At 41.5% G+C, this 231,360-nt stretch overlaps 3 protein-coding genes and 1 long non-coding RNA gene across 28 annotated transcripts; 1 reads left to right on the forward strand and 3 right to left on the reverse strand.

The window, feature by feature from the left end:
- Window positions 1–9,701: 9,701 nt before the first annotated feature.
- LOC137861085 (guanylate cyclase soluble subunit beta-2-like) lies at window positions 9,702–30,739 on the forward strand. Of its 10 annotated transcripts, XR_011099368.1 has the most exons (18): window positions 9,702–9,810; window positions 10,175–10,248; window positions 11,086–11,180; window positions 11,375–11,535; window positions 11,938–12,037; window positions 13,212–13,432; window positions 13,520–13,625; window positions 15,281–15,384; window positions 17,401–17,617; window positions 20,289–20,609; window positions 21,341–21,489; window positions 23,717–23,863; window positions 24,146–24,300; window positions 25,823–26,037; window positions 26,126–26,248; window positions 27,529–27,658; window positions 28,494–28,562; window positions 28,655–30,739. XR_011099368.1 is itself a non-coding variant. In XM_068692136.1 (17 exons), exons 1-16 carry the CDS (start codon window positions 9,808–9,810, stop codon window positions 28,535–28,537), a joined length of 2,235 nt encoding a protein of 744 aa, XP_068548237.1. In that variant the 5' UTR covers window positions 9,702–9,807; the 3' UTR covers window positions 28,538–28,562; window positions 28,651–30,739. The 10 variants fall into 10 exon arrangements, 7 of the variants coding, with proteins under 7 accessions (XP_068548237.1, XP_068548239.1, XP_068548240.1 ...); XR_011099367.1 differs by having other exon boundaries at window positions 28,494–30,739; XR_011099366.1 differs by lacking the exon at window positions 28,655–30,739 and having other exon boundaries at window positions 27,156–27,658; window positions 28,494–28,510.
- Window positions 30,740–30,749: 10 nt separating this feature from the next.
- Window positions 30,750–37,050, reverse strand: CCDC195 (coiled-coil domain containing 195). The gene is made up of 3 exons (XM_068692386.1): window positions 36,182–37,050; window positions 35,167–35,543; window positions 30,750–32,077 (listed from the first exon to the last, which is right to left on the reverse strand). The coding sequence occupies exons 1-3, from the start codon at window positions 36,419–36,421 to the stop codon at window positions 31,945–31,947; spliced, it is 750 nt and encodes a 249-aa protein (XP_068548487.1). The 5' UTR covers window positions 36,422–37,050; the 3' UTR covers window positions 30,750–31,944.
- Window positions 37,051–47,102: 10,052 nt separating this feature from the next.
- Window positions 47,103–195,128, reverse strand: DOCK10 (dedicator of cytokinesis 10). 16 transcript variants are annotated; one of them, XM_068691437.1, is made up of 57 exons: window positions 194,872–195,128; window positions 142,081–142,197; window positions 134,955–135,044; window positions 127,939–128,021; window positions 122,934–123,006; window positions 122,430–122,561; window positions 122,030–122,164; window positions 117,105–117,288; window positions 115,404–115,489; window positions 113,971–114,054; window positions 113,023–113,178; window positions 111,227–111,448; window positions 110,397–110,519; window positions 109,610–109,692; window positions 104,115–104,237; window positions 102,785–102,864; window positions 99,099–99,286; window positions 98,424–98,489; window positions 97,640–97,732; window positions 95,883–96,006; window positions 95,611–95,732; window positions 94,872–94,958; window positions 94,232–94,324; window positions 92,117–92,235; window positions 89,209–89,278; window positions 86,065–86,178; window positions 85,061–85,132; window positions 84,313–84,459; window positions 82,334–82,417; window positions 79,526–79,622; window positions 77,787–77,831; window positions 77,211–77,386; window positions 76,979–77,095; window positions 75,870–75,981; window positions 75,020–75,141; window positions 74,820–74,934; window positions 74,585–74,651; window positions 74,215–74,262; window positions 73,437–73,538; window positions 71,102–71,226; window positions 69,396–69,508; window positions 68,577–68,714; window positions 66,680–66,862; window positions 65,837–65,947; window positions 65,141–65,356; window positions 64,364–64,421; window positions 63,934–64,032; window positions 62,414–62,520; window positions 61,841–61,963; window positions 60,693–60,806; window positions 54,668–54,814; window positions 53,988–54,198; window positions 51,568–51,758; window positions 50,778–50,878; window positions 50,328–50,466; window positions 48,438–48,513; window positions 47,103–47,829 (listed from the first exon to the last, which is right to left on the reverse strand). In XM_068691437.1, the coding sequence occupies exons 1-57, from the start codon at window positions 194,980–194,982 to the stop codon at window positions 47,762–47,764; spliced, it is 6,582 nt and encodes a 2,193-aa protein (XP_068547538.1). In that variant the 5' UTR covers window positions 194,983–195,128; the 3' UTR covers window positions 47,103–47,761. The 16 variants fall into 16 exon arrangements, with proteins under 16 accessions (XP_068547538.1, XP_068547537.1, XP_068547542.1 ...); XM_068691436.1 differs by having other exon boundaries at window positions 142,081–142,200; XM_068691441.1 differs by lacking the exon at window positions 194,872–195,128 and adding an exon at window positions 190,209–190,623.
- Window positions 56,589–60,686, reverse strand: LOC137860804 (uncharacterized). The gene is made up of 2 exons (XR_011099194.1): window positions 59,567–60,686; window positions 56,589–59,502 (listed from the first exon to the last, which is right to left on the reverse strand). It is a non-coding gene; the product is annotated as an uncharacterized lncRNA (long non-coding RNA).
- Window positions 195,129–231,360: the final 36,232 nt, after the last annotated feature.

A 231,360-nucleotide genomic window follows, 5' to 3' on the forward strand; every position in this document is an offset into this window, starting at 1 on the left:
GAATACCATACTAACCAATCCTTTATGTACCTCTGCCAAGCTCTTTACACGTGTGTTGGCATTAGCTTATGAAATTATTTTTAGGATTTTCCCTTCAGATCAAAACTATTTGCACCAACTTCTGTGCACCAACTTCCTCCTGCGCGCAGCTGCTTCAGACATCGAGGTCTTTGAAACCGTCACGGTGCTGAACAGAAACCCAAGCAAGGCAGAGTGCTGTCGCTGTTGTACACTGGCTACTTGCACCAGATGCCTTTCTTAAAAAATAAACATATAAAAAATATATATATAAATAAACATACATATATATATTCATATATATATACCCACACAGACATACATACATATATATTTATTCATTCTCAATAGCTTTAGTTTGCTTAACAACAATACATATTTTAAGACCCACCTCATCATTTATAATAACATACATTACCAACGTGTTTGCGGAGGCCTTTTAAACTGGAAACTTAAACATTTAATTAAACTTAATGTGCTTTTCAGGCCTACTGGCACACGGCATCTGCAGGAGCCCAGCTGCTGCACGTGGCGAGCGGGGGCCAGGCTGGCTGGCAGAGCCCACAGTCAGCAGCCTCAGCCCAGGTCTCATTTACACAGCCATAAGGAAAAAAGAAAAAAAAAAAAAAGGATTACTGGTTTAACTTGACATGAATTTAACCATTAAAGCAGGATTTCCCTCGCAGTGTTTTCTCCTTGGTATTACTTGGTAGGTGAAATGTGGAGGATTTTGCTCTGCGTTTTACTAAGGACTTGTGGCAATGGCAGAAATTGTCATTCTGGGATTTCTCAGGGCCACAGGAATGACTTGGCCTAAAGGATTGTGCGTTCAAACACAGAGATTACCCAATAAAATCTATTATTTTTCTGGTGCTCCACAGTGCTAGCTCTGTGAATCAAGAGCTCTGTTGGGTAATCCAGCATCTTAATTATAATTTGGTGACAAGTATGGGTTTGAAAGATTCTTCAGGGTTACTTTGACCACAAAGTTCTCGTGTGGTGGATAGATGTTCAAACAGTCCTACCTCATTTTCCCCTTGTTACAGCATTGTGCAAGGAAGCGTTTGCAATGCACAAGACGTTGTGGTCATAAGAACAATCCTGAATGAGGGACGGCTTGTTCAGATAGTTACGTGACAAACAGCTCTTGTCAGAGCAGCACAAAGTCAGGGCACCCTGCACCATGGCAGCAGCCTGCTGCTCGCGGCCCGGCGCTGCTTTGGCATCAGAATATTACATTGCTGTTCCCTCCCCCTACCCTCAAAGCACAGGAATCAAGCCACAGAGCTGTGGATGTGAGGCTATGTTAGAAAAGCAGCCTCAAACCTAACTAACAATTCTCTTGCCTTCGATTTGGAAGCAGGCAATGGTCCCTTCTCTTCATAACTGTACCTAAAAGTGAGGTGAGAGAAGATGTAGTGCCTATAGCACTAGAAGTCCCTACAAGTTGTGTGCCTAAACTACATTACGGCTTTTGGTACCTGGATGCTGCCACAGGACAAAACAGGGAATGAAACTGGCTTAAGGGCAGCAAAAGGAAATCTGCTAAGCAAAGAAAGCCAGTGCAACTTGGGGACTGTCGTCTTAATGGCTAATCCTTTGAAAGAGTTGTTGTTAGGCTGAGGTTGACTTTAGTTGTGGCATTCCTTCCTGCGTGATGCTTTCAGCTGTAGTTAAGATTATAATAACTAGACTATACATGTCACTGGACAGCAAGATTACTATTGTTTTTCACGCGTTACACCATCAGACAAGCTGTTGGGACAGAGCAGCTGGACAAGTTGGAGCTAGCCTCCTCTCAATTAGCTGCTTAATGATTCTGTTTCTCAGTAATAAACTCACATCTCTCCAGCTTTACATCTGTACTAGTTTATTTCAGCTAACAAAACAGGGTCCAGAGTACAGATCTGTTGACCAGGAGCTCTGGAGCTATATGCTGAATCATCTCCCCTGCAACCACTGTGCACGTTGTACTGCTTTTCTATTTTCCCTTCGGAAAATATGGACAACAGCATCCACCTGCATTACAAGTATCCCTTCTACAAGGCTTTGAAAGAGATGGCACAGCTCCGTCTACTAACCGATGATTATTTTGTACAGAGCATAGGCCCATCAGGCAGAAATAAATTAACATTTTAAAGCTAATTAGCAATCTAGTTTTAATCTATTTCTCACAGATGCTGGTGCTGGTAAATCACTGGTAAAAGACTGAGAATAGCCCTGTTCCTTAGAGCTCCTCACCAGCCTGGCCACGTTTTGTAGCCACTTGCACATAACGCACGCTGTGTGGCACAGATTTTCCTAGTCAAGGTTCATTTGGAGCTGGTTTGTTTGCATTGCTGTGCTCCATAAATACCAGGCGTCCCCTTTCCCAGCAGGCTATTCTGTCAGAGTAGGGAAAAGAATGGAAAAAAAGAAAGAGGTAAACTCACCAAACAGCAACAAAGGAGCAGGCAAAGCCACAGCACTCGCCTTGAGGGGCTTCAGGCACTGCAGTGCGTGCTGCAGAGAGGAGGAATTACTCAGACAGACATATCCTGCATGTGCTGAAACAGTTACATGCACACAAATTGCAGTGTGTTTGCTGTCCACACAAGCAAATTACAGTGCATTTGCTGTCATCTCTGTATTATTGCATGTAGCCAAAGTCAGCACTGCTCCTCTGAGCTGTAATTTGTAGTACAGCACAGCTCCTCTTTTACACATGCATGGCTGCCTCATCCCACTGCACTACTTCCACAGCCGTCTCACCCCAGCTCTTGTTCCCCCTCCATGAAAGACCATGACTGGGATTTCCCTTGCTCTCAGCAGTAAATGTAGCAGTCCTGGTCGGGAGTGAGAAGCAAAACTGGATGGCACACCACAGTATGGGGGCAGCTGCACTTGCAAATTATTTTTTTAAAGGCCAAAGACCTTCCCAGATTTGGGCAGATTTCCACTACATCCATCATGAGGACAATGCCAGTTTCCAAGCATACAACAAATCTGCAGTGAAACATGGGAGATGCACACTAACTGGTTGGTTCGGATCCTGGAGCTAAGCACAAACTATTTATCTCACTTCTTGGACAGCTCTCAGTGTCTTTGTCAAGTTTTTTGTTGCTAAAACTAAGCCGCTTCATCCGGCTGGGGCAGGACTAGTTCAAGTGTACTACAAAGTGGTGCAGATACAAGTCCGTACTCTAAACAAAATAGCCTTTCAACAAAATCATTCATCTTAAAATAAGAGAGACATTATTCCCCAGCCTCATTCAAAGAGCGACTACATAGAACTGTTTTTGCTGAAATCAATATGGTCCAAGTCAGGTTGCAAAACATTAGGTTTGGCAAATCTAATTATCAAAGGAAAAAGCAGTTGTAAAGAGTATTGCTGGAAATCTCAAACATATATAGCTCCACGTTTAGTATTAAAAATCTCAAAGTCCCAGTTGTACATCTACATCCAAAACAGTGCAAGACCAAGCACAAATCCAAAATCAGAGCAAAGACTGCTATTGTTCCTGAATTAACTCCTAAGTGCCATTGGGTAGACACAGCACATCCTACACAGAACAAAACGGTACAGTGTATTTTCAGTAGGTAGTCTGGACTATTAAGATTACTCTTTTTTTTTTTTTTTAAACCATTGCTAGTTTGCAAAAGGTACCTTCTCTTACTGAGGATCGGTGTAATCAGCCACAACAGAAATCAGGCCAACAATTTAAACTTTGTGGTGAATCTTTTCAAACCTCTAGTTATGGTTATTTTGGCTATATTTATTCTGATTTGTTCCTGTAAGGCAGGACCTTCCTGCATTATGATACCAATTCGCTGTATCGAGATAGACAAGGAAAACTGACAACACGGCTTCGGAATGCACACAAGAAGGATGGTTTCTCTTGTTTCTTGGTGGAGTAGAGTTTAGTGCTTCTCTGCTCTGCACATCATTTCAACCGACTCTGCCTTTCAAGTTTGCCTGTGGCTGACTGGCTGCAGGGGGCATTTCCAGGGCGAAAGGAAAATCATGGAGATGTTGGGATAATCCTCCACTGGGATCCGCCGGTGTGACGGCCACTCCCCATCGCGGAGCACAGCTGCGCTCATCCCTACCCAGCCCTCCGAGGACAGCTGGCTGGCGAGTCAGGTGCTGGTTAGATCATCACCAACACCTCCAGTTTCGAAAGGGAGAGATCAAAAAGGAGATTGCAGTTGTAGGCGGAGACAGAAAGCACGAGGCTAAGTTACGGTGCCTCTTTCCACTTGCTGTCAGCCAGTCTGTGTCTGGGTTTCTTATCCTACCAACTCACCCTACCGCAGACAGGCGGATCACTTTAAGTCTCCAAGCAAGTCCTTACCCCTTGTACAGTCCATTACAACACATAAAGGTGCTCCAAGGACCAGCCAGCACCTATCACCTTCCCGTCCCTTTGCAGGAGGAACACGAATCTTCATCCCACCGTGCTTTTAAAGACACCCCAGCACGCACCGGACAAGGCAAGAAGCACCTTATTCTTTCAGTCTTCCTTTTCCTGTAGCATTTCCTTCCACTTCACTAGAAGCTAAAATTCTTCCTTAGAATTTACTTTCTTTTACGTTGTTCGCCATCCCTGCTTGAACATTTAAAAACTCCTGGTTAATCACCCTTCTACTTAATAAACCTACAGAGCTGCCTTAGAGCCCTTTTACCCACACCTCTCTCTGCCCTTGGGACGTCTCTCCTATTGTCACAGATTTCCACCTGCATTTTTCAGGAGCTTTTACCACTCCCCATTTACCTCTCCCTAATTACTTGCAAACTTGCCTTGCTTATGCAAGGGAAACATTTGTATACCTCCCCATTTTCCCAAAGTGCATCACTGTCAAAGCTCAGATACTGTTTTTCTTGGGGATCCTGGGAGCTGTAGTCCTCTGAAAACCAAGCCTGTCCTGGGCTTGTGCCCCCCCCAAGGCTGTAAAGGTTTGTGGCTCTGTAAAAAGAGACAGCAATCTGCACCTTTTCACAGAATTGAGGTATTTTCCAAGTATTTTTCAGCCACAGACACAGCACAAGAATCATTTACAGTTTAGGTCCAAACCCAGAAAATCTAAGCAAATACATTTGTTATTAATAGTATGAGAAACCTAGGTACGTCATACAATAATTCCTATTACAAATATTACCAGGAGGAGAACAGACAGGAATGAAGCTGGAAGTTACATCTAAAGTACCAAGGAAGCATCTGTGGAAGGTGGCTCAGAGGGAAAGGATAGCCAAGGAGAAAGCTCACTAGATGAAAGAGGCCAGATGTGATGGAGGCTGAGAGAGAGCTCAGACAAGAGGAAAGCAAAACCATCAGTTTATTGAGTAAGATTTGCAGATTAACAGCTATAGGTGCAACTAAGACCAATGCCATAGGAAACCTGAGCCCACCTCTTCAGAACAAAACCCACAGGCATCTAACATGCCACGATGGAGCACAAATGGCTTACCATTTCCAAAAGAAAAGCAGCAGTTTCTGACAATATTAAATTCAAATAGAACTAGTGCCAGCGTTTACCTGATATTGTTTATTTAACACTGCTGGGGACATGTTGCAGAATTGCTCTGAGTTCTTGAACTGTGCCCCTGGAGGTTCTTTTTAATTACATAGCAGATTACAGGTGACATGAACAGTACCCAAATGCCTTCTTTTTTAAGCCCCAGGATGGGGCTGATGGGAGGGAAGAGAAGTACACCACAGGCTCCACAGACACAACCTTACTCAGCAGCACAGCCTGTGCCAGCCAGTATTGAACTATTTCTTCACTTGACCCGAGCACCTTTAAGTTTGTGGCTACTTTGCCAGAAGAGCAAGACCCCAGAAAGCAATTGACCAGCTTCATATGCTAATATGTTCAAACTGCGTGGCTTTGAGTACAATACAGATGTAATACCACGGCACCAAAGATTGATGAGCCTTGGCTTTTACCCACTTTTTTGCATTATTCTCTACTGCATTCTTCTAGTCTCCTGGATAACTGCGCTGCCCATGAGCTACAGCAGAAATGAGCCGGGCCCATGCAGTGAAGACAAATGATTCTTTGTAGCTTGTTGCAGTGATGTTAAAGCTGGAACAAATTTCATTAACTAGCAATCAGAGGCCAAAATACCAGTAATGAGCTATTTTCTATCTAGAAAACAAAGATATTGGATACCCACTGCTGAATGTAAGTAGTGATAAAAGAGACAAGCTAAAGAAAATGCCCAGAGGAACACGGACAAAGACTTTCTATTTAAAGTTTCATGCAGCAAATGTAAACACAGGGTCCATTTCTCCTTTGCATTACACATATTTTCACTGATGCAGCCCTGATTTCCCCAGGCTCAGAAAAGAATAATGCCCAGGAAGGGAAATGCCAGGGGAGTGCAGAGCAATTCACACACAGGAAGAGATTAACTACACGGGCAGCATACATGGAAAGAAGAGGGAAGGGGAACGATGCCAAAGGCTATCCAGCTCTGTGAACAAATCATTCATTTCTTAAGTCCCCTCCCCTCCACTGTGGTAAAGGGCACTTGTGAATAGATTTTGGACCCAAGCCAATAACTTTTCCTAACAGTTTTGCAAAGATGATTTGAATACTATTGACACAGTCTTCCATCTCCAGCTCAGCTTAACTGTTAACCAGAGGAGCTGGGTTTTTGAAAGCCTTCTTGAGAGCAAAGCCTGCAGTAGTGTGAGCTAGTTCACATTGATAACATTTAAATTTTGGCCAGATTCTTTAATAAGAATTCAGATATAATGTTGGTTTTTTTTAAATACATATTTCAAAAACTGGAGCCATCCAAAGTATGCATGGCAGCACATCTTCCGTGTTTATTTTTATTCATAATCTAAACTCTACTTCAGCTGTCTTCATGCTTTAGTGGCATGAAGTACTAGAAGCCTACCAACACATAAAATTTCCCTTTTGATTTCCTTTGGTCAAGGGACAGATCCTTTTTCTCTTCAAGTCACCGATAAGTCACTGCAGGCTAATTCAAGACAAGCATGAGCACGTGATATCTGAACAACGGATGTGAGGCTATGTTTAAAGCAAGCGTACTAATAAGGACCGTGTACTGGGGGGTCTTCAGTAGGAGAGACTGCTGGCAACCAGTTGGAGAAAGTATTCTGTTACAGCAGTGGTATTTTGGGCTTCAGACTGAAATGTTTAGAATGTGATCTGCTCAGACAGCTACGGGAGCAGTCCCTACACCACGGCAACTAGCATATGGCTCTTCACTGTTGCTAATAATTGCACAACAGAAAGAAAAAGTAGCAAAAAGGAGGATGCCCTTGCATGCACAGACTAAGAAAGTCTGTGACTACATTCTCCAAGGCCATAACCAGAAGTTATAAATAGCTTTATTGCTGACTTTCACTTCTCATCTAATTGAAGAAAAAAAAAAAAGTGTATCCAGGTCTTGCAGATAGCTCATTTATTTTGCTGAACTACCTGAGCTCAAGGATGTTGTTTATTACTAGCTGGGTACAAGCACAACAAAAGGCCAGGGAAAATTGGCTCTAGGTATAATTGTTTTTGTCAGGTACAGATGAGTATCTTTTTTGGTAAGGCCACAGCACCACCCTTCTGAATTAATGGACCTTTCAACATAAAGTCAGAGGAAACTTAAGTCACAAATGCTCAAAAACTGCAAGGAAGGCTTTAGCACTTCACAGGGCTTGCAGAACAGTACTTAGGCCGCTGTTTAGCTTCTAGACTCATGATATTTACCCATTCATAAGGGGCAGATACACTCGATCAGTCCGTGACCTAGTCTCCAGCCCAACATCAGCACTGGGCACTGAGCTGCTTGTGGGAAGATGGAAAAGCTCTGCACAGATGAAGACCACTGAGGACTTTCCAAACATACTTCAAATGATGGCACCGTGTGCCCTCACAAAAAGGGTTATAGTCTCATAGGATAGAAACCAGGAAAATAACAGTGCCCAGTTTTGCTTGAACTTATTTCCATCCACCCTAAATGTTCTGGGAAGCAAGAAATCCTCGGAAACTAAATAAGTCTTGCTCCAACCTCTCTTTTACGTACCCTTTACTGGCCATAGCAGGTGGCATTTTGCTCCAGTGCTAGACCACTGCAATGGGTCAGCATGTGTCGGTACACACCGAGCGACCTGAATACACTGCACCAGGAGAGATTATGTTCCTGGACCATGCAAACAGATTGAGAGAGGGAGTACTGTTTTCATTTGACACAGAGTGGGCTGAGACACAGAAACACGTAGGGTGCTCCGTCTCTGATTAGACTGGTAGTTACACACAGTAAGAGCTGCTGCTCTCCAAAATTTGGGAATTGTAGTACTGCTTACATTGTGCCAAAAGAATAACAACAACAACAAAAAAATCACACCAGAAGGATATTAAAAGACTTCTATCTCATTACTTTCTGCTTTCTTACTTGGAAGTCTTCTGTTGTCCTACTAGAGATGGCAAAAGTGACTGAGACACATTGTGGTCCACGGACTGCAAAGGGCCACCAGTGACCTGCTTGCAAACAATCCTGACTTGAATAGTCTTTATCCTATTTTCTCTCACCATGCCAAAAAGACCTGAAAAACTAGCAGAATCAATTCACTAGCCAACAGAATTGCTAAAGCAATGACCACAAATTCAATTCCAATATGAATTATCTTGTACAATATAGAGTTAGTATACAGGCATGAATCTGAGTTTTGGGTAGCTTACCCAAACTGCATCTCCAAATGTTTTTGATAGTTACTTTGTTACTAAAAACTTCAGATTGCTTATTTATATTATACATACCATAAGAAAATTTAAAGATACTAAAGTACTTACTTAATTTGCAAACCTCTCTAGTGATTCAAGTTCTGTAAAACTAAAATTAGTATTATTTAATGTATTTTGAAAGCCATACACAAAAATACACAGTTCTTACAGAATGTAGCATCTAATCTTCTCTTCAATTTTCTTCAGCTTTATCTCCCTAATTTGTCATTATAGTGTCACATTATTTGCATTCATATCAACAGCAAGTTTACGTGGGTAAGACTCGTGTGGAGAAAAATAATGGGTAATCACAGAGTAAGTTACAGTTGTAGCGATGGCAATGACAGAGGTGTGCTCGTACCGGGGTTATTTTTGGTTACCCTGTAGGCTGTGACTGAGCAGCCAGCCTGATGTGCTCGTCTGTGAGGTAAGTGAGGTGAGGAAGGATGCCTTCGCTGCTGTGGGGGTGAGCACAGACTTGTTTTCTTGTGCTGCCCCTTTCAGCAGATGGATGTAATGCGCAAAAACAAACAAACAAAAACCACAACAACCCTCTTTCTCCTTCTCTCAGGCCCATGGGCTCAGGATGAGCTCTACAAAAGCCAGGCGAGCACAACCGGCTGCACCCAACATGGGGCAATGACGGGATGCGCTGTGAGGACGCCACAGCCACCTCAGCTGCCACGCTCTCACAGGTACACGTTTGTATAAACATTTGGCATCACCCAGGAACAGCCAGAGACCAGCACAAATACTTGCACCCCACGGACACCTCAGCAGGCCCCCAGCCAGCCTGGGGCGTGCATGGGGCGCAGGGCTGTGGTGGTTTGTCCCAGCCAACCCCCGGTGTGGGGGGCAGCGGGGCTGGGGGAGGGCAGGGCCCGGGCTGAGCCCCTCACACAGCGCCCGGGCCCGGCCGCCTCCCCCCGGGCGGGCCGGGGGCGTGCGGGGAGGCGGCCCCCGGGCGGCGGCGGAGGGAAGGAGGCAGGGAAGGGAGGGAGGGAGGCAGGGAAGGAGGCCGGCAGGCGACGGGCTCCGGCTCTGGAGGTCGGCGGCAGGATGGTGAGTGGGCTGCGAGGGGGCCGGGGCGGGCGGGGGGCGGCGGGTTTTGGACCCCCCAGCGCCTGGTTCGTCAGCCCTAACCCCAAAACGACAGCCCGGGCACAGCCGCCGGGAGCTGCCGGGGCTGCGGCACGGCCCCACGGAGCGCTGCGGGGCCCTGGGCTGCTGCACGGCACGGGACTGTGCCGGGAAAAAGGGGGGGAAAGGGCATGAGCCCTGCTGGGAGGCACTAAGGCTGGCAGACGCTGTGGGTCCTGCGGGATAAAAGCAGCAGTGGGGGCTTACACGCAATAGGAGGGCGCGTTTGGGCTGCAGTTTGACAGTCGGTGTGATCTGTGCCATCTTCATGCGTTTGCCTGTGCAGTATGGATTTATCAACACGTGCCTGAAGTCCTTGGTGGTTGAGAAGTATGGTGAAGAAGTATGGGAAAAATTAAGGTAACGCGTTTGCAATAAATTTAATATATGTAAAGAAAATGTTCCTGAACTCAGCGGCAGAAGATTATAACTTCTTGGCAGCTGATGTTTATCTCAGTTAATTTTTAGAAGTACCTAGCAGGGCAAAAGCAAGAGTTTCTTACTTTGTAACAGGTCGTCAGCTGGTATTAATTTGTTATACCACATAATGAAGGATGATGCTTTGTCTTATGGACAGTTGTGCAATAGAGTCACTGTCTCACTGAGACAGTATCAAAAAGTAATTGCCCTGAGAAGGTATCATTCTTGTTACTAAGTCAGTTTCATTCCAGTACCTTCAGAAAAGTAGGTAAATATATGATCTTTTCCATTTTTATCATTACTTTATGAGCTTTTAAATATTTTCCAAGACCTGAAGAAATACAAATAATACTTAGATACATACATAAAATAGGCACTGAAGACAGTGTAAAAATTCAGCAAATTTTTGGTCAAATCTGTGGAGACCTAAGAGCTTGACAACGTGGCTGTATTGAACAGCAAGCCAGGAGACCAGAAGACAAGCTGCCAGTGTAATTGCTCTAGCACCTCCACATTATGATGCCCTAATCCTGGGAAAAATTTATCTTAATACCATAACATGAAATAGCAGAAATTTGGAAGTGGACACAATGATTCATCCCTTTTAAAGCAACGCTTTTAAACTATTACTGAAAATAGTGTGTTCCAATATCAAGCATGAAGGAGTTTAAGAAGTGGGTTAATAGCAAATAGTGTTAAATGAATGCTGGTTTAGTCACCCAAACGTGTCATATTTACAACACCACTAAGACAAGAACATTGTCTTTCCTGTTACAGACTCCAGGCCGGAGTTCAGGATACTTTCTTGACTTTTGAAGTTTACAAAGATGAGATCACAATGCAACTTGTTGACAAAGCCTGCAAAGTATTAGGTATGTGTCACCATACCTCAAAAATGAGCCCTCCTGATTCAAGCCTGAGACTGCACCCCACATTTTGGTCTCCTGTGCTCTTTGGAATGCATTCCCCATGTTGCAAATGTTCTGCATTTCCTCTTAATCTGTCTGACAGCATCGCAAGAATTTCCAAGACTTTCGTAGTCATTAAGATACTTTTCTTTTGCCAGGTGTTCCTGCTGACATGGTTCTGAGAGAGTTTGGAGAATATTTCTTTGAATTCTGTAAACGATCAGGCTATGATCACATGCTGAGAACACTGGGTGGAAATCTATATGAGTTCATAGAGAACTTGGATGCATTACACAGCTACTTGTCCCTTTCTTACCAGGCAAGTTCAAGTAGTAATTACCGAGTGGGTATAGGTGGACGCTGCCAGAGTTTGCAATACAAAGAAGAGCATCTCACTGGTATGAACAAGTAAGGTAGAAAGATGCTCTAACAGCCTCTCCTGTGTTCTGAAGCTGATTACTACAAAATGTTTGGACAATATATTTTTTTCTTTCTGAGTAGTTCTCAACAATAGATCAATAGATATTATTTAGTACACAGACTGTAATAAATAGGAGATGGCTCTTCAGAGTTGAGCATATTTCATTTTCTACATTTCAGCTTGTTCTTATTACTGTTTATTTTGTTAAGGCACATGATGCTTTTGTGCAAATGGAATTCACCATATTCCTTATCTGAGAAGGATACTGAAGGTTTTTTGTTTTGCTTTGTTTTTCCTCAGGAGATGAATGCACCATCTTTTAGAGTAGAAAAGAATGAAGATGGGTCAATGCATTTACATTACTATTCAGATAGAAGAGGTCTATACCATATTGTGCCAGGTAATCAGATAGAATACAGATCATCTGGTAAGCAATATAAATACAGGCTAATATATTTGCAGATATAATTTGCTCAGGTTTCAGAATCTTTTTTTCAGATGAGGACTGGTCATGAAATTGAAGCCTGGTAAGGTTTAGTCATCAGACATCCAAGCCTTTGTATTTCCCTGACTGCCTGATCACTCATAGCTCCCAGTGGCTTCACCAGGATTCATAACTTGCCAACCCAGCCTTAAGTGTCTGTTTGTGCTCTAGAATTTCTAGAGAATCCCTGTAGAATTCCTTTTGTGGAAGTAAAATTAAAGTTCATGGTATGTTTTGTTTATAGCTGTTGATTAATTCTCAATAATTCATACTCCTTAAATTATAGTGACTAGAAATTATAGTTGTTTTAAGGACATACGTACATATTCCTGCAGAACATGCAATTTTGCAAAATTACTGTTTGACAATGCTCAAAACTGATCCTTATTTTAGCATTTATAGGAGTAAAGATCGTTGACTTGGGGAATCTCCACAATTATGCAAAGGTTACACATCTACAAGTCTGTAAGAGATGATCATATTCATTTATTTCCTAGATGCTTCTGAATAACAAGCTTATCAAAATTTCCCCCTTTATCAAAACTCATATTCCTATTGGAACACAGGGCTACTTGGAATTTCAGACACAGCTTTTCATGTCATTGTCCAATATTTCACCAAATAATTAATTATAAATGAAAAGACTGATAATGCATCTTCATGAAATACGTTCTTTCAAAATAAAATATTCTGCAGTTACTGAAATAGATTGTTATAGCAGAATCTGTTTAGATTCTGTGTGGTTTTGAGGTTAATGGGAATTTATATTATTGCTATTTATGACTATTTGACCACCTTATTCAGACACCCTGCTGAGCTTTTTTTCTAGTGAAAATAAAGCATTTGTCATCAGACAAAGTAAACAAACAAACAAAAAACAACAGTAGCTTTTGAGAATATCTTGTTATACACACATTCTTACCATGACAATGGTAGTAGGAATGAAATAGGTAACTGCAGGCCGCCTTCTTCTTCCAGACTCATTTGGAAAAGTAATTCCTGAAACACTGAAATTCCACTGTGAGCTCTCTAAAAGTGAAATTGAAAGGTTTTGTTCCTGGTAATATTTTGTTTTTTGTTTCACCTTCAGGAATCATTGGTGCAGCAGCCCTGGATTTTTTTAACATTGAGATTTCAATGGAAATAGTCAATCAAACAGAAGAAGAAGAAAGAACTGGGAAAAAAGAGCATATTGTTTTCCTTGTCACTCAAAACCCTGTACTTCCATACAAAGATAGAAAGAAATATTCTTCCTCACCTCCATATCTTGCTGACTCTGAAAAACAAAGTGAAACCCAACTGAATAATGAGGTATTTTAATATTCTTTATCATTATATCATTAAAATATTATTAAAATTAAACACCCTTGAAAAATCCCTTTGGGTTTATTTCAACAGGACCCTGAAAAAGCCAAGAATACAATTAGAGACAGAGGAAACTTGGTTTGTCCTGTCAAGAAAAGTCACTGGAAAACAATAAGAGGAATAATCACGTTAGGAAGAGGTGAGAGATCATTCAGAGGGAGCTTGTCATCATTTACAAGTCTCTTTAATAAGAAAAACAGTAACCCTTGCTGTCTTCACCCATTCATCCATTTTAAAGTTACCATTTGTATTTCCTCTGCATCTTTTCAAAATGTTTCTGGTTACACTTCTTTCAGTTAGACTTTGGTAATCCAAAAAAAAAAAAAAAAATGCACATAATAAGCATGCTTAATAATGACAGATACTGAAATGGAATATGACCTGTCGCTTTTGTCTCATAAACAAGGTATTCTTCAGCAAAATATTTTCCAATAAAATAGCATTGTGTGGTACATCTGATACTTCCCTTTCATGTCACATTCTCTAAACTGATGATTTTAAAGAATGCTTTTTTAACTTGGTAACTGTTATTTCTTTACAATTGTAGTAAATTCTGAAAGCCAAGTTATACCTTCTACTACCCAAAAATCTACCAGTAGTAGGCTAATAATCTCTGTTTGTACCTGCTGGGAAACCAGAAGGTGTTACCAGTATTGTTGTGGTTAGGATCTTTTGATTCCTCAAGAGGAATTATAATCCAGTTTAGTATGACACTGCCGTGTAGATTCTAGGAAGGTGTGAAAAAGTGAAACTGTTATCATCTGCTATAATGCCAAATGTATTGCAAGAGCATGCATATTGATAAGTTAATAGATATTCAAAAGCAAATTTTAGAGTAGCACTGTTATTTAGAAAACAAACAAACGACAAACCGTTAACAATAAAGACTAGAAATTATCAAGAGCCTGACTTTGAAAGATGACAGAAGCATGCTGAATTCCACTGAAGCAGTAAGAGGTCTTAAAGTTGTGTCATAAATTCATAATCTTTGCACCAGTATCCTGAGTGACTTCAGCATGTGTTATCAAACAATTTACTGCAGTAACTGTAATAGCAACCTTCTGTTAAAAAGAGATCACTTGAAACAATCAACCAGTTGGTTATTGTGAGCTACTGAAGAATGCTTGCGTATACTATGAAGTCAAGGAATTAAGGTGCTCCAGTCAAATGAAAACTTTTGACTATTTTACCCATTTTATTCTGAATATGCATCATAAAAATAACTGCTCTAGCAAGCACAACCTTCCATGTAAATACTGTGACTGTTCTGAAAAGTATTCAGGGTAAGTAAAATAAAAAACAAACAGTAATTTGCTCTTCGTGCTGTGGACTAACGTTCTTTGTACAGGAGATTAAAATCCAGAGCCTGCTGAGCTTTTTCTTCATAAGTATTCATAAGTGGCTGGCAAAGTCTATTAAGTCCACTTCTGTGTACGCTTTTGTGGGATGTATTTGTGTTATATTGCTGTGACATCTGTAGATTCACAGAGCAGCAATATCTGCAGTCACTCATCTACTCCTACTGTTTCCACGTAATTTCATGCATGTAGTGCTCTGCGCTTTTTATGTGGTTAAGTTTTAAATGTGGCCAACTCAGATTAGTTGCTAATCAGCTGTGTATTAAACTGCACAGCATTTAGCACAGATGTATGTATATTTCCAGATCCACACACAGTTAACTTTGTCTTAACTCATTATGATACAGAGTCCTATCTTACTGAATGCTAGAAAGTAATGCTGAATGGTTTTATGAGGTGTGAACTGATTAAAAACAATACAATTATCTTGCTACAGGTAAACTCCTGAGAGGATTTGACCCTGTTTATCCCAAGAGTCTCTGGATTGACACAAAAACATTTTGCAATGGGCTTCCTTTTCATATGGTTTTTGACAAAGAGGTAGGACAACCATATAGTAAGGGCATTTAATCTGTCAAAAACATATAGTTGTTTTCTTCTGTTGTGACTGTCCTACGGTTCATCTCTGTGTTTGCTCTTTATGCAGTGCACATTAATTTTTAGCATTTACAGAATTACTTTTTATAGAGATAAGAAATAAAAGTCGCTCGTAGCAGAATCTTGATCATTTCAAATAGGATTCTCCTTTGAATTTATTGAGATTCCCACATATGAAACAGTTGCAAATATGCTGCCAAGGTATAGTGCAGCAGTCTACCAAACACAGAACTGAATTTTCTGAAGTTTCTGGTATCTTTCCTGTCCTTGGATATGTGCGAGACATGACCCATCCTTTAAACAGGCTTTGTACTTACAGCTAGTCACACTTCTCCCAGTTAACAATCTATCCAAAAGCTTGTAAGGCTTTGATTGCATCTGAGGTTCTATGTGCTTTCTAAAACTCCACATTCGGAAAACCCAGACACCTACTAAATCAAGCAGCACGCAGTCTCATCTAGTAGGAACTGAGCCCACAAATGTCTTTATTTTCCAATTCAGCCCTCCTCTCCGATACACACACGTTTTCTACAGCAGTGGAATTGTGTTTCTCTTTGCAGGGACTGCTCTGTGGCTAGTTTCCAAATAGCCTGGGTCCCCAACAAGCTACACTCCCTCTTGCTCCCAATATTATGCAGAATATATTAGCTTAACAGAGGAGCAAAGAAAGCAGAAATTTAGAGTGGGACTGCAGAAGATAGCTGAATACGGCCACTCAGGAACATGTTCTGGCATCATGCTGATCGAAGGCACGTCACTGTCTATGTTAGCCAAAGTTAACCTTTTAAGACAGCCAGTCAGCATAATTTGATAAAAATCCTGGTGTAGAAAAAAGGCAAGTCCTGTAGCCATTATTGGTAGCTGGGTCAGAGCTTCAATAACCCTGATGACATGCAATGATGGCAGGGTGGGCATTTCTTTAGGGGTTAAGCTATCATCTATGGTCATCAGGCTAAATGAGAATGACTGAAGCCTTACATAGTAATGGTTAAAAGAAGAAATAAGAAGGTAACAATCCTTTAGAAAACTAAAAGTTGCCGAGACATTTTGTACCACAGTTATTTTCTTTTTAGGATGCAGGACGCGTGCTGGTATCTACTTCTCTCTTGCAGCTACATACAAGGCTGAGATGTTTTATCTTCATATATACATGTATGTTACATCATGTCTATATCTGTATATAAAATATATATAAAAGTATACCTCTTTAAGTTTATATTAGAGACAGTATTAGATTGTCTCTTGAACATTCTCACACAAAGCTAGATGTTCATAACAGCCATGGGAAATTAGGGCTTCCTGCAGCTGCCACGTGGCTGGAGAAGCAGGGCCAGAGAGCTGTGGTGGTTCTCTTACATTTTTTTTATGATCTGACACTTGCCAAATGAGGAAGAGAGCCCTGAATCACAATACAAATTCCCCATACTTTTCTGCAAATTTACTATAACGTTGATGCTCCTTAGGGAGCAGTGAGAGGATGGAAAAGGGTGAAAGATCCTCCTCAGTCTGAAACACTTTTTTCTCCGGAACGCTAGCAAGTATACTGAAAATTACTCCATGCATTATCGCCCTACAGCATATTGCCATGAAACAATGCACTTGCTTCTCCTTCCCTCAGTGGTATGCTTAAATGTGCTGGAATCAACACGATTACATTAGGCCTATACAAATACAAGCGATAATAAGAGCAGATAGCGGGGGGAGGGGGGTCGTTTTTAACAACTGATACTGAAGAGCAGTTGGATAATAACGCCTTTCTGTGGGCTGCCTTGCTGTGAAGAAAACTCATTCAGAGCTTTGCAGTAATATGCTAATAAGATAGATTATTTCTGAGCAAATTTGCTATGTAGTGTGGCAAGGCTGAGTACGTATACTTGTATAAACCGTGATCATTTGTAGCTTAGCCTGAAGCCAAACAGGATATGGATTATAACCCGTTGTCCATATTTTCTTTTTAAGCTCAGAGTGAAGCAAGCTGGGGTGAGCATCCAAAAGATTGTACCTGGCCTTCAGACCATGGGCATCTGCTTGGATCAGTATTTCAGTATCGTTCACCCAGAAGTACCCTTCACCATCTCTAGCATTCAGAAATTTATCAACAGCCAATTTGTTTTCCAGACTAGGAGAGAGATGATGCCAGAGTCATGGAAACAACGGCCAATGCTAGAGCTTAGAGGTACTCCACTGTTTTCAGTAGCATAAATGTTCATATTAAATGACGAATATTGCTGGAGTTGAACTAATGCCTTTCTATGGACTCCCAGCTTCACATATAAATAGTCTTGTCGTGCAGTGAGGAGAGGATTAGATGACTCTGTTTACAGAAATAGTACTTCAAGATGCTTGTAGACAAATTCTGCTATTACTTCACCAGAATTTGAAGGCTTTCAGTTAGAAATAATGGTAGTGTTCCCATTTGAAAGGCTTGGAAAGACTGTGTTTTGTTGCAAAACATGTATCTTTGCAGGTTTCCTGGGCAACAGGGACAAGGCCAAGGTAGGATTAGATCATTTTCTGAACTACCTCTAGTCGTGGCCATTCTCAGAATCAAAGAACTGACTCACCTCCAGCTGAGTTTGGGAGAATGTTGTCCTTCTAGCAGTTATCAAAGTAGTTTTAAGCCCTCCATGAGGACCAGGGCCTGTGGCCATGAAGCATCTTCCACTTGTTTTAGGAAGGTCTCGCCTACTTTTTCTTCCCGAGCAGGGTGTCTGTCATCACAATGTCACCCACATTGGTCTGTCCTCTGATTCTGACCCATGCACTGGCTCATCACCCAACCATAGGCAGAGCTCCACGTGCTCCCCTTACTTTTTCACATGAAAGGCACCTCTCCCCCCTAGCCTGCCCGTCCATCCTAAAGAGTCTGTGTTCATCCTTTGCAGTTCTCCAGATCTATCTGACCAAGTCTCTGATCCCAAAGACATGGTAACCCTGTAACTGCACTCAGACTTCGAGTTCCTCCCATTTTACAGGCACTTCAGAGACACCCAGTCATGGTGCTTTCCCATAATAGCTATGAGAGTTTCCCCTGTGATGCTGCCCTAAGTATTCTTCTTTGCAGAGGTCAGAAGCAGTAATTTAAGCGTTTATTCTGGGGCAACCTCAGCAGAATAGTTGTATTGTCATTCTCGGTTTTGGTTGGGATTCACAGCCAGTTTTTCTGTGAATCTCCCCAGTGCTCAACTAAGGCCTTCAGTTTCTCTGGGGACCTGTGGAAGATGAAGGGGACACAATGCCAGCCCTCAGAGCCAGCTTCTGGTATCGCTGCCACCAGGCCCAGCACGGCAATGCAGTGAGCTGTGTAAAGCTAACTGTCTAGGTCTCACCTCCCTGTAGCTCTGCAAATCACCATATCCACCTGAAGTGGAATCACTTTGCATTGCTAAGAATTTTCTTTGATAAAGAAATTATTTCTTTGTACTTGGAACAACATTTTTAACCCAGCCAGCTAGCACAGGCAATACCAGTTCACAGATCTTGGATTACATGTTTGGCACATAAAGAGAATAATTAAAACACTGGGCGAGCATTCCAGCAATACACCACAAAACACAGCGCTCCTGCCAGCACACAGTTCCAGATCTGTCAGGCAAAGGGGAGGGAAGGGGCAGGGGAAGAAGGAAGTGCTTGAAGATAAATTTCTGATAAAATTTCTACAGCTGGAGGAAGAGATGTCTTCCCTTGTGACTCCATGCATTTGGAGTCCTAAAATGTGAATACATTATTCAGTTCTTAATTTATACCTCTGAGAGGAGTTATTTCATACTGGCTGGGTTTCAAATATGGATAAAAATAAATTAACTGTACTTTTATTTTATTACTTTTTTTTTTGTAGTGACATTTACAGATTGATTTGTCTTTTTTTTCCCCTCTCCTATGTTATGTAAGAGTTTACCAGTTGAAATTGTTGTAGCAACAAAGAGATTTTATTTGCTCTATTTTTATTGAGAGGAATGAGTATGGAATGATTCAGCTTCATGTAATTAACTGTAACGACACTTGCTTTAAGTATTCGATGACCTCGATTTTGCTCCTTTGTACTATATAATGACCTAATTTTCCCTTCTCTCCTTTCACCTTTACATGATGAGTGTCAAATCTGGTATTCCTGAGATTCAGAAAACATTAAGAGTTCAGGGGGACCTTGAAAAAAGTGCTGTTAACCAAACAAGGGACTTTAGCCACAGGTAAAAATTCTACTTCATTTTATCCAGTCAGGTTTAAAATAAGCAAACACAAGACAACAACAAAAACCCAAACCTGTAACCAAGTCTCAACAAAGGAAACAAAAACCCAATCCTCCCCTAAAACTTCCTTCTACCTGTCAGGCATTTTTGTACCTACTTATTTATGTGAGCATAGTGACTGAAAGCTTCAGCTTCCAATAGGAAAACTTAATTGACTTTACTGGGGCCACATTTTACCCATTCTGAAGTTTAACTTTAAATGTTTCACTTAATCATTTTGAGTCTCAGTTTCCCTGTGTACAATGCTGACTCATTGGCTTCAGGAGCAATTCAAGGAGGAGAAGCAGAGAAAGGGAAAAATGTTGTGAAACCTGTGGTTCCTATCAAAGAGGAAGAACCTGAAACTTGGTCAGGTTCTGCCTACTGGTTGTAGTGAGTGGCTGCTTTCTGGGTCCTGAACTCTTTCTGTTTACCTAGTGCACCTCATCAAAACAAACCCACCTCTAATTCCAGGAAACATTAATAGCTGTAATGACCCAGACCCTACAAAAAGCCATTGTCCTTAGAAATCATCCCCCAATAACAGCATCAGTAATACTGAACATCACATGAAAGTCTAGGTTGATGAACACTCTTACCAACACTTGTTTTAAACAGGCCAGATGATCTGGATGGAGTCCCTGCAGTGCATGCTCTATCTCTGCTCACCTTTGCTTCGCACTTTGCACGAGCTAGAGGAACGACAGATGCATATTGCAGACATTGCACCTCACGACGTGACCAGGGATTTGATTCTTCTCAATCAGCAGCGACTGGCAGAGATGGAGCTCTCTAACCAGCTGGAGAGGAAGAAGGAAGAACTGCGAATACTGTCAAAGCACCTGGAAGAAGAGAAGAAAAAGACTGAGGCTCTGCTCTATGCCATGCTCCCTCAGCACGTGGCCAACCAGCTGAAAGAAGGGAAGCGAGTTGAGGCAGGTGAATGAACAGTATTCATTCATGATGCGTGACTCATGCGCCAGGCATGGTGGTGATAGAAATTGGGCACTGTCACAGCCCTGTTGTCATTGTTGTGGAGTAGATTCTCTACTTAGTGAAACTCGTGGGTAGTAGGTAGGAGGACCACAGCCCCTTAATCTTGATGATAACAGAGATTTGGAAGCTGTTTGCCAGAATTGTTCCCTAGGAGATGAAAGGTGTTAGCAGCTGCCCATTCAGGTAGCAGAATTTGGAGTTTCAACAGGAAACTGAGCTTTTGTTGTTGACAGGGGTGTACAGGGAAATGAGAGCTCAAAAATGAAAGCAATAAAGAAATCGATGTTTCCTGGAAAATTTTCCTAGTTCCTCTAGTGTATCTATAAACCTAGAGTCATCATTATTCAAATTTTTCTTAAGGATAGCAAGTGAGAACATGCTCAAATTCCCTTTAGTAAGCAGACATATGAAGTTGGGGTAAAGTGCTAAGTATGTCCTGAATGTAGGTGGACAGGAACATATTCAGATGTACGAATTGTTCTAGATGCACTATGGTTCTTATATTTGAAATATTCCTATATCAACATCTTTCATATCAGGACACATATACTACAACTGAATAGTCTTACTCCTTAAAATAATGACTAGAAAGAAGTCATTGCAAACAAGTCTTAAACAGATGTTGTGATTGTCCAGCCATTACCAATACTTACAACTGTTTTTTCTGCTCACAGGAGAGTTCAAGGAGTGCACCATACTGTTCAGTGATGTTGTGACCTTTACCAACATTTGTGCCCAATGTGAGCCTATTCAGATAGTTCTCATGTTAAACACAATGTACCTGCAATTTGACAGACTGACCACAGTGCATGATGTGTACAAGGTATGTGTTGATTGGTAAAGACTGTAGAAATAGCCTGGGAACAGGTTGTTGTGCTTGCCGATTTTTTTTTTTTAATGCACTTAGGTCGTCTTCAACCCACCATGATTTTTGACAAACCATGAAATTCTGCAGCATGTTTATAGTGGCCATGCAGAGAAACTAAAAAAAAAAACAAACAAAAAACAATACAAAAACAAACAAACACAAAAAAACATACAGAGGTGTGATTAAATATATTTAAAAGGTTTGTTAGAAGTTATACAAGAGTATAACTTCTATCATGGGCTAAAGTCGCTTTTCACAACACTTACACCAGGACTGCTGTTTTTGATATATCTCTTTCTTTTCTCTGTCAAATGTCCACCCAACATGACAGGATATTCCAGTTTATGGACCAATTTGAATAATATTCATAGTCCTTTTACTCCAACCTGTTGTAAAACAGGTCAGTATACATATATTATTGTTTTCAGTGGGAGATAACCTCACAAACAACACCCAGGTAACAGCTAGGCTTTGATTTTTGCTCATGGAGATCTTAGGCAATGGTGTATACCTCCTTCTGACCCCAAAGAGCATCAACTAGATCTAGACTGCAACGCATGTATTGTCTCCAAACCGTGCTGGAAGGATCAGAGCCCTGGCAGCCATATAACAGAGCATTATTAACAACTCCAGAGCTACCTAGATTTGAGCAGCCGAAGAGCTGATCCTAATTTTCTGTCTGTCCCTAGCACATTAAATATTTAGGAAGGCAGAAATAGTAAAGGGTGAAATCCAAATCTCATTTGTTCCTTACTCAGGCAAGACATGCAGTTCATCCTGCAATAATTTGTACTGGGAAATCAGAAGAATTTCTGCCTTGGCAAGGAAACTCTTTTCAATAATTGAAGCAACCAGGATATGGCCCACAGATTTTAGGATAGATTAACATCATATTCCAAATCATACATCTTGAGTAAATTATCTGTCACTATAATAATCTCCTTTTGATGCCTGTATATAACTCCCATTAATATTGAAGGAGGTAACTAGGTACAGAGAGGGAGGACAAGATAACTATTTCAGGCATTTGAGAAAGAAGTGAAATACTGAAATCAATCAGAGAAACTTGGCCCAAGCTTATAAATGTCTGAGTTTATGAATAAATCTTGTTAAATTAAATCTCCTGCCACAGCCTAAAAATAATTAAGGTATCTGTTTGCATTAGTAGCTTTTTACAGTTTTTAATTTGTTAGAGAAGATTACTGGTATTACTGTGGGTCCTCAGTAGACGATTTGTACAGGAACACCTTTTTCAGGACTAATATACTGAACTGTTTTAAGTCATCATGTCAATGAACAAGCCCAATGATGAAATTATGTTCCTGCTCTCCTATTGGTGCTCATTATTAAGAAATCCAATTGATCTAATTTAAGCTAATTTCTTACTTGCTGATGGTGAATGCAACAGTGAAGTCTCACAAGAGCAGTTTAGGAAATTTCCTGGCTGTGTAACAGTCTTTTACAATGGATTTTAACCATTGGAGAATTCTTCCAAAGGGCCTGCTCTATTCCCAGAAAAATCTCTGGTATGGGGACATGCACTGAGGTGTTTCTCAGGTGCCATAACAGGCATTTCAAGGAAACTGGGTGCCTGTAGTAGGACTAACACTTCAGAATTTGTCTCACAGACTGCAGCATGTTGTGGGAAAACATTGATTGTAAGGAGGGATATTCACAAACTGCTTGGTTCACACTGCATTCTCTGACAACCTGCCATTGGAAATTGTAGGTGTCTTAATTTCATTTGAACCACTTCATAATAATCACCAGTGAATAGACTCACTTGATTTATTGTGACTTTAAAAAAAAAGAAATACATCGTTAAAATCAATTGTGAATTAGAGCTAATTAATGGCATTCAGCTGTCAGTTAATCTCCTGGCTCAGGAGACTGTGCTTGGGAATAGTTCTTTGTGTGTAGGCCTGCCCTGGTTCAGTGGAAGGCAAGGCAGTTTGACACTTGCACAGCATCTCTTACTCCGTAGGGTCTCTCACACTGATATCTTAAATGGGTCAAGTAAGCAGGGACAAAACACACTGAAATTTTTAGTCTGGAGTCAAGGAATGGATCTTTGAGAAGGAAGAGGGATTTGGTGCAGGTAAGGAGAGTCCCAAATAACAAAGCAAGTTACCTGAACAAGATATATGTGGTATACTCAGATACTTGTCCTTCTCAATTAAAGGTGGAGACAATTGGAGATGCCTACATGGTCGTAGGTGGGGTTCCTGTGCCTGTATCCACTCACGCTGAGCGGGTTGCTAACTTTGCCTTGGGGATGGTAATAGCAGCTAAAGGAGTAGAGAACCCAGTTTCTGGAAATCCAATCCAAGTAAGTTGTTAACAAAAAGATGCAAATGTGTTTGATTCTTGAGTTGGGCTTCCGGTTAAAGTATTACAGTGGGACATCAAAGAGCTTCTTTTAACTTTACTGTAACTTTGGGCAAGGCCCACATGGGCGTATTTTTCACCAAGAGCCTCTCCCTGTGGATATTTGGTATTTTACTGGTGTCCGGTGTTGTGTTAAGATGAACTTTTAGGTGTCTGGAGAGCATTAAGAAAGATGCTAAATGTTAAATGACATTTTTTGGGGGTGTTTTATGTCTTTGTAAAGATTAGAGTTGGGATCCATACAGGTCCTGTCTTGGCTGGAGTTGTTGGAGAAAAGATGCCTCGTTACTGCTTATTTGGAGATACTGTGAATATAGCTTCCCGGATGGAGAGTCACGGTGTCCCAAGTAAAATTCATCTAAGCTCCAGTACCTATCAGTGAGTAGCTATGATGAAAACTTTTCCTCTTAAAAGCTGTGCTAAAAACACTGCCTTGAACAGCTGCAGCTTTCAGATGTAGATGATGCTGTCCTTTATCACTGATTTATGCGGCTTATAAAGAAAAATCACTGCTTGCAAAGAACTTTGTTCTGATTATTTCAAGTGTCCATATATATGGAGACAGAAGTTTGAAAGTCTTGATTCTAGAGAGTAAAAGAAGATGGAAAAAAAAGTGGTAGCTTATTTGTAAGTGCCAATAATATGATGTCAATAATAGAAAGACAAATCATTTAATTTTACATCCTGCCAAACAAAACTTTAAAATTTCTCTTATTGAATATAACAATTTGTGGCAATGCAGTTTTATTTGCACCTACTAAGGATAAACTGTATAAACCACTATCCTATTCATGCAGGGAGGAATTTAGATTCCCAAAGCTTTTGTCGGTAAAAATTGAATATGACATTTTCAATAATTTTGTGTACGCATAACATGTGCGTGCAAGAGGTAGAAGTGAAGATAAGCTAAAAAGGAGTAGAAAAATTGGGAATAGAATTAGGGAAAGCCAGAGCTCAACTAGCATTGAAATGAGCAAAGCTGGTTCAAAGGCAGTAAGAGGAGCTCCTGGTGCTACATTACCAGAAGAATATAACTGAAGATGTGAACCTGCTGTGGCAGGTGATTTGGTGACAGTGCCCCAAATCAAATCTGAGTTACCCTAGGCCTCTTTTGCCTAAGTCTTCACTAATGAGGTCTTTAAGGCCCCTGCACCCAGGGTTGGGGTTCAAGGAGTAGGTGAAGTACTGCTATTGGAAGAGGATCAGATCAAGAATTTTTTGAGAAGTCTTAGTCCACAGAGGTCTATGGGGACAGATTATGATGCATCCAAGGGTAAAGAGAAAGCTGGGTGATGCATTACCATCCTGCTGTCATCTTTGAAAGGCTGTGAAGATCAGCACCCTAGTAACCAAAGAAATCCAGATATTACACCCATCTCCAAAACCAGCAAAGAGGTCACTCAGGGGAACTGTAGGTTAGACAGCCTCATGTCAGCCACAGTGCAAAGTAGGTCCTCTTGGAAGACATTTTTGGATGAAGAAGGTGATTGGGAGTAGCCAGTATGGATTTATTGAGGGTAAATCACACTTGACAGACCTGATTGCCTTCTCTCATTGAATGATGAGACATAGTTCTGCCTAACTGATACTGGCTGCCTCAGTTCTTAATTTCCATCTACTGGTCAGAAAGAGCCTTCCACCATCCCAAAATATTTGTCTATGTGAGCCACTAGTTTTTATAAGACTGTATGTATAAAGCTATAAAAGCAAGTCAGGCTTGAATAAACAGTTGGAACAAATTATCTCATGGTTCATGGTCAATATCACGTTTTCTTTTTTTTTTTTTTTTCCCAAATGGTTATGCTTTGATTGCTTAGATTATAATAGCTCTTCTGAAACATCAGTGCCATTTTTTGCTAGTCCTGAATTTTCATGTGTCATTTTGCTTCTGATATTTTAGATGCCTAAAATACAAGAATTTTGAGATGACTGAAAGAGGAGAAATAGAAGTGAAAGGCAAAGGGAAAATGCACACATATTTCCTCGTTAGAAATAAAGCTGCAACTGAGAATGAGATTATGGGGAGGCCAGGAAAAGACACAGATTCTGGCCATGAATCAGTTCAGTCCTTTCAAGAAGGCAGGACTGAAACAACACCAAGTTCTCATCAGACAGGTAGAGCCAACTTGATGTCTCTCTCTCTCCTTAAAGAAACAAATGTAAATACAACTCACTTAAATATCCCTTTCTGTTCTTTTTTCAGTTAATCAGACTCAGCAAGAGAGGGACCAGACCACAGCCATTGCAATGAAGTATATTGACAGTCCCACAGATGCACAAAACAGTCTCAAAAGAAGAAATCAAGCAAAAAGTGCAGATTTAACAGGTAGCTATTTAGTTACAATTCAGAAAAGGCAACAAAGTAACTGAGGCTTAATCTTGCAGCTTCATCATATTCTTCTGAATAATTATGGTTTTACTCAAGCCAGAAGTTCATGGCAGTAGAATCATAGAATGGCTCAGGTTGGAAGGGACCTTAAAGGCCATCCAACTCCAACCCCCAATATATCCATGTTGGTTAAACTAACCATTCTGCACGTAACTTAGGGCCAAATAAATTCACTCTCAGAACAAACGGAGGTGTAACTCGTGCACTAGGGAGAAAGAAGCTGACATAGCTGTCAGACTTCAGTGTCTTTCTGATAATGCAAACAGAACTGATAACTGTTAGAAAACTTTTCACATGGGTAGACCCATCTGTTCATATATGCATCTTTTCCTAGAAAAGCTGCCTTTTTTTTTTTAATGAAGTTATAAGGAAACCCTTATCAATTCAAGCTCGAGAGAGGGAGAGACCTCACTAGCTATGCAGCGTATCACTTCTCAAGCCAGTCTCCTGCGGGGTTTGGAATGATTTATTGCCATGCCCATGTTCTACAATCAAAGTTCATTCTCATCTGAAGTAGCTGATACTGAGAAAGAGATGATGGATTTAATGCCATAGCAGGCTAATCTAAAACAGCAAGTTTTGTAGTTCTGTTTGCATAATTTGTAGTTTTTGTACAGACTAAAAACGTTGTCACTGATTACTGGAAAATATTTTACTCCCCTCCCACCTGTTTAGAGATGGTAGTTAATCTAATATGTGATGTGCAGACAAACAGAAACCTCTGTGGTCATTAAAATCTCACACTGAAGGGGTGTTTCTTTACAGGCAAAACTTATGATTCAAAAAGCTATGGGAGTCTCCATGGCAACCAGCATTCAGATGATGCTCCTTGTCATCCAAACAGGGAAAGAGCCAAACCAGCTACCGAAGAGCCACAGATTAGAAATGTTCGCTCCAATTTTTGCAATCTACTCTAAGTTTCTTACTTTATACATGAAACAGCATTTTTCTTATGATTTACTGCATTTTCCTGTTGTGGGACTGATTTTGTATATCAAGTACCTCATGATTTTGTTTTTTTAAAGAAAAAAGATTTCATCACAGTTGTCAGCAAAAAGAATGAAGGATATATATTTTTTTAATCAAGCTACACATGCCATATAATATTCTCAGTGGAGAATGAAACCACCACAAGAGACTTTGAAGATGTATTTTTCAGCTTCTGCCGTGTCTTTGAGTATCCCTATGTAAAAACCACTGTTTGGTATCTCATGCAGCAATCGAGAAAGCGGTGACTCATACAACTAGAAATATTCCTACTCAAGTGAGCACTTGCAAAAAAAGCAACATTCCCTGAAGTGACCATCTGTCTAGACTTCAGCACAACCAATATCTGCCCTGTGTAAGGTCAGCAGAATTTGATCTACTATGACGACAATTTAATCTCTTAACAGGTCTTTTGTTGGGTTGAGGCATTGTGCAGTAAACGTGCAGAATAGATTTCTGTCATCTAATACAACCTGTATTTTTCCATCCCGAAGAGACAATATTGTCTACTTTATAGCACATAACAGTAAAAAAAAAAGCACAAAATAATCTGCAGTCTTTAAACCAGCTGTCCACACTGTACTTAGAAGATCTGAGAAGGAAATGCACGTAGTGGAATTACGTAGCATCAAATTCATCACAATGCTGAAGGCCTGCTCATGGCCTGCTACCTGAGACCTTCAGATGAATTTCAAGTTTATTTCCTGTGGTCTCACTCCAGATAAACAAAAACAAAGTTTGAGAACTACAGAGGGAGTGTGTCAAGGCTGAAATTAATGCTGCTAACATCACTGAAAATAACTGTTAAAAGATCAACATCCTTTACCTGGTGTCAGAGGCTCCCTCGCTGAATCACTTCCACGCTGATATATTCTTAGAGCGCACCTAATCAGAACTGGTAGAGAAAAATTGAAGTTCAGCTATCAAGGGTGTAACATGCAGGAGCAAAAATACAGTAGATAAGAAGATTGTGGAAATCCGGCACATCATAAATTGTCCTCTCCTTCCTTTAAGTGGAACATGGAGTAGATGAATGTGCTGAGTTCTGGGTGACTTTGATATGCAATGCACCCTGCACATTGATTTATTATCTTTGGGTGTAGATTCATTGTCTTAAGTACGTAAACATGAGACCCATATGAACTTTGAGCAAGAACCCACTGGAGAAGATGATAATGTTACTCCTCTGTTACAGCCTGGAGCATCACATTTCCACCCCCACGTCAGTGGCAAGAGTGAAGCCCTTTAAACACCAGGCGGAGAGGTAAGACTGATGAAAGGAGTTGCCTCCTCTCTACAGTATTAACAAGATGAAATTTCACCTAGCTAGATTTTCTTTTTAAACCCACGAGACAGGAGCTGTTTTGGCTGGATGCTCTGTGGTTCTGTCTATGCTAGCGAGCAACGCAGACCAATTGAGGCAGATGTGTAGAGTGAAGCTGTCAGTGCTGACATCCACACATCAGGTATTTCAGAGGGCTTGCTCATGTGGTCCTACACACTGGATACCTTTCAGCTTTTGGAGCACCTTAGAAGTGCATCTTCTGGCTTCGTTCATGCAGAAGAGATCAGTTCATGCACTTTGAGACCACTCTACAATTTGAAACAAAGTACAGTAAGTATGACTAGGGATGTCTCCTGACACTGACTGAAATGGTGCAAATCCAGATGCACCCTTTAACATTAGCACTTTCAACAACAAAACAGGACAGCGCCATTCTGGAAGAGTGCAATTTTATGACTGGCAGGATTTATTTATTTATGTATTTATTTAGAAGGATTTTGTTATCTAGATATTGCTCATTATTTTGGGGAGGGTCGTATCAGCTGTAGGGTGAAGATGTGTCTGAGCATTATTATTGTTAAAATGGTTTTACCAATGGTGTGCTTGTGTGCTACCCTCAGACACACATCTAAATTTCACCTTAGTAACACTCCCTGACATGGAGCACCTTCCAGTGCTCACAGTTTTGCACTTCTGTGTTGTGACCGTAGTTTTAAAAAGTCTTTTCTAAAGAAAGGTAATACCCAACTTCTCTCTCACTCACGGTGAATCTGCCATACCAGTTAAATCAGTGCTCTCCCACTGATTTAACTTGAGAATTTACTCTGACAAGATGTTTTTGCCTCCAACCTAGAGACGTGTTTTACTACTCTTGAGCAGTCATGCTGATGAAATGGAGAACATGTCATTTAACAAATGGCAGTGGTGGACTCCGTGTTTATCTGGACTTGCTATGGGTATATAAAGCCACTTAGCCCCAAGCACGAGTGTCACACAGGAGGGAACATCTCTGACAGGCCAGTGCTAATGCAGGAGGGAACCTCTTGCAAAAAGGCCAGGGCCCCTCTGAACTTCAATGAATTCTTTATGGGAGGAAGAAAGGAAAGGACCATGGCTTAATTGCTGCCTGCATCTCTCTGCCCAAATCTAGCTTTGCTTATACCTCCCCTTTTCACACTGACCAATCTGTGAATATTTAATAGTGGAATGTGTTAATTGACAGTAACTGTGCCATGGTAAGATACTTTATGCTGTACTTCAATAAAATTGATGTGCTCAGTGGTGTCTCTGTGGCCTCTGCTACATCTGGTCTTCTGCTGCTCTGCTGGAGATGTGGAGCTGGGTCAAATCTGAACACCTGCTTTTAAAAATTAATGTGCCTGTACATCATCCTGTGTTTCTAGATCAGTAGGTACTGCTAAAGACTGAAATAATGCAAAAATACTATTCAAAAATATTTTTTCCATTAATATACCGACTGCCATTTTTCAATGACTACTTTGATTCATTTCCCTCTTTTTCCTTCCACCTTTTCTTTGTTTTTTCTTACCAATATACAAAAAATTGTTAAGATCATTACACCTCTAATAAATGTAAAGTGAGTTTAATTTCTTGGCCATGCACAGTTATGCATTTTTGTGGCATCAGAATCAGCACACTACAGTTAACATTGTCATAAGCTAGAACGTGTTAATACAGTTTTCATTGCAGTGACTTACCTACATTGAATTGACACAAAAAAGGTGAGAGAACACAATTTCCCGCTGCCACTTCATGGATGCTGAGGCTTAGAGAATTTAAAAGCTGAGATTCTTGAAAGCTGTCTAGAATATATGGATTGCCAAATCCCATTAGATCTGGTTTTAAAGAACGAAGTTTCAAAAGCACTTGGGTGCCTTGAAAGGTTAGGGGCCAGATTTTCAAAGATATTTGTTGTTACTTTGGTGAGTGAAATCAACTGGATTTAGGTACTTAACACGTGTCTGGTTTCTGACAATAAAGCTTTCATTAAAACATTTTAAAAAGCATTTCCCTGTCAGTGCTTTCAGAAATTAGCAAATTTTCCAGACTGTACCCTCATTTTCTGGGCGTTGTTGATTAAACACTCACAACATCAAAATGCAACTCTGTACGGAGCCATGCTGGAAATAAAATTCACAAATAAAATAGCAGTGAAACCGAAATGATTATTTCATTGGTGAGAATATTTTAAAATGTACTTCAGTATACAAAACATCATGAATTTCAAAATCCAAAAGGAGCTTGTTTTTACAGAAGCATACAACATCACTGAAAGTCAAGATGGAATTTTTCTCTACCAGCTCACTGCTTTCACTTTTGAAGGCTCAAGAATTTAAGACTAGACCATGAGACGACAACATTCCTAAATGTTACCAATATCTACTGTTCATGCATCCTCTGTGTGACATTCACTCATCCATGCTGCCTGTACATACAGAAATAGCAAGGTAAGTATAGTGGTTTTGATCCATAAATACCTGTAGTCAAATTAAACGTGGGACATTATCTTTACTCATAAGATGCTCAAACCTAAGTTAGCAAGCACTCCTCATTTTTTACAAGCTGTCCATAGTCTTTTCTTACATCTATTTTGCACCAGTTCGATGAATGTCTGCTACTGATTCTTGATCTGAGATGTGTTCAGAAGCCAATCCTGAAAAATTCTGATATTCAGAATCCTTCCTACTTTGGCTTGGTATATGGATGGACACACCAGGTCAGAAACAGATTTGCAGTCATATTTTCATATTGATTAGTATGTACGCTCCTCTGCCCTCCCCTAGAGGTGAACCTGCAGTGGCATTAGCAGTCATTGTCCATCTTTGCAGAAATTCGGAGTAATGTTAACTGATTCCGTAACATCCCCTTAACTTTGCTATATTGGTGTTGTGAAGCTTTAAAGTTTTGAGTGCAGAAGAGACCTCCCAGGTTTTTAGCAGCTCTTATTTTGTCATTTGCAAAAAAGACCTTTCTGGCAAGAGGATCGGTGAACTCAAGAGGTGACTTGGTTTCCGTTTTTGTGACAAACACAGCAAAAACAGCTTTAACATCCTGTTTAAAGCAGTCCTGAGGTGAGAGCCTTGCGAGATGTTGAGCAGAAGCTGCTTTGTGGAGGATCCTTTGCTATCACGTGGCTTCACTGCAGGGTACAGGCTTTCAGCTGATTTTGTCATGGCCTCCATTTCCTTGCTAAACAACAGGCCAGTGACCCGAAACACAGTCTAGGTGATTCTCTGAAGGCAACCTGCCAAAGCGTTTTGCAAAAAAGGAACCTGACACATAGCTATCGTTTAAGGCCAATTTATCTCAAGAATCAATGGGCCTTTAAAAATTCACCAGCTCACATATCCTTTTCAGTGATGGTAGTTAACTCGTGTGTGTCCTGATTTTGTGGGCTTTTCAGAGAACCTTGATTTTCAGCACATGCTGACACATCCATCGGTAAAAGGAAACTAACGGCCTTTACTTTACCCCTGGAGGAAAATGAGAGAGGATTATGAGGATTAGAAATATATAAAACATGCAAAGAAACTCAAAAAAAGAATCAAACAAAAACAACAACAAAAAACAGCTAAGAAAAAACAAACAAACAAAAAAAAAACACACCAGCAAGCAGAAGGTAAATGCTGTCAGCACTTGCATGATGCGTGGAGGCAGAATTTCCTGCCCTGCTCAGGCAGCTCACACAGGCTTCCCAGGGGGCCAGGCACAGCGCTGTCTGTCTGTCTGTCTGCTGGAAGCATCTGCCTTTTTCCACTGAGCCCAAGGGCTGTCTGTCAGCACTTGGCTCCCATGTACAAAGCCCAGTGCGTGCAGATCCCTCAGATGCCCTTGTGTCTGCTGGGTGTGCCCTGTCCAGGGGCCCTGCCAGTGGTTTTTTACATGCACAGGTAGCCAGCTCCTCAAAGTGTGTGTGAGAACGGGTGTTTTGAAGTGGTGAGTGTGTGCATGTGTGTGTGTGTGGTAAATTACACGGATGGTGAAAGCTGAGGTAGAAACATGCTCCTTTGTGTGTGCCGAAACTGGCTGTTTGGCAGGTAAACAGAGCGGGTTTTGCAGAGATTCTGTTTGTTTGTTTTTGCTCAGTCTCCTCTGCAATCAGCAGCAGCTCCTTCTGCCTCTCAAGGAACACGTGAAAGGAAAACATGAAACTGTGAAAGCACTCTGTGATAGTTACCGGGGGCGTCCCTGGCCTCAGCGATTTCCTCAGCCCTTCTCACCTGCCAATTAGACCTGGAAAGTGAAACCCACAAGCAAAGACAGTCCTACCCAGCTCATCGGAATGAGGTGCCAGTCATGCCCAAGCAGTGTGTTAGTTGGCCAGAAGCTTTACCTCTGGTCGAGCCAGGGATCTGCACTGTGGCATTGCTGAAAAACATCGTCCTCTCCTCTGCTCTGGATCACACACACAACTCCAGCAGGCTACGTAACAAAACCATTTCCTTGTACGCGAGCTTGATCTTCCAGCCTGCGCATCAGCCATTCCCTGTTTGTCTCACCAAACAAAATCCACGCACTGTGGTCTAGACAAATGCCAGCAGCGCAGGTGTGCCAGCCAAACGTGCCAGCACAGCCAGCAGCGTGCCGCTGGTGCCCTCTGCAGAGGCTCCCTTGGGGCCAGAGCTGCTCAGGGACTGGGGAGGCAGCTTGGTGAGGGCTGTACCAAGGCTTTGTGCATTTTGTGATTCTACTAAGATAGCCCTGAAAGCCATCTCTTATCCAGCCTGGTGTATTACAATATTCAGTCTTTTTTCATTTTCAACAAATTGTGGGAATCACGGTATAAACAATGCTTTAGCATGTATGAATGAAAATGTAGACCCACAGATTAGTGGTGATTTGGTGGCAGTGCTGGTATTTTATTGCTGGGCTGCAGCTGCACTCTAGATAAATAGAAGGTTGTAATCCTGAACAGTCACTTTTAAAGGTAACAGTATTCAGCTTCTCATGTACAATTATAGTTTTAGAGCAAAATGCAAGTACAATAAACAAAGCATAAAACACCTGTCACAGAACAGCATGCCGGCAAGCAAAAATGCCATCACTGTAAAAAATTATGCTTAATTAGCTTGCTGAATTCATTGCTACAAATTAACCTGCTAGTTAAAGGCTTACTAGGATTTCTGCCTGTGTTAGCCATTTCTATGTAAATGGCAACAACCGCTACTATGGGCAGAAAATATATTAAACTTTTTCTTCATATGAAAATAACCGAGCTTAAAGCTTCAGGATATCAGCCATTTTTTTAATAGGGTTAGGTAAAAAGCTCTGTCCATAATTATGTCTTCTGTTAAAGCAGCCAGCAGCGGGTGGACAGGAGCCCCTGTGCCAGACTCACTGCTGGCAAGGCAGCTGTAATGAGAACGATAAAACAATCTGCAACACTCCCCTGCCCATTAGGTAGGCAGTGCTTTTCATCTAGGGGCCCCAAAGCATCAGTTAGAAGACACCTACGCTGCTAGCTCAGAAACAAAACCTCTCTTTCCTTTAGGAGACAGCAGTGGTGTTTGCCTGTGCCGGTCATCCCCCTGCACGCCGACCGCGTGTTTCCCAACACAAGCGCCTTCCAAGTGAGGTGCCTTCAGGGCACAACTCTGAAGTGTTTATGTGCTCTGGGAGCCTGCAGTTTGGCAGAACTCAGCGAAGTGTATGCTGAAACCCAGAGCTACGGGGTCAGGGCGCTTTTGAAAATGATACGAGTTCCCTGCCAGGGTCTAAATTTAGGTGTTTAAATGCTGTGAAGTATCTGACCCTCAAACGTCCTTACAAGAAAACACAGGTGTAGGTGGGCAAACCGATGGGTTTCTCCTGTTTAAATGCATGCTCTGAGGCCATTTGGACTCTTTCTGTTATGAGCACAGCATGATCAGCACTAACAGGAGCTATCTGAAGGGATTCACACTGTGTGCAACAGCACCGGGAGGGCGCTGCTGCTGTCACGTATCACAATCGCATCATTAGCGCTTCTACCTTTGATTGTTGCCGTGCACTGGAGAGCTTTTCATCAGCGAGCAGCGATGCTCAGGACTTGTCCGGGAGCCATTTCACTTAATTTAGAGCCCTGAGAATATTCTTCTCAAGGCTGAAAGCATTAATTTGTAATACTTCAGTTACAGGGGCAAAATGATACGGTAAATCTACATTCACGAATCTCATTAATCACACTTTCAGAAGCATAGCTCAGAGTGCCCCAGTATCTTCACGCTTTTTGTTCAAAGTTTTAAAATCCCTTTGAAGCGTTGCTTGCCAGAGCTACGCATCAATCCGCAAAACTGCCTTGCTGCCACGGGGAGATCTCAACCCCTTTCACTCTCCCCTCGTCTGCTCCTTTTATTTATTTATTTATTAATTTTTTAAATAGAAAATTTAAAACTGACACTGACAATTCCACAGATGCCGCAGGGAGGAGCAGGACGTCCCGCTCTAAACAGACCTCCCATCAGCTCAGTGCCCAGAGCCATGTGAGCGATCAGAGATGCTGCTGCTGCTGAACTGAGTCCCAGAGCGACACCCATGTGTGTTACGAGGTGGAACCAGCCCGCTGTGAAGGCAACCCCCATACCTGCACCTGCGGACGTGCTCCTGGAACAGCTTCATCTTGCTGGGACTGCTGCTGGAGAAGCAGTCAGCTGGGCTCTTCCCTGCCCTGGGAGGCCTCGTGCCAGGAGGAGCGGGCGCAGCCGCAGCGGTGGAGTAGCGCCGCACGGTCATGGTGGTGGCTGAGGAGCAGAGAGAAGAGCGGAGCCGGGAGCAAACCCAGCCAGCCGCCGGGACAGCTGGGCCTCGAGGACATCGCCGGCCAGCACGCAGGCTGCAAGGGCAGCTGCAGCTCGCACACTGTGCCAGGGGACTTTGCAGCGTGCCGGTGAACTCAACTCGACAGGCACAAGGGGAGGGGGTGGCCACTGGCCTCCAGCATGTACACCGACCGGCCTGACCCTGCTAACAACCGTACCCAATTCCGGGCAGGTATTGCTCCCCAAACAACATTTTTGATCTTCCTGCTCCATGAAATCCTTCAGTAGTGCCAACTAAACTACAGATGAGGAAATATTCTATTTTTCCCCCCCGAATTAGGAAGAGGCAGCATTCCTATTTACGGCTCCCTCTCCCTCAGCCAAAATCAACCACAAAAAGAAACTGCACCTCTGGTGTAATGTGTGCAACCCACCAGTACTTGCTACTGTTTGAAGACTTCTCTCAGCCTTTTCTTAGGCAAGATCACCACATAATGACAGCTGTTGGTCCTTTAGGTCTGAAGAGACAGACAAGGGACTCAAACCCACATCAGGGCAGTCTGTGCCCACAGACACCCATGGCAGTAAGTCAAGTTCTGCTTCAGCAAAGACACGCGGAGCTCCCTGAGGTGAATGCCTCACTCGGGGAGCCGCCAAGCACTGCGCTAAGCCCAGTGCGGGCACCCTGTGAGATCACGGAGTGAGAAAATGGGCTAAGGGGCTGCGGGTGTGGGCACTGAGGGAGGCAGCCATACAGCAGCTGGCTCGCCCCCTCTCCCGCAGATCAGTAAGAACCAGAGGCCCCGCTCGGGTGGCACGCAGCAGTGTCACCGTACCTGCCTGCTCTGCCGCTGCTGCCGCAGGGCCGGGTGCGGGGTCCGGCCGTGCTGTGGGGCCAGCGAGGCTCCCAGCTCTCGATGCCGTGGTGCCCGGCCCGCAGGCCCGCAGCTCGCCCCTCAGGGCCCGGTTCTCCCGCTCCAGCTCGTCGATCTGGGAGCGCATCTCGCGGATGAGCTGGAGGAGGTGCATGTTGCCCTCCATGGCCCCGCTCGCGGCAGCCAGCCTCCTGGCCCCCCTCATGGGTGGCTCCTCTGCCAGCAGCGAGCTCGCCCCGCTCTTAAAGCAGAGCCCGGGCCCTCTTTCACCACCACCAGAGCTGGTGGAAGTCGTCAGGTTGCTAAGAGAGGGCCCATGATTTATTCATGCCCTGTGTCATTTTTCAGAGCGGCTCACACAAATCTCTGATGGCACTGCTGAATTATCAGAACACCCTTCCCTGTCCCTTCCCTCGCTGTGGGGCTCGGGTTTTCTCCAGAAGGACCACGACAGAAGGGTCTGCCTGGAGCCCGCGTCCCCTGGTTGATCCGTTCAGCCCACCCCGTGTCTCAGCAGCACTGAAGGAGGGCTCGGTGCTTCCTGCACCACCGGATGAACTGTTCATTTCTGTTCTTTGCACCTGGAAAAGAATTAGCAGTTTCTCAAAGGGAAATCAGATTTCCAAATGAGCTAAAATCACTCAAGGCCCCTGCTATCAGCTGGGCTCAGCATGGCAGCAGCTGTGAGGGAAGAGGGAGAACCAGAGCCCCCCTGGGGGGACAGCAGGCGCCACTCTGTGCCCTGCCAGCTGCTTTGGCAGCTCACTCCGGCGAAGCACCCGCCCCAGCTCCTGGGAGTGTAAGCAGAGACAGATCAGATGTGAATCTGCATGAGGGAGGGGAACACAGTCCTCATGGCCTAGTCCCTAAAGGTATCTTTCTGCTGGCAAAAAATATACAAAAATCTCACAAAACATGTTGTTTTTCCCTCTAACATCAGAATTTAAAAACCAAGAATGCCAGAAAGCCAGCATGAAAATGATTTAAAGCAGCTTTTGCTTTGAGACCATTCAGGTGCTTTCTACTAGCTTAAAAGTGGCTCAGGAATATCTGAAGAAAGAGACCCTTGGCCACCCGCACTTCACCAGCAGAGGCCCACAATGCTCACAGCAAGAGATACACCTTGTACGAGAAAAGCAATTCCAGTAGTTCGCTCTGTGCTCACTGACAGCTCTCCAGCACTGGCTTCAGCTTCATATTTCTGGTTTTCAGCAAGTGGATCAGGTACTGGAGGAGCGACCACACGTGCCCGTGGCTGTAACCTCACTGCTGGCGGTGCAGCTGGCAGGCTCAGGGGGCAGGGAGCCTTGCCAGCTCAGCAGGTAGCTCACCCTGCTGCGGTGAAGATCTCTCTGATCTCACATCCACTGCAGCCAGACTGGCAGTGAACACAGGCCTTTGTTGGTCCAGAGCTTCTGAGGAAATGGAGTTTCTCCTGTAACCTTGCCCTGCTGCTCCCACTGCCTCTCCTGCCCAGGGAGTGATGAGTTGGGATTTTGGGGTGATGGAGAAGCTGGTGAAGCACATTCCCCATGGCCAGATGGCTTCGCATCTGCAAGCACAGGGCTGTAAGTTCCATATGGACCAAAGCATGCATGAAACACCTTAAAGTCATGCAATGTAAAGGATGGAGCTTCTTACAGCTGAGGTACTTCTGGCAAGCTTCACAGGATGTTGAACTGGGTGAAGCTTTATTCACCTTCAGCTACATCCAGACCTCTCAATTAAAAACAATCGAGACTCTGGAGGCTAAATGAACTGTCCACATGCCTTACTTGGCCAGCCCTGCTGCTTGGGGCTCAGCTGAAGGCTCGAGGTTGCTGCTCTGCCCCAATGCCTTTTCCTCCAAGCACCTGACCAGCAGTGTGAGCGCACTGGGACATGTGGCACGGGCCTCATGCCCTCGCTCACCTGAGCCCAGCAGCTCTGTAGCTGGCATCAGTGCCCCGTGGGTGCTGCTCTGCCAGTCCAGGTCGCACCTTGCTTTGAGCAAATTTCAGCTGTAAATGCTCAGACTTGCAGCAAGACAGGCCCTGCTGGTAATGGAAGGACCTTAAAGGGAAGGTTTTGCAGCACAAATTGAAAATACCTCATGCCATGCACTCCCTGGGAGATCACAGCTGCTGCTTTGTACTGCAGCAGGCATGGCCACGGAGCACCAAGCAACCATCCCAGCTTGCCCACAGCTCACCAGACCATGCAAAGCATCCGAAACACGTTGCCTCTGAGTGTACTGAGTGTACTGGGGCAGCGAGTCCCTGGCAGAAAGAAAACCACCCAGCAGGTTGGCAAGAGGAGGCCAAGGAGGTCACAAATGCATAAAATATCCTCACTTTTCGTAATCTAAACTAGCTAACTATGGCACAGAGTTACTTGGTTTGTCTGCTTAACAGGTATGTAACCTCCTAATGTCTATTTAACTTTCTTCTTCTTTTGCCAGGACCATTCTGAGTCTGCTAAGCTGTGTGCCTGAGCCCCGCCACCCCATGTTTGCACAGAAAATCCCACACGAGCTGGTTGTAACCAGATTTCAGGCCTTTGGCCAGATTTGGCTGAGAATTATGACAAAAGATTAGCGATATGTGCAGCTTCGATTCTGAGTACTTGAGGTTTCTGAAAGGGGTCTGATTTCCAGCAGGGGATGCTCAATGCTTTCTGAAAACCAGGCTTAACCCGAACATGGGAAACGCTGATTTGCATGAGTCACATCCCAAAACCTCAGCTATGTTTTTGACCAGGGCTGGCAGCTAAGCACGGCTATAGAAACACTTCAAACTTTTCAGAGAGTGCTTCAGTTTCTGCATGTGGCATTTCCATGCCTCGGGGTCTCTCTGCCTTTAAACAGCCCCAGGTTGGTCTGCAGCAGTCAGAATTTGCTCTACAGCTCTCTGCAAGCATAACATATGCTGTTGAGCACAAAACTGCTCCTTTTGCAAGAAAATCTATATGCATAGCCACAGATGTTCCTAAATAGGAGCATGAAATAAGTAGTCTTAGATGCAGGGAGGTGGTTACTTCATTGTTAAGCATGAAAGGCTTATGGCTTCTGAGCAGCTCAAAGCAGAAATCCATCCTAGCATTGGAATACTCATTATTTCTTAGTTTTCTTTTTTTTTTTTTTTTTTTTCAAACAATACATAGCATATAAAATGCATGCAAGGACATTTGTATCTATCTTGCTTTAAGATACGATATCATATGCAACCTGCATATGTACATCTAAAAATGCTTACTTGACTCTAGAAATGTAGGAGGCATTTGTAGGAGAGAATCTGTAGGAGGCACCACAAGGCATGCAGCTCATGAAACCATACTGCAGGACCACAAATCCTATGTGTAGTGCCATGAATTACTGTCAGGTTTTGGTAAAGAGGAATAACTCCTAAATCTACAGAAGAGGTGCAAGACCACCACAAGCCTATCTGCAAAAAGAAGCAGCCCCTGACTGCACGGGCCACCTCGCTCTCAAAGCTTTCTCCCTGCTTTGGAAACAACCCACATCCACAGGATCTGCTCGCTCACAGCTGTTCTCTGATAAAAACAGATGATTATTGCTAACTAGAACAGCTGGGGAGCATAGCTCAAAAAGCAAACAGAAAATGCATCTTCTATAAACCTGATGGGAAACTAATAGGACGAAAGGGAAATGTTCATTTCATTACTGCCAGCATTATAGTGTTTGGGGGCAGATGTTCCCCACATGATGTGAAAATTTTGCATTCTGAGAATTTTCAAAAAATACAACATCAACACGATGTCCAAGCAAGTATGAACGTGCCCCATGGGGACTACGACTCCTGTCCTGGAGGACACTCATAACTCAGCCTCCAGTCTCCCTGTGGCTAACCCAGCAGTCCTTAACTTTGGGCATGTTTAAGTCAAATTTCAGCCTCTCACAAGAGCAGTTTTCTGTCCTGCATTAGCACACCTGACAGTATGCAGCACACACACAGGGGAAAAAAATTCCCAAATATGATAATAAAAAAGTAAAAGGAGAACAATAGTCCCATTCAGGGGCACCCCAGGCATGGCCATGGCAGGCCCTTTGGCAGCCCCTCTCTGCCAGGAGAGGAGCTGCAAAGACTCACACCAAAGCCACCAGGAATCTTTGGCGAAAACAGGAGGAGCAGGAAAGTTGTGTGGGGCTGTCTTCGTTGTGCCAGCAGCTCACGGTAAGACCAAGGGGACACAGAGAGGGTGAAGCCAACAGTCCTGCCCTGGTCACAGTGACAGTTCTATATAGGCTTGCCTATTTGTTGCCTTTGGGATTAATTTTACTCATCTCAATGCAATTCTCTTAAATAAGAAACGCATTCTGGATTCCCCCCCCCTTGCTTGGATGCTTTTCTCAAAATCCCTTCTCTCTGCTCTCACTCAATATTACACACGTCCTTCGATTTTAACTGCCTTGGTTCAAAGCTCACTTTATGACTTTAATTTGCTTGTGAGCGCATAAAACCGATTCTTTTTTTTTTTTTTTTGACAACCTAAATATTACCACAAAAAAAAAATAGTCCTTTGCATATGTACTAAACCGACTAGAAATTGGGAAATAAATTAAAACTCTTAGCAAAGCACTCAGTGCTGTGCAGCCACGAACACAGCTGTGTCAAACTGAAAGCTGAGCCACAAAATGCTCACACACGACCATCCCGAACAGCGCGCGTCATTGTCCTGCTTTGCATTTGGATGTTATCCAAAAAAAATTTAAAAAAAAATCCCTGTTCAGACCATTATATTGCCTCCCCAGTGAATGTTAAGATATAATTACCCTGCAAGGAATGATTCCTATTAAACATTTAATACATTTCCCTCTAATTGAAATTTAAGCCTTTGGTTGTGGTTGGGTGTCACTGAAGATGTGATTAAACATAAAATATGTATAATGTTAAACTCCTTTAGGGGTGTCAGGAGAACTTCCACTAAGTCACAAACAAATAATTTCTTCTGTGCTACAAGAACTTTTCCACACTGTTGGAGTTTGGGCTGGCACGTGGAGCTCTCTCCCCTCAGGTGGAAGGACACCACTGCCACCACAGGGATCAAGGCCTCCTCAAGCTTCACTCTGCCCCCACCTTTCCGCCCTTGTGCATGGCTCCCCAAAAGGCTTCAGGCTGCCCGTGGCTGCCCATCCGCCACCAGCCTGTCCCCTGGCTCCAGCAGCCCGAGCCTGGCACCCGATTTTTGGGAATGGCAAAATCCCTGTGGTGCACAACACCCAGAGGGGAGCAGAAGGGAGCACAGCCCAGCCTCCTTGCGGCCTGCTCCTGGCGCTGCTGTTTCCAAAGGATGCATGAGCAGAGTCCAGGCTTTCCACAAGCAATTGATTAAAAACTAGAGACTGGAAGGACTGTGATGACAACCTGTCCTAATGCTTTGCCATACAGGATGTTATGCTCTACTGTGCTGCTCCCAGCTCCCTGAGGAAATAAGAGCCCAGAGGAAGGACCTCAGTGCAGCCCACAGCATGATGGTGCTGTGCAAAGGGGCTTCCCCAACCCCTCACGGGCAGGTACAACCCCCAGCCTGCCCACCAGGAACCCTGTGTGAAGCTCTCATTCATTTTGGCAGCAAGGCAAGAGGTGTCAGGAACGGTTTTAATCTGCAAAGGTATAACTAACACGCCTTGGTGCTTCCTACTCAGCTCTCAGAGAGGAGTACTTCAGACCAGTAACAGCATCGAGCTCCTGCAGCCCCTACACATTCAGATGGTTCAGAACTCCTAATTTAGAAATATAAAAGGCAAAATTTCCTTACCACGTCATGTCCTTGGTGCACCCCGCGTGGATGGCGGGCGGCTCTCAGAGGGCACAAAAAGCGCGCAGCCCAGCCACCTCCTGCAGACAAGGGTGGCTTTGCCCCGGCAGCTGGGGAGGTCTCCTCCAGGCCAGGACCACACCTGGGGCAGTCAGACCATGACCATGACCATGAGCAGGCTTAGAGGTGTCCCAGTGCCCCAGGAGCCTGACCCCGGCATGGGGCTGTGTCCCTGTGTCGAGCTGTCAGCAGCACCTGCTTGAGGCAGCCAGGAGATGGAGCTCCCCAGGCTGTCTCAGATCCATGTGAACTGGGCTTGGGGAGGTGTTTATTCTACATTTGCACTGCTTAGACTGAGTTTACTGCTTGTCCAAGGTGCCAAGCCCCGGGCAGAAGGCCTCATGTTGCCCACAAACCAGCTGACTTCAGTGGGCCCTGCTGTCCCAGGGGGCTGTGAAGACCACACACGGCCCTTCGTGTTTCTATCACAAAACAGGAGAGAAAAGCAACTTACAAAGGAGCAAGGCTGCCCCAGTGCTGGCCACACTGATGAGGTGATGCAGGGTAGGTGGCTGTGACCACATGCCAGGAGGACACGGAGCTTCACGGCCTCCTCCCCCCAGAGCCACCAGGAAGCCCTTGGTCTGCTCAGGAGTTAAATTATGGGCATTTTCCCTCTAATTACCATACTATCATATTTATTCATGACTCAAGCAGCAATTTATGGTGCAAAGGCCTCACAGGAGAGCTGGAAAGGAGATTTGTGAAGGAGATTTGTGTTCTAAGACGGAAAGAGAACAGCTGGCCTGGAGGTGGGCTCGGGAGTATCACAGCAGTCCTGCTCAAATGCGTTAAACTGCATGAAATATTCTAGTGCTTATTAACGCATCCAAGAAAAAAAAATATATATATATACATAAAGCTTGCTACAAAATGTGAAAAACAGATTGTTCACTGTTTATATTGCAGTGAAGTAAAAAAAAAAAACAAAAAACACACACACACACAAAAAACACAACAACAAAACAAAACAGAACTTCAGCATGTGATGCACCATATAAAACAGCACGAATCCCTGCCCCAGAGAGCACAGCCCTCAGTGTCCTCCTGATGCATCAGTCCTGCATCATCCTCAGGTGCTAGACATCCTGCTGTCTACGGCTGTACTTCACCTCCCCATCCTCCAGCCAGCTCAGGGCATCCAGTGGCTGAGTGGGAACTGCTTCACTGCCACCAGACCTGCTTCTCTCAAGGCTACACCAAGGATAGGCCAAGGACACCAGCCTGACGAGCACTTTTGCAGAAAGCATTGCTCGAAGGTGTTGGTGTTGAACAGCTTTTGACATGGTTGATAACTGCTATAAGCTGTACCCCCTAACTCTGCTTCATCTATTATTAAAGTGTCTGCTATTTATTGACTGGTTCCAAAGTTAGATCCCCACTATAACATGGCATTTTAAAAGGGTTATCTACTGAAGCAAACTCCAGCTGGACTGCAACTGGTTCTCTCATGTTCTACCCTCTGCTGATAGCTACCCGAGGCACTCTGGTTTGAGGCAGGTGCTGGCAGTTCCTGCAAACCTTACCGGCACCCTGGCAGAAGCTATCACCTGGCTACGCTTCCAGACTACTTTTGTACACAGTGTAAAGAAAGCACCTGGCCTTAAAAACCCACGTCCTCCTCAAATCTCAGTGCACATCAGGAAACCATGAACATGCTCTCATTTGTAAATGTGGAGAGAGAAACAATTTCGTACACAAAATTTGAAAACATGCTTGTAAATTAAGCATAAGAACATTTCATCACTTCTGCAATATCAAAGTCATACTGCAGGGCAGAAAATGAGCAAGAATGTAATGAAAAAACTATCTAGTCATAATTAATTTATGGATGATTGGCTTCTGGCTTGATTACTCAATGTAAGCTATCAATCCTTCACAAGTCTGCCGCGAGCAGGTGTGACGTGCCGAGTTTTTCCCCCTCTCTCCTAAATGAAGCTATTTGTTGCTTTCCAGCATGATAGACTTGTCAAAGAGGCAAAGATCATCTGCCTGCCCCAGGCTTTGTAGAGGAGCCCACCACCACCAGCTGGCCTGCTCATCCTTACCTCCTTGGCTCCCAATGCAAACCATCACACTCAGACTGGCAGGCGTACAAAAATGCAATATTCCTCTCCTGTTCTGCAGCTCTTCTGTGTTGTAACTTCTCCGCCTGCACTTGGAAATCTTCTAACACAGAACTGGTTGACATAGATGTGTAATGGAGAAAGTGGTAGATTTGCACTCTTACACAGGTAATCCGAATGCGAAAGAGCCGACCATGCTGAGCATCAGCACAGATATTAACTGTAGTCCTAAATCAAACACTTGTACATATGCATAATTTTTGCTTTTTATTAATAACCTCGTTTATAGCCTAAAAAACAGTCTGTCAAAGTTTCACCTGTGAAGTTAAACACCTGTGGAACTCCACACATTCTCAAGAACTTAGATGAAAACTTGAAGAATTTTGGGCAGCTGTCTTCATTGTTCATCCCTAATTTATTTCTTTGCATCTGCATAATTAACCCAGTTCTGACAGGGCAAAGGCAGTGGTAAGAAATGCTGCAGTCTTTTGCAACATTTGTGCTCACAACACCAAGACCCTGTCCAGCCTGCAGGAAAAATAAACCTACAAACATCAGCAGGTGGAAAGCACACCTGCTCTTGCGCAAGTCTCCCTCCCTAAGCTGTTTTTCTCTGTATTGTACCTGCCTGGAGCTGATTATTCATGCATGGTGTGGGGATGGGGGGGAAACAAAGTGGCAAAAAGGTCTTTTTTTTTAATTTTTTTAAATTGTCCTAGTGTCTAAAACCAAATCCAGAGAATCATTTACAGAAGCGAATGAAAAATGAGCCTAGCTTTATCAATAGTGCAAAATAATTTCTTACTGTTCAGTGAAGAAACCCCTAGCTCTAAGAATGGCTGAACATGTGTCGTTGCAGCCTTTGACCAGAAGTCTGAGGGGAGGTGTTTTTTTTTTTTTTTTACTGAAAAAAAATGAAAACCAAAACCAACCAACCAACTAACATAAAAAAAAAAAAAAAAAAAAAAAGTAAGTTTGAAAAGCTGCAACCACATGAAAACAGACCTTTCTTACCATCTGGCATGCAATTCATGTTAGGCATTAGTGTTTAAATCACCGCTTAGTTCTGTTAGGGTTTCATAGCCCAGGGAGTGGGGTGGATGTTGGACTCAGCTCTGAAGCTCTGAAGCAAACTGTCCTCCGTAGTTCTGGTAGCTGAGTTCTGTGGCAGTGAAGGGCCAAGCCACATCTTGCAACAACCCTACAGCCTCACAGGCCTTCTGCATTTCTGTCATTCTCTCTGCTAAGCGCTGGGACAATTCGTGGTTTAATGCTTTGTTTTCTCCCCCTCTTGTGGTCCTGGTTCAAAGCTAATGTTTGCTAATTGCTTTCACGAAACTATGCTGAGAGTGCTGGAACACAGCAGGAGAGCAAGAGCCATCTGGAACAACGGACCAGCGAAATTCAAGCCTGAACATCTCTAACACCAGCAATAAGGTAACTGCTAGAACAGGGGCTTGATTTTCAAATCTCCAGAGAAGGCTGAAAAGCTGGCTGCTTAAAAAATGAAACAAACCCCACAGACACCTTAGACTTAAAAATTAAACCCAGTTTTGGTTCAAGTTATTGAGAAAACAACCAGCAGATCTCCTCACCTCTGTTCCAGAGCACAGCTGGGCTTCAGATCGGCCTCGTGCCAAGTTTGCCTTACTCCTCAAAGCAAACCCTGCTTTTGCAATCCAGGTTATTTCCAAAGGTGCCCAGCAGATTCAGTAGGTCAGTTCTTGTTAACGTTGATTAGAAATGGTCTGTGCCTTGGAGGCCTCTGAAGAACCCACTCACGGCACACAAACCAGATGCTCTGACACTGAGAGCAGAGCTCTGAGGCCTGGCGTGCAGAGACCCCCTGCTTTGTGCCGGGGATGCCTGCTGCCTCCGCGGAGGGCTGCTCCCTCCTGTCCACATAACCGAGCACGTAACCTCATCAAATATTACTTACACAGTATAAAGCGAGTTGAAATGTGGGCCAGAGATCACTCACTTCAGCAGACTGATTTCAAGCAGCGCAATGACTGAAGAGCAGAGCTGGGCTCTTTGGGGCGAGGATGAGGAGGCTGCCAGGCTCCCCATGCAGCTCAGTCCCCCTGAACACGCTGCAGGGCACAGGTGGGAGGCTGGGCGATCACCTGCAGTCACACAGGCTGGCTCTGCCACTGCACCCAGGGGATGCCAGGGTGGGGCCCTGGCAGAGCTCAGTGACCCAGGGTTCAGTCCCATGGGACACCCTCTGAGGGCTGCTGGAGGTGGCGCACACACACACACACACACGAATTGAGAGGCCACCTCTTGCTCTTTCCTATCATGCCAGGCCACAACCTGATTCAGGATGCACCAGCTGTGAACTGAGGGTGTCATGGGAAGAGAGAGAGAGGGAAAGGAGACAGGAGAGCAGAGCAAGGCAACAACAAAATCCTCACGGCATGCCTGCACAGCAAGATATAGCTCTGGTCTCTGACCTGAATGAACACTCATAAACCTGTGCAGGCTTCTGAGGGAATCACCAGGGTTTTACCAAGGAAGAAAGAGAGGGATAGAAGAGAGGTGTCCTAATGCACAAAAACGAAGAACAGGGACCTCTAAAAGCAAGAACTTTTCTATGAGCAAAGGAACGAACACAAAGGAGTGTGGAAGAACTGAGGTTAAAACAAACTCGGTGAGAGACCAGACCAGCTCCACCGCGTCCCAGCATGATGCAGAAACCAAACAAAGGGTCTCGCTAGAGGCACACAGTTTCCCAACAGGCCCTGGGCAAAATGTGGGACTACAAACTTCGAAGGAAGAGCAGAGCTTCCTTGGTCTCAGGCAGGAGGACCACATCAACTCTTGTTTCTCAGGGTGGCCTCAGCCTAAGGCCATGGTTACAGTCTGAAGCCATGTTCTGTACGTGGTCATAAACGTCCCCCATCTGCAACCGTAACACAACCGACCGATGGGATGCAAGGGACATCCTGATCTCCACGCCTCTGGAAATCGCTGACATGGGAATGAACCAACACACAGGCCTTCAAAGAGAAGATTTTATGGACGCTTTTATACACATACACAAATATTTTAATATAATGGTAACTGAAATGTTATCCATATTCTTAGTACTGTCATAATTAACTAAAAAGATTTTTTTAAATTTTGTAAAAATGACATATTTTACACATCTTCTATTTACAGTTGCAATATACTTAAATGTTATAAAACATCCACTCTGACTTTTAAAATATATGTATACTAGGACTTGGTATTAGATATATTATAATTTATAGCAAACTTAGGGCGTGCTGTGTAGCTATCTGTTCAATGGAAATCTTGTAATCAGCCTGACTTAATAAAGACTGCTCAAAACCAAAAATTGACAACAACAACAAAAAGACAGGGAATGTGCAAATCTTGGGGCAAGCAAAAATAAAAAATAATAAAAAAAAATAATCAAGCTTGCAGTTTTAAAAAATATCACCGTGAAGACTTCCAATAAATTAAAATCATAACCCACAAATCCTTTTCCTGGTATTGTCCGTGGTCAAATTATTTTTCAGTACTATTAAACTAAAAGGAAAACAAAACAAAACGACAACAAAAAAACAGGTCTTTGCAAGGCTGCATGTTCCCCATGCCTCAGTCAAGCATCAGGATTTGATGGAGTGGTTGCTGCTGGCGCAGACGAGCTGGTTCTATTGATGACTCGTGAATATGTGCGCTCCATTCCTTGCTGTTTTGCTGAATCCTCCTTGTATGCAATCTTTTCATAGAAAAAAAAAAAAAAAGAAAATATGCAACAGTCAGAGAGCTCTGTATAGCTATCTCAGTTTCTGCAGTGCTTATCGTCTAACCAGTGATTTCCCACCTTTGGCTTATTACACAGTGATGCTAAGGATCTGGCAGAGGGAGAGGATCTCTGCAGGGGGGCCAGCAGTGACCAGAGGCTGCAGGGAGAGGGAGGATGTCCTCTGAGCTGGGGGTGAACTGTATGCCATTTGTCCCTGGCCACTCGTGCTATTACTGTGTCACACAGCTCCTGGCACATCTTTTTTTTTTTTTTTTTTTAATTATTTATTTATTATTATTACTATTATTTTTTCATCAGGAGGGAGGCTCCTGTTGAGTTGCTCCACTGACCTCCCCACGTTCATGACTAGGATGCTAACAACTCGTGTCCCAACACTGGCACGCTAGGCATGGATGATGCAGTGCACACACACAGCTTTTTTTTTAATTATTATTTTTAAACTCCCCGAAAAAGGGAGTCATTAGACATGAAACTAAATGAACATAGCATGTAGAGAAACCTGCAAGTGAGCAAGTACATGACATTAAATGAAAAAATAGATTTAAGAAAAATGAACATACCACTTTTGGCTATAGTATTGAGGGAAATGTTAGACAGGGAAGAAGAGAAGCTGTATAAGCAAGGACCATGACAGAGCTGTCAGAAAAGAAAAACAAAACAAAACGAGAAAAACACATGGTGATGAAAGAGTCACTAGCAGTGGGTGAGCAAACAAAACCTTCTTGATTATGACAATGGCAAAGATGGCAAATCTTGTCGTGGAGAACACAGTACAGTTACAATAGCACCTCAAGCCTTCCAACTGCAAAATAAATATTTCAGCTACAATTTACAGCGTGTGATTTATCTGAGGCAATGCTCTGCTCAGAACAGGAAGCTCATGCATTCCTTGCAGGAGGACTACATTGTTCCCCAAAAGCCACACTGCTTAGAAAACTGTGCTGTCATTTGTAAGTACCCACAGGGCAAAAAGTAGGAAACTAGTTTTCAGCATGGACTTCCAGTCTGCTGGTTTTGGTTAAGCAGATGTCAGTTTTGCCTTTTGCTGGATGAACTCAGCGTTACATATTAACATAGTTATGTACAGGTAATTTTGTATTATTTAGTCTCTTCACTTACGTAAAGAAAACTCAGAGCTCATTGATACAGATATAAATACAGGTGTGAATATTTAATAGGACTCGCTGAATATTTAATGCATGCTCAAACTCATGGGCTGCTCATGACTAATTTAAGTTGACCATTCGTTTTCCATTTTGTGGGGAACACAAGAAATGTGTCTTCTGTACATTGAGTAGATAGCCAAAATAACTTCCACAGGGGAGGCATGAACAGTGTGTAACAAATGATACCTTCAGTATAACAAAGAGATAAATATTATTTACTATAAAATTACTGGAATGCTTGAGTTTCACAGATCTTTATGCACTGAAACAGGAAGAGAGCACAACTCACAAAAGAGCAACCACTGAGCTTGACTCCCAGCTGGCAGGCACCAAGGCCTCAAAGCAATTATAAGGCTTATACCCTTTATACCCTGTGAAAAACTAGCTTCATTCCACAGTAAGATTAACAATGGGACAAAAACTCTCATAAATCATTATTCTCCTCACACGTGAAGATGAATAATATAGCATGGTCCAGTGGGGTAGAATCAGGCAGTTCCGTGAGATGCCATCACTGATACCACCGGTTAACGCTAATCTGTGCTATAGGCAACTGGAAACACAGTGCAGTTACCAGGGAATAAATATTTCTTGGGCACAATCTAAAGTGGCCTACTCATAACCTTGAAGAGAAGCAATTAATCATGCTTTAATTTGCACTTACTGTGCAGAATAATTCAATTATTATTTCCATTAAAACAGAAAACATAGTAAAAAGGATCCGCATGGACACAGCGATGGAATAGTTGCCAGTGTGAGCTTCAGTATTTTGGGATGCACTGCATTTAATTAATGCATGCTTATCTTTCTAAAGCTGCTAACAGTTGAAATGGAATTTTAACATGGCGTGTATTGCAAGTGCACTTAAAAATAAGTCATTCTTGCTCTGAAAGTTGAATACAAACAGAAACTATGGAGATATCTCCTCCAGTTATAAGCTAGGTCTTTAATTAAATATCTCACAACTATAGGATAAACCATGCAAGCATAAAACACTAGTTTAACTGAGTATCTTTCTATGCCTCTAAACCTCAGTCTGCAGTCTCATGATGCTCTACTTTTCACTATCTAGAAAGATAGGCAGAAGACAAAATTTTTGTCAGAAAAGCAGATTCATTTTATATAATGCAGATGAATTAAAAAAGGATTGGAACTATGTGTTCTGAGTGACTGTTGCACTGCCAGATTTTACTTCTAGTATTTTGCTTTAGAGCTTCATTTGTCAAGAGAAGAAAGTCAGCTACCCACACTCAGTCCCAGCCACCAGTAAATAGATGATCTAACCTGTTCGTTCATAACTGCAGAGAGTTCGCTGAGCATATCCTTATAATGAGACTTCATTTCTCCCTGATATTCAAATTGGTCCTCCTTAATAAGGCGTTCGTTGACATCAAGAGCGTGCCCACATGCATCTGCAAATTGCCTACAAGCACAAAACCACAAAGAAAAACCATACAAATATTGCAGTAATGAAAAAAAAGCATACACAAAACTATACCTCTTTCTCTCCTTGCAAATTATACCTTGTTAGAAATGAATTTCAGAAATCATTCTCAGAAGAAGAGGAACACTGGCTAATGGGATAGCCCAAAACTTCAGTAAATGCCTTCTTGAGAATGGCTTGTAAGATAGAGCAAATGCAGATGTAAATCAGCGTACTTCAAGTCAGCCTAATTTTGTGTCACACTACTCCTTACTCATACTATGCAGAGGGTGGCAAGCCTAAGTGTTTACCTGAAGATTTCCTTCAGAAGCTTAACTTGGTTATCAGGATATCTCTTCGCATTTGTTTCTTCCAGAAAAGCTCGAGCATAGGCCATTGGTCCAGCATTTACCTGGGGGAGAAATACACAACTTAGGTGTAGAGAGCAGGTAGATTACTGTCCTCTCCTCTTGCATCCTGAGGCTTGGGGACTGGCCTCAGGCAAAGCTGTCCTGAAGAATATCAGAATCACTTCTCTTGCCATTAGGATGAAACCTGAAGAGTTTTGCTGAGAAAAAGGGAGCGAGTCAGCTTTGCACAAAGCACAGATCTCTGCTGGCCTCTGAAGGTGCTCAACTTGTTAGCCATCTAGAAAACCCAACATTTGAAGAAATTTCAACTAGAGTCCCAGGAATACATGCACCTCTCACCAACATCAACTTTTATAACAGGAAATGACAAAACTAATCCTAAAAAACTTCCCTTTTAAAGTATTTGCATGGTTGACTCTGTGACACGTTTTATTCTAAAGTGACACAATAGTCTTTTTAGAACAGTCTCAACATTTTTTTTGAGAAGATTTGACAGAAGTAGTCATGTTTGCACATAAATCTAATGCTCATCAACATCAGTGGAAAGCTTTCCACTGCCGTATGTTTTCTGAGCAGGTTCCAACAGCACTGGAAAACAAGAAACAACCAGAAATATGAAATTGACAAAACAGGTCAGAAAGGGTAAAAAAAAAAAAAAAAAAAAAAAGAAAAAAAAAGAACAAAGATTTAGGTAGATGCATTGAAGAGGAAAATGGCAAATTTCCATTACCTTGACACTGACACTTCCTTGGAGTTTGAGCTGCAGTCGGATCATGTCCACTTCTTCCATTGTGCAAAGCTGATTGAGCTCTGAGACCTTTTTGGACATCTCATCAATCGCTACTTCGATGGGGTTCAACTCTGTGCTCGTTTGGCTTATGACTTGAATACGCTTCTTCACGTAGGGAAACAAGTGACTGGCTACTCGAAAGCAAGAAATGTATTAGCATCAAATGTATTACTCACCCAACAAGACAGTATTTAAGAAAACAAAACAAGTCCGTCAAAGGTTTAGATTGTGTTAACTTTGACAATATCAATCTCTTTATCAATGCCTACAAACTGAGTTTTAATCATCAAATGAGCAATAGAATTCAGCAGGTCCAACCTGATTTTTTTTTTTTTTTTTTTTTTTAGACCTGGTACATTTGGAAAAAGAGTTTCCTTTGAAATGACCATTGTTTGCTGCTGAGCTTTATCAGATCCATGTGGCTTTCACCACTCAGATTCCAAAAGCTATCAACCATTCTTCTGAATCAAAGCGCCAAACAGTAAGCCCATAATGAACTTCAAACACCTCAAGACATCCCATCAAAGTACCACTCACCCACAGATGAACACATTATTGAAGCACCATCTTTAAAAAAGCAAGGAGTTAATTTTAGTATTCAATCTAAAGACTACTTATGGGAGCTGGTGGAGGAACCATTCATCAATAAAACCATTCCTTCCAGTGAAGCCATTTTCACAGATCTGAAAGAGTTTGGCAGTGATACAGTATGGCACATTGTCTAAAAGGAACTGTTTAATAACCTTTTCCTGACTGTCCAAGACACTTTGGAAGACCTCTCAAACTCCGTATATGCCCTCCTCCAGCAAGCACGTGCTGCCGGGCAGCTCAGACCTCAAGGAGCTCCATCATACAGGGTGACTGTTCCCATGGACAGCAGGAAACCAAAGACTTCCAGAACTAGAAGCACAAGTAACAACCAGGAGCAGTAGAGAGCCAGTGACCCACAGACTGCAGCCAGACCACACTCATCCTCTGTGTGACGCAGGCAGCAGGGCTTTGGAGCAGGGTGCCTAGCAGGTACTGTTCCAGCCACCCAGTACCTCTGGCCATGCACAAAACCTGCCATTAGTCTTCCAGCTGTACCAGTAAGCCTTGTTTTCTTCTCCAACTAAAAGCATTTCTGCTTGCATAGGAAGCAAGTGAAAGTATTTGACTTTATCCAAAGGAAAAGAAGGTTTCCTTTACAGGAAACTTTATAGGCACTGAGCCGAGGGAGGTGCCAAAGGGAAAGCAGGGGACAAGAGAAGGCCAAATTCCCACCTAACGCCAAAGATGGAGCCAGGCTAAGAGCTCTGGGAGCTGCTGACATTGTGTAATAACCTAAGGGAATTATTTCGAGGGACAAACAGCCTTCTCTGTTTTTGCCAGATGTACCATAACAGCTGCACTTTCAAGTCAAAGAAGCTACCTGCTTCAGTACATACCTCAAAACACCAAGTGCTGCTCGAGCACTTAAAAAACCCCCCACACAAGCTACTCTTCCTTTCTTCTTCTTACAAGCAAAGCTGTGTCATGTAACATGATGCCCCCAGACATCAGTGCCTCTTCTCTGACTTGCCAGAACAAAACTTTTAGGCAACTACGCCTATACCGTAAGCAGCTTTCTTCACTTTGCCCTTTGGGGGAGGCACAAGCACTGAAGTCAGCGGGGAACTGGATTTTATCACTCAGGAGCCTTTGCTGTGAACATCAGCCTCCCTGCTCACTGCTGTTCATGAGAACAATGCTTCTGTCTCAGACAGTTTCTCATACTCCCAGCCAAAATTCAGACAGGTCAAGTTTCAGTAGTAGTTTCACAGAGATTTCAATCGTGATAAGGAACTGGATGTTTTCTGTTTAACATGACTCAGTAAGAACAGACACATCCAGTATTCCCTACATTCCTGTCTTAAAACAGTGACTGCATCCACTGAGCTGAAAAGCTTACCTCTCACTTTTAAAAACACTGTATAATGCATCTTACTCCACTTTTGAACAAAAATCTTATCTGCAAAGATTTACTCTTCTCAGCAGAAAAGGCACCCTACATTTCTTTTCCTTTGACTTGTTTATTATCAAAACAACAACGGGGCCGAGTGCTAAGCTGCTTCCAGCAGAACCACTCCCAAATTCCATCACTGTAAGATGCTAATAATTAGGAAAAATAAGACAGCTGATGACTCCACAAATGAAAATAACCTTACATAGGATGGCCCTCAGGACTGTAAGAAAGAACATGCTTTGCAAATGGACACACTGAAAAAGATTATTTGTCATTCTGTATAATGTGCTGTGCCCACTGCCTGCAGAAAACCTGGCATCGTGCTTGGCTGTCAAAGGCAGGGCTGGGAGGGGGGAAGCAGCAGCAGCAGACATACTTGTCAGGATTGTGCGCCTCTTGCACTGCTCTTCCACGCCTCCGTGCTTTTTTCCTGAGAGTGTGAAAGGCGTCTCAAACACAAAGCGGTTGATGTTGTGATGCATTTCGAAGTCGGTCTTCCGATCTTCAGCTTCTTTCTCGTCAAAAAAAGGCGTGACATATGTGACCTGAATATAGGCGTATTTTGGATCCAGGTCTTTGGGGTTGACCTGTGTAACAGTGGCAAACATAATAAAATTCATTTAAGTGTGTCAAACTGCCAAAGCATCCATTATATTCCTGATGCTTTTATCTATCACGGCAATACGGATGAAAAAGTGAGACTTCCAAATGCAATCTTTAGACCACAAATTAATACAAACATTTTAAACTAAGAGGCCTGTTAGAACAGTGGGCCTTTTGAACATAGCCAAAGGCAAAAGTGAATGAAAGATAAGTGAGAGAGAAAACAACCTGCTCCTGCATTACAGTAAATATCTGAGTGCCCTCTGCGTGCACACTGGCATATGCTTGCTCTCTTCCTACTGACTGTGTTGCACTGCACACAGTGCACAGGTTAGGGTCTTTTTTTGGTTACAAAACTAAGTCACACTGTTCACATTTATTCAAAATACTACTCACAAAACGCGAACTGTGCACTCGCTTTTCCCCCATGTGCAGGAATCACATCTTTCTCACCTTGTTGGAATCCTGGATGATCTTCACGTTATCTATTCCAAACTTGTCCGCATACAGTTTGAGCAGCCTCTGAGAGATCTCAGACAAGCCAGTTAATTTGGGTTCTTTATAGATATATTCTTTTCCTTCCTCTTCTTCAAAAAAACCCTGTTTGGAAAGAAATGGAAGGATATAGTGAACACAACAGGCAAGGCAAAGCCTAAATGAGGTGCTTACACCAGGCATCAGGGCTGTCCGTATGGAGCCTCCAGTATGCCATTTCCAGCACCTAAGGTAAAGGCTTGCCTCTCTCCATCCTTGCAGACACATGCCTAGATGTCTGCACGTATACTGGTTTGGTGTCTCCTAAGTTACCCAGGAAATAACCCATACACATCTATTCCTGTAGGAGACCTAGCTGTTTAATTTTGCCAAAAAGCTCGATCTTGTTAGGGTCATTTACTTATTGCACTGGGTACATGTGTCAGAGCTTTAATGAAAGGCTCTGCTGAAGAACTGAACAAGAACCTGGCAGACTTCAGAAGAAATGCCGAAAAATAGCAGCATCACATCACACGCAGGTGAGACACTCAGCTGCTACAAGATGAATAAGTACATCACACACTAGGGGAGCAGCTCTCCCAGCTGAGCAGAAAGCAGCAGCTGACCCATTAGGAAGCACTGGATTTATCCCAACACCACGGGCAGCACCAGCCCTCCTTCTAAGTTTTCATATGCCACTGATGAAATTTGGCAGTGTTAAATACTGCAGCTGTCCCCAGACACTCCTCCTTTCACCTCAATGCAAAGTGACCCAGAGGAAGATTCCTGAAGCTGCAGGGATAGAGAGGAAAAGAAAGACAGCATTAATGATGCCAGACCCAAGGCCCTTTACACTTAACGTGATGTAGCTTGGACAGGTAATTCTACGACATGCCTTAGCAAATTGTGATCTGCTGAAAACTAGCAGAGCACAAGTGAATGAAGTCAGGGGATCTGCCAAAATCTGTGGCAGGTATCCATCCAAAAAAAAATAAAAAAATCCAGCCCTTCCATGTTGAAGTGTATTCCAAACTTTGGTTGCTAAAATTATAGACCAGGCAAACGTTTAAAAAGATATACAGGATTATGACAAATCAGTTAGAAATTGTTGATGTTTGTTTAGGAACAAAACCCTGAGCTTTGTTTTAGCAGGGCTTGACAAGTACGTACATCTGTGGTTTCTCCTTCAGTCAGGACAAGGGGCAAGAAAATCATCTGTGTTAATTTGGCAAGTGCCAAGAGCACTGTGGGCATTACCAGAAACAAGTGACTAATAATAGCAGCACTGGCAGCTTGTCTGATAGCATCTTAATTAGTCTCACCGTGACCTTCTAACATTGTGCCATTCTTAACAATATTATCAATTAATCTTTATAGGCTTGTGAAGACCCACACAGGTAATTAGAAACAAATCTAGAGCTCAACAGCTGACACCCTATAAACATTTACTGAGCTAGGCAGGCAACTGACTTTTTATTGATTCCACTGAGAAAATCTGCAGGATCGTAACCTGGTTTCTTATCTTGTTTCCATTGAAGAAAGACTGCTATGTGAAAATAGCTGAAAAAGTCATTACTTTAATGCAACCATACTCAAACACGCAGCTCAGGATTGCTTCTGTCAAAAAACATCTGTTTTCTGTTACCATTCAATGCTTTTAACAAACAACAAAGCAAACACCAAAAACAACAGCAAAAACTGTTTTCCAAATTAATCACAGAGCAAGCTAAAATATAGCTTATCTTCTTATCCTAGATGCTGTTTCTGTGTATGTTTGCACGTTGCAAGAATGTTTATATGTAAACGCCAAATCTCTGTGCTGATGCTGCATACATAGCACACTAGGATGACATTTGTGTTAATGGCTTTGCTTGGGAAATAAAAAAAAAAGCAACACTCCCCCAAATAAACAGCTAACAGATTTAGTCTTGTCTCTAATGCAGGGGATATCATTTAAGTACATATTCCCTGCAGTATTTCAGCTGACAAGTGACAAGCAGAAGTTAATTGTGAGCTATAAATACTCGTGTCTGCCATATGCTATATGTCTGGCAAAGACTACTGAAAGCAAGATTAAATACTTTTTAGGAGCCAAATATCTTCCAATTCAAGGATTTTGAAATATTAAGCAACCATGGTCACATTATCAATGCATATCCCTAGACTATTTTCACACTGGCTGTTTTTGCACTGTAAGAACAATGCAGCCTTACAGATGAAAATCATTACGTGGAGCAGCTGAATGTAACAGGAGGGAGAACAGCTTCACAGACGGTAGGTTATTGGTTTCCACCAAGCTCTGATGTGCCGAGAGTCAAGCTGTGCCCCAGGACTGTCGGCGTGGGAGCGCTGGAAGGGCCCTTCTTCCTCCTTGTACGGCCGCAGGCGCAGCCCTTGAAGCTCACAGTAAATCTGAGGTCTTCTCTGCCCTTTGCTGGAAAAGCACGCGCCGTTCCCCCAGCAGGATTCTGAGGGAAAGCCTTCTGCCTCTTCTAAGGTGACCTTTATGCAGGCCAGGTGCACGCCGGTGGGAAAAGATATTGCTGGCTTACGTGGGCTAAAATTGGCTAATGGTCCAAACCCTACCGCAGCAAGCATGCCCCCACCAGAGTGAGAGAGGAAAGCATCCCCACAACGCATTTGACTGAGCACCAGAGACTTAGCCTTCAATCTTTTTTTGCATATTATCCTGTTCTACTGTCAGATCTGGACATTGTGATTCTGCCCCATCCTAGTAGCAGCACCAAACTACTGCAGTTCCAGACAGGAACTCTCCAGACAGGAATCCTTTTGCTGGTGGGTGTCTAGGAAGACAGTGGGCTTGTTGCACTCTTCGGTAAGGAAGCTATTCCAGCTGTTTCATCACATTTGGAAAAGGGAACACACCCTGCGACCTTCAGACATAAACCTGCAGTCACCCTACCGCTGTGACAATCTGCCCTCCAGCTTCCAGAGCGTGCACAGGTGGGAGAGCAGAGCCTCAGCTCTGCCCTTACTAACACTGCGCTGAGCCGTGTCTCGGATGTTCTTTGCTTATCAGCACAATACAAGTTTTCAGCTATTCAACATACTTAGCAGCTGATTATTATTATTATTATTTTACTTCAACAAAGATCTTGGCTTCTCAAAACACACCTGTGAATAAAATCACGGTCCCTGGCCCATAGCAGGCGCGGCCACTTGGTGGTGGCAGTGAGATGCTGTCACCAGAGGCCCGCAGCAGTCTGCAGCCCCAAACAGCAGTGCCCTGAAACCCGGCTCTCTGAAGCTGCAAATAAAGCTCGCTGGTGACATCCTGCCTAAGGAATAGGCTCATTCGGCTCGTCCTTCCAGAGGGTCCCTAAAGCAGTGTAGTAACCCAACACCACCTCTGCCTTTGTGTGAAGAACCATTTCTAAAACATTCTAGTAGAGCTGCAGATTTCCTTTTTCCACTAAGAACCAACCCCCCAAATCCTACCTTGCTGACACCGCAAAATACAAACAGTATGTGCAATATTATTTTATTCTTTAATTAATTCTCTGTAGTTTCTGTTACAGTTAAGAAATACCAATGTTTAATGTTCACAAAGCAGAACATATGTTTATTGATACAACTATCAATGGATGCACATGTAATAACACATTTTTTTAAACGTGTGCTTACACTTATATCTACCCACTTTTTTTTTTTTTTTTTTTTTTTTTTTTTTTAATTTTTAATAGAGCAATGTGCCTATAAGACTGAGAAGGAATCCCATACCTGCATACCAAGTGTCCTTCTGTGGCATTTCCCTTGCAGTGGCCTAAGCAGAGCAATTCATATTGGTACCTAGTAAAACCTGCAACCGGTAGCTTTTGGAAACAAGTGTGCAGTCTGCCTTCAACGCAGACAAGAGAATAACTTGTAATGATGCAAATGAACTGGCCACTGAAACTGCTCTGAGCACGGAGGCCTGCAGGTACTCTCGGCAGCAGAAGGACCACAAGTCCCCGTGCCTTTCCACCTGCACAGCCAAACTGGAAGCAAGTGGCACAAGGGAAAAGGGACTTGCCAAAACCCAGAAAGGAAACTCTGAATGGAAAACTGCACAGTAAGTGGGAACACATGATTCTCTCTCCTTCCCCTCCCTGGTCAAGGCTCATCTGTAACTCTTGATGTGGTGCTTCGTGTATTGCCTTCCTTGATCATCTCTGCACATTCAGTGCTATTATCCTCAGCAAATGAGGCACCAGTAACGTTGATGGGAATTATCTACCTTCAATTATTTGCACTGTGCCATACGCTTTAGTCACTATGCCTCTGCAAGGAGCAATACAGAGCAGTCCCACTTTCTACCACATAAAATCTCATCTGCAAAAGGAAATGAAGGAGCTGTGCTTGCTTGCATTTAGAGCTCAGTATTCATGTGCACCAGGGAATAAACCGAGCAATACACAGCTATGAAAAAGTCATATGCTTTAGAGCACTAAAGCTGTTTAAATGAAGTTGCCCTTGTGGCACCGGCAGCTGAAGAGTCTTTGTGCTGTAACAGATTTTAACCCAGTTGAGCAGAACTGCTGCAGCTCAGTTACCCACTCGCAGGCAGCTTTAAGCCACAGACTTGGCCTCTGGGGAGAAACAGCATGTACCTGCACTGTCTCAGGGACAGCCCTGGCAAGAAGCTGGAAGCAGAGAGTCCCATTTCCCCCCTCCACTGCCCCCCATCTTGAGGAAGGGCATACAGAAAACTCTACCCTTCCTCAGGTAGAGCAGCTTGCTTTCTTGCATTTGGCAAGCTTTGCTGATTTGCAGGAAGAGCCAGGACTCACCATTCCCCCCTGACTCCCAATTTGCTTGCTCCTAGAGGGGAGTACTGGGCCTGTGGTTGCACCCTGCTGAGGGTGCTCCGATTACCACTGCCACTGACTGCAGACTGGCAGCAGCCTTCCTCTCTGGAGCTGCTGCACAGGCCAGAAACACAGCCTTGCATTCAAACAGCATTAGTGCGACACTGAGTTTTTCAACAGAGAAACACGGGGTCCAATCCTGCACCCAGTGAAGCTGAGAGAGAAACCGTCACTGAGATGAGGTGACAGCATTGAGCCCCACAGTGCACACAACACGGTGACAGATACAGCGTTGTAATTTGGGTAGCTGAACAAACAAAAATTAGTTTGCAGGATGCAACGATGAATGGAACAACGTTATTTCATCTGCCACAAACCAAAGAATCAGGAGCGCAGGAAAGTTAATGTTAAGTAACAGTACAGGGAAGGATGGAGGACGTGTGAGAAGAATTAAACAAAACATGCAACTAGACTTACCACAGCCTTGAATAAGACCAAAAGGAGAAAAGAGCAAATTTCTGCATTAAAATCCAATTAGCAAACAGAATGATTCACATCAATCTGTTGTTTACACACCTTTTTATTTCAGAGTAAAGGAAATTGTATGCTTGCTACAAAAACAGGTCTTAAAAGGACATGCTGGATTGCTAAACTGGTTTGTAGTGCAAGAAAGCACAAAAAAATGCTTAGAGGATGCTGAAGCACAGCAGAGGGAATAAAACTACTCTACAGTATATTGCACAGAATCAGAGGTGGCCTGAAAGCAGAAGTCAGTCAGCAAGAAACATAACAAACCGTCTACTGCATACTGCTCATTTTAAACTTTATTAGAAGAGAGGGCCATATGTGGAAGATGCTTTACCTGGTTTCACTTAAGTTTTATTCTTAAAAAAAAAACAAAACCAAAAACATGCCCTACCTCTGTCTCCGCTTTGCTTGCTGATATCAAGAACTAAAGCTGATGTACATGTCTGTTCTCCATTCCACCACTAACCCACATCAGTTTACACAGATGCAACCAAGTGTTCTCTTTTCTCTAAAATCCTCCCTAGAATTTGACCCATGATGCACTTTTTACCCCATGACTCACTGTCAACTGCTTCCCTGCTTTAGCTTTCCCGAAATACATCAGGATCAGAAGAACCTGGCTGAACTCTAAGCACCTGTCAGAGCAAAAAAAACACAAGGCAACTTACCTGCCCATAAAATGCAACGCGGTAATATCTCCCAAAGAGGCGTTTCTCAGAGTTCACTACTTCTGCAACCTTCAGGTATGAGCGGTGGATGTCATAGTACAAATCTGACAGCCTCTACGTTAAGAGACAGAAGGAGAGAGGGAAGGTGAGAGGGAACAAGTACTTTGGGAAATGACACTGAGGCTCTGCACGAGCATGGCTTGCCTTAATCAGAAACCCAAACCTTTGCAAAGATGGCTGTACACACTGAGGGAATGGCTTATCTCAAGATTTCTGAGATCTTCAGATAATTTTATGGCAGAAGGGACTTTGTGTATGGGGTCACACAGCATTCCGCAAATGAGCAGTGATAGGGACCTCTTAAGCAGTCAAAGTGTGCCCTACGTGCTGGGGAGGGCACGGTGCCAACAACTCCTGTCAGCTCCTACCCCTATGCAGAGATGTGCTACCCACACCCACCACTAAAAAGGACTTTCTTGTGATAGAATACAGAGGGATCAACTAAGTTTAAATTTGAGGACCTGCTTCTTCAGTGTACAGCCTAAACCTATTCCTTTACTTCTAATTTAAAAACCAGCAAATCATTTAATAAAAAATCAAAATCAAAAAATAATTTAAAAATCAGCAAATGAGATTAACATCAGGCTATCCATTATGTGTTAAATGTAGAAAGAAAATAAGAAATGAAGGAACCCTGGAGTTGTGAAGAGATCACAATAATTTATCAGCTGTTTCTGAACTTAAATACAATGCAAATGTGCTCTTGGTTTTAAAAATGTATGCAAAAAATCACATTAATTGGTTAACAGAGAGAGATTTCTCCACAGAGACATGTAGTTCTGGACATAACTAAAAGTCTCTCAGTGAAATATGGCTAGAAATATGGCTGTTGCTGTGGTTTTCATGACCTTTAGAGGTTGATTCTTTTTTGAAAAAAAACTTGTTCATTTATGGTTGTATTGATGCTGAAAAGAGGAAGATAGGATACCAAAGTTTTTTGTTTACTCATAGAACAAAGCATTAAAAGCAGAAATTACAGACAGGAAGAACAAAACATTCCTTTTAAAGAAAGCACTTTAATTTAAAAAAATATTGATCGTTACAGTTGGCTTAAGACAATTTAAATAAAAAAAAAAAAAAGAACTTACTTTAAAGTCCCTCTGCTTCTCAAAAACAGCAATGATAGGCTTGTTAACCTCTGCAATGAGCTCATATCTCTCAGACTTCCACAGGTATTCAACACACAACTCCAGCTGCTCCACCAGAATATTCTGCAATTCAGCAAATACGGTGGGTTAATTGCTAGCTGACAGAGCTTCGTTAACAATTATACAAGAAGAGTACCTACCCACTGTTTTATTTTTATTCTGCATCTTCTATATTAAAGTTTAGTTCGATCACACAATATTTACATGACAATTGGTCATGTAGCACTTCAAATACAAAATGGAAATAACAGTAACATGAAAATACTTGACATCTCATTCAGAAGAACAGGATGGCTTTGTGGGCTCCAACTCTAGTATTTAATGTTCTGGTTACCTAAACACACATCCCCCCTGTTTAGTAAAACAGCTATGGCATTTCACTCAAAAGCTGCATGCCTTTTAATGTTGGGTGAAGCGCACTCTCATTATAATTTGTTTTAACATACACAGGAATCCATTAGCAATACTACTCTGTAAATTTAGAACAAGTATATAAATGTTAATGCTGCTGACCTCATTATAGGGAGTATCTTGCATCCCAGAATCTTCCTTCATAGCACCTTCTTCTTTAATGTTGGGGGTAATGCTTAGAAAAGCAGGCCATCCCATGGAAAATAAACCTTGAAGTACAATTCATAACAACGTCAATTAATGACTGAATCACCACGCACTTAAAAAAGTTATTGGATGTCATCAATACAAAGCTGATTTCATTTGACTGGGTTAGCCCAAGTGATGAGAAGCACAAATGGAACTGACTGAATTTATGAGAACGTTCTGCATTTTCTCTATGATATAAATCCATTTGTCCAGGCAAAGGGCAACTGCAACGCTTTCCTGATGCAATCTTATTTCTCATTTTGGCATTTCAATTCCTTAGATGTACAGTGCTGGCAGTAAAACTACATGTGCCACACTCCCCTATACAGGAATTACCATCGTAGACGGAGGCGAGACAACTTTTACTCATGAAACCAACGCTGCAGCTGGTGACCTGACCTCCAGGCACTAAACACTGCATGCTGGGGCTCAGCACTTGTTCCACACACCACATTTCCTAAGCGGGGGGCAGAGTTTCCACACGCTGATGGAGATGGCTGCTCTGGAGCATGCTGCACCTCTGCTGGGCTCGAGGCTACCATGGCAGCAGCACTCCTTACCCTGCCCAGGTTCAGCAGAGACATCACTGTCCTGCTTGAGGAATTCTCTTGGAGACAGCTGAGGTGGTGCAAGTTGCTGAGGCAGCTCCTGAGCAACTTTTTACTAATGTGTAGGTTTAAAATGACTCAAGTTCTTCACTCCACCTACTGTGATCTGTTATTTATACAAAGCATACAAGTGAACTGTCCCTGAAATACTGCTGTTTACAGAAAGCCCCCTTCTGAAAGGATTTTTTTTTTTTTGGTCTCATCCCCACACCACACACTTGAAAGTTATCAGAGAACCACGGTCTTTCCAAAACTAACAGTTTCATCTTCCCCATGTACTTGCTCTTATCCCTAGAAATTACTATTTATGAACACTGCTAAAATATCTCAAGCTGAGAATTACTTGGAAACACACATTTCATAAACTAAATAACCATTGGCATGGAAGCATTTCAAAAACATAAGCCTGCACTTTATTTCTCTAATAAGCATCACAGATTAAAAACCCCTTTATCTATACTAAGTTACATATGGATAACCTGATATTAATTCTGCCCTTGTCCCCCAGCTTTGGACAGTCAAGGGAATTGAATGTGGATTTGTGTGCTAAACACCAATTGACCTGAGAGGGATTTCTGTTCACAATGAAGAGCAGAGTGCTCTGTCCCTGAAAGAACCTTTAACCAGAGACATCAAACCAGCCAAAGAGCATCAGGAAAGTAACACACAATGTTTCTGATATTACTTGCTTGCTATTACAGCCATCAACATGCACTATAAGTATTCTCACTTTGGTAGGTATTTTTCCAGATCAATTGAAGAACGGTAATTGGATTCCCTAGCCATGTTATCTGACCCATAAACAGGCACGGTTAGAGCACTCACTTCCTCCAGTGTGAGTTGTTAGTAACACATTACTATCACAGACTTGACCATCCTCCAGGAGCATACGTGAGGTACAAATCTTTTCCATTTTCCAGTAACCTATGATAGCGTAAGATGGTATTAGTACACTGCTACTGGTATGTGTTAATACATGCATATTTAATAATGACACATCAACAAGTGAAGCATTCCCTTTTAGCACTAGCTTAATAAACATTTAATTAACCCTCTTTACACAAAACACACACAGTCACTGTTCTACTGCTAAGACTAGTATTTACGATGCATTTTAAAAATAAGATCTTTGGGTAGAATTCAAGCAGCTTTAAGAATACTTCATTTTATAAGTAAGGAAAGCAGGACAACCAAAAATTATTTTCAACAATATCATTTATAGATACACGGTTAGTTTTGAATATGTTGATCTTACCCTTTCTTTTTAGGTACTCTGCAATGAGAGCAGCGATATGGATATAGCACATAGCAGCCTGCAACGAGAGACCAAAATACATGAATGCATTAAAGCAGACTATATGATTTAGCATGTATGTGATAAAGAGCACATATTTGAATCACTGTCAAGTCATACTGCAGAAAAGGAAAGAAAACTAACGTAACAATTTGTGAAAATAAGGTATTAAATGATGAAACATCTCCTAATTAATTTCACTGGATGTCTCAGATAAAAGCACAGACTAAGAGTTAAATGAGGACATCAGGAATTTTGCTCAAGAGAACAACCTAACACATCACTTTGTAAATAAGATTGCTGGGCTATGCGCTGGAGCTTCCCATCACCCATTAAGCTTTTGACGAAAGGGACATGGCATAGGGCAAACTCCTCTTCTATGCTGTATGGGGGGAAAAAAAGACAAAATACCCCGTATGTAAATTAAGCACTGTTTATAACCTCGCCTACACTATAGCTACTATGCCTGTTAGGGTTAAGCAGTTGAGATGCTAATGCAATACTGACCACAGCTTCCCTCTCAGACATTTCTAAGTCTCGGTCAAGCACATATCAGGCACTGTTACAGTTAGGCAAACTGGAATAATAATCACATCACATCTCTAGGCACAGTTCAAACCTGACTTTAAGTTCAAGTATAGGATAGACACTGTATATCTCTTAAATCATTGCTGTTATCTGTCTTCCACAGCCCTTTTTATCAAAATATCTCAGCCTAGTGATAAATGCATTTGTTACCTCTGATAAATCTCCATTTCTTGCGTGAATCTTGGCCATGCTTTCAAGCCAGGTCCTACGCAATTCAGGTGTGCTGGCATATGAGTTTGCTAGGCTGTACTGCAGATCCACAAGCATCTCAGGGTCTTTCTCATGTTCCTTCATCTGAGCTGTAGCCATCAAAACCGTTCTGATGCGTTTGGTCAGATCCTTCACCTCTGCTGGGAAATTAACGTTCTTTGGGAAAGATAAGCAATACATCACTACGACCATCCAGAGAACCACATGCAGCACCCCTGAATGAGCTCATGTTCTGCTTGTGGAGGATCTTCTCCCCCTCCCTCAAGTTCAGTTGGTTTTGAAAAGGATTTACAGTTCAACAGTATATACACATTTTACACTGCTGTGTGTGTTTTTGCTACACATTTTACTGAACAGGTAAAAATGACAGTTTGTAGACTAAACATTGTTAATTGCAATAGTGTTTCATCACCACAATGCATGGTATCTTAAAAATCTTTAGAATTTAATTCTAAATTATTACGTTTCTGAGTCATAAACATGTTCATGACTGTCTGGTTGCCTCAAAAAGGCATGCTATGGATGCATAAGTCAGTGTCTAATAAAAGTCAGCAATTTTATTCATAGAAACACTTGCTCCTGTGACATTGTTGACCTTTTGAAAGAGGTAGTGATTAATAAAAAAATGTTTCTTACTTTCATCTGCTTGTCTCCATTAGCAAAATTATTTATAATTGCAAGTGAATGTTGAAACCTGGATCCACCAATCCCTGCATCTGCTATCAGCTGACTCACTGCTTTGATGAGCTGTACAAGTAGAGAGTAAAAAAGAAAAAAAAAAAAAAAAAAGGAACAGGGTGCAATTAGCAAAGAAAATCAAAGTTTCAAAATAGTTTTTAATCCCAGTTCTAATGTAACTTGATGTATCAGGCTAGCAGAGATGCAATTTTATACCTCCAGCCTGGCCTTGAACACTTCCAGGGATGGGGCATCCACACCTTCTCTGGGCAACCTGTTCCAGTGCCTCACTACCCCCACAGAGATGAGTTTCTTCCTTATATCTAATCTAAGTCTACCCTCTTTTAGTTTAATACCACTGCCCCTTGTCCTATCACTACACTCCCTGGATGCAAGGATTGCAAGTAATCTCCAATGTCTGTAATTTCTCAAATTTTGCAATATAAGTGCATTGTTACTGGGCTTCATGTTTCTGTTCCTATCAGATTCTGGTTTGCTACTTCAGCTACAGTGCTACTGCTGTAAGCAATGCATATGAATCAAGAATAGCTACATATTCGATTTACTTGGCTGTGTGGCTAGGTTCACAGCTGCTGTCTCTCCTTGGAACAGAGCTGAACTGTCCAAGAACAGCAGAGGATCCAGCCCAATGTCTTCAGACCTGGCAGAAAAATCAAACTGCCACAGAGAACTGGCTGATCTGTTCAAATGAACTGTTTTGCTACAATGCAGAATAATAATAGTAAAAACAACAAAACAGTGTACATCAGGTAAATAGTGATGATTTTACACTTCACTCACCTGTAGATGCGATCTGACTATTGATTTCTGCTTATTAAATTCAAAGTTCTTTCTCATGAAAAAATAAAGAAGAGCAGATGCCTCTGTCTGAGTTGAACGTGACCTATGGTTACAACACTTCAAGATTTCATAGCAGAGGGAACCACAGAGATCTGCTTGTCCTTGGAAGAATGCTGATGGGAACTATTGGGAAAAAAAAAAGTGTGGATATGTACTCTCAGTAATATTATATATTATGCATTTATATAATAGCATTATATATTAATATATATATATATAATTGATATATTAATATACATATAATTATTTATATATATAATTATATATAATTACAGTTATTCTGAGTCAACAGTGTTTTTCTGTCACACTTTCAGTAAAAAACAACTGTCTTTCATATGCTCATTTACACTGGGGTTTAGTGAAGAAATTAACCACCGGCTAAACATAATCCCGTGCACAAAGTAAGATCAAGTAAAATCTGCACACAGGTTTTCATACGAACACCATATGCAATGCATCAATCAAACTGACCTCCAGGAAGTCCAGACAGCAGCTGGTACACAGCAAGAATAAAAGCAGAGCAGACTATCTGTGAAGAATGCAGAAGAGCTAAACAGGAAAAGGCTGGGAGATGTGGGGGGGTGGTTTGGTCTGCACTACTATAAAAGCTACTCAGGAGAAAGAAAATACTCTGAGTAGCAGTCAGTGAACTTCCAGCAGTCAAGAGTCTGAACAGCAGGAGACAGCAGAGAATGAAGGATGGCTCTATAAACCGTACATGCTATTTATCAACAGGGTGAATACAATAGAGGGAGAACCAATGAGTGGTGGAAGATCTCCCAGTCCTGCCGCAGGGAAAAAACAAAACAAAACAAAACAATCCCTTCTTCCAGAGAACTATGACAGGAGAATTTAATCCTGAGAGCTAGAGGATGAATGAAAAGGGCAATCCTAGATATGTATTCATCCTCCCTGTTGCATATACATGTACTTTCTCCAATCTTGACTGTCTGGTATGTAATTTTAAAGCTGTCTGTGGCTAGTTTACTTTATATTTCCCCCATGTACCCAGGCTATGTTACTGGGAGAAGCATGATTTCCTCCTCTTTTCCCCTGAGATAACAGCTGTCAGAGAAGGAGACCACATGGTTTAAACTTATCAACACTGTTGTGCTTCATAGAAGCATCTGAAAAAACAGGCCAACATTGCTAATTCTCACTTCCCCATTGCAATTGTTACCTGTGTGATATGTTCTGGTTATTTTTAAGAAGATATCATCTAAGTCTACAACTTGGAATTTTGGCAGCCTTTGTGCTAGGCACAAAGCATCTAATTGCCCATGATTATTTATATATGTGTGATGCAAGCAAATAAACAGTTTGATGAGCATGTTTTGTCCAAAATATCTCTTTGATGATGAAAATTACATATTTGTAAAAATGAACTATTTGAGGTGACCTTTTGGTAAAGTGTACAGAGTACTCTCCTGCTAGCTCCTCTGGGGATGGCTGCAACCATTCACCACTGGGTTCTGCAACTCAGGTATCTGCCATAAGGACCAAGGACCACTAGTGTTTCAAGCTTTCTTCCACAGGTGAAAAAAACAAAAGGCAGGAGGGCCATGACACAGCTAGACACCACACAGTTAGCTTTCATTTATTAATTTATTTTACAAGTTTTGCTTTCATGAAGAGCTCTAATATTTTATTTTTCCAAAAACAGATCTAATTTTTTTTTTTTTTTTTTTTTTTTAAATCAGCAACGAATAAGAAGATATTTAGGAATGAGCATTAAGAGTGTCAAGGTGAGAATTCTGTCAAAGTACCCAACTGTCCTCGAGTTGCACTTGCTGTAACATGTTAAAAGATTAGACTAACAGAATAAAACCATAGTTACCTTGCCTACAAACAGCCGTAGGGCAGCAAAGACATGCTTGAGAGCTGCTGCTGACTGGTTGATTTGCAAAAAGAGCATGTGTGTGTCAAAGACTTTCTTCATCAATGCGTTCTGGCAATCAGATTGCTGGAGCTGCCTCTGAAAAGTTCACAAACAAGACAGGACACGCTGGTTATTAAAGCGAATAAACAGAAGATGAGTTACTGGACTTTGCATCAAAGTGTTCCTAGGGAGATGCTTTTATCAGCAACTGCCCTGTAATCTCTGGGGATGAGGCAGTCAGTCCCAGCTTGCTGCAGCCTCTTTTTACTTGCAGTTTTCTAAGGGTAACACTTGCTCGTGCCTGTACTGCTAACTCGTTGATGGTATTCACCTGATTTAAGAGTTAGGGGTGCCAAAGCTACCCACTAAATCTAAAAGGAGCTGTCTGCTCTTTTGTAGTTGTGAGACCTTCAGCGTTTCATCAGGGCTGACATTAACAGAACAGTTTTTAGAGAGAGAGAGGATCTAGCTGCCAACTTGAAGAGGTAAGAACATGATTAAGAAGAGGTGACAGCAGTAGTCGTGCAACCCTATAATGCACAGCAGGGCTATATATTCACCTGGATATGTAGGATGCTTTTCTTCCACATTTTCCTATTCAATTTGGATATGATGAAATTACTTCATGAAATACCTTCAAATAGGACTGATACCTTATTTCCCTATCTTACTGTCCCAAGCACTTCGAGTTTTCTGTGTTCCTGATCCCCTAGGCCCTCCCTCCACCACATCTCACATGGCACCATTTCAAACAGAAAATGAAGCAGCAAAACATACCTGGTGGTTCAGAGTGTAAAGACACAACAGGTCAAGAATTGTGAGGGAAACTTCTGTGGCAATGTTTGCCTCTGTGTCTACAAACTGTACAATATCCGTTTCATTGGAGCTGCCTACAACATACGAAGCAATGTGACAAGTAGTCTTTTGAGTATCATTAAAGATAAGGTAATTTTGCAATCAGGTCATCCAATCTCTGTGCAGTAGAGATAGTGTCCTAACTGTATATTAAATGAAAGGGTATTTGAAGAAAAGTGCTCCTGGGAGGGGTAGTTAGTGTATTTGACTCTACTTTTCTCAGAGCATATTCTTTCATTGGTTCTGTTGGGCCTCAGAGGATGAAAGGAACCTAATTGGAAAGTGGGATAAGATGGCTTTGATATCATAATTTCAGCCTCTAGCGGAAACTCTTAGGTACCACAAAAACATACTGGCCACATTTTGTCAGCCAGAATACCAATGCCTGTGTGTCTTAGGATGACACGTCTAAAAATATACTGAATCTTCCAGAATGGGCAAGGGTCAGACTGGTGAATTGGGTTGTGGTTGCAGATGTTATTCTGGTTAGTCATTTATGGGTATAATGCTTCCTCAGAAGGCAAAGACAAAGACACATAGATTATCTGGATAAACTCAGGAGAGTTTCATAGTGTTTCTCTATTAGGAACTTTCAGCTTATCAACTTTTCAAAGGTAACTTGGGATCATTTTCTCTTTTGATTAAAGAGTCATTAACAATAATGTTGCTGGAGGCACTAGTGTCCTTGAAAGCTTGTCCACTCTTCATGGACAGACAGGATGATCTAATGAAGGACATCATCACTCTACTTAAATTTGGCTTTCTTGACTCTCTGGTAGTGTCCCTCAGAATATGGGGCAAGAGCAGAGCATCTGTCTTTTGTTTTTAGATACAGTGGAAAATGGTCATTTAAGCATTAGAGATTTTTATATGGTAGAGAGACAACAATATTACAGGTATCATTATCTACAGACAATAATAATATAAGACTTGTAGATAAAAGCATCACAGAAGACCTTGTCTGCAAACCTTGACATCATGTAAATTCCAGTACATTAATTTTTGCTACAAAATAAACCCAATTCGCAATAGCTCTACCAAGTTGTTTCATAGGGATGACGGGTATAGTGCTTCATTTGCACTGCAACATGGTGAGTATAAATCACATCAGCTACTGAGATTTACTTCCTTACAATACCCTAAAAGGACCAAAAACTTTCAACTATGTGATTGTACCCTTTATTTCAGAGTACAGACTATCTTATTAAAGGTTGCTAAAAACTACCGAGTTCTGAAACAGTCCAAAGGGAAAATGACTTTGTGTCATGAAAAGGTCACTTTTATTGCTTAATATAAATGTAATATTTCAGCCAGCGTACATCTGATTGTACAAGGTACATAACCACAGAAAAAAGAGATGCTAGGGGTGAGAAGGGGAAGATTACTTGCCATTAAGGCTTTTTAAATACATCAGGTTATTGTAATTCATTCTGGTTTTTATATGAATTTTGACCAAATTTTTAAGCTCAAATTTCTTACTGTCCTGAAAAAAGAGTAAAGTCAGCAGCTCTATGCTTCTCTTCTGGCTATCTTTCATTGGCAGTCATGAAAACAGATTTAATTGTATAGAGCCTGATCTAAACCCCACAGAATTCAAGCGGGAATTAAATACATTTTTCAGTACTTACTTGCAGTGCTGCTGTCTATCATCTGCAAGAGTTTTGGGTTAGAAAGTGCATTTTTGCCACGGATTATTGGTAACGTCTGAGATCTGTGATGTTTGTGGCCATCATGACTAGAAGTAGAATGCATCCTGAAATTCAAAGGTACAATTTAAAACAGACACAAAGAATAAACTACCATGCCTATAAAGAATTTTCCCGTGTCAGTTAGAGCTTTCTGCAGTACTTCTCAAAGGTTAAGTAAAACAAAGTGATGCAATTATTTTCAGAGAAACAAAGTCAGTAATGTGGACAAAACAGATGTGCTGTGATTTCTTGAAATCACAGGAGATGAAACTTACTGAGCACTGGAAAAAACACAACATCAGCTTAAATAACTGGCTGATGCTTTGCAAACTGCTTTTGGGTGAAAAGAAATTGAGGTTAGTTCAGTTAAAAAAGAACACAGGAGAAATACACCCTACTTGTGAAAGAATTAATACAGCTGGCAGCATTTATGAGGGGGAAAAAATAATGAGACTGGCAGTGACAGTAAAAACTGTGTGTGCAGATGTTTGTATGTGTGTGTTCTTTTAACCTTTTGATGCTGACAAACAGTATGAAGTATTTCATTTATCATGAGAAGCTTATCATAATTTGCAAAAAGGATTTTGAATTTGTAACCACTGCAGAATTCGGCAAGACTCAACATCACTCACAATTCAAGTCACTTATTTAAATATTAAAATACTTTTATTTATTTATTTTTAAATATAACTTCCTAAAAGCACATAATTTTAAAATGTTTTTGAAAAGAATTGCTTCCTGCACCTAACTAAAACCTCTTGTATTTGTTGTTTATTCTTACAAAAAAATAATAATTAGATTTTACATTTAAAAAGAAAGCTCCCATCCCAGGTATGAAATTGATGTCCAGACATTTGCCAATCAATGTGACATAGTCTTCCTTTATGAGTCAGTGGAAAGATTTGGGTTGCTACGCTAGCGAACTAGTGGATGGGGAACATGTGGAATTTTGATACTGAGGTTACTGTTTTGTTCCCTCCCCCACACCCTTTTTGGTAGGGAAGGTGTGATTCTTTCTGAAGATGTTGACACACTGGCATTTAGCAAGTGCAAATACCTAAGTGTAGAGCTGATCACCAGCCATAGTTCATCTTACAACGCATCATCAAAGAACGTTCTGTATTACAGCAGGCCAAACAAATAACCATGCAGACAACAAATCTGTGAGGGGGTAAATTGTGAAGGCCTTGGAAACATCAAAAATATGACTTCAGTTTCTGGATTGCCACCATGCTGATTCATCTGCAAATGTGCAACAAAACAACAGTCTCCTACAGGCTGCTTGCCAGGTCTGGATGGGATAACGATATCAGTGCTTTTTCTTGAAAACTGCACGATGCAGGAACAAAGAAAGAAGTATGGCAGGGAAGGCATCCTCTTTCCCTCCTGTGTACTAACTGTTCCACTCCAAGGTACATGCTTATTATAGCGTGCAAACTTGAGCTACACATAAATGAGGAAAGTCAACGATCCAAACATATGAGGAAGGGGAACTGTCTCAGCATGCTCTTTGAAACAACCACAAGCTGCACGGAGTCAAAAGTTCACCTACTCTCTTGAGTTTTACATTATTAACTATGAAAAAGTTCACACTATTCCATAAAAGGGTCAAAAAGATTATTAAAGCTTTGCTGCACTTGCAGTTTATTACCATGCCATCCATGAGAATGATTAAATCTTGCAATCTCTAGACTAGAAAGAGGAAAATAAAAAATGAAAGAAATAAAAGAACGATTCTGTAACTGGCAACATGGAGGCAGCAGTACAGGACTATGTTGCACATAGCCAAATGGAAGTAAAAAGACAGGGCTCAAGCACATCTACTCCTTTGACTTTGTGTTGCTAGATAGTTCCCACTCTGTCACCCCGGGTTATCAGGAGAAAAGTAAACACTGATACTGTGACCTCAGCCATAGAAATTCATCCCTAAAGCAGTAAGAATGCAAACATATGACTTCATTTAGTTTTGGGAGAAATGTGACTTATGTTTCAGATAGACATCTGAGCTGAAAACAACAGCTAACGTTTCCGGCAATACTTGACAATATATTGACAGTAACTAAGTATTCTTCTAAACATCATATTTTAAAGCTTGTAAGTCCAACTGAAGTTGAAGGGGCTCAAGTCTTTTATGGTTTACAGCTTCGGGGGCTCTGAAAGGAGTTACAGGCTGTGTTAACTCCTCTTCAATTAACACTGTAACAGGGTAGGATGGCTGCAGGATGACAACAAAGGCTGTGATTTCATAGCAGTTAATAATGGGATGTGTCATTACCATTGCGGGAGCAGACCTGATGTCTGGCCAGAGGAGTTTGAACCTTTCAGGGTGCCATTATTCTGGGTGGCCTGAACAAACTTAAAAGCAGCAGCAATTTTCCTGTTAAAAGAAAATAACCGTTAATCTGTTAGGAACACGACATTGATTTTGTCATGCGTCTAAAGAAATAATAAGGCCTGACAAAACCTGCGACAGCATTAACTGGTTTATCTGGTGACCTTTCATTTTTCCACTGTATGACAGACTACAAGTTTTCAGTACTAGCATTAAATTAAAAATGAAACACTGACTCAGACAAAGTGTGCATTTACCACTACACAGCTGGAAAATGATCTCATGCCTTTTCAGCATGTGCACAGAGACAGATTTTTTTTTTTTTGATTGCTGTGGAACATTTATCAATTCCCATTAAAACCATTTGCTCCATTATATAGAACAAAAATACAGTGTTCAAGTTCCTTTATTTGATATATGCTGAAATAAAATCGAGGAATGGTCCAGTACTATGGGTTACAAATGTAACTGGTTATCCTCACAAACAATTCATCTTTTACACCAGGAATGCACTTTCATGTCTAGAACATCATGATAAGACTGCATCAAAGAAAAAAAGTAGCATATATCAGTTTCAGTATGTCAGGCTGATGTTTTCAGAAGAAAACACAGATAAATATTTAGGTCTAACACAGACAGTAATATTTAAATACTGTAACATAGTCTAATATAGTGCAATGATATTTAAATATTACAACATAGACTATAACTAAAGAATTACCTTACAATATTGCGTTTTCCTAGATACCTGAAATTTTGAAGACAAACCCTGAAAGATAAAACAGCACATTTTACATCTATTAATGATTCCCTAAATACATAAAATACTACGACATGCTACTATGAATATCTCTTCTGGGAGGAAAACCCAAAGCATTAAGGCCCTTGTTCATGGAAATGGCCAACATATTGAAGGATATTGGTTTCATTAATAGTATCATGTTACAAATTTGGAAGATAATGGAAAAATAATCCAACGTATAACAGCTATCACCCTATACCACAAGGTGGACAAAGAGAAATTATTTGCAGTACCCAGTTTAGAACATCATCGTTTAACATGAAATCAATGAATCACAAAGTGAACTTACTCTAAAATGCTGAAAAAGTCTGTTATTTCTGAGAATGGTGCTCGCAACCAGTATGAAATCAGTGCATCTAAAGGGAGATATTAAAATGTATTGTGTTTCTGTTAGAGGGAATTAAACTTGACCCAAAACCTGTAAAATACACTGATAATTATTCTATTTTAACTTTGGTTTGGATTCAGTATTCCATTCACAATATTTCACAACAACGTAAACTAGGTAATGTACATTTTCTTACCTTCTGAAATGGTTTTCATTATGTGAAGGAAACACATAAGAAGGCTTCTAGTTTCAGCTTGATCCAACTTGTCAAAACGAAGGGTTGATCCAATCAAAGACAAAGGTCTCATGATCTGTTGAATTGACAGTGAAGGACCTTGTTGAGTATAGTAATAACTATCTAAATCTAGGAATCATTTTCAACATTTGCACATGTACCTTTTCACACGTGTCAGTTCTCTCACTGTTTTTTTCATTGGTACTTGGGTTAGATTCAAGACTTGCTAAGGAAGCTCTGGAGTCAGCATGGTTTGCTGCAGAGATAGCTATTGATGAAAAGGCTGTAAATGAAAGTCATAGCAAACATGCTAAACTAAAACATTTATGGATACAAAAACTAACAAGAAAAATGGAGAACTTAAAATGTGTCATGCTGGACTGATACCAGTGCTTTGAACTTCCAATGCCAAAGCAATTGATGGGTATGTTTAGTATAAAAACATTCACCAAGCTGAAGTAAAATGACCGAGTTTGCCATCATTCGTGGCATTAATATACCCTGTTGCATTCCATAAGGCCTGACCCAAAGCCATGAAAATCAGTGGAAAGATGCCTGTGGACTTCCCTGAATTTTGAAATGGAATGTGGAAGAAGTAAACAAAAGTTGTGTTTCTACCCTTCCTTTAAGCCTGGGAAAATTAAAAGCACTTAGTTTTAAGCCTGGGGAAAACTAAGAACGACTTCAAGAATGATTTCGGGAGAAACCTTGGGACTATTAACCCAGGCAGACTGCAAGAATGAATTCAGGTACAGGGATCTGGGAGAGCCTAACTACTGGCATCATTCCAAAGCAGGAGAGTAAGTGAAGCAGTGGAAGAAGAGCAGCTTCACAAGACAAATAAAATCAATCCAAAAACACCCAAAGAGAAGAGAAACATCGCATACCATGTTTCCCTGAATATCATATAAAATGGGTTAATGATATCATCCATGAATACTAAGCAGAAAGCACAATGCATTGAGATACACAGAAATCTACCTGTGTACGTGATCAATCTGTCATTTATACCTGCTATGGAGTTCAAAACATCTTTGGAAAAGGAAGTGTCCACGGAATTTGCATGTTTCATAGCCGTCTGGCTCTGAAATCCTCCAGCTGTACTCAAATCATCCCTAGATCCCTGTATTTTGAAATAAACAGAATAAACTCTGCTAAATTTTATCACTGTTTACTTTTACAATGACAGCACATATGCAATGATGATTTTTCTTAGACACTGAGCTAGAAAACCTACTTTCAGCTGTTGATACATGGCAGCTTTAAAAAAATAAATCAGGGCTTACTGTAATATGCCCAAGTTAGCCTCAATGTGAAACACTCATCACTGGAATTAAAAAGAACATACCAAGTCTGTGTTTGCTTCTTAAAAATTAGCATAATATTAGGGTAGGAGCATTCAATGCTGTTAGCGATTATCAGATGAAATAGACTGATTTACTGAAAGAACACAACACCCCTGCAGAAATTATTTCTAGTTTTTAGATCAGGTCTGATTAGAACACATCTAGTCTTTTAAGAAATAAGCAAATCTGCTCCTCCTCCACATGCACAGTTTATACAAATGTTTTTTTTTTGTGTGTCAGAATCTAGAGGGATTCTGTACCCCTTCCCTCCTTCAACTACTTGTATGCATTCCCTTTACTTCTTACTGTTGCTCATGGTCCCTCTTCCTGTACTAAAGAAACTGCTTGTGGATCCATGACATAACCCTGAAAAAAAATCTGTGAGTGATGAGAGATTTTCTCTACAACAATGTCTCTCAGAGATCTGCCCAGGGACCTGCCAGAGGGTAAGCCTGCAGCCCATGGCACTAGCGCAGACACACAAACTGCCTGGGGTTATGAGCCTCTAATTTGGAGCTTCCAGCCCTGGAACTGTCCCAGACTCAGGGTCCTGCAAGTACAGACTCCCAGGGCTCTGCAGGTGTTGGGTAAATCAAAACCTTTCAAATTAAACATTTTGGGTGCAAATGAATCAGCATTTTCAGAACTATATTTTGCCATCTAATTTCTGACCAGGGCACATTTGGACTTCTTCCCACCAGATTGCTTTTCTCAGACCTTAGGGTCAGACCTCAGTTTGATCCTTTCAGTGTTCTGAAAACTCACAAGAATTACCTGATTGGAAGTGTTGATATTGAAAAGGAACATATCCTTCATGTAAATCCTTGGCATATTGTCCAAAAGCATTCCATAGAGTGGCATGTACAGGTTTGCTATTTGTGCTTGTTTTGCCTAAAAAATAAGTGATATAAATGAATCTAAATAAATTAATGTACACTGGTTGGCTAAGGATGTTTCACATATTTTAGCCACAGTATGAAAAAGAATAAACAAACAGCTTCTTTACCGGCTCTGCGTATCGATCATCAAATGAATGCTTTGCCATTAAGTTTTTAAGCACAGCCAAAGCCAGGTGCCTAATATCCTGGTCTTCTTGCAAGGCAAAACCAACCTCCCGCAGCAGTACTCCAATTAAGAAATGTTTACGGCAAAATTCATTGGTCAATGTGTACTCTGGAATATCTTGGAACAGAAAGGACAAGAATGTCTAAATTAATGTATGTTATTTAAAAAAATTCTCCTCCCATTTTCAAAAATGTCAGTAACTTTGATTTATTTAATCCACTGTTAAATCTTGATTTCCTGAACTGTCCATCCCACTCCTCCAATTTATATGCGTATACCAGTATTAGAATCTCAAATGCTTTGCACACTAAGACTAGTCACTTCTTGAAGGCACAGGGTAGAAACCGTTGTTTCCATATTCTATCTAGAAGAGTTCTAAAACACACAGATCCAGACTAACAAATGGTGATTAATGTTTGCCTGTATTTGTCCCAGTTTAGTAGCAATAGCTGAAATACATATTGTAGTTCTTAATGTGCAATTCTACTTAATTCTTATGCAACCATTTTGCTCATACCTGATGTTCGATAGTCCTGGGTTGATTCTGAAGGTGTCACAGGGTCTTCATTTATCATAAATATAAAACAATAACAGGCAAAAATCATTAAAAAACACAGCAAAACATAAGTGCATAAATTATTTACTTTATATCCTTTTGAATTATTAGACTGCTATTAGAATGAAACAGTTTCTCCTGGGCTGTGCCAGTAGCTTTTTATTTAAAACTTTGGACAACTGTTTCATATAGAATGGAAGATGAATAGACAGTTCTAAGTCATTATTCGTAAGAAATTACTGTGATGAGTTTCAGTTTTTAAATCCCACTAAAAACAGTATGAAATGGCAAATCATTTTATTCATCAAATTATTCTAAGGACATTTTTTTTCCACAATGGCAAAAAGTAATAAACTTCACAGTGCTTTAACAAGTGGTAGTTGTACACTTGTCTGACCAGGTTAAAAATTAATTGTTAACCAATAACTTGCCACTCTCCAAAATGTGCTGTTTGGAAAACAAAAATTTCTAAAGCTTCATAGCAGCAGTGAGCAGCAGAACTGAACTCTTTAAGGTGGCAAAAACTAAAGCAAAAAAGAGAGAAGAGCCCATCCTTTGAGAAATGCTGCACAGAAAGATCATACTGCTTTTCCTGGAAGGTACCTTCTGCTCTCAGCAACTTCAGTGACCACATCCTGAGTGAACATCCCAGAGTCCACAAAACTGTCAGAACTGTCAGTGGTGCCCTGGGCTAAAATCCCCGTGTCTTTGAATGAAGAGGAAAAGCACCTTGTAGTGAGCATTGGCCACAAAGCTAGGTTCTAAACAACAGAGGCATGCAAAGGAAGAGGGAAACACCCTGCTCTCACTGCAAGCCTCATGCTCTCCAGGTGGAAGGAAACCTGTTGTGCATGCAAACTGTTCAGCTAGAAGGTGGGTAGCCACGGGAAGTAGGGCTCATCAGCACAGGCCCAGCACTGAGCAAACGTGGCTGCTACTTGGCTTGGGGCATAGGCGGAGAATTCACTCCTCTGGTAGAGCATAGGCAAAACCTGCTCATATTTCCCTGCAAAACATAGGGTATACACACTATTCCCGGCCTTGAGAAGTAGCTCAGGAGGCACCAGCAATGCATTCTGAAATGGGTCTCTCTTGCCATACTGCTCCAGGTAAAACATTGCACTACTCAGTGCCAACTTGGCAGAAAATGGCTATTGCATGGGACCCTCCTGTCAATCCTAGAGATACTTTGGAGGCAGAAGTACCAACAGCCTGTCATCCACGAAGATGGAGGTTTCCAAACTCCTTCTGTGTGACCAGCTCAGATCTTCCTCCCAAAGGAGGGGCCGTTGTGGACAAGTCACTCGCAGCTGCAGCAAGAAAGCTCTACCCAGTTACTAGTTTCACAATTCTCTTACCACCGCTTCAGCCTTAGTGTCTTTCCCTTCCCACTCTACCTGTTTAAGCCTTTCCCTGGCTCATCATCTCCCAGGGCTTTAGTAATTCCGTGTTCACAACCAATTCAGTTCATTCACCACAAGCTTCCAGAGGAAGAGTCACCTCTCAGCTGGACAGGCAGGGGTTGCGTATATTTAGTGTGATAAAAATAATGTCACTTCACCATGGCTGTAAAGTACCACACCTGACAAGATATTACGGGTTTCCGTGGCTGAAGAAACAGACACAGTACTTCGGAGTTGTTACCTGAACCACCCAATAATTCCTTGCTGTGCAGAAACCCTTTCAGCACGGCAGCTTACCAGGAATGTTTGAAGACCGTATGGGCAGGCACAGAGGGATAAAGTGTTCATGGTGACAGACTTCTTGGAGAAAGTCAAATTTGAACTGATGTAAAGTCTGAAAATCACAACAGGCATCAGCTCAGTTTACATTAAAAGAGGGAAAACAGTAAGACAGAACAGCATTATTTATCACTACCTTAAAATTCATACTCCCAACCAAGAGTGAAACTTTAAGTCTGGCTATGCCAAGCTACGTGAATAACATCTGGTTTTCTTATGTTATCAGAGGAACTTGTCACAGACCAACAAGCTTTTAATGTATCCCTCAAATATGACTTTACATTGAAGATGTATTGATAAATTTAAGCCTGATTTAAGCAACATATTAAGGCAAATTTAAAGCTACCCTGGGTCTTTTAATGGTATATACTGTAACATAAGATCATAGTCAGGTATCTTCCTCAATTCATGCAATTTAGGACCATCATAATAATTATGTCTTTCTTCTCTATTTTTTTTTCTTTTCTATTTCGTCCACCAAAAACAAAGCTTTAGCCACACAGGCCTGATCCCACACTTACTGATATTGGTGGAAGCTTCCTCTATTGATGCCACTGAGTTCCAGCTTCTAGGGATTTTGGTATTATGTAGTAATATGTGTTAATATATTAAGTCAGTCAATCCCTGATAAATTGTAGTTTTTCTGCTGCTACCATCAGACTAGGATACCTGGAACATGTTTTTTACAATCTACTGAGAGCAGGGAATGGTAGGGAACTTTTCTTGACATGTTTTATTGCACTGTAGTACCTGAGCATGAATACAGTTGTCCATTGATTGCATGGCCTAACGGCTATTAAAGAAATGAAGCAGCTGAAAGGTATTTTTCAGGAAATGTGATATTTTGAAGGAACACCATGCTGAACTGAGTTCCAATGAGACATTTTAACTTTTGAATAAATATTTCTCAAAATGATGCTTACCTATCAAAATATGGAATACTGTGAATGTTTCTGTGGAATAGAAACTATGATGCTTCATTCACAATTAAATTCAGACTGCAACGTTATATAGTGATATACCTATAAACTACAGCAATACATGAATACATGCCATTAAATTTCCTGAAAAGAGAGGTCAGATTGTGGTATAATCTTTTTGATAAATAAACAATCCCATTAAAGAAGCAAAGATACATAGAAATGAACTCTGCAGCAAATTTTAACAACTGACTCTTGCTTAGGGGTCTGATTGAAAACGGAAACAATCCAAGACAACGGCCCTTCCTTGAGGTCCGAAATCTCTCATTTTATTTTATGGCTATTGTTTTTAAGTGCTGCAAAGCTTGTTCCATTGGCACATCTGTCTCAGCTCTGCAGTGATTCTGCTTCATGCATCCTGGCAGATGGCTCTGAAGTGAAGCTGGGTGGCTGGCAATGCGCACGCACTTACTGCCAAGGAGCTGCTAATTTCTAATGTGCACACTGACTAATCTCAGGCTTTTCTACTGGCCATTATATTGTCCTTTTTTTTTTTTTTTAATTAAACATCTGTTTCTGAAGCTGAATGTATTTAGTGAAGTTTGAAATGTGGAAACTATTTTCAGATTACATAAAATGTTGTTTGCAGAATTATAGACTCCAGGTTACAGCACTAATACCAAGAAACTCCATTCTACATCTGCTCCAGAGATTACTTGAAATATCTGAGTGCAACATGAAGTTTGGTTTTACTAAAAAGTGAAATAGACTGGAGTAATCTCATTCATTACCTACAAATACCAGATCAGCACTAAAGAGTTATAAAAGATTAATGGACAAAATTTTTGTAAGCTTTTTGGGAAAGATGCATTCTGTTATTTATTGTCTTGTACACCCTGGTATGATAGTTCAGAAACCCAGCTGCATAGGATAAAAACCAGAAAGACTCATTGAATGGATGAAGGGTAAAGGAATCAAGCTGAATAATTTGGGGACCTCTTGCAGTTTGAAATTTACTGTCCAAACTAAATCACTGACTATTATAGGTATTATTGAAGAAATTTAGGCTGCAGGGAATTTTCCTACTGGCAAGTGCAAGCTAATTTGGAGCTGCCTTGCTTTCTCGCATTAGCAATGAGGTAAGAGTATACCATTCAAAGTAACCGAGATATTACATACGTTCTCAACTGAATTTACACAATGGTAACTTGTTCAGATGTTTTTTTTACTGCTCTAAAAGAAAATTACTGCCAACAGTTGCTGATATTTGTAGTCCAAACCACAAGTGTACTCTCCAAAGAATCAAATCTCAAATTCAAAGAACTGGTCAGCCTTTTCCATGTTTTACTCTTAGCAGTCCTTGTAGAGCCTGCTTTTGCAGGACTCAGTGAGAAAGTGTTTGGACACAGCTACTTACTTTCAGAAAGGAGAACAGATGGCTCAAAAACAACAATAACAAAAATGAAATGTTATTCTTGTTAACAGTAGTCGCAGAGTGGTAATTACTAACGATACTTACCACTTAGCCAAGGTTTAAGTCAAACATTTGTTAATGTCTTATTCATCTGCAAAGGGGAAGTGTTCTTAACTGCACATCTGTTGATTTTTGTGCATCTAAAGTACTTCCCAGAAACAGTCATAGAAGTAAGTTTCATGTTTAACCAAGAGTCTGTCTACAGGGGACCTTTTGTAAAAATTAAGGTTTTAACAGTGTTAAGTGTTTCCACTGACTTGAGTTCTGAGAATGGCAAAGCAATGGAATAGATTATAAATACTCTTAATGTAAAATCATTTTGTTAGTGAGTTGCTTAGGAAAAAACAACAACAACAAAAATCAAAACTATACCTTGCTATCTCCTGTTCCAAACATACTTATATAATTGTTGACCATCTTGAACACAAATCCACGGTCCATAAATGTAAAGCAGCGCTAAGAAAGGGAGAAAAATATTATTTTATAGCAAAAAAAAAAAAAAGCAGTACCTGGCCTCATTTACTTAGCTGTTTACCTCCTATCACCTATAAGCCTGCATCATTTGGGCAGGTGAAGTCAGTCTCATGCAGGGCAAGGAAAACTGTGGAACTGGTGAATTTGGCTCTTCACACCCTGCCTTGTAATAACAAATCTATTACACTTTTCATTTTCACTGTCTACAGTCTAAAATATTTATTACACTGTACCGTGCACCAAAAGAAAGATTATCTAATAAAAGTTATTCACGTACTGCAACACTCAGTAACTAGAGGTGGTATGTGATGGGAGCTGACCTGAGCATCCCCTTCGGTGACAGAGCAATGACTCTTGAAGAGTCATTCCAGACAAAATACTCACTGTTTGTGAACTATGTTGTCTCTCTGGGAGCAAATACTGAAATAAATTAAGAATGTGATGAGGATGTTATGTCTCTGACTGATGAGGCTAAATAGCCAGGTGTAAAGGTTTTTTGAGGCCCCTAGTGCTACAGTTATTGACATTTTTCCCTTGCAGAGTCAGCCCATGAGACAGGAAAGGTAATCTTGAATTTCCCATCTCAACTGGTGCTTCTGAACTCTGTGAAGATAGCAAAGCCCTAAGCCTTCTGCTACATAGTATTCAAACAAGACTCCTGCATGCCCCAGTCTGGGCAGTCATATCATGTCTAATCCATGTAATTATTTCTGTCAGAGTAGATTTGCAGAGAAATTAAAACAAAACCATATGCCTTATCACATAACACAACATTACTGTCTTCCCAGTTCAGATGAACAACAAAAATAACATTCTAAACTGCAGCAACAGCTTCTCCATTTATGCTCCTGCTTCAAACCAACGTCACCTTCCAAATGATACAGCAGTATGGAGAGATGCAGCTTAACATCAGTTTATCAACAGCAATTCGGGCTTCCACATGAAAGCAACAACAGAGATCAATGCAGTGGACATCAATTTCTATCCATTCTAAATTCTATCATTTATTTTATTTATATATCAAAGAAGAAAAATCCATCTTCAGTTTGTGGTTGTTTTCCTTCTAACCGCACCTCCATTCTGCTGCTGGAATACAGCTCTCTCCTAATGCTGTGTTTCAATCTGTCATAAAAGATAGGAGCCTAGGTTTCAGTGTACACTGTGTACAACTTTCTGTATGCTAATGGAAGTGGTTTCCTCCCCACCCCCAAAGTTTATTTCTAGTTAAGTAGCTGGGAGTGCCTCTTACTGAATGCCAATTTTCCCATGCTCTACAGCTAATTCAATGTTGGGAAAATAAACATGATTGAGAAATATTAGAACAAAAAGAAAAAAAATGCAAACCCTATTTGTGACTTTTCCAAAGCACATGTATTTCTTTATATCTAGTAAATAAACTGGCATGACACACTTAAAAGGTAAGTTACAGTATTTCACACAATACTTGCAACTTATTCTGGTTTGTAAAAGTCACCTACTGTGGTTATGATTAGGAAATATTCATCTACCCACACTCATCCAGAGATGCAGTATTTAAAGAAAAAATAACAACTGCAACTACATTTACATTTCTTACCAAGCTGCTTACCAATTTGAATATAACAGAAGAATTTGTAGAGTTTGCAAACTTGGACTCTTTTAGAAAATAGATACAAATCAATCAGAACTGTTTTAAAACAGAATTAGAAAAAGCTTCTGAACTGTCAAAGACCCAAAGGAATAGAAAAACTGAACTACAGGTCAATGCTAAACTTGGAAATTGAGCCATCAAGCAGAATTGTTTTTATTGTTTTGTTTTTATTCCCTTCAGTTTGGACTGAATAGATTCACTCTTGCACTAAATATGGGCAAATAAGTATAATGACAGAACATCTCACCTTGAGGAACTTGGCAGTGCTGTAGTTTGCATTCCTGGTTTCTTCAAGAGCATCTTTGTGCTTCCAAACAACATGGTCTGCCAAGACCATCACAAGGGTATCCAGCTCAGTTTGGAATGATTCTGGAAACCTCTGAGTTCGAGAAACCTAAGCAGTGAATGGATGGATAATCACTTGATTGCATGTTATTACATATTAAATCTGAAAACAAGTTCAAGCCAAGAGCAAAGACAATAAAAACACAGGTCATTCGACATATAATATTTCAGTACTTATAGAATTCAATAGATCTTGTCCATTAGAAAGCGGGAAACGCTATCCACAGATTCCAGCACAAATATACTAATAGAGTCTTTGATAACCAGGCAGAAAAGAGGCAGACAGGACACCGATTGCCAGATATGACAAGTTTGCTCAAAGCAGAGCAAAGTTTCTAGATCTCTCATTTGCCATCTAGTTACTCACTGCCAGGTAACCACCAGAAATTACAGAATTCTCATTCCATTCTAACCCATCCTTTACAAAGCTGATACAACTGTATTTTTGGTCCACCAGCTCTGTACAATCTGGAATAGGTATGAGTTATATTTTTGCAGGTAAAAACAATATTTTAAAATATGTAATAGCTTCTTGTTTTTTTTTGACCAGTCAAGAAGAAAACTTCAACTATACTTATTTCACATAATTCTGCATTTTATATTTTCCCTTGGAACCTGATTGCCTCATTAAGAGCAACACATATACTTACTTTTATTTTGTTTGTATCAACTAAGTGCTGTGCCATTGATTTTAAGATAACTGCAAAGAAGAACCACGAGTGCTGTTCAAAAGAAGAAAAAATGACATTAGGAGATATGATTATGTTATAAATATTTCATGAGGCTAATTCCATTCTTCAGAGATGGGACTGCATTTCTCAGTAATGCACATGGGTAAACTCCACATGACAAAGAAATGGAAGAGTTCAAGTGCTACATATTTGAGTAACTTTGCATGATAGAATCACAGAACGCCCTGTGCTGGAAGGGACCCACAAGGACCATTGAGTCCAACCCCTGACTCCTCTCAGGACCACCCCAAAACCAGGCCATGTATCTGAGAGCGCTGCCTAAACTCTCTTTGAACTCCAGCAGGCTGGGCGCTGTGATCACTGCCCTGACAAGCCTGTTCAGTGCCCGACCACCCTCTCAGTGAAGAACCTGAACCGTTGAGCATGTCTTTGCCATTGAGAACTCCTGAGCTAGCACTGACTAGCTTTTATACCAGAACCTGTAGGTTCTGGGAGCACTGATAGAGCTTGCATATGTATGAACTTCTTAGACCTGTTTTATGTAAGGAAATTCAATCCTTCTCATTTTGGTCACTGCCCATCAAAGGCAGCAATTAAAATCAGATATAAATGTCCTACTTACACATTAATATTCTCTATGCAACAACTTTTAAAACAAAAAATAAATCAAAATGTCCTAAAAGTAATTGCTAATGTCATATTATGTAGTAAGTAGGTTCCCCACCCTGACTGAGCAGTAGTAGAAAGGAGGAATTTTATTATGCAAACCATGGCACTCTGAGAAATTAGTTATGTTGAAAAGCTCTAGAAAGTCTTTTAAGTCTGTTCTGTTGAATCAGCGCAGGCTGTGATTTGTGCAAAGCTCACACAGGGAAAGAGAACGGGAGAAAGAGATGTGACAAGACTTTCCATGCAGAATACCAGTATGAAAACTACAAATGGGCTAATTCAGTATTGTTCACCTTTAAAACCTGTTTCACGGTTACTTGGTCATTTAACTTCAGAAGACCAGTCATATTCTTGGCCAGCTCCTCATGAACAGTTCTCTCCTCAAATGATTTGGTCCTGAACACATACTGAAGGAGAAAAGAAAAAAATAAATCAAAACGTATATTAAAACAAATATAAAAAGTCTTAGTAGGAGAGGACTTGCCTCGAACAGCTGACAACCTTTACTTTCCAAAAGATTTTGATTAAAAAATACATTCACACAAAGTTTAATTCCCCTCACAGTGGCACAACATCGCTCCCCAACAAAATTTGAGTTTTAAACACAACTTGCTATTAATTTCAGCTTAATGTGAACCAAGAGGAATTTCTGCTTAAAATTGTTTCTACAGTGTTTTTTTCTTTCCAATAGGGCATAGGAACCTGATGCCTCTAAGCTGTCTTCCAAGCCATTTCACCAGAGTGGAGAAAAAAAAAAAGGCAAATAGAGGAAGTAAGGAGGGTTTTTCACCCACCTAGTCAGGGCCACCTTTCACTTGCTCCTTTCTTCCAATGGCAACAGTTAGAGCTGGTAGCAACTCTTCATCCTGAAAGGTGTAAAGCACCCACTAGAACTGATGGAAGGGGAAAACTACACCCCTTTTCTAAATCAGACCCTCCAGATAGGAATTTACCTACCAACTTGCCCAGAACTCATAAACATAGCATGAGTTTTATTCAACATTTTATTAAGCTAATAATTTGGTACTGGAATCTATTAGGACTTCCCAAAAGCAAGAGCACTGCAAGTGCACCAGTTGGGAATAAATGCCTTTTAAATACAAATAGAAAGAATGTAAAAGAAAGGACTAACTCTTGAAAATATCTTATTAATATTCAGCATTATTTCTGAAGCAGATGCAGTAAGTTCTCCCTGTGCAATGTGGTACTTCTGTGTACACGTCACATGTAGTTTCACATTGTTATTGTATCTGAGTGACTCGCAATTCTGAATTTACTTATTCTCAAAACAGCATCTCTAGAGTATGTATTCTTCATTTCCTTACAGATGGATAGAAGAGATTAACAGTTATTGGCTTTTGACTGCTGCTGAAAATGGGAAAACAAGCTAAATGGACTTTTGGTAGAGCTGATTAATCACCTGCTATTTCAAATACTTTTAGCCACAATAGGTGTCTAATGTAAATTTCAGAAGTTCCTGATTAGCAGAGGTGTTAATATCCCTTCAACTAACTTTTTTTTTAATGTTACATTCATTATTACTTTGCAGCCTGAACAGTTCTGATGGACTTCAGCAGAATTCCTCTGGGTTTAAATTAGGGTACTTGAGAGTAGAATTTGACTACTAAGGTGCTCAGATGCATAGCCTATAAACATGTTGTTTCATGAAGTGTGAAAGTAAATCCACACCTTGGAGATATCAACCAACTGTTGTCAACACTGAAACGCTGAAATAAAAACATCCTTCCCATTTAGTAACCTGACTCCTATCGTACTTTCATTATATTACCCATAACTTGCTGAAGTTTCAGAGTTTGTCAGGAAACTATTTGCTTTTGTTTCATTCCTGAAGTTAATTTAAAAAACCTCATGTCGCATATTAGTCACAATCTACAAATGAAATTTATGTTATGAAAACTACTTCGTTCACAGTGAATCAGCACATCACTATAGCTAGAAGCCCATACAGACATTTGTCACTCAACACTTCACATTCATAAATACTCTGTGACAATTTCCATTAGTTCCATCACCACCAAACGACAGCATGGCAAGATACAAAGTGATAGCAATGTCTATCTCAATTCTCTTAATAACCTGCAATTCTCCTTTATTCTGTCATTTGAAAAAAACAAATAAGGTAATCAGCATGAGACTCAAAGATATAATTTACTCATTACTGATTCGTCTAATAAAGCCAGAACCAAATTTTCCAGTCTCCTCTCTCAATTAATAAATAAATAAATAAGGAAAAAAACACTTGAGAGGAAAAAAAAGTAACACTTAAATTAAGTTCATTTATTATTTTTTTTTCCAGTCAGTAATAGTAGTTAATGTAACCTTTTACTTAAAAACATGCTTCTTCATAAAATTCTCAGCTTCTAAATCTGATATCTAAACATATTCTTGATTAGATACTTACTGGTCTACAGCATTATTCATACTAATTTAATGGATATTTAAATTGATGCAGATAACAAAGAAGTCATCTTTAAAGAGGCCACTACTTTGGCTTTTGAACTAATACTACAGCTTCCCCCAAACCAAAACAAAGATATATATACATTGTACATAATGCCTTCATCAAAAATAATGATGGATGAAAAAAGCTGAGTAAACAGGGCGTAGTTATAAAAATCTGAATTCCACAGATGAGAAATGAATTTATGTACAATAGCATTTGCAAAGACACAGGATCTTGAAACTAAATTCATTTCTTAAGAAAATAATCAAAAGTTTGGTTAAAAATTTATAGCTCCCTAAAAAACACAGCAATTTGAAACCATGCACAGTACCTGGAATAAGTTATATATAAAAAATATTATTCATGGATAATTTTTAACGGTAGTAAGGGTAATCCTGTAAATAAATATCTGTCAGCTGGACAGATATTTAAAAGCTGTGGATCTCTTCATGGTCAAAAGAAATGCTGCAAATTGTCAAACTACATTTAATCAATCTCTCACAGGTATCTATCTAGCTCAAGTTTCCTGATCTTTCAGGTGTTTATCCGCACGCACACACATAAGCCCTGCAATGTGGGAAGTTCTCTTAGCTTAACCCCATTTTACAGAGACTGACACTAAGTCTACACTCTTAGATCAGCTGGAAGCACATCTGCACCACATCTTGCTTCCAGAAGACAAGGCCCTCCTACATGTCTTCTAAAAGACATCCGCTCCTCCCACAGCCCAGAGCAAGGAGAGGCAGCGTAGTTTGTCCATGGTGGCACAGGGAACTTATGACAGAGGACTGAAATTCACTCAGCCTCTTCCAAGGCTTATGTTAGTTTCCTCACTGCTGAGTCACCCAGCCTGCCAGGGGCAGAAAGCCACAATGCTAATACAGAGAAAGCTACAAACAAGTACAACTAAAAATAAACAAGAAAACAAACAAACAAAACCACACAAAATACTTAAGTTTAACAGCAGTCATACCGTCACATAAGAATTGATGCAGTTGTCTAGTTGTTCTTCGTGGCACTTAGCAACAATATTAGTAAGAACCCTGAAAGATTAAAAAAATAAATAAAAGTCATACAGCAGAGAAAAGGACATCTAATGCACCACGTTGTTCTGTTATCAACTCCCCGTTTAAAACAGCCCCTGATGGATATGATCCAAATGATGAATAGTGCATGCACAAACTGTCCCACTAGGCAAAAACAGTTACTCCTTGGGCCCTCCACTTGCATGGATCATGCTGCTATATTTGCATTCATCTAGCAAAATGCTCACAGTATTAATGATTACACCTGTACTGACATTACAACAGAATGCATCTATTAACTAACTAAAGATTGTAAGGACTTACTCAGATTGGGAGTAAGAAAAAAATAAAGCATGCTGACGAAACAGAGAAGCAAGAGCCTTCTCCTCTGGCAATGCTACTTATCTGGTTCTCTCAGATCTTGGTGATTCTATGAGGCTTTGATGTTTCTTTATGACTGCACTGTTAATCAAGGGCACACAGGAGCCTGGGCTCCAGCCCAAGCGTGCCTCTCTCCTGCACTGTTTGCACATAGCATGGGTCTCAGCCCGTGCCTGAGCACCCAACCAGTCCAGAGGAGCAGGCTGAGCACAGCACGTGCTTGTTCCTCAGCAGCAGGTGCTCTGAGCTTCTGCAAATCCTCTTGGTGATCAGCAATGTGGAAGCAAATTGCCCAGGCCATGCCAACACCCACTTTCATGCCTGTGCTTCCGTTAACAGCAGAGATGGAACCACTTGAGATCAAGCGTTTCAGCAAAGTTTTCTCTCAAGTTTGTACCTGGGCCATCTTTTGTTTGATACCATTTTGTTTTAGAAAGCACACATTTGAGCAAGAAGTTATCTTCAAACCATATCTTAACCATAACATCTCCTCCAATTTTTGAGACCATTTTTTTCGTCAGATTTTAGATATTTAATATAGAAAACACTGCAGTTTTATATTCTTATTTTTATGTTGAAAGAATGGGGAGGAAACAGTTCATGATTCTCAAATATCAAAAGCTGTGGACTGTATCTCAAATTCAAGGGCACTCATAATAATGGCATAACTAAAAAGGATTATTAATGCATAGATACACCAACAGGTATGTGCCAGACCATAACCCACATACAAGTAGTTCTAGTAGTCTGTTGATTTGAGAGTTTTCTGCAAATTCTTACTGTTGGATTCAAAAGTTTGTACTTCCTCTAAGTTTATATACTTCCTATATTTCATTTATTGTTATTATTAGAAGTAAAACTTACAGCAACACACAAATGCTATGACAAAATCAGTTGTGCCCATTCTGATCCTTCAGCCAACCCTTACTCTGATCTGAAACTGAAATAAGTCCTAGCAAAGACAAGATAGAAATGATGCCATGTCAGGCCCTTGGACAAGTAAGTAATTATGAGGGAGTATAAAAGGGATAATGTTTTCTGCCCAACACAAAAGCAATTCTAGCTTTTCATTCTGTTGTTGTTTTTAATATGTTCAACACAAGCTGCTCCAAGCTATTCAGAGCAAAATACAATTTGTGTATATATATAGGACACGTCAATGAATGGCACACACAGCAGATGAGCATATTCCCATTGACATCAACAGTACTAGCACAAAAGCCATCGCACATACAAGGGAAACAGAGACCCCACCTCCACCCCACTGAGGGTGTATATTCAAAATCTGATGCATGAAAAAAATTAGCATCCTTCAGTTTTGCCATCTAATCATTAAGTCTAAGTTTTAAACATCTACTTCTTCTGATGCATTTATTTTCCAGTCAATTAATTGATACTTCAATTCTACCCTGGGAAAGATTCTTTACTCTCCCTAACTGGCCTTAGCATTAGTTATTTTGTTGGCCATAAAGGGATCCTGAACAAAGGTCCTCTCTCTTTGAAAATTTATGTAGTCATGAAATCACACATTTACAAGGAAAGTTTCCTAGTACTTAGGTGTTGTCAAACTGGACTTCATCCTCCAAGGTGCCATGATCCTTTGACAAAGTATACTGACATTCTAGCTTTCCAAGGCTAACATGAGGAAATCAGCTTCCTCATTCCGTTACGCTTTCCTAGTTAATCTTTCTTCAGGAATTAACTACGGAAAACAATCTGTGAAAAGCAAGAAAATATACAGACAGCAGACGAGTCTAACAGGGTTGCTGAGGGCTGAGCATTGTCATTTTTTCCAACTAGTTGTAGTCCCAATGTTTAGCTACTGGCAGAAGTACAATTGAAATAATGCTATGGCCGAAAGAAAATTCACTACAACTTTCTGCCCTCCTGCAGAGAATAATTATAATCTCTCCAGCATTTTTTTTTCTGCTGCACTGATTAACAGCATCAATAAAAACAATTTCATTATGCGAGGGGTGAGAAGACCCAGAAAATCATTCCAGCTGTTTGCCCACTCACTAGAAAATGCCTCCGCTGCTTTTCAGATATTGCCGATACACTAATTAGAAAATGCCTCAGAAAAGCATGAACTGAATCTTTGACTTTGCACTGGCTAATGCAAGATGCCAAGCTCTTTCTATGCTGAATTCCACATATTCAGAGTGGAAACATAAATTAAAATGGATATTCAGCACTTTTAGGAAGCAATTAACTCCTCAAGGACAAGACCTTTACCTATCGTTGCCTCAGGGTATAAAGACACATTCAACATGGGCAAAGATCTCCTGGTTGGTATCAGAGTCAACCACATGATACCATGCTCTTCCACAACCTATTGCAGAGCCCTGTGTTAAGGTGGAAGCAGGCATTCTCACCTACTGAAGTCTAAATGCCACAGACAGCCTTTATGAGAGCAGCTATTATTGGATGAACATCTACAGAATTATTTTCTTCATATAGAAACTGTTCATATACCTGGTCACAGCTGTTGCAACTTCATCGTCACTGTTTTGCACCAAAACCCAGAACAGTTGATTCAGGACTATGGGAAGAAAGTTCATAATTACATGGATCTTCTCTATCCTCAGCAAATTCTGTAATGGACGTAAGAAAGAAAATTAGAGATTTCCAATATGAGCAGTGAAATCTAATTATTTGCTTTCCTGTTTCAGCAGGTAAAATGCTGTACAGCCACTGGTGGGGTAGTGGTAGGAAAACAGGACAACTAAGTGGAGGAATACTTCCCCACAAAATTTGTTCTAAATATAACCATCCATGCAACTGGATTTTGTCCACATCTCCAAATTTGAGTATTTTGTTTTATCCTGATGAAAACCAAAGTAAGCAAACAAAAAGATTGAAACCAAAACCGCAGCACTAAAAGAACTATTTTTAAGACCTGCATTTCCTAACTTTTTTAGGAAAACTCATTCTTTCTATACTGATATCTGATAAAAATGAACTCGTAGCTAAACAACTGTCAAAAGCACACTGATAAAAGCAGTATCAACACTCTAACCTGATTACAGAGACATTGTATTATCTTCTCTGATCAAGGAAGATACCAAGCTCTTAACTAAAAAAAAAAAATCCTTTGAATTACTCCCAGTTTTACATTTCAGACATTTCCAAATAATTCCTAAATTTCTTCAAAGTTAGTCATGATTTATAAATAAAAGCAAAATGCCCTGGGGAGAATTATTTCTTGGTTATATTGCAAAGTTGATTCTTTATCACATACAACATTATTTTCTAATAAAATCAGTAAAATCTCTTTAAAAGGTGTAACTACAAACAGTAAATAATGAACAGCGCAATGCTGGTTATTTAGATAACCAACGTACTATCTAGAAAATTCTGAAGCTTTTATGGATTCCCAAATTTTGTCCAATATGCTCAACAGCTTCCCAAAAATTCACAATTAAGGCTTTCATTCAGTAGATGTATCCCCTATAAATAGCCCTGATGCTTTGATTTCTGAAAACATTCCTTAATCATCTTGTTAAATCAACCAGCACTAACTGGCAGTGTTAAATACCCCATCAGGTCTACCTGCACCCATCAACCAAATCAGTAGTCACCTTTAAGGCTTTGCCCAGAGAACTGGGGCCATAATTTATTGGAATGTATCATTTGCTTATTAAAGCAAAATTCACAAGCATCTTTATAAAATCTGCTGAAGGTATGTGGAAACAGGAAAACATAGTGACAAAGGAAAGGGGAAAAGCACATACATGAAGGTAACATCTAAATCCCCAAACAGCTATTAGATTTCACACACCGCTACAAGGAAAAATAATAAATACAAGTCATGTACTAAGTTTCAGAGCTAATAGTGCAAAATTAAAGTCACGGTCACCCTAGTCTTCTCGCTTCTCCTCCTCTTAAAGTTCAATAAGCAGACTGCAAAGTGCTAACTGAATTTTGCCATTCATGAGTAAAGTGTCATGGCCCTTCGTTTACCTGCTGCTCTTCTATGCTGCTTGCTTTGCCCCTGCTTTCTCAGTTTTTGACCTCGATTGAATACAGATGCATTTAATGCTATTCTTGCTTATTCATTTCAACTTTGCAGAAAGGGTTTGCTCTTACTGTTTTCAGAACTTGGCAGGCAACTAGTACCCTTGATTTGTACATGCAAAGTACCAAAAACAGCCCCTTTGAATAGCAACCGGTTATTTTTGAGTGAAAATCTGGAAACAAGCAGGAGGTGATCACATTGTACATCTAGGGCAACAGAGGACTAGCAGGAACACTGCAGCTCAACAGGCCACGCTCATTTTTTGGACAGTCCTCAAGAAACAGCACAGCGTTTCACTGCTCTTTAATGGGAACTGAGGCTTGACATAGGCTGGATTATCCAGAGTGGAACTGAGGCAGATGAAGCTGTGCTCTAAATGAGAGAGGGGATGGGAAACATCTCTGTGACCAGTATTACATCTGTCACACCAAGGAAGTCTAACTGGAGTTGTCATGGACCCATTGTCTCCTGGCAAGTCTATGCCACGCTTAGAATTGTGCAGTGATGGATCAGTTGAGAGAAAGCCCTAATTACAATTTTATAGCACAACTCTGTGCTGCAGATTACTTTACCTTACAAGAATTGATAAAGTTTGAGGTAGGAGGCTGAGAGAAATCCTTTTCCCTTTCTTGGCACTGATGGAAAAAGTTATTCAGGTATGGATCCTAAATGATAAACAAATGTTCACGTTAACATATTATAGAAAGTCTTGGAATTCAAATCCATAAATTGGTTATAACAATCTCCTGTGATACCGAAGAACACACTTGGGTAACTATCACCTCAGACATAAGACATGGAAAGACAGATCAATTTACCTAGCCCAGTCCATTGGCCGTTGTATATAGCCTAATATATACCCAAATATTTCTAGGTTCTTTGACCAAACTTTTTTTCCTGTATTGTGAGCAATTAGTCTCTTCCTCACAACCTAGGGATTTCAATGGCCAGATACTTTTTCCCGCAGTGCTCGCAATTTATTTTCTTGCTGTTTAAACTGACATTCCATGATTTTTATTTTGGCACAATATTAAGTAATTTATATTTTTCCTTAAAACGTGTATTCCATCTTTGTAATTTTGCCATTCTATATTTAAATAACCTCTAAATGTTAAAGAAACATATTCCTACAAGATTTGAGAGAAAGCAACTTTCAGACTTCAACACTTTTTGCTTGTAAGCAGGTAACAGATAAGAGGAAATTCAGCTTACCTGAGTATTTACTGTAGATACAACAAAAGTAGACACTTTGAAAAGTGGCTTCCCACTATCTACCCATTTTACATCACAGCCGATCTGCTATAAAAACAAAAACAAAATATATCTTTTCCTACTTATTCAAGTCTGCACCACTTTTTTACTGCGTAGCTTTGCACAGGGTTTGTGTGTGAACTGTGCTAGCTATTGTGCTTTCAGAAACAGAGAACTATGCCATACAAACCAACTTTTCAGCATGAGACCATGAACGTTATCATTTAAGGGACCAGGTCACTGTCCTACCCTATTCTCTTGACAATGTTAAAACAAACACATAGAGGCACAAATAACCCTAACAGGATGGGATCAGTGGAAAAAAGTGGTATCATACAACAATGGTGGAGAATGAATCATGATTGTGGGTCATGTCAACTGGATAATGAATGTCTTGTGGCCTGAGTTTCTAAAGAGTTCTGATTGCTCTCTCAAGTTTTGGAGACGTTAGGTATAATACTGTAGAAGACACGGTTATAAAATGCCCTTTTCCCATATATACTCCTGAGTCAACATCATATGGCTCACAGCCCAGTGTTACAGATATTCATTTATATGCTTGATACTATTAACATGAACTTTCTAAAATAGATGCCCTGTTACCATTTACACTTTCAGATAAGTAAAAATGTAAATCCGATCCCATGTAAAATACAAGTGCTCTGTGCCATTTGAACAACATAAAAGTACGAATTAATACCTTGCCACTTGTAGGTTCTTGAAGGCTTAAGTAATTGGGAGGCAGACTGCTTGCTACTGGCACGTTGTGTTCCTGGGAAGCTAGCTGGGCATCTTTCAACAAAGGAAGCCACGCGTATCCCACTGCGCACAAGAACAAATCAATATGGCACTTTGGAAAACAAGTTCCTCAAGTTCAAAGGAAGACAATAACATCCAGCCAGAAATTCTGAAATCCTTATTCGAATGTACATTATTTATATTTATTATTAAAAGTAATTCTGCTACAGGTACCTGGTGTTTCCAGAGCCTCTTTCTTTTTGGCATTAGCTTTTGCATTTATGTCACAGGTGACATGATAAAATGAAAACAGAATGTGGTGTTTCTTATGGAGTTGAGTGGGAAGTTCAATTTTCACCTGAAATGTAAAATGTTACACCTCACTTTAGTTTAAATATCGATTAAACCAGGCATCAGAGATGGTCTAAATGAGTGACATCTCTCTACACAGAGGTCTAAGTACAGCCTGACTTTACCAGCAAATATTTGTGTGGTGCTGTTGCTACCTTGGTAATAGATGTTCTCTTAAGGAAGTTGCTGAAGATGATTATCTCTCATTTTTACTTAACCAGCTTCTTTCCTCTCTTTCTTGTGAATGAATATTTGCATTTATGATGAAAAAGCAGATGATGAAAAAGCACAGAATTAAGAAGTCAAAGACCCTGCTTACAAGTGATTAGCAGACATAAATAGCCATCACTGTTCTCTTATTTTCAGGACAATCAAACTCAAAACTAAAACAAAATCTCTTATTTTATTCAGGATCATTTCATAGCTGACATGAAAATCAACTTCTATTTAGGATTTCTGGTCAGTCTTAAATCTCATATCATGTCATCCACAAATCCCTATAGATTTGGGCTGAAGTATTATTAACCTATTGGAATAAATATACAAAGCAATCAAAACACGTTACCATAGGAACTAATGAAAAAGACACTTTGCCCTTCTGAACTGCGATAATGCTTATCCATGCTGATCCTATGCTTAAAGTAAGGCTTAGAAATTGTTAGTAAATGCTTCCAGTGTTAAATCAGCTTATGGGTAAGAATCTAATACCATAAATATAGATATGAAATGGACATGCAGACAGGGAGATTAAGACAACTTTTTGGATAACATTCTACATTATTTTCAAAACTGCACTTGCTGTTTTCCTGACTAATAATAGGAACACTTAGGACTAAGTTGCGCTTTTACCTGCTGATTTTTCTCTTGATATTTTATCAAAGAAAATTTTCATTTTTTGAAGTTTTTCCAAAATCAAGTAGTTTGGAAAATGCTGGTTAACTAATAGTTTTGTTTGCCAGCATTATCAGTAGCCAGAAGCCATAGTAGAAAATCTAGAAGAGACTCATGGCATTAGCAAGCCATCAAACACACTGGTCAGTGAAAGGGTGAAGTTGAGTTCACTTGCAGAAAGCCTAGGAAATCACAGTTGGTGTTGGTGAAATGTAAAAATGCATGGTGGAAAGATGTTCATCTAGCATTTGGCAAAGGCCAATGTACGAACTCTATTCTAGAACTGCAACCTCCAAATCATGAGCTAAGCTACTTTCTGCAGCCTCTGCACAGCACTGTATATTCTGTTCAGACCACTGAATCAACAAAAATGTCCCAACACAAATCTTGTATTTGTGAGAGGGGTTTGTCCTGACACTTGCCTCCACCCTTCATCATGGTGTTTACTGTTTCCACTAAATTCAGAGATACATCTAGGTCCTTAAGGTCATCCAGACGTGCATTTTAAATTTTAAAGAGCTACACTATTTCTAATTAATTCTACAGCATCTTAACTGTACTCAGAACATCTTAGAAGAGGAAAGACTCACTGAGTTGATATAAAAAAAAAAAAGTGAGAATGCATGTAGATCTACGTAATGTAATTCCATCCAGGTACACAGAAACGCGTAACAAGCATTCTTTACATATTTTTCTGTCTCATTGGCAAACATGTGATATTGTCAGACATTTAAAAAAAGCAGACTGACCTCATCATAGAAATCAGGATTCTGGGAATGATGTAGCACAGCGGTGTAGGCTGCCGTTGTAAATAATGGTCCGCCTGGCTTCCCATAAATGCACTGATAAAAGTAACATACTTTAATTACATTGTCAAATTTTGCTGATGATAATAGTCCTGGTATATCTAATATGCATGTGCATTGAAAACAATATCATGAAAGATTGATAATTACTTAAATATTCAAAGAAATATTTAAAGTGCTTACAAATTATTTTTTATACACATTTCCAGGAAAAGTCCATTGATCCAGGAAAATTACCCTGAATTTACTAAGCAATGCATTCCTTAGGCTTCTTTCTTGCTGTTACTGACTTCATAGTTTTCTGCAAAAAGCTTTACAAAAGCTATTTCATCTTTACCCAATTCAATATACAATGTAATGCCTTTACTGATTTTTCAGTGTTGCAAAAGCTACAACTGTTAACAATCCCCTTGCTGGCACAGTCTAGTACAGAGGCTCTTGAATATTGAGTGATGACAGCTTTATTGGTGGGGAAACTACACAACAACAATAATACGTGATAGTCCATGGTCAGTAGCAGTTAAGAGTTATGTTTAAAGTTTTCTGCCTCGTTCTTTTTTATGAAGCATCCTAAGCTCAGCGAGAAATCTGGGGTAAATGGTGAATTTTAGACCACTCTTGCCCTAAGTTGCATTGTAAAAATGGTAAGTTTAATTGTTATAGGTTAGTATAGTCTCCATTCTTGGGTTTTATAAGTAATGTCAGAAACATTGTTCTTATGGCTCACCTTCAGTGGCTTTGCTCCTTCTTCATCAGAGCTTTTAAATTCAATGCACACTGTTATATTCCGTGCCTGAAAAATAGGAATATATTAACGCTCAGATGAGAATTAGGATAGCCATAAAAATACAGGCCAAATATGAGTAGTTTACTCTTTTCAAAATCTAGAAGAAGCGTAAATTTGAAACACCTTCTTGCCACTGTGCTATCGCTAGAAATACTATTTCAATCAAGAAGTGGCTAAACACTAGCCAGGCCTCAAACCAACTGTGTAGAAGTAGATTATAGAGCGACCATCACTTACCTGCATTTTGTCTTTAATTAATCTTCACTCAGCATACAAATGCAATCAGTACTCCAACTTCATTTAAGCAAAACAAATCATTTCATCTGCATCAAGATTGTGAAAAAGCTAATCCCATGTTCTCTCTTTGATCTGGGGGTAGGACCTAGATTATCTTTAAGGTCCCTTCCCACCCAAGCCATTCTATGATGCACTGATAAAACTTAAAATTAATCCGCATGTTATCTCATTAAAATTGTACCAATGTTTTATGACTGCAAAAACTACAACAAAAAAAGTGCTTTGCATTGCCATTTTCCTCTCCTTCATTCCAATGAGACAGCTCGTGTAATACATATCTACTCAATGCTGGCCTGAATTGATCATCATATACTGTACCTTGCTGAAGTATTTTTGGCTGTCATACTTAAGGTGTTTTGGATATATGTATATTTGGTTCTTGTATACTCTGTAAGGCCGAGAATATTTTGTTGATTCCTGCACAAACTCCTCAACTTCCACGGTAGGTTGATGTTCCTTTATGTCATTAAACGGCTTGATTGGAATAAAGGATGAAGTTACACAGTCTTCAAAAGAAAAGAAAAGAAAAGAAAAGCATCACTTACTAAGTTTCTTTACACACAATCTTAAGTCACATACTTAGTCTTACTACTAAGAATACAACACATTGAGATGGAACAGATCAAACCCTGCTGTAAGCTGCATTCACATAAATCCGGAATTACAATCCACCATCCTCAAATGGTTTATCTCACTGAAATTAAACAGTACAACACTAAAAAACTTTTGACATACACAGTAATTGAAGATGCTTGACAGCATAACAGCACCACTGGCACGCTCAGTTTCAACTAAGTAAGTTATGAATATGTGATGCTGTTTTTAATTAATTTTACTGCCCAATATCTCATTTAATCTTTTCTATCATCTAATGACATAGTAAACCAAATGAAGAAACAAGTATTGCAGAACTAGATTGAATACATGGTTCAGTTGAGATGACTGAAACCAGATCAAGAAACAGAAGGTGAAAATAAACATTATCACCCAGACAGCAGTCACAGCCAAAGATCACAGATTCTCTGTATGTCTGTACCATTAAATTAGAGAGACATTTCATCAAAATTCTTTCCTTGAACCCTACAGTAACACACTGGAAAAAAAAATTAAAAATGTTGAGAGGAAGTTGAAAGAAGATGGTTATTTCTCATATATGATATTTTCCATTTTACTTCCTTCAAAACTAACACAAGAAGAAATTGCTGCTTTCAGGATTGCACAGGTCTTCGGGAGACCAAAGAGGCAAGGGGAGAAGTGTCTCTGTTCCAGCTGTAGCAGGCTGGTTTGTTTTGTTTCAAACAGACATGGAAAACTTTCTTCCCAGCCCACTGCCCACTGAAACACACACCTGCCCAGTTCACTGGTACACCCAGCCAACAGACACAGCTCCTGAATTCAACTGGGAAGATCCATGAAAACTTCTGTTTTTCCCAAACAAAATTAGCAGCAGTGAAAGGGAACTGCTGAATTAAATCACTTGCACTCGTCAGCCAGAAGGGACCACTGATGGCTGTAAAGAACCCTTGGGAATGCTTATTCTCCCTAGCTCCAGCAACAGGGCACAGCAAGTGATCTCACAAACTCCTCTGTTGGTCAGTGGGGACACTTAGGGTCACACATGAACTTCTGAGTGTTTGCTCTTCCGCTATGAAGTTTCCCGGTACCTGGGGACTGCTCACTGGCCTTGGCCTACACAAAGCTAAGATCAAAGGCTAAACAGCTTCCCACTGTCTGGACAAGGCTCAGGCAACATATCTGAAAAGAAAAGGATGTGTTATGTCTTCATTTTTAGCCAACTGCCCCTCAAATTAGATTTATAAGCATTCTGACTGTGTCTGGTTTTGAACATCATTAGCCTTGACTCTCATTAGAGAAATCCTGGGGCTGACACAAGGATTAGCATGCACATCTAAGGCCTGTTTGCAGAAATCTTGCTGCGTGCTCAACACACTGCGCTTCTCGTAGCCCATGGAAAATTCGTGGGGAAATAATGTTGAACCGAACACAAAAAGGGACGATATAGCAACCAGGAAGCTTTTCAATACCAGCAGCTCAGATGCACTCTACAGGCTCTCTCTGCTCTCTTCAGAAGAGACAGCAACAACAGCAAGAAACCGCCTGGAGAAAAGCAAGCCTTGTGGAGTCAGTTGTGAAGGTCAGGTCTCTCTGCCTCACATTTCACAGACACTTATGCAGAGGCAACAGCCCAGTTTGCTTCCAGCCACATTGGCTCTTGGCTGCAAGGCCACCTGCACTTCCCCGTGATTGCCCTGCACATGAATGGAGCCTCCCAGCTCTGGGTTTTAACCTGTGCTTTGGGTGGGGGGCAAAGCAGGGGACGTGGCTGCTGCCCTGCTGCCAGCTCCAGAGCTTGGACAACAAGCAGGGATCAGGCAGCACAGGTGAAAGCTTCAGAAAGCTGTTTTCTCTCTTTCCCTTTGCTAGACATACACATTTTTTTTTCCCCTCTCATGGAGCAGCAAAGCTAATAGTTGTCTATCAGCTTAAACACTGTCAGACAACATCTCCTGGTATACCCCCAACTACAGCTCTTCGTAGCTATAGCAAATGAAGTCTTATAAAAGCAAGGATCTACTGCAGTTGTCTAATGCAAATTGATGGTAATGTGAAGCAGAGCAGTGTCGGTCCCCAGAGACACAATCATACAGCAGCTTCTCAAGAAGATCTGCAGCCAACTTCCTTTTCCTTAACTCTTCTTGGCAAAAAAAGATTTTAGCACTAGCTAAGCAAGACTTTATTTTCAGTGGGAAGGAGGTGTTACAACAGAACTGCTTACTGCTGTTACAGGGGCTTCCTTCAGAGCTGACTGAAATCAAGAAGAGTTTTCACAGAGGTTTTAAAACATCCTACAGCATGTAACTTTTCTCTAACAGTTTTAAAATTATTTTATAGCCTGACTCAGAGTAAGACAAAATCTTGTGGTGCCAAAGAAATCTGTAAGCTGTTACTGTTAAGAGTGAGGGAATTTTCACTGACTTTCCACACTTACTGGGCAACTTAGCAGCAAATACCTTCTAAAACCAGACCTTCACTTGGCCACAGTGTACCGAGTCACGTAAAAATAAAAGGACCAAGCTGTTTTGGACCCTTTTGCCTTTTTTTTTTTTTTTTTTTTTTTGCCCCTACTCTTATCAATTTCTTTAAATTCCAAACATAAAAATATCTTTTGAAATGTTAGTGAAACAATTTTTTAAATCTAATACCATACGAAGATGGTATAAAATATGTGAAGATCACACATTTTAACATCAACTAATATAGAACATATTTTATCTACACAGAACATATTTTATCTACATCCCTGAGGAATCATCTCCATTTTGATCCTGAGCAGTTGCTCTGCTTGTTTCTGAGCTAAACAAGAGGGCCTACGAACGTATCGACATCAGAATAAAAGTGACTCTTAAACTTAATTAACTCAGATAGTTCTGAGCTTTTTGCAGTTGTAGGTCACAGAACTGTAGCTGTTGAAATAAAAAATTTAAAAAGGATTCAATTAGGAGTACCCACACTAGTGTTTGTTGTATTGATGCCAGAATTGCCTCTGAGTGAAGCCCTCCATCTGCTCTGCATTCCTGAAACCTGCTGGTAATCACATGCTGATTCCCAGAAGATATGTGCATCACAGTCCACATCAACATTGCCAGGCTCTTAACCTCTGGCTACAGAAGCCCAGTCAGGTCTTTGGCCTAATCCCTCAGAGACCAAAAAGTGGTCCCTGTACTTTCATCACATGTGGAGGCAACATGTTGTGCTCTGTACTGTATGCTGGGGTAGTTGCAGGAGGAAAAGAATGGTGCAATTAAATGAAAAAAAGAGTTCAGGAACGATCCCTTCCCCAAAAAATGTATATATTTTTCTGCACAACGATGGACAATTCTACCAGAATGTCTCTCATTTGTGTCTCATTACAACAGGATGTTAGAAAACGTATGACAATTTCTTATTTAATAATAATGATTAATTATATAGTGGAATCATACTTGGATGTTCCAAAGGAACACAATCAACTGCGATCTCCAAACTGCCAGGTATGGTCTGTATTTTGCTAATCTTCTCTGCTCTGCAATGACAGAAATAGAAACATTTTAGAAAATTAGAAGAGGGGAGATAAGACCCAAAACAGAAATTAAGCTGAAATGAAAACCAAACCCTGACTTAAGACATAAATCCTTATTAAACACTTTATCATACAACTATTAGCAGTTAGACTCAAAACAAATGCAACATCAGGGAAGAAATGTCTTTTTTTTTCTTGGCCTCATTCTTTCTCATGCCTTCTCTTTGACGCAATGTCACACTTATAAAAGAGGAAGAAACTGATGAAGTAATGATGAACCTTACAAGATTTAACTTACCCACTTTTTCTTTCTACAATCTGAATCAAACGTTCTTTAAAAGGAATTGTGTGACCACTGAGACAAAAGGAACTCACAGCATCATGGCTTCTGCAAGTGCCGTGCTGAAAAGGGACCAAGACACACTCCTTGTGCCCAAGGAACTTGAGACATGCCAGAACTAAATTGCTTTTATCTAGATGTTTCAGACAGACAAAACCAGCAGGGGCAGCTCTTATTATATCATGAATGTCCATGAAGTTTACTGACTAGTAACAGTAATAGAAGAGATTAAGGGACTGATCCAATCCCTGTAATACTTTAATCTTTTTATGATCTGATTTCATATAAATGGAAATGGAAAAAAATAATTATATTAATTTATTTCTAGGTGCATTTGGTGTAGAAGGCACAGGAAGAAATTCAAGGTTTAATTCTCATGTCACTCATCTGGTAAAAACAAAGTCTCTGCTCTAGAGTTAATCTGATTTACACCTGTATGAAAGAACATTCAGCCAAACAGCTATTCACTAATTTACACACTGTCAGGCATTTGGAGAAGTTTTTTCCTTCCAGTGTTCACTCTGCAGTTTGTCATGGAGACTCAAACAAACAAAAGCAAGAGTTAGAGAAACCATTAAAGAAAGCTTTTTTTTTTTTTTTAAAAAAAAAAAAAAAAAGAGTGTTCTCTTGTTGGCTACTTTACCTGCATTTCCCCTGATAGAAGCTAATTTAAGGAACCACTATCTTTAGGTTACAATACAATTCATTAACGTGCCAAATGACTTTCCAGTTTTCCTGGAATTTCTAACCTAAAGCAGTCTTTGGCAGATGTTGGACTAATGTGAAAAACACTAATTTAATATGGCTACTTTGGCACACTGTGCTAAATGACGAAAAGAGCTGTGAAAATTATTCTGTGCAGCTTTATAAGGCTTTTATACCTTCTCAAACCAAATTAAAATCTGTTCCTTACCTTCTGTATTCTGCTATTAGCTTAATCAAATCTTCCATGGAAATCTTATTACTTTCTTGCCTGAATAAAGGTGAGAATCGTGAGTCTCTGTCGACATTTCCCTGATTATCTCTGAACACTGGTCTATAAAGAAAGAAAAATAGCATGTTTATAAACACTCACCCATATGCATTTGAACATTTGAAATTGTCATGTAATGTTTTAATAATGACATGACCTGAACTCTTCCACAAATTCCTGGGATGCCCGCAGAGCTTCACACAAGAAAGCTCTTCTGAGCTGTGTATTTGTAGATGCACAGAGAGTTTCAGCTTATTTGCATGCACAGCCCCAGTCCTGCAAAGACTTAAGATCTTACACTATGCAAACAGTCCCCACTCACCTTAGGTGTAGCAGAACTGCTGACAGCTCAGAGTTTCAGCATTTTAATGCTAGTAAAGACCATCATTAAGTTCAGCACCCACCCATCCCATCCTGCTCCTTTTTTTTCTGTAGCTCTCAGTTGACAAAGCTCAAGTATACAGAACCTATCTAGAACCCACTCACTACCTCACCCCCTACTGATAATTTTAAATAATACAAATTTTAGCAAGACATCAAATCCCAACCATTAGATCATGTAAAGAAGTGTATGCTTTTACAGAACCAGTGTAGAGACCTCTAATGAGTTTTCCTATGCATTAACTCTGTTCTGTGTCCTCCAGAAGCATGATACCAACACACTGCAGCTTAACTTTCCTTCACAAAACTAGTTCGTGGAGCATCAACTACATTTTTGGTGAACCAGCTACAAAGTGACAAACGAGATGGAAAAAGAAAGGATATCCTTTTATATCTGGGAACAATAAGTATCAGCTGCTGTGTGCACAGAAAAACGTGCTCAGATATTTCCATCCCTGCTCATTGACACTTGCAGGATTTAATTAAGACATTCCAGCGCCCTTTGTATAGTCCCAAGGGTCACATGCACACTGGCTGGACTGGATAATGTAACAGCTATCCAAATTAATGAACCTTGGATTCAACTGTTGTATGCAAAAACATTGCTTAACAAAAGTAAAATGTTCTTGATGCTAAGTGCAGCTCTATGAATCATTTGGCCAATCTTTCTTCTTTAATTTACTTCTCTGTTCCACTGCCAACGAGAAGAGGAATTGATGCCAGCACAAATTGTTGCCAGACGCAAAATAATAGAGTAAACTTTTGGAAGAGGATCCCAAGGATGAGTATAAATGCACCATGTCCTAAATTAATTAACTGAGAAAAACACTATTATTTCATTTCTGTGTAACTAGAGAATAATCAGCCCTCTTCTATCAGACTTTTGCCTCCAAGAATTACAGGGAATAAGGTCCATACCAGTATGCACTGACAAAAATCTTAAGTTATTAGGGAGAAAACGGACCCAATTTCTGGCAGCCACCACTTACTTCACAAAGCCTATTAAACTGCTGTTGGAAAAAAGAAAAAATACTTAATAATTATTACAACATCGGTGACATTATTATATTTTTTGGGCTCAGCATTGCTTCCTTCCTCTCCAAACAGAGTGGACCAAACCATTCAGTAAGCGGTTTTGGCCATGGCACTGGGCTCTGCGTGGGGATTGCTGAGCAAACCCAGCCTCTGCAGGATCCCATGAACTAAATCCAGTCCAGGCTAAACACTGCTCAGCACGTGGGGGCATGGAGGCACTTACCAAAACAGGGCTGGGGAAGTTCACAGTGCCAAAAGAACCAAGTCTGTGCTGGAAGTAGCTTACTCCAAGAGCTCTTGCTTCTACAGGTGCAATTTAGACACCCACTAAAAAGAAGCTAACTCCTACGAACAGGTATGTTTTGTGCCTTCAGGGAAGAGTTAGAGTGCTTTCTGCTAGCAAAACTATACAGTATCTCCATGCTCCTGGCCTCACTAAAGCTGAAGAATTGTCAGAGCTGCAAGTATCCTGTGTTTTACACCTGCAGTTAAGTAACCACACTGCCATGTATCACTACATCCTTTTGGGTTGCTGGGCACTGATGGAGCAAGAGAGCTTCATCGCACAGTGCACACACTGAAGGCATTGTAGGGTGACAACTGACAAGTAAAACCAAAGGAAACATAATAAAACATTTCAATAGTCCAGAAGTCCAATACTTATCTAATGTATTAATGATTCCTTACTGCCTGCTATTTATTTATTAGGTGGACTTCCGTAAGAAAAATTTCACAGAACTAAAATCCTGAAGAAATTTGAAAGATTAGTTCAGGGAAAAGTATGTATTGGTTTGCATTAAAGAAAATGAGATGCTTATTCAGTATTTTAAATGTTTCTATGATTCTACTGTTGTGATATAGTTAGCCGATAGTCCACAATTACAATTCTTTAAATGCAGATAACCTATACAGTGCTCATCATTTAACACCGAAACATATTTTTAGTAGTAGCTAACAATCTGTGGAAAAATTGCTCAGCCTCAGGGTTAGGGAAGCAGCGTGAGGTTTGTAGCTACTGTAAAGGAGCACAGCCTCACTAACTTCAGTGATGCCAACCTGCACCAGCTGAGAACCTAACCTGCAGCTGTGCACACCACTGAAGGATCCAAACACTAGGCTCTAAAACACGTTTATGAGGGTGGGGAAGGTTTGAAGAGAAAGAGTGTAAAAACTAATCTCTGTGAATGAAGTTTCCCCACGTCTACAATATGTAGATCAGGCACATATTTGCAAACTTTGGCAGTTCTGGCAGGAATATGAGACGGGAAGATGGATTTGACACCCTGTAATTCTGACATATAATGTAATTATACCTGAGAGCGTACAGACACCAGAGCACACCAGCACCAGCAAGAAATCAGGGAGGAACCCTGAGTCATCCTCCTGAACAATGCTAACAAACTGAATGCCACAAAAGATAATTAAGATTGTCAGTCACTTGCACAATACTCAACTGCCAGATTTTGGCTCGCTAAATGTATACGTAAAAATCACATTGTGACCATCTGCTATTGCTTTAAGGAGGAAAATTTCCACAGAAAAACAGGAGTGTGGCTAATGCCAGAATGAACTAACTGGAAAACACATTTCCAAACCCACGGTTTTGCTATTTATCATAGCCAAACCATTTTTTCCCTGTAGTATGATAGCATCCTGTGGAAATTTCTTTTTTCAAGCTATGAAAATAGAAATAGATTTTATAGGGCCAAATTATACTTGGATTTTACCAGAGTCCTGAGTAATGTTAATACATAAACAGATATAAACGATGGCTGAATTTGACCCAATGGACTAAATAAGTTCCTTGTGCAACTCCACTGGTACCAGCAAATTCACACACTTAGTGTGTGGTGGACAATGATTTTTAAATTATGTTATCTCACCACCATGCTATGATTAATCATGAAAAGGTTTAAGAGCTGATAAGTACACCTGAGTATATTTTCTGTGGTTAATTCTACAGAGGGAAGGAAAGCTTTTTAATGTTAAGGGCAGTGAAGCACTGCGTTGGGGTGCCATTCAGAAATCCTGCCTGCGGGAGCTGAGGGATGTCCACAGATCCCTGGTACATCCTCTGCTCATGTGCACACCCCCTGCCTAATGCACACACAGTAAGTCTGAAAAATGTTGAATTGTTGTGCATTTGCTAGCACCACTAACATGTATTCCCATTTCTATTTGGGAAATCACAGCCAGAAATATTGGTTAGACAAACATATGATGTAAAGGTCTTTTCAGTCTTGTTTTCTGAGGAAAATAACAGACTAACAGTGGAAGGCTGAGGAATACTCAGGCTCCCAGGTATCCAATACCCACCGCATTGAGGCATGAACACACACAAATAATGACTGACTTAGGGGACGTATCATTAATGGCACAGCCACCACCACCAGTCAGCCAGGACAGAGTTAATAAAAAATCCTCGAGTCTGATGCCCAGCCTGCACCCCTTGCCATCACACCATCCATTACATGCTAAAAGTAGCCCTGTCAAACCAAGAGACACCCATCAATATCATTTTGAACAGTCCTTTGGCTACACAGAACCAGTAAATATTAATGAACATCCCTGAGTTTGCTATGACAGATCAAAACACATTATCTGCCTTTCCCCTGTGCATGCACATACTTTTCCTGTTCCTACTGGATATTGACAAAAATTTATGTCAATAAAAATAAATGACTCTTCAAGCAGCCATACCTTGGTGTGTGCTTTCTCCTTTGCCATCTAGACATCATGTTCTAAAACATAAGCTTTCACCTACACGTTTAGGGGCAGACCAAGCCCTTCTGGTGCTCCACACTTCCACACCAGGAGAAGACAGCTCTCCCCACTGGGCACAGGCAATGCCACAGCATCACATTTTCACCAACACTCTTTTCCTTCTTCCCTCCTACAGTTTCAGGTAGCCCTCAGAAGGCCTGCCACTGTCAGAACAGATGCCACAGAAGAGGGGGAACGCTTTCAACTTGGCAATGGACAGCTTTCCTTTTTACAGGGGACATAACCTATTTCTTACTCTGTGCATGACAGAAAGAAGAGAGCTGTCACAGGGACACACGGGGGGGCTCGGGCAGAGATCTGTTACCACAGGATTGCAGCAAGCTGAGGCAATGACAGAAGACTGTAAAGGAAAAGACAGAGAGGAGGAAAGAGAACAAAAAAATACGTGCAAATCTGAAGGGATAATGAAAGGAAGAAAGCCATATATGGTTAGGGGAGTTGACTTAATTGAAGGTGACCAAGAAGCATGTGAAAAAAAAATAATGAGGATGAGACCAGCAAGTGGCATTGAACAAACCGTACAGTGACCCATGGGAAAGGAAACAAATCATCCAGGAGAACTGAGGGAGAACGAAAACCAAACGCTGCCACTGCAGTGACCAGCAATAAAACCCGACTGACCTTCCAAGCAAGAAAGTAACAGGCCTCTATTACCTAGTAGCCTCTAAAAATGCAAGAGGACCTAAAGCATTCTCATTACCACCATCAAGGTGCTGTTTTGAGGGCACCACTAACCTCCAGATTCTTGGTTAGATTTTTCTAAAATACAACAAGCATCATTACTAGAACAGAGCTTCTGACTTGTGCATCTGTATTTTAGGTGGTCACTATGTCTTTGCCTCAGACCGTAATTATCTTTGTAGGAAATTATTGTGAAAACTCTGATTTTTAAATCTTTTTTTTTTTTTGGTAATTTTTAGCACCAAATCACCAGTGCAGCTCATGATAAGTTGATATTCTGTCAATCACCTCTGCTACTGTCTGGCAACTTATTATTTACCTATGGAAAAGATTCCACCACAGTGACATTTAATGAGAATGTAACTGACATTCATCTGTGTGAAAAACAGGGCAATGGAATAACAAAACTGCAGGATCTTCTGGGGTCCTGCACCACATAGAAAGTTGTGCTTAGCTTGAGGCAGAAAAAGTGGAAAAGAAAAAAAGGAAAAGCGTCCAAAAGCAGAATAAGCTAAAAGATACTTCTACAGATTATAAGAAGAATTAATACATACCTCACTGACCAAGCAAATGGCATGCGGTACTTCCCCAGCTTGCTGCAGAACTGCTTATTTGATTTTAATACTTTCTGTGCACACTAAAAAAAGAAAAAAAAAAAGGAATAAAATATTAACTATTTCACCTAGTAATATCTATAGTAATATCTACAATGCAGCACAGAGTATGTCCAAGTTCCACTCTCCTAAAGGGGCTGTATTGGCCCTAAAATAATTTAGCTTGATACTGTCCATGACAGAAAGTTCTGGGATGGACAGGAAAGGCATCACAGAACTGCTAACAAATTAAACTCCATCAGCATCCCTTCAGTCAGAACTATATTAATTACTATTTTTATTCCAGTTTGCAGGAATATACCCTATACAAATGCACTGCCTGTTCTCAGAGAAACACAGATAGGTGCCTACCCCAGTTATGCTAGTATACAAAAAGCACTAGCTTATAATTTCTAAAAGATTACTGAAACAGAATTTCACTTTGCTGGGACATAATTTGCAAAGGAATGCACCATGAATTGATTAATATGCTGCAGTCAAAATGGTATTTTTTCCATTCTGTGTAACTGGGTGAGAATATCTGTCATACTGTATTGGTTACTGCACGTAAAGATTTTATCTTACCAAAGTTAATGAAGTTTGGACATTTTTGTTTCTTAGGGGTGGGCCTCATGTGAGTATGCCCTGTTCAGCAACCACAAACTGGTGAGATTTACAAGCAGAATTTGCAATGTCTTCAGCTTCCAATACACTGACAAAGAAGGAACTCGTGTTCCTGTAACATTACCTTAAAAGAATCAGGATTCTTAATGTACGGTTCAGCACTGCTGGCAATGTTTCCTGTGAGCACCTTCTCTATTTTTGCTACTAATACAATCTCAGAGTGAGGATTACTTATGGAGAAAAGAGCCTATGAATAGAAAAGAGAGCAGTTAAAAGGTACATAGTGATACCGGAGAAATTAAATACTACCGGTGCTCTTTGCTGATGGAAATGCTATCAAAACAAATTCAGAAAAAAATTACAGAGGATGCATCTCTAAACTCCCAAGACATCCAGATGGAAACTAAAATTTTCCTGTTAATACTGCAGTAAGCTTGTGCATACAAAGCATCTTGCAAAGATTCTGACTCTAGACAAGAAACATACGACCATGTTAGCATCACCTAACCTAACTGTTCCTCTGGTACAATGCTTAAACACTGGTCTAAATCAGCCACACCTCAGGGGAGTGACTGGGAAGAAAAAATGTAATGTAAAGGGAATGGAGGGGGATGGGGATTATGGTACCAGCAAGAATGTGGGAGTGCTTTGATATTAATACAGAGGATAAATGAGACTAAGTTACAATTTTTTTTGGCTTATTTAGGAGATGTCAGAGAAAGAACCCAAAGAATGCAGGAAACATGGGTGGTTTCTCTAAATGACAGACACTAATCTTTTTTGAGTTTTGATTGTAAATATTGTGTAGTTATACAAGCACCACTGATACACACACACACACAAATATATTGAAAACATAAACCACCCCTAGTAGAGAAATTCTCTGACGAAAATGAGTACTACTACAGAACTATGATGCGAGTCACTAAGTCATGCAAGTCACACATGGAATACCTGTTTTGGATACTTCAGCCATTCTTCTGGGAACCCCTTGACTTTTGGTTCTTCGATCTCATTTGAGTCTATATTTTCAACAGTGCCATTTTCTAATGAAAATGAATAACCTGAAATCATCTGTCTAACAAGAGTGTGGTTCATATCCACATGAAAATCAGCAGAGATCTTCCTGCCGTCCCTGACGTCATACAGTGCCACACTCACAAAGAAAGGCTCTACCTGGAAAAAAAACAACACCAGAAATAAAACATGGTACTAACTGAGAGTGAGAGGGTGAACTCCATCTTTTATTAGGCCCACACAGCTAGAAAAAAAGAAATCAAAGACTGTTTACCAATTATTAGATTAATTGAAAGCCCTCTCCCCTCCTCCCTTTGGCAACAATTCTTCCAACTTCCAAGGGCTTTTAAAAGTAGTGTGTTGACACTGAGCAAGAACGAATGGCAGCTAACACAGAAACTTGCAGAAAAACAACATAAATGTATCCGTCACAGACAACAACTACAGTAAGGAAGGGAACCCAGAGAAACTTCATAGAATTATTTCAATGTAGAATCGCAATCATTAAAAATGGAGTGATAGTGAGGGTGGGCTTTCCAGAGATCATAAGAAATGTGACACAAAAATGATGACAAATGTAAGGAGATGAAAAATGTTTACTGGTAGAAACACAAACGCGTGGGTGTATTATTCAGTGGGAAACACATGTTCCATTTTGCTAGGAATCTGAGAGCATTCAAATAGCTCTGACAGTACCCACTTGTTCTATCCCATAGTAACAAGGAATTAAATCCTATGACTGCAAATAACCTCTACAGAGCCCTCACAGTTCTGATGAAACACATCAGTCAGGATAAGAATGACCACCTTGTGATGACAATTTCTGAGCTGTCTGGAAACCAGAATCTTAAAATTCTGGAGATAATGAACAATGCATCAGCAGGTACAATATTCTATGCTTTTGTAGATTCTGTAACGAATTATTGCATGCCCTTAGTGCAGCTATCATGACTTCATTTAAACAGCTATTCCAGTCTGCCAAAAAAGTATTGATTACACCATGCTGAATATGCACTCATTGTAGAGGTCATCTGCAAATGAAAATAAGTAAATAAAAAAATAAAAATAAAAATCAATGCCTCATATGTAATGCATGGAAGTTGAGTTGCCAGGACACTAATTTCTCAGAACTTTTCTGCTTTAAGGCAGAACTAACTAATGGAACTAGTTATGGATTGACAGCTACAACTTGCTTTTCCCTACCCTTTTTTTCTTTAAGTAAAAATAAGAAAAAAAATCTGTTTTCTCCTTTTTTTAATTTTATTTATTTATTTATTTATTAAACAGATGAAGCAACCAGTCCTTTCTGTTTTGCCATCTCATCAGTAACTTCATCTGACTGGTCACCAGTCTCTCTGAAGAGCATCAACAACAAAAAAATGCACAATCTACCAGCAACTAATGTTCAGTTGCCTCCTTACAGTACTGGCAGCTTAAACTTGTTATAGCAATTGTTAAGGATCGTCAAGGGTCTTAACATTTTTAATTCCACATTCAACTGTAGCTAAAAGTCTGCAATCTAAATCAGCTTCAAGATGTTGACTGTAAGGTTGCCTCGGCTTCATCACTCATTTCAAAGAGTTGGCAGAGGGGGAGGAGTGAATACAGTAATGTGAGCATGTTAGTTTTGCTTTTACATCCTTTTACCAGAAGTAATATGTGCACAGCAAGTCTTTCTGGAGTGGTGCTGAGGGTGTTGGGGGGTGGAGGAGGAGGAAAAAAGCAAAGCTTACATTGGTTGCAGGGTCATTTTCATTTTCAGTAACACAGGCCTGGAGATTCAAACTGAGGGACTTGCAAGTTATGAGGATCCTCTTTGCAGGTTTTTCTTCAAATGGCTTGATTGATGAGTTGGTCCCTGGAAACTCCTTTTTCTGAGGATTCAACAACTGAAATAAGTTGGGTGATTAGTTATATATGGAAAAAGCATGATAATCCAAAACTATGCAAACTTCTTTTGAGGCATTTACTATTGCTACAGTTGATTTGACCAAAGATTTGGAAGAATTTTCAACTAAAATTTCCCATTAAATCACCAACAAATGTACATTCAGTGCAAGTAGTAACATTCCTTGAATCATGAATTCTAATACTGAATGATAAGCAAACTGAGGATAAGAAAAGAAAGGCAATCTGCACTTATTCCTACATTTACAGCTGAACTTTTCATGTACATAGACTTTTATACCTCCAATTGTACCTCCCACTGCTTTTTGCAACCATTCACATTTCATAGTTAAATTCAGTGCAATAAATAACAATGAAAGCACTGTTCTTACAACATTCCCCATACAAGAAAAGGTTCTGTTCTTGTAATATTTTCAGTCTGTTTTAATGATTCAAATTTCAGCTAGATTGGACAAGATGACCTCCAAAAGTCCCTTCCAACTGCAACCATTTTGTGTGCAGATATGGGCAGAGTCTGTACATAAACCTCTGCAGAGCAGAGACAGCACCTTTTTTCCCCACTCGTTTTGAAGCTGCAAACAAATGTTGCTTCCACTCTTCTTCTACATCTAAGACTCCTGTGTGTACAAGTGAGATCAGCACAGTGTGGAAATCTCAGGCATATTCAGCTGCTTGCTGAATTCACAACCACTTTGGTGGCTTCACTAACCCAGTTAAATCAGCACCTGTATTTAAAAACTTTCAAGAACTTGAAAAAAAATCTTTTCACTCACTGCTATATCAGGATCCAAGGAGAAAAGATTTAGCCGCTCTGTATTTCGCGAGGCTTTCACTGTTTCTTCTGTTTCTGTGATGTACTGTTGTGACAGATAATAAATTAATTTTCTGCACAAGAACAGAAATCCATAGAGTTGTTAAATCTCTAAATGAATGATTAATGTCTCACTCATAACACTCCTCATTTCTGCAGTAGTTATCCCAAAGCACCTTCAAACATTCTTTGAAGGTTATATGCTTGTGAAGCAGGATTTTCAGTCCATGATATACTTTGAAGGAACTCAAAATAGGAGCAATTATGAAGTTCATATATGTTACCACAGAATCCACTGTGAAAGATGTCAGAATAGTGACTCAAGATGTACACAAGATGTACCTGCCATGGACTAGGGATCACAGATGACTGATGCAGACAGGCATATAGAGCAAGGGGGAAGAACAGGAATTAACCATATAAAGAGCACTATGAGCGTAGTACAACTTGCAGACCGTCTATTTTAGCCTTGAGGGCCACCAGTGGTGAGATTGAGCAGTTGTTGGTTTGATGTATCTACATTAACTAAACCATTTCCAGTAAAGAAAACATCTATCTACAGACAAGATCAGATACCGCTGCTGTCTTTACTCGTGAACTCAATTACATTTTATCTCTGATGTTGTTGCTGTTTTAATTGTGTGACAACTTCATAAATATGAATACAACCTAAAGTGAAGTATAGACCAAATTCCGTTCTCATTTGCGTACAGAGTTTTTGGTTCATATCTCTGGGGTTTACATCCTCAGAGAGGATTTTGCTGTGTATATGGACAGTAAACTGTCGCTACTGCTACAGCGGGTAGCTGCCCAACAGATTACAAACAGATCATGTGTTCCTTTAAGAAAAGCAGTGACATTTCCAACCTAGCTTTTCATCAAGAAATTTCTTAGCACCTTCTACAATTATCTCATCCACATGAAGTAGTTTACGAATTCTGGAGACAAAATATCTCCCCTGATACTACATGTATCTTTCAATGAAATTAGTGAAGGTTATGAGCAGTTGACAGCTCATTTCCTTGAAGCGCTGCAAGTCACACAGGAAATCTTGGATCTCTGATGGCCAAAGTCTGCTGAAATACAGGTTAAAAAGTAAATATTTCACATATAACTGCAGGCATAAGACCCTTACTGACTTCACAGGTATAAATCAAACCCCTCTAGTGAGTATCTACTTTTTCTTACACCCAGTGGAGATTTCTTCATTTATACAAAGCCATCAACTTTTCAAAAAGAAAATTATTCCCACCATTTATCATGACTCTAACACTCAAAATGGGCAATATGGTATTTTTAAGCCTTTCAAAATATTATTGATCATCTATTAGTAAGCATTTTGACCTAGGTAGCACTTTCCACTCTGCTTGTAAAGAAAAATGTAACATCCATTACTTTTGCAAAGTCTGGGTGCAAGGCGTTCTCTGAAGAGTCGGTCTCTTCTTGAGAGCAATCATCATTCACCGAAGCATCTGCAGGGTCTTGAAAAAGGGGGGTGGGGGAAGAAAAAAAGCACATTTTTTTTTTTAATTAAACTTGCACTGGGTTTTTAAAATTTATCGCCAACCTACTACTGCTTTTTCTTCTCTTTAGTACCATCAGGCTATCAAATGAAAGAGCTACTAAAGTAACCTCTGTTCTCAACCTCATCCCCCAGTGGTGTTTGCTACAACAGTCTGTATTTAAAGATACCTGACTCTACTTAGTGAAGTGTCTGGCACATCCATCCATGACAAATATTTGTGCCCACAACAGAAACACTTTCCTTTGCTCTCCCAGTCCCTCCTGATGCAACACAGAGAAATTTATGCCAGCCCAGAGATTTTGGGCACCTGGTGAACAGTTTTCAGTGTAGTCAGTGAGGCAGATAGGACCCACTGTTTGGGAAGGGAAGTGATGTAGTCTGGACTCCACAAGCTGAAAATCTATGTATCCAGAGAAGAACACTACACAGCAAACCTTTTCTTTGGCTCTTGCACTCTCTCACTGGGGATCACTCTGCTTTCAGTAGGTAATTCAGCCCAATGTGAAATAAGTCATTACAGCCATTTAGGACTCTTCTGCCAAGAAAGCATCATGCCTTTTGACAAGTTAACTCCATAGCACATTCCTGTTGCTTGTTATCAGGGCTTTTACCAGTAAAGACTTCTGTTTTCTGTTACCCTTATGTCTTTGACCTCTTATGCATATTTTTCTTTCTGTTTCATTAATATCCCTTATGGGTGGGATTTTCAGAAGTACTTCTCTGATTCTGACGTGCAAGTTGTTTGTGCTTCCAAATCATAAGAACATCTTTGGCTATATGAAGAGTATCCTGTCCCTCCAAAAATTAGAATTTATTATAAGCATCAGGGTAAAGACTTCAATTAGCCATGAACTTCCCCAAGATTCGGATGCATGTGGGTTCAAAGCTTAGATTCAATTCATAGTATGAGCAGTTCAAATCTGTGTTAAGGTTTCAAGCGATTTCAGTCTTAGAATTTTAGTTGGGGTTCATCCAAACCGAACATGGATTTATTACGTGAAAGGATGAGTTACTGCCTCATAAAGAGTACAGTATAACCGAGCATCTAATTCTTTCTTCCACAGTGAAAGGGTATTCATATGCAAACTCACAAAAGCAAGAAATGAAAAGTCAATAAGCTTCCAAGGAAAGAGCAATATACCACAGCTGGGATTTTTTTTTTTTTAATTATTATTAACTCCAGATGTTTAAAGAAAACAAAATGCTGGAAAAAGAACTTCTCCAGGGCAGAAAACTCTTTAAAACTTTCAGACTCCCAAGACAGTAAAACAAAGTACCAGCAAGATCATCGACAGGGAAGACTATTCTTGAAAAAAGAGCTCTATAAGCAAAGCAGAGCCATGTTGTTCCTGCTGACTTTATGGGGAGCAGCTTACCTCCCTCCCACAGTCTGTGGGTAGTTAGCTGACATCGTACAGGGATTGCCAAAAGACTGGTGCTTCTTCATCAGAAATCAATAGGTACAGAATCCATTAGAGACTAAGGCAGTTAAAATGGTTCAATAGTGATATCTAAAGGTTCTTTTCTTTTGCATTTGATTTAAAAAACAATGCAAGATTATTCGCTCTTACCAAGTTTCAGATCAGTGAGGTCTGCACTTTTCCTCTCTTGAATGGTCCCCTCTGGATTTATTTGCAGGATTTTGTTGAGAGTGAAAATCCAGTCATCCATATCCTGCTCGTTTTCAGCTGCCAGCACAAAGTATGTGAGGTCATTCATTTTCAGCTCAAAGGCGTGTTTCCGAAGCCTGTTATTCTGTTGGAACAAAAGGAAAAGAAAAATAAACACCATAAGTATAAAAAGGTACCAAAAAAGAGGTATCCATAAGATGGACTTCTATACAACTATGCTTCAATAAATAAATAAAATAAATAAATAAAGCAAAATTAACTGGATTTAAAGAAAATTCAAGTACTGTGATATTAACAAACATTTACATTAATTTAATTTTAGTCTGTGTATCTAAAACCCATTCAGTAGGGAGTACCTTCTAAATGGAATAGGAAGAGACCTCTGAAAGGACAGCATTGCTATGTGACTCAAAAACACAAAACCACTCTAAAGCCAAGTCTCCTATACATTACCAGACATTCAAAAAGATACTGAGTATAATTTTATTATTTTTGCATTTTTCTGAAAGAGCTTTTGGATATTATCAGTTAAACTTGGAATAGAAAGTAAACAGTAAACCTCTCCAGAAGATTTGAATGGGATGAAATCTTCCACAGGAAAATATTCCCATGGGTGCTTCCACTAGGTACTGACACCTTAAGCATTAAAATGATTTTACAAACAGCTATGGCATATTTTCAACAACTCCTTGCAGGAGGCCAAAGGTGAAAATACTGTTGTCTGGACATTGCAATTCTATGTTTGTCTAGTATAGAATAAGAATCAATGCCCAGTGTATTGGCAACAGATTTATTCTGTTCTGTATCACCAGGTTGTACCTGCACTAGACCGTTGTTAATCCATCACTTTCTGTCATGAGAATTTACAGGCACTTGGTTACTGAAATAGCGCAATAAAATTAAATGGTGCAATTTTCCAATATAATATCCTTCATTCCTCAAATTTATCCAATCAGTGAGGCTTCTATCTCTTAGCCTTATCGAGACAACTGCATCAATTGTCTCTTCCCCTTGTTTAAATCTGAAACAAGCACTGATATATCCTCTCCTCAGTACATAACCTAATTTTCACAACTACTGTCTATGAACATCAGTGCCACCAATTTACATTCAATATTGCAGAAAATTGCCATCATCTACAATTAGGGCATTACTGACACATCTAACCTTGAAGTGACACAGATGAAAACCAATTCATCCAGCCCATAACCGGACATTTCACTTATTTCACTTAGTTTTAGTTTTTCTTAATTCGCAGTATTTAACTAAAACGACAACGGTGCCCCGTAGTTCTACAGACTGTAACTACTTCACAATACACGCAACTGCAGTCCTGTATCAACAAGTTACTAAGAACAGCTCCTAAGCCAGCTGGTGAGATCACAGCGGTATCTTCTTTTGTGTATGAGGAACAGAGGCAAAATCTGAGGCTGATGAGCAGTGAAGGAGATGAAGAACATTGGGCACTGAGAATAAAGTTCCACGAACACTCTTTTTTTCCAGCAGCAGAGATGATTTAGAAGGTTCCTGCCCAATCTGTTGTTAATCACTTGCTCCAGTCCTTTTATTACACATCATGACCCAGCTCTGAAATCAGCAAGACTAAATTTTTGGAGTTACTTGGGTCAATGGAACCAGTCAAATCTGGGCTTTTCAAGCCAACTCAGGAGTGTATGTACATGCACACGTGTGCTATTTTTTAATTCTGCTACTGAGAAGTCTCTTGGTAAGAAATCACTTTCCCTCATGCACTTTATTTAGGTAACTATTCTTTCAGGTATATAAATTTTAGTTCACTGTACACAGGGTGAGAATAGGGTTGGGTTTTGCACAAGTTCATTCTTGGGTGTCTGACACTGTTTTTGATTACAGTGAAATCACTCTAATCTTCCGCTCACTGCAATTACCTCAAATTAATATAAACAGTAACTAAAATTTTACTGAAATCAAAATTTTTTTTCTAATAAATCACAAGGACTTGAACAAAAATTGAATGTGGGAGAAAACCATGCCAAAAATCCTAGACTAGAGCCCATTCAAAACTTCTAAGATAACTTCATCTGTATAAGGGGATCACGTATATGAATTTATGCACAATCCGTAAAGAAAAATGCTACATTTCAATTTATCTTCAGAAAGCATACAAAGAGCATTGTGATGAATGCACTTCTTGTCTGAATTATGTACTTCCCCTTGCAGACATGGCCAAGATCTTTAAATCAGGTACTGTAACACTATCAGACATTATCTAAGAGAGCAATACATCTTGCATGCTGAATCTTAAGAACATTAGGGCAGGAAAACTTCAATATCCACTTTTCCATCTGCACTTCAGACTTCTGGCAAGCAGATGAGATCTACAGCAAAGTCTTTGTTTCAAATCTAAAGCCAACTATTTTTCTTTCCTGATCAGCTAAAGGGGGTTGGGGATGGAGGGGAGGAAACATAATTTCTCATTTTTCTTCTCTGTAAGTCCTTCCATATGGAGTGTGGACCTTGTAATCTTCAACACTTAATTTCAAGTTTAAAATTTCTTCCAGAAGGAAACAATACAAGATTCAATAAGAAACTACGGATGAGCTATAAATGAAACATCTGGCTAAGTTTAATGCCTGCAGGGTCATTCTTTCAAAATAACAGAAATGTTTTGAAGGTGTTTTGCATTTCATCTGGAGACGGTTTCTCCAGGATGCTTGCCGCAGTCTAGATACTCAACCTCTATCAAACAGGAGCTCAAAGTCATTCTTGTTGAGTTAAATGATTTATAGCGGTGTAAAACTCGTAAGATCAGAGATTTCACATCATAGTTCCTCTAAACCTTCAGATTTATCCATCTCTTTTCCAGATTCTGTGGCCTTCCTGTTTATGACAACTATAAGCAAGGTTTTGTTTTTCAGCCTTATGACCCTAATTTCATCACGTGTTTGGTAACAGAGAGATTTTGATGCTGATGATACTTGCACCATTATCACCTTGGCTAAGGATCACTTATGACTAGTGAAGGCAGCTCATAAATTCATGCATCTTATTTTGAATGTCAATCACAGAACAAAAAACAAGTGGCTGGTGGTAGGCAAGAGGTCTTTCTGGACAATTTGCAGGTATTCTGTAGATTTAGAAGGCACCTGTCAAAGTTCAGGAGGATTATTTCAAATATATCTATATATATTTCGGTCATAGATCAGTTAAAAAATCTGAAACTCTTGCAGACAAGACATTTCACACCCACCCCCACCCTCCTGACAGTACTTATCTATATCTAAAGCCACACTAAACCACACTACAGGGACATCCAGGGCTTAATTAGGGTTCTGGCTGACACCTGTCTTAAAGGAAAGCACACACCACCAGCAAACAAAAGCAAGCAGTCATTTTTTCCTCCCATTTTTTCCTATTTTTTGTCCTATTTTGTAAATGACTGGGCAATACCAACACAGAAGATCAAGGACATTAGTTTCTGTCCAAAAGTGACAGCAGCTAAATAAACATCCTCTGAACCACAATTAACTGTACAACTGAGGGCCAATTAACAGCACTAACTTCTTTACAGGAGTACCAGTGTTTCTCTAACTGCACAGAGGACGTCTCATACGCAGATACTATCATCCCAAACACACAAAGCCCAGACTCTAACATAAGCATGCATTGCAGACTTCAGGCATTTCTGAACAGGATTTCTGTATAAGCATCTCCTTCTGTCACGCTTCCAGTCTACTTGTTAGGGTCTTTCAAGCCAATGGGCTGACAGAGGCAGACAACATCATTGTCTTTACGTGAATTTACCTCTGTCCTCTCCTACACCTGCTTGAAAAAAGAAATATCCTTTAAACTATGCAGGATAACCTGCCATTCCCTACAGAGCCTGGTACTTTTCCAGGACACAGGAAAAGGATCTGCAGGAGTAGTCAGCAAGTATTCGTTCCCAGAGAGAATTACCTTTACCGATTATTTCTCTTGCTTCAAAGGGCCCGTTTAGGGGGAAGGAGAAACTCTCCAACTAGGAAAAGCTTATGTTTATTAGGGGTCTTCCCTTGCATTAGCTGAAAGGTTTCTTTCAAAGCAACCCTCAATTCAGTCAGTACTGGCGTTTTTACCAAACTTTACTGGTTAACAAGTAAAGAACAAAGTATAGCTAAAAAAAGAATTTTCTTATGCGGTGACATGTGGGGCTAGATGAACAGACTAACATGTTATTTAAGATAACATCTTATTTAACATGGGAAAAAAAAAAAAAGAGAACTACATTAATAGAAATAAAGGAAAAGCAGCTAGAGGGAAAAAACGCTGAGAATTCAATTTCAGGAAGAAGAAAAAAAAAAGACATTTCTGGATATTTATTTTTCCAAGCTACAACAACCAATAAGGCTCTGTCATATCTGTTGTTTTTAGGACTCTCTATCACCCCCAAGAATGATGATCTTCAAGGAGTCTATTGAATAATCTAATCACTTTGGAACTCAGGATACAGAATTAATTTACAATTTGTAACAAATGAAGCTCTATAACTTCAGTCTCTTTAACCCAAAATAAACAAGCACAGTCTTAATAAGCATAACGTAAAACCTGGCAGCTAAGAAGAAAATTTCAGTGAAAATAAACGTTTAATATTTTAATATTTTCCTCATGTATGCCACCGGTAGAAAACATATATATATATTGCCTGTTATCATAATTCATCTGTGGTTCTTGTAGTCTGTCAGTTTGAGCACTTGAACCAATTACAAAAGCAAAACTAATGGTGTTTTCATTTAATGCAACTGCTAACAAGATCACTATCCCATCCATGTACGCATTCTTCCATGTGCCTCTAGTAATTCTTACTAATCTGACACCAAAAAAATACAATGAAATAAAACAAGGCTTACCTGTACAACTCCTGTACAAGAATCCAAGAAAATACATCCCTTTGGCTCCTTTGATATTTTTTCATCTTTGTAAAAATTCATAATATATGAATTATCCGACAACTGTGTCAGCTGGAAGTAGCGCTTTTTGAATGACTGAAGTAGAAGAAAAAAAGAATGAGAATTGCTGTACAGCAAATTGTTTTCACTGGTACTTTATTCACAGGGTTTAAATAATAAGCAATTCCTGCTCACATTTCAACTGAACTATTTTGCAGACAATTGCAACATTACTTTAGTATCATTTAAAGCAATGTAACAAAGCCTAATCTGAGATATAAACATATAAATGACAAAAAAGTGCCTCTATGGGGGATGTAAATCAAAATGGAATAAAGAAAGAATAATGCTGTTCCCTTACCCGAACAGTGATGCTATTGTTTACAGTGCTGTTAAAATTCCCTTTATAAAGCCATCCAGACTTGAAAACTCCTGCTGCTAGTCCTCCTCCTCCTCCACCACCACCTTTTGAAGATGAGTGGGATGTTGTATCCTAGATGAAAGACATGATTAATATTGCATTCACTTGCTTTTTGAATTAAGACGAAAGAAAACTCTAATGTGTGAATATCTGCTTGACAACAAATAATCATCCTTACATTCCTTTTAATATAAGACTTACCAATAAGCCTGCTGTGTACATGATGACCTAAGAGATAAAGCTGTTCCACCAACAGAGTTATATAAAATATAAAATATTTTATAGCGGATAATGAGCCTCCATTATCTTTTTGTTTTTTTCTTCTTTTTTTTTTTTTTTTTTTAAATTTTAAGATGTTAAAGTAATATAAGTAAATAAGTCTAAATAAAGTAAGTAAGTCTTCCCTGTCTGAAAGAAAAAAACAAAACAAAAGAGAAAACATACTTCATCCTTATCCACATCTTCATGATCAATTTCAAATGAATGTGATGGCAGTTTCTCTGGTCTACATTCATTTCTAGAAAAAGAGGGAAAAAATTATTTACTTATTTATACAATCATCTATCTGCTATTTCAGAGAGGCCACCATCATCCTGGGTCCCTATGACATCTTCAGAAAACCTACTGCTGTGATTCTATATTCCTTTAAAAATCACTATATGTACATAAATCACCTTTTTTCTTAAGCTCTCTTTATCTTTTTTTCCCCTGGCAATATAAAATTGCAACAGCTTCATAAACAATATTAAAAAAAAAAAAAAAAAAGAATCTTTTATTCTTTTCTCTACTCTTTGACCACAACAGGCAACAAAACCTGAACAATTCCCAGAGAGTGATCACATTTAAGGCTATCAGTTTAATTAGAATGAACTGCTTAGGAGCTTTTTCTAACCAACAAAAACATTACAATGTTTTGGTAAAAGCTTCTACATTTCCTATATGATGAGCATAGCCTCGGAGTAGTTTTTAAGAATACATATATGTCTTTTTGATGTGGTGCCATTTAGGAGCTCCATAATGCAGACTATGAAACAAAACTGAATATGAAAGAGCAAACCACTTAAGCATTTGCTTATTTTTAAGCACATAAGTCATTGTACTGTCCCAAAGGACTTAGTATGTTGTGGAATTAAACCTTAAGTAACAGCCAGAAAAATGCACGTGATAAAATATATTTGTAAGTGAAAAAAATAGATTTTTCTGTGGCCTGAAGAGTACTAACATTGCTTTCAAATTCTTGAAGATTAAAATCTCGTCTTGAAAATTTTTACTTATGACATTGAAACCCACAAAAGTTGCCATGCTAAAAGCCTTTATTAAGAAGGCCAACCTTTCCAGAACTGTCATTTACCCAGACTTAGAACATGAACGAAGCAACACAACTGTGAAACAAATTCAGTCTGAAGTTCAGAAACCACATGCTTGTAAGCTAGTTTCCTCTGTAAAGTTAGCAAATGTTAGCCCATGCTAGCATGCAGTGTTACTTTCAAAAAGAAATAAAAAAGAGGTAGCTGACCTTTTTCATTTTCTGTTCATTCATACACAAGTTATGATCAGGAAGATTAGAATAAAAAGCAATACCCATCCCCGCTTTGATTTTTGCATTTTGAAAGCAGTTTTATCACGACTTCAGCATCCCATTGTATTCAGAAAAGCCAGCATAATGAAATGCACACAGGATACGAAACAGGACTCTATTCCGTTTTAGTTTGTTCCATTTTCATTGTTCAGTGTAAACAACTGATTAATATACTGCATAAAAGGAACCTTTACAATCTATTGATACCTTTGATATCTATAAAAGTGATAACATTCAGAATATTTGACGTGGAATTCCACGGCAGGTTCTCCAATACAGCCAAGGACAGCTGTTAAAAAAAAAATCTTTGATACTCTCTCCTACCCAAATGAAGACAACCCCCAAAATCTCAAACCAAATCCCACATTTTATAAAACAAAACAAAAACACTACTACCAAAGCAAACAAAAAAGCCCGACACCTTTCAAGCCTTTGCATTTTTAGACCAAAATCCTTTTGGCTTATTCATGATTCAGAGCTATAAACGCACTGCAGTGCTTGTAGGGCAACCTACAACCAAAAAAAAAAATCAAACAAAAAAACAGATGCTACAGGGGAGGGGAAGTAAAGAGCATGGGCAGGAGGAGCTGAATTGCTATGGTGTCTGGTCCCCTGCCTCCATGACACTGCAACTCTGCCCAGCCCTGCCACCCCACAGCTGGAAAGTGAGCCTGTCCCATTGAGCCTCAGACCTTCTGCAAACATGAGCACAGGGCACGTTTCTTAGAAAGAAGGAAATCCTGCTGTCCTCTCAGAAGAGCTATACAAGAGACATAAAAGGGCAGACAGTCTGGTGGCAGAGCTGGCAGATCATAGAATTGAGGTGGTGTCAGTGGCTTGGGATAGGCAGTGTGAAGTTTGCATCATTAGAAAAAAGTCTTGCAAAAAGATTTCCTTTTTTTTTTTTTTTTGAATAAAATATTATGAATCTTTTATTTCTGCCTATGCAAATTACTCTCAAGAATGCATATAGGCTGCCTCAATGCCAAGGGCCAGTAATTTATCATTTGCTACCCCTACATCTACTAGCAAAACCCCATCATATGGACGTTTCAGTCTGCAGTACCACACCACCAGAGACACACCTGGCGGGATGACTGGCCATCCTGCTGAATCGCTTCCTCACTGACCACACATGAACCTCTCATACATTCACAACGGTGTAATGCTCCATGGAATAACGTTTTTTCCTTTGCTATCTTGGAACCATTTCAGGTACGCTGCTCATCTCTCTAGGACAGGCACATAAAACATGGTAAAGAATTAATCTGTTGACTTGGTATTCCCTCTTTTCCTCTGCCTACTGCCTCTTCAGAGCCATATAAAAATGCAGACTTCAAAAGGAGCAGACCAAAAATAGCTACCAAGCGTTAGAGGTTTTCACATTTTAAATGACAGCAAAAACTTTGCTAATGACTGTTTCTGTTCCCAGACACAGTGTCACCACAACACACAAACTAAGCAAGCCCAGTTCTTCCTTCACCCTTCCATTTGCTCAAGAAGTCAGAACACACCATCACAAAGCATAAAAAAATGGTATAAAAAGAGGTAGTGAGAGCTCACAGAGAGGAATTTAAGGGGTAGAGAGACCTGAGAAAAACCTCAGAGGAGGAACACACTCAGAGAAAAACTAAAGCAATTGCTAAAATTTTGTTCGTGTTAGTGTGCACATGTCGTTGAGCTCTTCCCCAGTGTCACAGCTCTAGTTCAGTGGAACTCCACCATGGACACATTGAGTCCCCTGTGCCTGCTCCAGGTGGTCTGCATCACATTGCAGCTACCTCTCAATCAAAAAGGATCAGTATTCGAGAAGAACTTGGATATCTGATAAAATCTGCTATCCTATGCAGCCATTACTTGACATCTTCTATGACTGTGTCAAACACCACAGCATGTCAAACGTAGAAATGATTATGAATTCCTTTCAGCACTGCTGAAGGCTGCTGGGTCCCAATCTTTGTGTTTCTAAAATTCAAAACCTCAGGAGAAGGTTGAGCACACCTTCAGTGAATGGAAATCCATTAGCCACAGCTGGATCTGGCAGCATAAGCAGCGTTCTTTTCTCATGATACAAAGCTACAATACTTAGCACTCACCCAACCTTCCCTATTAGAATGATTTCCTATAAAAAGGATCAATACAATGGTATGCTTGGATTTCTGATACAGTGGGATGGCATTGTGCAAACAAAACAAAACCAAAAACTATGGAAATTGGGCATCCAGAGATATTATCAGTGAGAGAAAATTACAATGACAAGGAAGTATCAAACCACCACATTTTTAATGAGGAGATTTAATCTAAAAGTCTGAACATGCATGTGCAAATCAAGCTCTGTTTATATTTAGGAGGCTTTGTAATAATGGAAATGGTATGAAATGTGGTGGACTTCAAACCAGCTTTGTTGAAGGTATGCTAAGCCCAAAGCCGAGGCAACTTTAGGCAAACAAAACATGGGTGCTCCTGCTATCACTTGGCTGCTGGAGCATCAAACAGTGCTGCAGTCCAACCACTCCTGAGTGCTGTGTTCCGGTACCAGACACAGAAGATTACCAGTTATCCTTTACACAAGTTGGGAAAAAGTACCATCTGAGACACTGTAACATCCCTAGAGCATGAACTCATGAAAGTAAATCATATTATCTTAAAATAACCTTCATCGAAGGGATGTCCATAAATGGCTAAAATGTACTTCTGTGCAGAGTAAGGCAACCAGGTCTGTCAAAAGTATATTTTATAAGATGAAATATAGTTAAGGTTAAATGGAAAACTGCACTGCAAACATTTCTCTTGAGCACTAAATGCTTTAATTCTATAAAACAATCAGTGCACTAGGTAGAGAAGAAAAGATACGTTTATAACTGATTAGCAAAACTGCTTTTAATGGCTTTTTGTACTACTGTGTTCACTCTTTGTAAAAATACCAATGTATAAGAGAAAATGTAGGTCTGGGGAAGGGTTAGAGCACAAAACCCTCTGAAAAACACATCTAAAGGGACCACAGGAATCAGTTTATTGATTCCTGCCACAACAGATTTAGCTAATCCTAGGTTTGCATCCAAGCCCAATCTGAAGCCCCTGTTCCTGTGGTTGGTGCTATGTGCCTGTAAGCACCTTTTTCATCTGGTATCATGATTTTAACACCTCAAACTCCAAGCCAGGAGGTGATAATATGGGCATTCAGTGAGATCATTCACTACTCTTTAAGAGTCCTTAGGGCACAGGATACAAACCTGCCAGAAATGGGAGTAAAGGCAGAAACCCATTGAAGAAGGAATGAGCTCCTAAATTTCTTTACCCACATCAAGGAACTTGTTCCTTCTCCTCCCAGGACCTTTACACCACCTTTAATGTGCTGCCTCCAAGCACAGAAGGGAAGTAGCTCACCCAGACACCTGCATGTCTGCAGCCTTATATCCCAAGTGCTGTACCCACACACACTGTACACATCGTACCCGGATCTCCTGCACTTTGCAGCTATAAACTTCTAAACAAAACCTTAGTCCTCTGATAGACAGGGTAACTGAAAGGCGAATTAATCCCAGTTAAAGGTGAGTGACATTTATGCATTATTAAGGAAAACAGTGAGCCAGCTTCCCTGTATCAACTGTGCTTTGAATACGCAAATACGCTCTTAAGATTTGAATCAGCACTAATAGCGTTTGTTGATACTGCTGAATTCTGCAGAGTCTTGAACTTTTGCTAAAGGACCTTTTCTTCCCCTTTTTAAAAATGCAAACCACTATAAATACAGTAAAACAAGCAGAGCATAGGAGACGATAGAAAGTGCAAATATGGACACAGCTCAGCAAAATGACACAAACCTAAGAGGGAAAAAAAAAAAAAAGAAGAACTTATGCTAGATCTTACTGTGGTAAGTGTCGAAAGTCTTCTGAATACTGTTCATACTTGTAGTTCACAACGTGCCAGTGGGAATTGTAATATTTACAAGCCTAAAGAAAAAAACACAACAGTAACAACAATTATAGTAATTTTTCAGACTCAGAGAAGTCTAGAAAAGAAAAAAAAAAAAAAAAAAGCTGAGGAGTCCTCAGTTTAGTTCTCTACCAAAAAGGGAGTCCTTTTTGGTAGAGAACATATTCTTCTCTTTTAGACCTGGTTTGAAGGAAAGTGAGTTCAGATGTTTCTACATTTTGAAGCACAGTTTCCCTTTTAAATCAACTGATCTGAATCATACAAGACTGGGGGAGTGAAGGAGGGGAAGCTGAAAACAGTCTTTACTAGTTCTCATACCCTACTTTGTAAACACCCTTAATTAACATCCTACTTTGTTAACACCATTAAATAAAAACACCACCAGCCCCTCAAAAGGCAGTACTCAGTTTAGGCCTCTACTTCTCGTTCTGACTGATTTTCATTCTTTTACTGTTCAGGAACATATTAATAGGATTATCATTTCATTTCTCACCAGGGTCTCATTTTCCCCTTTGCACTGAATTTGCTCAGTCATCTCATCATTTCCTTGCAGTTCTTATTTTCTAAAAATAACCTTTTAGCTGGTTTTGTATCTCTTCTGAAATTGTCCTTAACATACAAATCTCCCTTAATAAGGGAATCAGACCTGAACAAGGACCTGAAGGGTTTTATTATGCTGTCAAATAAATCAGAACAACTGTGACTTACTCGATACAGAGCTTCTATCAATGCAATTAAACACAACATGACATTGTTAGGTGCAATGAGAGGCACAAGATATGTGTTTATTGATAACATACACATATAGAATAAGACAAATGATGCTATGCCAAAATTCCCATCAACAGAACGCAAAAGGAAAATTGCTAACTGTACCGTATACTGCAGAATTTTCCCCAATATTGTGCTATTTCCTCCCCACTCTTCACTTGAACATTAGCACCAGCCCACACAAGATGGACAGGAAAGAAAAATAAAATAAAAGAAAGAGGGAAACAAGCGTAAAACCTAACAGCAAAAGCTGCTGCTGAAGATCACGGGGAAAAAGAAGGGAAGTCATAAAGGAAAATGGTAGAGATCTATGTTAGATAAAGAAGCAGCAGCATAAAGGGTAATATAATCTAAGGTGAGAACAGGAAAAAGTCTTGCAGAAAGGCATGGAAAGGATGAGACTGCAGGAGGCAGAGAGAATGGAAAAAAAGATCAAAGAGACTGGAACGCAAAATGCTAAGCAGAAAGAGGAGAAGAAATGGCAATAAAGAGACAAGATAGGTTACACCAACTGGGAATATTTGCTCTCTTTCTCGCCAGCCTCTTCTGATATTCCCATGGGAGTTGCTGCTTTCACAGCGATCTTCACCTCGGAAGGGACAGAAAGGGGATTTACCAGGCTGCTGGAGCAAAAACCAAAATGGACTGAAAGCCTAAAGGTGGTGTTCTCTAAATTATTCAGCACTGGCTTAATAAATATCCTTTTTAAGTCTTGTGTATGGTATTGTAACAGACTGATTAAGCATCTTACAAGGTCGGGTCTGAAGGCTACACCACTCTGATGTTGTTCCTACATTGCTCTGCCTTTGAATAGACAAAAAAAAAAAAAGAAAAAGGAAACAAACAAAAACAATCAGAAAAAACAAAACTCAATGCTTTTTCTTGCCACTCTTCAATAAATGACATTGTCACTTCTGTGTTTGTGTGTCCTAAGTTTCATTAAGCTATTTAATTGTCACCTGGGCTATAAGAGTACTCTTACAAGAGCAACACGTCCGCTGTCTGTACAGGAGCCAACAAACAGCTCATTCATTGAGTGTTGCGAGGAGGAGCACAGACCCTTCAGTTCACACTTCACTCTCTTTCTACTTGGCAAATGAAAACTAACTGAGCCTTGTACTGAAAGGATGGCTTTTCCCCTGTGGTACTTTCGTCACCAAGTATTCTACTTAACAGATGCAATTAGTGTCCACAGAGAATTCTCCACATCGGCTTTAGTGCAAACATTACAGACTGATGTGTTCCCAAAATAGCCTTTTCTCTTCAGAATATCCCTTACTGTATTGACGTCTAAAAGGTTTTTTATTGGAAATTACTATTGGAAATTGAATTTTAGTAATGAGGAAAAATACCCAGCAAGAGCAAGAAAACCCTTTCTGGAGGCAGAGATTTCAGCAGGAGCCCAGAACTGGCAGAGAGCGGAGGCACCGCTGCACAGCTGTTGAGCTCAAGTGGACTTGGGGGGGAGGAAAAATACAAACTGAAATGGAAGCCCTGGGACGTGGGCGGGCTGGCACACGTTTGCATGAACTTTCCTATTCCGCTGTTGACCAGGCAGGCTGTACAGACCGTTCCCAGGGGGAATATCAAATTCCAATTATTTTCCCCCTTGCCCACCAGGTCCAACTTTTCCTTAAAGAGGCAGACTACCCCACAAGCTTCTTTCACCTGCATCTTCTTAGCTTTTGTTCTGGTGGTGACAGTGTGATGGCTACCGCAGTGAGAGAGGAGCTTAATAAAGACTTGCCCTGCAATGCAAATGAACCTTTTGGATGAAGAAAGAAGAAAAAGGGAAGTGAGATAAACACAACTGAAGCAAACACTTGAAAGCAACTGGAGTTTCTTTCCTCCCCAGCTTCTATTCTCTCTAAGACAGCACTGGGTGTGCAGTCCTGGGAAATACGGCCACACGTACGACAGGCATTCATGCAACAACCCAGACACCTGTGGAGAAACCCGATGCACGGAGCGGTTCTGCCACCTCGCCTGCCCCGAGGAGTTAAGTGGAAAGCCGGAGCTGTTGAACAGGGAAGGGCAAGCGCAAGGGCTTGGAAACAGAAAGCAAAGAGCATCCAGAGCTGGAGGCAGCCACGGCACCAAAGGGGAAGCTGCAGAGCACGCTGCGTTCTGCCTCAGGGTCGGTGACATGCTAGTAATGCCTTCCCCACCAATTCCCCTTCCTGGGACCTTTCCTGCAATGACCAGAAGACACCGCAAAAAAAATTGGGAAAGAAACTGGGAAGGTGCTGTGACAGCCCCAGCTGAAACTCTGCTCGCCCATGCCCACCAAGAGCCAGCAGCTTCTCAGCCAGCTGCTGGCAAAGCTGGACCTCCACTTTAGGGCTCTCAGAGCCATTTCCATACCAACACAGGTCACATATACAGCAAAAGGGCAGTGACACAGAACAGCAACAAACCACAACATTCAAACACGCTATTATTTTAAAATATTAAACATTAAATATTTACCCCTTCTGCTATCAAAACACCCACTAGAGTTTAATAATACATGTCATTGTCCTGATGCTACTTTTCTTCAAACTATTGAAACCAGATTTTGAAGTTAGGAAATTCATTGTGATGAATAACAATAAAACTTTGTGACATTTATCAACAGGAGTTCCCATTTTGAAACGTGCAAGTACAATGGAGATTAGACAGTGCATAAAGATCCTAAGAAAACAACTGTGCTGACACACAACCACCTTCAGTAATTATTCAGTGGCTCTTCTAACATTATTATTAATAAAACTGATGTTTAGTCGTTACTTAAAGGTTCTGGACAGACAAACTGCAAAATCTCAAATAGAAAAAAATGCCAGATGAATGACAAGGGCTATAAAAAACTTAATGGAGCTGACAACTCCAACCTTCCTACCTTGAAAACTATACAGGAAATTAAGTTTCAGTATTATTACACTATCATTTCATTTTGATGCAATGCTTTTCAGCCAGCATAGTCCCTCCTGCGTGAGGACTACAATTACACCCCCAAGTGAAAAGGAGCGGTGCTGGGGTGCAGGAAAGAAAGCTCTTCTGACTGTCGGGAGCTCTCTCTGGGAAGTTTGTTTCCTCACTGTCCTCATTGCTCGGAGTCATTTCCATAAGCTAAAACACCACAATCTGACATCAAATAGTGAGTCACCAGACAGGTCTAAGTCATGCTGCATGTGGAAGGGCAGCCTGCCGTTGGTGTGCCCTGTTCCCGGTGTCTAGATTCCCTGATGTGATGCACTGGCAGACGGACAGATATTAGGCTGGGTCAGGAGGTACCCAGCCTATTTGGGAGGGATGAGACGACTTCTCAGCGGCCTGTCTGGACTTACTTTCTGCAATTACAATGAACAATCCAAAGAAGCTTCTTCAGCAAGGTGCTCTGTTCTGCTCCTGCCCCTGCAGAGCTCCCAGCACACCCCTCCTCACCCACGTGGCCAACACATCTATAGCACACTTGCCCCAAACATTTTTGCATGGAGCACCTGGCTCAAGTTGTTTTAAGAAAGGACATTCTAAATTGTATTTAGAATATACATAAAGAGTATAAATGAATAAAGGGACTCTGATTAATCAATTAGAAAATCTAAAATATTCTCTTTGCATCCTTAAAAAATATTTAGTTATCAAAGAACTATTTAAATACTCATTTAAAAATAAATACAATTAAATACTCATTAAAAAAATAAATCTTAATTTTACAGTCTCAGCAAAAAGGAGACCATTAGACATCTTATTTAAAGTAAATTCTTCCATCCCACTCGTTACCAAATATCTCAACATCACTAACAGTACCTAGACTGAAATCTGTTACAAGGGCCTTATCATAGCAGTCTCATACTCGTTCTAAATCAGGCAGCAGTACTTCATGGACAAGGCCACCTGAACTACACCAAATGTCCAGAAGGATGAAACAGAAGACGATCATGCACCCAAGCTATCACAATGGTTTCCATGCTGTGTCCTCACACTGTGCCGTATTCACCTCCCCTTCAACAGCAGACCCTGACTCAGCTCCATGTCTTCGTGTCACAGCTTCCTAAACTACTGAGATAGTGAAGTGCTCATCAATGGTTTGACACGGTCATTACCACTTTGTGGGGAACACCAAAATAGCTTCAAAGAAACGAAGCTGTACCTGGCCTTTGTACAGCTTCACCAATGGTCCGATCAGGGATCGGACGTTTAATGCTGGTTTTAATCCTGGCTCCAGATGATCAAGTATGTACAAGATGGATTCCTTTGCTGTTCATGAGACCATTGCATATCTGAAGGAAGAGAAGCTTCCTTCACTGCGTAAAGTGTTGGGGTTTTCGCAGCTCTAAAGAAAGAAGTGAAGGTCACCAGCTCCAGCCCTGCCCAGCCACCCCGAGCTGCTGGACACCAGGCCAGAACACAGACTGCTGCTGGGTCCCTACAGACTGGGGCAATCACTGCAGGGACTGTAACCATAGATCGTCACAGCACCTCAGCCTCAGTTTTACTTATTTTTGGACTAGAAACCATCTTCTTCCTGGAGCTTAATTTGTTTTATATATTGCTCTTGGCCTTGTGGCAGAAGTGGAACATATGGATTACTACTTTAAAAGAGGGTCACATCCTGCCATTATTCCATGCACAGGCTTAGTCCTCTGGTACTGTTTTTTCCACTACTTTCCTCCCCTCTCTCGCTCCCCTTGGCTTATTGGTATTGCAGAGAAAGCAAATAGAGCAGCTCAATATGTATTTTATCAGGTTGTCATTAGCATCCCCTTGGAGTACTCAGCTGTAATGATTCCCAGATTCCATGCACTAATGTTCCATTTTTAGATCCACCGCTTTCCCTGTAAAGCAGCGAGGACAGTGCTGGCCTTGCAACTTGAGGAACCTTAAAATAAAAAGCAGACCCCAAAGTGTTGAAAAGGCAGTGAGAACTCTGGGAAGGTAGATTATTCCATAAGCCGTGTTATCTTTTAACCCTCCTGTCATTGCAAAAGATGGCATGGTTCAGGCAATTTGAGCTGGCAGTGAGTTGCTACTGCTCTTTCTAGACCTGCTACTAGAGAGAAATATTTCCTATAAAATGTCATGTTGCATAGAATTTAACAGCTATGTTTCTTTCTAATATTGGATTTTTTTTCCTGACTCTCTGTGTTTGTCTGTAACTGACTTTTCATCTGCAAATTATCTTGTGGTTATACTCCATAGGAAATAGCCCATACTCAAAGTAGGAAGCCAGGTGTGCAAAACCCCAATCTGTGAAAAAAAGGCAGAGAACACATGGATTACTGGCTCATTACTAAGTGAGTGTGCTTGTATTTCAATGTCTTATAGAAGTTGGCCGACGATTTGATTCCCTAAATCCATTCTGCTAATGGAAGTGATGGGCTATATTTCAAATCCGTAGTGAAAGATAGAGAAAATCCAGAGAAGTGGCTGAAGTAAACTTGGTGGAGATGTTGGGTGCACAATTCAAATATCTTTCAAAGAAAATCAATAACAATCCCAAATATCCCCGAGGTAGTAGGAGAGCAAGCAGAATCTTCTTTTTTAATCTGAGACCACATCTGGAAACAATACAATTATATTTTTAAAAAAGAGATAGCAGGAAATCATTCCTAGTGGGGTTCTAACTGCCACTGAAGAACTCTGCTTGACTTTCTACAGTAACAGTAGAGCAACCTCTAGATACTGATAATAAATATAAACCTCTACGTATCCTTCATAGTGAACCTCTTCCTCTGATAGTGGTAATGTACACCTCAAATACATAATAACTAAGAGTGTAAAACCACATCAAATATATATACATGCATATATATATATATACACACTGAAAAAGTTATGGATATTTTCTCAGCTCAGAGCATTCTGGGTACCATTGATTATCACTCACGTAAAAATATCAATAGCAATGGGCTAGCAGTGACAGGGAATGAATTGGAGAACAGTGGCATGAGGGATAGATTCAGTACATTTGTAGTTTTTCTACACGCAAACATATAAGAGCTAGCACTTACAGACATGTTGTTAACCTCCCTCCTCGCCCCCTCCCCACCCTCCCTTCTGGCCTCCAAAAATCAAACCTGATTCAAATCACCTAAACAATATTAAAACGAAGAGGATGTTCACTATCAACACAGCAATGTCCCCACAAAACCTTGGCGTTATTTGAAAAACAAAGGATACAGACATGAGATATTTACCTCTTTAACAAATAAACTTTCTGCTTTTTGTTCTGCATCTTCGGGTACAGAAGGATACAGCGTCCTGATTTCCAGTGAAATTGTGTCTGTCTGACGATAAACAAATAAAAAACAAATTAGTCAGGCTGACAGAACAGCAGTTTTGTCTCATGAAGACAAGAGAACCAGTATTATTACTGCTTGCATTTTTCTTTTTTTTCTCCATGCAGACAATAGACATGCACACCAACTGCAACCCAATTCCCTCCCTCACACACTATCAATGCTATCAGCTAAAGAATTCATTAACAAGCAAGGGCAGAGTTCAAACAGATTTCTGGGAACAACATTTTTGCAAGCAAACTGGGATCCACAGAGACGTGGATCTCCAGAAGGCCCCTCCCTCCCCCCAACAGGCCGGGCTTCCCTTAGTCCAAGGAGAGGCCAGGGCCCCCAGCAATGCTCCTCTGCGTGACCCAGGACCTCCATGGGATGGTCAGGCAAGTCAGTCCCTAGGCAGAAATCATGAGGGGAGGTTTTGGGGCACTTGGAGTTAATCCGCAGATCAGGCCCACTCATTTTCTCCACTGTAAGGTGGAAAGCAAACCAGTGACCCACACCCCAGCAGACCAGATTTTGCTCTCGGTTACAAGGGAATGACTCCACTCGAGGTAACCTAGGGCTGAAACCAAGCCGCATGTCATCTCGCAGCTCATCCTCCCTTCCCTTACAGAACGGCACGTGATTTGCAGGGGAAGGCCTGCTGCTGATGGCTGGCTTAATGAGGAACCCGCTGCTTTCTCCGGCCACGAAGCAGCCTGCACCACCCAGTGCTAATGGGTAGCCCAAGAGGGTCTGTTTCATATCCCCAGTCTCAGGCTAAAAAGGGATCGTTCTTCCCCATGAATCGAAGCACCCAGGCTGCGTGTGACAGTCACCTGGCTGGTACTGACTGCATTGCTCTTTGCAGCTTACAAACGCCACGCTGGTTCCTCCTATGGCTTTTCCTATGAGTAATTCTGAGAGAAAGGCATACATCACCCAGGCAGATGCAGACATCATGGGGTTCCCCAAACTTTTTCTATCTCAGCTGGATAGCTGAGGATACAGCACAGCTAGAACACTTGGGCTCCAACAAGTTGTGATGGTCCCAGCTCAGCATGAATAAACCCTCTTGTTCTGATAAACTATGCAAGCTTTCCTAAATGTAGATTACAAGGCTCTCTCTTTGTATGACCAAAGCACACATGCAGCAAAGATTTACACAGTCATTTAGTCTATGAATAAAAGAAAACCAATGGAGAAATATGGATTTTGAGGCCACACGTACTGACAGTGAGGATGGCTGGATCCTTCACTGCTTAGGGACTCCCAGCAATACCCACCGCCTCTGGGAAACACTTGCTTTCTTATTTCACACATGCATAACATTTCTAGTCCATTTTTTTTAAGCAGTGCTGAGAAGATGCAATCCCTGAGCACAGCTGAAAACCCACAGATGCGGCATCACAGGAGCCCTTCACCAGGCTGGGGCCCAGCCACCAGCAGCAGAAGTCACAAAACATGCACGCTGCCCTTCCACAGCATCACAGCTGCTGAAGATGATCAGCAGACATGAGGTAGAGCAGGAGGCCACAGACGAGAGCCGTGATGAACTCCGTATCTCGCACTGACCCTATTAGGATGGTGACTAAGCTGCAGAGAGACCAACAACCTCTTCTGCTTGACCACAATAAAACGTATTTGCCCTGCACACTATACAAAAGAGTTTTCAGTATTCATTTAAAATGCATACCATTTTTTTTAAAAACCAAATGCAGCAACACTTCCTGTAAACTGCTGTCAGCACACTGACCAACACAGCTCAGCGTTCTCCTAGTGGGGTTGCCGTGCCTGCCTTCCCTTGGAGCTCCTGTGAGGGGTTACAGGGCTGCAGCAGAACAAGAGCTGGAGCTGCAATCCACGGCTTCATGTGCAGCACTTGCCCCCACTTTTTGTCTCAACGAGACTGCCCTTTGGAGGAAAGTAACAGAGCTGTGCAAACCCGAGAAATCGCTAACAGGGGGCTTGCTGTGCTTGCAGGCTTTGCCAAAGAATGTCGTGGGTTTACTTACATAGAACTGTGACATGACAACTGTTGTGTATTGTTATATTTAAACTTGTTTTAAAAACTACAAAGCACTTCCCTTCTGAGAATTAGTTACGATCAACCACCGAGCTGCAAAAGCCTTGCCACAAAAACACTTCCTGTTCAGAGCCGGTTACTTCCAAAGCTAACTGCCCTTAAAGGCTGATCTGCCATGGCATTTGTTCACTGAAGCCTGTTTTCTTCAAAAAAAACAACTACATTTCAACATCAGATTGAATGCTGAAGGGTTAATAATAATAATAAAGGATTTTACTTAACAAATCCATCATTTCTAGCTGCATTTTGACTGCAATCTCTTTAGGCAATCATAGCATTTGTGTGTTTAAATCAAAAGTTAAAAGGCTATCTTCTAGTTTGTGAACGCAGAGACTCTGATAACCATATAAGGCAGGTATTAACAAAGCCACAGACTTCTGGGTATCAATTTTGTGCAAATATCCTACACCCACCAATGATTTCTGGCACTGAGCCAGCGTCTCCTTTGCATAAAGCTTTGGCCCCAAGTGTTTGATTAGTTATAAGGTGTAATTTAATTAAGCAACTTCTCTTGCTACATCCACTGAAGAGTATTTCTACAGTGAAAACCACAGGCTAATATTGTCCCTTATCAAAGATTGATTAGGAATATTATTTTCAGACAGGGTGCACTTCCCACCAACACAGCCAGTGCAGGATTTGAAAATGGAGTTCAGACTCCATCAGGCATTTCAAACATTTGCACTCTGAATCTATCCTAACAGCTTTTAGTCTGAAAGCGTGTTACCAGTGGTTGAACCTTCAGACAGATACATCAAAAATGATTACATTTACTTCCTGCAAGGGCAGCCCTTCTAAGAGAGCTAACCGCATGCCAGCAGAAATGTTCGTATTTATCAGTACTTAGATTCAGTCTCTCCAAAGAAAAGCTGCTCAGGCCCATTTCCATCTAAGTAAACTGCTTTCCGTAACAGCAGTGAAAACTGCAAGGAGTTAGCCCAAATTAAGAAGCAAGGATCAGGTGGAACTGCAGTATAAATGCTGCTGCTGCATGGGGCTGCCAGCAGGCTGCTGCCGGCCCTCCTAGCACAGACCTTGCCAGCGCAGACCTCGCACAGACCTCGCTAGCACAGACCTTGCAAGCGCAGGGCAAAGCGAAAGGAAAGCAAGCACAGGGCTTGTTGGAAGGTCACAGGAACACGCTCGGTGTGAGCAGCTGTGCTCTCATAATGTTTGCTTTGCTAACTGCTTCACTCTGTTTTTAAGAAGTAGAAGTGCATCCATCCAAGCCCAGCTGCCACTCACTTTCCTGCTACTCCTACCTGACATGAGTTTGCATGAGAAAGGTCCCGAATCATATTGTGGTGAGCAACGCACCAAACTTCTGCTCTTCTCTGATGAGTAGATACTGCCTACTGCACAGGAAAGTGGTAGGTAAGTCAGGTGCTATTGAAAAGAAGCTGCTGGTCCACTACGGTAACTCTGCTGATGTCAGAAACAATAGTCAGGAGTACGGGGTGATTTCCAAGGAGCTCCCACCCCCTGGTTAGAGCTGCCCTGCAGCGTACATTGTCACCCTTCCACGCGAAGAAGCAATGGTTTTGCTCACTCTCAGGGGTCACTTGCATCAGGGTCCCTTGTGAACGTCTGTACCTGAACAGCTTTTGTCCCTGCACGGTGGTTTCATGATTAAAAAACAGGGAGGTTTTGGCTTCTTCCTTATTCAGAACGTAAAAAAAAATAAAATAGCCTGGCAACAGGTGCACCTGCTCTGACAGCGTGCAGCAGCACTACACAGCCCCTCTTCTGAGTCCTCTGAGCTACTTGCAGGGTGCCTGGGGGGGCTTTCAGAAGCCCAGAAGAGCCAGGAGCACACAGAACTTGAACAGGTTCGGCATTGCCAGCTTGCAGAGGCAAGCACTGCTATCTGACACCTGTCCTAAATCTAGGCAATGAAACTGTTCATCCTATTGCAGGTTCAAATCAGATGTATTTATACGTTTAGTTTAAGAAAGCCTAATTTCTAAACAGATTTTTATTTACATATATTTTTAAAAAGGAAGGCGTGAGGAGAAAGAGGAACAAATTTTCATGACACAGAATTTAGCCTTTTTTTTTTTTAACCTATTAAATACTTTCAGCTGCCTTTTAATGATAAATAACATTTATCAACATGTAACTGCCACATATTTACCTATCAAACCCCAACACAAGCATGGTGATAGCAGAGAGGTGCTGCCCTAAGGGAGGGTACCACCGATACCATCAAAGACTTGAGATCCCAGAGAGATTTAACAAGAGACTGCTGCGGGCTCAGTGAATTTTGTAAGGATAGTGACAAGAAGAAAGGACGGAAAAGTACTTAGGAAAGGGTATGGCAAGCATTTTGACATGAAGGCCCTTAGGAGCAGAATATCAATGTATGGACAAACTCCCACTTACTCCCCAGTACAGTGCACGCTCACACTCATGACAAGGAGCTCCTATGAAGCTGTGCAGATCCTTCCCCCACACAGTTGCTGCACTGCTACAAATGCAAAGTTTTGTAGGAGAAATTTCCACCGGCCATTGTTTCCCAGAACAACAACAGAAGGACTACGTGTTTACGGGATCCAGGAGCAGAGCTGCATGCTATTTTCAAAGGGAAATTGGACTTTGGGCAAGCAGGAGCAGAGTTCGCAAGCAAGGCACTGCTAGGAAAACAAGAAGTGGAACTGATGGGATTTTTTTTTTGTTTTTTTTTGTTAAGAATTATTAGGCACAGTCACAAAAACATGAAGCATCTTTTCCCCAGCTGGAGTTAAATCAGAGAATGCATCTTCATAACACATGCTGTATTCCTCATTGAAATGCAGGGACATGGAGGAATCTCAGGTTCAGACTGATACCAAGAAGTCTTTGCTGTCCCACAGACTTCTCGTGGGATGTTGGAAGTGACTTACAAAGGTCTTGTGAGAATAACTGCATTACTATTAAATACTACAGATCCAGAAATGGCACATCAGTGTTAAAAGCCAAATTTTCACTTATTCTCACTCCTTCACCTCACACATTTGCTTGGGTTTCACTCTTAGTAAACTTTTGCTAACACAGGCCCAGAGTGGGGCTGCATCATCACTGAACTATGAAGTCTGAAGCAATTCTAATCATTGCTTTTAAACAGCAATGTCCACCATTTCCTGGGGCATTATCACATTAAGTAACACTCAGAGCCAGCCTGAGCATCTCCTAATTCAGTCAGACCTGGATCTCTTTCTACTCAAATGGCTGACCCAGACTGCTGTGCACAGGTGATATTTCAGCAGGAAGGAGCAGGGCTATAAATAGATGCTCTGCAGCTGAAAAACCTGTCTGCTACTGAAGCTCTGCAGCCCTGTCTGGTGACATAAGATCTCGTTACTGCAGCGGACTTCAACAAGAAGATAACAAAGAAAGGAGACTTTTATTGCAAGGCAACGGACCTACCCCTGCCTCTGCTCTGTTATGAGTACAGGTCACCTCTACTATGCAAGCACCTCTCTGTGTTTTTTAATTGTTATTATTTTATTAAGTATGCTGTGTTTTGCAGTTATTCTCCATAACAGAGAGGAAAGAAAATAGAAGTAACTACGCTAAAGGCCAGGCTGCAACTGCTAAAAATGAAATGAAAATAAGGATATGAAAATATGGTTTGACAGGCAGAGGTCCTGAGCGGTAGGACATGATTCTTCTTTTGCTGAGAAGAAACAGCTGCTTTTGCTCTGCTGACTTGGGCTCAATTATTCTAAATCCAGGGGCTCAGGGGCCTTGTGACAGCACACAGTAAGTCTAGTCAGCTTTATAATGCTAAATTTCAATTTCATAAATTCACAAATGTGCAAAATGGATAAAGGAATTAACGGTGATGTGGAAATGTATTCTGTTCAGTTCTCTCTCAATCCCACGAGCACATTAACTCAGTTAATGCCACCAAGGAAATAGAGCCATTTAGTAAAACAAAGCAGTCTATTAGATTAAGCCGGCCCCGCAGGACAGCAGCAGTGCCATGAGCTGATGGGAAGGGCTCTCACACAGCAGCTACAATTGGTCACAGATTGAAATGTATTTCCATTAGAGAATGCCTATTCATCAAAATCTTTTACAGAGATTGGTTGATTCTGAAGAAGTCGCTATAAGGCGAGGGCAATCTGCCAGCCCACTTGCCCGGCAGCATGTCTCCCAAGCCCCCCTGCAGGCAGCCCCTGCCCTCCTGAGCCACCCCTGCCCCAAATTTCCAGATTCCTGGTTTCTTTGCAGCTCAGCAGGCTGAGCACTGGGGAACCGTGGATGAGGTCTGGCAGCCTTGCAGCTGCGGGCTCTGCTACCCACAGCCTGTCAGCATCACACCACAGGGGCTGCCTTGGCACTGGGGACTCTGCGTCCCCATCGCTCAGGGACAGCTTGCCAGATCTCCATCCCCACTGGAGAGGAATTTGAGAAAGCCCCAAAACCAAACAAAATTCAAGTCTGTTCAGGTTTACCCTTTTCGTGCAAACTCAAGTTGCTCACACAGCTGGGAAATATGTTACAGTTGCCACCTAAAAAGCCTGACCGAGCAGAAGTCCAAGAGACATGGGTCAACTCTAGTGGCCAACTATATCCAATAGAATATAGGTTCAGACTGATTGTAAGTAAATTATGGAAGTATAATTCAATTAGATTATAATAGAAAAAAATCCAGCTCAGGCTAAACTGCCACTGTGTTGAGCAAACAAAGTACATGTTATGGAATAAAACATTTTATGAGGTCTTGAAATATGTTTGGGAACAACCAGGGCTTTGTGCTGTATCTAATACTGAACTATAAACTCACTCATGTACGAATGTCAGGGGGGAAAAAAAAAAAAAGAATGAATTTGGTAGGAGATGAGTAAGGAGCTATGTGTAAACTAAGAAAAATCTTAGAGAGCCCTCAGGACACTTTTGTGTCTCCCTCTAACAGGGTAAAATATACAAGTACACAAACTGAAGAGAAAGAACAACACACATTTGCCTTGTACTTACTGAAAAGTCATCATCAGGGAACAATATCAGATCTTTAAACAGGCTATCCCCAATATTTTTTTCAATTTCTGTGATGACAGCTTCATAATCCAAAGGCTCCAAGAGTTTGGGTTTTTCCTGCTGTAGAGAAAAAAAAAAAAAAACAAAAACCAAACAGATCAGGTAATCTTGCTACACTCAAATTCTCTCTTTTTTTTTTTTTTTCCCCTGCATAAACTGAGATCTTCTGCATATTTTTATTTATTTTTTTTAACACCAAAATATGAATGATGACCCTCCCACCTCTCCTTAGCTTGCTGCAGCTGAGCTGATTCATAGAAGAAGAAGTGAGGAAGCTGGGCCAGTCATAATGGTTTTCTCAACCTGATAATTCAAGGGCAATTTGTCAGCTCATTACAGAGACTAAACCCACCACATTGTCTGTCATTCTCTGGAACACTCTTTCTCTGTAAATATATGTAGAACAATAGACAGATGGCTGCAATTTGAATGGAATATAAATATTATTTTGATAAATATTTTATAAATATTATTTTTTTGTAGAATAAAAGTTATATTTTACCCACTGTTCTTGCACTGTGCTATTCAGAATAACATAAAGCTTCCTCTCCCTCTTAGCTAGACCAAAACCATGGCATATCAGAAAAGAAAGCTCCTACATCTCCATAAACCAAAATTCTCCAATGGACAATCTGATGATTGTCCATAGCATATGGTTTATACATATAATATACACATGGTCCATTGTACATGTTTTTCAGTAATTACAGTCATCTCAAAATTGTACCCCGGCCCTTGGGTACACTGTTTACCCTTCTAAATTAAGTTCAAATCCTCGTTTGTATCAAATGGATCTATGAAAAGTTTAATTAAGTATCAGCAAGACAAACACACAAAATAGACTAAAACATGGAGATACAAATGCTCCTATAAAGTTATTCAATGGCTGTTCAGCTTATCAGACACAGAATAACCACGGAGCTCCCTGCAGGTCACCCAGTCCAGCCCACTATTCAAAGCGGGGCAAACTGGGTCAGGCTGCTCAGGAACCTGTCCAGACAAATCCTGAAAACCTCCAAGGATGGAGAAGCAATTACAAATATTGTAGCTGTTCCTTCAACAGTTCAGTCTATTACCTCTCTTAGTTGTGCTTGTCAGCTTTGAAGTTAATAAATTTCTAATAGTCAGCAATATTTAGTATTCACAGGCCAAAGGCTGTATCAACTGATGTTGAGATATTAAAGACACAAAAAATAGATAAGATCGACAAATAACAGTAATAAATAGAGCTTTTTTGAAAGCTCTTTCCCAAAGAAACTGGCTCATGAATGTTGCTGTAGGATGTGAGGGAAAGGGGGGGAAGAGAAACAATATTTGGCCTATCTGTCATGAAAGGGACACCAAATTAGAAATAAAATTTGGGACTGTTTAACAGGAAAACAAAACCAAAAACTTATCTTTAGAAAATACACTGTAAAACACAAGGTCCAAAAGAGAAGAATCATCTTTAAAACTTGATTAGATTCTGTGACAGGACTGTGCACTAGTACATGATGCTCAGGTAAGACAGGGCACCCTAACAGAGCTCTTGAGATTTCACATTACCCCAGTCATCTTACCTCAGACTGGGGTAATGTCACAGGCCAGAACTTGGCCCCAGGCAGCAACAGCTGACATGTTAACATCCCGTCCTACCCAAGAAACACTTGGGTTGAAGCTAAAGCAGTATTCTTTAGTGTGGTGTTTTCAGTCTGCCACCTACCTACAGCAGCTCCCCACAGGAACACAAGGGGCTCTCATCACCCATCTCACCACACGCAGCTCTTTCTTCCTTCCTTTCAAGCTGAGTTAAGTCACTGCAGTACCCTTGACCCACAAGTTTTAGGCTCACCTTCATTAAATCTAATTATATCTATTTATTAAATATTCCTATATAGACATAAGTCTCCAGGAGGAAGAGAGAACACCAGCGACGCATGCTGAGTGCACCATCTGCTGTACCGCTAATGATGCCCAGGTCTGAAAATTAGTTAACTCCATCTGTGTTCAGAAGAAAGCAGAACTGTAGTAGTGTACTACAGTAGTGTACTACAGTATCTTCAGTAGGAAGCCTTACAGCAACCACTTGCAAGTAAAAAAAAAAAAAGGCAAAGTAAAAGTGAAAAAACACACGTACTGATTTGTTTTGAGGTACAAGTGTTTCTTACAGGCATTTTCCCCATGTAGTGGTTTCACTAAAACTTGTACGTTATCTGCAGAAAGTTCACAATGTTAACTGCACTGGGAAGCCTCCCTTCCTAAAGCAGATACCATAGCACTAGTGGTTTCACAACAGTCTCAGGTTTTAGCAAGTCAGGCATGCCACTGTAACCATTAATGTCCACACCAAAACCAGAGCAGTGTCAGAACAGCATTAATCTAGGTCCTGTACTCCCAAGAAACTTCATCGACATTACTTCTAATTTTTTTAAAAAGCACAAAGTACGCAAGCGATAAGTAGCTACCTTCCTCCTAAAGTTATAGAGTAAGAAAGAGCTGGGGAATCCCACAAATCTTTGGACTCTTGAAATATGGGGGGAATTCCCATAAAAACTCAGGGCATTTGCAGCTTCTCTGTGCAGAGGGGAACCACCCTATTTGCTGGGACTGAGACAATTAAGAGGTATTTCTTCTTCCCCCTGAAAATCCCTATGAGGCTGGAGTGCGTATAGCCACATCTCCTTCAAAAAAGCACACAGCTGCTCAGCCACGGGCAGAGGCAGGGTGAGCTTTGCCATTTCGGCCTCCCCTTTCTCCTCGGAAACAGGCAGCACTCAGAAAGCCACTCCTGATCAATGTCTGAAACACTCCAGGGCCAAACTTCTCCTCGACAGTTGCAAGGTCATTTATGTGGGGTGAGAATGAAACTCGAGAAAACCCTGAAGCAGAGAAACAGAGAGCGAGCACACACATCGCTCCTCCCACAGCGCTACTTCTCTGCTTGGCCATGCTGGGAGCCGCAGTGCACAAGCTGGTAGAAACAGGTGAACAGAAGTTAACAGGAGGGTCTTACAGGAAGGGTGATGCATCCAAAATGCACCTAGATAGAAGCAGATGCAACGTTATCACCACTATTGCAAAGCTTTTCAGTGAAGCCCTTCAATGTTTATGATGTTTTTCTAGTGATGCTGTGACCATTGTCATTCTTTCTACAACTTCACGGCAAAGTCCTGCAGGAAAATGCAACACTGCATCACTCCAAGTCTCACAAATCAGAGACACAAGCACTAACACACTTTGTTCAATATATTGCAGAGATAATCCAGTCCTTTCACTGCTGGCATGAAGCATGACAATGTAGTAAACGTCACACCTCTTTATCAATCCTTGCTCAGTGAGATATAAACCACAGAATGTCCTGAGTTGGAAGGGACCCACAAGAACCACCGAGTCCAACCCCTGACTCCACAGAGGACCACCCCAAAACCAGGCCATGTGTCTGAGAGTGCTGCCCAAACGCTCCCTGAGCTCCAGCAGCTCAGTGCTGCAACCACTGCCCTGAGGAGCCAGCTCGGTGCCCGGCCGCCTCTGGGTGCAGAACCTTTCCCTAACCCCCAGCCTGACCCTCCCCTGTGGCAGCCTCAGCATGTTCCTGCACATCCTCACAAACCTGCACACCAGGCAAGGCGCACACAAACCCGTCCCTGGCAGGGCCAGTCCTTTGGCTTTGGCCGAGGCCAGCACTACAGCGCTCAGCGCTGCGCTTGTGACAGCAGGCGGCAGCTGCTGCAGTTCACAGCTTCTCTCCAGAAGACGTGAATGACTGTTCAGTTCGCTTGTCACGGGCAGACCGAAGTGGTGACGTTGGGATTAGCAGATTTCTCCCTGCAAGCGCTAGCAGAGATTTGTAAATGAGCAGGGCTGATTTAAAGCTTTAATAACCAGAGTGCTGCCTCTCCTCCATTTAACTTGTCTGTTCTTCTTGGAAGCGGACCAACCGAGCGATCTGTGTGCCAAGATCAAATTATGCTGGCTTGGATTTTTATAGTGCTTTTTATATTCTCTATCTCAAGTGAGTAATGAATTACATTTAGGTGTACTGCAATGGTTGTGAATACACATCGTAAAAGGCCCTCTCTGATTCCTCACCTGCTCTAACAACCACAACAGAACCATTTACTTTACATGCTGACACTGCTGTTGACCATACTTCTGCATGTTGTTTAGCCAACTTTCCCAAACTCTTTCTGAATAGTTAAGAGGTCTCTAACAAGCGCTGGAGCCAGCACCACAGGAAGACAATCACTGCTTCACTTCAGCCCACAACTCCACGTGTGATGTTCAGTTTGAAGAGCACCGTAATAACCCACCTCGTTGAATAAGACCTACACCACAGCCTTCTGATCCGGATAACAAAAGCATTATTTTCCCTGCAATAATAATCAAAATATCCACAAAAATGATTTTAAAGAAATAGATATGGTGCATGGCTTGCCTCCAGCTGCAGAGACTTTCTGTTGGTGCTAGCACCCACCTTTTCTTCATAGTTCTATGCCAATATGACTGACATGACATCCTCCTGAAGTCATATTTCTGTGACCACTCATTAAAGGAGGAACTGATGTAACTGAGACCAACAGTGTCTGGATAGTCATCCCAAGGACTTCCCCATTCTAAAGATAAACTAGACCAAATGTTACAATTTTCTAATGCCTTAAATGCATATTTGTATATTGCCAGATACCAGTTTCTGAGTATCTGGGATTTATTGATTTTTTTTAAAAGATGCTTAAATAAACTTATTCTCCTAAAGTCCCCATGCCAAAAAGAAGAAAATGAAAAACACAGATAAAGAGAAAATAAACAATTCAAGATGATGGACTCTGGTTACCTGAAAAAATGTTTCTTAGTGACAGGAGGATCCACTGTGTATTCTTAAAAATTCAGAAGAATTGAGATGGCCAGATTCGTCACAATCAAGCAAGACTGATTTTGTGTTTTGCCAAGTTATGAACTGTGATTTTAGACAAACCAATGTCATCTACCTTTGACATACTGAAAATGACAGGCTTACAAGAGAAAGGGCCACTTACTGAAATAACATCATCTTTCCTCTTTTTTTTTTTTTTTTATTTTTTAAATAGACATCTCGATTATACTATTAACCAAGCCCAATCCACAACAGCAAAATAAATTAACTTCTGGGATGGCATCAATGTAAAGTGCTTCCCAGACTACTACTTCTTCCCTTCCTGTCCCCAGTTATATACTGTAGCTGGCACAGAACATGACTGTGGATTTTTATGTAGTTAATATATGTAGTTAATTTTATTCCACCAGGGTGGGCCAACTTAACTTAAATATTTCTTGGCCAAGCTTGTCAGAACTGAACTAAAGAACAGCCAGGACTCCATGACTTTTGGAGGAGGTGTGTTGTTACGGCTGAATTTAACCCTGTCTTCAGACCTGCTCCGATGTGTGCTGGCCACAGCTCCCTGAATATTCAACGAGCTGAAGCTGAGGCTAGAAGACCATTCACATTTAATGGAGTCACCAAAATGTCTGCTTTTTGATGGAGCGATGTGCGTGTCTCCTTGCCACCAGGCAGTGCCAAGGCTACAGTTGGCTCAGCATGCAATCCACAATCAACAAGTTTGTTGAAATCAGCAGTACAAAGGAAATTTTTCAGTGACACCCCTTCCTTCCCACCCTCAGAAGTTCACTTGTCAGGTCCAAAATGTTTAATTTGTATTGTCTTCCACCAAAACTTGGAGAACTGTACTTGGGAAGGAATCCAGTCGGTCTTTCAGAGTGGCACAGCATAACTGATATCCTGCAATGGCTGCGGTAAAGCTGACGTGCCAGTAAATTTCATTAATGGGATTGCCAGTTCCCATACAATTCTGCTACAGAGAAAATTGTGAAAAACTACAAAGATCCGCCCCCCCCAAAAAAAAAATTCTTAGTGACTCAGAAATTAGTTTCCAAAAATGCTATAGCACAAAAAGCAAGGAAACTATAGAAGATGCTGATGGGCATAAGGAAAGTGAAAAATCATTTTCTTTCACTAAAGCGTCTTTATTCAAAGAAAATACTGATTGACACCAACAAGGGATTTGCTTGACTGAATGAGACTTACCCTGTGCAAATACAGCTTTGGATGGGGTAAATCCTAATTGCTTACATAACAAATTATCATTGTTTTGAGGATCAAGATTTATAAAGATCTACCGTGCCTATTTTCCAGCTTTAAAAATCACTGTAGGAGAATGGAGAGCATTGATATCTGAAAATGGATGAGCTAAGCCAGGCCATTTTCATTTCAGCTACACAGCCTCAGTGGCATACATGCACGTACCCGCCCCAACAGGCTGACCGATGGGTGACTGGGGTTAGGACGACAAACCACAGGACCCATTCTCAGACACATGCGAGTGACCTACTGCTTGTATTGCCTGGTATTTCTCAAGGCAGGCTTTATTGCTGCTTTCAGTCTGAATTCTGAAAGCACCAGGCCTACCAAAGCTACCTTACTAATGGTTAAAACCCGGAAGCCACACAGAGCCGTCAGCTCAAACATCCATGCACTGGGGAGATGGGGGTTGCTTCATGCTGGGTTTGACTTACTCATAAGCATTTCCTGATTTCTGTTTCTCAGCCACGAGTGCATGCTTGGCGTTGTACGCTTGGTATGGTGCTTTCTGAATCTGGACGATATGTGCACGCGCATCTTCAATGACTTGCACTTGCCATTTTACACATTAGCTAGAACTACAAACATAGCCTGCAAAATATTTCAGGAAACAAGAAAACAACCTGTGTGCCCAGTGTTTACTCAGTAGCTAGAAACCATTTTAGGAAGGAGAGGATCATTATTGTGTCACTGACAACGCAAACTCTAAAGAAACTGCTGCATTTTTTAAAACGTCAAAAAATGACAATTTCTAAATAGTAAGTGCTTCTGAAGCCTAGACTAAATATTTGTCCATGGGTCACTTCAGGGGAAAAACAAGAAAGTCTTGTAAAATATCTTGAAGTTTTTTTTAAGTTGAATTTACACAGACCTCTAATCTGGCACCATGCAGCCACTTCATTCCCCTTACCTGACCTTAGCCACAAAAAGAGCGCAGTTACAGCAACAAACAGCCTTTAAAGCTGAATCTATTCTTAAAGAAAGTAGGTAAAAGCCAAAGATGACATCCTCTCATCTTTGTATAGATATCAGAATAGACTGGTAGGATGCTGTGCAAGGGGTCTGGGAAGATGAGATGGAAGCTGTGCGGGTGAGCAGGGACCCTTGGGGGCAGAGCTGGAAAATGCAGACGGTGGCCTTGGGAGCAAAGGCCTCACCCTGGGGAGGGAAAAGTGACTTGTGCTGCCCTGGGCTTGATGAGGATGATGGAGCAAGTCGAGTTCAGCTGGTCTGTAAACAACTACCAGCCATGTCTGCTTTTCTAGCATGGTCTCAGCTGGGCAGGCTCACGGTTGCAAAGAGTGACATTAATAAAACTATCCATCCTGCAAACAGTACATAGTGGGTTCAACCAAAATTTTACTGGAAGCTTAGAAGCTTATGTAAACACCACTTGTGTGCATGCATGCAAGAGAGATGGAGGGAGTCACTGCACTGTAGTCCATGGAAAATTTACTCTAAAAAAAGATGCTCCCAATTTTTGGGATCAGATGGTCTTCATAGCAAATGTAGAAAACAGCTCTGACAGCTACATTCTCTATGCAGGAGTAATAGAACTGGTTAGCAGTAAAATCAGACCAGAGCAGTTTCCTCCTCCTGTCCAAGCTGGACAAATAAAGGAGATGCAGAGATCCACTCATGGTCTGTGAGGCTCAGGGCATTTTGCAGAACACAATGAATGTCGGTGAATTGATTTTCAAAACTATTTTTATGTACTTCAAAAGTAAAGTTTTCTTTTTAGTTGACTTCTGTTTTTTAAGACTACATAAGACTTTCTTTTTTTTTTTTTCTCAGTGAATATTTAGAACCAAAGAGAAAACTAATGCCTGTTCATCAGATCATACTCTGACACTAAAGACTTAGATTACTATCGTTAATTGCATGAAATTGCACAAACTATGTGGTCCATTTTCACTTAAACACTAAAATGTAGATGTATGAAGTCCTAGACCTGTAGAATAAGCAAAGAATATTTTTGAAAGGGGCTCAACTTCTTCAGAAATCCCTGAATCAAAGAACAACTGACAACAATGTTAGCATTACCTGTAAATAAACTTTCCAAAAATAACACTTGATTTCTAGAGAGTACTTAGCAATAAGTCAGCACCTTGCACGACAGTCCTCATATGTGTTGTCCTCCTTCAGATATGCAGTAAATATCTCTCTTTTTCTAACTATCCTATGGCTACTTATGTTTTCATGAGTTACAGATATTTTTCATGCTACTTATCTGACGAAATCATGTGCCTGTATTTCCACTGGGGATTTATCCATAAACGTTAGCATTGTTCATGCATGATCACCTTAAACTCAACTCTCCCAATGACACAAGTTTTGGAAATTTATAAACATTTCCTTGACATCAACCACCCTCCTAATCAGTTAGCTATCAAGTCATTTGCCCACACGCACACCAATGATGTAAATGAAAGCAAGATCCAGTCAACCACACTGAGCCCAATCAACAATCTACAATCAATTAAAACTAATCAGATTATATAATTAGTCTCACAAAAGCGACTTTCCAGTAAATAATAAAAGTCCATGTACAGAAAACATGGCTCTAGCTGTGGTATAGGAATTCTGTTTCTGAATAAGGCCCCGCTTTCGAGGCCTTTGCAGCTGCCGTGGGAGCTAACCCCACCTGGAGATCTGCAGCAGGCTGGCGATTGAAGGAGAGATCAGCTCCTGGTTTGATAGCAAGAAGTGCCCACAGGCCAACAATTTAACATGCTCCAATTATGAAGTAGTGGGTAGAAGGACACGGGTCACAAGCCACAAAAGTAAAGCCAAGTGTGCTTGTGTTTCCTAGGGGCAAAACAAGCTATTGAGAAATACACCCACAGAACAACATGACACAGTGACCCCATCACATCTTGCGGATAAAAAGAACAGAAAAAAAAAAAAAAAAGACCAGATTCCCCTGAAAACTCAACTTACATGTATATCCTATACATTATAAAAGCCAGCTACTTTGCAGGAAGCACCAAGCACTGCCTGCAGGCAGGCTACTGATTTATTGCTGCTGCTCGGGCTTAGTTTTAGGTCCAACTCTGCTTTCCTGTAAGGCTTCAGCCACTTCTAGTGAGCACTAAACACACACAGTCAGGATTTGCACAATAATGATAAAAATCCCTCCTAACCAGCATTTAAAAGCAGCATTGCGTACATCCTAACAAGTTTTGTGAGCTGTCAGGGTTAGATGCTTTCAACACCTGCATTAGTCTTCATTCTCAGGACCTGTGACTACGAAGTTTAAGCTCTAAAAAATCTGTGTAGATTGCAAAAGACTAACATGAATTAAAGGACTCATGAGTTAACTCAATTTATCATGACGAAACCAAATAATTACCCTTATTAAGGGTAAAGGGGCGTACAGCCTCTTAAATGTTTAGTCATGGGACTTCCTAAAACTTCACATTTCTTCACTGAACACCAAGATGGTGTTGTGTTTTTTTAAACTCTCAAGAATGTTATGTTTTTCAGGTGTGGTCCTACTGAATTTTGGAGTCAGCTTCAAGGAAACAAAAGGAGACTCAAGCATCTTAATAGGTACCTAACACCAAGTAAGTTTTCAGTGGGAACTGAAACGTACCCTGAACGCAATGTTTCAGTTCAGCACACTGAAGTGCTTACACAGACCCATGTAATTCTGTTGGAAAATCCCAAGAGTTATCTGGGGACTCTTTGAAAGCTGACAACTTCTGAAAATTTAGCAGCATTTGAGAGTTAACTTCAAAACCTTTCTAGCCCTTAGCATCTTTGACTTTATGATAATAGCTCAGGGCAGCTGGAACTACAGTATAAAGTAGCCGTGTCAAAAAGATCCACTTCCATATAAAACATACAGCCAAAGTGGCAGCTAGTCATGAGCAAAACCCAAGCACTTTACTGCTAGACCAACCACAGGCAGTCCTAAACATTCAGTTACAAAATTCTACAATTGCAGAGATATTTTCTTTCTTAAGAAAGCAAATGAGAAATATCTTCAGTGTATTATCACCAATTCTTTGCTACATTAGCATGAAGAACAGCCTCCAAAAAACCCCTCACTGTACACACAATCTAATTTGATACACAAAACTACAGAAGAAAAATGGACAGCTGTTATGAAGAAAAGCCTCCATTTTCTCCAAATCATTCTTAAGGAAACCATTAAATATTTGAAATCTAAAGTAGTGTCTCAAGGGAATACATTGAAAACCAATACTTGCCTTAGTCTTCTCAACAGTGTTTCACCTAAAACTTTTCTACAGTTTCAGTTTTAGCTGAGAAAGCTTAGGCGCAAAATGAGTTAGTGTGACCCACCCAGTGCCACACATGGGAGTTTCAAAAGGTGCAGTCTTGGCTCAGTGCTATCAGTGGCAAAGCCACTGTTTACCTCCATGGGGTAGAACCTTGCTCCAGCCTTCCACCAAGGGCTCTGGATCTTCCTTCGCTTGCTCACTGCACTGTAGGAAAGTGACTTTCTCCTGCTTCTGGCCTCCAAATGCACAAATTGAACATAGCAGATCGTAAGACCTGAAGTCACAGAGAACAACTTTCTACTCCAGAAGCACCGTTACTGATTTTCACAGAGCTACCAAGCATGCATTACCAGGCGTCTCAGAGAGCATCACATAATGCTGCTATCAGTACCTGATCGACAACGTGATGCTACAAAGCAGATTCCCTGATGTAAACTCTTGAGCTCTCCACACTTCAGTCGTAAAGTAATTGTTCTCTGATGTTTAGTACCTCGTCATACAGGTTGATACAATTCCTACAAACAAACCAAGGAATAAATCCTGTTCTCTCCTATTTGTATTTGACCTGTAATTTCATAACAATTTTGTAAAAGAGATGGAGGGACGGGAGGCATACTCACGCAGCTCAGCCTGTGAATTTCTCCTCGGTTCACTCGCCTCATGGTCTTTCTCTTCTTCCGCAGTTCACTGGGCTCCCTTCTGAAAACTCTCCCTCGAAAGCTCATTGTATCAGTAGGAATTCAAGCAGCAAATAAATCGCTCTTTAAAAACTGCGATCCTTCAACCTCTGCTTCAGCATAACAAATGAAAGCTACGTATACTGTTCAAGAGGGAAGTATGTCTAAAACTTACATGCTGTATCCACAGTAACTGAACAGAAAGAAGAAAGCCGGCAATAACTCATTTCTTCCTGTGAATAATGCTCTATTAAGGCGGCAGTGTCTCATTAAACCATAAATACACCCGCCCCCCGTCTCTCATGCAAATCAAAACAGGAAGTCTTACAACTGAATGTCTATCTTTGCCTCAAAAACCATTGCATCCTTTCCCCTCATCACCTTCCCTGATTCGAAAGCCGAAATGGCTGCACGCCTCCCTCACACGCACATACGTCCCCAAGCTAAGAAGTTACTCAAAAATCAGGGATCTCCAGCTGAGCAGGGCAATGGCAGGCCCCAGCACAGCAGCCCCAGTGCTGCTCAGGCCCAGCCAGCTCTGCTGCCGGGCTGAGGTAACAGTTCCCCTTTCGCGGGGCGCCAAGGGGAAGCACCCCGTAAACTTATAAATCTGCAGAAAGCTGAAAAATGGGAAATAAAGCCATTCATGTGCTGATGTTGAAAATACATTTTGACCTGTAAAACCTGGTCATAGGCCTGTCAACTGCCAGCCAGGAATAATCACTGCCTGTTTCTGCCTGGTGAGGCGGCGCCGCCAGCTCGCTGGGGTACACCAGGTGGGCTGGCAGCCCCTGCCACCCCCAGCCAGCCCTGGGACCCCCATGGAGAGCCGGAGCAGTCCCCATCCTGCTGCCCCTGGTGGGGATCAGGAGTAGAAGGGGAGCAGGACATGCGGCCAGCCCCTTCGTTGTTCTGGTGGGTGACTCGGCAGGCTCACAGGGCACAAGCGTCTCTCAGACCTGAACAAATCCCCTCAGTGCCCACACGTGCACGTGCTCGCACTGCCCCTTCTATACTCCTTTGTTCTGGCTCATGGTTCATCCTGCTGTAGTAGAAAACCTGCATTTCCCTATGCAGACAGTATTTATGTAGTGTCCTCTAGGTTTGTAGTTAATATCGGTGTGCGTAGCCAAGAGAATCGTTAGTTTTTCGGCTCTTTCACTCAGGATGTTTTGCACACTGAGCTATGAACATCATATTCATAGCTTGTCTCAGTGAATTGGTCTGAGATCTGCACATTTTTGTTTTGTTGTTTCTCCCTTTTTATTGAGCAAATAATTCTGAATTCCATGAACCCTTTCTGGCATTTGTCAGCATTACTAACATCTGATCCAAAGGAACAAACCTCTTAAAAATTTCCACTTGATCATTCCATATGCAGGCTTCCTGTACTAGGAGCCCAGGCACACTGAGCACAGCATCTACGGCCTGCTCACTACAAACACGCATCACTCGGATGAGCTTGCCCTTGTCTTCTACAGTTAAAATATAACGCCGCATGAGCTTCACAAATTAAACAAACAAACAAGACCCCTATCTCAACAATAGCTTCATAACTCAGCTTTGTGTTTGAGATCACCTCCTTTAAATGGAAATTTACCAGCCTGCTGTGTGACTGCTTGAGACAGATTTCACTGTACTCCTACTTAGCGTGAAAAGCATCCGCATCTGGCACTAGAAAACAGAAAAGGCAACAGAAGTTCTTTGCCAAGATATGCAGACATTTCAAGTGGCTACCAATATAGAACCACAACACTACCCAAGTTGGAATCACCCTGGTTTTCTCCCCAACCACCACACTATCTTTACCGAGTCCCGAGAGCCTCTCACATAACATAGTGAACACAGCTGCCAAGACAAAAGGTCCTTGCCAGAAGTTAAATTTAACGCTGGATCCATCAGCCCTGCTGACTTAACTTTAAGCAGATATCAGTTCCTCTCAGAGGCTCCTTAGCGTATCGACTCGTTTCTGTAACTCGAGCACACAGAGCCATCTCCAGAGCTGCTTGTCCCAGCTGCCAGCAGCATTGCCCAAGCGCAGGCCGACAGGCACCACTTAGTGAGTGGACCTGGAAAAGACAGCTCCTTAAACCAAAACCATGCAGCCTAACGCGTTACTGTATGAAAGGCAAGATGGTTCCCTGCACCGTCAGCTTCTGCAGCCTGCATAAAGCCTGCAAAAACTACTCCTCAAGTTTGGCTTAGGACACTACTCTTAGGACTTTACTTCAGCTCCATCAGAAACCTTAACCTCCGCACACACGGCAGGGGAAGGCTGTCTCCTATGCCTCTTGCCTCCAGCAATGCTGAGGAGCCCTTCCAGGGCATCCTCTCCCCCCAGTTAAGTTCCCACTACTTTGTGAAAATTTGATGAACTGGTGTTATTCCCAAATAATACAAAGACTGGGCTTAGGTTCGGGTTTCCAGTTGGTCTTTATCCGGTTGACTCCACCAAGCGTCTTTGTCCAATGGACTTTCAATCCTCATGTTATTAAAACTTATTTATTGTCATTCCTCTGACAGCCTGATTTTCAGACTCAATGCTAAAGGCACCGAGCTCTGTATTTTCTCAGCACCGCTTAAAGGTTGAAGCAAGCAAATAACAAATAAGCTATAGCATTCACACAGAGATATAAGCAGAACTGACAGTAGACAACTGCAAATACAGATGTCACTTTCTTAGATCTGTTTTGGATGCATATCATATCCCTCTGTACTTGTAATGGGGAATAACATCTAATAATGCTCTGTCCTGTAGTAAAAGTACAAAGCAAACTTGACCAGCATCAGTGCAACTGTAAATATTGCTCATTTTTCCTTAAAGACTTCTGTATCTCTTTAACTAGCATTATCAGGTCATTTAAGATAATCATAAAATCAGTTAATATAAATAAAATTCCTGTGCTGATTTTAAATCCAGAATGATTATGTGTAAGGTAAAAGTATTAACCATATCCCAGGTTAACCCAGGAAAAGGGGTATTGGGCCACAGGAAATCCACAAGCCTTGTTTTGCTTTTGCGAAGTCCTGCATCCAATTCATACAGCCAAAATAAGGACACTGAAGCACTTAAAAGGTAACATATGTAAGGCAGTCAGTTCAGGGTTTAATTGCTGTCTGTGTTGAATATTTTCATCTGTTCCCAGCATTTTGAAGAAACTCGTTAATATCTAGCTAGGCAAAATAATAACATTTGATAAGTCTAATCCTTTTAAGGAATAGCTATACATTCCTTTTGCTTCATAACCAGTAGCATTCAGCTTTCTAACAGGGGTCACAAATTCTTTAGTAATTCTTTTCTTCTCTTTTCCTACGTTTCTTTCAGATCTTCTGTCCAACTTAATTTATTTCTCTCTTAAATCTCTGCACTGGCATGCTTCATTGACTTCAGCCTGAATCTATGATATACAGCAATATGTAAAAATGTACTGCTGGACAAAACTAATCCACTGCTACAGTATGTCATTCAATCACTGGAAAATGAATTTCACTAGTGCTTAGCAAGCAGCCCTACGAAGATATGAAAAATCAGTCCCTAAAGTACATATCTTCAACCGACATAAAAGATGCTTCTAAACAGGTTAAACATTCAAGTTGCTGAATATTTCACTTGCAAATACTGAATTCACAATACTGTCCTCCTAAATAATATAATCTACCTTCTCCACCGAGATCAAAACAAAGCTTCAATTCATGCAAAGATCAAATTCATAGCAAGTGTCAAGGAATGATTGCTTCCCTCCTGCTCAGTATTTCTGTCTGGGAGGAATGCTGACATGCACAAACATTGTGCAAGTCAAAAACACAGTCTTGGCTTATTCCCATGTAAACATAAAGAACTGCACACCCATGGTCATATTGCAGACACAGAGACTTTTCTCTATTACAACTACTACAGCTCTAAAAAAGGCACACATGGAGAATCAAATGAGAAAGCACAACCTAAAGAAAGAGTAGGAGAGCTCAATCAGAAAGGAATAAGAGAAATACAGAAGAGCAGGTACAACAAGAGGTCATGCTTGAGCAGGCTTAGGCACTATCAAGCATGCATCAAGATTGAAGCCCATCAGAGAGGAAAAAAATTCACCACCCCCACAGTGGCTGAAGAAAAAACAAGGGATGACAGCAAAACCAAGGCCTAGCCCCTGTCATGGAAACAGAAACAATTCTGCACTGTGTGATCACGATGTTAGCACACTTCCACAGTGGGCAGCTCTCAACTCAGGTACCAGGGAGAAGGCAGAAAATGTGGTACCCTGAAAAGGGTCACAACAGGCTCTCTATCCTTTTTTACTTACTCCACATAGCCTTCCAGCTTCCTTGTTATACCCCAGGGATGTGGGTTGCAGGAGCTGCAAAACCTGGAGGTTTTGCTAGCACACTCAACTACTAAGGCCAATAATGAGGAGATTAATGCTCTTATACCCTACAGCTTGCAGGCAGTGTCAGCAGATAAGCTATATTAAGACATCCTGATGCCACTTTTCATATATTCATCACCTGGCATTGATTTTCAATCCCCTGGTAAGCCCACCATCACTGTCAGCCGCACCTTGAACAGTGCAGCAGGGCAATATCACTAGAAGTTACGCATCTGGATGATGAAGCAAGCTGGATCAGATAGAATCTGTGATCTTCTTGGTGGCCCAAGCACTTGCTAGGAAATTGGTTGCAATGAGTGACTCCACATTTTCAGATGTGACTGCCAAAAATCCACTAATGGGACTGTGAGTGAGGTGCTAATGACTGTACACCACCCATTCATCTCACCCACGTCTTCCAGACGTCAAGAGCAGCATGTATTCTTTAGTGGCTTGTGAATGCATGTAGCCTGAACTTCCTTAAAGCTCCGTATTGGAAAGGCAAAGCATACTACAACTGCAGAATCAGAAACAAGTTTTCTTATTTATTACTAGCACCTACCAGAGAATGCAGAAAGCTTAGTTATCTCCATTCCAAGACTTCTGCCATTAATGACTGAAAGACAAACTCTCTCTCTCTATCAAGAAGAGATTGTCTTTCTTTTGGAATGAAATGTTCAGTATTGATCCACGTTTTGAGACTCCTTTAAAAAAAGGGGAGGGGGAGAGAAGGAAAAAGGGATATAAAAATCAAAGTAATTCAACCAGAAAAGCAAATTATTTTTTCTTTTTTAAGGGAAAAAAACACATATGATGCAACCTTTTTCAAAGTCACTCTGGTACTGAATCAGCCGGAAGAGAAATAGTGTTTTTTGTTATTTTCTTTTTGAGAAACCTGACTCCACCTACAAACTAGTAACTTAGGCTAAGGCATCAGCCTCCACATATAACCACACTGTGCAAAGTCATTGCAGTAGCTGATACTTGCATTCTGCCTACAAATCCAAAAAGCTCTCTCTCTGAGCAGACAAAGGGCTGGAAATCCATCATGGTAAAAACGACATCAGCACACAAGGTGAGCTCTCTGAGGCAGGATGACAATGACCCTGCATAAATACCCATGAAAACAAGTCTCTTCTATTTCTCAGAGCTCCGCTAACAGACCCTTCCAGAAAACAGTCCCCGATGCCAGCAGCTCCAGCTACATCAGTCCATTTCTTTCCTTCCCAGGATGACAGCACAGCCATTCCTCTGTGCCTTCACCTTCGCTCCATGCCCTAGCTATTGGCGCACCTCATGTGAAACAAATCTGTGAGAGGCTTCTGTATCTGCATGTCCCAGGTGAAGGATACGACACACCCTCTGGTTGAGCTGGTGGTGCCACGAGCTGGATCGCCAGTCTTTGTGCACTGCCAGGGTCAATGGGGTTCATTTGGGGCTTTAAGCATCCCTGGGGGTGTTAGGAGAAAGGCCCTGGGGAGGGCATTTGGGCAATGTGGTGTCACATACAGCACTCAAGGGCCCTTCCAGCTCACGTATTTCATCACCTCCACACAGCCTCGTAAGTACTCACAAGAGCTTGCTGATAACAGCTATGCTCCAAAAGCCACCTGCTACCCCTTCGCTCGTTTTACAACTCCCAAATGTCTCACTATCATCTCATTTCAGAAGCAGGCTCAACTGAGCAAGCAGCAGTCCCTACCTCTCCAAAAACATGGGAACATTGCTAAATGTGCACCCCCGTTGCTGCTTTTGCCTTGCCATGATAACATTTCTACCGTTCAAGAAAACACTCTCAACAGCAACATCGTTCCAGCAGCTTCCCAAGGTGGAAAAACAGCTGCACTCAGCAGAAAACCAGTCTCATGGGTCCCATGCTTGCTGCCATTCCTTCTGCGCCCTTTCAGGGCTTGGGATGGCAGCTGCTTGGTGAAGCAGGACGAGCTGGGCGTGCTGTGCCGCCGTGCTGCCAGCCGGCCCCCTTCGCAGGCGTGAGTTCCTCCAGCAGCACCGAGCACATCAAGCTTCTGTTCCAGGCATCTTTGCACAGGTTGAATAGAAACACGGCTATACGTACTCGCTTTAGCGAACAAAATGCTTCTTTTTACATCAGCAATCAGGCTGGAAGAATAAACTTTCCATTAGCAATGTTGTCCTGCTGATGCGTACAAAAACCAAATATGCAATTACTTTAATTTCTTCTTTAGTTTGATCCACTGGGAAATTTCAAACAAACATTATCCTTTTGTTTTCATCTACTTGGACTGGAATCAGCCCTTGATAACAAAACACATAGTGATGAAGGGCCATAAAAGGCCATTAAATAATTTAATCATCTAAATTTACTATCTTCAGACATGTTGCGGCTGCCCTGTTTTTTGGCTTCCATTGCGTGCTTTTCTGATTGTAATTCTAGTATCTGCTATTCATGTCCATCCTACATTGCAGCAATGATTTTTCATTTTATTTACCAAGAAAAGCTCAGCTTCAGCAACATCTGGTTTACAAAGAGAGTCCACATTTCCACCCAATTTTCCAGCTGGAATAGCTGAAGCAAAAGGAGGTCAGGCAGCTCATTTACTCAAGGTCACAAACATCATCTATAGTGCCATAAATACATGTGTACACGTATATACACACAAAAATAACATATCCTATGATATTCTCCTTTTTTTTTCTAAGTACTAAAATACTCTTCCCTCCATGCAAGCTGACAGTACAACCATTATGTTTGATTTTACACACTTAGAGCATATACTCAACTTCATAAGCTCCTGTAACCTCTCTTCTACTGCCTGTAGGTGTCTTAAGCAACTTGAGCTCTTGCTTTTATGTTTCATCATTTAGATCCTATTGTCAAAAGGTAAATAATGGCATTTTTGAAGAGAGGAAAATTTCAAAGTACAGATAAGCAAGATTACTCACTTATTTCAGTGAGAAGAAGGAATGCAACATAAAATCCTGCAAGTCAAATGGACATTAGTTCACTTTGGTAGTGGAAAAGAGAAAAAGACATCTTGCATCCTTTTGACATTCCTTTTCTCTTACCTGATCTCCTACAACAGTAAAACTGTGAAGTCTAAGAGTTACAGCACACAATAACGTATTTCTCACTCTGACATAATTGTCTGTACTTCCAGACAACTCTTTCACTTTCCCAGTCTCTGTTTCTAATTTCTAAACTAAAAACTGCTAATCTTCATACATACTCATAACAAATGTGAAATCTTCAGTATTACCAAAATAAGAAGACAAAAATTCTGGGAAAAAACAGGCGGGGCAGTGGTTGGGATCCCAGAACAAGCCCTGTGGTTTGTGAAAGCCTGTGTGAAGTAATCAACACTGAAGATAACCCCAACCTTGGCAAAAGGAAACATAACATACTCCATTGAGTTCTACTCCTTCAATTATCCCAACCTCGCAGCTACAAACAGTTGAGGGATGTGCAGGGTCCAGATGCACAGGCATGCTACCACGCATCAGCTGGCTCAGAGGAAAGGTCCATGCACGTGGCCAGCAGGCTGCAATAAATGCCCAGTAATTCATGTGAGCAGGCAATGGAATTGACACACTTGCAGGTAAGAGGCAAGACAATGAATGGTAGAATATTATTTCAGTAGCAAGCAAAGTATCGAATGTTCATCTAGATGCCATGCTAAATTGCAGTTTCTGTGAGCATGACCATACTGAGAAGGATGAAAATTCATTTAACTCAGCTTTCTGGACCTGTGAGTTCACAGATGCCTACGGAAAAATAAAGAAACCAGTAAGCATAGCAGTATTTCTTCCGCATACTCCTCCAGTTTCCATTCACGCAGGCTCCCAGCTGAGGTACCATCCTCCATATTCACTAATTCTCAAACACTTTCCTGTCATGGACGTACCCAATAATTCTTTAAATTTATGCAAGCACCAAGGATGTTAAATATTTGGTGGCAAGGAAATCCACAGCTCAAATATTCATTCTGTTGAGCAAATTCTCTTCACTTCCCTCCTCCTACCCCAAAGCTGTCATCCACTAGCTTCAAGTGATGACCCCAATTTCTCTTGTTGAGAGTAGGAACTGCAAGCAAAGGCTACACGTGTGACACCATTTTTGCTTTTTCAGCTTCCATCCTATCCTCTCATAGTTGTTCAGGCCAGCCCAGGTCCACTCTTTACCTACACGGTCACAGTCTACTGATCCTCCTTCCTCATCCTTCTCTGTAATTTTACAACTCCAGTACGTGTGCTTTGAACTGTGCTGTGTATTAAAGACCTCCCAGGAAGCTGCTACAGAACTCTGTTATCCAAGAATAGATCAAAAAGCAAATTTACTTTATGATTTCTGAGTGAGCAAGAAAGCAGGACCAGAGCTACATGTATGTCATTCTTAACACAGTAAAGCTGCTGTAAGCATCCGGGCCGCAGCCTCTGCAAGGCTGGGAGCTGAATCGTAGCCATTCCTCTTCCTTTGCCTTCTCCGAATGGTTTTCTCTAACAGGATGAATGTCGGCCAGTATTTCTTCCCTTGTGTTTTTCCCCGCTCCCACGCCTTGCTCTTTGTAGCCAGCAGTGAAGACAAGCCCTTCAACCTTCACTCTTGCCTAACCACCAGGAACATAAACTGGTCATGGACAGCCTGACTCTGTAATGCATGAGCTGGAATTTTTATTTTATTTTTTAATTCTGGAAAGTCCAGAAAACTCTCTCTTCCCGTCAAAATAGCTGGAACATCTTGATTCATTTCTACTAAGCACCACTTGAGCTGGACACAAAAGCAGCGGTCAGAAAATCAGAAGCTAAGAGGTTAACTTCTGATTGCCTGCAAATACACAGCACAGCCAGGCAGAAGCAAGTGCCAGAAAAGGATGTGGATGGGAAACAAAGCAGTTTGCTGCAGTTCTTCCTCACTCAGTTCCTTTTTCTGCTTGAAGCACTGCAGACATGGTCTGATTCTAGGAGCAAATCCTTTGTAAAAATATTTCCAAGAAATACGGTCGTCTTTTGAATGCGTTTTACAAAAAGCAATGTTCAGCCACCAACTCAGATTATTTTTGCAGGCTCATGTAACATAAAATTGCCATTGATTTTGTTTTAAAAAGGAAAACTGGCAAGTACTTTTTACGTGCAAAAGCTTTTGGCAGCTTAAAAATACTGTGTAAAGAAAATTCTCAGTGGGAACTGGTACAAACTTTTGTGTCAACTCATCTCTCAGATATTTCATGTGGGCAGGTCCATTTTGGTGTATTCTTCAAGAACAGCCTTTTCTGTAAAGCAAAAACATTTTAGAGCTCCATTTTATTAACTATGATTTACAGTTTCTGTTTTTCTTCGATTCAGTAAAGGAAGACAAACATATTGGTACCCAGCTTAGGCAGGATTCACTTCTGATTTGTATATGAAATGAAGCACACGCTAAGAAGCATGTCTGTTATTTCCAAACACTTCTTCAGTTCAAACCACACTCATGAGTTTTCCTTGTACTTCTGAACATCACGCTGAGGCTTTCTGTGCTTGCACAGGTGCCCAAGGAAGTCAGGGGCATGCCGCCGGAGGGTTTCTGAGCAGCAGCAGGTAGTGGCCACGTGAACGCTTGGCTCACCAGTCCTGCCTCACTGATGGCTTTGCCGCACTGCCAGCAGAAACAGAGATTACCTGACAAAAGGGGCAAGCCACAGCATGACCAACAAATTACAACGTATATCTCAAATACTGGAGAATTTATTCGTTAAAAGTCTGCACAGAAACAGGAAACGTTTCCCCCTGGACTGACCAGCGTGGAGGTCAGGATGACTCCCTGCACCCTCTGCCCGTGTGCTGCTCACAGCCATGCAAAGGATGTGCCACGAGGCACACCTGGGAGCCGAGACGGCCAACAAGGGCCTGAGCTTCATTCGCATCAGGTCAGCCGAAAGACAAAAGGAAACCCAGCGGCAAGACCACGAGGCCGAGTAAGCTGGGCACTCCTGGCCACGAACAAGTGTTCAGCTAACCCTACAGATTGCTGCACCTCCTGTAGGGCCTTGCCTCATCTCCCTGCTTAAAACCAAAGAGCTGATGGTGGTCAATAGCTGGAGGAGCTCAGGCACTGCAAATAACCCAAGCAGTCATGGCCTGGCTGAGCACATCCAGGCCTGAGCGCCAGCTGGCGAGACCGCAGAGGCAGCTGGACACGGCCTGCACTTCCATGCAGCTCGAGGGAGATGAGGAAAGGCTCCTCAAGCACGTGGGAGAACGGGGTAAGGACAGACACAGCTAAGGCACTGGGAAAAGAGAAATGGAGATCGACTACTTGAGCACCATTTGTATTCTTCACTTTCAAGCCCCAAGTAGCCAAAAGTGAGAAAATAGAGGCGCGCTGCCAGGCAAAGTTTCTCCTAAGAAATTGTCTGCCTTTGTAATTGCATTAAGATCGGACCTGCTACACAGTGAGCTGTAGCACATGGTTGCACAAAATTCACCGATGGAAGAAACCTCTCAGAAGGAGAGTGGCGTGTCTGGTTCCAGGAATTCACACGTCAGTAATTAATCTCCCCACTGGTATGGTTTATGCTCTGAAAGAGCTAATTTTAGCATATAAGTCGCAGCCTGCTGAAAGCATCAAGGTAGCACCGAAATTGCATTGCAATGCCAAAGAGAAGTTGTCAGTGATGATGCCAAGATGTTTAACTCCCAACATACTAGTTTCATAGCTCATCACTGATTGATCCAGCAAGGCCAAGGCCACACACATTTTCCACTCTCTGATTTCTTTTTTTTTTTTTAAAAAAAAAAAAAAAGAAAAAAAAAGGAGGGGGGGGGAGGAGGTGGCAGGCAGCAGAGTTATGCTTCTGATCTGTTTTTCTGTTTTATTGCATTAAAGTCTAAAATGTATCCTGCTGCATTTACACATGTAAAACCAAGAGCTCAATCTGGCTGTCTCATCTTCAAGCATGTATCAATACTAATAAAAAGAAAATCAGCACAGCAGTTGACAGATGAGAAATAAGGAAAAACAAACACCAAAGGCATTAAGTATTCACTTCAGTTGGTTCCATACACTGCATTCAGAGTGATCCCCGAGGCATAAAGAAGTCTGACAAACATTACAATGGCTATTTTTCATTGCAAACCACACACACAGATTCTATTATATTTTAAGCTAACCACAAATTGGCAATAATTATTAACAGACTGCAATTGTAAAAGTAAGATATTGCACACATTCTTTCTGTTCAGACAGAACATAACATTTTGTTCTGAAGAGGCACCAATTAAACAGGAAGCAAAAAGTACAGTTTTTATAATATGCATTTATTTATGCAGGTCCCTATGTCTAAAATAAGAGTCCCAGCGGAGGTGAAGTAAGTGAGCCCCAGAGCAATGAGGGAACCAGGGTGCTGAGCTTCATTCTGACCAGGGACGTGTCTGCATGTGCACGGTTACCCCACCTCAGAGGAGGAGGTCATGGTCCATGGTCTGAGCCAGCCTAGGCTGGCCTGGACATGGAATAGTGCCCCACGATGATGCCAGCCCCTTGCCACCCAAAACATCCTTAATTATTAAATAGTGATGTGTTTTTTGATGCTGATTTCTAACCCTCTACCACGGCACGCCTCTCTCCACACAATAATTCAGGCTACAGACTTGGTTATTCAGAGGAAGCGATTCAAAAGCTGGAAGACCAGAAACTGCTCCTGTATTTTGCAGACACTCCTCTTTCCTTAGCTCCAGACACTTTGATGACACCGTGCCTGCTTCTGTGTTCCTGAAGCAACAGCGCTGCGGTGAGCAATAATTCAGTTACTTGAGCACCTTGGCAGAGACTTCATTTCTTGTTTCACATGCTCACAAAAACAGAGCTGCCAATTAGTGCTAGCTGAAAGGATTAAATGCACTGAAAGTCTGCTTAGCCTTACTAATGAAATCCTGTGTTCTGCCTTTATGCACCTTATAACCTTTGGTTAAGGGAAGAGCAAAACCATTCACCTGTGTTTGTGCAGTTACTCTTAAGCTGCAGGAGGCATCGTGACCTGGAAGTCATCTGCATGCACCCACAGACCAACAGCAGTCATCTAATAGTCAAAAAGAGGCCGTGCCTTTCATCAAAAGGACGAAATGATACAGGAAACGTAACCTAGAAGTCAATCTCTTGAGAGTTCTTAGAAATCAGGTGGCAGCTCTCTTGGGATGCAAAGCAGTAGACCAGGCTTTACAGCACATACAGTAACCACGCGATTTTAAAGCACAGATATGCTCATAGCACATATTCCTCAGTTTGTCTTTCTGCCACAGCTCTGGCCCTGTCAGCAGCCAGACAGGCTTTCTGTTTGAAGCGGAACAACTCAGGAGCTGGTGTTAGGGAAAGGGAAGTGAAATGACTCCTGTTGTACCGGGCCACGTCACCCCACCTTGCTGGCCACAGGTTGCAGGAGAGGCTACAGAGCAACGGGCACTTTCTATGTACATGGAAACCAAACAATTCTGATATATGTGTATATCTCTATGAAACAGATAAAGGCTGATAGACAACTTACGCAAGTTTAACAGCAATATGCCCAATTCATTTCAGATGAAGGGAAAGAGCACTTTCCTCTTGGCTTCTCTCCCCCCATCTCCAAGCCACTCCTCTCCCACCAGCCACAACCGCGCTCCCCTCACCCACCCCGGGGTCAGCAGCCCCGGACCTGCTGTGGGAGGTGAGACATTGAATCATTTCAACTGAGACACAAGCCTGGAACTATGTGGGCAGCCCAAGGTGCACATAAAAAGAGAATGCCTCTGAAAGCAGACCTACACGCTGCCATTCACAGATACATAAAAGTTTATTTAATACATTCTGCATTTCTGCTGAACACTGTACCGCATACTGACAGTATGAAACAGAAAACCTCTGCTGCCTTCTGTGTTTCTGAGCAAGAAATACATTTCAAAGCACTTCTTGGAGTTTGCAGAACTTCAGAGATATTATTGTGGTTATTTTTGATTGCTCGTCCTGTGCCTAGTGCTTGGCATTTAAATCTATGTTCACTCTTTATTATTACACAGATTTTTCTCTTTTCCTTACTGCCTACTCCATGCTGAATGTATTTAATATTGCAACAAACACAGGAAAGCAAACAAACTCAAGATTTGTGCACAGGGCTGACTGGGTATAATCTCAACCTATTTACATCATGTACTATGTAAGATTTCTACAACCATAGCTCGCCCAATGCCAGAATCCCAGGCCTGTCAGATCACTGGGATTTTGTTCCTAACTCTTCCTTTATAAGATGGAAATACTTCAACATCAACAGAAAGGCACGGAGGAAGACCCAAAGAGCAAAACACTCAAGGAAAGCAGAAAGCTGGCATTTGCTTCAGCCCATCAGAACCGGAGCCAGGCAGAACAGCAGACAGAGCACTGCAGACAAAGCTGCCAACTGCAGCAGATCAAGCATGTGGATGCATAGATTTGCTTATAAATGTGCTTAGTAGGCGAAGCAGCACGGCTGCAGATGGCCAAAGCCTCAAGGTGTTTTGTTTGCTTGTTTCCCTCTTTTCCATTTTGGCCTTAATCAAGTTACTTTAGCTTTCTACAGGTCAATCGTCTTCTTTCCCAAGACGCATTTTGAGCACACATCTCAACTGCATAAAACCACGAAGCCTTCATGAAGCACTCCCAGCAACTGCAACTGACAGAGACTTCTCTATGTTCTTTTGAGCTACATTCTACCCTTCCTAGTAAAAATAAATAAATAGATAAATCATCTCCTGTGGAGCATATTTTTACCACCTGCTTTATTGTTTTGAATCCACAGACTTCACAAGCTGTCAAAGGAACTCAGTTCACAGATTCATAACAATTTAATTCCACATACTATCGTGCTGTACACATTACTTCGACATTAATAAGAGGGGAAAGCAATATAAAATGTTGTTGCTCAAATCACAGATCTAATCGTATTAAAGTCAGATGGAGGAGATTTGCTCAGTGGAAAAAGAATGGTTTTATGCCATCTCTTTTTCAGTCAGACGCATACTTCAACTGTTACTGCAATGATCTTAAATATGAAAACGAATCCCTGTTTTGGGCTCGTTCTCATCTGTGTTTAAGAAACTATATCTGCTGCTTAAACTAGTAAAAGCCAAAACCAAACCAAATGTCTTGTAGCACAGCAGAGCACACAGTGCTATAAGAAGTGAGGTGGGCACCATCCCTCCTGTACCATCCTGCTGATTATAACACCAGTCTCCACCAGTGCACACCCTCTGAAGGGAAGAGTTCATTGCTAGGGACTTACCAGCAGGCCTACAGAGCATCAGACACAAGAAAGAAGTCTCAAAGACAACAGCAGCAGCTGCAAAAATGGCTTTTTGAAGTAAAATTGCATTTTATGCATCACTTTACATTTTTCCTCTCTTTGCACTTGAACATTATTCATTTATTCAAACATAGTCCTGTGTCTGTTCCTATTGAGGTCAAGCGCCAAAGTGGATGTTGATTAAAGATAAATATGTATTTTAAATAACAATAAATTTATTTTACATTGAAGCTTCTGACTTGAGCTGAGAGATGCGAATGAGTATTTCTTCTGAACTTTCCAGCCCTGGATAATTTGGCCTTTCACGGACACTCCCCTCCTCCAAGACATGGCTCCTCTTCACAGAGTTAAACCTAACACTGCCCTCCACATCCACTGCCAGCCCTCCCCGTTTAGAGGCTCTCTGCAACATGCCCCTACCCATAAAACCAGCAAGTCACGAGTGGGAGATCTCAAAATGATTCCTAGAAACGCCATCTACTGATGGCACTGATGGCACTGAATGTGCGTATGGTGCAAATTTCAGTTCGGTAAATGCATGCAGAGGAGAAACAAAGTATGAACTATTTAAACTAGAAACAAAGTTAATGCAGATCCTGCAACAAAACTTAAGGAACAAGTCTGGATGTATATTTAAGCATTAGATGAGAGGTTTGTCAGGAAAATATCTTAAAGCTGTACTTTTATCTTTCCTACTGCTAGACCACAAGACTAAGTTTCCATTTACAAAGTGACACAAGAAGCAGCTCCACCAGTGCCCCAGCTCTGCCTGCACACCAGAGCAGAGAAGCTAACCTGTGTGTGACAGGGGAGGTTCTTGTACTTCCTGCGTAACTGGAACGAAGAGAGAAAGCCTCTGCAAGTTGTCTCTTTTCAGAGATGACAAATTGAATCGAGAGGGTAATAGCATCACCTCGCTGTTGCTGAGCTCAAGCTAACATGTCACTTCGAGTTACGACGCTGTTCAAAACGTGAAGCATTTTGCCATGTGTTCCTGTAGCTGGGTACCAAGGGAGGGGAAAAGTCGTACCCTCAAATATTGCATTTCACTCTTATCTTCCACACGAATCTCGGCTGCCAAAGTTCATAATAAATCATGTGAAAAGAAAACAATCAGTGACCTAGTAGATAAAGCTCAAGTTGTGTTCTAGTCATCAGCTCCAAATGCCAAGTGTCATCTAAGCATTAGCACTCGCTCTCCAAACAGTTCTGCATAACCCCAAGAACTAAATTTTATTTCTTCAGGCACCTTCCTCTTCCCTTCCCCCTTCCAAAAAAAAAAAAAAACAAAAAAAAACAAAAAACAAACCAAAACAAACAAACAAAAAAAAAGCACAAAAAAAAACCAACACCAGCATATAGTCATTTGCATATACTCTGCACAGACTGTATATATATATACATATATATATCTCAAACCTAACCACTTCATGGATTTTTTTTTTTTGATAAGTAACAAATAACAAGATGGTCTATTTGATGCAAATATTCAACTTCTACATCTAGCTAGTGGCTGCTGAATACCTATATTGCTTGTTTCTGATAGCTCCCAGGATTCTCTCCAGATAACACATTGACAGAAAATTTCCAGTTCCGTCTTTTTTACATCTCTCCCCTGTTCCATGGATCCTGTCAGCATACTAACCTGCCTTATCCAAGGATAAATACCAGTTTTCTAAACCAGAAAACTGGAAAAGAAAAAAATATCAGTGAACAAAGACATCAGCCCTCGTTTTCAGTAAGGATCCTGGACACGCCTGCTGCAACACCTACAGTTTCCATACAGAAATATGAGGTGGTTGATAAGCGATAGCTGCAAGCTGTACTGGGACCCTCTCCCTTTTCCAGCCCCCAGCTCCTCTGCAGGGAGGTGTGTGCTGGGGGCTCACCCCCGGCTGCGGGAGAGGAAGAGCCACAGGTGGGCAAAGCACGCTCAGAAGCGAAGGGCACAAACAGCCTTCATTCATATGGCATGGGATAAGCAACTGGAAGTGTAAAAAAGGAGCCTTTTTTTTTTTTTTTTTTTTTTTAAACCATACCTACAGGCCAGAGATTTTCATACCAGAACTATAAACTGACTTCCTCTAATGCCTCTTTTTTTTTTTTCCATTTGTAATGTTTGCAAACATGACCATTAAAGGCACAATTCCTAGGGCAGCCTACACAGATGTTCCATTTCAGAGTTAATAACGGGAGATGGGGCACATCTGTAGTGCCGTACGCTTACTGCAAGTATGTTAGCATAGGCAGCCTCACAATTCCTTTCCATATCAAGGCAACATTTAGATTTTACTTTGCTCTCCCAGGGCAAACAAACTCGCAAGAACGCGCAGCAGAGCTGGGGACTTAAAAAACCCATTCATAAAGGAGGCCCAGTTTATCTTCCAGGGTCGACACTAAATCCTAACAGTCCTGGTAGGAAGCACGCCCCAGGGGCACAGCAGCTCCAAGGAGGCAGACAGGCCAAGTACCAGTTTGGCAGCTGACAGGAGCCCACCTGCAGGTCAGCATGCCTCGGGGTCTTCTGCACCCTGGGACTTCTTGGCCCCTCTTCTTTGGGCACCCCGATCACCCCCTGCCCCCAGTCCTGCGGGCTAGGTGGTCTACTTGGGATCAGCTTAGCTCCTGGCATCTGCACAACGTGAATGATGATGTTTTGAGCTAAACACTCTTCTACTTGTCTACATAATTGTCTCCACTGTATTATCCAGACATAAACTTCAATGATCTACAACAGACCAAGGAAGGAAAAAAAATGGTTAGGACTGTAACACACGCTTTATTAAGATGCAGTAGCCTCCAGTCCTCTTTATCATGCTGCTTATTTGAGTAACACATGAATTTTAGTGGAACCAGGACCATCAATTCCCATCACAGAAGTGCTCTGAAGCAGCGCTTCCTTCTGAACTCACCAGTTCTCCCCATCACTGGTATGCCTCCCTGCAAGGGTCGATGAGGGTTTATTTTAGATAGTTATGCAATTAACTGCTTCTAGCCTGCCTATAAACAAAAAACCACAGTGATAACACCCATCCAGAACTGCAAGGCAAGATGCAAGAGGCACGACCATTTTTCCAAGCTGCCCAGCCGCTTCCCCCTGCAGCTCCCACCGTGCCGAAGCCAGCCCCATGGGCTGCTCTCCCTCTGCTTCTCCAAGGACCTGGGGCAGACAGGATTCCCACAGATCTCCTGGGAAAGGGCAGGATAAGTGCCGGTGCATTAATGCTGCTGCCCTGTTCCCTCGTGGAGTTACTACCACAGGCAGAGGGCTTGAGACCAAAGCTCACACCCTGCAGCAGGTGACAGGCAGACGCCTGGCCATGCTCAGCGCCTCTGGGCATCCCCCTCTGGGCATCTCTTCGGGGCTGACAAAAGCTTCCACAGCTCCTAGTAAAGCCTCACTTCTCAGAGCCCTGCTCCCACAGAATTTGCCAGCACGGAACCACAACCCAGGCTACCACTAGCTGGTGTTGGGGTACAGGGTGTGCACTGCGCTGTTTGCTGCCACTTTGCCCAAGCCCACCCTTCTGTAGCGAGGGATGAGGCAAGTTGCACTGATGATTCAGACTCTGACATGCTGCAATTTCTTCCAGATCTTTCTCAAGTCATTATGCTTGAAACTACTACAGGGAGGGAGACAACTACTTGTTTAAATGCTGTTGAAGTAGTTTATTTAACCATTAGATGTGGAAAAAAAAAAGTTTGTTTTATATATACACTGGATTTTAAAGCAAAAGATGCTTAAACGTAGCTTTGCAATGATGAAATCCACGCTCTCCGTCCTTGTGACCAGTAGCCACAACCCCTGCACTGGATAATGCCCTCAGCTGATAATTAAAGCACAGCTTGGATTGGATCCTAGCTACTATAGTTGCCATGACTGCAACACACGCCTCTATGGGCAGCAATGCTCTATTCAAACCGCTGCCAGACCTCATGACAGCTACTAAATTCTCCGATGTTACCATCACCCACTTACGTTTACGTTACTGCTCTGTATTACAGCCGGGTGTCAGAGGATGTGCTTTGGACCTGATCATAGCATCCTTCATAGAGAGGAGAAAGAAACAACAAAAATATTTTCCATTGCTCAAATACTATACCTGATCACTCTGACAAACTGGCAAAAATACTATCTGCAGCGTCTTGGTAATATAGAAATATAAATAAATATATATATATATATTTTACCAAGTAAGAGCCACACAGTACTAAATCACTGCCATCTCAGACCTGAGCTGCTTCAAGATGGTAAAGTTCATTCTGCGTGGATCAGCAAGGAAGAGCAGTACCTAGGTGGTCAGCACATTCTCCATGCTGAAGCAGTGACTTGTAATGAAAACAACCTTGTCACTTATCCCTCATAAAGCTATACTGCTTATTTTATTCCAAGCACAAAATAAAAACAAACCAGTTTTAATTCAGAGAGAAAATTTGAGCCCCCTCTGTTACAGAACCGAGGAAACTCACTAAGCCGGGAAGTGGCGAGCTGCAAACATCTTGCTGCTGCAAACAGTTTGCAGCAAAGACATATGGGAGCTGATCTGCAAACAACTCGATATATTTTCCAGCTGCATCCTGGGTGAAAGGAAAGGGGTTTTGTCTATCTTTCAGGTTTGTTTTTGTTTTTATGATGAACAGACTTGGTAAACATTTTGTAAGCTGTCTGCTGTTTGGAATTCCAAGTCTGAAGTAAAACACGACTGCACTACAGGCTCCAAAGCTGCTCGTCTCACAGATAGTAACAAAACCCATCAGTAAATTAAACAAACAGAACAGTTACTTCAGCCTATGAGTAGCTCGCAGCTTTAGTGAGAGATTAAAGTAACATTTCAGCCGTGTTTGTGAACAGAGACAGCAAATCTACCAGGAGAATAATCTATAGTAGCAAACAGCCTGTCAAACGCTCTCTCCCTCCGATTATGTAGTCAAAGAAAATAAATGGCACAGCATCTGTAATAATAATTCTGACAACTCTGCTGATTAAAGTATACCGTACCATTATGATGAGAGTCCTGGGTCTGCTCATTTCATCGTCGCTATCCAGCGGCAGGATTTCATGTGACAACTCCTCTCGTCGCCGTCGTCTACAAATATGTGGACAGTTCCTCTGTACCACAGAACGAAAGGCTTGAAGCAGAACAATGCTGGCAGCACAACCCATATCTGCATCCTGAAGCCTACAAAATAACTTCTATGTTTATGCTATGTTTGAAAAACAGTGGCTCCTTGTCCCTGAAAACAGCCTACAGTGCAGCTGCAGCCAGCTCGCTCTCCAATCGCTTCCTTGAGCTCTGATCATCTGATCACAACCGAATAGCTTGGATGCAGATAGAGGAAAGATTTGATCCACTGAAACTGAAGCACATGCAGCATTACGATCCTTTGCTCTCTCTCCCCCTCTCCCTCTGCTTCTGAATTCACACGAGAAAATGTGCTCCCTCTCTTGTACGATAAGCCTCCTCCTCTGATTCCAGTTTCATGGAACTGGAAGTATGAAAGTGCCGAGTCCAAGCACACCAGCTGCTCCTTACACACACAGCCATCAACAACTGGCAGGATCAGTTCACATACCTTTTAAAAAAAGTCATGTGCAGCAAAATAATAGCAAACATCTGGAAAGTTATTAGCTCTCATTAGCAGCATTGCTGTTTTTAAAATACTTCACTTAGGGGTGTTTTGATGCTAAAATATGTTAGAGCTCACTGAGGGATTTGGGCTGTAATCTTTTTGCTTCTTGCGATTTTCTGAAGCACAGCAAGCTCATTTGAGTTTTAAATGTAGCTAGTGGAAAAAAAAATCTGGACTGCTTCATCCAGCTCATGTTAAAATAGCTGTGGCTCTATGAGAACCAGCAGTGTTCAGTTCTGAAATGCCTCTCAATAGCGCAGTTGTTGTGTGTTCCCACACATGCATTTGTTTTGCAGAGTAAGGCATTTTTATGTCTACATAGGAGGCTTGTTTGAGAGGGGTCTCTGCTAACGGGGTCTCACACTGAAAGAGACACTGGGGACTTGCCAAGAAGGGTAAGGGGAACGCAGTTTAGTCTTTTACCCATCGGGATGCAGGCAGCTGCAGGCTGGCAGTGGGAACAAGAAGCCGCCCTGGCTCCTGCCGGACAAGCCACGCAAGCAGCACTCAGAGGTGCTCGGAAATCACACGGCTGACCTGGAAACCCAGCGTGGGCTAATGGTGCATAGTGTAAGGTAAGAGCACTCGAGAGGAAGTGAACACTAAAAATATATACAGAAAATGGGTTTCTCCTACACATTGGGAAGACTAAATTTCCAATACGGTTTCCAGAGAAGCTGCTTTTAAGCTAATATGTCTAACTTTATTATATGTGCATCCAAAAACATATTTACTTTTCATCAGAAGGCTTTGATTCCTAACGAAAGCCACGAGAGCTTTGTCATCAATTTCCTTGCAACCTTATAATTCAAGTTAATGTAATCTCTGTAAATAACACTCCTCCTCACAACCTCAGGCAGGAACTGCACTGAAAGCATTCCGTGGAAATGTTTTCTTCTGGCTTTGATTAGAGTTTAATTGCTTAGCACTCTGGCAAAGGACACAATTTTAATTAAAGCATTCGCCAGGAAAACTAAATACGTCCTTTAAAAGCAGTGAGCCCATTGCTGTTATTTCTTGCCCAGCTTGCTTTGAGTGCATCCAGAAAGGGCGAGGAGCAGCAGCGGGCACAGCCCAACCCCACGCACGGCTCTGCCAACGCACCTACCGGCTCAGCCACCCGCACGGCTCCGACTCCACGTGCTGAAAGGCTGCGTGTGCCTGCCCTACAGAGGAGGCTGTGTACCACGCTTATTACTTGGACTTTTCTAATGTGATTACAAGAGCACAGTGGCACAACTGTGTGATTTCTGCACCGAATCTGCAATTCTGCCTGCTGCTGCTGTTGTTTATGTTTCCCTCAGTCCCCTGCCTGCTCCAGAAGTGAGGCTGATACCTTGGCCACACAGAAGATGCACTTGGCAGCTGGCAGAGCTGAATTCCTACTCTAATTCCAGCAACATCAACATGGGCTTGGGTGACATCCTGCATAATGTCTGTTGCTGGCTGTTATGGCAACTGTTCTGCTACCTTGGGGCTGCTAGCACATCCTGTGTGTGCCTGCACGACATCTTCTGCTCTCCAGGGTTCAGCTGGCAGGGATTTTTATGAATTTTGGTTTCCAACACTCACACACACGTGCACACACACGTGGAATAGCATCCTAGGGCTCGACCCAAAGCTTTGCTTTGCTCCCAGTGAAGAATCTCATTCAATTCAGTGGTCTTTGGATCAAACTGTTCCCTGCCAGTGGTCCGAGTGACTTCATTACAATTATTTGGGGATTAAGATATTATTAGATACAAGTAGGAATGACATAATCCTGGCATGGCATCTCCTACCAAAGAAAAACAAGACTTAATCCAAAACCAAGTAAATTACAGAAGCCAAAGGCAGCTAAAACTGTACATTCAGGCCATGAGCAAAATTCAAGAACTGCAAAAACTTAGCTAATGCACACAGGGAGGGAAGTTTTCTTAAAACATTTCTGTTTTAAGAAAATCTCACAAAGCATAGGAAGGAAATTTCCCAGCCCAATAAAAATGCCTGGACATCCCATGCAACACACACAAATTTTGTTTTTGTAAATGTGGGGGTATGCTCAGCAGCATACACTATGCTTATGCACCAACTATTAACAGCATCAGTTTCTCTTACAGTGAAACATCAAGCACTGTTTTGTGTTAATTAGGACTTTAATCCAGAAGCTGAATTCACTGAAACCCTTCGGGAAGCAAAATCCTCCTTTGTGCAAGCAGGGCCTTAATTCCCCATTTCGAAGACTTTGGCAAGGAGGCTGGGCTCAGGAATATCCCCATTCAAATCCACCCGCTGCCATTCGCACTCCTTTCTTCACCACCAGTCATTTCAGCTGTGCTCAAGTAGCCGTGTAACACCAGCATGACAGTTTACAGAACAGGCTGGGAGGCAGACCATTAGAGGAATCCCGATTTAAAAAAGAAATAACTGAAACACGGAGAGGCAAGAGAGTTATTTTAAACCAGATGATTTCAGTGACCCAGTCCTTGGCAGCTCCAAGGGCTGGGTCTGTGCGGCAGCAAAGCCGTGCAACAGCAGAAGTGGGTCACGCTTGCCATAGCTTATAAAGGCTGTGGTAATAAAGCAGAGGTCAAGGGCATCTGGATTCTTGAGCTAGTAGCTATCCATCATGGCTCAGCTTCCACATGAAAGAGATGCCAGCTCTACAAACAGGCAGCCAAGGGCCGAAGAGGTGAACTGACTCTGGCAGGAGGTCTGCAGCGAAGTGTAAACCCCTTGTCTTCCAAGCACTGGCTTAAGTCTTCTGAAAATATTGCTGCACTTTTCTTTCCACAGACTGCAACATTTTCTAAAGATACTACCAAATAGTTTCATGCACTCCTCTTTCATAACCCTTTAGCACATCATTTTAAAAGTTTGTTTCCTTCCCACAAGCCTTCTTTATTTCATTAATCTTCCTCTATGTGTACTTCGACCATGTCAACAAATTTAAGGCCATTTTAAAGCACGAATTATTCTCCTGGGAAGAATCTTTAGTTTTTTCCAAGTCTATCTTACGTGAGTTACTATTCCATCTACCACCTCCTGGTACAGATGGCAAATGGCTCCCAACAACACACCGGCAATGTGCTGACAGCTGTCACAGCTCCATGCAGGGACCCACAGTTAGAGCAGAACTGCTGGAAAGGTCCAGCTTGTACAAGTAGCAGGCAAACATTTCAAGCAAGTTACAACAGCAAAATTACATTCTCTATCTTGATGCATACAAAGACCAACGAAGTTTTGGTGAGCTACTGTCATCTCTCAGCATGATATAATTTATCACTCGCATTGCCCTTCCAAAACAAAAGGAGCTGGCAGACATTATCTTCCTAGCAAAGGGAATTTTCCTCAGACACATCAAAAGTCCATGTCTCCAGAATTTGTTTTCTTAAAGGCATTGCAAGGAAAACAGCGAAAATATGCACGCAAGTTTGAAAGTCCCTTTTCATGCTTGGATACTTCAGAACAAGCAGTGGAATCCTAACCAGCATCAGGACTTGGGTCAATAATACGAAATACTCCAAGAGGCTGTCTTTACAGCAGTCTGCTTGATGAAATAAACTAGTCATGAACGCATCTCCTCTTATTTCATGCATCATGCCTGAGGAATGATAGGAACTGAAGCCTTTCAGTGAGCTTCATCTAACTCCCTAAAGCAAGCAGCAGGACATGGTGGATACAGCAGTGTTGCCAACACCTTTGTCCCTGTTCCCTGCCAGGTTGCATGTGGAAGATGGGGGACTGTTTGGATCCCTCCTCAAGAGCTGCCCTACCCTCTCCTCCAGCACAGTTACGTCCCAAACCTTTCACATCTGGATGAGCAGAGAGGCAGTGCAGTGTGAGGCTGAACTACTGCTACCATACAAAAAAAAAAAAAAAAAAGCTTTGAAGTGCACACGGGGATCACCCATTTATTTCAGAGAAAGCATATGCACTCACAGTTGCTAAAAGCTATGAGTAGCCTCAGAGCCTTCTAATACACCTTCCAGCTGTGGTCTTACGGTAATTTAAAAACATTCATGCACGGTATTTCAAGATGTTGCTTCAAAACAGTTAAACGCCAGAAAAAACGAGGTCTCGTGCATGGCAGAGCAGGCCCGAGGGTCTTGCCAAAGGTGACTCAGAGTCAGAAGGACACGAGAGGCTTTTACATTTCTTTATTTTCCACCAGCTACTCCTCAGTGAACTGGGAAAGAAGCATTTACTTCACTAAGTGCTCAGAACAGTTTCTGAATGACAGGAGACTTCAGCACGTATTTCCTTCCGACTGAGGCACGCAATTCTCAATTAACAACACCAACCACCAGTCAGCACAACCACCAGTCAGCACAACCTCCCCACTTGGCAGTATGTGGTTGTGACTACACAAGAGGCTGAACTCATCCAGCCACCTCATTTCTCAGGCTCTCAGGCACTGCAGGACGTTCAGGACCCTCCTGGCACTGCCACAAAGCCGCCGCCACCCGCTCCAGAGCGAGCAGGGCTGCAGAAAGCGGGTGTATGGCACCCTCTAGGGAGTAGTACATGAAAGACAAACGCACCGACAGGCACAGCTCTGCTGGCAGGATGACACAAACAGCACGTTTGTTAAATGACTATTTATAAAACCTCGACTTTACACGAAGAAAAACGTGACTGCACTACCCAAGCCGTTTAATGGAGTCAGGCGTGCTTCACCACAACTAGGAGGCGGCCCAGAAGAAGGGCGGCAGGATGAGGGTGGCTGTACGTAACCCTTCCAAACACATGGCTCACGTTGATCCATAACCAGGCCCTTAAGCACAGAGAGCTGGCTGCCTGCAGGCTGTCTGTGCAGCGTGGAGCTGGACATAGCACAGCCAGGCCGCGAGGAGCCCGTCACAGCGCCGGGCCTGGGCCGGGCAGCCCAAACGTGCCACTAACCCCGTGCCTACAACTCGCTTGTTTTCTGACTCTACGTGCTAAAAACAGAAGCCATCACATGCGGGAATGGGAAAAAAAAAGTCTGGTAACCACAGGAAGAGACTGCCCATGACCGCTTGAGCTAATGCCGCCCTCCTCTTCTCAACAGTGCTTTCCTTTCGTCTTTCACATTATGCCTGGTGGAAAGGGCTGCACCGAAGTTGTGTGGAGTACTCTGAGTTACTACCACACCACACGTGGCCAAAATACAGAGCTTTTCACCTGACAGATCCCTCAACAAGGTTCGCAATAACGTAAATGTACTGCAGCCACTTAACAGATAAGGAAGCAGACAAAGTGACAAAAAAGACTGAATTAAGGATTTCCAACAGGCTGGTGACAGAAACTGGGCTGGAACCCAGAACAGAACGTGACACACACATAACTTGCATGCAAATAATTGCTGCATTCCTATTTCCAACCCAAGTGATGCCTCCTGATGATTCACAAGTCATTCCTCACTTTGGTGGGTACCTTATTACTATCGCAGCCTCCATGATGGGATTACTCTCAGGTACTTTTCCTAGATTAAGTAAAATGGGAGAACTGTAATCCACAGGCAGCGATTGAAATCTCTATTTCAATGCACTTCAGTGGCTTTTGGATCTAACACTACATATTTTATAGACTGGCAAAGAACATTGTTGTGGTTTCCTTAAATATGTACCAGGAAATAAAAATGTTTTTTTTTTTTTTTGAAGCATTTGCTTTATAAGAAATTTTATTATCCCATAAAATGGGTAAACTATTATTTGGAGCTACCAACATTCATCCGTTGTCTGACGCAGCACCAAAAAAAAACAACCAACATATATTAAGAGAAACTCTGGAAAGAATTTTCACCAGAAGTAACAACTAAGGCTGGGCTAATCCTTTAGGAAGCAAATATTGTACAAATAAGCCATAGCAGAAAAACAGTCAGGAGGAGATGCACCGGACAGAAGTTGTGATGAGGGAAATTGCAGTTAAATACAATAAAGTCACTTCCCCATGAGGGCGGTCAAGCACTGGAACAGGGCACTGCAGTGCCTGTGAGCTCTCCATCCTCGCAGTCTCAACATTTGACTTGCCAAGGGCCTCAGCAACCTGGTTTAGTTGGACTTGCTGTGAGTGCAGAGCTGGCCTGGACAACCTCCAGAAGCTCCTTCCAAGCTACATTATTCCGTGACTGTGTCAGAGCATGGCTTATTCAGCCCAGCAAAACAGAGCCCAGATTTGTGCCCTGTGAGGGCAAGCACTGAACACAACCAAAGCGGAAGAGCTGCTCAAGCCAAAGCCTAAACACAAAGGCAGGAACAAGTGGCTATAAACTGACCATTTAGGCCATACAATTTCACTTTGCAGAAGGCTCTGTTTCCAGCTAACGTAGGAAGGAGCAGAAGAGGCTTCCAATCAGGCTTCTTTCAACTCAAAGTCCTTGCTTATTATTTCAAGACAATTTCACTTTGAGACAGTCTCCCATATGCAAAGAGTTCAGCCAGGAGCAAGGAAACAAAATGGATAATCTCATTCAATTTTCAAACATAAACTTCCACAGCTGGAAAATGAGGCACAAAATATGGATGTAGGAAATGCAAAGCAAAATTTGTACATACAGGGGCTAGCAAAACCTGCATTGTCTCAGGTGCTGATGTCTCATCACCCCACTCACCCCAATGGAGTGGCTGCAGATGTATCCTTTTATCTGATAGGAAAGATCCCACAGGAAGAATACATATTATTTCCATAATAACGTGGCTTTGGATCTTTTTTTTCCCTTATCAGTGCCAAAAATCCAATGGCAGTTTTTTCCAAAAGGAAGAAATTGAGAATCAGGAATCTGGAATTTTTACAGAATGTAAACATTAAGGTCTTTTTTTTTTTCTTTTTTTTTCTTTTTTTTTTCTTAAATGCTGCTCAAAAAGCCACAAACTTGATGGGTCCAGGCAGAGCAATCCAAGCAGCCTGCCCCCTTTTCTTTATGCCATGCATGTTCCAGCCCTGCTACTTGCAGGAGTAAAGCACATGGAAAAAATCATGAGTTTCTACACAGAAAAACATGTACATAGGTTCCTCTTTGCATAAAGCATTGGCCTCCCCTAGACTAATCATTTTACAGAAGTAGGAGCTGCCTGTATGTTTGTAAACAAACCAACAAAAATGCACCCTGCACTTTTCCAAGTGATCTTACAGAATCCTAGAACGGTTTGGGTGTGAAGGGACATTAAAGGCCACCGAGCTGCAGCCTCCCTGCTGTGGGCAGGGGCACCTGCCCCCATCCCAAGCTGCCCAAATTCCATCCAGCCTGGTCTTTGGCACCTCCAGGGATGGGGCATCCACAGCTGCTCTGGGCAGCCTGGGCCAGGGCCTCACCGCTTTCATGGTGAGGACTCTTGCTTTACTTTTTCACGACACAAGAATGTGCTCACAATATCAAACTGACAACAGCTATTTTAGCATCTAATGAGCTACGTTGTGGTGTTCTGTACCCTGGACAGCTTTTCTGTGCAACATGTGTTTTTCATTTCACGTCTCCTGTCAGGCTTTCACTCCCTTTTACTTGAACTCCAGAAGAGAATAAAATCATAGAAAAACCAAAACTAATGAACCTGTGTTGCTGGTACCAATTAACATTCACGTCCACAAGGCTCTTTATTCAACTAAACACAAAATTAGCAAAACCAACCCAACTGTAAGTTGTTTGGTCTATATTTGTTAAGCTGTAACACAGTCTCTACAAACATATGTCTTCTGGTTGGTATTTCAGGGGAAAAAAAGTCTTTAGAAGAATAATATTTTGATTAGTAACATGTGTGTTTTGAAAGATTAATACTGAACTCCAAAGGAGATTAAAATATGAGCAGAAACTACAAGCTAAATACACATATGTGCAAAGAGCTTTCATTCTCACCGAATGAAATGTCTGGTCGCAAGCCATTTGTTTTTATTATTCATCGTACCTGCCATTAGTACTTTTTATTAACCGATATTCACAAAAATTCCTGTCCTTGTAGAAACATTTCAGAGCATTACTAAAGAAAGAAAAAAGATTTAGCATATAACAGGAGCGATGTCACTCTGTATTTTGTTTTGACACATCTCGAAAGAACTTCCAAGGCATCCTAATAATTTTAGGTAGTGCCCAAATGTTGACCTCTTCTCTATTTAGTCTTCCAGGCCCTCTCCACCCAAGTAGAAAATAAAAAACAAAACAGACAGACAGTGCTTTTCAAGAAGTCTTAATTATTTATGCTTGCAAATGCATTGATTTATTTTAGGGAAGCAATCAGTTCTCTAATTGCGCTGAACATGCAATTACATTTTAAAATAGATGACCAGCTTCCTGGACCACCCTCTCATTCTGCTGGCAGCTGGGCAATCTTAAGGGCCTTCAGTTGAGAAAGCACAACTGCATAAGTAAATAATTTAAATGTTACAGGCTACGTGCTGGAACTTTAACCCTATTTTTTTTTCCCTCGTTCTTTTTTAAGGAAGTAAAACGCTCTTGTTGGCTATGTTGCCAAAGCTTTCACTAGAACCTCTGACATCCAAGTGAATAAATGAAAATACCAGATTTCCTTCAAATATCTTTTTTTTAGACTCTGGAAATTTCAGACCCCACTTCCTCTTAAAACTGCGGCAGAAATTAAGATGCAGAGATAGCATTCAGCATTCATTTCTGCCAAAATTTACTCTGACATATAATTAGTGCTCCAATTGGATTCCAGTCAGACGTTAATGATCATTTATTGCTTTATATGTAACATGACAACGATTTTGTGGTAACAGACTTGCAGCCAACACAACAGCTCTCACCTTGCTGTCATTCATGCTTTCATCAAGCAGTTCACTAAGGTGGGAACAGTTACATCTAAATAAGGGGATGTACACGCAGCTAAACACACTCTGCCAAGCATAAGGTCAGGCCTGGCTACAACCACTCAGTCCTTCTCTTGGCGTGGTGACACTGAATTCAACCAGATTACTCTTCACAAAGATCAGCTGGCAGCAGACTGAGGGCAGGCACTGGGTGGAGGTGGAAGCCGCAGCACATAGAGCGATGTGCTGGGGCAAAGCATCTGCACGGGCTTATCGGCAGATCTCGCCCTCCAAGGCAGCACCTCCTGGCTTTTAAAGCTCACCAATCAGCCCCTGATCTGAGGGAATAACAACACAGAAGCTCAAGTACCATCCATGAAGGACTGCTAGGCCCTGAGGGAAGGCAGTGCCCTAATCAAATGAAGGCATCCTGCCTATGAGACACAAGAATCAGGCGTGGTGAGAGGACAAGGCTTACGATAAAGAGATTCGCCTCTGTCTTGTTTCTTCTACTACCCCTGGGTTGGGGATAGCGCTTGCTTGGCATTTCAAGAGACCAAAATACCAGTCACCTTACGAAAGTGATGGAGAAGGGGGGCCTGTCACCTTATTCCACATGTAGATGTATGTATCTCTTCTGTGGGACGCACGTCCTCCAGGCACACTACAACTACAGAAACCCAGCATCTACCTATGAGAAACAAGTGCTGGAAGCTCTAACCCGATCCAGAAGAGCACCAGTGTGAGCCCATACTTCACATGTAAACTGATCCCCATTTCCCAGCTCAACTATGCAGAGACAAGTCTATGTATTTGCATTGGAAAGATGCTCCAGTGGCACCAAAAAAACAATGGAAAATTCTGTATTTAAGAAAAAAACAAGTCCATACAATCTCTTTAAAGCAACAGAAGATATTTAAATCTGGCTGTTTTTGGCATTGTCTTTTATTCTTTTCATTGTCATAGCCATACCACTGTAGCAGCAAACACCGATGCCCCAGCAGGGTTAGTATTTATGAGAAAGTAACAGAACATCAAACAGAAGAGGAAATAGTGAGTGTTTCCTGCCAAGCTGTCTAAAAACAGTCATACTGTCAGCACTTACACTTCACTAGTTTTCATTTCTGTTATCTTACAGACAAAAAAAGTCTGCTAAGCAGAGCCCGTGATAGTACCAACTAGAAAGTATTATTCCTCTCCAGTCACAGTTCACTTTGTTATTTTTGCACCCTCAAGACTGAAAATATTTCAAAAAAATTCTTGGTTAGTAAATGACAGCAGGACTTGTTTGGCATATTGGCTACAGGGAAAACAACCTGGAGCTCTGATACAAACAAAAAGAACCTGCCCATCACCATTTTGCCACCTTCTTTGTGCCCTATAAATGCTAGCTGCAGATAATTAAATGAAACAGTAAGCTGCCTATTGCTTCCGTGTAGTTTTCTTCAAGAACAGAAAATGTCTTCATAAACAAGAACGAGAGGAGAACGGTATGACAATGTGTTAGGCTTTCAGTAGTATAGGCACCAATCTCAGTGTGGTTCCCCACAAAGCCCATTATTGAAAAAAAAAAATGTTTGGTGACAATTCTTTGGTTATTTTCCTCTTTTAGGAAGCGGCACACACTCCAAACCATACCAAATATACCCTCACCCCCTCCAAAGAGCAGCAAAGAACCGCAGGCAAACACTCAGATGCCCAGGCAGCTCCGGATACTGGTGAGCAGAGGACTCACCCTCAATAGCCACAACTAAAAGGTGAGGAAAAAACAATGATCTTCTCATCCCTAAATATTCCCAGTTAGTACCATCTACCTACGTTCAGCAGCATTATATGAAAACGCTTCTAGCTTCACTGTTTTAAGCCTCAAAGCAAATAAAAGTAAGGGAAGTGGTGAAAAGAAAAAGAAAAAAAAAGAAAAAGAGGGTGCATGGGGGAGGAAACACGTGAGGGGGAAGATCTGGATTTCTTTTAACTTCTTTAGTTTTAATTCCTGTAACTCTCGTAGTTTAATCTATTAATAACCACATATACAAGGACTTCTTGTTTTTAAAGGTCTCATCCTTTTAACTGTCAGCAGCCAGTTGATACACAGGCTTTTGTGCAACCACAGCTGTTTTACCAGGGTGAAACGGCAAGCCCAAAGTTAGTGCTTTTCCTTGGAAATGACCCTCCTCTCCCTGCCAGCCCCAGCATGCCTGCCTTCCCCTCTGCACAGGTGACGCTCATCAGAAGTGATGCAAACCACACCAGATGGATTCGAGAGGGGCTGAGTGTCACTGCGTGCTCCTCTGCAGTGGCTGTGCCATCAGGGACTTTGGGGAATCCCCTCCACCCCCCTAAACCTGTGCATGCCGCATTACTCCAAGGAAACAGATGGTAGCCCTGGCAGCCACCTATTTGCTTAATTGGTTTAAATATTTTTAAAATAGACTTGATACAGATGCATTAAGACATTCCACCGTATACACAATCATCTGTAAATACTGCGTAAGCACTGAACGGGGATCCACTGGTACAGAAATGCTTTAAGGGAACAAACACCTGACAGATTCCTCTTTGAAAGAGGAGTCACTACCTTTTATTTAAGTGATCTTTTATCTAGCAAACAGTTGTTCCAATAGCAATCATGTCTATAAGCCCATTTGTGTGATGTAAAATTTTATACAAAAGCTAAGAGGGAGACTTGCTACAGAACCCAAAGGCTCCATGTGGACCATATGGGGGTGAGAGAGGCACGGCTACAGCAGCATGGCACTGGAGAGCTTCTCAGTGAAGAGAAGAGAAATTATTGGTTTGAGCAACTGGGACAGAGAGTTCCTGGAAGAAGTGGGTTTTAAGATGGCATGGATGGCAATAGGGTGCCCAACACACAACCAACATACTGTTCCCTGCACACAGAGAGGCATTAGTGGGGGCTTGGAGACGAGTGGGAGAGACACAGCAACAAGGACCGAGGATTGGAAGGAGCAAGGGCAGCAAAGCAGGGAGTGGGAAGATACAAGAATAAAGAATTGAGGGCAAGACAATGATTAAGTGCAGCATAAAGGCCATGTCTAGTAAGCTTGTAGGGTTCGCACTGCAGGAACATGAAGAAAAAGGCAGATAAACTTCATGCCAATGTATGGCAATTAATGTCCTCCTGTCCTGCCACTCAGTGCTCCCTGCCACGTAAGTTACATGTAACTTCCACCCCAAACTGCCCTGCAAACAGTTACCCTTGCTAGTAGAAGGATACAAAGAATCCAAAAAGGATTTTTGTACCACCTTGGCTACATGGTTGAAGTAAATAGGTATCAGGAAGCTTCTGAGATATGCACCCATGGTAAATCTACCTAGATTGAAACTTCTTTTTTAGTATAAATTACAGACTTCTAATGCTGCTGCTGTACCACAAGTTATTATTCAACTAGGAAAGAGGGTAAGCTAAATTTCTGCTCATGTATTTCCTTCATCTCAGTTTGATAAGTTCCCCTAACCAGCCTCAGAAACAGCTCTTGTTAATTCTGGTGGGGCTATGAGGATAAATTCATGCAGCAATTCTACGTAACAGCCTATGACTTAATTTCAACCTGTGCTAGCCATGAAGCCAGCTAACGAAATGGTGTCAGCAGAACAGAAGCACCACGCAGTGACACAGCTTAATGAGACAAACAGCTGTTACTGATGTAAAAGGTGACCACGTAAAAGGGAGGTGTGAGCTCTGAAACAGGCAGATGCATTTTAGTAACTAATTTTCAAACAAGGACTACACACGACACTTCACTTCTGTTTTGTTACTGCAACTGCTCTTTGTTTGCTTGTGGAAATCCACCTGCTACACACGAATGGAAGGAAAAAAGCGTTCCTATACAGTGGCAGTGGGGACACGATAGCTCAGCACGTTTTATTATGCACTGCAAGTGTGTGAACACAAAAGACACGGACCACATGGTATTCTGGAATAAATACCAAAGTCTGCTCAACACTGCTTTTAACACTTACTCATCACTCCCTTTCTCCCTGCAGGGGGAATCACCAAGCCAGAGGTGGGGCCCAGGACTTGCTTGCCCAAGGACCCTGTCTGTCCACGTGCCGTTGCTCTGTACCATGCTCTTCCCTGTTTTGCTCAGCCCAGTTGAAGTCTGAAGGCATGAACCAGCTCCTCTGGCCCCTGAACCGCTTTGGAGACTTGAGACCACTCTGAGGCTGTTCTAAGAGAAGAGCTGCAGGTGTTTGCCAGCAGTATTCCTGTAACACGTTCACCAATTTCTTTGGTAGAAAGAAAAAAATATATATTTTTTAAGAAGGCCAGGAGAAAGTCTGCACATTTCTACGTTCAGAAGAGACTGATATTGCTACAAACACCTCACATTAATACACGTCCTGCCAAATGCAATGGAGGCATTCCTAACAACAGGCATCAAGCCCAGCACGTGCCTTGGTACTTTCACAGCAATGTGAAGAGCTCCTTCACGGGACAGCCTCCAGAGATGACGTTATTTAAATCAGCATGGTCCAACCAACAGCCCCCAGCCTGATTTCAGCCCAATGCTTTCACTCTAAAAGACTCAACATGCTCCAAATACTTTCTCCTGTCCTGCTCATAGCCTGGGAAGGAGCGCTGTGTTTGCTTCCAAAGGGCAGAGAAGGGAGCCTTGGAGACCTGTCCTCCTCCCCTTCCACCACATGCTGTCTCAGGCACAAGCAGCCTTTCCTTTCCCTGTTCTGCTGCCTTTTGGGCTTGGCCTCTCCCCTGGGGCCGCCAGAGGGCCAAGAGGGCAGGAAGGCAGAGGCTGGGGAGAGGAAGAGGAGGCAGCACAACAAGCATCTCACAGCAGAAGGGGATGGAAGAAATCGTTTCAGGGTTAGAAACCACTGGGGCCAGGAGATACCCCGGTGGTTCTCCCCCACCTTTGTGCCACTTCTCTTCCCCACAGCGGAGACAATCTGCTGAAAAATCCAATGTAAACTTGAGACAACAAGAAGCGAGAGGACCTGGGGCAGCCCATAGGCAGAGATAATGGCTGACAGGCAGGAGCAGGGGATTGCAAGAAATGGAGAGGTGCAGGGGCAGTGGGTTGGTACCAAGCACAGCTGGGACTGCAGCCCCAGGAAGGCTGCGCTGCGCTGCAGGGCTTGGTGACACCAACCCTGGTGCCTGCCCTGCACTGCGGTAACCCTCGGTACAGAGCGAGTGTAGGAAACAGAGCAGGGGAGAGGAAGGTAAGAGCAATTAATCCTAATGTTGAGAAGAAATGCAAAAACAGTGGTAGAGGTGTTACAGGAAGACTTGTGGTAAACACCTGCAGCTGTAAAGGATTCCTCTCTAACTCCCATAAAAGACAAAAGCCTGGGTTGAACTCCAGGTGAAATGTTCTTTGGAAGTCAGAGGAATCCCTGGGGCATTGGTAGGAGCTGAAATCCTACAAGGGTTGCAGACCTCCTCAAATTCTCCCAGAGCCTGGCCAAACCTCAGATCAGAGAAGGGTCTCACACTTGAGAAGTCTGTTTTCTTCAAACTGTGCCAAGCTCTCCCCCCCGCCCCGAAAAAAAAAAAAAAAAAAAAAAACAAACAAAAAGAAAAACACAGAAGACCTAGAATAAAGACCACTGAGGAACTTGCATTGAGACACAGACACATTAAAAAAGTAAATGGCATTGTCTGTACAGAGCCATTGTGCTCACCACATGGCAAGCCTCTAGCTCAGTGTGAGGAGAGGCGCAGGCACAGGCTTTATGAAACACCTGAGCAGCCAGAACTTCATTCTTGCCGGTAAATCAGAAGCACTCATTAAAAGCAGCTGACATACATCAGCTTACTCAAAGAAGCAAAAGCTAGCAGAAAACATACATGGATAAACAATGTAATTAAATGTCAGCTTAAAAGAAAATAAATGAAAATAATAATCAAATTATATTAACAGAATCCACAGATTAAGTTTCCTTTTTTTCTATGCTAACCATGCTTAGCCATTGCAGTTTCAGAGAGATGTCTCTGTACTACTCTCGTTCATAAATAATGACACTCAAAGAAAGTATTTTTTTCCCCTTTATTGTATCCAGCTCGGGTGCATTCATTACATTACATTATATCTACATCATTTAATTTAGGTCAACATGTCAAAGTAACCTAGAATCATGTTTGCCTCAAGTCAGCCGAAGTTACTCTCAAAGACGAAAAGCAAACAAGCCAATTTCAGACTCAACAACACAATTGCCTTGTACTTCCCCCACACAACATGAATCCAGACGTGGAGAACCACGCTCAGCATTAAGACAATCACTACGAAGCTGACAGCTTGCTAAATAAACACAATACCAACCGCACAACAGCCAGAGTGTGAAGGAAATCTTGTAAAAAGCTAAGTGCTAATTAAAATTGAATCAATCGGTAACTTAAAATGTAATAGGGTGTAATGTTTTCTTCAATTCTTTGGGAATTTTGATTTGAGGCTGCAGAGATAAGACATGGTTCCACAGAGGCAGCGCAGACCCCTGTTGTGCTGAGGCATCCAGCCCCATTTCCCTGTAATTACGTGAGATCCTGATGGTGGTAGCTACGGTCCCCACTGCTGAGCTGGCCACACAGGACAAACCCCCACATCCCAGAAACATCTCCAGGTTTCCTCATGTGTCGTGTTTTCCTACAAGCCCAAAGCCCATCTACATTCTGTCACCTGACGTTCCAAACCACCCAGCATTCGGGTTCCAGCTGCTAGCAGCCTTACAGTACCCAAGCCAGGGGCTTTTTGTGGATACTAACCCCTGAGAGCAAGCTGGGGAGGTGAGGCTGGGCAGCCCCATCCCCAGCTCTCTGTGGGAACTCCCTCCTGTGTTTGTAAGGCACCTTGCAAGACATAAAAACAAAGAACCAGCGTGTATGTATCATCAGAAAAAAAAATGGTACCAGAGATAAGAAGCAGCCTACTAAAAAAATCTATGTAACCTACGTGTTTAGGTTTTAATTACATACCAATGACAGAGGGGGAACAAAATACACTACTGCACTGTGAGACCAATCTAAAAAACAAGGAAGTGGAGAAAGGTAAAAACAAACAAGCCTCCTGAGTTTCTCCTGTAAGAGAAAGGCTCTGGGAGGCTTCACTGACACACCTGAGCAGCTCGCACTAGCACAGCTTGCTGCCCTCATTACAGTGCAACTCAAAGCCTGGTGGTGTTCTGCTCTGAAAGGGACAAACCGAGGAGAAGCACACAGAGAGCAAGCAGCTCTTGGTTCTCTTACATTTTAGAGGAGAGAGGAAAATTGCGGGGGTCAGCAATGAGAGCGGGGGCAGACTGCAGAGCAGCTCTAAGTCAGGCAAGCGATTTGGCTGAGCGTGGCAGGGCAGCCCATGGCAGCAACGAACTTGGAGACCGTTGTTCTGAGGCTCACTGAATGCTCACTGCGAGGTCTTGGGCAGTTATCTTTTTGTTTTGTTCTTCTTATCAGCAAAACCAGAATAAAGTCAGCATAACATAAGAAAATGCAGGCGGTATAAAGCAGACAAAAAAAATAATATCATCCAGCTTCAGAGAAATACTGTTGATTTTTGCAAAATGTAGGCAATCCTGAACTGGCAAGTGTTACACATACTGCTGTAAGACTTTGTTATTTGTGTAATAATCACACCCATGTCACTGCTGCACAGCCTTTTGACCTTGTGCTAGCAAAGTTACAAACATGTTTTGACTTCTGGAAGTGACATATGCACCGCAGAACTGCCTGCTAAAAGCCACAACGCTAAACCTCCTCTCTGCCCAGCCATTCTCCAAACCCAATACAAGGCTCAATTTTCCAGATTCTCCCTCTCTGGAAACTGCTGTTCCTCTTCCCTTCTCCAGACCCCTTATTTAACCTTGTAAGCAGGGGGAAAAAGTTAATGCGGCTTCTATAAACTGAGATCATGTTGAGTTACTCAAGCTGACTCACTTCCCATCAATTCAAAACAAAGCATTATTCAAGTGACAGATTCAAGACAACAGCAAAAACTACATTTAAACCAAAGTGTTTAAATACACTCCCTGTGTATTTCATATTAAGGGTTCATTTGCACGAGTTATTCACCAACCTGACGAATCTTTCTTGCAGATCTCTTCATTTCTTTCCTCCGTTTCATCGTCTTCTTCAGCCTCTCTTTCCCCACAAAGTCTTTCCTCTTTTCCCCCATTTTCTCCAGTGCTTGTGAACTCTTTCTAGACCATTTTCTTCCTTTTTCTCCTCCACCCTCTCTGTGGCTTTCTTCCCTTATCTCTCTTTCTTCATCTGCGCGTCAGTTTGATCCCCAGTACAAGCCTCAAATGAAGTTCCTAGAATTACTCAGGAGAAGAAATTGGCCCCTTTGTCTGCCTGCAGAGGAGGGAGCCTAGCAGCTGGAGAATGTGCAAACAGTACATTCTTGTCTGTGCCCTTTTGCTTGCTTTGCTCTTACATCTGGGCTCCAGCAGCCAGCTGAAAATGATCAGATCCTCGTCAGGTCCACACCACTGCAGGTGTCCTTGGGATACCCCAGCTGAAGAACAGCTATGAAATCACTCATCGGACACAAAGACTTTAAAAAAAAATTGCTGATTAAGGAAATTACTTATAATGTTGGGTTTTGTCTTTGAAGATGTAGGGGATATTAAAGATAAGTTTTGGAATGCATACTCATGAGCAAGTTTCACAGGTAAAATACAAATATAAAAAAAGTTTTTTAAAACTTCATTATAGTTGCTAACATCCTAAACATACCTGACAAGTTGTCTGTCCTGAAGAGACGACAACAACTCAAACACAGAGACTTCAACAGCAGAATCTTCACAGGCCTAGACTGCAGATAACATTCCCTTCTGCCTGTGCAATGAATAAGCTCTTTCCTCAACCACAAAAATGGGGATGAGGCTTTCACTCTGTGCATGTTTTTAGGATTATTTCACCAGGCTGTCACCTCAGCTTTAACCAAAGAGAAAAAGGAAAAAAAAGAACAAGCTAATACATTAAGAAGCCTACAGAGGAATTGACAACCATCTAGTAGATGGTGTGTGAAGCCCAGGCATGGACACGTATGTAGAAACACATACAGCCTATTTATCTGTAACAGCATGGTACATTCACTGTCCGTATAAATGCCTTACTTCAGTTCACACTGGACAAACAGTAGACATCAGAATATCCTCAGAAGAAAGGAGCCTTTCACAGCCCGGTTTTCAAAGTACTTCTGTCCTTGGAATAGCTCAGCTAACACTGTACCTTCTAAACAAACGAAGTTTTCACTGGGGAGGCAATTTCATTCATTGGCCTGATTTTGAACGTGGAAGTCTAACCCAAGCACGGCTGCGTGATGAGAAAAGGCCACGCAGCCGGGCCCAGGGGGGTAAGGATGGTCAAAGCTCCGTTGTTGTTATCACCCTGGGTACCAAAGCAATGGGTGTTCTCTGTGAGCCTGCAAGCAATGCAGATTACTCTTCCTTGGAGACTGCCATGCTGCTGAAATCACCATAAAACAAAACAGATAAAGTCACAAACACTTTGTTACCTACCTTCAGAATTAAAAATCAGCTCTAAAACTAAAAATACAGAGCTACAATGCAAAGGGAGCCTTTATTACTTGTGAAGAACACACAACATGAAACACACATTGGAAATAATTGGAACCTGCTCTTTCAAGAAGGAATCGCACCGCCCTCAGGTAAGATAAAGACCCTTCCCCCCTTAAACAAATAAATAAATAAAAAGGGAAGCCTGTGTAATCCAGATTCCAGTCAAGAAAGACAGCCAGTGTAGGGTCATTGGACACCACAACTTTCTCCACTTGGCTGCAGCATGACGGAAAGAAACCTCTGCCAAAAAAAAGGCACGTGGAGCAGCAGCCCAATTCCAGCCTGCTATTAACTTGGTAAACTGCAGAAGAGAGACGAGGAGCAAGACCCCCCACAGGCCTTTTATGAAAGCAGTGTCACAATACTTTATGTAAAGGATGAGTGCTGCAGCCAGCAGTACTTAGCCAAATTAATTGTGACCTGGAAATATTGATATAATGCAAAGTTTCGTAATAACTAAGTGGCTAGCAATGGGATTTCAAGAAGCAGAGTGGCCCACCCGTGTTCTGAAAACTTGCAGAGAAACCTTGCTGCAGTTGCAGGCAAACGAAACAGACACAGCTTGCGCACAGCTAGTCAGCTTCCTAGGAACTGAGCGTTCACACTGCAGATTTCTAACAAACCTTTTTTGTTAGGACATAGACAGAATTTTGTGACAAAGCTTCAAAACACACTAAATTATTTACCTTCTTTTAGATGATGCTGATCAATTTCACTGACTAGTTTTTGTAAATTGCCCTCTCCAAAAGAACAAATTAGTTAACAGGAAATAACTGGGCAATTTTTGAAGCCACCTGAAGTGCTGCCACACACCACTAACACCTGACAGCAGCACCCCCTTGCATTTGCTGAAGACTCCGTAATTAACGTAGGATGTCTTACCTGTGTTGAAATGCTGCAGCTACTGCACTGCCAATAAGATATATAACTATATACATATAATATACATAAAGTATAAAAATATATATATTTCCCACTCAACCTCTGTTTCCACTTTATATCTTTCATAGCGTTAAAAAGTTACTTACCCCATCCCCTTGATTACTCTGACGCTTTTTTTTTTTAATCTACAAACAGAATTTTGAGCTGAATACTTGCAACATCTTGCAACATTTTTTCTACGTTAAGCAAATAAATATGAACAAAATGAAGGGAAAGCACACAGCAGCAGAAGTGATGTATTTGAGGGCAGCAAGGAACTGACAGACAAAACTCACTATTCCACTGTTCCCTGGGAGTTAACACCAACAGGCATTTGCTCCCTGGGCTCCCACCAAATTGCTAAGACATGAGGGACCCCTGCTGCAGGGGCTGTTACAAATTGGGCTGACAGAGGCCCAGCTGGAACTTCGTACAGGACAGACACAAAAGCAGTACCAGAAAGCTCAGTTCGTCCACCTTTCCACTTTCCCTCCTTTGTAGCAGCCGGTTATTTACAGGCCCTTGAGTGCTGCAGCAGCGACCTGCAGGATGCTCCACCACAAGATTTACAATGCCAGGTTTGGCATGACTGGAGCATGAGGTGCTGAAACACACAGAACAAGACGCAAGGGGTGCCAACACACCCCATGGAACACAGCAGGTTTTTCTCTTCTACAGGAATATTTGCTTCTGGTACAAAAAAACAAAAACAAACAAATGAAAAAAAACACACCACGACCAACAGAAAACCACCAGTGCCAGTCCAGCCAGAGCACTGAGGTCCTGTGGCGCTTTTCTACAAGAGCAACGTGACATCCTTATGCCTGCAGCACCGGCAGGGCACCAGGACAGGGTCATCCCCGCAGGTGATGACCGGAGAGACCCATGGGGACAACAGCACCGCCCAGCTCCGAGCCTCGTAGCTCCGCAGGGCTGGCACAGCAGCAAGGGGCCTTCTGCCCGCTGGCTAAGGCATGACGGCTAATTCATCTTGTTCTGCCTTCGTGTAGCTAGAGGAGCCTTCATCTGGAGGATTGGAGCGTTGTACCCCAGCAGGAGTCCTCAGCATGAGGAACTATACGGAAATTTGGCTTTCACGAGCAACACTACTGGCAATCCCAAAAAGTACAGTAAAAAGATGGTAACTTCATTAAGTTTCTCAGAGACATACGTAGTCAACACAGCAAGCAACCGAGGCTTCAGAACCGCTGTGCCTGCTGGAGGATAAAACATAACATCTGGAAGCCCCTCGGTGCCCCCGCTGAGCGGCATAACTGAAACCAGAGTCTGGCCTGGCGTCTTCCAATCTGAACCTCGGTATCTATAAAGGACCATCCCTGCAGATCTGCCTGCGTTTGCCTTCGAAACCAAACCCAAAGCCCTGATGAAATCCTGCAGCAACACGTTTCGTCACGGGGCAGGAAATCAGACGCGTAGAAGTGACAGATACTGCTCGCTGCCCCGCAACTGAAGGCTGCATGTGCTACAGAGAGGTGGAACAAAACCCAACTCAAGCGCACGAGCAGTAATTAAATGCTATGTTCTTCAGTTATCAGCTTAAGATCTGTTAGCAACAACGGGAAAACAATTAAACAAAACCCCGGTTCCCTCCTCAAGGGATCCAGACCATCAAATTCAGATGTGCTCCATCAATCTCCTTCTCAGTTTTTCTCGTATTCTTGCAGCAGAGACAGAGCAGGGCAAGAAGTTCTCCTGACAGAACTTCTTCTCTAGGGCTTTCAGTTGCCATCAGACGGAGCGGTCGCTCAGCTGCTGTACGGGCTTTAACACACGCCCGTAGGGGAGCAGGACCCAGCACAGAGCCTGGGCAGCGCCCAAACCAGCCGGGACGGTTCGGGGAGCGTTTCCACAGAGCCTTTAGAGACGAGGAAGCCTCCACCGAGCTGCCACGGGTCGGGAGCTCGGGATCACTTCACGGAGACCTCCAGGGCTGGCTGCAAACCCGGCGAGGCACAGAGCGCGGCTCGGCGCTGGGACAGCGGGGACACGGGGAGCAAACCCCTCGCTTCCTCGCCGGGGAAGGAGCCCCTCGGCTCCCCCAGCCCGCAGCTCTCAAAGCCCGCAGGGAGCGCGTTACCAGCCCGCCGCCCGAGCGAGCAGGGGGCAGACGGCGCTCCCCGTGCGCCCAGCCCCGCACCGCCGGTGCCAGGCTCCCCGCTGGGGGCACGGCAGCCGCCCGGGACCCCCTCCCCGACCCCTCTCGCCGCTCACCCGCTGCTGGAGGCGGCCGCTGGCGGCGGTGGCCGCGCTGTGCCGCAGCTCCGCCGCCTGCCCCGGCCGCAGCAGGCTCCGCGTGAAGCGCCTCGTCCTCTCGCCGGCCATGGGCACCGGCAGGCGGGCGGGCGGGCGGGCGCCCCTCGCTCCGGCCGCTCGTCAGGAAGCGGAACTGGGCTCCTTGCCCCCGCCGCCGCCGCCCGAGCCCGAGCCCGCTCCTCCCCGGGCCATGCGCAGCGCGGCGGCCCCGCGCCCGGAGCCCTGAGGGGCGGCCGCGGCTCGTCCCGCCCGCTGAGGCGCTGAGGCGCGGGGCCGCTCCCGCCGCCTCCCTCACGGCGCTGCCCCGCGGCCGCCCCGTGGGCTCTCACCGGGCACCGGGTGCCCGCTCGGCGCTGGGCATCGTCCGGTCCTTCCCCCGGCACTGACACGCTTGCAGGGAGGCATGTTAGCCCACAGATATCACAGCCTGTGTTGGCAGGAATGCTGCCTGGCGCCTGAACGTGCAGCTGTGGTGCGAAGGGCAGGGGGTATTCAGAGTTTCTGTGCCTGAGTTTCCTCACACACGGGCACTGAAACTCCGCTCCTCGTGCAGAACTGCCATCACCTGGTGATCTGCCTGAGACAGAACTGAAGTAAAACCTGGGTGACTTCAGCTGTAAACCCTAAGTGTAAGGGAAATGTGGAGACTGAAAGGCGCTGTGGCACAGAAGGCAGCAGGGCTGGTTAGCAGGGCTGACTGCTGGCCCGGAGCAGGACATGGTCTCTGTTCTGGGCTGGGTGGCTTTAAATCACGGCAGGCACCACGTCTGGCAGAAGCACATACCCATGAGGGATCCAGCCCAATGTCATGGAGCTCCTCCTGGTTTGGCTTTGAGTTAAATTCCACCCCCTGTTGTGACAACAGAGAGTTTTGAAACAGCTCCCACAATTTACTTATCCCCTCCTCAAAAACGTAAACAATAACTGCAGCCGCTTTCTTTACACTCTCCGTACCTGTGGCCAAATCACCGACGGGTGACCAAGAGGAACAGCAAGGACAGCACAGCCAAGAGTTCAGGTATTCCTCTGCCAGGTAAACCTTTCTCAGCCAGGTGAATTATCTGAAGTGTACAGTTCAGTGCCCCAGAAGTGGTCTGTAACCACTAAAGATACTTGTCTAGATATTCCTGCCATTCAGCAGGTGTTACCTTGGCATATGTCGGAGATGATACCTGTTTGAAGCTAAAGCTCAGTAAGAAAGTAGCACTGGACTGGGATTTTTTTTCTTGCTCTGTTGAGAAATATTTCACACACACAGCGACTAAAAGATGGAGACTCCACTCACTTTGCAAGGCATCCAGATAAGCCTCATTCTAGGATACTTGCGAAGAGGAGGAAAAAAAATAACGAGTAGCTTTAATGACTCTAAGGAAGCATTCTGCCTCAATACAAAGATGCAATCTGGGATACATTTGACCGCAACTTGCTGCAGACAGGAAAGCAAATACACATTGCATCTATGAGTGCATTCAAAGTGCATTCATTCAGTAAGCCCATGCAAATTCTGGAAAAATGATTTTAACAAAATAAGAACCACAGTGCAGGTCAGAAACCTGCAGCCATCCTTGGCTTTGGGCAGAGTGCTGTTGTTCCTACACCAATGTGGTCAGCTCTGTGGTCAGGCAATAACAGCCTGTGTTCCACATTGCTTCTCTTCACAACCATACACGGGCAAGCTAGGGGTTGGGTGAATCTGCAGACACTTCTCAGTGAGCATTTAGCTGCTTAAACTTATTAGTAGACTCCAAGGAATAAAAGAGTTGGCTGCTTCTGCACTACAAACATTTTCCAGCCTGTGGGAAAGCAAGAAATATCCACAAATACTGAAATAATGACCAAAAAGGCAGTTGGATTAAACACAATCTATAACTTTAATTATCATCCTCTTAAATAAACATTCTGTAATAGACTGGACAAGTAGCTTTGTCAAAGATGAGCAGAGTCTGCCTGTCAAACTGTCATACACAGCACAAAGACTAGATGCCCAGGATTTTACATGCATTTGATTACTTACCAAATAATTTATTATGCAAAATGAATTACTCTGCTTTGTCTCAGAGTTCCTCTGCAAATCAGAAGTTATTACATTTCTGATTTCAGCTGGTTTTTACATAGGGTCACTGTGCTTTGTAAGAGTTTTTCCGTTTGATTTTGAGCATCCTGTGATGTGGTTCTAGCATGGACATAGAAGACTTAGACCACATGAGCAGAAGAGCAGGCTGTAGTTCTAGTTGCTTAAAAATGAACATGCACAGTGTCATGAAAATGAGGCAGCTACCAAAAACGCATGCACTTTGTCTACTTAAAAAAAACCACAACTGTATATATAGCACATCCTGTTAATTCTCCACCCTCAAAAACCTGTCAGCTCGGTAAGCATGTACTTAGCATTAGTTAAGTAGCAGCAATGGCAGAGTTGTAGCTTTGGATATTCAGCAGGTCTTGTGCTAGAGATGTGGAGTTATAGAAACAAGACATTCTTAAAATATGAGTTTGAAGTCTGTTTCTACAACCACTTACGACTGATCCTAAGAGTTGAATGATCATAATTGTACCATTGATGGAGAACAATTTCAGCATTACACATAATGGCCAGCCATAAGTTTTTGGACTGGGTTACACACTTAAAACCAGCTTTGGATCTTGAACACTTTCTCAAAGATCAGGAACATTTGGAACAATTTTGTTTCAAACCCATTACTAATACCAAACAAAATCTTCAATGAGCTGTTGCATTAAGTATCAAGACTGTGTAAATTTTGTCTCTTTTTAGCAAAACCACAAAAATAGTTTTCATTCACAGCTGTGTGTTAGCTAAGATGGAACAATAGTTTCACCCTCTCACAAATGGAACAAAATCACCTCCCCCAGTATTCATTTCCCACGGGCACATAGCAAAACAAAATACAAAACTAAAACTTACTGTAAAACTTACGGCAAGTAAAACTTACTGTAGGACTGCATCTTTCTCAGGTTTGGTAATCTAACAATTCCAGTACTGTTTTTTGAAGCACATTACAGAAATTTGCCCTTTTGTATGTCTGTACTTGCAAGTTTCCCCAATATATTGTAGTTTTCTAATGCAGAGATCTAGCTTCATTATCTGGGGATTTCAGATCATGCCAAAAGGTTACATGGGAGTGTCCATGTTAAAACATTTTCAACTAAGTTTCCTTTGTCCCTGAAATAGCCAATAATTGGATGAGCCAAAAAGATGTTAGCTGTCTTGTATTTCACAGATGCCAATGCATCATCTGGAGGCCTATATTCATCTATTTCACAGATGCCAATGCAAATTTTTGTTGTTGTTTTTGCTGACACAACACCTTCCTTCAGCCCCTGCCTCTTCTGTCACTGTTTACAACCTTACTTCTGCACCATTATCAGCACACACTAACTGCAAAGTGAAACTGACTGCTGTGGTTTTTTATTATCTGAGCTGCAAAAAAGTAATCATACCGTATAATCCGCTTTGAATTTCTTCTGGGCTTACAATATCTTCCTGTGTGCAATGAAGTAAATTCTCCTGCTCAGGTGGCATCCTGTAGCCATTAATACATTAATTCTAAGAAGTCCCTAACTGCTGATGCAGCTGTTTGCAAGACATGGAAGTTAGCAATCTCCATCACTGCTGATAGTACAAGGAAGTTAATACATTTAATGCAATTTTCAACTCAAGTGCCTTTTAAATTGGTCCAGCAATTCAGAAACTTTTAAGACCTCACTGTTCACTTCCCCCCCCAGTTATAAACACGCCATCTAACTTCTTACAAATGAGAGCACTGCAGCAAAACCCAAACACCAGGCAAGCACACATCCTTTTTGTAAAGACTTATTACTAGAAATAACACTGCCTGCAGAATACACGTTGTGCACTGGTTTTAGAGGCTCACAAAGGTCAGAACATTTTCCTTTGATTATGGAGTACTAGATCTGTCCTAATATTTAGTTACTGCTGTGTCAAAACTACTGTACCTTTGGAGCGTTAAATATAAGAGGTTGAGGAGAAAAAAATATTGCAGGAAAAAAAAAATCTGCTACATCAAAAGGACACCACAGTAGTTAAGTACACAATTTCGATGAGAACAAAGATGTTTACGTGTTTAATGATGTCTCTGATAAGTACATGCAATCAGATCGGTGGCCTGAAAAATGAGTATGTCATGTGGGTCTGACTTCATCCATACTTCTGAACTCTAGAGATATAAACCCCTTAATTTTATACAAGACAAAATATTAATACATCCAAACCAGTTGCTTTGGGCTAAGTTGGCTTTGCATTGTGAATGGAATGAGGCATAAATTGTGCACTAAAGTCAGGAAAAAAATCCTTCCTCTCTCTCCACTGCATGAAGAGCAGGAATTCCCCTGGAAGTGAAAAGGAATTATTCCATTGAGGATCTCATATTCTTGCCATAATACAGCAAGGAAAATCACTTGCTGCTTGAAGCCACAGGTTTAACATGACAACTGACCTAAGTGTGTCTATGAGTGCCTTAAGAGACAGGTGGAACTGCTATTTTAAAAAATAAAACTTACTACTATAGGAGAACAAACAAGGAAAGGAAAAAAAATTAAAAAAAAATCCACAATTACACCTGGTGTAAGAGAGGTAAAAGGTGAGGTTGCCTTCCAGTTAACGACAATTTTGCCAATCTATAGAAGAGATGGCCACATGTATGCCTCCAAGTCTCTCCCTGTTGAAGCTGAGATGTTAGAGCTGCGTCTGTTGAGAATGTAGTATTTACTAACAGTCTTTATGCAGCAGCATTTGCACAGTCTTAAATTTGTATAATGTTAAATGTGAAGGAGAGACTACCTAGTGGCTAGGGCAATAGTCTGGACACCTAGGCTGATTCCTATCCTCCTGCTGAATTCATCTTATTCTCTTAGACTTTCCTCTGAAAGATGGGAAAAGCAGCCCTTTGCTACCTCACCATGGATGTAGTTTAAAGGAGTGCAAATGCTTAGTTCGCATGATCTAAGTGAGTACCATGGCTAGATAGAGCAATAACTAAATGTTTTTAGGAGCAAAAGGAATTGAGTACTACATTAATGTTTATTATTTTAAGTTGCTATCAATCGTGTTCGGATCTAGTGTTTCACTAAAAATGCTCGTCTTACTTACTGCATCCTATTTTCTGGTTGACTGTTTAATTCCCATGTAAACATTCTCCCCACTGAAAAGGTTTCAATACTTCCCAGCTCAATACGGTATTATGAGTCCAAGATCAGCATTGCTTATGAGACATTCAGACACTCCATTTAATACAGCACTCTAAATCTCTACCTTTCCACTTCAGCTGTGTAGAAGCAAAACCCTTGAGTTTGCAATGGCTGTATTAGCAGCCTCTTTGGGGAAGAATCACCAACATATTTACAAGCCTTTAAGATGGGTAGCATTACTCTGAGAAGCGTTACTCAGCGATTCACAGATGTGATCCAGAGATGAAGCAGGCTTTACCTTTTAAAGCAGGAATTCTACCTCTTCGACACAGCACCTGACAAGGGCAGATTATCATAACTATCCATGCAGTTTTAAAAACAGGCAGAAAAGTTAAATGTGGAATAACAGAAGCCCAAGGTAATTCCATGTGATCAAAGTCTTCATTTAGGATATTCAGAGCACCTGAAGAATGATGGAAAGAGTTCCACCTGCACATTTTTCACTGTACTTACATATAATAATAAAAGCAAGATTAATTGTCTTCACAGCTATTAATTCTCACTTTCACATCCCATACCTCCATGGCATGCATTCTTCTTCCACAGTAAGCATATTTTACCATTTGTGGAAGTCAACCAGGTCAACCTTTCCATTTTTAAATGCTGTTTTTCCATGGTACTCTATACAAAGTGTACTTGGCATTGAGGCCTGCATTCCAGCAGGCTTCTTCTTTTTCTTTTCTAAACACAGTCTGTGCAATTTTTCTACTGTCTGAAATGATTTGTAGGATGGGCCTCATGACCTCTACATTTTATTTTAAAGTGCATTTAGCCTGCGACCTCACAGGTACGAAATCTTAAGAAGCAGAAGCTACAATGGAAGTGAACTGGGGCCAGTGCTGAATGCAACCATTACTGAATGGGTAATCCTCCTGGGTGAAAGCTGGATGCTTTGCCACGCTTTCCTTTTTACAAGCAGATATTCCACAAATCCCTTCTCTTTTATGAGAAGGAAGAGCACAGACTACAAGTTCTATGGCATAAAAATAAATAGCAAAACCAGCCAGCCTCTCTCTACCCCTCCCCAAACCTCCTGGCCACTGCAGATACGTTCTACAATCTACATTGCAGATACACGAAGGCATTCATCTCCTTTGAAAAGGGAAACAATAACCATCATCAAAGAAACTGACAATGCAAGAAGGCACAAAGGCCAGTATATACTGCAGTCATTTCAAAAAAAGCTGGAAGCAGGTTTCAATAGGTGCAGTTACTGTCACCCACTCCATGCAGGGCTGCAGAAAGCTGCCCCAGCGACGTGCTGCTTGCCAGGCCACGAGCAGCAGTGGGAAACAGCCACCACAGAGACTGCAAATCCTGCGTGACAGAACATGAGTGGGAAGAACAAGTCTATAGGACATGATTCAGTACCTTCAGGGAGGAAACAACTGGCTTTTTGTTTGGTTGGGTTTTGTCTGATTTTGCTTTTTTTCCCCCCGCCTTTGAACAAAATAAATAAATGAATAAATGGAAGAGTGGATACAAATCCACCTGCTGCAGTTTGTAGTGAGTGCAGTCTGCTTGTGGAGAAGGATGAGTGAGGACCTCACCCCACCTGCTTGTGCATCCCTAAACACAGCCCAGAACTGCAGCAAGGAGCCTCTCCCCTCGCCTCTGCCGTCCTCACACCCTCTGCCATTAGAAAATACTGCCCATGCAGCTGGAGAAACCGTCCTCGGGTTTTGTAGGAGAAGAAAAGGCCTTTCCTCTGCTACCCCTGAGACTACAGCTCCATCACAGTTGGCAGAAACACGCCTGGGAGCCACAGCACCAGCCCAAGCCCTCCTGTCTGGCTGAGCCCCAGCGCACACCTCGGCATTTCACGTGCTGCTCTCTGGTCCCCACCTCAACAACAAGCCTGCTGGCTACCAAGGCTGACTCCTCGGAGTGGCCACGTGGCCACAACATGAGGTTTGGGGGTAACTTTTTTTCTCTCTTTCTGCCTCTCACACAAAGTACCTGAAATTGCTTTTTGTTTCACTATGTGCACAAACACCACCCACAGTGGGTGAGACCCAGCCACCCCTTGATTTGCCCCGTGATGCAGAGGGACTTCAGGTGCCTCCCACGGCCCCCTGCCACCAGACTGGGATGCTGTAAGAACAGCCCTGCCTGAGAGGACTTCTTTGTGGCACATACTCTGAAGGGTTTTGAAGAGCAAATAGCTGTAATCTGGCACTCTACAAATGTCCAGAGCTCTGCGCGTTCCAAGCTAGAAGACTGGTGGGCCCGCCCCCCCTTCTGAGGCAAACTGAACAAAGTGCTACAATATAAACGCTTGTCAGAAAGAAAAATGTAAGCAGGCCTTGTGAAATTCACTTAATAGAGGCTTTTTATGTATTCATTATTTTTACCAAAGCTTGTTGCATTGTTCTTCCCTTGCAGGGGAGTTTGTGGAGTAAAATGGGAAAAAAAATCAAATTGTCTTCCCTCTCTCTCTCACACCCAGTCACAAACAGGTCAAAAAGATTAAAGCAAAATAACTCAACAGCTCTCATGGACACATTTGCAGGAGAAAGAGGGGAAAAGGTCCCCACTGAAATACTGGCATGCTTTCACTAGCGCAAGCACAGACCTCTCCCCTGAAAACCTGCTGCATGGAAGCAATTGCAGCCAACACAGACTGCTCACAGGGACGTGCGCAGTGGAAGCAGAAACTTTGCCTAGCAGCTGATTGTAACTTATTTACGTAAAAGTACATAAAAAATCTGGAGTCTAATCTAATTTCTGTCAGTTTAGACCCTGCCTCTTTGTCAGATTTGCTTGCATCATATAAATATTTTAAGTGATATGTCTTTGAGCACTTGCTATTTACAAGCAGATGCTGTTTTTTAATTTAAATTTAGACACATAATAAATTAGTTGGAATGATGGTATTTTAAACAAAAATCCATTTTGTTTATCCAGCAAAAGAGTCAGAGGTCAAGCTCAGACCACTAACTCATAGAAGTGGGAGAATGGAATGTCTCCTTTCTGATAGATTTCTTGAATCATTGGGGGTCCACAATAACATCCATGTATAGATGTACAAATACAGTAACAGAGCACAAAAAATACTGATAATGCTAAGAAACATTTTTTTATAAAAAGGAAGCATGAACGGAGATGAAGGCTGCAGACCTTCTAGCAGAAAAAGCTATCCAAGGAGACCAAGCAAAAGCCTGAAAATGAACTTTTGCTAACGTCAGGCAGTGTAAAATAGTTCTGTCTTACAGACCGTGACAGCAGCAGATGCCAACATCTCACTCCTTTTCTGCACTCATAAATAAAGACATTCTAGAAGATGAAATAAGAAATACTCCACTTAGGTAACTCTATATGTTTAACGTAACTAGAGAAGAGTGTTAAAAAATTATTTCGAAACAGTACTCTGAAGCTGTCATCAGATTCTTCTCTTAAGGAACTTCTCATTTTAGTCGATACTAATGACACATCACATTATTAAGGCTGATCAAATCTCATTAAATTAATGGGACGAAATCCACTAATTTCATTGGGCTTTGGTGTTCTCTCCTGCATAAGCAAAAAGATTCCAATTACTGTTGAAGACGTTTCTAATTTGAGGAACAAACTCTCTCCAGAGACATACACATGTACTCTCATTCAACTTCTATGGAAGTTAAATTAACGTGGTGTGGGAAAGATATGGTCATACCATTTAAGAGGAGTGTTTTACAATAATTACCAACTCCTTTAGTCTAGAGAAGTGTTCTACATTAATTACCAACTCCTTTAGTCTATACACTACCTTTTAATTTACCATCTGTGCAGTGGAAAGTAAAGCCCCTATCTTGTTTCCACAAGTGCTGAAAACAAAGTAAGTTTAAAAGGCAGCCTTCACTGGTTTTGGTCCAGCCTTTACAGTCAGCACCCATGAAAACCATCTCTCTTGTTTTTTTACATCTACTTACTGTGTTTACGAGCAACTGTGACAGATATTCCCAGCAGGTAAAATCCCTGCAGCATCCAGGTCCAAAGGAGGTTCTACTACTGCCCTCTTTTTCTCTCAGCATTTGACATGGCACCAATCAACTGGGAATGACTTGTGGGCAGATTGCAGATGAGGAAATAGAAGTCAGATGCTTCCCTTCTACTCACATCCAGAGAGTTAATGGGACTAGGAAACTGAAAATGGTTTGGGAATGCAATCTGCAGGTGGAGTTCACATAAGTGTAAAAAGCAGACCAGGATGCTGAGAAGGTGCCATTTTCATGAACAGTTCTTAAAAGACGACTACATTCAGAAAGCTGAAAAATGATGCAGTGTTAAACATGCAACAGTAAAAGGGCACTAAAGGTATCAGAAAACATAAGTATTACAGGCTGTACCAGTGTATTGTCTGGGGTTTTATACTGCTCACACTCACAGGTGTGTGCTCCCTAGACCAGTGGGCTGGGCAGCCAGGTATAAAACTCTCAACCCCCCAACCCTCTCCAGCATCAGCACCTGCCTCCATGGCAAGCTACCCAGGTGGCTTGGGCTGTGCCTCTGGGCCCATCACAGCCAGACTGCTGCGCTGTTTCTGAGCTGCTTTGCCTTCCTTAAGGCCACTTCTTCTCCTTCTCTTTGGAATGTAAAACATTTTCTCCTTACTCAGCTGTAAGACAGTGCAGATCTGTAAAACATAATAGCTCCTTTGAGATATAATAGCAAAGGCGTTGGAGGCTAATATCAAGATTACTCTTATGAATAGAACATAATTACTTATCACTAATGGCCCAGTAATAATTATAGTTCTCTGAATTCCCAGTCTAACATGCAGGGAGTCCTTGACTATATTCCTAATGTTATTTTTACGTGGACCCCAACAGCTTAAAACTTCTAAGCCCAGTTTCTCATCATGTTACACTTACACAAAAGTGGAATGATGCACGCAAATCAGACACAATGCATGTCATAAACAAAAGCATGGCTATTATCAGTCTCTGCCTTCTCTCTATGCCCACACCACAACGTCCCTCTTCAAAGCTCTACCCCTACCCAGACTTCACTTGAGGTGGTGGCACTTGATTTTTTGCCAGCTGATTAGTCACAGGTAGGAGATGAGCTCTGCTCCCAGAAATGGCCTCCCACCTATAGTGATAAGTTACAATTAGATGATTAAAACAGAAATAATATTAATAATCCATTAATACTAAAAATACAATTCACTTGGCATTATTTATTCCATTTCTCTCCTTCAAGAGGTGAATTTCAGATCATTTCTTAAATTTCTGAATATTATCTTCTGCATGAAAGCACTTATTCACAGCACAGTGTCATCCACAAATGTTAATAAGTAGGAGTAAAACAGATTGTGTACCTAGTGAAAATATTAATTACAATTAGACTGAAGACAGCCCTCTTCAGATTTCCTCCTCTTCTAGCAAACCAGTCTTTGGACAGTTTCTAACCAGCTGTGGGCTCAGCTAAAGATGATCTCATCGAGACAGTGCTGCCTTTACTTACGAGAATGCCATGTGGGAACGTGTTATGAGTATGACTCTCATCAAACATAGCACGACCCTACTCGGGGAGGCTGGTATGCCTGTCAAAAAAGAAAATTTCATTGTCTGAATGCAAATATTATTCGACATATCTACACTCACTTATACAATCTGGGCTATGCAGTACATCAGGAGAAGAAACAAGATGCTAAAAACCACCACAACATATATACCTCTCCTCCTCTGGTTCACTGTCGGTATAGGGGCACTGTTGTATGGACAACAGCATGGGGCCAGTAGACTGAAAATCTGAAGGGTACCTACTAGGTACTCCAAGTCTAAATGGTACTAAAGCCTATAGTCAGTGAGATTTTTGCGCTGTGCCTTCTATGTCTCATTTTGTGGGGGCTCACAGCAGCTTTGGCTAAACGCTTCAGTAAATCACCATTAGGAAATGGTGAAGAATTTCAAGTAACAGTCAAACCCAGCCAGATCCACATACTTCCCACCACAGTGCAGGGTAAAGGTTCAGAGTGGAAGCAGAGGCCTGGAGGGGAAAGAGTTAGGCACAGGTTCAAAGTAAAATGGGACAGAAACATCTAATTGGTGACGTACCTACCCAAAGTGGCTAATGAAAGAGATACAGCACAAGACAAAACAATTCTTGTAGAACTGTTTTAAGGAATATCATCACGGAACATACCATACAAGTTTGTTATGTTCTTGTTGAGGTCAAAGTTTGTCTATTTTACAGTGAAAACTGAACATGTCTCCTACTGAGACCACTGCACACCCTTTCTTCAGGGCAGCTTGTAGCTAGCAATGCAGCTAGCTGCTTGCCCAACAGTGGGAACGGCACGGAAAGGCTGAAAAGAGCCTGATACAGCCCAGCTGTGTGATGAGAGCCAAAGCACAGATCATATCAATGCTTCTAGTTATCAGAGGCTCGGGGGGCAGAGGCACTGGATTTCTTTGTCTGGAAACCAGAGGAATTTAATATGCTGGTTGAGGATTTCTCTAATAAAAAATGAGGTCTGTTGAGAGATGACAGCAACAGGATAACAAAAAGCCTGGAGTGAGCCAACTTCTATTAACAATGGAGAATTCTGAATTATGAATTACGATGGAAAGATATAAAACTCTTGAATACATGGGTGAAATCCCACTCCATACCACCATGAGAATGTGGTCTGTTTGACAAAGTTTTCCCCCCATCTGATTTACATACCTGTGCAGTTGTCCTCCTGGAGGAGAACTACATCCAGTTTGCAGAGGCACGGCAGATACCGGTGCTAACACACGTGTTACAGCATGCAGCGTTTAGCTATTTCCATATATCAGTTTTGGAAGATCAAAGACTTTAAGTCAGAGTCTAAAATATATACCCTCCTACAGACATTGCCTCTATGTACACACGGGACAGTAACACTCAAGAGTTGTGCATCAACGTGCGAGGGTTGGAGCGCAAAGTAACGTACGATACACAGGACATACACAGAAGCTTAAGAGCTCCTCCCACTGAAAGCTTTGCAAATAGAAATATTGTAGAATTAAAAAATGTACATCACTGTTTTCCTTCAATAAGAGAAAAAGTCAGGCTGGTTACAGTTTGAAACGTTCTGTGATTCTTTATGTCACATCAAACTCGGCACTTCCTCGGGCACTTTAGCCCTGTTGATATCATCTGGCTGATGCCAACGTGACCTCTTCCATATCTAGCTGGATGTTAGACACCATCTATTAGTCACAGCGGCCTACTTCCTCCCCATCTATGCTTACTTACAACTATAACTGACTACTTTTAGTCAATATTTATCCCTCCACATTGGTTAAAATAGTACTTAAACTGGCTGTCCTTGCTACAGGTACAATAACCTGTTTTCTCAGCTTTTCATCTGACATATTATTTTCAAACTTTAAGAAAGTTTTGAAGCTAAGAAACACAAAAGCTGCGTGCGTACACATGTACAGTAACTTAGTCAGAAATTAACATCAGTAAGGTCAAAAGCATGTACACCTTGTTCTTCAATGGGGCATCTCTTCTTAACATGGATTTATATGAAAAATGGGCAGGAAATTATTTTCCAAATGGTTGGTGTCAGAACACAATAGTTTCAGGTATGAAGGGAAGACCCGAAGGCAGGAAATTTGGTCTGGGCTTCCAGCCTTGGCAAGGATTTTTATTGCAGCTTCCAGTGAATCACTTCAGACCAGATCAAAAACGTAGTTAAAACCACAGCTGTACCACTTAACACAAAACACTTCAGCATTCTTATGGACTGCCAAAATACAAGGATACGCTCACTCTTCTGTGTTCCCTTTGTGTGTTCCCTTTCTATATTCCCACAAAGATCTGGATTGTGTTTGTTGTGCTATGGCTGCACCAAGAGACAGAAGGGTTCCTCCTGCTTACAGTGTAGCCGAAGGAATACAACCTGTGGGGTTGAAATCCCTCAGGGAAACTGTTCTGACTTACTGTTTGCTGCATGAGCAGCCCAAATGCAAAGTACTGAAAGGCAGAGTGGTTTAAGGAGCACATTATAGGGCAAGGAATTCCTGCACACCTTTTGCTTAAGAAGCGTGTTCTGAAACAAAAGCTTAACCACAACTGAGCCTGCTCTTTTCAGCACGCAGAGTGTGTCGTCTGAGAAACAGAACAAATACACACATGGGGCACGATCAAATCGAACGGGGGTGTCTGTGGTGTTACACCACTAGACAGCAGCTCCTCAGGGTTTTCAGGATCACAACTTTCAACTGCAGTCACCTCATGTCCACCTGGTTGCATGCTTGGTAGCAAATCCCTTTTTGGGAACTAGCTTTAAAATCCTGCTATGTTCAAACACACCTAGGAATGAGCCCACAGTTTCACCGAGCACAGTGGTGCCATCTCCTGTTACCCCTTGGTGCCCCCCAAGCAGCTAGAGACTTTAAGCCACTGCATACTGTTTCGCAAGAGAAATGAGAGGAAAGGAGCTATGGTCCGAAGTATGACAACTGCTTTTTCAGAATTGCAAGCACTAAAACATTTATCTAGAGCCAGTGGTCTAGGAAAATGCATCCATCTCCTGTGCCAGATTTGTGGCACATTCTTAAGGAAGGTGTAAGCTGTTACCAAATAGTCTGCCCAGGAGCCTGGCATTTACAGAGCATCTTTGCTTTTGAGGTACTATTTGCAGGTATTTTCTTTCACAGACTGATATTCCCATTCCCAAACTTAAACTATCTCAGCTCTTCAGAGGACAAAATAATATATCATTTTGCCAGCAAAATATGCACACCACACTGGTTGGGCAAGCTGTCCTGGGTCAGGGCAGAAGTCCTACCACCTTCAGAAACAGGGAGAGCCCACTGCAACCATGGGCAGGCCCTACTCTGTGCTGCGTTGTGACCGGGGCATTCCCAGGAGCACAGTCATTTGATAAGGAAGTGCAGAAAGGAAGAAAAGAACAAACAACAGAATAAAACATGAATTTTAAGCTCTCTTTAGCTTTAAAACTTCAATGCTGCACAGAGCATATTTCTTACTTTAGATTCCACAAGTTTGATCCAGTGATTTTCCTCCTTCACAGTCTTAAAAATGCTTTCCATATGGTTTACATTCCTCTAGTATATTTTCCATCTACATAATACATCGTCTATCCCATTTCTACTCAGCCATTTTGTCTAAACAGCGGGACTCTCTGATCCAATAATTAATTTGTTAGCATCGGACTCCAAGTCCCCTCTTATCTAGGAGGACTCCTATTACTAAGAGTAATTTGCTAATATACTAAAGGTAGCACTGCAGATGCTGGTGTCCTTGCTTTTGCAATATTAATTAGTAAGAATCATATTCCAGAATGCTCTAGGTTACAGCTGCCCCAAAACACATGCTTATAATTTCCTCCTGGATTGAAACTTTTCCAGCATAGATTATTTTCTTGTGATCCCAATCTGTGTAAGTGTTCTGGTGCCCAGGACAGTTTGAAGCACATTGGATTGCATTTGTTTCAATTTAGCAGTCCTTGTTGATTAATAGCTCTTAACTCATCTCCTCACACAATTTCCTCCAAGTATCCAGATAATTCATCTTCTGCTGCCAGCGTTAAACAAAAGCATCATCCTCCCTTTAGAGAATATCGTGGAGGGGTTCCCATGCTCCAGAACTAATACAGTATTTCACACCTCTGTCTCCCTGCTGTCTTTACCCAAGCCATCCAGTCATAATTAACTTCTGCTCCCAGATAATCAGTCCTCAAGAGCTTTTCCTCTAGACTATTCTGTGTAGAATGGACACTTAGAGGTCCTAATAGGCAAATAACTGGCTTATTCTGATTTGATTATTGGTACCACAACTAACAGAGAGCATCTCAGCATCAGGCGTGGAAGCAGGGGACAAGGCACGCCAGGGCAGCAGGACATCTCAAGCACGTCCTGCCACCCTTTGGCTGCCCTCCAGACCCACAGTGATTCTGCAGCTATAGCCACATGAGGTCTCCCTGTGGAGCACATGGCCCACGAACCACCTCCTTTATGTCACCTTGCAACTTACTGCTTTCCACACTGAACGCTCTGCCAAAGAGATACAGCTCCTTAACACAACTTGTCAGGCAGGTGCAGGCTGCTGGCTTCAATTACTTGAAGGCTGTCTGTAGAAAAAGAATAAGGTTATGTGCTATACCGTGAGCGGGTCAGTGTGCAAAGTACCTCTGTGTCGTCTTCGGTATAGAAGCAGACTGCTGAATCCTCCTTTGAGGCTAAACCTGAAAGTGTTTTTTCACTGTTTCTATCCTGATGTCTGTTATAAGAAATACAGAAACATGTCCTCATTCTCCAATTCTGAAGGTGTAGGAATATAAATCAGTTCCCGCTATGGCTCTGTTAATCCAAAGGTCTTCACACAAAGGAAAGCATTACTCAACGGTGCTATGGCAGATTTAACATATAAGAGTTAGACATGGGACAAAGACCCACAGCTCAGATTAGCAGCTGTACAGATATAACAGTTTTTGTCTTTTTGTCTCTCAGTCCAGCTCAGCTTTGGGTCCCTAATCTCTAGCAAAATTAGTAACACTTCAGAGCTACTTGCCTTTGAGAATTCTGGTTTTACATTTCCATGTCTTTTTGAAAAGACTGCTAAGAGGTGCACATAGGAATTGCATGCCAGAACAAGGACCATTCCCAGCACCTTGGTATTGAGGCCTCCTGTTAGAGAAATGTTGCCTTCTACACGTTGTCTATCTTAGTAGCTTAGTAGAAGCTTAATAGAGCAAGTTGTGCCTGAACATTGACTGCTTACTAACTGTTATCAAAGCAGATTTTATTAACCATTCTGCATAATTCAGAGGACTTACTGAAGATCTGAAAAGAAAATAACAATGAAGAAAAAAAAAAAAAAGATGTTAGTGACTTTAACAATCTGTTCATCTCGCTGCGCTCATCAAACATGACAGCCATTTTCAGAGCCTGCAACTCACTCTGAGTTTGCATTATAGGGAGCTTTCAAACACAGAAACGTCAAAATAGAAGAGTGTTCCCCTCCAAGCAATGACTGCTGAAAAAGGACTGTTCAAATTCTTTTAAACCTTATGCTTGGGTGGGGCCGGAGAGAGAAGAAGCTGGATGGGAGATTGCCTAGGATGTAGTTCCTCTGAGCATCAGTAGGTTGCAGCAGAGTGTTAAATACAACCAGAAACGCGGGTGTTAAAGGACACGAACACCTCGGGATAATGCTGTGACAAAATGTTCATGGAGTCAACATGGCGATGCACAGGCATCTGGAGGAATTCTGCCGAACAGACTCGAGCAATGAGAATGTGGGCTCAAAATAAACACACCCAGAGCCGTTGGTTCAAGGGAAGAGATAAAGGACACCAGAGTTAGTCTTTTGAGCCTCTTTCCCAGCCACCAAGGTGTTGGAATGACATCACTGGTTTGGGAAGGTGACGTTTGCTTTCATTTCTCTGGTACCAGCTCTGTGGTTTGGTTTGGATTAAGGGAGGGGGATGCTGGGTTCCTTTCTTTTCTTCTTTGGGTGCCACAGTGGAATGTAGCAATTCACAAGGGAAGGAAAACAAGAAAAAATGAAAGCAGTAGACTAATCTGAGACAGTAACCATATAAAATGGTGAACAACACGGATAAAAGTAAATTTTGGCAATGAAAAAACAACAATCTCGTACTCCAGTAACACAGCCAACATATGGAATTGTTTCTCTCGTGATGATACATTTGGATATAAGAAAAAAGAAACAGTTTTTCAATCAAAGCTCCCAGCAGTTATTAGTGGGGTCTCTGTTCCCTTCAATTGTTCTTCTTCTCTAATGTGATTGTAAATAATAACTCCACAGCTGTGTCTTCTGTAACCAATTGCATCTCTATAGGTTCCTATATTTAGACTGCATACAAGCATGTGCAAGAAGTAACAAAGACATAAAGAATACTGCTTAGCCTTTAGCAAAATCATACAAAAGAGCTAATGAAGCTCACTCTAATAAGCTTTGCTGAATGACCAGCTGTAAACCTTCATTTGTATTCTAGAACAGGAACACTCAGTGCCAAGAAGACTGTTACCCTTCACCTAAAGGTACCTTAGGTTACTCCTTTCCCAGGTATAATGCTTCATTGGGCAGCACAGATTTTTTGCAAACTGAAAGCAATACTATTGCAAGAAAGGATCCAATGCAGCTGGTCCAAGGCAGACACTTCTCCATACAGAGGAATTTCAGGTAATTAGTTTTACTGGTCTTTCCAGATTAAGCCAAGCAACAGGCTACCTTAAAAATAAACGCAAGCATTCTGGTGCTGGTAACACCATCTTCCTTTTTTCACAATTTCCTGCATCAAGTTCTCCTCTGAAGCCACCGTTTCTGTGCTGCTGTGCTAGCAATAAAGCCAATGGGCAAATGAAATTCTAGGTGCAAAGAAGAAGCTCAGGACTCAGTGGCTCATTCTTCTCTGCTCTCAAAATATGGAGCTTCTGGCCAGCATCTTCTTACAGTCACCTTGGCACATCCCCTGCCACAACAAACAAATGCTCTCTGGAACAGCTAGCTGCACTATACAAGAATTTGTACAGCAGCATAACAGCACAGACACCTGCCTGAAAGTAAGACAAATATAGAAAACACAAGGCAGGTGGTTTATACCTGTCCACTACTAGTGTTGCCTATTCCTGACAACGCATGGGACCACAATGTGCTACAGGATCCAAGGCACAGGTGATGTCCCTTCTTCCAACAAGTCAAGGGAGCAGCTGTCAGATATGGGGCGTCTGTTGCTAATGACTGTGTGACAATATTAGGGCATGTTTATATTGTAGCATAGAAGGCAGACGTACCAGTTAGCTAGACTCGTTATCTGCAGCTGGCTCGTTTAGGCTATTGTCACAGTAAATGGAATACATAGATAAAATGCAGTGAGTTTGTGGAAAGCCACCAAAACAGCCAGGGCTGGTGCATTTTCTTCCTGAATGTCCCAGGGCTGAACAAGGACTGTCTTATGGAGCAATAAGAGGGGAAGATTTGTCGAATATTTGCCCAGCCTAACATAAACCACTCGAGCTTGATTCTTGAGTAGAGAAGTTAAGAGTCCTAAGTTAAAACCCATTTCCTACATCAGTAATGCTTCTTGCAGAGGACAATGCTGGCCAAGAGCCTACTAAGACACCCTGGAGCTATTAAAGACTGAGGCAACATGGGGACCATGACAAATAAAGCTGCTAAATAAGGCAGCAATGCTTAGATTGTAGGAATTGTATTTGGGGTTATTTCAGTTGTGCGTAATGGGAGCAGAAAGGGCCTCAGATGGAGAAGAGAATATAAAACAACAACAAAATACATCCCTGGGAAGATCAAGAGTTTCTATAGCAAAAAGGTCCAAAGAGGCTTAGATCAGTGGTTGATTTGAAAGCACAAGTAAAAATTCGAAAGCAGCCATGTAAATAACATACTAAGCAAATGAATATTCAGGGAAATGTCTAGCTATTCTCTTTTAAACCATAAAATATTTTCATTAGGCCTTCTAGGCTAACTGCCATGAGAACTAATATGGAATTTCTGATGGAACTTTTTTGTTTATAAAATGCCAGCTCTTCCTTCTAAACAGCAGCCCGGTGGAGAAAGCATCCACAGGGGAAAGGAAGATTCAGATCCTTCTCTGTTTCGACCATGTCCTGAACATGAACTCACACAATTTCCCTCACCAGATAAAGGCTCTTGTATCTGTGACATGGCACTTAGCAGCACAACATGATTAAGTTCAAGGGCAGATTAAATGGTCCATTTCTGTACAGAAACGGGAGTAAAAGCTGCTCTCTTCTGCCAGAGGACTGTAGCTGGTGAAAGGCTGCAGGTACGGAGTCTGGATACCAGGCACTGTACAGGGAAATGCCAGATCCTTGTGAGTCATGGCCAAGCTCATCCTGATACCAGAATAGTAACTGCAATGTGTTTTTGTAAAAGGAAGCTATAATATTAAGTAGACTTCATAGAGTCTGTCTCTCCTGCTGGAACTGTTTCATTTCAGGTAGATAATTAAATATTTGCTGAGCCAAAGGAAGTGTGAGAAACTGGAAAGCCAATGTGGGGAAGTTCTTTCAAAAACCATGTTGGAGTAGTCTGTTTCACTCCCATGCAAAATTATGACAACACTTCAAAAACTCAGTTTGCTTTTTATTTTAAACCAAAGAGAACTTAATTTTCTTATTATTCTGCTTGTAAAGCCCTCATCCATAATCTTTGTATCCTTGAACTTCAACAACCAAAACAAGGTAAAGGAAGAAAAGGATCAGTATAAACTTATTAGGGGTAAAGCACTCACTTCTTGTTACCATAGCAGTATCTGTGTTATTTCTCTAGCTTTAAAGAAGACAAAGATCAGCTTGACCCCTTCCTTTTTTTTTTCTTTTTAATAGATTCTTAATAATGTTACACTTATTAATTGTTTCGTTTTTAATGTTCCCTAGGCCACGTTTTAAACTAGAAATAAAATTGTCTCCAATCAATAGGGTAAATTAAACACAACGTACAGCTAAAAAGCACTCCCTCCCTTTAATTATGAAGCACAAAAAATAGCAATATTAATAAAATGACTCCAAGAGATGAGTTTTATTTCATGTCTTTCAAAAATAAATGATTTATTCAAGATGTGCATATTTTCAAGTTACATGGCTTCCCTCGACAAATATTCCAGTATGTTTCTCAAAGTCTTAGTTTAGTGAGTATGACAAGATGTTCACACACTTTTTATGGTGAGGAAGAATGCCAAGACTATAGTTGGAGAAGCCAGATTTGTAATATGGTAGGAACAGTCTGGGAATTCCTAATTTTTCTCTTACTCGTTGGCAGCCAATGCCAGATTTCCAGCAGAAAAAAACCTTCCATCCAGAATTAAAACAACTCTCCCATAGCTTCATACTGGAAACATATTTGTGGCCAACAGAGGCAGGGGGTAATTCTTCAGTCTCCCTGGTACCCACAAAGACCTCTGAGAAACATGAGCTCAGTGATGGTTAGTAAATACATTAAATTAACGTAACAAGGAACATGGCCTCTGAAGTCTGGGGACCTGTGCTGGCCTGGGGTTTCTTCTCTTGGGAGAGAGACCCAGCTATAGGTCAAGATGCAACCCTACGTGCTGGCAGGCAAGGAAATGGAACTGGGGAGTCAGATCAGGAACAGCGCAGGTCACAAGGGAGGCTCCAGAAATGTAAAACAAGACATTTGCCGTTAAAATACCAGACAGGAAAAAGCAAGTGAAAATAGTGGATAAACAGTAAGGGTAAAATGCAGGTCACTGGTTCTGGCTTCAGAAATCACTTGGGGTGATATCAATTCTCTAGCATTTACTCTAGATTCTTGCTCCCAACAACAGCAACCCCTAGCTTAGGACCTCGACTGCTACAATGCGCCAAGGGCTTCACTGTGCATGTCAATATCACTGTAGTAACTTTCAAAGCTGCAAAAGTACAGCCTCAGACACAGAAATGCTTTGCCTTATGTACCAGGCAGGTTCCTAAAGCAGGACTTCAAGTTTCCCAGCAAAACCTCAGTATCTTGTCCCTTTGCCTCCACGCTCTGTGAACGGAGTTGCTCTGCTTGTACAGAAAGAAGAAAAATGTTGGCAACAAGTTAAGCTTTACTCCCCACATTTATAGCCACCTTTGTGCACCACCATGGCACACAGAACCAGAAGGTACCACAGGAGGCTATTGCCAGCTTCCAAAAGGCGATGGCTGCTGCTTTACCCAGCACCTAACCTCAGGAAGCATCAGTGTGACCAGCACTGCGTGCTTAGCTCCCCTGGAAGCACGGGGCTCTCCTGCAAGTACAAGGCAGCTCAAAGATCCCACAGACCTGCCCTCAGATGGCCAAAAGGTATCTTGGATCCTCTGTTGCTTTTTTCCACTTGCAAGCCTATGGCCTCCGTATAGATACACGCTTAAAATGAGGTTGAAGAGAAGAAGAACAAGGATTTAAATATTGCATTACACATTTCAGTGTTGGAACACTGAAATAAATCAGAGATGCCTCTAAGCAAAACAAACTGAAAGAAGACACTACAGTCTTTCAGGCACAGACAGCTTTTCCCCATGTACTAGTATAAAGCTGCTCGCAGCAGGGTCTGCACTGCAATGACAACCTCTACAGAGAAGCAAAATAAGTAACAATTAACAGGTCAGACAGGGCTGTATACTCAGTCAAAAAGCTTATAAAATAGATGTATGGAGAAATACATTTCTCTAGAAACAGCAGAATTACTACACCTGTTGGTACAATGTAAAGGAGAAAGCATAGTGTTTCCTCTTGCTAATTACTGTACAAGACCTGACATCTGTTTTGCTTATGGTAACCTCTTCTGATGGTTTGTTGATACTATGATACTATTCATTTTACACTGGGAGTTATAAACGGCCATCTCCCTGTCAAGTGCCTGGGACACTGACCATTTCAGTTAATTGCACAGAGACAATACCACTTTTCCCAAAGTTTCTTTACAGAAAGCTTTTGAAAGAGCAGGACTTTTTTTCTTATTTTTGTAAACATCTTAGAACAGAGCACAATACTAGAGAAGAAATTACTAACCTCTCAATTTATACTTTCATTACAATTTCTTTTGAATTACCGAGCTTTCCAACTGCTTCTCAAATTCCCATTGAAGTCAGCACCCCATCACCTGGCAGGGAAACAGGTTCTTAAATGGTTCAAGAGTGGAGCATGGAAGAGGGTCAAAAGAGGAACGTGAGAATCCCAATTTGGGTCAAAGGGAAATGGATGCTATGGATGCTAAATGAGTGCATGGATTTAAGAAGAGGTGGGAAAGCTCGTAGCAGAAAAACTCAGATGGTTACAGAAGACAAAAAAACACTTTTGCCTTATGAAGCTCCTGAGCTGCCATCTGGCCTGGGTGGAATTTTGTTTTTGTCCCATGTATCAATTCTTGGGTTCACTTTAATTGGTAAGACCACATAATTAATTTCAGCCAAGTCATTCATTGATTTAAAGATCTGTCTGTTACTTTCCTCCTTTTGTTTTCAACTCCCAGCTTGGAATCTTCAATTTTTTTTTTCTGATTATTCAGCTTCCCTCCATCTCCAGCCTCATAAATTTTAAAAAAGCAAATACTTCCTTTGTGAGAGCAGCACAGTAAGGGACCATGCTGGGTTAGTTTCAAGAAGGTGAGCAACAGAAGAAGACAACAAAAATGAGTCATGTGGCAAAAGGAGAACACAGCAAAGTTAAGTCTGAAGCAGAAAGAAAGAAAACAGGAGATGGAGATCACAGAAACAGCCAACTTCATGCTACATTCAGTTAGACTGGAAAGAAATAAAAACAAAATGTGAAAGCTCTTCAGTGAGAAGGAGCCGAGATGGAGCTGTTTCTCCAACTTCCTCCTCCAGCCACGTATCTCAGCAGCCACCTCTCCTTTCCTTCATCTCACCCTCCCAGCAGCGGGCAGCTTTGCCTACACTCCTTGACCAAGCCCAACAGGACTCAAGAGTGTTTGAGTGTTTTTTCTTCTTTCCTAGCCATTTCCCAACTTCTCTCCCCTCTAGATTTGTGTTTACCAGAAAACATCTCTTTGTAAATCATTGACTAAGGATTACCTTGTCCCAAATCCTCCCTTTCAGATACTATCTTCACCAGCTTTGGGTAGTTTCAGTCAGGCAGCTTTGTAAACCTCTCACCTCGTAATAGTCTGTTTTCTTTTTATCACACATTTTGAATTATCAATGCCTGTCACACCAGGATTTTTTTTGAAGACAGCTAATATTGGGAGTGACTGACAGAGCAGATCTCATGATGATGAACATTTACTTCACAGAACAAGGCTGCAGCAAGTGCAAAGGTCAAGCCTAACAAGAAAAATAAGGAAGGAAAACACATTTTTCTTTCTGCCTCTTTCTCAGTCTGTCTTTCCCAATCTGTCTCCTGTCTTGTATGGATATCGCATATACCTGCTCTATGAGAGAATGACTTTTTGATAGCTGAAAGAAAAAAATGTCTGAAAAAAGCCTGATTCAACATTAAGCATTTTAGATGTTCATAATAAAATGAAGAGTTAAAACAGTTAATTTGACTCAAAATTATGTTTTCCTCTTAGATTTAAAGCCTCATTAACCTGCTGATATTACTTAAATCACATTTCAAATGACATCTCAGATGTTAAAATCAAATGTTTTGTCAGCTCTGGAATGAAATGTCAAGAGAAGGGTGCCTAAAAGCTCAGAATTCCACATCCTTTTCTTAAAGAAAACATTAGCTAAATTTGACAAATAAAATCTTGTTTTTTCCAGATTTTTTTTCCCCAATAACTATTATTTATTTAAAAGTTACTTAGTTCTGCAGCTGTTATGACAACAACTTTCCACCCAGCCACAGCACACCATGTGAAGGCAAATAACTGCAAGCAGACTGAACAGAAAAAGACAACAAGAAAAAAAAAATAAAAAGGAGTTCATTTACTGCTGATCTATCTCAATCTTTTCTGCTGCCCACAGACCAATAAAACAGCAAAATAAAAGAACAGCTGCACACACACCTGAAGACAGTAAAGCTGGTGCAGTTTGCAGACATGTTTTATATCTGTAAATCTCAGCAACCACTTTAGAAAATATGAGGTAAATTTTAAACTGGTAATGAAACTTAACAAGGAAGATAGTCTCAGATTAGATGTGGTCTGTAATCCAAAGTGAATCTATTTCTGCATGTGGCCTTGACTTCAGGTCGATAAGAAAAATCAGAAGCTAGGTAAAATCCAAGTGAGTCAAGGAGAAAGATGTATTTCTCCTCACTCTAAAGAGAAAAATAAAAAACTTCCTTTTTGTTCATGACAATTCAGATGTTCTGTTGATAAATTTAAGTCTATTAAATAATTAAAATAACATAATATTGCCCGGAACAAAACAAAACCTAACATAAGAATACCCAGTGAAGCCCCATCTGTTCAACAGGAGAATGCTAATGAAGACTGAAAAAGGCAATTGCACTTGTATTTTGTTTTTAGTTGCTCTTTTCATCTATTCACAAATTGCAAATGAGAGAATTGGAATAAACTGCCAGCATATTACACTCCTGCCTAAGATCTCCACAGCCAAGTATCCCAGTTCTCCCTGCGGGTCCTTCCAGCTTTTAGGAGAACCCTCCTATTATCATTCCCACACTAATACACTAATACTCTGCAATTTGGCTTCTGGCTCCCACCCCCACCTCTCAAACATCGTTGCCTGCTCTCCCACCTCAAAGAGAGGGCGTTTTAAAACACTAATTAGGGTTGAACTGTGGAAATACAGAAATTGCATCTGTTGGAACTCTTCTAATAGCCTAACAATCATTTGCTTGGTTCTGGTTTCAAGGTGGGGGCTCTGAGCCACAGCAGGAGCACTCGGAACAGCACCCGGCTTGCCACGTGCCCCCAGAGATCTCTGCGGGAGCCCAGGATAAGCCCTACCTCTGGAGCATCACTGGCTAAGAGAGTCTTCTTTTCTCTTATCCTCATCATAAGTACTATTGCGCCCAATTCACCTCCAGATTTTTAAGTCCCATTGCAGCAAAAATAACAAGGGAAATGTCAGTAGCATCAGGAGAAAACCTGCATTGCACAAAGGTAGAATAAAAGGAAGCTGACAAAAAACACATCTATGCAAACAGATGCTCACTCTGACTTTTCACATCAATAGTGATGACAGACCTTTGAGTTCAGCAAAATATAAGCAGAGAAACAAGAAATGGTGTTAATGTGGAGTCAAGAGGGGCGATTACAACTGCTGTGGAGTTGGTGGAGAGTACATGGGCTACTGCCTCAAACCTGGTCATCTGAAGATACGCTATGGCTGTGGCAGGTTTGGGAGCAGCATCTGCCTCTTTTCCTTCATGCTCTTCATTGGCATTGTCCACTTAAACTACAAACTGTATGGCAAAAGCTCTCTTTTCCAAGAAACTGTTATGCAGCACACTGGATTCCAGTCTTAGGTAAAACTGGCTAGAGCTTGCTGTACTTCAGATTACAATAGTAATACATCACATTTGCAAAATTTTATGTTAATGAGAAAGGAAAAAAATAACAGTTGTCTGTCTTGGATTTAGCCCATGGCTTTGCCTCAAGCTAAAATACATGTTAAGTGAGCTAGAACTAATAATGTCATCTCTGTGATTGCTAATGATTTAATTAAATGACTATAGTTACATTCAAATAAATATCTGAATCTCATTTTATGCAGTACAAAAAATTGTTTTAATTAAACCTGATTACAGAAGTCATACTAAGGAAGTGTTCTCTTTAGTACTTCTGAAATGAAATGGAATCCATTAATCACTTTGATCTTCACATTTGAAATACTACAAAAATAAGTGCCTGTAAAAGAAAGTGTTGTCATCTTCTATAGAAATAGTGGTACAAAACCCTATCTTAATGGAAAATTATAGATGAGAAATGAAAAACCCTTGAAGCTCAAAATTCAATAATGTTGTTCCTTCAAAAATATGTAACTTTCCCCGTGTGTGCGTAATTGCTCGGATTTTTACAGACAATGGTAGACTTTCATTTTCAAAAGAGAGTGTAAGAACATTGTTGTGTGTTCCATGGTGGAACTACAGTTGCTGTGGGAACCATCACTCTGAATTTCTTCACAGCTGTGTTTATATCCTCAATCAAACGGTGGAATTAAAATAGTTTTCAGCATTCATATTTTTGCTTTGTTTTTAAATACCTCCCCCCCCCAAAAAAAAAAAAAAAAAGTTTATTTCCATGACAGTAGAGCCTTAGATTCAAATAAACATACTACTCAACTCTGATGACAGGAAATTTTCTCTTTGCTACCAGTTCTTCACCAAAAAATAAAAAAATAAGTTACAACCTAAAATCATTTAATTTCTCTGACACATTGACCTAAATGGGCTTATTTCAAAGAGCTAAGTTTTTTATCTGGACTGACACGCCTCGGTGCATTAAAGTTACTAGAAAAACATATGGCATATGTGCTGGAACAGTTCGACTCTGCAGGGCTGCTAGAATCGTTTTACTGCCATTAGGAGAGTCAGTGGAAAATAAGGCTTTGTAAGATTTTAATGCTAAACCCTTCCAAATTGGAAGAGAATAAAGTTTTAGCTTCCATACTATCTTCCTCTTCCAGGATAATTTTTGAAGCCAAAGGTTTAGAAAGTTGAGTACAAGAATAGTTATTATGTGAAAGAAATTCTATTTTATTCAAGAATATATACTGGCTTACTCTTGAGCATCTTGCCCAAATAAACTTGAATCTGGACCAATGCAGCTAAGATCTGTCTGTGCATTGAGCTTAGCTTGCTTTACGATCATACCACCCTACAGTTTTTATTATGCCATCTCATTTCCTGCTTTCCTGAATTATGAGAATTTTAAGTGTTTATCCTGTGCTGTACAAGTTATGGATTTACACGTGGAATTCCCATTTTCCTCATGAAACTGAAGCATATATATTCCTTTTACCTAAATTCTGCTAAAGCCAGTTACTTCCATACCTGTGGACCATTGTTGGATGCTAGATAACCACACTGCATCCTAAATGTGTGCCCGTAACAGACAGTCAACTGTACACTCTTCATTTTAGAAAATAGTAAAGCTTCTCTGAGATCAGGACTGCTTTAGTTCACTGCAGGAATAACCAGCAGAACTTTCTCTCAGAAAAAAAGAATGAGGGTTTTCTGTAAAATATACTGTGAAATTTCAGCCCTGTGGGACAAGATCTCAGCTACTATAAATCTCTTCTGTTTATGCTAATCTAGAAAATTCAACCTAGAGTTCCTAAGAATCCAGTCCAGCTTTTTGTTCTTTGATTCAGAGCTACCAGATGTAGCCTTACAGAAGGACTGATAACATTTCCTATTGTTCTCTGCTCACTTTTTGTATCTGTCATTTACAATCCAAGTTGACATATTCCCTCCAACAATAAGATCCTTCTTTAACTTTCTATACATTGACTGATTATTACAGACTGTACGGAATTGGAGTTATGAAAACTAAAAACCAAACAAACAAAAACCCAACTGGTCATGAAAGAGATTGGTAATGAAGATTTGTGACTACATACTGAATACTTGTTTTGCACCTTTTCAAGTGTAATTAGGTCCCACCATTTTTGTTAACACTTCTGGCAAACATTTAAGAGCTTTCTAACTCCTAACCCCCTAGCTAATATTCATACTAGAAAACACATTCTAATAAGACCATTATGACCAAAAGATTTGACAAACAGAGCACCAAAACCTACAGCCCCCAGCTGTGGGTCTCCTTCTCTGGCTCCTCTCTGACATCACCAAGTGAAGCTGACAAACACGATAACGCAGTAAAACTCCATAAATATAATCCTATTTAAGGACCTTTATGTTGCCTGGTAGCCACTGAGCATTGAAATAACAAATGACAAAATAAACCCACCCAATAAGCCTTCATAGAGTGTCTTACTGACAATTTTTTTTTAAATGTTTCGGTGCCTGAAGATACCATGGAAGATGCACCTAGGCATTTCATGGTTGAGTTTCTGTTGAGTTTCCCAATAGCCTGAATTTTCTCTTGACACCACCTTATTAGCCACATGTTCCCCCTCACAAACACACACACACACACACACAAAAAAAAGCTTTTACCTTCTGAAATTGCTGATGATTTCTTGAAGTGATTCTGAACAATAATTTTGTTGATTCGTATACTGCCTTTACAACTCATCTTGTTAATTAAATCATCTTGCATCTCAGAGCAGTACTTGGTCTGTCTAGAAAATTTCAGCTTTGGCCCTCCCCACCACAGACTGAAGAGCCATATGATGTTTATTAGCATGCAGCATGTGTTACTTTCAGTTGGCTGGGAAGTTGATGGAGTGAGCTTGAATGCCATACTGGTGTTCACACTGGCAAATTTCCAGTTCCTCTTTGCCACCTGCAAACCACATCCTCCCTCAAACAGGATGCTCATTTCACCATTCCCTGGGGGCAACACCAGATTCTAATCATATGTTTCCCCCTTATTTTTCAGGTACGTGAAGTGGTCATGCACAGAAGCAAGGGCTTTGTAGAGCATGCCAGCTGAAAAACTTGGAACTGGTAAATAACTTACCCAAGTTTACCCATCATTTAACATGGAGCAGGCTCTTGGCTTTATATGAAATTACTCTTAATTTTCAGTTTAGTACAAGCATGATGGTAAGCTTTCATTTAGCTTACAAGAGGAGAATCAGTGCTTCATCTTGCACTTTGAGTTGTTGGAAATTCTGTAAGAAAATGTTTAATTTGCTGAAATATGCAGATTGAGGTCATCCAAAATGACTGGAAATTTGATTTTGATGAGCTGTTTTATTTATTTATTTATTTATTTTAAGTAAGGGGAGGAAGGCCTAGGAATATTTTGGAAATAAAACTGGGAAAGTGTTAATTTCAGAAAAAAACTTTATACATAAAAAACATAGTCTCTACCAAATTCATTCAAACTTCACCCTTCCGATTTTTTGTTAAAGTTGTTTAATCAATTTTTTGTTCCTAGTTGAATCAGCAAACAGGAAACTCATCACTTAGGACAGCTCTACACAGTCGTGACCGTTGTTCAAGTAAAAAGTAGGAAGTACTTTGCTCTAAAATTTCAAAGTTTAAAATTAGTTTGCATTTATCTCTAGTATCACCCTTTCTTATTTTATATTTTATTTTATATTTTTTATTTTTTATTTTATTCCAGTGTAGCAGTATCTAGCCACTGAACTGCTTAGTTTTTCCACGTGATCTGAACTCCCTTCCCCCTGAATAAGAAGGATTCCACATTCAGGCAACTGGATGACAGAGTATGTATTATTCCTAAATTTAAATATAATATTTTAAAATGTTTTCTGCTATTTGTGAATTGATTTCAGCACTTAGGCTTAGTGGCATTTGTTGCAAATTAGTAAAAAGGCAGCCTAGCTATACATGCTGCTGCACAATTGTTTAGCAAGATTTAGTGTGAGTGGCAAAGCAAGAATGCTGCTTTTCAGAGGACAGTGGAATAATGGTTATGATTCAATTAGCCTTACCAAAAAAAAAAAGGTGCCTAGAATTAGAAAGAGCTACCTGAATCTCTAGTTTAAACAGGTCTTTATGGGCTGGTACTGCACTATTAGGTTAGTTTAATAAGCAATTATAATTATTGGGAGAGCAACTTCTCTATTAAAGGTCAGGGAGTAATCACTACAGCTCCAGCTATGAATATAATTAGACATTTAATGAAAGGTGTCTATCCAGTGCCTTTTCCCCTTTTAACGATTTCAATTTAGAATTAAAAATGCAGTACAGTGGTAAACTGAAATACATTTCAGGCAGAAAAGATGACTACTTTATGCCAAGTTTTTTTTTTTTTCCCTTCCTTTTGGACCCAATGGTATGATTACCAACCCCTAAAGGTAAAAGTACAAAGCATTAAAAACAGTAGTATTACAAATTATTTACGTGCAGTACAACTTACATTTTCAAAACCCAGTGACTAAATTGACTATGCATTCTGTGTTTGAACACTCACATTATGTGAACAGATAGATTCCTAATATTAGCCACATATCTCTCACTGAAATTTATTGTTGATAATTTAAGGATCAAAATTTGAAAGTGCTGCACACTTCCAGAAGTTAGGTAAGCTTGAGAGGCCTTGGCCATTCTTAAATTTTTAGAATGCAAATTCTAACACCTGGATTCCTGTCTGCTACAAGCCAGAGTCCTGGAAAGACCCCTGTATGTGAATAACTAAAATGCTCAATTATTGTTTACGTTGGGGTTCTTAAAATTTCTGCCCTCAGCTGGGTCTTTAACCAAATCTAGAGGAAGCACATACTAATTCTCTCAGCAAAATGAATTATTTACTGCATCCTAAATGAAGTGAGAGAAAAGTTCATCCATCCCTAGAATACAGCGATGCATCTTTGTTAACCCTTCCCTGGTAGAACTTGTCACTTTCAAGTGAGCTGGCAGAAACAAGAAAGGGAGTGCAGAAAATGATAGACTGGAGTACTGCGATCATCAATTATCCAAAATAAATGCAAAATAAGATTTAAACATCGTCAATATTCAAGGCCAGGTTTAACTCCCTCTAAAGGGAACAGAAGGACTTATATATATGAGGGGACTTTGCTATATTCTGAATTCAAGTAAAGTTGATCAGTCTTGAAATCAGCTCTGACCTCAATGAAAGTCAGAGTGAAATCACCTAAAAGCTAGCCGTCACAGCCAACACAAGTACGCCCAGATGCTCCAGCTGCAGACAGCAGGGAAGAAGAGAAGGGGCAGCAGCAACAGCCCCAGCTGGCCCGGGAGCCAGCGTAGTGAAGTTCATTGGGGCACCATCAGAGCCCCCCGGCTGCTGATCTGACCTCCCCACACCACAGCGGGGCACTGACTTGAAGCGAGGTTTCTGCTCTTGACTCCAGCCCAACTGGGAAAACACGTTGTGGTCGATCTTCAGCTTTCTGAGGACACAGACATACACGGAGGAGGAGAAAATGCTAACTGCAGGAATGACAGCAGAAGAAATAGCTTTGTATAGAAGTTTCAGATGGCATCTGCAAATAGATTTTTAATATCAGGATAAGTGAACGATCTTCTTGTTACACACTTCCTTGGCAGGATGCTTTCAAAATAAGCTAGGATAAAATAGAGCTTTCCTGAACAAGAATGATCTTATAGCTGCCAAATATGCCACTCAATGGGCATTCTGTAGAGCTCATGAACGTATTAAAAACAACAAACAACCAAAAAAACAACCAACCAAACAAAAAAAATCACAAACCAAACAACCCTTTGCACCCAGTAGTGTGAACTTCAGGCTGGATTCAAAAGCAAATACAGTAATGGAATCAAATTCTTTCAGCTATTTCCAGGTCTCTCAGTGAAGACAGAATAAATTGTCCCTTTTCATTTCAACTTCAGTACATACATAATGAAACAGAAAACTTGTAGAATACCCAAGCACATCCTAAGCTATGCCTCTGCACTTCATGCTAAAAGGGATTAGTAAGTGTTCACATGTTCTGTTCCACTGGTAGAGCTGTGGACTGAACATTCAGTAGTACATATGAAGAAATAATATATTGAAATACTGGAGCTGTTTACTAATATGCTTCTACAACTTAATACTGTCCCTAATTAATTTAAGCCTATCAAAGTGAAATTCATTTAAACCACGTGAAGCGTACTACTGACTTGTGGCATAAATTGATGACCATCTCAAGTCAAACAAATGCCACCTGATACTTAAAACTCCCCTAAAAGGAAAGGTCTTCAGTATAAACATACTACATTTACATCACTTTAGTAATTGAGAACTGATCTTAACAAAAGCTTTCTACATCTGTGGGCACCATCAAGTTAATTTTCTACACATACATTACTTTTAGGTGGACATCCAGTAACAGATGGATGCTTAAAGAATAAATCACATTGTGAACAGCCATATTAAGTTTGAAACACAAATGAAATACCTTGTTATACTAGACAGAAAAAAAATAATTGTCTGGCAGAACTGGAAACGACAGAGCAGAAGCAGGGGACTCCAAACTAGCTTGGCATAAAACAGATGAAAGCAAAACATGCAAACATGCCCTAGCAATTACAGGCCTGTCAGTCTCACGTCAGTGCCTGGTAAAATCATGGAGAAGATGGTTCTCGAACTTATTGAGGCGCACCTGGGGGACAAAGCAGTCATTGGTCCCAGCCAGCATGGGTTTGTGAAGGGTAGGTCCTGCCTAACTAACCTGATTTCCTTTTATGGTAAGATCACCCGTATGGTGGACCAAGGGAAACCAGCTGATGTGATTTTTTTGGACTTCAGCAAGGCTTTTGACACGGTTTCCCATAGGATCCTACTGGACAAAATGTCCACCATACAGCTAAATAAAAACATCATACGATGGGTGAGCAATTGGCTAACGGGCAGGGCCCAAAGGGTTATGGTGAATGGGGCTGCGTCAGGCTGGCGGGCGGTCACCAGTGGGGTCCCTCAAGGCTCCATTTTAGGGCCGGTACTTTTCAATATTTTTATAAACGATCTGGATGTAGGAATAGAAGGCATTTTGAGCAAGTTTGCTGATGACACCAAACTTGGAGGAGTTGTGGACTCTGTTGAGGGTGGAAAGGCCTTGCAGAGGGATCTGGATAGGTTGGAGAGCTGGGCGATCGCCAACCGCATGAAGTTCAATAAGAGCAAGTGCCGGGTCCTGCACCTGGGACGGGGAAACCCTGGCTGCACGTACAGACTGGGCGATGACACGCTGGAGAGCAGCCTAGAAGAGAGGGATCTGGGAGTCGTGGTAGACAGCAAGTTGAATATGAGCCAGCAGTGTGCCCTGGCAGCCAGGAGGGCCAACCGTGTCCTGGGGTGCATCAAGCACGGCATCGCTAGTAGGTCAAGGGAGGTGATTGTCCCGCTCTACTCTGCGCTGGTGCGGCCTCACCTCGAGTACTGTGTGCAGTTCTGGGCACCACAGTACAAAAAGGACATGAAACTGTTGGAGAGTGTCCAGAGGAGGGCTACGAAGATGGTGAAAGGCCTGGAGGGGAAGACGTACGAGGAACGGCTGAGGGCACTGGGCCTGTTCAGCCTGGAGAAGAGGAGGCTGAGGGGAGACCTCATCGCAGTCTACAACTTCCTCGTAAGGGGGTGTCGAGAGGCAGGAGACCTTTTCTCCATTAACACCAGCGACAGGACCCGCGGGAACGGGGTTAAGCTGAGGCAGGGGAAGTTTAGGCTTGACATCAGGAGGGGGTTCTTCACAGAGAGGGTGGTTGCACACTGGAACAGGCTCCCCAGGGAAGTGGTCACTGCACTGAGCCTGTCTGAATTTAAGAAGAGATTGGACTGTGCACTTAGTCACATGGTCTGAACTTTTGGGTAGACCTGTGCGGTGTCAAGAGTTGGACTTGATGATCCTTAAGGGTCCCTTCCAACTCAGGATATTCTATGATTCTGTGATATCCTCCAGGATGTAGGGGGGTGAGAGTAGAATGAGTTCAGTTCAGCAACACTTTCTTCCTTTGATCAAAATATGAAAAAAAGAGGAACCAAAGTTTAGCAAATCTTGTCTTCCATGACTTGACTGAGTTACAGCATGTTCTTTTCCCATGTTCTTTGCTTCTCCTCAGTACTTTTCTACATAAGCTACTAATTCCTGTTCTTCGGATTAGTTGCAGAGGCTGGTTAAAATGCCACCTTAGTCCAGAAAATTTATTCCACTCCTGCTTTTCAAAAACAAACAAACAAACAAACAACAAAAAAAAAAAAAAGAAAAAAACAACACCAAGAAATTTTTGAAATATTTGAAACTGCATGATAACAAAATGCTACATTGAAATGATCTCCTTGTTTTCCTTTTGTAAATAAAGCAAAAAAAAAAAATACACTGGGCAATACAGAATCCAGATGTAAGAAAAACAAGATGCTCTTCTTACTGAAAGTGATCAACATTCATGATGGATTTTGATGGATTCCACCCCTTTCCACTCCCCGCCCCCCTCAAATTTTTATTTAGGATGATCTTATTTTCACATAGCTGCTCAACATATATCAATAAACTTACCTTACCTACTCTGCGTTTCTAAATTTTTTATCCAAATCTATGAAAAAATCTGTTGTCCTTTGTGTTCTAATTGAGTACACATACAGTGACCCAAATTTGCATCTGCTACAGCTCTAAGTTAGAAGAGTCAAACAAAAGAGGCATGTATTAATATTCATTTGCATGTCTTTAGCACAGAAAAGAAGTCTGATATTATTAAAGAAGGAGACGCTGCGCTAATAATATCTATAAAAGGATTTGATGACGTATAGGAGGAAACCAGCTGCAGCAGTGAGTAGAAAGAATTTGGTTGTTGCATTTTTCACAGATGAGAAAAGTCCCATTAGAAATTGGGAAATTGGTTTGTATTTTTGCTTTTTTCATTCAGTTCCTTTTTCCTAGTAAAAAAAATCTTGGTGATAATGACAAGAGATAAACCTTGTTCACTTTTGCAAAACTGGTAGCAGTGTTCTATTTTTCTGGCCATTACATCCTCTTGCAGTACCATTATTAATTTACCTGATACTGACTGGTATGGTGGAAACATTAACTTTCTGAATATTTGTCGTAGGTTTTCATACACCTAGCATGGGTTTTAGTTGTCTTGTGAAGTTCATGGATATGAATTGTTTCTGGTTTCACTTTCCTGGCTCCTACTGCAGCGTCAGTCACATTCAAGTTCTCTAGCACCATTAAGACACAAAGTGCTCCTATGATGCCTAGATATTCCTATTAGCCCAGACTTCCTACAAGTTCTCCCAATGCTCTGTGATTATATGCATGACATCTGGCCTTTAATGTTTTTATATTTCAATGAGTTAAACATCATGCAATTTGAATTATTATTTCCTGGTCTCTTGCAGCACCTGTTTGAGTTTCATCCCTGACAACCTTTGAAAGTTGCTCTGTTCTGCCTGAACAGAAAGCTCACAATCTCAAGCTCCATTAGAATTTGTTGTTGAGAGATCCAGTGGTGTCCTACAGACTTCACTTCAGCTATAGTAACGAAACCTGGACAGCATCCAGTTCATTTGAAAACCACATTTCTCAACTTCCATTTCTTTAGATTCACTGCCTACAGGAGGATTAGTTTCTACCACCAAAGCAAGAGACTGCACGGCTTTATTTCATTAGACATTTATGCTAACACTAAATTCTCTAATTTAATCATGAAAAATAACTTTGAGGGAAGATACACATCACAAGTTTTGATATCTATGATAGGCTTTTACATGATCAGACACCAATTCACTCATTTCAAATTTCCTTTTCTTATCTTTCCTCTTCTCTTCAGGTATCAGTGTATATCAGTGTGGTGAAATAGGGTCTCTCTCTCAAAGGAGAGAAAATGTAATTAGGATTTCAAATAATTTAAAAAACAACTATCTTTTCTTCAGTCTTTTAAAGGGACTGAATCAACCAACTTCCACTCAGCAGAGTTTGGTACCAAAACCTTTAAAAGTCAGTGTGCATAGTTTTGGAAAGATAATTTTGAATTTCCTCTACTCACGCTAACTGTGTTGGATAAGAGGGTGATCTGAAGTGTGGATTTCTGGATGAAAGTTTGTGCCAGTCCATCACACGAATCCAGTAAATTTCACACTAGAATGTTTTCAGAAGGAGTCTAAGGCCTGAGCCTGTAACAGCCTGAAGTTTTACGGTAACCTCTGACAGACCAACAAGGCGTTGTTTGTGCTAATTAGATCAGTCTCAGGTGAAACACTTCCCTTACCAAAAATTACAAGTTTCATTTACAGGATGATCAGTCTGGGGAAATTCATTTAACAAGATTGGATCAGTTTTTGAAACCAAAGACATGAAGAGTGGATCTGGATGAGACTCAGCAAGATTTGACAAAATTAAGTGAAAGCTAGTGCTTCTGCCAGTTCTGGTTTACAATCCGGTCACTAACCAAGAGGGGGAGTAGTAGTGGATGCATGTCCTGGGTGGATGGGAAGAGCCCTTACGTAAGACCAGGCAGTATTCACACCAACATGCCTCACACTAGTGCATCAGGACCATGGGATCATGAAGGCATTACCGAGTTGCAAATCACAAGAAACCTTCCATTTATAATTCAAAGACTTTGGCTACCACTGATATGATCTTGTTTTGCCTTTGGGCACACACAAAGAAAAAAATCTCTTGCAAGAGCAAGTGCTCTATCTAGAATTTCAATTAAGCAGTAACCAAGTGGGATCTGAATGGACATTACAGAAAGATGCCAGTTTACAATGACTTTGTCAAAGAAGCAGTCTGCAGGCTGACTTCAGCAAATCAAGGAGGATCAGCTAGCAGACAGGACTTGCCAGAAATATATTCAGCTTGGCTAAGAAGTACAGAAGGAAAGGAATAAAATTCCAATAGATCTAATCCCATATTGGCTGCATTAATCCATAAGCATTAAAATACTTCCAAAAATGGCATTCTTTTAAAATCCATGAAGGACATCACACTATAAAGCAAACAGACAACATAACAAAAATAATCTGTTGGGTGGGCAGTACAAGCAGACAAATTCAAACATTCATGGAGAGCTGCAAGGACATAAGAGGTAAAAAAAACAAAAACACAACAACAAAACAGGCCTTTGGAAGATTATTTTCCACAAAGGTACCTTACATTCCTTGGCTGCATCTAACATAGATTTATTTTCTTTTTCTGGAAAGGACACATGCACATTATTGCAACTGATTACTTATTCAGATATATCACCTTGGCTCTTTAAATAAAAAAAAAAATAAAAATCATCAGATCTTTAATGATCATAATTGTA

This window comes from Anas acuta, chromosome 9 (assembly GCF_963932015.1).
Source record: "Anas acuta chromosome 9, bAnaAcu1.1, whole genome shotgun sequence".
NCBI lineage: Eukaryota > Metazoa > Chordata > Aves > Anseriformes > Anatidae > Anas > Anas acuta.

Coding starts and splice junctions, on each gene's coding strand:
- CCDC195 (XM_068692386.1), bottom strand. CDS start 36,421: ATGAGGGGGGCCAGGAGGCTGGCTGCCGCGAGCGGGGCCATGGAGGGC. Junction 35,544..36,181: donor CGGCAGCAGCGGCAGAGCAG/GCAGGTACGGTG, acceptor GGTTGTTAGCAG/GGTCAGGCCGGTCGGTGTAC. Junction 32,078..35,166: donor GAGCACGTCCGCAGGTGCAG/GTATGGGGGTTG, acceptor ATTTTCCTCCAG/GGGTAAAGTAAAGGCCGTTA.
- LOC137861085 (XM_068692132.1), top strand. Junction 12,038..13,211: donor TCTATACCATATTGTGCCAG/GTAATCAGATAG, acceptor TTTCACCTTCAG/GAATCATTGGTGCAGCAGCC. Junction 24,301..25,822: donor CTAAGCTCCAGTACCTATCA/GTGAGTAGCTAT, acceptor CTGATATTTTAG/ATGCCTAAAATACAAGAATT.
- DOCK10 (XM_068691430.1), bottom strand. CDS start 172,969: ATGGGTTGTGCTGCCAGCATTGTTCTGCTTCAAGCCTTTCGTTCTGTG. Junction 135,045..142,080: donor TCCCTGATGATGACTTTTCA/GTAAGTACAAGG, acceptor GTTTATCGTCAG/ACAGACACAATTTCACTGGA. Junction 71,227..73,436: donor TCAGGTCTGCTCCCGCAATG/GTAATGACACAT, acceptor TTTGAATTTCAG/GATGCATTCTACTTCTAGTC.